General features: G+C 37.4%; 3 protein-coding genes, 2 non-coding genes and 2 pseudogenes across 5 annotated transcripts in view; all 7 read right to left on the bottom strand.

The window, feature by feature from the left end:
* The window catches only part of COCH (cochlin), a 14,713-nt gene extending 8,465 nt beyond the window's left edge, over positions 1-6,248 (bottom strand). The window contains 8 exon segments of the mRNA XM_040620800.1: positions 638-785; positions 883-927; positions 2,022-2,084; positions 2,826-2,959; positions 3,772-3,927; positions 5,864-5,937; positions 5,939-6,126; positions 6,215-6,248. Of these exon segments, the coding sequence (XP_040476734.1) occupies positions 638-785; positions 883-927; positions 2,022-2,084; positions 2,826-2,959; positions 3,772-3,927; positions 5,864-5,937; positions 5,939-6,126; positions 6,215-6,248 (842 nt within the window).
* A 17,681-nt stretch (positions 6,249-23,929) lies between these two features.
* Positions 23,930-24,027, bottom strand: LOC121100332 (annotated as a pseudogene).
* Positions 24,028-102,399: 78,372 nt separating this feature from the next.
* On the bottom strand, positions 102,400-102,529 carry LOC121100350. The gene has a single exon (XR_005832099.1). It is a non-coding gene; the product is annotated as a small nucleolar RNA SNORA18 (small nucleolar RNA).
* Positions 102,530-127,773: 25,244 nt separating this feature from the next.
* Positions 127,774-225,811, bottom strand: SCFD1 (sec1 family domain containing 1). Its single transcript, XM_008710393.2, has 25 exons — positions 225,679-225,811; positions 220,455-220,525; positions 218,039-218,127; positions 215,241-215,331; positions 210,387-210,509; positions 208,964-209,051; positions 199,059-199,148; positions 196,790-196,845; positions 196,098-196,183; positions 193,836-193,935; positions 182,965-183,104; positions 179,462-179,552; positions 178,834-178,907; positions 178,067-178,148; positions 162,734-162,830; positions 158,022-158,092; positions 155,908-155,987; positions 151,739-151,801; positions 146,083-146,158; positions 140,841-140,894; positions 137,619-137,671; positions 135,521-135,554; positions 133,972-134,037; positions 130,846-130,914; positions 127,774-127,991 (listed from the first exon to the last, which is right to left on the bottom strand). The coding sequence occupies exons 1-25, from the start codon at positions 225,734-225,736 to the stop codon at positions 127,968-127,970; spliced, it is 1,926 nt and encodes a 641-aa protein (XP_008708615.1). The 5' UTR covers positions 225,737-225,811; the 3' UTR covers positions 127,774-127,967.
* On the bottom strand, positions 146,170-147,973 carry LOC103680888 (annotated as a pseudogene).
* LOC121100337 lies at positions 206,808-206,911 on the bottom strand. Its single transcript, XR_005832087.1, has one exon. It is a non-coding gene; the product is annotated as a U6 spliceosomal RNA (small nuclear RNA).
* A 1,908-nt stretch (positions 225,812-227,719) lies between the features above and the next one.
* G2E3 (G2/M-phase specific E3 ubiquitin protein ligase) lies at positions 227,720-284,126 on the bottom strand. The gene is made up of 15 exons (XM_008710394.2): positions 283,686-284,126; positions 269,103-269,143; positions 264,258-264,355; positions 261,717-261,818; positions 258,121-258,245; positions 256,726-256,891; positions 249,855-249,961; positions 249,081-249,197; positions 245,629-245,753; positions 245,385-245,517; positions 242,610-242,917; positions 240,055-240,236; positions 235,985-236,157; positions 231,849-232,039; positions 227,720-231,107 (listed from the first exon to the last, which is right to left on the bottom strand). The coding sequence occupies exons 2-15, from the start codon at positions 269,137-269,139 to the stop codon at positions 230,851-230,853; spliced, it is 2,121 nt and encodes a 706-aa protein (XP_008708616.1). The 5' UTR covers positions 269,140-269,143; positions 283,686-284,126; the 3' UTR covers positions 227,720-230,850.
* Between the last annotated feature and the right edge of the window lie 4,232 nt (positions 284,127-288,358).

Below are 288,358 nucleotides of genomic sequence, written 5' to 3'. Positions count from 1 at the left end.
GTGGGGACAGTCTGCTTCTTCCTCTCCCTCTGCCACTCCCTCGGCTCATGCTCTCTCTCTCAAATAAATAAATAAAATCTTTTTTAAAAAATCAAGGATATAAAACATTTTATAGTGATTATCTCTGAGGGATATGTTTAGGAAATTGGTTATGTATGTACTTTATATGTTTTTCAAGCTTTCTATAGTGAGCATATTATAATCCTAAAAGCCATCAACATTATTTTTAAATGAACAAAATTAAAAAGGTAGGGCTTCAGGTCTCCAAGGAACTATGGGAAATATTTAAAAGAATGACAGAATAGGAAGGAGGAATAGACATATCTCTTCTTCCTTCAGCAAAGAGGAATTAGGAATTGAGCAGAGTATATGTGCAGAAGTAATTTGTATGAGCAAAAAAACCTTTTAATCTACCTTCTGGTCCTCAAATAGCATATAATTCTCAATCTTTTTATTCCAAAAAGGAAGCACTTATACCTACCTAGTCTGCTTAGGCAGTCTTACATCCTGTATTTATAGTTTGGGAATTCAGATTGTCCACAACTCAATATGTTTATATTGAACTGAAATGCATGTATCCACTAAAAGGACTGATCCTTTATCATCAAGTCTCCACCCATTTAAACAAGATTGGTACCTGGCTTGAACAAGGCCTACGTGTGGTCCTTCTGTTCCAATTCCCAACATTAGAGCCACTTTGCCCACAAAATTCTTCTGTAGATTAAATCGGCGCTGCCCAATATTAAAACTTCCATCAATCAGAAATGCAATGTCTGCTTTGCAGTCTGTGAACACCCAAACAAGTCTTTCTGTTAGCAGTTTCAGAGGAGGGAGGGAGGGAGAGTGAATGTTACTTTCCCAAATGGATATCTGGACTCTTACCTTTATTGCCAGTTTTTTTCTCAGGTGTTTTCTTTAGTCGTTTCCCTGAAACGAAGTGCTTGGCATTAGTAAAAGGAAGACAGTTTCATAGCAAGAAGCCCACAAGGGGAAAAGCTCATGACAAGGAGTGTCATTCTTAAAAATACTTGTTTTTAAAAAATTAATTTCCTAAAAAAAAAAATTAATTTTCTCACCATTTTCTGGACTGGGGAAGCAATGCCCCAGCAAAGAAACAAGTCAGAACTGTTGTAGGCCAATATTTGATATGCCACGAATCCAGGCCTTGATATCTCAAACCCACAGTTGAGGCAGGACTGGAAACTCAAGAGTTAGATTCTAATGTTCTTAATTTCTTTGACTTTAGAACTGCCACAGTCTTAGGAAAGGAGATCCCTGGCTATTTGTTAAAATGGACCAACACCAATTCCTTTTCTGCATACGGCAAATGGAACTAGGAAGTTCATGGTACTTTTACTTTGTCCAGTTTCTAGGCATGGGGTTTATCAGAAAGAAATAGCAGGACTTCAAGAGAACGTTTGGTAGTAGAGTTTATAATTGAAAACAGAAGGATAGGAATTTGAAATATAAAATTAAATGTTTCTTTATGTAATATACCAGTAAACATAAGATATTTATTTTGTGGGGTTTTTAAAAATTTTTTAAGATGTTATTTATTTGAGGGTCCCTGGGTGGCTCAGTTAGTTAAGCGTCTGCCTTTGGCTCAGGTCATGATCTCCGGGTCCTGGCATTGAGCCCTGGGTCAGGCTCTCTGCTCATCAGGGAGTCTGCTTCTCCCTCTCCCTGTGCCGTTCCCCCTGCTTGTGCTCTCTCTCTCTCTCTAATAAATAAAATCTTTTTTTTAAGATTTGAGAAACAGAGAGAGCATGAGTGGAAGGAGGGGCAGAGGGAGAAAGAGAAGCAGGCTCCCCGCTGATCACAAAGCCCAAACGGGGCTTGATGCCAGGACCCTGAGATCATGACCTGAGCAGAGGTCAGACATTTAACCAACTGAGCCACCCACGTGCCTGTTTTGTGTTTAGTACCAATTTCCTTTAAAAGGAAAGCTATCAACAACACATTTATTTTTAATTTCCAAATGCTGTGCCAGGCGACTAGGAGATAGCTTTCATATTTCATACCTGTTGATGGATGTGCTGTGGATACTGCTTGTCCCGTGGCTTCCTGGGTACCACTTTTTCCTTCTGTTAAAATAAAAATAAGACTATGTTTTGCTCTTACTTCTTTACTATCAAAGCATAATGAATCTAATTTAGGGGCCTATGGGATGATAAATGTAATCGAGTGATGGCAATTGCATGAGTACTTGCTTCATGCTAGTTTCAAAGAACCAAAATGGGTTCTTAGCTATTAAATCATATTTTAAAAGGATGACCAAAATGAATTTACATTCATTTTCATTCACTAGCATTTTGAGCTAGTGTTACTTGGTAAATGTCAGAGCATTCTGATTGCAGACAATACAAGTCTGTCTTTTCCTTCTTTCTTCCTTTCTTCCTTCCTTTCCTTCCTTCCTTCCTTTCCATCTTTCTTTCTTTTTTTTTTTTTTTTAAGTAGGCTCCACACCCAGCTTGGAGTCCAACATGGGGCTTGAACTAGTGACCCTGAGATCAGGACCTGACCTGAAATCAAGAGTCAGATGCTTAACTGACTGAGCCACCCAGACACCCCAGACAATGCAAGCTTCTACTGCAGTCTTCTAAAAGCAAGATTATTTTTCCCCCATTCAGCCAAGTTTAGCTTGAGTGGGTCTTTGCCTATCCAGTCCCCTGATTCTAACCCATTGTTGACTCCTCCGAGTCTTGACTGCAGGCTTTTCCATCAGAGTCAAAGAGGTTGAACAAAGAAAAGCAGAAAACTTTTTTTTTGCGGGGGGGGTTGAGGCAACATTTACACAAAAGTAAGAATAATGTAATTGTACCTACTTGTCACTGTGAAAGAAGCAGACCATCTGGAAAGTGTTTGAGACTGAATGCCATTGGCAGCTACTGAGGAATAGTTTTCTCGACCTGGTAGGCTATATATTCGCACAGGTCCCCCTGAGTTGCTGATTACTCCCCTGTAACAGAGAAAAGCAGCTGAAAAGCTACCCATACTTTTTCAGGGGTATCTAACTGACTTCTAGGCCATGTTACACTATTGTTGTGATTAATCAAGAAAATAGTTCGTCAGGGAAGATACATAAGGATGCTGCCAGCCTTTTTTAAAAATTTGCTTACACAGGTACAAAATCTGCCTGGGAGAAATGGTTTTGTGCTGTCAAACTTCTTAAATGTTGTTAGGAACATACCTGTAGGATCCTATTCCCTACAGCACAGAGATTCAAAGTTAATAGAACCAAATAATTTTCATAGTTTTCTAAGGTACTTTACACGTCCTTGGACTTCATTAAAAAAAAAAAAAAGTCTTGCAGGATAGCAGAGTGGGCAATGAATAGGGGCTCTGGAGGCGGACCTGGGCTTTTGGTTCCAATTCTGGCACCTGCTAACAGTGCCAAGATAGTTGGCAACTCTGAGTTCAGTTTCCTCTCTATAAAATGGAATAAAATTGTACCTACTCTTTACAATTGTAGAGTTGTCATGGAAATTAAAACAATGTCTAGCACGTAGTAAAAACTCACTAATACATCACATGATTAAGAATGTTCTAAAATCACAGGGATCTAGCTATCAAGAAATAATACAATTTGCCTTTCAGTCAGAAAGCTTTCCTTTCCTGGTTCTTCAAGGATATCCACGAAAACCTTAAAAATGTATCCATCTTCTGTGGCCAATATTGGTACCAAAAGAAAGAAGGTGGGGGTCCATTTGGCTAAAGAGGGAAAGAATATCATTACACTTAGATTTCTCTCCCTTGCACGTTTCAGCTTACCTGTGGATAGCTGCACCACATATGCTTGATACAGACGCATACACTATGTTCCCAAACACGGAGAATTCCTCAAGAGCGCAGCCCCCTGGGCAAAGGACATCTGCTTTCTCTTTCCTGATATCCAGGCCTCGGGTAAAGCATGTGATAGCAATGGGAACTGAAAAGAATGGAGGGAATGTGATGACATTCTTAGGATTTTGAGGGGAGTCCCCGTGGGGTGGGGTGGGAACTAGGGTATGAGATTGAAGATTTATCTCCCTAATTTCTATACTTCTTGTTAAGAATATTAACGTATGTATGGTTCCACACCATTCCAATTTTAGCAATTGGAAACAGAACTAGAAAATGACACTAGTCATTTGTGATTTATTAATTCATTCTAGAAAAATAAAAATCTCAATTAAGATTATAACTATGGACACAATTGCCTGAGATAAAGATACTAAAGATACTGGGCTGAGCCTGAGAGGAACATTTTCCTTTTTTTTTTTTTTTTTTTAAGTAGGTTCCGCACCCAGCATGCAGCCCAATGCAGGGCTTGCACTCATGATCCTGATGTCAAGTCCTGAGGTGAGATCAAGAGTCCATGCCTAACCGACTAAACCACCCAGGCACCCCAATGAGAAACATTTTCATAGACACACACACAAACCTCTCAAGGTCCCATCCTTTGCTTCGAGGACCATTTATACCAGTTTTTCTCCAAATGCAGTGCCTTAAAATTATATCTTAATTTAAGGAAGCCAGTAAACAGATGTTTCCCTTTACAAAATGTCATTTAGCTCAATCACCCATTTTACAGATGCAGAAATTAAAGCGATGGGGTTAATTTGCTCTAGGTCACACAGCCCAACTCCTGCAGGACAAGAAACAGGGAAGTTAGTTTCCATGCAATGAAGCATTTTTATCTGAATTGAACCTGCTTATTTCTGCTCCAAATCTGTCCAGAGAGATTTATCAGGCAGTAAATGCATTTTTAGAAAACACTGTTAATACTCTTCGAGTTTTACACACCAACCCAAGCTAATAAGGAATTGAAGTTCTTATTCCAGAAGATGTTAGGTAGACACAAGCTATTGGCAGCATGTAACAATATGTTAACTCATCAAGTTACTATAAATGTTAAGTTGAGAATAATGTTATTAAATACTATTTTCTAAACACAAGAAATTGTGGTAATCCAAACCTTTTTGAAACAGATGTTAATAAAAAACCAAAAAACAGCTTTTTTTTCAAGACAGAGTAATACTGTCTGGTCATCTGCCCATTTGAGTAGCCTGCCTCTCTCTACCAATGACCCTTTTTTATGAGCTCTCTGTGTTGAGCTGCACCCTGAACTGTGCATCTCTGTGGAAGGGAAGGCAGAATGCCAGGCACAATGCTGATTCCTTAGCTCTGAAATATGTGAGATTGCTGCGGAAGTTAAAATCCTTCCAAATCAGTAGCCTCATACCTGTGAGCCTTATACATGTGATCAAACAGCCTTAATCCTTCCTCCCACTTTTCGTATCATCAGAGGCTCTGCCTTTAGCTGCCAACACTGACTCGAATGGGGGGGGGGGCGGGAAAGAGAAAGAAAGAGAGTGTGTGTGTGTGTGTGTGGCTGGGCTGGGGTGCTGAAAACAGCCCAGTGCAACACTTGCCCTCATCTCTCCTTTCAAGAAGAACAGGATAGATTTTGTAAAAGAGTTTGCCTTTTATATTGTAGAAAACACACACACCCATACTCGGACTTTTCACATGTGGAACAAACTGTTTTTAGACTCTCTTCAGTATGAAATGGGCATACAATTAGGGGTTATTCCTAGAAACCAGAGGTTCAAGCAAGGTGGGACAAGGATGTAAGCATCTCTGTGTCAGCTCTGACAGTGTGAAGTCGGGTCCGGGAGGCTTCTCCCTGACCTCAAACGCCAGGGACAACCGGAGACTAGTGTGCCCCTCGGTGGGACTCAGCGAATACTCCCCTGCCTTGACCTTTCGATGCCGATGCTCGGCTTCCCAGGTGCCTCCCACGATGGGAGTGTGGATTCGGAGAAGCTTCCTTCTCCACGCCTTGGGAAGAACGTCCCCATTGGATACCAGGGGCCCCCTCGCGTAGGAGAAATGGGTAAGCCGGAGTAGATACGCTGTGGGTATGGATGCGTGTGCGCCAGGCAGTCGTTCCAGCCTTGGCGCCCTCCAGCTGCGGTCCCTGGGGCCAAGGTCCAGGGGCTTGATCTGAGCGCGCTTCTACCTGCCGGCCCCCAACCCCTCCCACCGCCTGGCCCCAGCCCTGCTTCCCCGACAGGGGAACCCGCAACTCACCTGCTCCCTCGCTGCCCGCAGACTCTGGCAGCAGCAGCAGCAGACACACACCTGCGAAGAAAGGACAGCGCGAGGGCTGGCTCCAGCCTCCACCCCGCTTGGTGCGACGGAAAGGGGGTGGGGAGGAGCGCGTACCCACCGAGGCAGAAAACGGGAATCCAGGCTGCAGACATGGTAGTCGAGGGGCTGCTCGGACCTGGAAGACAGGGAGAATGCGAGGGAGGCTCCCGGGAACGGAGGCCCCTACGTCCCCACCACACTGCGCCCGCCCTCCCCTTGGGGATCCCGCACCCCTCGGAAACCCAAGGGCGGTGGAGGGGAGGGAGGTGACCTAAGAGGCCGCTGCCCCGGAGCTAGCGCCTCTCTATCTGGAGACGACGCTCTGGCTGCAAATCGAGCCAAACCCAGCATCGATGTGCAACCCCGGCCAGGGAGAGGGGGTGCGATATCAAGACAGAAAGAAGCTGGGAACGACAAAGGAGAGACTCGGACAGGCAGGTGTCAGGGACCGCGCGCCCGCAGCCAGACGTCCAGGTCTCCGCACCTGAGTCAGATCCGCGCGGCTGCGCCTGAGTGCGGAAAGCGCGGCTCCTGCCGCTCTATAAAGGCCGGGCCGCGCGCATGAGCACTGCGCGGGGGGCGCGCGAGGAGGGGGCTGGGAGCCTGTCCCCCGGGGCTGGGCGGCGGCCGTCCAGCTCCGCCCTCACCCCCTCCACGTCCCGGGGTGAGGCCCGCGCCGAGAGCCTCCCCCCCGCAGCGCGGACCTCGGCCACCTGGACGCCGCGTCCGTCCGTAGGGGAGGCGCCAAGGCCCGGGTCAGAGTCTCGCGGCCCCCGTGGGACCCGGCGTCAGGGGTGTCGGAACGAATGTAGAACGGCGGCGGGACCCGTGCCTGGGGACGCGCGGGGTGAGCCCGGGGCCCACGGCGCCGGCCGCGGAGGCTTGACGGCGCTCCGGGCGGGGCGGCTGCCCGACGTGCGCGGCCAGCTTCACTCGGGCTGGGGAGGGACGGTTCCCCGCGCACGGTTCCCGACGGCGGAGCTGCGGCCCCCGCGGGGAGCCTGGGCTCTGCTTTGGCCAAGGCGGCTGAGGTGGCGCAGGGCTGCTCTCCACCCAGAGGCCTTGCGCCCCCGAGAGCTTCCCGGTCCACGCGGCCTCAGAACCAACTTCCCAACTTCGTGCTTCCGTGAAAATGGAGTTCCTACTTCTGAATTAAAAGCAACCTGGGTTTGGCAAACGCGTGGCTCGTATTTTTAGAAACCCTGTCAACTGATTGGTTCTTCTTTCGGCCTCAGGGATCCAGCCTTCCGACCTGGTTTCTGCTGGACTCGGATTTTCCCCCAGAGGGCTCCATTACTGTAATGGGTAAGGCCACGCTTCTGAGGTGGCCCGGGCCCCTCATTGTATCTGCCCTTTCTTCCTTTCTAGATCAGGAAGGACTTCTACTTGATTGCCTTTCCAAATTCCCAGCCCTGTGGTCCGTTGTGATTGCACAGAATCTCCGATTTGGTGATGTGTCCTCCCCCATCGTGGTAACTTTTAACAGGTGGAAATGGGAGAAAGAGCGGAATTCACAGGGAGTGTGACAGACAAGTGACCTCCATGGCAGCCTAGGAACCACCTCCAGACCCAGGAGAGGTGGCAGGATGCTGTTTTGTTTTGTTTTGTTTTGTTTTGTTTTGTTTTGTTTCCCTAGTAGTTTTACTTAGTCCCAAGAATAGCATTTTATTTTGGTGCAAAGAATAACCAGTAATGTATATGCCATAAAATCCATCCCTTTTAAGTGTAAAATGCATGATTTTTAGTGAGTTTACAGAGTTGTGCAACCATCTCCACAATCCAGTTTTAGAACATTTCCATTACTCCCAAAAGGATCCCTTCTCATCATTGACAGTCAGTTCCCTCTCCCACCCTCAACCCTAGGCAACACTGATTTGCTTCCTGTCTATACATTTGCCTTTTGTGAACATTTTCTATAAGTGGAATGATACAGCTTCTTTTACTGGGCATAATGTTTTTGAGGCTTATCCATGTTGTAACATGTATGTGTTCTTCCTTTTTATTGCTTAGTAGTATTCTCACACATTTTGTATTAGGAAAGAAACATACCACCATCACCTGGAAGACAAATATTGTAGTGATTTTATAACTATTCTCTTCATCTGGAATGAGTATTTGTACCAGGCAACTGGGGAGTGCTGATTTCATTACCTTTACTATTTGAATATCTTCTGGAGAGAAAGAGACTCATTAAATAACATCTGTTGGCTGGAAGGCTTTTTATTCTTATTTTCATGGCTGCTTTAAAAGATTCAATCTTTTCCATGGTAGAGAGTTACCCTTTTCTTAGAAACCCAGTAATCTAGCCACCACCCCCTGATATTTTTCTTGGGAGAAATTTCAAGCCTTCAGGACTATTAAAGCTGTCTTTTTCATTATTGCTTATTGAGTGTCCTCAATCAGTGTTGGATAATCTCCCAATTGTCATGATGCTACCTAATGAGGGAAGCATCGTGGAAAAAAGCTACCACTCCACTGCTCAGCAGGCAGGTGCCCAAATGACCAGAGGGGTGCATGCTATTCAGGACTCCCACAGGGCACAACCCTCCAGTGATGTAATTTCACTGAACAATTTGGCCCAGTCAAAACTATGCAGCTATTTCCATGATTGACCCTGAGTCTGTGACTACTAAAAAATAAAGGAAATACCTCATTGAGTTTCATAGTTGTTTGCCCAAAGATACAATCTTAATTATTTTGTTTTGAAACCTTTAAGGGAAGTTATTCTTATTTTTCTGGTCTGAAAGACCAACCAAGGAGGGTGAGGGAGTGGGGATGAGATTTCTCATCCTCACTTAGTTTGTACCTCATGCTTACCAGAAGTATATTAAGGAAAAAGTATCTGAACTTAAGAGGTAGTTTTCTCTGCTGTGGGAGAGGAAAAGCCAAAGAAATCTGGGTATGTTTGACTTAAAAAGACAAATTGTTGAAATTACAGTTTCGTATTCAGTTGGGTGACATTTCCGGTTATTGTACTCCTGGGATGCCTGGTTAGTTTTCCCTGCTTTAATTAAGACTATTTGATATTCAATATTTAGACTAACTCCCTTCAAAGCAGTGGATTCCTAACTGGGACTCACAATGGAATCACCTGGGGAGCTTTAAAAAGTACTGAAGCCTGAGTCCCATCCCAGAGATTCTATGTAATTGGTCTGGAACCAACCCTGGGACCAGGGTATTAGAATTTTTTAAAGCTCCCAGGTGATTCTAATGGGCTGCCCAAGGTACATAATACTTACCTCAATGTTAGAGGTTACGCTAATAATTCTAGTTTTTCATTCTTTTTTTCATTATCTTTTCATTAAAATTCCATCAAAAATATACCTATTGTGTTTCCCAGATAAAACATGGAAGCATCTTCTGGCCTGATGGTTGCTGAAAGACAATCCTTAACAGAAGAGTTGAAAACTCAATTTCAAAAGTAATTTTTCCCAAGTGTGCTGTCTGGTCACATTTCTAACTTTGTGTAGAATGGGCTGGCCTTGTTAAGGGAGTGAACTACCTCTAAAACTAATACCTTATGGGGCATCTTTAGGCTTCAGGATGCTGCTGACAGCTCAAAAGAGTTTCTCAAGAATGGTATGGTTATCTGATTAGATTTGGCTCATTACCTGTATGGATAAGCTCTTAGTTTACAGGTCCCCCCTCTGTTCTGTTTTTACCTAAGTATGAATCCAGTGTTACCTGGAAGTTTTTATGTTTTTGTTGTTGGTCTTTTATTTTTATCTTCAAAAGGAGTATCAATCCTGTCCCACCCCCTATACTCATTTAGCTCCCTTGTAAACTTATTTAGCTAATGCAATACATGGTAACTTGTTTTTATTTCTGTTACAGTGACCTTAAAATGAATTTCTTCCCTTTAGGGAAGTGTACGTTTATCCTGCAGTATCCCGTAGGCTCCTATGTTTGGTTATAGACCATAATCAGTTTGAAAACTCTCATCATCTATGTTATTTTACCACATTGATGTTTTTTCTAGATCTAGTTTTCCTGATTGTTTTTGTTTATGTCTAATACTAAGCAAGTACATCTAGCCTTTTGGTTTTTGATGATTTCTAGCAAAGTAATAAATGTCCATAGCTTCTGAGGAGTGAAAAATCAAAGAGTTGATTCACACTAAATTCTATACCTGAAACTAATATTATATTGTATGTTAACTAACTGGAATTTAAATAAAAACTTGGAGAAGACAAAAGTTGATCCTGATAACCCTATGACCACTAGAAATCACTTTCTCTTTTTGGAATTCAGTTTCCTTTCCTATAAAGTTAAGGGGTATTAGACCAAGTGATTGGAAAGGACCTGCCACTGGCCACTTCTGTGATTGGGCAAATGCTCCCTGGGCATATATTGACTTTGAGGGTTATGCCATTTTTCTGTGGTTTGGGAGGCCTTAGGAAACACTGGCTATGCCAGCTAGTTCTCAGCTGCCCCTCAGCAATCCTAGGACCCATCCTTTCTTATGCAAGTTCTCTTTCTAGTCACCTCTCACTGCTAAATTATGGACTGGATCACATTTGGCCCTATTTAACAAGAAAAAAATAGAGGTCATATTGGCCACTGAAGTGCCACTGAGACTTCCCTCCTGAGCGAGGAAAGCTGTGACAAGGAACATAAATTCGTTCTATAAGCCCAGCATATATCCCATGTAAGCTTCTCAAGATCAAGGATCTTCCTCTCTTTGATCTCTCTTTGATTGCTGTACCCCTAGTTCCCAATGCAGTGTCTAACACATAATGGATACTCAAGAAATATTTGTTGAATGAATGAATCATCACATTCTATTTTATCCCTTATAGTGATATATATCATATATATATCATATAGATATATATCATATATATGATATATTTATATTTATATTTTACTGTTATTTTTTAAAGTAGGGTCCATGCCCAAGGTGGGGCTTGAACTCACCACCCGGAGATCAAGAGTCTCATGCTCTACAGACCAGTCAGCTGCCCCCCTCTTGTACTGATTTTTAAAATCTTTGTATTTTAGAATTGTTTTAGGCTTACAGAAAAATCAATAATACAGAGTTCTTATTATCCCCCACCCAATTTCCCCTATTAGTAACATCTTGTATTAGTATGGTATAGTTGTCACAGTTAATGAACCAATAATGACATATTATGATTGACTAAAGCCCAAACTTTATTCAGATTTCCTTAGTTTTTACCTAATGTCCGTCTGTTCCAGGATCCTATCCAGGATACTACATTACATTTAATCAGCACGTATTTGCTTAGACTCCTCTTGGCTGTGAAGCTTTCTCAGATTTTCCTTATTTTGATGACCTTGACAATTTTGAAGAGTACTGGTCAGATATTTTGTACAGTGTCCCTCAGTGGGGATTTGTCTGATGTTTTTCTCACCATTAGATTGGGGGTATGGTTTTTTGGGGAGGGCCAGAGAGGTGAAGTAACGTTTTCATCACATCATATCAAGTGTGTATATCCTATCAACATGAGTTATTACTGTTAGCTTTGACCTTGGTCATGTGGCCGAGGTGGTGTTTGTCAGGTTTTCTACTGTAAAGTTACTCTTTTATACCCTCTTTCTATGCTGTCCTCTTTGGAAGGATGTCACAATGTGCAGCCCACACTTAAGGAGTGGGGAGTTATGTTCAACCTCCTTGAGGGCAGAGCAGCTACATAACTTATTGGGAATTCTTCTGCAAGGGATGTTAGTCTCTTCTCCCCTATTTATTTATTTACTCCTTGTTTTTTTTTTTTATTTGTGGTAATTCTTCTCCAAAAGGATGTAAGCTTCTTCAAGGCTGAGACTATTCCATATGCTTCTCTATATTCCCAGCGACTTACACAATGCTTTGGAGTACAGGTAGAAACTCTGTCACCAGTATAAAGGATGCTTCATAGCTTCCAATCCTGGCAGCTCTCTGCTGATGACTTACTCTTTTTTACTGCAAGATGGGGGCCAGAAAGTTACCCATTTGGCTCTTGGCAAGGGTGTAATAAAAATGCTAATAATAGTAGTGATCCTGGCACTGTGTTAAGCTCTTTATACGTGTCCCCATAAGAATTTTTGCAACATACCTGCAAGGTGGATACCATCCTAATTTTATAAATGAAGATACTTATGTCCGGACTGATTATAAGACATGTCCCAAATCACACAGCTAGAGTGCAGAGCCAGGGTTCAAATTTGTTCTCTAAAGCCAATGCCCTTAACCACCAGATTATACTGTGTTTTCCCTCATAATAGCTAAGTAAATCCACAAGGAGAGCCAAAGGTCATGGAAGTGACAAAGGCTAGAAGAAAATGGAAAAAGAAGAAATAAATCTCTGAGTGGAGTGGCTGGTGTGTGACCTCTGAGATCTGCTATGAAATTGGTAAATCCAAGAGAAACACATAACCCATAGGTTAGCATAACAAGATAATTATAAAAGATTATCATGTATTCCAAACACAAAGATAGCAGATTTTGCTCATATTCTTAACATTCAGGTCAAACAGTAATTTCTAAAATATATCCATATGGAGCAAAAGCCTAATGTGATTCAGTTAGCTTTTAAGATAGACGGGCATTAGTGATGATCCCAAACCTTTGCCTCCAGAGGTCCATTTTCTCATATACATACAGTGGGATTATTCATTCTACTGTTTCCCAGGAGATGTGGTTGATTTGCAGTGGGGTGGTCAAATGATAGTGACAGTAATGGTTGTTTGAAGTCATTGATCTAATGGCTTGTTCAGCCATTAGATCTGAAATATATCTCCACCTGTGGTCCTGGGGAATTATACACTGACACTGTTGCTCAAATGTGAAGCTCACATAATATTTTCTACTGGAACAAAGAGTGTAAGCTAAAAACAAAATGTTTCCAAATAGGGGTGCCTGGGTGTCTCAGTCGTTAAGCGTCTGCCTTCGACTCGGGGTGTGATCCCAGCGTTCTGGGATCGAGCCCCGCATCAGGCTCCTCTGCTAAGAGCCTACTTCTTCCTCTCCCACTCCCCCTGCTTGTGTTCCCTCTCTCGCTGGCTTTCTCTCTCTCTGTCAAATAAATAAATAAAATCTTAAAAAAAAAAAAGTTTCCAAATAATTATATACAGTGAAAGTCAATTCCTTTATTACACCTTAATTTTTATTTTGTTTTATTTTTTAGCTTGATAAATGCTTATTTATTGGTTTTTGCTAAGATTATATACTTTTCTTTTTTTAAAGATTTTATTTATTTATTCGACAGAGATAGAGACAGCCAGCGAGAGAGGGAACACAAGCAGGGGGAGTGGGAGAGGAAGAAGCAGGCTCATAGCGGAGGAGCCTGATGTGGGGCTCGATCCCATAACGCCGGGATCATGCCCTGAGCCAAAGGCAGACACTTAACCACTGTGACACCCAGGCGCCCCAGGATTATATACTTTTTTAAAAAAAGTTTTTATTTTATCAACTGGTGCTTATCACAAGTGCACTCCTTAATCCTTATTACCTATTTCAACCCCCCCCCACCATTAGTTTGTTCTCTATAGTTAAGAGTCTATTTCTTGGTTTGTTGCTCTCTCTTTTTACCTTTGCTCCTTTGTTTTATTTCTTAAATTCCATATCTGAGTGAAATCATAGGGTGTTTGTCTTTCTCTTACTGACTTATTTTGCTTAGCATTATACTCTTTAGCTCCATCCACATCATTGCAAATGACAAGATTTCATTCTTTTTGATGATTGAGTAATATTCCACTGCACCCCCCCCCACATCTTCTTTATCTATTCATCAGTTGGTGGACATTTGGGCTCTTTCCATAATTTGGCTGTTGTAGATACTGCTGCTATAAACATCAGGGTGCATATATCCCTTCAAATTGTTGTTTTTGTATCCTTTGTATAAATACTTGGTGCTGTGATTGTTAGATCATAGTGTAGGTCTATTTTTAACTTTTTGAAGAACCTCCATACTGTTTTCCAGAATGGCTGCGCCAGTTGCATTCCTGCCAACAGTGTGTGAGTGTTACCCTTCCTCCACATACTCACCAACACTTGTTTCTTGTGTTGTTAATTTTAGCCATTGTGACAGGTATGAGGTGGTATCTCACAGTAGTTTTAATTTGCATTTCCCTGATGATGAGTGATGTTGAGCATCTTTCCATGTGTCTGTTGGCCATGTGTATGTCTTCTTTGGAGAAATGTCTGTCCATGTCTTCCGCCCATTTTTAAATTGGATTATTTGTAGGGTTTTTTTTGTGTTGAGTTGTATAAGTTTTTTATATATTTTGGATACTAACCCCTTACTGGATATGTCATTTGCAAGTATCTTCTCCCATTCCTTTTAATTTTGTTAATTGTTTCCTTCATTATGCAGAAACTTTTTATTGTGATGTAGTCCCAGTAGTTTATTTTTGCTTTTGTTTCCCTTGCCTCAGGGGACCTATCTAGAAAAATTTGCCACAGCCTTTGTCAAGGAGGATATTGCCTATGTTCTCTTCTAAGATTTTTATGGTTTCAGGTCTCATATTTAGGTCTTTTATCCATTTTGAAATGTTTTTGTGTGTGGTAAAAGAAAGTAGTTCAGTTTCATTCTTTGCATGTTGCTGTCCAGTTTTCCTAACACCATTTGTTGGAGAGACTGTCCTTTTCCCATTTGATATTCTTTCCTGCTTTGTCGAAGGTTAGTTGACCATAAAGTTGTGGTTTTATTTATGAATTTTCTATTCTGTTCCATAGATCTATGTTTCTGTTTTTGTGCCAGTACCATACTGGTTTGATCAGTACAGCTTTGTAATATAACTTGAAGTCCAGAATTTTCTTCCAATCCATGAGCAAGAAGTTTTTCCATTTCTTTCTGTCATCTTCAATTTCTTACATCAGTGCTTTATAGTTTTCAGAATACAGATCTTTTACCTCTTTGGTTAGGTTTACTCCTAGCTACCTTATGGTTTTTGATGCAGTTGTAAATGGGACTGATTCCTTGATTTCTCCTTCTGCTTCATTATCGGTGTATAGAAATGCAACAGATTTCTGTACATTCATTTTGTGTCCTATGACTTAAGTGAAATCGTGTATCAGCTCTAGCAATTTTTTGATGGAGTCTTTTGGGTTTTCTGTATAGAGTATCATGTTATTTGCAAATAGTGAAAGTTTGACTTCTTCCTTGCCGATTTGAATGCTTTTTATTTCTTTTTGTTATCTGATGTCCGAGGCTAACACTTCTAGTACTATGTTGAATAATAGTGGTGAGAGTGGACATCCCTGTCTTATTCCTGACCATAGAGGAAAAGTTCTTTTTTCCCCTATTGAGGATGATATTAGTTGTGGTTTTTCACATATCATCTTCATTTTGTTGAGGTGTGTTCCCTCATTCCCTACATTGTGGAGGGTTTTTATCATGAATGAATGGTGTTCTTCGTTAAGTGCTTTTTCTGCATCTTTTGAGAGGATCATATGGTTCTTATCCTTTCTTTTATTAATGTGGTGTTTCACATTGATTGATTTGTGAATATTGAACCACCCTTGCAGCCCAGGAATAAATCCCACTTGATCATGGTGAATGACTCTTAACGTACTGTTGGATTCTTTTTGCTAGTATTTTATTGAGAATTTTTGCATCCATGTTCATCAGAGATATTGACTTGTAGTTCTCTTTTTTAGTGGAATCTTTGTCTGGTTTTGGAATCAGAGTAATGCTGGCCTCATATAATGAGTTTGGAAGTTTTTCTTCCATTTCTATTTTTGGAATAATTTGAGAAGACTAGGTATTATCTCTTCTTTAAATGTTTGGTAAAATTCACCTGTGAAGCCATCTGGCCCTAGACTTTTGTTTGTTGAGAGATTTTTTATTACTTATTCTTTGCTGGTTATGTCTGTTCAAATTTTCTGTCTTCCTGTTTCAATTTTGGTAGTTTATATATTTCTAAAAAATTATCCTTTCTTCCAGATTGTCTAATTTGTTGGCATGTAATTTTTCATAATATTCTTTTATAATTGTTTGTATTTCTGTGGTGTTGGCTGTTATTTCTCCTCTCTTATTTGTGATTTTTAAAATTTAGGTCCTTTCTTTTCTTTTTTTTTTTTTTTTTTTTCCCTTGATGAGTCTGGCTGGAGGCTTATCAATATTATTGAGTTTTTCTAAGAACCAGTTCCTGGTTTCATTGATCTGTTATATTGTTTTTTAAAATTTCTATATCATTTATTTCTGCTCTGATATTTATTATTTCCTTCCTTCTGTTTTTAGTCTTCATTTGTTGTTCTTTTTCTAGCTCCTTTAGTTGAATGGTTAGGTTGTTTATTTGAGATTTTTCTTGCTTCTTGAGGTAGGCTTGTATTGCTATATACTTTCCTCTTAGAACCACTTTTGCTACATCCCATAGGTTTTGGACCATTGTGATTTCATTTTCATTTGTTTCAGTGTACTCCTTTATTTTTTCTCTTATATCCTGGCTGATCCATTCATTGTTCAGTAGAATGTTATTTAACCTCCATGTATTTGTGATCTTTCCAGACTTTTTCTTGTGGTTGACTTCTGAAAATCTGGTTTCATAGTGTTGTGTCCAGAAAAGATGCATGGTATAACTTCCACCTTCTAAAATTTTTTGAAGCTTGTTTTGTGTCCTAATATGTGATCTATTCTGGAGAATGTTCCATGTGCACTTGAAAAGGATGTGTATTCTGTTATTTTAGCATGGAATGTTCTGAATATATCTTTTAAATTCATCTGATCCAGTTTGTCATTAAAAGCCATTGTTTCCTTGTGGATTTTCTGTTTAGATTATTTGTCCATTGATGTAAATGGGGGGGGTATTAAAATACTCTACTATTACTGTATTATTATTGATTAGTTCCTTTATGTTTGTTAATTGTTTTATGTATTTGGGTGCTCCCACATTGGGTGCACAAATATTTATAATTATTATACCTTCTTGTTGGATTGTCCCCTTTATTATGATATAGTGCCCTTCTTTGCCTCTTGTTACAGTCTTTGTTTTAAAGTCTAGTTTGTCTGTTTTAAGTATTGCTACTCCGGCTTTCTTTTGACATCCATTTGTGTGATAAATATTTCTCTGTCCCCTCACTTTCGATCTGCTGGTGCCTTTAAGTCTGAAATGAGTCTTTTGTAGGCAGCATATAGGTGTATCTTGGTTTTTTATTCATTCTGTCACCTGTCTTTTGATTGGAATGTTTCATCCATTTACATTCAATGTAATTACTGGTAGATATGTATTTATTACCATTTTGTTACTTGTTTTGTGGTTGTTTTTGTAGTCCTTCTCTGATCTTTTCTTGTCTTTTTCTTTTTCATGCTTTTCTGGTTTTCTTTAGTGATATATTTGGATTTCTTTCTCTTCATTCTTTCATAGTAGCAGTTTTTGATTTGTGGTTACCATTAGGTTTGTGTATAACATCTGCATATAGCAGTCTATATTAAGCTGATGATTGTTTAAGTTTAAACCCATCATTTACCCCTCCCTGTGTTTTAGGTATATGGTGTTCATATTTAAATCCTTTTATTTTGTGAGTTCCTTGACTGATTTTTTACAGAAATATTCATTTTTACTACTTTCATGTTTCCCACTTTCATACTGTCATTTTTGGTCTTTCTTTTCCACTCAAATTGTCCTCTTTAATATTTCTTGTAGGGCTGATTTGGTGGTTGTGAACTCTTTTAGTGTTTGTCTGGGAAACTCTTTATCTTTCCTTTTATTCTAAATGATAGCCTTGCTGGATTGAGTATTTTTGGCTGCAAGCCATGTTACTTATATCTGTTTCACTTAGATCTTTGGCTGTGGCCTTGTCCTTTTCTTTCACTTGGGACAAATTTCTGTGTCTTCTCATTTTGTCTAAGTCTCTGTGCCTGTTTCTGTGTTTTTGGAAAGTCAGCTACATATCCTGTTATTGAGGGTAATGGATTTATGAAGAAGAGGTCCTATAGTGCCTTATAGTATAGTGTCCCCTGTTCCCCAGGGCCTGACGCTTCCTGGAGTCTCCAGTGTGTGCTGTGTGCCCTCTGCTATGCTTATCCTTTAGGCCAGTCATCTGCAGAGACTCTCTTTGCTTTTTGGGGGCAGTGTTTGGTCCCTGGCCTGAATGTGGCGTGTTTTAACTAGGTATGCTCCGGTCTGCTTGTGAAATGAGACCTGTTGTCACCACTGCCAGAATTGAGACTCTGAAAAACTCCCGTATTGGGAGACATGCTGTAAGCAGTGGCTTGGGCCGGTCTTCTGGGGGAGGAGGCCTGGTGCACTAGGACTGAGGTAAGCATGACTGGGAGGGGCAGTTGCACCAGAACACAGGGGGCGGGTCTTGGTGTAAGCAAGTTAGGTAGCGAGTGTTGGACTTGTTCCCACAGGTGGCCCTGTGCTTATGCTGAGGGGTGGGTGAGGGAAATGGCACTGGCCAGTTCCTTTGTTCCCAGAAGGGTCGCTCTGTGAATGCTGCCTCTCTGGGACATGCCTCAAGAAGAGCAAGTAACCTCTCCACTATGTGCCCCAGGCACTCTTCAGATTGCTGTTTTCACGTTGTATGCCTGCAGGCTGTTTGCCTTGTCTTCACTCCAAGAGAAGCCCCAATGCCTCCAGGCTCTCCCAGAGCAGAGCCCACTGACCTTTAGAACTCCAGGCTTTAAGCCCTACTGGTTGCAAGACTTCACGAAATTCAGCCTCTCTTGCTTTCTAAGCCAATTGCGATCAGGAGTCATCTTCCCCATGCACTTCCTGGTGTGCTAGTCTGTTTCTCATCCCTTTCTGCAACCACAGCTCCCTCTCCACAGCAGCGCCAGGATCTACTTCTCTCCCAAATCATGTTTCCACACTTCCTACCTTCTTTGATGTGGCCTCTTCTCTACCTTTAGTTGTGGAGTTTGTTCTGCCAGTCTTCAGGTCAATTTCTGGGATATTTAGGATTATTTGATGGTTACCGAGTTGTATTCTTGGGATAAGGTGAGCCTAGGATCCTTCTACTCAGCTGCCATCCTCCTCTCCCTTATTACACATTAATTTTAAAAAGTCAGGCATGAGAGACAGTTCCTTGAAATATGGCATATATGAATCGAAGTATTTAATAAGACTTAATTTCATCCCTAGTTTTTACTGCTCTGCTATGATAGTATTTTCATGTTACAGAATAATTGTTGAAGACGTTTTAATATTGTGCAAATCTGGGCTGCAATAAAATATGACTCATCATTATTAATGTAATTTTAAATAAGAAAAAACTTCTGGGAAAACTGTAGTGATTATAAGATGCATACTAATTTGGAAAGTGCTAAAATGTAGATAAAATATGCATCAATGACTTAAGTTATTACTAATTCTAAAGGATACAGTTTTATAGTAAGTGACTCATAAGTATTACTAAATATTTAAACCACATAAGAGGAAAGGGAGACACATAAAAAAAAGCAAGGAATATTTGAATATATATATATATACACACACACACACACACACACTTTTTTTTTTTGGAACTGAGTTATAAAAAGAATGCTGATTTGGAACATCTGTAAAGAGCTGTAGGCAATGTAAAGGCCATTGTCTTCAACCACAACAGTTTTAAAGAATATATAGAAATGCTTTCATTTGACAATTTCTTCAACCTTTGAAAGCAGAAAGTGTGATTGAAGATTTGGCCAATATCTTTAGAAATTTTAAAATAAAATTTATTTAAATTGCTTAGCCAACATTTCACACTAAAGAACATCTTTAATAGGAATGCTGTACCAAGTATGACAAACATAGCAATGAGATTTGCTGAGCTTTATATTACCCTGAAAAGCCACAATTATTTGAAACGTAATTGGTACTGAAAATCATTTTTATGGATGGCAGAAGAAAAGCACAAGTTTTAGCTGTTTTTAGATTGAGCTATTTATGACCAACAGTGTTATAATTGTAATAAAAGCTGTTACATGACCAACGCTAATTCAGATTATGCCTTAAGTCCATGAGTTGCATTTTGTGTTTTACATTTCTTTCCTTTTTTAAAAAGATACTTGTTATGGAAAATTTCAAACATGTGCAAAAAGTAGACACAATATTATAGTGAACACTTTTTTTTTATCTGTTACCCAGCGTGAACAATGATCAATTTATGGCCATTTTTGTTTCTTTCATGCCCTTACCCCTGATTCTTTTGAAATAATCCCAGATATTATAATCTTTAGTCTTTAAAGTATTTCTCTAAGGTAAGGACTCTCTTTTTAAACATAACCACATTAGGATTATCATACCTAAAGAATTATTAACTCCTTAATGTCATAGCCACTTACAGTGTACATTGCTTCAATTGTCTTACTAATTTTGTTTATAAATGGATTGGTTGCTGAATCAAGATCAAAATGAGGTTCATACTCAGAGAAGAGACAAAGTGGCTCCTTCTCCATCTCTGAACATTCACATCCTCAACAATATGGACTGAGCGCCTACGGTGGCAGGTGCCATGCTGGCTGCTGGGAAACAAAGGTGAATGCAACAAAATTCTGCAAAGAATGCATCATCCAGTGCATGGGAGGGAGTAACCCCATGCTTTTGTTTGTAGGGAATGCTTAGCAGCCCTTACTCCTGGGAATTCCTCTCATATTGAATCTAAATTCCTCATTTGCGGCCTATTTCCATTCTTTTTGTTTTTAGTGGACAAGGAACGATATCACTACAGACTGTTATCGTATCTATTTTTGTTTTTTGGGGGGTGATGTTTCTTTATTGTTTTTACCCTGTTGCTATTTTTTGCTTTTGTTTTTACTTTTCTGCCTTTCTGTAATCTCTTCCGCTCTCCTACCACTTGTCTGCCAAGTATGTATGCCGTGTAACCGTGTATCTATAAAACATTGAACCACATAGTTATGTGGAAGACATAAAATGTGTGTCTACCTAGGGGGAGTAACACAAAATGGCTTATTTGGCCAACAATCCTTGTACTTGTAAGTATGTGCTTAGAAGCAGTAGGGTTTTGGAATTTAGAAGAGATGCTTTATAGTGTGCAGAATATAAATAACATGATTTTAATGTTTTAAAGTATTTTCATATCAATTATTTCTTTATCCTCTCTATAATCCTATGAGTTATAAGGACAAGTATGATTATCTTTATTTGGCAGGTGGGAAAAATGCAGCAGTAAGAAATTATGCTGTATAAAGAGTACATACAAAGATAGAATGGGCCAAGCTGAGAGAGTAGTTATCTAGACTTAGTCTGTGTTCCTCTACTTGTTTCTGATGTTTTTATGAAATCATGTAACACTGACTGTACTTCGATAGAAGACAAAAGGAGTGACATGTCTAACACATGCATATTGGTCATTTTGACCTTCCTGCTCACTCCCCTCTCAAAGCTCGCTGATAATCCCCCTCCTGGCATGCAGCAGACCTTACTGGATGACCCCGTTGATTGGTGAAGGACAGACACCTGAACTTAGATGTAACAGTGGGCTCTTTCTCCCAGAAATTTGAAACTGGCTTACAGGAACTACTTAGCATTGCAGCAGTGGCTCTTGAATAAGGAATGTATAAAGCCAACGCTGACCCATGGGCAAGTTAAGCCAGGTAAGTTGGTCATGGCAGAGAGAAGAGTAAAGCAAATGGGCATTCACTTCCTGGTCAAGTGAATTCATCACCCGCCCTTTTTTTAAATTTTATTTTTAGGCAATCTTTACACCTGACATGAGGCTCAAACCCACAACCCTGAGATCAAGAGTCACATGCTCCACCAACCAAACCAGCCAGGGGCCCCTATTCCCTTTTGAGGCCAGTTGTACTTCCTGGCTGGGAGATACTTGGTATTCATCCAATAAATTCCATTTTTGCTTAAGTACTTGGAGGGGATTTCAGTTCCTTACAATCAACTGAGCCCCAAGACCCAATCAAATGCTTTATTTAGGCAAAGGAAATCATTGTAAAAGGTTCATCCTGGGGCTTTTACTCTTTTTCTAAGAGATGGCATTGGTGTCAGTGTTTTTGCGTTTCTAGCAGAGGTGGGAGTGTTTGTGAATTTCCCATGGAAGACTCAGAAGAGGAACTTTTCTCATTTTAAACTTTCCCAGCAGGGATGCCTGGTTGGCTTGGTTGGTTAAGCATCTGACTCTTGGTTTCCACTGGGGTCATGATCTTGGGGCCTAGGATTGAGCCCTGCGTCGGGCTCCATGCTCAGTAAAGAGTCTGCTTGAGGATTTTCTCTCTCCCTCTGTCCCTCCCCAGCTCTCTCTCTCATAAATAAATAAATCTTAAACACACACACACACACACACACACACACACACACACAAACTTCCCCAGCATTAGGAAATTCTCCTTCTGCTTCTCCAGTTGATTTCAGATCTGTAGGAGTTGGAGGGAAGGACTGTGCCATGATTCTTACCTCTGGGACTTCAGAGCAGCCTTGAAATAAGTGGTGCTCAGCTCTGGGTGCCCCTAGGGGACAGTAGACTTCTTTCTGAGCAAGCTTACACCTTGGGATTTCTGTTGTACAGAGTCCTTGTCAGCTCCTTCCCCACTCTTACTCCCTGCCATCTGACTCATTAGGATCCTAGAAGGCTCAGAATTCAATGTTTCTTCACAGGTGTTTTATTTCCTTAAAACAACAACAACTTTGAAATGTATCGTCACCCACTAAGCATTTATTGTGTTACTATAATGGACATTGTGGTTGTCTGTGTGACATTCATATTGCCTTTCCCCATGCATAACACCTGTCTACTGAGTCTCCCCAGTTTTACACACCAGTGCATGGCATTCACCTGTGCACAATGGCAGTTCATGGGTCTCCAAAGCTGGGAGTCCTTGTCATTGAGAGACGTCACGTTCTCTCTTCCCCGGATGTTAAGGAGAAAGTGCTTTGCACTGGTAGCTGCTGGCAGGCCTCTTGCAACGGAGATGACAGCCTGAAGGAGAGGAAACAGATGGAGTAAGCAGAGTGAGTAGAGCTGCAGAGAGGTCTAGCTGGATCTCATGTGCATAATGCCTGAGGCTTACGTTGCTTATGGACTTTGAGGTACAGGTGCCAATGAATTCCCATTATTATTTAAGGCAGTGTGAGTTCAATTTTCTATTATTTTCAGCATAAAGTATTCTGATATAGAACTTTTAAATTCATTTACTTCTCTCAAATTTTGGGTTACTGATTTCACATTCAAATCTGAGCACCTTCAGTGTACTGGCACAGCACTAGGCTTTTGCCCTCATGACAACCTTATGAGGTAGATAATACTCTTATTGAATTTCCACTTTCAGATGAAGATACTCAGGTTCTGAGAGATTGTGACCTCTCTAAAGATGCAAAACTGATAAGTAGCAGTCAAGTCTGAATTTGAGCCTATTGCAAATACTATATTATATCTATTTATTATAGAAAAGAAATTAAAGATAAAAATTCAGCTTTTAGATAGTTGGCAGTAATCACTCGTATTTGTGAAATACTTTCTATATGTCTGAAGCATATCTGAACCCATGTTACCACCAGGTTGATGAGTATCAACTGTAGGTGCGGATTGATACAGAGGCCAGACACAGAGAGTACCTAGGAAATGAGTCAAGCTGTGTGTATCCAACTAATGCAGGGAGAACGTGCTACACAGTAAAAAGATGAACAGTGTTCTCCAGTGACAGGCACGGTGTGTAAGCCTGTGGGTCTTCTGGAGAGGGCTTCAATGTCATTGTATAGGATTAAGTCTGAATGAGTGAGGAGCACCTTGGGACTTGCAGACAGTGTCACTGAGAAGCAGGCAGAACCTGCCTCCACCCCAAGCGCAGCTGGATCTTTATGATCAGATCATCAATCTTGGTGTTACACAAGATGACATAGAGACCGGCATAAAATAAGCATCAACATACCTTCTTATTTTGTTCTTTCCAGTTTTAAAAATATGGAACATTTTGCAAATTTGCATGTCCTTGCACAGAGGCCATGCTCATCTCTGAATTATTCCAATTTTAGTATATGTGCTGAAGCAAGCACCACACCTTCTTTTAACGTATTTATTCTCCCTAGGCTGGCACGGTGTGGTCTAGGACCTTTCTGGTCCCAGAGCTGCAGAATTAGAGCAAGGGTCAGTTATCCTGATGTTTCTGAGAATCTTACAAGCCCTCAGACTAGCTATAAATCTATCAGAGTATTGATTCTAATTTTACAGATGGGAAAATTAAGATAATTAAGTGGGGGGGGGTTAAAATTATTTGGCCTTCAAGTGCATTAGGCGGTAACTGAACTGAATGAAAACTAAGGTATTTTGCCTGGCTCCTCAATCTTTGTTCAACTAGAATGCATTAGCTTTTCACCCACGGGAGGTTACCTAAACCAATTTTGTTGCAAATGAAGCCCAGAATAAAAATTAGGAACATCATTGGAGGTCAAGGCTGTGCCTTTAAGTATAAAACCCAAAAAGAGTAAGCCTGAATTTGTTTGTAGTAATTAATGTTGAAGAGTTGGTAACAGGACTAGACACGTAGTTTAATCAGACTGCCTGGTGGTCACCCAGAACAGACATGCTATGACACCTGTGACACTAATGTGGAAAAGCCACGGTTTCTTGGTCAAGAGAGAGACTGTCAATCCTCAGGACAATGCTGATTTCCCAGCACAGTGAGGGGCTTTAGGGCCATAAAGTTTCCAAGGCTTTCCCCTGTGTATTTTGATTAGTGCGTTTTTGATAAAGTGGGCAATAGTTTCTTTTCTCATTCCTAAGGTCCCCTTTTCGTGCATCAGTAACAACCTAAAGAAGTCTTCTACCACCATTAATTCTAAATGCTCTTAGCTAATTTAACGGTATTGGATAGACTAGAATTGGGGGCATCTTAGATAATGGATAATTTCAGACAGCTCCCATGACTCACGTTCTCATTCGCTCAGAAATATTTATTGACTGCATTCTGTGTGCTGGTTCCTGGCTAGAGAGTAAAGAGCAAACAGATGTGATCGCTGCCCTGCTGAAGCTTGTAGTTTACTGGGGAAGGTAGCATCAGATGTGTAATTACAAAACATGATGGATGGAATAGAAAAGATCTGAGAGTTATGAAGACATGTGCCAGGGGATCACATTTTGGATTGGGGTACCACCTCCTGAGGAAGTGATTCTTTATGCTGAGAACTGAAAGATGAGAAAGCACGAGAAGGTGGAGTGGGAACAAGAGTTTCCTAAGCAAAAGAAAAGGCAGGTTACTTGTGGTGGTGGAGGAAAGAATTGGTCCTGTTGGAGTAACTGAAGCTGGAGTATGTGAGCAGGGAGGGAGAGAGATGACAGGCAGCGGTGGGTAGCTGCGGGCCCATGCACTTTGGTCATTTGAGCTTTGGAATCTTGAGATATCTGAATTTAAATCTTGGCTTCTACTTTTATTTATGATCTTGGACAAGTCACTTAATTTCTTTGTGAGTCAGTTTCCACCGCATTGAAATTATCTCCTGGGCAAACTAATGCAGAATGAGTGAATCTAAATGTCTGGTCCATAGCCCTGCCGGTTCCTTCTCTCCACCATCTGCTTCCTTTTCTCTTCCTGCATTGTTACTCAGAGCTATTGACGTAGTTGGATAGTTATTTAACATTGGTTTTCTTGGCCCTTTCCCATTATCTTGCAACCTGAATAATCAAAAACTGAATGATCTGGAGTTAAATATTATTTAAGAAATTTCAGTTACATCATTGATGTTACCTTTATTAATTATAACAGATGCATTTAGAATTAATTGTCACAGTCTACCTTTGCTCTTGAGTCTACCCTTGAGAGATACTCAGGTTCGTGTTGGCTTAACGTTTATTTACAAAACAGCTGTGATTCTTTTTTTAACTTGGAAAAGATTGTTTTGATGCATAATATGAAAGCTGACTGTGTGACTTAGTAAACCAAAAATATTTACTCAGAAAACATTTCAAATTGCAGTTATCTGTCATGTTGAAAAGGCAGCTTTTTGTTTCAGTGCAATGAATGCAACGTAGCATGTTTTGGTTTATTAGGTCTGTTGATTGAGAGTGGTTGTAGGAAAACACTTGGGTAAATATTCCCAAATATAACAAGTGCCCCAGATTCTCAAACATTAGGAAGATGTCACAGGATATACTCATTCTTCCAGGTGAATGAACTAGATCACAGAATTCTGTTTCTTTCTTTCCCCACCCTTACTATAATAAAGTCTATTGTGAAGGAACTACTCGAAGTGGTAACTAGCACTAATTATCTTTCAAAAATGCTTCAAAAGGGAGTTTATGCTTCACACCATCTTATACCTCTGTGACCTAGAACTATACCTTTGGCTTCCATAGGTCTTAGTGTAAAATAGAACATCATTATGTTTCCTACCAACCTCACAGGATGGTCCTGGGTGTTAAACTAGATGCCATTTTTAAAATAGTTGAGAATGGGGAGCATTCATTCAACAAATCTGCCTGAATGGAAGAAACCAGAAGTGCTCTTTCACAGTCTGGCCCAGGAGTATGATTTGAGCATTGTAACAACCCTACAAAGTCGTCAGGACAGCAACTATCAAGAGCTAGGGGAATAGTAGGTACCATGCGATGAAGATTTTTTAAATTCACTTGTTATGTTTCTCTAAATAATTAAATCCCACAACTACTCTATAGCTCATTTTGTTGTTCATTGACCTGTGCTGCCAGTAGGTTCTTTTCCCTATAGAACCCTCTAAACCTTTCATTGTTCATACTTGCCTTCTTGGTTTTTGAATGAATCAAAAAATAGCTCTCAAAGACTTAAAACAGTCATCCCCTTTGTAGCCTTCTCTCTTAAGAAGTCATAGTTCCCCCGTATCTTGTATATCATTTTCTTTTCTGTTCTTTTATAGTTCTGAGTTTTACAGTTTTTCTGCCAAGTCTGCTGAACTTTTCTTCCCAGGTCTTTTTTTCTTTCTTGTTCTCTTTTTTCTATAAAAGAGTCTTTCCTTCCCAGAAAGTTATGCTAATGTCCCTTTTAACCCCTGAATTGTAATGTTACTTTTCCAACCTACTGGGTTGAACCCCTAGGCACTTTGGGGAGGGCCTCATGTTGTCTGATGGAAAACTACTGGCCACTTAAAATTCAGAACACTGGCTGTCCCCTCCACATCCCCTTTCTAGGCTGCGGTGCCCTACCACTGGGAGGCCTTCCTCTCGTTAGGTCATGGTGGAAGCGTTTCCCCTTCCGGGACAGGGCACATCGACTGAGTTCCGGCAAAGGGGCTTTCCTCCTTCCCTGTAAACATTATCTGATGGTGTAATTCAGAGGGAAAGGGGAAGAGCCAAGGCAGTTGTGCTGTTTTCTGCTTTTCCTGGCAAGATTGTTGGGGCATGTTGTTCCCAGAGCCTGTCCTCATAATCTGATCATTCTCATCCTCCTGGGGTGGTCCAGAGGTTGCCACACAGAGCAGTGCGACAGGCCACCAGCAAGGTGATAAAGAAGAGAACACCAAGGGGACCTGCCCACAGGTGAAAGGGAGAATGTTAATAAATGAAAGTCCCGAATCTCACACCTTCCTTCAAGTAGAAGTCCCAGATGGAAACTCTCTGAATCACACCCTGTAAATATTTTCACCCTGGGCTTATTGTCCTTAGACCTTTTGTTGTCAGGGAGAAACAGCAAGAGGAAAAAAAGTAGAGATGAAGGAAGAGGAAAGTTCAAAGAAACTTGGGAACTTGACTCTTGGAAGCAGCCTATTCAAAAATATATATTTAAACAATATTGAGAGCGACAGGGAGGATGTTGACTTTACTGAAGGTGGCGTGAAGGCAGGGCACCCAGTTTTACCAACTGTTAAGTGACCCCTATATGAACATAAAAAACATATAAATTGGCTTATTTCAGACATCCCAAAGAATGAAGTGCTTTTTACAGGGGGGAAAAAAAAAGAACTGCTGTTCAATTTCAAGTGTAAGCAGAATAAAGTTTAAAAATTAAAATTCTTCAAAACCCAGAAACTGTCTGTTAACTATTGACAAATATAAATTTTAGTGGATTCATAATAGGAAAATCCTAGTTCTGGTGTTTAAAATGAAGTGCCACTTATTTAAATTTAGTCTTTGAGAAATAGTACAAAACCTAAAACTTATCTCTAAAAATAAAGCTCTCTAACCTATAATTTGAGAGCTCTCCGATTTTAATATGAATTTCTTTGACAAGTTCTGTTTCCCTTGTGACGGAATGTCTCTTTTCAGTTTGAGTCATGATTGCACATTTATGAAATCTGACAGTGCTGTTTTTATACAGGCTGTGATATTTGGGTCAAGGTGATGGCTGAGACATTGCGAAGGTGGAGTAATTTGACTGATTGGATGTGGGTGGTGAAGAAGGTTTACCTGGGAGTGACAGAGGGTTACAGAAGGACAGGGGGAGGCAGGGCATGGGATACCAAAGGTGCATTTCTACTGTCTTTGCCATTTTGCCTGCCACTTGAATTCACAGATGTCTGATGCTGTACTATCCAACCCTTCATTAATCTTTGAAATTAGCTAAGAAAGGGACTTTTCTTTTCTTTTTTTTTTTTTTTAAGATTTTATTTATTTATTTGACAGAGAGAGAGAGCCAGCGAGAGAGGGAACCCAAGCAGGGCGAGTGGCAGAGGAAGAAGCAGGCTCCTAGCGGAGGAGCCTGATGTGGGCCTCGATCCCAGAACGGCGGGATCACACACTGAGCCAAAGGCAGACGCTTAACGACTGAGCTACCCAGGCGCCCCAAGAAAGGGACTTTTCTTGTAGCTAAGTCCAGGGTTCTGAAACTGGGGCCATGGGTGTATTTGACTGTAAGTTCTGAATTTCTCTACCAAAAGCAAAATCCATTCTCTCTCTCTCTCTTCCCCCCCCCCATTCTGTTTTAGTTAGTAATAATGGTTATCTTAGAGGACACAATTTCTTGTTTTTGTTTATTTTTTGTTTCCTTTAAAAATATTTATTTATTTATTTAGTTAAAGTAATCTCTATGCCCAGCATGGGGCTCCAGCTCACAATCCTGAGATCAAGAGTCACATGTTCCACTGACTAAGCCAGCCAGGCTCCCCTTTTCCCTGTTTTTATCAACAAAATACTAAGGAACCAAATTTCATTTGCTGCTAGAGTCTGAGAGCTTATGGAAGCCACTAGATAAAGAGGGACAAAAGGAGGTTTTTTTTTCCCTTGGCACTCAACAGAGAATGCATTTCTAGAAGCCTAACATATTCTAGCAAGGGGAAAGCCACAGCTGTGAATGCAATTAATGGCCCTTGCATTTGCAAAAAAACACAGATCCATAAAGTGCAATGACGTCTTTTTAAATGTGTGCTGTATTTGGGGGGCAAAAAAATAATTTACAGGCAGGGTGGGATTGTGCTTAAAGCAGATGGGTATGTTTTCAATGTGGCATGGTATGGGGTGGAGCATGAGAATGACCAATTCTACCATAAAATATTAAAATCTGCTGGTGTTCTGGAACTTTATTTTTTTTCTTCTTATGATTGCTTCTCTGGCCTCTGCAAATGCCCCTGCCTTCTCTCCAGATCTGGATCCAGATTCTGGCCAGCTACTTAGACCAGAGGATTTAACTGGTTTCATATGTTACTGGCACCAAATTCTTAGAAAAGAAACAAACAAACAAACAAAGAAGAATCTGATGATGTACTTTTTCCATCAGCTTTGCCATATTCTTGGAAGTTTTAGGTGTGTTGTCTACTAGACTGTTTACTCCTAGGCTGCTTCTTCGTAATATTGATAATAACTTTTTAGGATGCCTTTGATCAGTGGTTCTTAAACTTTAATATGTATCAGAATTATCCTGAAGTCTTGTTAAATATAGATTGCTGGAGCTCGCCCCCATAATTTCTGATTCAGTGTGTGGGGGACAGAGCCCTGTAATTTGCATCTTTAACAAATTCCAAGAAAATGCTGATGCTCCTGGTTTGGAGATCACACTTTGAGAAACTCTGTTTCAGATATAAGTTTGTTAGATATTAATCCCAGTCTTCTTACTGGGTTTCTTGATCAGCTGCTGAGATTAGCCCTTACTCTTTTTTTTTTTTTTTGAGTAAGCTCTATACCCATTGTGGGGCTCAAACTCACGACCCGGAGGTCAAGAGCTGCATGCTCTACCAATTGAGCCAGTCAGATGCCCCAGCCCCTTTTCTTAATAGGGGTTTCCAGAAAGTACAGTACTGTAAGTCAGAGGAACTCTTAACAGTTTATGAACTGCCAGAGCCTAGGAACATTCCACTGGAAGAATTTTAGGAATTTATGTTAGCCGTGTGGTATCTGCTACACCATGGGAGTTTGTCAGTGTCCTGGAAAGACCTGGAGTTGCCAGGGTCAGAGATGTTAGACCTGAATATCTCATCACACTCAGACATCTTTTGACTAATCCTGCAGGTTGAATCCCCAAATCTCAACCACTATCGAACTCAATAAGATGGTACCTTATAGTCAGGACCTTATTTTATTTAATTTAATTTTTATTGAGATGTAATTGACATCTAACATTATATTAGTTTCCAAGGTGCAATAAAACGATTCTATATATGTATATATTGCAAAATAATAACCACAATAAGTCTAGGTAACATCCATCGCTACATATGGTTACAAATTCTTTTTTCTTTAAAAGATTTTATGTATTTATTTGAAAGAAAGAGCGCACCCGAGAACATGAGCAGGGGGAGGGGCAAAGGAGGAGGGAGAAGCTGACTCCCCACTGAGCAGGGAACACAGTCCCAGGACCCTGGGATCAGACCTGAGCCAAAGGCAGACACTTAACCAACTGAGCCACCCAGATGCCCCTACAAATTCTTTTTCTTGTGGTGATAACCTTGAAGATCTACTCTCCTAGTAACTTTCAATTATACAATACAGTGTTATTAACTGTAGTCACCATGTTGTAAATCATATCCCCAGGATTTCCTGGTTATATAACTGTAAGTTTATACCTTTTGACCCTCTTCACCCATTTCATCACCCTCCCCTACCTCACCTCTGGCAATCACCAATCTGTTCTTTGTATCTATGAGTTCTATTTTTTGTCTGTTTATTTTTAGATTCCACATATAAGTGAGATCATACAGTATTTATTTTCCTCTGTTTGACTTATCTCATTTAGCATAATGCCCTTAAGCTCCATCAGTGTCGTCACGAATGGCAGGATTTCTTTCTATTTTATGGCTGAATAGTATTTGAGACCATATTTTATTTGATTGGCATAGTAGACCGATTGTAATGAGAAGCTTTTTAATAATTAATAAAACAAAAGAGTCTTTGGATTTTCTTCTGTTTAAATAACAGTGACTGGAATTGTTACTTTTGTTTTCAGTAACCCCATGGAAATATTTGTTAATTATTCCCATGTGGTCTACGGAGGAACAAATAGGTCAGACACTAAGCCTGAGCCTCAAACTCTTTTTTTTTTTTTTTTAATGATTTTTTATTATATTATGTTAGTCACCATACAGTACATCCCCGGTTTCCGATGTAAGGCTCGATGATTCATTAGTTGTGTATAACACCCAGTGCACCATGCAATACGTGCCCTCCTTACTACCCATCACCGGTCTATCCCATTCCCCCACCCCCCTCCCCTCTGAAGTCCTCAGTTTGTTTCTCATAGTCCATAGTCTCTCATGTTTCATTCCCCCTTCTGATTAACCCCCCCTTTCTTTATCCCTTTCTTCCCCTACCGATCATCCTAGTTCTTATGTTCCATAGATGAGAGAAATCATATGATAGTTGTCTTTCTCTGCTTGACTTATTTCACTTAGCATTATCTCCTCCAGTGCTGTCCATGTTGTAGCAAATGTTGAGAACTCGTTCTTTCTGATAGCTGAGTAATATTCCATTGTATATATGGACCACAACTTCTTAATCCAGTCATCTGTTGAAGGGCATCTCGGCTCCTTCCACGATTTAGCTATTGTGGACATTGCTGCTATGAACATTGGGGTGCATATGGCCCTTCTCTTCACTACGTCTGTGTCTTTGGGGTAAACACCCAGTAGTGCAATGGCTGGATCATAGGGTAGCTCAATTTTTAACTTTTTAAGGGACCTCCACACTGTTTTCCAGAGTGGCTGTACCAACTTGCATTCCCACCAACAATGTAGGAGGGATCCCCTTTCTCCACATCCTCTCCAACAATTGTTGTTTCTTGCCTTGTCTATTTTTGCCATTCTAACTGGCGTAAGGTGGTATCTCAGTGTGGTTTTGATTTGAATTTCCTTGATGGCTAATGATTTTGAACATTTTTTCATGTGTCTGTTAGCCATTTGTATGTCTTCATTGGAAAAGTGTCTGTTCATATCTTCTGCCCATTTTTTGATTTGTTTATTTGTTTCTCGTGTATTGAGTTTGAGAAGTTCTTTGTAGATCTTGGATACCAGTCCTTTATCTGTAGTGTCATTTGCAAATATCTTCTCCCATTCCGTGGGCTGCCTCTTAGTTTTTCTGACTGTTTCCTTGGATGTGCAGAAACTTTTAATCTTGATGAAGTCCCATAAATTCATTTTATCTTTTGTTTCTCTTGCCTTTGGGGATGTGTCATGAAAAAGGTTGCTTTGGCCGATGTCGTAGAGGTTGTTGCCTATGTTCTCCTCTAGAATTTTGATGGATTCCTGTCTCACATCGAGGTCTTTCATCCATTTGGAGTTTATTTTTGTGTATGGTGTGAGATAGTGGTCAAGTTTCATTCTCTTGCATGTAGCTGTCCAATTTTCCCAGCACCATTTATTGAAGAGACTGTCTTTTTCCCACCGGATGTTTTTTCCTGCTTTATCAAATATTAGTTGCCCAAAGAGCCGAGGGTCCATTTCTGGTGAGCCTCAAACTCTTAACATCTGGATGGAAGTTAAGAGGGGGAGTCAGAAATTTTTATTATAGACTCCTGGATGAATATCTGGGGATAGCTACGAAAAATAGCCACCTCCAGTGGCTTTCCTTATCCTGGCTAATTTTTTTCTACAATACTTATTATATTGGAATTTACACCATTTACTTATTTATTAAGTCACCTGTCACCATCGAATGCACATATCCTGAAGGCAGGGACTTTGTCTTTTTCCCAGTGCCAAGTGGTTTCTGGCATGTTCTTGTTGCTGGATAAATATTTGACAAACGAGTGAATGCATAAATCTATCTTGGTCAGCAACTTATCTCGTTCCCAGATTACCAAACCACCAATAGATTTATCATTTTCCCACAAGGAGGTAGGTCGCCTAAATGTCGGTTCTGCAGGACAAATTTCTATCAGCAGCAGGTGGGGATGATGATGGTATTCTGAAGCAGGTAGGCTAACAAGTTGAGGAATTCTGGAAGAGAATGGGCAAAGGCAGACTCTTTGAATGTGTTGCCTGAGTTGTTGGAACTCCTTATAATTATGACCAAGACCGTAAAATTAATATATCTCATCCTGTTTTAATAATACGTCTTCTTTACCTATACAGTTTCTTGAGTTAATTCTCTTAATTTGGGGTTGAATCATCCTTAATCATTGCCTTAGTAGGCAGTTTTACTGGCTGTTAAAACTTTTTAATTTTTAACTGAAAACTCCTTATTCATGGATGTAGCCTGAGTGGAGAGCTACTGTGCTAGGCATTTGCTTGGGCTTTACTCATCGGAGGGAGGGGACTGTTTATGAGTTATCTGTGAGAATTTTTTTGTTTTTTATTTTGATGATAATTTCAACAAATGTAATATAATATAATGTAATATAATATAATGTAATATAAACATAGTCTAGATCATCAAGCTGATCCCCTTATATACCTTAGTACTACCATCATATTTCAATGCCCACGTATGCATTTGTGTTTATGACAGTTGGGTTGGGGTCATGCGTTTATTTTTTCAATATATGGATATTTAAATTTATTTACTTATTCATTTATTTGGTTCCATACCCAGCATGTAGCCCAATGTGGGGCCTGTACTCACAACCCTGAGATCAAGACCTAAGCGGAGATCAAGAGTCATGCTTAGGGGTGCCTGGGTGGCACAGAGGTTGGGCATCTGCCTTCGGCTCAGGGCGTGATCCCGGCGTTATGGGATCGAGCCCCACATCAGGCTCCTCCCCTATGAGCCTGCTTCTTCCTCTCCCAATCCTCCTGCTTGTGTTCCCTCTCTTGCTGGCTGTCTCTATCTCTGTCAAATAAATAAATAAATAAAATCTTAAAAAAAAAAAAAAAGAGTCATGCTTAACTGACTCGGCCACCCAGGTGCCCCAGGAGTCATGCATTTATAATAAACTGTCATGCATATATGAGAAAAGAACAGTGGCAGGTGATGTATAATGATACACTTGTACCATGTGAAGATCAGAACACAGTGCAGAGACCCCATATGAAGGAGCTTGTGTCTGATCTTGTAGATCCTGTGATGACAGACCATTGAAGGGACTCAGATCAGCTAGAGATAGCAAAGATGAAGAGAAGAAATGTTCCTGACGTTCAGTCAGCATGGATTAGTTATTATTTGTCTCTGGAGGGAGGAGGGTTAGGGTGGTGAGAGAGTAGTGAAGGGTGGCTGCTCCTGTTTCTCAAGCCTGAGCAATGTAGAGATTTCCCTAAAGGGAAAAAAAAATTTTTTTTTTGCAGTATATGGTGCTGACTTGAATGAATTATATGATAATGTTACTTTCATATGTATATGCAAAAAATTAGACATAAATTTTTTATTAGTCTTATAAAACCAAAACATATTTACAAATTAAATATAAAGAACCATAAAATATGAAGAACCATAAAACCAGTTAATTCTAAATTAACAACTTCATTTTTTTTTTAAGATTTTATTTATTTATTTGACAGAGAGACAGCCAGAGAGAGAGGGAACACAAGCAGGGGGAGTGGGAGAGGAAGAACCAGGCTCCTAGCGGAGGAGCCTGATGTGGGGCTCGATCCCAGAATGCTGGGATCATGCCCTGAACCGGAGGCAGATGCTTAACGACTGTGGCACCCAGGAGCCCCAACAACTTCATTTTTTTAAACAACATTAATTTTATATGACAAATGGTGTTGTTTTGATAAAACTAAACCACTACTTGCAAACTAAGTTTAGCACACATTGGTACAGCACAGGATATTTTGAGTTAAGATAAAGAAAAGTGGTGAAGAATTGTCAATACACAGCTCACAAACAGACTCAACCCTTTTAAAAAAAGAGGTTCTACATCTCTCAAGTTTGAGAGACTTTTTTTAAAGACTCCACTCAAGGGTTTCTTCATTTGAAAGGCTTCTCTGCCAAACCCAGCTGGGTCTGTGCAGAGTTCTGTCAATTAATTTATCTCATAATGTTGTGACTTTTATGTATTTTTTTTTCTCTGAAAGCAATTTCTTTTTAATGTCCATCAAAACTGGAACAATGCCTAGCATATAGCAGGGCACAGTAAAGGTTTTTTGGTTGAATGAAAGCTTCAAATAGACATCTGGGTTGGCTTTCTCTCCTTTCTTTCTCTTTCTTTCTTTCTTCCTTCCTTCTTTCTTTTCTTTTCTTTTCTTTCTTTCTTTCTTTCTTTCTTTCTTTCTTTCTTTCTTTCTTTCTTTCTTTCTTTCTTTCTCAGAGAGAGAGAGCACAAGCAGGAGGAGCTGCAGAGGGAGAGGAAGAAGCATGACTTGAGCCAAAGGCAGATGCTTAACCAACTGAGCCACCCAGGCACCCCTGGACTTTTTTTTTAATTATTCATTAAGCAAAATAAAAAAAGCCAGGGTGTATATTACGGTTCAGTCTGAAGACAAGAGACATTATGAGTGCTATGGGTTAAGGGATTTTTATAGGAGTTAGCTCTTATGTAATTGAGAAGGAGCTGGAGAAGTGAAGGTCCAGGCAGGGAGTCAGATAACTGGAGAAGGGTAACCAGCCAGGCATCAGAGAAGCCAAGTATGTCCAGTGATGGGGAACCTCACGGACAGGTCTGTGCAAGCTGGCTACCACATATGTGTCTGGTCATAGGTGTGGGTCACCAGGGTCAATAGGAGGGAAGAAGAACTGGATGTGGAACAGAGGAGAACAAGGAATCTGGAATCTGTAGGCTACTTTTGCATATATCTGTCACCATGTCTGACTACAACAACTTTCAGAGAGTAATGACCATTGCTTCACTTCTGCCTTCTAACTCTCATTCAGGTTCCTCTTGGTCAACTCAACCCCACAACCATAGAAGGAGAGGATTTGGGGAAACATAGTTCCAGCTTAACCAAGTTAACACAGTACAAACCACCACAACCAGATCTCTGCTTCAGCTAGCGTAGCTCTCTAGGGCACGTGCGCGCACACGCACACACACTCCTTGTTTATCCATTCATCATATTATAGAATATATATATGTATATACATATGAACGTAACATTATCATATAATTAATTCAAGTCAGCACCATATACTGCAAAAAAAATATATATATGTATGTATATATTCTGAGTAATAAACAAATCCTTAACTATAGGGAAGAAGCTGATGGTTACCAGAAGGGAGGTGGGTGGGGGGTTGGATGAAATAGGTGATGGGGAATAAGGAGTATACTTGTTGTGATGAGCACCGGGTGTTGTATGAAAGTGTTGAATCACTATATTATACACCTAAAACTAATATCACACTGTATGTTAACTAACCAGAATTGAAAAAAAATTTTTTTAAAGATTTTATTTATTTATTTGATAGAGAGAGAGACAGCCAGCGAGAGACGGAACACAAGCAGGGGGAGTGGGAGAGGAAGAAGCAGGCTCATAGCAGAGGAGCCTGATGTGGGGCTCGATCCCAGAACGCCGGGATCACGCCCTGAGCCGAAGGCAGACGCTTATGACTGAGCCACCCAGGCGCCGCCCAGAATTGAAAACTTAAAAAAAAAAAAGTAAATAAAAAAGATGAAATAAAATAAAATAACCCAAGAAAAGAAAGCACAGCCATAAGAAAAAAATGAATGAATAGGTAGATTTGAAAATAAAAGAGAATATCTGGAAATGGAAAATATAATTGTTCAAAATTTTTAAATTCAGTGAGTGGGTTTAAGATCAGATTTGACACAGCCATAATCACCACAGGAGAGGGAGAGAAGGAGTCAGAAAAGTAAGAATAGAATGAGGGTGGTAGGCAATATTTAAAGAGGTATGGGCTTTAAGTTTTCCCGAGTCAACCTCTTCCACAGATCCTAGAAACAAACTGTTTCAGGAAGAATGGAAAAGCCCAAATACTTTTAAAACTATGAAGGAATTCATCTTGCAGTGAACATCTTCCCATGAAGAAAACTCCAGTTCTAGATTATTTTACAGCAAGTCTTGCCAAATTTTCAAGGAGCAAATTTACACAAGTTGTTTCTGAGAACAGAAAACATTCTAGGGGACACCGTCACCTTGAGAGCAAATCCAGACAAGGTCAATTTGAAAAGGGAAATTACAGGTCAATCTTATTAACATATGTGCAGATCGAATCCATCAGTCAATAATGAACACCCAAAGGACCTCAGTCCAAAGCTGAAGGAAATGGCTAACGTAAGTAAAAACAAGGGGCGGAAATTACCAGCATTGAAATCAGGAAGACCTGCTGGGTATATTCTTTCCGCTTAGAAGGAGAGGGCACACCCCACTGAAAGGCAAGGTCAGCATAAGTAGATAGACGTTTTGGGCAATTTTCTGTTTTTTTTTTTTTTTTTATTGTTAGTGATACAGCGTGTTCTTTATCTTATTTTGCTTAAAATTTACATATACATTGTGTATATATTCACCTATATTTTCTGTTTACTGTAGTATACTTTATTGTTTTATGTTATATTTCTGATTCATTAGGAGCTTATTCTCGTGAGGAGAGAGAGCACACAAGCAGGGGGAGTGGGAGAAGCGGGCTCCCCGCTGAGCAGAAAGCCCCACGTGGGGCTCGATCCCAGGACACTGGGATCATGACCTGAGCCGAAGGCAGACGCTTCACCAACTGAGCCACCCAGGCACCCCAAGCATTGATTTCTTGACTGTAAAATGAGGAAATGTGATTCTTGCCTAGCAGAGTTTTTGTGGATTAAATGGGAAATATGTAAAGCCTTCATATAGAACATGATCCATAGTAAACTCTCAGTAAATAAAATTACACTTTATAACGATGAAAGCATTAACTGCCCTAAACCATTATCCATGACATATTTATGCGTATGTATACAGATATAGATAAAGGGAAAATATTTGCTCAATGGACTTAGGTTGTTTTGCACACTCAGCAATTATCAGCTGCTGTGGGACGGAACCATTCAGATATATTAGCTGAAGAACTTTGAAGAACTTTTGGACTAATTTAAGAGAATATTGGTACTGCCAGCAAACTGAGAAATGGTGTTGATAAATGATCCTTGAATTCCTCATTTGTGATTCTGAAATGGAACCCAGAGGGGTTCTGTGGCTCAGATCTGACTGACTTTTAGCACTGAATCCCGCAGCCTAACATTGGGTACAAACTGGTTCAATTTGCTTCCCTTCTGGGTCTCACTCTAGCAAATCTTTTAGTTTTCATTGCATTGAGCATTCACAGAAGTGCCAGTCTAATTATTGTTTTCTTCTTGAAGATTTTATAAGAACTGCAGAAAATCAGAGAACTTGCTGAATTCAAATATCCACTATAATTTTTTGCAAATATATCGGCTGTGGCCATGAAATTAATCAAATACGGAACGTAAAACAAACAACACAGAAAGGAGGGTAAAGCTTAACTACCCTGTGGAAGAAGACAGATGTTCTTTGTCTAATTGAAGAATGATTAGACTCCAAAATACTGAGATGCTCATGTGTCCTTCACTTGAAGTCATTATACTTTCTCTGAGTTTTAGCCTCACTGATAATCTTTTTCCTTATAAATTTAATGGGATCCTAAGTTTAAAAATACAAAAATATGAACAAGACTTTTCTTCTCTGGAACTAGACAAGTTGATGCTAAAATTCACATGGAAAAATCAACATGCAAAAAGAAAAACACTGAAAAAGGAAACGTTATGAGAGAGGATTAACTTCTATAATTAAAATGAATAGACAGATTAATGGGCTAGGATAGAAAGTCCAGAAATAGATTCAATGACACATAGAAATCTAGTGTATAATAAAGGTGACATATTAAATCACTGGGGCAGAGATGGAATTTTCAGTAAATACTTTTGGTACACTGAATAGCCACTTGGAAAAAGATAAAACTAGATCCATCCTCATGAGAATAAGCTCCTAATGAATCAGAAATATAACATAAAACAATAAAGTATACTAAACAGAAAATATAGGTGAATTCCTCCAAACCTGAGTGTAGAAAAACGCTTTCCAACCATACTCAAAATCTGAGTGCAGTAAAAGAAAAGAAAAGAAGTTTTGCTAAGGAAAAGTTTAAAACTATTATGTGACAATAAGCATAAGTCACAAGACAAATGATTAATAGGGAAAAATTTTTGCAATATGTATTTTAAATAAAAGGTTAATATATAGCAGGAACTTCTAAAATTGACAAAAATATCAAAAATTTTTAAGAAAAAATGGGCAAAAGAAATGAACAGATCATTTATAAGGAAAAGTCTTGTTCATATTTTTGTATTTTTAAACTTAGGATCCCATTAAATTTATAAATTATGTAGGGAGAGGTGACATCTTAATGATGTTGAGACGTTCTAACCAAGAACATGGGATATCTTTCCATCTGTATAATTCTACATTTGTGTTTTTCAAGAAGACTTTTAGTTTTCCTCACTTAGGTTTCAAAAACTTCATATTAGGTATATTTTAAAGCAGTTTTTAGAGTGTTATTCTAAATGAGATTTTTTTTCTTCCACGATATCTTTCAGTTGAGAATTTGTATATATGAAAGTCACTGATTTTACATACTAATTTCACATAATGCTATATTGCTATATTCTTTTATTTTTTTAGCGGCGGTTCTTTAAGGTTTTCCAGTTATATTAGCATATCATCTGCAAGTAATACAAGTTTTGCTTCCTTTTTCCCCAGTTTTTAACTTCTCAAATTTTTGGGGGGTAAGGAGGAGTTTTAATTGCTGTGACTAATATCTCCAGTACAATGTTAAATAATAGTAGAGATAGTGGGCATCTTTGCCCTGTTCTTGAACTTAGTGGAAACCTTCTAATGCATCTCCATTAAGAAGAAGTTGGCTTTAGGATTAAGGCATATAACATGCTAAGGAAATATATATCCAATACTATTTTCTTGAGAGTTTGGTTTGGAATGGTGTTAATTTTTCTTGAAGATCTTTTCAGCATTTATAATGGAAAATCATATGATTTTTCTCCATAGAGCTGCTATGATGGTGAAGAATGTTAACAGATTTCCTAATACCGAAATATCCTTGCAATTCTGGTACAAATTACCTTGACTGTGGTGTGTTATTTTCGTAATGTGGTATTGGAGCCTGTGCAATAATATTTTACTTAGGATATTTTACAAGTATATTTATAAGTGATATTAGATATTAATGTTTTATTTGCTTCATAAAACAGGAAGTTTTCCTTTAGTGTTGTTGTTGTTGTTTTGCTACTCTAGGTGATTTTGTTTATCTTTTATTTTAATCCCAATATAGTTAACATACAGTGTTATATTAGTTTCAGGTGGACAATACAGTGATTCAGCACTTCCGTACATCACCCGGTCTTATCACAGCAAGTGCTCTCCTTAATCCCCATCACCTATCTCACCCATCCTTGCCATTCACCTCCCCTTTGGTAACCATCAGTTTGTTCCCTATTGTTAAGAGTCTGTTTCTTGGTTTGTCTCTCTCTCTCTCTTTTCCTTTGCTCATTTGTTTTGTTTCTTAAACTCCACATATGAGTGAAATCATATGGTATTTTTCTTTCTCTGACTTACTGTACTTAGCATTATACTCTCTAGCTCCATCCATGTCATTGCAACTGTTGGAGTCTTTCGGGTTTTCTACATATAGTAGCATGTCGTCTGCAAGGAGTGAAAGTTTTGCTTCTTTCTTACTGATTTGGATGCCTTTTTATTTCTTTTTCTTCTCAGATTGCTGTGGTTAGGACTGCCAGTACCATGTTGAATAAAAGTGGTTGAATAAAAGTTGTTTTGTTCCTGGGGCACCTGGGTAGTGCAGTCGTTAAGTGTCTACCTTCAGCTTAGGGCGTGATCCCAGCATTCTGGGATCAAGCCCCTCATCAGGCTCCTCCGATGGGAGCCTGCTTCTTCCTCTCCCAGTCCCCCTGCTTGTGTTCCCTCTCTCGCTGGCTGTCTCTCTGTCAAATAAATAAATAAAATCTTAAAAAAAAAAAAAGTTGTTTTGTTCCTGACCTTGGGGGAAAGCTCTCAGTTTTTCCCCATTGAGTATGATGTTCGCTGTGTTATTTCTTATACATGGCCTTAACTACGTTGAGGTATGTTCCCTCTAAACCTACTCTGTTGAAGGCTTTTATCATGAATGAATGTTTTACTTTGTCAAATACTTTTTTCCGCACCTCTTGAAACAATCATGTGGTTTTTATCCTTTTTCTTATTGATATGATATATCACATTGATTGATTTGTGAATAATGAATTACCCTTACAACCCAGGAATAAATCCTATTTGATCATGGTGGATGATTTTTCAATGTATTGTTGGATTCAGTTTGCTAGTATTTTGTTGAGGATTTTTTGCATCAGTGTTCATCAGAGATATTGCCTTCTGTCTGACTTATTTCACTTAGCATCTAGGTCCTTCTGTGTTGTCACAAATTGGCAAGATCTCATTCTCTTTTATGTCTAACGTTTATATATATAAACGTTATTTATGACACTATGACACTATATATATTTATGATATATATTTATTTATGACACTAAAAGCCACAACTCATAAAGAACATATATATATATAAAACTTCTTTATCCATTCACCTATAGATGGACACTTGGGTTACTTCCATATCTTGGCTATTGTAAATAATGCTGAACAAAACAGAGGGGCATGTATCTTTTTGAATTAGTGTTTTCATTTTCTTTGGGTAAATACTCACAGGTGGAAATACTGAATTGAATGATATTTCTTTTTTTTTTCAAGATTTTAGTTATTTAGAGAGAGAGAAAAAGAGAGAGAACACAAGCAGGGGGAGGGGCAGAGGGAGAAAGAGAATCTCCAGCGGGCTCCATGCTGAGCGCAGGGCCCCATGTGGGGCTCGATCCCATGAGCCTGAGATCATGACCCCAGCTGAAATCAAGAGTTGGATGCTCAACCAACTGAGCCATCCAGGCACCCCAAATGTTATTTCCATTTTTAATTTTTTGAGAAGACTCCATGCTGTTTTCCACAGTGGCTACACCAGTTTACATTCCCAACAAGAGTTCATGAGGGTTCCATTTTCTCTATATCCTCACCAACACTTGCTGTTTCTTGTCTTCTTGGTTTTAGGCATTCTGACAGGTGTATGGTGATATCTTATTGTGGTTTAGATTTGTATTTCCCTGATAATTAGTGATGTTGAGCATCTTTTCATGTATTTGTTGGCCATCTGTATGTCTTCTTTGGAAAAAAAATGTTTAGTTAGGTCCTCTGCCCGTTTTTTAATTGGATTATTTGTGGGGTTTTTTGTCTGTGTTGAGTTGTATAAGTTCTTTATTTATTTTGGATATTAACCCCTTATTGGATATATCATTTGCAGATATCTTCTCCCATTCAGTAGATTGCTTTTTCATCTTGTTGATGGCTTGTATTCCTTATTGGTTTTCTTTCCTTCAGAAGTATAAGAAATAAATTTATGCTGTTTATAGCTATCTAGTCTACGGTATTTTGTTATAGCATCCTGAATGCACTAAAACAATGGTCATGCTATTTATTTAGAATTTCCAGATTAATGAGTTGGTACATTAGTGACTTTTGCAAGGAGTTGTTTATTTATTTATTTATTATTTATTTATTTATCTGAAAGAGAGAGCAGAGAGAGAGAGAGCACAAGTGGGACAAGGGGCAGAGGGAGAAGCAGGCTACCCGCTGAGCAAGGAGCCCTATGCAGGGCTCCATCCCAGGACCCTAGGATTATGACCTGAGCCAAAGGCAGACGCTTAACTGACTGAGCCACCCACGCGCCCCAAGGAGTTGTTTATTTTTTTATAATTTATTTTGGTTCATTATGAGCTCATGGATTTTATATTGAATAGAAAAAAGAAACAATCTGTAACTTCTCTAACATAAGTACCAAATATTTTAATTTTTGGAGTCTTCTGATTTTGTCCATCAGCTTACCTATTTTTACCTAGCTATAAATAACAGATATAGTTGATTTTATATTCTGCCTAATATTATGGAATGTGAGCTTAATGAAAGTAGGAATTTTATTCTATTTTGTTCACTCATATATTCCTAGTGTCTCAGATAGTGACCAGCACGTAGTAGGTACTCGATGAAGTTCGTTAAATGAATAAATGGATGAATATACTTCAGAAGTGTTTCTCTTAAATATACTTTTTTTTTTTTTAAGATTTTATTTATTCATTTGACAGAGAGAGACAGCCAGCAAGAGAGGGAACACAAGCAGGGGGAGTAGGAGAGGAAGAAGCAGGCTCCCAGTGGAGAAGCCTGATGTGGGGCTCGATCCCAGAATGCTGGGATCACGCCCTGAGCTGAAGGCAGACGCTTAACGACTGCGCCACCCAGGAGCCCCTTAAATATACTTTTCAAATCATCAAGCTTATTGAAATGTTGTGGCATGGTTAAAGAGGAGTGTTGTTTGTCCCCATAGTAATCCTGTTACCTCTTCTGAAACTGCTATTTACCAGATTTGAAAAGTGACATCCTGGGGAAAAAAATGCTCTATTATATTGCTGGAAGTAATTAAGAATATTATTATTTGTGCCATGTCAGTCTGGGAGGAACATAATAACAGGTGTTTTAGAGGTCTTATTTTTAAGCTATGACCTTTGCTATTTTTATTCGTGTTTGGAATGATATAATGAGGAGAACAGTGCAAGCTGAGTGTGGTTCAGAAGTACCTGAAAAGATATTATTAGAATCCAGCATCGACCTAGGAATTGAAGGGGAGTGAAATGTGGTCAGAGTAAAATTCAGTGTAGTTCATCACTGTGGAGAGGAATAACAGAATGCCCTAATGTACAGTGGGCAAGGAGAAACAAACACGGCTAACATGTTGAACTTTAAGGGTAGGGTAAACCTTCTTTGACTCAGCAATGTTAGTAGAATGTGTTAGGAGGAAAGTGCATGATATTAAAAGGCACAAGGGCAGAATGTCACGTAAGTGTTGGGATCTGGGTGGTGTACGAGGGACTGGACTGAAGGCTCCAGGACAGAGGTTACGCACTGGCACCTCACAAAACCACAAAACCACTCCAGATGGGTTTTGTTTGAGTGAAAAGAAAGACAGACCTTTAAGAAGTGGGAGATTTGGACATAAAATCCAGATTTCCAGTGTCTTGTAAAAACTTGAAATTGTGGTAATTGTGTGTCCTCATTTCTGCCTGTCAACAGTAGACTGGTGCGGGACAGCAGCTGCCTGCTCGAGTTGGGGCAAGTCCTGTCTGGTCCTCTGTGTCCCTGCCACGTCCTAGCTGGAAGTCGGTAAGCTCAGGTACGGTTACAGTTCTTCCTCTGACAGCTGTGTTTCCCATCCCAGGTCCGTACCTGCTCTGATTGCCTCCCATTCACCCCATTAGTAAGGAAGAGGTTCCTAGGATTACAGGGATGGCTGATCACCTGACACTGGACAGATGAGATAAGTAACAGTTTGTTTATTTATTTATTTTTGAATTTTTATTTTATTTAAATTAAATGAACTAACATAATGTGTTACTAGTTTCACAGGTAGAGTTCGGTGATTCCTCAGTTGCGTATAACACCCCGTGCTCATTACCTCATGTGCCCTCCTGTTAATGCCCATCACCCAGTTACCCCATCCTCCCACCCCCTTCCCTTCCAGCAACCCTTGAAGATTGCAGAACAGTTTATTAATCACAAATACAACCCAGGGGGAAGAGGACACACGGGCTGCAGGGCAGCATGAGGGTTATACTCAGGAAGAGGGTGCACAAGCAGGGGCTTTGGGAAGCAGGTTATGTAGTATCAAAAGGATGTAGTGAACCCTGGTTCCCACAGAGAGACGGGGCTGACTTGTTTGCATAATTCTACAGGCTGGAGGCAACTGAAATTTGCTCCTCAGGAATAAGCAGGAACTGTAACCTGGTCTCCGTGATAAGGAGGGTTGCTTGGCTAAGAGACCTCATTCATGGAAACGGTGAGGAGGGAACTTGGGGTTAGGCCATGGGAAACCCTCCTGATATCACCAGCTAGATGTAAAGGCAGCTTGTAATATTGGGCCTTACACCAAAATACCGTGCTTTACTCATTTACTTGGCTTGCTGAGCCCATGGAGACATTTGCACTCTATCCAGGGGGAGGGATTTTTCTAACTTTGAAGGTCTGTGAAATTGATATACATTGGTTATGCAGTTTTTTTTCCTCTAAAAATTAAAAAGAATTACAACGGAGGAAAACCAAGAAACCTTAATTTTTTTAATGTGCTTCTGCCGAGAGTTGGTAGCCTCTAGTATCTTTCAGGGATTTTTCTATACAGAAGAGGGTTTAAGTTGATATTAAAAACTTTATAACAGGATTGATAGTGAAATAGCTTACCAAAGAAACAATTATTCATTCAGTCAGCCTTTTTCCATTTGTTCAAAAATGTTTATTAAGCACATACTATGGAAATATTCCACATTAAGAAAGTTGAGGGGCGCCTGGGTGGCTCAGTCTGTTAAGCGGCTGCCTTCAGCTCAGGTCATGATCCTGGGGTCCTGGGATCGAGCCCTGGATGTTCTCCCTCCTCAGTGGGGAGTCTGCTTCTCCCTCTCCCTCTGTTCCTCCCCCAGCTTGTGCTCTTTCACTCTCTCTTTCTCAAATTAATAAATAAAATCTAAAAAAGAAAGAAAGAAAGAAAGAAAGAAAGAAAGAAAGAAAGAAAGAAAGAAAGAAAGAGAAAGAAAGAAAGCCGAGAGACATGACAACTAGGAAGAACCACTGACCCCAGACTGGGTCTCATACTAGAGAAAACCTTCATTGGAAGGGAAAAAATGCTGTTTTAGTGTTACTAGGTCAGCTAACAAAACTGGATTATGGACGGTACATTGTATTGTATCAATGTAAAATTACAACCGTGATCACTGTCTTGTGGTTACGTAAGGGAATATCCCTGTTCCTGGGAAATACATGCTAAAGTGCCATGATGTATGTAACTTACTCTCAAATGGTCCAGGAAAATTATGGATATAGGGGGAGAGAGAATATGCACAAATAAAAAAATAAATGAGGTAAAATGTTAAAATTAGGTAAATCTGGATAAAAGGTACTAGTTTGTTTTTGTAATTTTTAAAACTTTCAAGTTGCTTCCAAACTAAAAAAAAAAACAACAAACTTTTAAAATGAAAAACAAAAATAGTGTTTCAAGTCTGCATGTCTCTGATGACAGTTTTCCTTGGTGGGTTATCTCTAGCGATCTTCATGTTGACTCTAAAGTCAGAAAGGTGGGTCCTGGGCCTTAGCTGTGGCTTCAGGCCTGGTGCAGAGGGCATGCGCACGTCTGGGAGAGGACAACAATATGTGTGGCATGCCATCATTAAGCAAGTGATTTGCCATGATTAAAACCCAAAGATAAACAACTTGAGCATTCTTAGAAGTTGTATAGAGTTATATGTGTCCTTCTTCTCTTACTTTTGTTGGTATAAACTGGAATTTTCTTTTTTTTTTTAATTTGCTGTAAAAGACACTTGAGTGTTAGTTTTTTTTTTTCTTAAAGATTTTACTTATTTATTGATAAAGAGAGAGAGTGAATGGGTGAGAATGAGTGGGGAGGGGCAGGGAAGAAGCAGAGGGAGAAGCGGAGTCCCCACTGAGCTGGGAGCCTGACATGGGGCTCCATCCCAGGACCCTGGGATCATGACCTGAGCTGAAGGCAGACGCTTAACCGACTGAGCCACCCAGCTGCCCCTAAACCAGAATTTTCTTAAGTGTATCCTGTGGAATACCAGCTTCCCTAGATACTTTTAAAATAAGGGGGAAGTTCTATGATCAAAAGCGTCTGGGAAATGCAGCATATGGTATATAAATAGCCTTTTTCTTTTTTTTGTCATTCAGTGTTCTCAAAACTTTTTTTTAAAGTGAACTAAAAATTTTTTTTCCTAATGTATGTTTTAACATTAGCATTAGGATTCTGCGCAACCAGTTTGAGAAATCATGTTTCCAGCAGGAAACAGAGAAGTAATTTGGAGAGATTTTAATAAAAGACTTACAAAGTGTGGGTAGAATGTATAGAAATCATGTGATTTATTGTGCTACCCTGGGGCTGGCCAATAGGGAGACACTACACTGGTTCCACTGGGGCAGGGAAGGAAGTAATCACCAGCCCTCGTGGGGGGAGAGCTACAGTAAGAAGGACCTCCTGACAGAAGCTGTGGCCTCTGGATTAGCTATGAACGTAGCCAGTCCATGGTGCCCCCTTCTTTGCTTTGATCACCTGCTGGTGCTTTTCTTTGGCTAAACCCAGTGGGAAACCAGACAGTTAGGGAGCCAGTTCACCATATGGACAGTCAGCCTCTTGAGGCACAGAAAAGTGTGGAGGGTATAGACCTGAAGGGACAAACAGTTGATAATCCACCATATAAATAATTAGGAACTGATTATGTTGGAAGAGTAAACCAGCTTTTATAAATCCTGATAACTTTTAAACTGTCCCTGGAAGAGATTACTTGAATTAACTGTGAATCAATAAATAGGACCCCAGACGGGTTTTCCTCAAGGTTTCCTTTCTCTGTTTGTACTTTGGAGATCAGAGAAGGAGAAAAGACTTAATTTCCACAACCTGATTATTGTGGAACAAAGTTAGGGGTACCACTGCCTCTCAGTAATAAGAAATGGTAAGAGAGTGTTTTTATTGTTGTTCAGTCAGACCAAATTTCAGCCCCAAGTGTTTTTACTACTTGTAATTGCCACATGTTCAAAAAGCCCAACAAAGCTAAAACAGTAAGAGACCTTCAATTTGAGTGGTAGTAGCAAGATCATTGGCTGCCTGCAAAGTTTGTTCTTTCCTTATCCATAGTAATGACATTATAGTCAGTTACCTGATGAATAGGAGTGATTGCCACTTCTGGACTGGAGCTTTTTTGGTGAATAGCCATTCTTCCTCCATTCTCTGCTCTCCTGGCTGAATGCAGATGATAACAAGACCATAGGGAAGCCACAGAAGGGAAGGAACTTTGGTTCCTGAATCAATGCACAGAGAAAGGCTGCCTGCTGACCTGAACATCTGTTCTGAATAATTATATAAACAAGAAATTAACTTCTGTTGTATTCAAGCCATTATGTGATTCCATCTCTTCGATTCGGTAGTTTGCTTAGCCTATCCAAACTAACACAGATGCCACTTAAAGTATTAATCTCAAACACTGTAATTATTTTTTATAAATTTAAAGCCCCTATGTGGTAATCAGGGTAGGCACCTATTTTATAGGTAAAATGGTGGAGCATCGGGAGAATCATGAATTCTTTCAACAAATACTTACTGAACACAAGGAAAATTTGTTGCAAACAGTTTATGAAATCATTCTGGGAGAGCATTCATTCATTCATTCATTCATTTGTTTCATTCTGGGAGAGCATTCATTCATTCATTCATTCATTTATTTGTTTTATAAATAGTGACTTATGGCTTTCACTGTATCCTCCAGGGGCTGACAGTGTGGGACAAAAGACATACTAAATTTAAAAAATGTATGACCTAAATTGCTACAGTGTTTAGTACTCATGAGAATAACATAGTATTATGAGACATGTAAGAGGGGAATTTGACCTAGTCAGTTAAGAGAAGGCATTGCTGTAGAAGTGATAGCTAAACTGAGGTGTGAAAGAAGTTTGTGTCTATAGGCTGCTGAAAAAGAGGAAGGCACTTCCCTCATGGGGAGAACAATATGTAGAAGGGCTCCGAATGGGACAGACTGAAGGGGTCCTGTGAATATGGGGGCAGGACGGGGGCTGGGGTGACTGGAGCTGAGACAGTGAGTGGTAGCAGGGATTTAAGACTGAATCCTGAGGAGTTCTGCATTTAAATTCACAGGCAAGGAGGCTGAGACTATAGCAGAGACAGAAAAATTGGGTGCAGAAGTGTCTTAGCCGGCTCGCGCCACCATAACAAAATGCCTTAGATTCGGCAGCTTCAACAACAGACATTTACTCTCACAGTCCTGGAGGCTGGCGCGTCCAAGATCAAGGTACCAGCAGATTCGGTTCCTGCTGAGGGCCTCTTCTTGGCTTGCAGATGGCCCCCTTCTTGCTGTGTGTGCACATGGCAGACAGAGGAAGCGCTGGTGTCTTCCTCTTCTTCTGAGGCACGAATCCCATCATCGGGGCTCAGCTCTGGCCATGAGCACGACACAGTCTCCCAGCATTTGTCCTGCTCTCAGCTCCCCGGGACTGTGCTTTTCCCAGTCGTTGTTCTTCTCCCCAGAGGTGTCTCTTCTCAGTCTAGCCTTGCGAAGTCTCATTCTGAGCATGCACAGCTTACTATGCGGCCCGGAACTCAAGCGATCCCATTTAAGTTTCTCAGTTTCTCTATTCAGCTCCCTCTTTTTTTTCTCTGAGACCTGCCCTGCAGGTGTCGGAAGTCTCAGTGGTTTTGAATTCTGCCGTCTCTTTTTTCAGTTTGTCAAAACTGCTCTGTTTGGGCATCTACCACTAATTACATGTATTAACAGTTTTTGGTATTGGTTTTCTCAAATGGAATATGTTTGTTGAATGAGATTAGATAATCTCAAGTTCTTTACAGAAATTCAGTGATTGCCTCTGGAATGATTAGTTTTAAGAAGCTTTTACTACAAAGAATCAAAGACTAGGTTTACACTTTAAGTCTAGAAAGTCTATTTTTTGAAATTTCATACAGCTAACCAACACAGATGGGGGAGAATAGGCAGTTATGAATAATTAAATATTCTGGTTAATAGCTTTTTATCAAATATGCCACACACCAGTGGAAAATCTAAAGTCTTCAAAATTAATAAATATTCGAAGTATTATCTTGAACACAATTTTTCTTAGGTGACTCAGGTCCTGCTTTCTCTCTTTCTCTCTCTCAAATAAATAAATAAATCTTTAAATATAAAAATATAAAAAAAATCAAACTTTAAAAAACTAAAAGATGACCCAACAGTGGCATCAGTAGCATTAAAGAAAAATTTGAAAAGAAAGTATGCTAGAAATTTTTCCACTGTAACTACTGATATTTTTTTCATTTTTTAAAAAAGTTTTTTATTATGTTATGTAGTCACCATACAGTACATCATTAGTTTTTGATGTAATGTTCCATGATTCATTGTTTGCATATAACACCCATTGCTCCATGCAGTACGTGCCCTCCTTAATACCCATCACCGGCCTATCCCAATCCCCTCCCCCCCTCCCCTCTGAAACCCTCAGTTTGTTTCACAGAGTCCATAGTCTCTCGTGGTTCATTCCCCCTTCTGTTTACCCCCCCTTCGTTCTTCTTTTCCTTCTCCTACTGATCCCCCTGCTATTTCTTATGTTCCATAAATAAGTGAAACAGTTTTTTTCATGTTATTTCCAAGTAATATTTCACAGTGGATGCATTTTACTGGAATCCATGTATATAAATTATTTTGTATTTTTGTTCCCACATACCGTACATAATCATGTTAATTATCACTTTTAGAGGCAGAATAATTTTCTGTCATGTTGATGCACCATATTTTACCAAACCAAATTGTTGGGTACTTAATCTGTTTGTGTTTTCTTTCCACCATAGGAAAATGTCATTTTGATCAATTGCGATTCTAACTTTTCTGTGTAGGATGTATTATGATTGTCTAAACATAGCTCCTGGCTGGTTATAGAATTTTTCAGGGCCAAAGGAATAAAAAAGGAACCATAGAACATTTCTGTTTTTCTTCGTTAGCCAATGATTTTTCTATCAGTGACTTATACCATGCCTGAACAAAGGAATCTGAGGTCAATGACAACCACCCCAAAGGCTGGGATATATGAAGGCCAAACCACAGCAACTGTCTTCAGTGAGACAGACAAATACAGGTTTCTTTAGATTAGAGTAACTGCAACAGTAATGTGGAAACGGAATGCTGTCGTGATGAGCTATGGGGATATACTAGTCTAGTTTATGAAAAATCAGTGAGTAGTAGGAACTGAAAATTATTTCAATCCTTGAACAAATTCAACTTGACCATGGTGTTCCCAAAAGCCACACCCTCTCATGTCCACTGGTTGAGATTTAATTCCTTTCTTAAGAGTCAGCTTAGCTATGAACATTGGGGTGCATATGGCCCTTCTCTTCACTACGTCTGTGTCTTTGGCCACAATAGCTAAATCGTGGAAGGAGCCGAGATGCCCTTCAACAGGTGACTGGATTAAGAAGATGTGGTCCAGGGGCGCCTGGGTGGCTCAGTCGTTAAGCGTCTGCCTTCGGCCCAGGGCGTGATCCCGGCGTTCTGGGATCGAGCCCCACATCAGTTTCCTCTGCTGGGAGCCTGCTTCTTCCTCTCCCACTCCCCCTGCTTGTGTTCCCTCTCTCGCTGGCTGTCTCTCTGTCACATAAATAAATAAAATCTTTAAAAAAAAAAAAAAAGAAGTTGTGGTCCATATATACAATGGAATATTACTCAGCTATCAAAAAGAACAATTTCTCAACATTTGCTGCATCACGGATGGCACTGGAGGAGATAATGCTAAGTGAAATAAGTCAAGCAGAGAAAGACAATTATCACATGGTTTCTCTCATCTATGGAACATAAGAACTGGGAAGATCGGTAGGGGAAGAAAGGGATAAAGAAAGGGGGGGTAATCAGAAGGGGGAATGAAGCATGAGAAACTATGGGCTCTGAGAAACAAACTGAGGGCTTCAGAGGGGAGGGGGGTGGGGGATGGGATAGGCTGGTGATGGGTAGTAGGGAGGGCACGTATTGCATGGTGCACTGGGTGTTATACGCAACTAATGAATCATCAAACTTTACATAAAAAAAAACAGGGATGTATTGTATGGTGACTAACATAATATAATAAAAAAATATTATTATAAAAAAAATAAAGAGTCAGCTTAGCTGTCACCCTCCTTGGGAAGGTTTCCTTCCTCCTTCCCAGCACAAAACCCTGTAACTCACCTCTTTTACTGCCTTTACTCTGATAATCCCAACTCCAGTTTTCAGGATATGAACTCCTTGGGGCCGGGACTTTATCTTGCTCCTTCTTCTAGCCCCACTGTCTACCACAGTATCTCTCACATAGCAGTGATTTACAAAGAGTTTAATGAGTGTTTGTTGAACATGTTACAGAGTGAACAATAGGAATCTATTACCTCTATTGTACTCTGTCCAACAACTTAAATGCTGGGGAGTGTTCCAGTTCTTAGTCTACAGTGCACAGGTGTGTGTGCACACGCGCGCGCACACACACACACACACACACACACACACACTTGCTGCAAGGGACAGTTGGAAAGGGATAATCTGACCTACATCATCCTTTATAGAAAAGGTAGATGAGGAGCGGGGGAGCTGGGAGAGGGCAAAGGTGAGCCATCCTGTGGTCTGATGGACCTTCTTTCTTAAAGGTCACACTACCACCTCCAACAAATGTGGTCATGCAAGGGTTACAGAGTACGTCTTCTAGAGCACACACACACACACATGGTCTTATCTTCATTTCTTAAGTTGGTGTTTCACTGCCCACAGTCTCTATACTTTTGTTACAGCTGAAAAGCACGTTTATTCATCTTACCACTCACAGAGCCAAACTGTCTGAAATAGTTTTTCTTCAGAAAGTAATCAGAGATGTAAGGGAAAGGATCACCAAGGTCTGTGTATTAACAGGAAGGAAGTTCCAGACATGCAGGGAAATTCCTAGCCTTAATGCCAGGTTTATTTTTTTTATTCCTTTATTCCCTTTTCATTTGAATTTCTAAATCTCCCATCATGTCCAGACATCTATTCTAATACAGAGAAATATGCCTGCCCCATTCTGCCTTTCCAGCTTTGTTTCAGAGTTGAATTCCTTTTTCTTAGGTCAGCAGCTTTAGTCAGCAACCCTTTTTTCTCAAGTGCACATTTGAATTTGCACTCTACCACCGTACAACCAAACTCCAGTCCTTGTCACATTAGCTTTTCACTTCTCTGTTCTTGAACACAAATTGCTGTTTGGCTGCTATGATTTTCTTCAAACCTTGCAAGGCTAAGCTACTAGCAACAACAATTTACAATTTTCTCCATGGTTCTAAGAGTTGTCTGTGCACAGCTGAGCTCGTGGTCTCTCTAGGGGTTCTTGCATGCAGTGCCTGAGAGTGGCTGGGACTGGAGTCACCTGAAGGCTTGACTGGGCTGGATAGTCACTCAGTGTTGGATACTCAGTGCTCCTCTACACACCTCTTTTTCACAAGAGTAGCCTGGACTTTTTACATGGTGGCTCAGGGTTCTAGGAGGAATCTGCTGAGAACACGTATTCTAAGGTGAAAGCTGCAAGGCTTTTATTTTTATTTTATTTTTTTTAAAAGATTTTATTTATTTATTTGACAGAGATAGAGACAGCCAGCAAGAGAGGGAACACAAGCAGGGGGAGTGGGAGAGGAAGAAGCAGGCTCATAGCAGAGAAGCCTGATGTGGGGCTCGATCCCACAACGCCGGGATCACGCCCTGAGCCGAAGGCAGACGCTTAACCGCTGTGCCACCCAGGCGCCCCTGCAAGGCTTTTAATAACCAATCCATGGATGTCCTAGAACTCCCACTGTATTCTGTCAGTCCAGGCAAGTCATTAAAGCCAGCCCAGATTCGGAGCAAGGGGAATTGGACTGCGATTTTGCTTTGAGGAACAACATGCGTGTGTAACTGGGAAAGAGACTGATAGTGCCCCCTTTGACTGTCTTTCACTGCCCACCCTCTTGCCACAATTCATACCTTTCCTAACATGCAAAATTACATTCATTCTCTCCCGAGGTCCCCAACACCTCCCTTTATTTCAGCAGTGGGTCACATTCCAGGATCTTGTCATCTAATCAGGGGCAGGTATAATTCTTTGGGTGTCACACCTTGAGTATGATTTCTGTTACAGTGAAGACCTTGAGCTAAAGAAACAATGTACCTGGTGATGCAAGAATGGGATAACAGCAATGAACATTCCTGTACAAAAAAGGATGGGTTGACATGTAGTCATCACTGGTCTAATTCTGAAATCCAGCTGAAGCACATGTCACCTGTTTGTTCCTTTAAATGGGCCCAATCCTCCTTTCTGGAGTGATTCACCATGGTTCTTGGCTCTGAATTAACTCATCCTTCCTTTTATACGAGAAATGGCTCATGTGTGCAACTGAGTAGTTTCCTTAGCCTGATCCTCGTAAATATTTGGGGGTCCAAAGACTTTTTTTTCACTTATATGTAGTATAAATGGAATTATATAGCATGTAGTCTTCTGTGACTTCTTTCTTTTACTATTCTACCACTAATATATGAGAGTTCTCTATGCCCAGTATCCTCATCAGTCCTTTATTGGGTTAAACTTTAAAAATGTTGCTAATCTGGGGCGCCTGGGTGGCTCCATTGTTTAAGTGTTGACTCTTGGTTTCTGTCATGATCTGATGGGTCATGGGATCAAGCCCCACATCAGGCTCTGTGCTCAGTGGGGAGTCTGCTTGAGATTCTCTCCCTCGGCCCCTCCCCCCCTCAAAGAAATACATAAATCTTTAAAAAATAAAAAAATTAAAGTGTTGCTGATCTAAGGGTACAAAATGACATTTCATTTTGGTTTTAATTTGCCTTTTTCTGATTACCATAAATAATAATGAATTTGAGTATCTTTTTTATGTTTCTGGGTCACTCATATTTCTTGTTATGTGAAATGCTTATTTATGTCTTTTGCTTAGATTTCAATAGATCTGTAGGGGTTCTCTATAGATTCTGGATTATAATCCTTTTTAGGTGATACGTGTCGAAAAGACCTTTTTCTAGTTCGTGGCTTATCTTTTCACTTTCTTTATCATGTTGTTTGAACAGAAGTTACTAATTTTAGTATTCAGATTTATCAGGTCATTCTTTTATGGTTGTGCTTTTTGTTTCTTTTTAAAAAGCTTCTTCTTTATCCTAAGATCATAAATATATTCTTTATTTTCTCAAAAGCTTTATAGTTTTGGGTTTTGTATTGAAGCCATTAATCCCTAAGTAGGATGTGAGTTAAGGATTAGTTTTCATTTATTTAATATGGAGAACCTTATTTTACTAGCTTCCTTTATTGTATATCCTTTCAACACTGTGTGCAATGTCAGCTCTGCCTTAAATCAGGTTTCTATATACTCATGGTCTCTTTCTGTGCTCTCTATTCTGTTAGCTGTTTGTGACCAATACTACATCGGTCTCCAAGATCAATATTGTATCACTTTAATTACTATATCTTTAAAATAAGTCCTGACATCTGCTATGGCAAGTTCCCCATCCTGGTCATTCAGGATTGTCCTGGGCCTTTCTTTCTTGCTTTCTTTCTTTCTTCCTTTCTTCGATAACCAACGTGGGTCTTGAACTCACAATCCTGAGATCAAGAGTCAGACACTCTACCAACTGAGCCAGCCAGACACCCCAACACTTTGTGCTTTCCAAATTGTAGAATCAGCCTGTCAGGTTCCATAAAAATGAAACAAAACAAAACAAACAATTCCTCATTCATACTGTGATTGGAATGACAGACTTTACTACATTTTTGCTGTCACTCTCATGTCTTCATTTCCTTCCTCACCCAACTTGGATCCCATGTGTCATTCCTTCCTTAAAAATCCCCTGAACTCCCTTGTCCCTGTCACCCGTCTTAATACTTCTACCACATAATTGCTTGCTCTGTGCCTGTACCCCATCAGCTAAAATTGCTGGAGAAAAGCAAATAACTATCCTGAGTGGTTTCATTTAAAATTCATGACTATGAATCTCAAACAGGCACTCAGCGCTGTCTGACATGCTACTGCACTTCCTCATTCTCCAACACTTTCCCTCTCTTTTCAAACTTCCTATTCTTTTCCCTTCTTTTTTCACTCTCGGCTGAGATCTTACCTCGCACTTCACTGAGGCAGAGCAATGGGCAGAATCTCCCTTATTATCTTTTCTTTACATCTACCTGCCACATCAGTCCCAGGGTCTGTCCTCCCTGTTGTTACTAAGAATGAAGCTCACTCTTCCCACCCAGGGTTGATTCCTTAACTTGTGTTCTGGATCTCATCCCCTCTCATCTTTTCAAGATGCCTTCCTCTGCGTTCTCTCTCTTCAGAATCATCGATTTTTCACTTTCCACAGAATAATTTCCATCAGCACAAAAACAGGCTCTATCATCAAACTAACAAATAAGCAAAACCTCTTAGGATCTCTCCTTTCTGCTCATATCCCAGTAGGGGCAGGACGATGTAGCAGTTGTCAGTGTAAACGCTGATGCCTAGGGTTTTAATTTTATCTCTGCCACTTACTAGTATTGTGATCCTGGGCAAGCTACCCTGTCCAGTACAGTAGCCAAGCCACACATAGCTGTTTATATTAATCAAAATTCAATAAAATTAAAAATGTTGTTATTCAGTGGGACTAGTCACATTTCAAGCATGGCTAATGGCCACCCTGGTGGATGGTGTACTATAGAACCCTCCCATCATTGCAGAAAGCTCTCTTGCACACCACTGGTCTAGAATAGCCTCTCTCACTCTCTCCTTTTTTAAAAAAAAAAAACATATTTATTTATTTGAGTGAGAGAGAGAGTGTGTGCATGTGGTGGGGGGGGGTAGGGGCAAAAGGAAGAGGAGAGATAGAATTACAAGCAGATTCCCCACTGAGCATGGAGCCCAACATGGGCTCTGAAATCGTGACCTGAGCCGAAATCGAGAGTTGTACACTTAACTGACTGAGCCACCCAGGCACCCCAGCCACAGTCTTTTAAAAAATTAATTTATCTTTACAATATTTATTATTTACTGTTTTTTCCAGCTTTACTGAGATGTCATTGACATATAACATTGTGTAAATTTAAGGTGTTTTTTTTTTTTTAAAGATTTTATTTATTTATGTGACAGAGAGACAGCCAGCGAGGGAGGGAACACAGCAGAGAAGTGGGAGAGGAAGAAGCAGGCTCCCAGCGGAGGAGCCTGATGTGGGACTCGATCCCGGAACGCCGGGATCACGCCCTGAGCCGAAGGCAGACGCTTAACGACTACGCTACCCAGGCACCCCTAAATTTAAGGGGTTGATTCGATATACTTACATATTGCAAAGTGATTACCACCATAGCATTAGCCAACTCCTCCACCACATCATTACCTTTTTTGTGTGTGGTGAGAACATTTAAGATCTCTTTTCTAATTATGTTCTGTCATATTACCATTTAAATTTTTATCATAACCTTATTTTATGTTCACTTATTTGTTTATCGTCTGTTTCTACCAGAATGTGAGCCCTGTGAGAGCAGACTCTGAATCACCATCTGATCTTCAGTGCCTAGAGTTGTACCCGACCTGCTGAGTTCAACAAATATTGATTCAATATTAAAAAGCTTTGGGTTTGGAAGAGAAATGTTTACCTAGATACAGTGTACTCATTTTTACACTGTTAGTGGATATTAGTTGTGATGTATTGATAGTGAGGGATGCAGTAATTACTGATATTTAGAGCTAGTGGACTTCAGGAAAAAGCACCTGTCCTGAGGCTGGGAGATGGGAAGCCTGGGTCCTGATATTTACACTATGTCAGCTGTGGGATATTATGGACCAGCCTAAAGTCTGATTAGAATATTTGAAAGTTGGGGTGCCTGGGTGGCTCAGTTGTTAGGCGTCTGCCTTCGGCTCAGGTCATGATCCCAGGGTCCTGGGCTCGAGCCCCGCATTGGGCTCCCTGCTCGGTGGGGAGCCTGCTTCTCCCTCTCCCACTCCCCCTGCTTGTGTTCCCTCTCTCGCTGTGTCTCTCTCTGTCAAATAAACAAAATCTTAAAAAAAAAAAAAAGAATATTTGAAAGTTTAAAAATTAGAGAACACATGCGAAGCATTGTTGAGGAATTATAGACTCTATGTGTGGGTTGTTTTGGAAGTAGTCCACCTCACATTCTAGAGAATGTTCATTGCAATATTGTCTATGACAGCAAACAATTGAAAACAACTGAAATGTTCATCAGTGTGGGAAATGATAAATACATTATAGTACAGCCACAGTGGAACATTGTGGAACAGTAAAATGACTACCCTAGAGATCTTGATTTATCAGCGTGAATACATCTCAGAATCTAATAATGAATTGAAAAGAGCAATTTGTAGATGGATAAATATGGTATAAACGTTTCTATAAATTTTAAAAACGCAAAAAGTAGCATGTATGGCCACTTATCCATTTAAGTAGTTAAAGTATTAAAGCATTGATAGTAAGGATACTATCTAGGGCATACGAGTGGATACTTCTAGGATGAGAAGGTGGAGAATGGGATCAGGGAGAGGTGCAAAAGACTTGAACAACATCTAAAACATTTTATTTGCTTAAAATTTTGGAAGCCAACATACGATTTAAAAATCAGGGTGTTTGTTGTTATTCTCTAGAGTTTGCTGTATATTTGCCACATTTTATGTGAGCTGTATTTGTATCAAGTGATGACAGCCTCATTAATTCAATAGTATGTGTGTGTGTGTGTCATAGTGTGAGGTGTAGAGGATTATAGAGAATCCATGTAAGACATGGGTCTTGCACCCCAGAGTCTCCTTTTTATTTTATTTTATTTTATTTATTATTTTTTTAAAGATTTTATTTATTTATTTGACAGAGAGAGACAGCCAGCGAGAGAGGGAACACAGCAGGGGGAGTGGGAGAGGAAGAAGCAGGCTCCCAGCGGAGGAGCCCGATGTGGGACTCGATCCCCGAACGCCGGGATCACGCCCTGAGCTGAAGGCAGACGCTTAACGACTGCGCTACCCAGGCGCCCCCAGAGTCTCCTTTTTAAAAAGATTTATTTATTTATTTGAGAGAGAGAGAGGGAGCGTGCACACGTGTGTGCAGTTGGGGGGAGGGGCAGAGGGAGAGAAACCCAAGCCAATTCCCCACTGACTGCAGAGCCTGATACAGGGCTCGATCCTGTGACCCATGAGATCATGACCTGAGCTGAAATAACGAGTTGGACACTTAACTGACCGAGACACCCAGGTGCCCTGAGCTCAGAAGTCTGCTTTTTTATTTGAAATGATAATACATACTTACATAAAGCAGTTAAGGCATGGAAGTTGGCATGTAATTATGTATCAAAATGAGGAGTAGAAGTCTGGGAATTAGAGTCCCCGGAACAGCTGGAGAACCTCTTGGAGGACGTGTAACTTGAAGAGTGAATTTGGGCAGACAGAAGGGAAGTTCAGTACCTTCCACCCCGGAGAAGCATCATATCCCTAGGTTTAAAAGGCACTAAGAGAAACTATCCTGTAGAAGTGAAGAGGGTTTTGTTGGAGAGAAAATTGAATAGATAGTATTAAATAGAGAAAGTTTAATGCTAGGTCTAGGAATTTAAACATTATCCAATGATTAAGTGGGAAACCACTGACAGCTGTGAGAATTGGAGTGACACGGTTGCTTGGTTTAATTGAATATTAATCTGGTTGCAGTGTGCAGGGTAGGATGGAATGAGGGCAGGCTAGAAACAGGGAACTCAGCTAGGTGGTTGGTTCAGCTTTGCCCTGATGAGCTCATCTAACCATAATTACCTCCTGGAGGCCCCATCTCCAGATACCATCACATAGGGGTCAGGGCTTCAACATAGGGATTTTGGGGGACACAAGCATTCAGTCTGTAACAGTAAGGAGTTATCCAGAGGTCTCCTGGCTATTAAGTACCATAGCCTGCAATCATACCTAGGTCTTTTTTATTCCAAAGTTTGTGTTGAAATTTTGAAAAATGGATCACAAATGACTTGTGGGGTGATTAGATTTAGAAGATGAAAAAGAAGGAAGGAATAAAAGAATCATGAGCTTTGGATTGCCAGTAAAGGGCTTGATGGAAACTCGGAATTTGCGAGGGTAAGCTAGTTTGATGGAGGCAAAATGAGTTTGTTGTGGAAGATGGAAAGTTCGAGTTGATGGTGTGCCATCCCAGGGCAGATGGTTTGTAGTCTGATGGAACGCTGGTGGTTTAAAGCTCTCAGATCTACAGTGTTGAAAGTCATCAGCAGAGAGGTGGTAATTAAAGCCTGAAGACAACAGTTCCCAGAAAGAATGAGTAGAAATAAAAAGAGAAGCAGACATTATGCTCTTAAAAATGTGTTAAGAGTGTGGATTGCATGTTAAGGGTCCTTACTACCATTCAGTGAGTGAGGGAGAGAGAAGACCAGGGGAGTAGAATGACAAAGACAGAGACAGAGAGAGATAAGAGTCTCTCCTAACGTCTCTCCTAAAGACTTAGGGATGCCCCCACTTACAACTTTTCACTTGGTGAAATAGATGTACAAACAAGAAAAGCAATTGCTTCTTGGTTTGTTTGTTTGTTTGTGCCACTGAAGTCTGTTCCTTGAAGGGATTTAGGGAAGAAGAGGATGGTTGAATATGTCAAATATGATAGCGTTGGTTAAAGAGGATGACAACCGGTGCTGGATGGTTGTAAATTTCGGTGATTCGGTAAAAAGGCCATAGGAGTAGGAAAGGATCTTCTAGTAAGTGTGATTCCCAGACGTTTTGATTTCACAGACCAGTAATATTTCAAAAAGTATTTAAGGGAACTAAATAAGACCATTTAAAACACTACAATCTCCTATCTAGCTCGTGTTCGTGAAAGGGAAAAAAAAAACCCTTTTAACATAAATTGATGTGGCCATAATCACAGGGTAAAAGATGGTTTGTGCTAAGGGTAGCATTTTTGATGTGGACTGGTGCAAAGTTAATCTCCGCCTAGAGCGGAATTTGCATTTGGGAACCACTGGGATAATACGATGCAATACAAACAATGTGGTGTCTCCAGCTCACATTCCCAGTAAGTCTGATGTGTTCTTGTTTCTAAAATCAACTTTTTAAAAAAAACCCAACTTTTGTTTATAAGACGTCTTTCTGCAGAGCACCAAAGAGGAGGTCTCAGAAGTTTAGTAGAGCTTTCTGCACATAGTAGAAGCAGGTCGAAATTAACCAAGTGGTGGGGATATTGGGGGGATATTTTCGGTGAGAACAGCATGCCAAGTTGTGGAACAAGTGAGAGTGGACAAGTAGTAATAGTTTGTCCCATAAAACTGTCGCTGAATTTTCACACATGGCTGGGATAAAAACCACGGCTTATTTATTCCTTGACATTTCAAGGTATATTTAGTTTCTAAGAGGAATCTAGGAGTCTGATAATTCTCCAGATCCAATTATTCTTGTTGCAATGTAAAGACAACCCTACCTCTGTCGAGTAGCTCCTGAAACCCTATAATTTTCTACCCTCTCTGCCTGCCCGCTGCACCAAAACGAAGCATTGGGAGCTTGGCTTAATTCTCCAAAACCATACTAATCGGACAAGTTCAGAATGGGCAGCTCTCCGGATTGGGGCTAAGTGGGAGCCAGACCAGACTCAGTCGTAAAGTAAAAAGCCCTTAACAGTGCTGTGATCCACCAAGCACAGGCTCACATGGGGTGTTTACATGTGGAACCTGAAGTTTCATTCCACAAAAACAGTTTTCTGCTGGCTTAAGAAAGAAAGAGTAAGAGACTAATTATGCAGGCTCAAATAACAGCAACACAAATGTATTATGCATTAAAATCTGTTTTGATTTTTAAAAATAAATAGCTTTCAGGCAGACACTGAAATGAACAGATTTCAGTGCCAAAAGAGATAAAAACTGCCCACCCACTCACCGCAAAATATTATCCTCTATCTGTAGCATAGGTTCCTGTTGCTTCTGCGACTATATTTGGCAGTGATTGCTTTCACCAACTGTTCTCTTGAGTTTGAAAATACTGCCTTTGGTCAATTTCCTTCATTAGCGTGATCTACGAGAAGTCGATATGTCTAAGTTCTGGGGAAAAAAAGCTTGTACAGGTCAAAATAACACTGTGCTGATGTTAATGAAACCACCAACATGAAAAACATTTCCTCAGAAAGTACTCTTTGTCATCGAACAGTCTCTAAGGAAAAAAACCCAACAATAATACTTACAAAACATACTTACAGAGGCATGACTTAATTTTTCGCCTTTTTGTGTGCAATATAAAATATATACAGAAAATACACACAGCGTGTATCTCCGACTGCATGAATAATCGTAAGGCAACCACCATTCAGATGAAGAAGTGGAACTTTGCTGGGACTTCCCCCCTCATCCTGTCTAGAGATAACAGATATCTTAATTTTGTAAACAGTAATTCCTTGCTTTTTCCAAAGTTATACTCTCTAGGTAGGCATCCCTTATCAATACAGTTTACTTTGGTCTCTTTTTGAGTTTATGTCTCTGGCTGCTTTGAAGAGGATTTTCTTTTTGTCTTTGGTTCACAGAAGTTTTACTAAGGTATATTCTGGGGTTGGTTGCAGGTCCTGAATCTTCTGTTGGTTTTGGAAAATTCTCAGCCATTATCACTATTGCTTCATTATTATCCCATTATTATCTTCATTCTGTACCATAACTCAGTGTCCTGTAGAGCTAGTTCTTCCCCACCCCTTAGATGAAACCACAGGGAATTCTGCCTTTTCTAGTTATTTTCAGGTAATGAAAAGTCTGCTGGTCACTTTAGTCCTTCCAACAGTTCAATAATTAAAATGCCCATATAACTGTAAAAATTCTAACTTCTTTAAAAAATTCTTTAACAGCTTTATTGAAGTATAATTTACATACCATAAAATTCATCCACAGTTAAGTGTATAATTTGAAGATGTTTGGTAATGTCCACAGTTGTGAATCCATACCCATGCCGCTTCACAGTCTATTCCGACTCCTAGCTCCAGCTCCAGGTAAGCACTCATCTGCTTTCGGTCTCTATTTTTGCCTTTTCTAGAAATAAATGAAATCATATAAATGAAGTGTGTGGTCTCTTGTGTCTAGCTTCTTCCATTCAGCATAATGTTTCTGAGTCTTGTTAATGAGGTTGCATATATTAGTGTATCTGTATCCGTAGTTTGCTCCTTTACACTGCTGAATAGTATTCCATGGTACACCACATTGTGTTCATCCATTCGCTGGCTGATAGACATTTGGATTATTTCCAGTTTGGGGCTATTTTGAACAAGCTGCTATGATCATTTGTGCAAAAGTTTTTGTTTAAATATATGGTTTTGTTTCGGGGCACCTGGGTGGCTCAGTTGGTTAAGCGTCTTTTTTCGACTCAGGTCATGATCCCTGGTATCGAGGCTGCATCAGGCTCCCTGCTCAGCAGGGAATCTGCTTCTCCCTCTGCCTCTGTGCTCTCTCTCTCTCAAATAAATAAATAAAATCTTTAAAAAAAATATATATGGTTTTGTTTCTCTGGGGTAGATACCTAGGAATGGAATTGCTGGGTGATATGGTAAGTTTGCACTTAACTTTGTCAGAAACTGCCAAACTGCTTTCCAAAGCTGCTGTACCATTTTACACTCCCACCGGCATTCTCCAATCTGCTGATAGCAATCTTAGCTGACAATCGCTATTGTCTTCTTTTTAAAAAAATTTTTTTAAGATTTTATTTTTTTCAAAGATTTTATTTATTTTTGTGAGAGAGAGAGAGCGTGCAAGAGTGGGGGGAGGGGCAGAGGGAGAAGCAGACTCGCCACTGAGCAGGGAGCCCGATGCGGGACTTGATCCCAGGACCCTGTGATCATGACCTGAGCTGAAGGCAGATGCTTAACCAACTGAGCCACCTAGGTGCCCCATTAAGATTTTATTTTTAAGGGGCGCCTGGGTGGCACAGCGGTTGAGCGTCTGCCTTTGGCTCAGGGCGTGATCCTGGTGTTATGGGATCGAGCCCCACATCGGGCTCTTCTGCTATGATCCTGCTTCTTCCTCTCCCACTCCCCCTGCTTGTGTTCCCTCTCTCACTGGCTGTCTCTATCTCTGTGGAATAAATAAATAAAATCTTTAAAAAAAAAAAAAGATTTTATTTTTAAGCAATCTCTCCACCCAACATGGGGCTTGAACTTACAACCCTAAGGTCAAGAATTGCATGCTCTACTGACTGAGCTAGCCAGCTGCCCCGTTACTGTCTTCTTTATAGCCATTCTAGTGAGTGATGGTGCTTCACTGTAGTTTTAATTTGCATTTTCTTAATGAAAAATGAAAAAAAAGAAAAATGAAAAATGACGTTGAGTATCTTCATTTACATATTAGCTATTAATATGTCTTCTTCAATGAAGCGTCCTTTCAAATCATGTATTGGTTATATGTCCTTTATGACATGTAGGATTTGCATACTTCTTTCCTCAACCTTTTCATTTTCTCAGTGATACCTTTTGAACAAGTCCAGTTTATCTTTTTCTTTCTTTATGGATCATGCATTTGGTGTCATATGTAAGAAATTGAGAAGCTATCAGAGAGGTAAGGAGATAATCAAGAAAACATAGTGTTATGGAAACCCGGGAAAAGTAAAGTTTTAGGAAGAAGGAGGATAATCACTAGCTCCAAAACCTGCCAAAGATTCAGGAAGGCTGAATCAGGCAAAAAAGTCATTAAATTTAGAGAATAATAACTGATGACTGGTATTTATTGAATACTTATTTTATGCCAGGCCCCTATACTAAGTGTGATCTCATTTCTAGTTTCAGTAAATAGATGAGGATTACTTTTCTTGAATTTTGGTATCAACCCATTTCCCCCCCTCTACCTCTAAAAATATTGATTCAGAGAGCGTAGCATAGGATTTAGAGACAGGAAGTTGTTTTTAAGCTTGGGTTCTACAACTCGTTAGTGATGGGCAAGCCACTTACCTTTCTCACCTGTTACCTCATTTGTAAAGTAGGAAGAATCAGTACTCATGTGGGGGGCAGGAGTGTTGCCAAGGTAATGCATGCAAAGTGTCCAGCATGTTGCCTGGCCCATCACACATGCTCAAAAGCAGAAGTTGTAATTACTAGCTGTCACGATCAGATAAAGATCTGAAAATGTTTTATAAGCTGTTACATTCCATAAAATATATTATTGGAATTACTTAGTGCTTTTTGGAAACATAATATGCTGTGTTATATATTGTCCTATTCTAATTTTTAAAAATCCTAAAAATCTTGCTCATAAAGTACTTGGATTTTTCTCCTTTTCCATCATCCGAAGAATATAACCGGTGCTTTTTTTTTTTTTAACAGCTTTGTTAAGATATGATTCACTTACCATGTAATTCACCCATTGTGTACAATTCATTGTGTACAATGCAATGTACAATACATTGTGTAAAATTTATTTATTAAAAATTATTTATTAGAGAGAGAGAGAGAGAGGGAGAGCACAGAAGAAGAGTGAGAGGGAGAAGCAGACTCGCCACTGAGGAGGAAGCCTGATGAGGGGCTCAGTCCCAGGACCATGAGATCATGACCTGAGCCGAAGGCAGATGCTTAACCAACCTAGCCACCCAGGTGCCCCTCAGTGGTTTTTAATATATTCGGAATGTGCAACCTTCACCACAATCAATTTTAGAAAATTTTTGTCACTGCAAAAAGAAACTCTGTACCCATTGGCTGACTCAGGTTACCCCCAAGTCTGCTATCCCTAGGTTATAAGTTATCTACTTTTTGTTTCTGTAGATACTCTTATTTTGGAGATTTCATATAAATCAAACAATAATATGTGGCCTTTTGTGATTGGCTTCTTTTTAAAGAAAACCAGAGCTGGACAGTGGTTAAAGTGGTAATAACAGTTTTTATTCAGAAACTATTGCAATAGGGGAAAAGAGACCTCCGTATAACATAGGGCTTTCCTGAACACAGCACGGACAAGTGGAGTTGTACAGCTAAGCAGCAGTTGCGAGGGTGGGCATTGGTGGATGTAAAATTACTAAGAGGACATCGTGGGTAGGGGAATTTTTGACTAAACTGAACTATCAGGGTTCTTGCTGAAGGCAAGCCAGACTGACCAGATACCCTGAGCGAGGGTGGTGCTGAGGAATCTGATCAGATATTGAGGGTGGGGATTCTTTCTAACACTGGGCTATGTAGGCCTGAGGACAAGGTCCAAAGATGCGGGCCGATGGAGAAAACGTCTTAGAAGAGACTGACCAAAGTTTGGTCAAGGAAAGAGTCCTTCTCACTTCTTAAGCTTAGCATAACGCTTCCAACCGCATTCATGTTATAGCATGTCTCACCACTTCCTTCCTTTTTATTGCAGATAAACCAAATTTTATTTACCTGCTGTTTACCCAGTTAGTGGGTATTTGGATTCTTTCCATTTTTTTGACTTTTGTGGGTTAATAATCATGTACAGGTTTTCATGTGGACATAAGTTTTCATTTCTCTTGGGTATATACCTATGAGAGAATTGCTGGGTCATTCAGTTACTCTATGTTTAACCTTTTGAGAAACTGCCAGGCTGTTTTCCAAAATGGCTACACCATGTTACATTCCACCAGCAGTGTATGAGGCTTCCAGTTTCCCCACGACATCCCCAACACTTATTATTATCTGTCTTTTCTACTATAGCCAGGTTGCGGCATGAACTGGTGTCTCCTTGTGGTTTTGGTTTGCATTTCCTGACGGCTAATGGCACTGAGCAGTAACCAATACTCCGTTGATCTCCGTCAAGTATAGACAGGGGAGATTTAAGGACTGAAAACAATCTGCAGATGGCCTATTAGCATGTTGCTGTTGGACCACAGTTCTTCCTGAGATGGGCAGCCACTGTGAAGACAAGTGGACTTAAACTTATTGCCTTCAGCCCCTGTAATCTCATCACTTTGTAACCCAGGTCATCATTTTTTTCTTTAAAGATTTTATTTATTTATGTGACAGAGAGACAGCCAGCGAGAGAGGGAACACAAGCAGGGGGAGTGGGAGAGGAAGAAGCAGGCTCATAGAGGAAGAGCCTGACGTGGGGCTCGATCCCAGAACGCCGGGATCACGCCCTGAGCCGAAGGCAGACGATTAACCGCTGTGCCACCCAGGCGCCCCCAGGTCATCATTTCTGATCTAATGCACATATTGGTTACGTGTCACTACATATTACATTGCTCACACCCTGCCCCAAATTATGAAAATGAAACAGAGAGAAAGAGAGTTTGGTACCTCAGTAAGAGACTCCATGTAAATTCATGACTTGATCTGAGAAAAATCGGTGCCATCTTGATTGTTGCAGAAACCTCGAATCATAGATCAAAAGCCTCTCTTTGCAGTTAGTAGTAAACAAAGAAAATCTTTCTTCCTCTTGTGTAGACAGGGGTCAGCAAGCTGTTTCTGTAAACAGCTGGATAGTAAATAATTTTAGCTTTGTGAATCATAAAGTTTCTGTTTCAGAAACTGCAGTTGTAGTGCAAAAGCCATCGACCATACATAAACAAATGGGTGGGGTTGCATTCTAATAAAACTTTATTTATAAAACCAGGCTTTGGGCTGAATTTGCCCCATAGGCTCTAGTTTGCTGATCTCTGATGTAGAAGAAATGGGAGATTCTTGGGAAGATCTGTTTCTATGGTAACCTTGAAAATGAAGAAGAGAGGATGCTTTTTTATTTTTCCTACACATTTGTTTTACAACGTGGACTTGGCTTCTCACTGCCCTGGGTGGGTCAACTGATTGATTTTGCAGAGGTTATTTGTCTCTTTCCTTTTCAAATTTTATTTTTTTATTGCTAGGACAGCATCTTTGAGGCATTTAAAACTAGATCAGAGAGAATTTCAGAGTCAACTTTAGAACAACTTATTCTCATTTTTTAACTACTTCGTTTTTTCTTACTTAAAGTCTGAGAGCACAGAAGTCTTTATTTAATTTTTCCATTAATTTAATCAGTTATTTTTGATCAGTTTAAACTTTTCCAGGTGCATCTCATTTCCATTACAGTGGAAAAGCCTTTAAATGATACTAGTTATTGATAGACATGATAGGACAGCCAACTAGGGAAAAACTCTTTTATGTTTCATTTCTATGTCTAGATTACTACAGCTATTGTCTTTAAAAATACTCCTTAAGCAGCTGAACTGAATCAAAATTTAGAGTAAAATAGAAGCATGAAGAACTTTCTGGGCTGAGAGGGTAGGCCGGGGCATGGGATTCAGGAAATGCTGAGCCACATCTGTGATCTTTCCTCGGACCCTTTCTAGCTACGTAATGCAGTAGATTCCCCTAGGTCTCAAGCTAGTCGAGATACATTTCTATAACTTGCACCTTAAAGAGTCCTATCTAATACAGAGGACTTCATACTGGCATTGAGATTCAAAAGATAATGGCTGTATTCTAGGTAGACAAGGGAGGGAACAGGGTCCAGGCAGAGGGAAAAGTAGGCACAAGGTACAGAGCATGGAAGCAGATGAAAACATTGTGTGTTTGGGGAATAGCAGGGACTTTACTGTTGCTGGAGACTACAGTAAGAAGGGATAGAGGTAGGAAATGAGGCTGGATACACAGATCAAATCATGAAGGGCTTTACATGCCTTTCTGAGCTGTTTAGGTTTTACTGCAGGTGAGAATTTTGAGCAAGGGAGAGATACGAGCACATTTTTGGGCCAGGACACTTGTTCTAATGGCGACATAAAGGAACCAAAATGGAGGCAAGAACACCAGGTGTAGCTCAGTTGTAGTTGTTCGGGTAAGAAATGATAAAAGACCAGATCTAGGACACAGACAGTGGAAATAGAGAGAAGGGAAAATATAGGGAAGTTATCAAGAAGGAAGAATTACGAGTGATAAAGATGTGGAGAATAAAGGAACAGGGATGAATCTGGATGATTCCCAGATTTCTTTTTTTTTTTTTTTAAAGATTTTATTTATTCATTTGACAGAGATAGAGACAGCCAGCGAGAGAGGGAACACAGCAGGGGGAGTGGGAGAGGAAGAAGCAGGCTCCCAGCGGAGGAGCCCGATGTGGGGCGCGATCCCATAACGCCAGGATCGTGCCCTGAGCTGAAGGCAGACGCCTAACCGCTGTGCCACCCAGGCGCCCCGATTCCCAGATTTGTGGTTTGGAGAGCTAAATGGATGAAGGTGGTAATCACAAAGACAGGAAATAAGGTATGGGTGTATGAAGGGATAGATGTGGGGAGGGGAACAATGGGAAGAAAGATGACGAGTTTTAGATATGTTGAGACAGGAGTGCATGGTGGTTATTCAGTTCAATTATGGAGGAGGCAGTAGGATAAATGGATCTAAATCATGGCTGCTGAAGACAGTTCTGAGTTCATATGGTGAGAAAAGAAAAGGTGTTGACCCCTAGAGACATAGCCATTTATTTATTTATTTGTAAATATAAATTCAATTAGCCAACATATAGTACGTCATTACTTTGAGATGTAGAATTCAATAATTCATCATTTGCATATAATACCCAGTGCTCATCACATCACTTGGCCTCCTTAATGCCCATCACCCAATTACCCCATCCCCCCACCCCCCTCCCCTCCAATAACCCTCAGTTTGTTTCCTATAGTTAAGAGTTTCTCATGGTTTGTCTCCCTCTCTGATGACTTCTCATTCAGTTTTCCCTCCCTTCCCCTATGATCCTCTGCGTTGTTTCTTATATTCCACATCTGAGTGAAGCCATATGATAATCGTCTTTCTCTGATTGACTTATTTCACTCAGCATAATACCCTCCAGTTCCATCCATGTCGATGTAAATGGTAAGTATTCATCCTTTCTGATGGCTGAGTAATATTCCGTTGTATATATATATGCCACATCTTCTTTATCCATTCATCTGTCGGTGGAAATCTCAGCTCTTTCTGTAGTTTGGCTATTGTGGACATCACTGCCATAAACATTAGGGTGCAGGTGCCCATTTGGATCAACACCTTTGTATCTTTGGGGTAAATACCCAGTAGTGCAATTGCTGGGTCATAGGGTAGCTCTATTTTTAACTTCTTGAGGAACCTCCATACTTTTCCAGAGTGGCTGACCAGTTTGCATTCCCACAAACAATGTAAGAGAGTTCCCTTTCTCTGCATCCTCACCAACATCTGTCATTTCCTGACTTGTTAATTTTAACCATTCTGACTGGTGTGAGGTGACATCTCATTGTGGTATTGATTTGTAGTTCCTTGATGCCAAGTGATCTTGAACATTTTTTCATATGTCTGTTTGCCATTTGTATGTCTTCTTTGGAAAAGTGTCTATTCACATCTTCTGCCCATTTCTTGACTGGATTATTTGTTTTTTTGGGTGTTGAGTTTGATAAGTTCTTTGTAGATCTTGGATATTAACCCTTTATCTGATATGTCATTTGCAAATATCTTCCCTCATTCTGTAGGTTGCCTTTTAGTTTTGTTGACTGTTTCCTTTGCTGTGCAAAAGCTTTTTATCTTTTTTTTTTAAGATTTTATTTATTTATTTGACAGAGAGAGACAGCCAGCGAGAGAGGGAACACAAGCAGGGGGAGTGGGAGAGGAAGAAGCAGGCTCCCAGTGGAGGAGCCTGATGTGGGGCTCAGTCCCAGAACATCGGGATCATGCCCTGAGCCGAAGGCAGACACTTAATGACTGTGCCACCCAGGCACCCCAAAAAAGCTTTTTATCTTGAAGAAGTCCCAATGGTCCCTTTTTGCTTTTGTTTCCCTTGCCTTTGAAGACATGTCTAGCAAGAAGCTGCTGCAGCTGAGGTTGAAGAGGTCACTGCTTGTGTTCTTCTTTAGGATTTTGATGGATTCCTGTCTCACATTTAGGTCTTTGATGCTTTCTGAGTTTATCTTTGTGTATGGTGTAAGAAAATGGTTCCATTTCATTCTTCTACATGTGGCTGTCCAGTTTTCCCAACACCATTTGTTGAAGAGACTGTCCTTTTTCCACTGGATATTCTTTCCTGCTTTGTCGAAGATTCTGTGCTCTATTCTGTTCCATTGATCTATGTATCTGTTTTTGTGCCAGCACCATACTGTCTTGATGACTACAGCTTAACATCCAAAATTGTGATGCCTCCCACTTTGGTTTTCTTTTTCAACATTCCTTTGGCTATTCGGGGTCTTTTCTGGTTCCATACAAATTTTAGGATTATTTGTTCCAGCTCTGTGAAAAATGTCGATGGTATTTTGATAGGGATTGTATTGAATGTGTAGGTTGCTCTGGGTAACATAGACATTTTAACCATATTTATTCTTCCAATCCATGAACATGGAATGTTTTTCCATTTCTTTGTGTCTTCTTCAATTTCTTTCATAAGTGTTCTGTAGTTTTTAAAGTATAGATCCTTTACCTCTTTGGTTAGGTTTATTCCTGGGATTTTGGTACAATTGTAAATGGGGTCGATTCCTTAATTTCTCTTTGTTCTGTCTCATTGTTAGTGTATAGAATTGCCAGATTTCTGTGCATTGATTTTATATCCTGCTACGTTGCTGAATACCTATATGAGTTCTAGCAATTTTGGGGTGATGTCTTTTGGTTTTTCCACATAGAGTATCATGTAATCTGCAAAGAGTGAGAATTTGACTTCTTTGCCAGTTTGAATGCCTTTTATTTCTTTTTGTTTTCTGATTGCTGGGGCTAGGACTTCTAATACTATGTTGAACAACAGTAGTGATAGTCGGCATCCCCATCATGTTCCTGACTTCAGGGGAAAAGCTCTCAGGATTTCCCCCATTGAGGTGGATATTTGCTGTGGGCTTTTCATACATGGCTTTTATAATATTGAGGTATGTTCTCTCTATTCCTACATTGTGGAGAGTTTTAATGAAGAAAGGATGCTGTATTTTGTCAAATGCTTTTTCTGCATCTACTGAGAGGATCATATAGTTCTTGGCCTTTCTTTTATTAATGCGATGTATCACATTGATTGATTTGCAGATGTTGAACCACCCTTGCATCTGAGGAATAAATCCCACTTGGTCATGGTGAATAATCCTTTTAATGTACTGTTGGATCCTAGTAGTCATTTTGTCCAGAGAAGAATAGATGAATGAGAGAACAAAATCAAAAATATCAACCACGACCCCAGTGAAATACACACTAGACTAATCTGAAGAGGTCAGAAACCAAAAAATAAAAAAATAAAAATAAAAGGGAAAGTAGAATATTATCTCAAAGGAAGACAAAACAGGGTGATCCACTTGGTCCTGTGTGTATTTTGGTCTGTTTATTAGAAGACGCTAAATCCCAAAAGTGTAAAGAAAGAAAGGGAAAAAGAATATATATACAAAAATAAAATTGAATACAGTGAAACGAAGCAAAAAACGAAGAATATATATATAAAATATAAATATAAAAATGAAAATTAAAAAAAGACTTAAAAACAAAGAGTTGATAAAATAACAAACTGGTTAAAAAGGAAAAAAAGAATAAAGAAAAATTTAACTGAATGACTAAAGACTCATGAGAAAAAACCTTGCAATCTATATACTGTTTTCCCATGGTGCAGGAGTTTTTCAGTTCTGTGTGACCCATCGACTTGATGTTCACCTGATGTTCCTGCTGGTCTTCTGGGGGGGGGGGGGGCCCGTTGCACTGATTCTCAGGTGTCTTCGCCTGAGCAGAGCTGCACAGGGGGCAGGGTTCAGTGTAAGCTGCTTCCCGTTGCTCTATGTGGCTTTTGTTCCCTGAAGGCTTTTTGTGCGACTTGCAAAAAGTGGTCGCTTTCCTATTTGTAGAATTGCAGCAATTCTTTTCTTAGATCTCAGGTTGAATTCACGGGTGTTCAGAATGATTCGATAGATATCTTCTGGCATTCAAGAGACCAAATGAAAGGCGGGTCCCCTACTCCTCTGTCGTCTTGCCTTCTGCTTGAGACATAGCCATTTAAATTGTAGTCAGAAGGAGTAGCCAGAGAAAGAAGAGAAATAACTAAGGGGATGTAATAACCAAAATCAAGGGATGAAATAATTCTAAGAAGGATGGAGAGGTTAAGGGTGTCTGATATTCCAAAGAGGGTGAGCTTTATAAGAGCTGAAAAGAGTGCCTTGAATTTGGCCACTAATGGATAGCTAGTGATCAGTGCAAAAAAATAATTTCTGGAGGCCCCATAAGGGAAAGACCCAGATTGCGGAGCTCGGAAGAGGGGTGGAAGATGAGGCCAGTTTAGACCACTCTTTTTCTATGTTTCACTCTGAAAGACAAGAGAAAAAATAGTCGGGAAGGTGGGAGTGCACATGTTCATGTGCTGTGGAGAAAGAGTCGCTGAAGAAGGAAAGGATGAAGATAAAGGAAAGAGAAGGAACACTGATTTAGCAAGGGAAGGAATACTGATTTAGCAAGGACCAAAAAGATGGAGTGGATGATAGGATCCAGAGAACAGGTAAATGGATGAGTAGTGGGTGAAGTGATTGCCTTGGTATCTGTTTCTTTTTCTCCCAATTTTTCTATTGTGGTAAAATACACATACCATAAAATGTACCATCATAATCATTTTTCAGTGTACAGTTCAGTGGCATTAAATACATTTATAATGTTGTACAACGTGACCACTACCCATCTCCATAATTCTTTTCATCTTGTGAAACAGAAACTATATTCATTAAACAATATCTCCCCATTCTTCCTTCTTCTCAGTCCCTGGCAACCACCATTCTACTTTCTGTTTCTATGATTCTAAGTACTCTAAGTATCTGATACAAGTGGAGTCATTATAGTATTTGCCGTTTTGCAATTGACTTATTTCGCTTAGTACAACGGCTTCAAGGTTTGTCCGTGTTGTAGCACACGTCAAAATTTCCTTCCTTTTTAAGGGTGAATAACATTTCATTGTGTGAAATGGACACCTGAGCTGCTTTCACATTCTAGCTATTGTGAACAACACTGCTGTGGACATGGGTGTACAAAAACTCTTTGAGACCTGGTTTTCAGTTCTTGTGTGTATATACCCAGAAGTGGAATTGCTGGGTCATATGGTAATTTTATTTTTAGTAGTTTGTGGAACTGCCATACTGTTTTCCACAGTGACTGTATCATTTTACATTCCCACCAACAGTGCACAAGGGTTCCGAATTCTCCACATCCTTGCCAATGTTTGCTGTTGTCTGTTGTGATGACAGTAGCCATTCTAACAGGTGTGAGGAGGTTTCTCACTGAAGTTTGGATTTACATTTCCTTAATGATAAGTGATAGTGAGCATTTTTTCATGTGTTTATTGGCTAACTGTATATATTCTTCGGGTAAATGTCTACTTAAGTCTTTTACCCATTTTTTAATTGGGTTTTGTTGTGGTTGAGTTTTAAGAGTTCATTAAATATTCTAAATATTAACCCTTTATCATCGCAAATCCCTTATGATTTGCAAATATTTTTCCTCATTCTGTGGGTTGCCTTTTTATTGAATTGATAGTTTTTTTCGATGCACAGCAGTTTAAAATTTTCATGAAATCCAACTTGTCAATTTTTTCTTTTGTTGCCTGTCTTTCGGTGTCACACTTAAGAAATCATTGCCAAATCCAAAACCATTAAATTTTGTCCTATGCTTTCTTTTAAGGGTTTTTGATTTTAGATCTTCTATATAGGTCTTGGATTAATTGTGAGTTAATTTTTATATATGGTATTAAGTAAAGAATCCAACTTCATTCTCTTATATATGGATACCCAGTTTCCCCAGCACCATTTGTTGAAAAGAACCCTTTCCTTATGGAATGATCTTGTTGCCCTTGTCAAAAATCACTTGACCATATATGAGCGTTTATTTCTGGACTCTATTCTATCCCATTGGTCTATATGTCTTTCTTTATGCCAGTATCACCCTATTTTGATTACTATAGCTTTGTTAAGTTTTGAAATCAGGAAGTATGAATCCTTTAGCTTTGTTTTTCTTTTTCAAGGTTATTATGGTCATTCAGGGTCCCTTGAGGTTCCATATGCATTTTAGGATGGAATTCTATTTAAAAAATCGTGAAATTTTGACAAGGATTGCATTGAGTCTGTAGATTGTGTTGGATAGTATTAACATCTTAACAATATTGAGTCTTCCAATCCATGAACATGGAATGTGTTTTCATCTGTTATGTCTTCTCTAATTTCTTTGTGCAGTATTTTGTAGTTTTCAGCATATACATGTTTCACCTCTTTGGTTATTCTATTCTTTTTGATGTTATTGTAAACAGAATTATTTTTGTAATTTCCTTTTCAGGTTGATCATGTTAGCATATAGAAATGCGGCCTCGTTTTGTGTGTTGACTTTGTATCCTTCTACTTTGCTGAATTCATTTATTAGCTATAACTCTCTGTGTGTGTGTGTGTGTGTGTGTGCATGAGTGTGTATGTAATCTTCAGGTTTTTCTACGTATAAGATCATATTATCTGGGGGCGCCTGGGTGGCTCAGTCGTTAAGCGTCTGCCTCTGGCTCAGGGCGTGATCCCGGCATTCTGGGATCCTCTGCTGGGAGCCTCCTTCTTCCTCTCCCACTCCCCCTGCTTGTGTTCCCTCTCTCGCTGCATGTCTCTCTCTCTCTGTCAAATAAATAAATAAAATCTTAAAAAAAAAAAGATCACATTATCCGCAAACAGATGATTTTACTTCTTCTTTTTCAATCTGGATGCCTTCTACTTATTTTCTTGTCTAGTTGGTGAGGCTGGAACTTCCAGTACTATGTTAAATAGAAGTAGTGAAAGTGGGCATCCTTGTCTTGTTCCTGATCTTAGAGGAAAATCTTTCAGTCTTTCACGAATGAGGATAATGTTTGCTGTGGGTTTTTCACATATGGCTCTTATTATATTGAGGTAGTTTCCTTCTATTCCTTGTTTGTTGAGTGTTTTTATCATGAAAGTATATTGAATTTTGTCAAAAGCTTTTTAAAAGATTTTTTAAGTTATTTATATTTATTTATTTTTAAAGATTTAATTTATATATTTGACAGAAAGAGACAACAAGAGAGCACAAGCAGTGGGAGCTGCAGAAGGAGAGGGAGAAGCAGATGCTGAGCCAAGGGAGCCCGATGTGGGGCCTGATCCCATAACCCTGGGATCATGACCTGAGCCAAAGGGAGATGCTTAACTGACTGAGCCACCCAGGTGCCCCTATTTATTTATTTTTAAAATTTGAGTATAGTTGACATACGATGTTACATTGGCTTCAGGTGTACACATTAGTGATTTAACAAAACAAGTTTATGCATTGTGTTACATTCACCACACGTGTAGCCACCATCTGTCCCATTACATCACTATTACAGTATCACTGACTGCATTCTTTATGCTGTGCTTTTATTGCTGTGACTCATTACTTCCATAACTGAAAGCCTGTATCATCCTTTCACTTTATCCATTTTGCCCAGCCCTCCACCTCCCTCCCCTCTGGCAACCATCAGTTTGTTCTCTGTATTTATAGGTCTGACTCTGCTTTTTGTTTGTTTATTCATTTTTTTTTTTTTTAGATTCCACTTAGAGTGGAATCATATGGTATTTGTCTTTCTTAGTCTGACTTATTTCACTTACCATAATACCCTTTCGGTCCATCCATGTTGTCTCAATGGCATAATCTCACCCTTTTTAGTGGTTGTGGAATATTCCATCATATATCTAATCTATCTATCATCTATCTATCTATCTATCTATCTATCTAATATCTCACATTTTTCTTATCCATTCACCTGTTGATGGACACTGGGCTGCTTCCACAGCTTCCCTATTGTAAATAATGCTGCAATAAACATAGGAGTGTATATATCTTTTCAAATTAGTGTTTTCATTTTCTTTGGGTAAATATAATATTTCTATTTTAAATTTTTTGAGGAACCTCTATGCTGTTTTCCACAGTGGCTGTACCAATTTACATTCCCACCAGTGGTGCATGAGTGTTCCTCAAAAACTTGTTCTGCATCAGTTGAAATGATTATGTGGGTTTCCCCTTCATTCTGTTAAATGCCATGTTTTACATTGATCAGTTTTTATGTGTTGAACCGTTCTTATGTTCCTGGAATAAATCCCACTTGATCTATCATTAGGTGCATAAATATTTATAACTATAAATTCTTGCTGTATTGAACCTTTTATTAATATATTATGTTCTTCTTTGTCTCATAAAAATTTTAGATTTAAAGCCTATTTTGTCTGCTATTAATATAGCTACCTCTGCTCTCTTTTGGTCACTTATTTGCATGAAATATCTTTTTCCATTTTTTCACTTTTTAATCTAGTCTGACAACCTCTGGCTTTTGATTGGAGCATTTAACCTTCTTAACATTTAAAGTAATTCCTGATAAAGAGGGACTAACTTTTGTCATTTTAATATCTATTTTCTCTATGCCTAGAGCTTTTTTGTCCCTCATTTCCTATATTGCCGTCTCCTTTTGTGTTTAGTTGATTTTTTTGTAATGAAATGTTTTAAATTTCTTTCTCTAGCTATTTTCTTTGTGGTCACGGGGCTTACATTTAACAGCCTAAAAGTTGTAGCACTCTAACTGGAGTTTATACTTGAATAACTACGAAAACTCTGTTCCTTTACAGTTCTATTCTTATCCCTTGCAGTTGTCAATGTTACAAAGTTACATCTTTCTACATGGTGTGCCCCAAAACATAAACCAAAAATTCTCTTAAGACCATTAGTCTCTTAAAATATGTAGAACACAAAATGTGGAGTTACAAACCAAAGTTACAATAATACTAGCTTTTAGACAAAATTTTTATAAATGTATTAGTCTCTTAAATTATGTAGAAAAGAGAAAGTAGAGTCACAAAAGTTGTTACAATAATACTAGATTTTTTCATTGTCCACGTATTTACCTTTTTTGAGATCTTCATTTCTTTTCTTTTTTTTCTTTAGAAAGCGAAAACAAAAGAGTGAGCAAGTGGGGAGTGGAGGGGCAGAGGGAAAGAGAGAGAGAGAGACTCTTAAGCAGGATCCATGCCCAGCACAGAGCCTAACTCAGGGCTTGATCTCACAACCCTGAGATCATGACCTGGTCCAAAATCCAGAGCCAGACACTTAATCCACTGAGCCACCCAGGCAGCAAAGATCTTCATTTCTTCATACGACTTTGAGTTACTCTCTAGTGTCCTTTTACCACGTAGGAGGACTCCTTTGAGCATGTTTCAGGGCAGGTCTAGTGGTAGTGAACTCCTTCAGTTTTTGTTTTTTGGGGAATGTCTTAATTTCTCCTTCACTTTTGAAGGACAGTTTTGCCAGATAAAAGATTCTTGGTTGAGTTTTTTCTTTCTTTCTTTCTTTTTTTTTTTTTTTTAAAGATTTATTTATTTATTTATTTGACAAAGAGAGAGACAGCCAGCGAGAGAGGGAACACAAGCAGGGGGACTGGGAGAGGAAGAAGCAGGCTCATAGCAGAGGAGCCTGATGTGGGGCTCGATCCCAGAACGCCGGGATCACGCCCTGAGCTGAAGGCAGATGCTTAACCGCTGTGCCACCCAGGCGCCCCGGTTGAGTTTTTTCTTTTAGCATTTTGAATATATCGGCCCACTGTCTTTTGGCCTCTAAAGTTTCTAATGAGAAATCTGCTTATAATCTTATTGAGAATCCCTTGAGTGTGATGAGTGCTTCTCTCTTGTTGCTTTCAAGATTCTCTGTCTTTGTCTTTCCAAAGTTTGATTATAGTGTGTCTTGGTATGAGTCTTTTCAAGTTCTTTTACGTGGAGTTCACTGAGCTTCCTGGATGTTTATACTCATGTTTTCATCAAGTTTGGGAGGCTTTCATCTGTTATTTCTTCAAATATTCTCAGCCACTTTCTGTCTCTCAAGGTCTTCTGAGGTTTTTCTGAGCCTTTTCCTGAACATTTCTAATTTCCCAATTTCCCCAATATGCAATTGTTTTTGGATATCCTAGTTTGTAATGTCCGGCTCCCAAAAGGGTTTTAAAATGACAGAAGTGGGGGGAAGGGCACTAGCCCTTTAAATCCCCTGGGAATCACTTCAGCGGCGGAGAAGGGGGCTTGCAATAAATGAGATGAAACAATGGCTGTCCACCTCTTTGCACCTCTGTGATCAGAAGCAGCAATGAGCAATGAGGCATTAGAGCACAGATTCCTCATAATGGTAACACAGGGTCCTTTTGCCCACCCTAACTGCCACAAGCCGTGTGCAAGCTGCTCCAGGAACATGTGCACAGCAGCCTGCTGCGTGGCTGAGGTTGGGGGATGGTTTGTACTGTGATAAGAGCTGAAATATCCTGAAATTAACTACAATGTACCATCTAAGTCTTCCCCTGGAAGTTGCAGGCTTCTCTAGGCTCCTAAAATAGTTACATCAGACATATTCTGCCAGTGCAATTGTTGCCTAGGTGGGGACACAGATTGCTGGTGCTTCCTACTCTGCCATCTTTCCAAAAGCCCTCTCCTTAACTGTTTGTCACATTATTGTGTATTCATACAGTCCTTAATACTGTGCTAATTTGTGGGGATATTACTATTGTGAAGTTCATTTTAACTGGAGAGACAAACAGAAACAAATATTGCTCAATGCTAAGCAATCAATAATGGCTAACAAAGTACAAGAGCTTTGACAGAAATGGCCAGAATATGACACTCTTACCCTTGCTTGTCTCTTCCTGGCCCATGACAAACAACAATAACCAATTACAGTGTTTTCTTGTGCGCCCAGTCCTGGGCTCGGAATTCATCACAGGCTTTCTCCGATAGTTTTTAAGGGTTGATGCTTGAGTTCAAAGCTCTTTGCCATCCCTGTCCGATGGTAAAAATGTTAAGTACCTTTAAGAACTTGAAGAAAGTTACATTGGTTCCCAGGGTAAATTGTATGTTTTTCAAGGAAAAGGACAATATGTTCCATTTCTTTGGTAGTTCCCACACCATTATGAGAGATTCAATTAGGGCTTATGGAATTAGTTTTATAATTTTAAGAGATTTTATCATAAGGAAATGTCAACTTAATATGTGTTAATACATTCTTGTAGCACGTCTGTAAGTGCTAAAGTAAAGGCACAGTTTTGTCTTTAAGAGTTTCTATTCCAGCATCTGAGAGCTTTTTCTACCCTTGCCATTTAAACTCATTTTCTCTTGTTTCCTTTGTCCTTATGGAAGATGGAAAACAGCTGGTCATCATCCTCAGCTAATACTTGTTAAATGCCTTCTTAAAAATAATCCTTTACCTTGAGTACGTTATGCTAAGTGAAATAAGCCCGTAGTCACAGAAAGGTGAATACTGCACGAGTCCACTTACGGGAGGTATCGAGAGTAGTCTAACTCATCGGATACCAAGTAGAATGTGGGTTGCCTGGGCCAGGAGGGAGGGATACAGAGTTTCAGTTTTGCCAGATGAAAAGAGTTCTGTGGTTGGATGGTAGTGATGGTAGAGCCCCAATGTGTGTGTACTTGACGCTTCTAGAGTATCCACTTAAAAACAGTTACGACGGTTAAAAAATCCCTTACGTGCACAGAGAGGCATATCTTGAGGGGACACCATATCTTGAGGAGAAACCATTACCAGGGACCTTATTGTCTATAGGATTCTTTGCTTTACTTCCCATTTGTTTCTCATCTTTCTTTGTGGCCCCCTTTTTCCATGCTTCCAGGAACTTTTGATCTCTTCTCTGGACCATCTTCAACCCTTCCACAACCCAGATGTCCTTTTGGAAAGATGGCAAAGCCAGCGTCGTGGGGAGGCTGTCTCAAATGTCCTCCAGTTTTGTGCTGCATTCAGGTTGTTGTGTTTGCCAGACAGCAGCACAGCAATGCCCATGGTTTGTTCTAATCCATAGATACGCCTTCTGTTCTTTTCACCTATAAAATTGGGGTTGATGAGCTCCAGTGGAATTTATAGCTCAGAGTTACCTTTGGTAACCATTACTTTTTCACTGTGGACTTACAGATTAACGGTGCTATCATTTGGGGGTTTATGTGACAAAATATCAAGCTTTGGTTTTTCAAAATTAAGAATTCAATACAGTGGCGCCTGGGTGGCTCAGTCTGTTAAGCATCTGCCTTCGGCGCAGGTCACGATCCTGGAGTTGCAGGATCGAGTCCCTCATCGGGCTGCTGCTCAGCAGGGAGTCTGCTTCTCCCTCTGTTCTCACCCCGCTCTTGTGCTCTCTCTCTCAGATAAATAAAATGTTTTAAAAAATTCAATACAAATTGAAAGCACAAATATGTGAACTTGTTTTTGCATTTTCCCCATCTTTTTTCTCTGTTGGAATGATTTTTTAAAGATAGCACCCCCCCTTTTGATTAAGGATTTTGATTCCTAAATGGAGCACCTGAATTCAATCAGGCATTATGTCCTGATTAGTGCTCTTTGTTGTCTCCCCAGAAACACTGAGCTAGCTGAAAGTCCTTAGTTTCCTAGTTTGTAGCTTACAATTAAATATTATAGGTTTCAGGCTTTCCTGGGAATGCCTCATCAGTAAAGTAGTTCAGCCTGGCTTAGTTTTAAATCTCTTTGCCCTCATCTAGCAGAGGAGCCTTTGGGTGAAGACGTGAAAACTTGGAGAGGAATTCTTACTCTGTTACAGTAAGTGCATGGCTATTTTTCAGTTTCCTCAAGGGAAAACAAAAATCGTATAGCAGAGATATGGGTTTAAGTCCTTGTCCATGTGATTTAATAATACTGTTGGTGGTTTGGCTCGTTACTTGCTTTCATTCATCAACCGTTCCAGTGAGGTGTTGGGGAGCATGGGGGGTATTTAGTAGAATAATGGTATTAGTAGAGTAAGAGATTAAGATTTGTCCGTCCCTCGAAAAATTTTACCAAGAACCCAGCCCAAACTTTCTACTTGTCTAAGAAGCAATTGCTCTGAAATTGAGGCTGTGCTAGTTAGAAATTGCGTTTGTGTGTCTCTCTCTTCTGTACCCACCACTCCGAAGTCTACCTCACGTCCACTCTCAGCCGATAACCCCCCAAAGGCCGCTGCTGGCACAACTTGGTGTTGGGACTATCTGCTGTGTGGACTTGGGCTATCATAAATGTGGCTTCAGTTTCAGTAAACCAAACACATTGCAGGACCTGTCCTGGTATTTCAGATTCCGGCGAGACCGGTGGAACTGCTCAACAAGGCAGTTGTTGGCCTCTGCGGTAGGTCCAAGTTTCACCCTGCACCAGAAGAGCTTAGACGCGACCACTGATTTATAGAACTTGATGGTGGTCTGGAGCTTGATGCCGTGCTGGCGCCATGCTGTCTGCTGGCCTTTCGAAGGGAATTCTGGCCTTCCTAATTTGGCTTTGTATTTTTTGGATGACCCATGTGTTTTGGACAGTATGCTGCCTGTGTGGCAGAGTGTAGTGGTGACATTACCAGAAAGTGGCTCTGCCTTACCAGAAAGCATTGCTGGCCGAGTCCTTACGTGAGCTGTGTGCTTTGTGACCAGAGCCGGCCTTCGGCTTCAGTCTTTGTTACCAAGCTGATGCACCAAATGGGCCTAGATCAGTTGTTTGTATTTGTATGCGGTCGACAAAACCGGGCAGTTTGGGAGTGTTTTGACGATCTCAGTAGGTTAAGGAGAAAGCTGTTTCCCCAATGTCTGGAATGTGCAAATGTGTACTCCCGAGGGAGATGGCATGGCGTTTATTAAATAAAATCTATTACGCCACAATGTTGTTGTATTGATGAAGTTAGAGCACTCTCAGTTTCACACATGCAATCAGAAAATGCTGGGGAATATTTTTATGCTGCTAAATGAATCATGGAAGCTGTTCCCCAACCCCCAACACAATGTATGACAATATGCACTCAAAATATGTGTGAATAGATGTGTGAACAAATGAACAAATTTAATTAGTAGCTCTCAAAGTCAAATTCTGCAAATTGTGTTAAAAATTTCCATAAAGCCTTGATACTGTTCCTACTATTTTCCTCTACCTGTTACATAGCAAAGATCCTATCACCCCCGCTAAGTTGTTGTCTGAAGCTACAGAATGTTTCTCAACCACTGATAGTGAGAAACTAATCCCAGAGACCTTTTCCTGGGATCTTCGAGAAGAAAGGAGGAGTGCCTTCTGAGAATTTAACTAAGACTGCAAGAGGTACTCCTCTCAACCCGGCAGAAAATAGCAAAGGAGATCTGAGAACTCGAGAGAAGTCAGCAGTGACTCACACGTGGGAATCATCAGCTCTGGAGTCAGACCACGTGTGAATCGCTGCTAGACTTGATGCTATTGACACAGCAAGGAAAATGTTGTTTTCAGAAGGTCGATGTAGATTTTGAAGCTGTTGGGGAGAAGGCTGCAAAAGCGGTTTTTCTCCGTGTGAAAGGGCACAGCCACTTAAAAGGTGTTGGAAAAATAATACGTTCAGAAGCACAGACCCCAGGGAGAACCCAGGGCGTCAGTGGCGATGATGGAAGAAATAAAGACCAAAACAAATACGAGAGGACAGGGAAGAGTCAGAAACGTGCCTTCCCTCCCCAGCTGATGCACTGCACATGGAAGGGACACAACAGGAAAGGTTCATCTCTTTTTAAAAAATTTTACTTTTAACTGAAGTCTAGTTGACATACAATGTTATATTAGTTTCAGGTGTACAACACAGTGATCCGACGTTGGTATACATTACGCAGTGCTCACTGTGATAAGTGTCACCATCTGTCACCTGTTACTTCAGTATAATTCACTATATTCCCTATGCTGTATTTCTCATCTCCCTGACCTATTTATTTTATAACTGGAAGTTCGGATCAGCATAAAATAGCCTTTTAAACACCAGGCAAGCTTAAATCCTCATAGAAGGCACATCTGCTTTGGATTGGAAAACTGTTGTTTTCCTTTTTTCTGTTTTGATCACAAAGAGTTAACCTAGGTTTGATAGAGTGAGAAGAGCAGTGCAGCCTATTTGTTTCCAGTTATTTCCTCTATTAGGGTAAACAAACCCCTTCCTTATGTGTGTTGCTAAGGGTCTTTTAAGAATCAAAGAAAACAGTGGGAAGCCCAGGTGACATGGAAATAATCGGGGGATTGTGTCTGAAAGGGCTCTTGCCCCAGCAGGCACATCCTGGGTTCTGTGACTCTGGTGTCCCTCTCCCTCCCCGTTTCCCCTGTTTGAAGTGGCTGGGTGGACTGCCCACACCTGGAAGCTGATGAGACAGACTCACTGCACACTCTCAGGGTGTTCCAAGAAAAATAGCAAAGAATGTACTTGTGCTGGGGTGCAGGGGTTGCTGACTGGCACCGTCTCTCAAGAATCAACATGCCCGCATTTCTGCCTCCTCTCATGTTCCCAGGCTGATTCTCGGCTCAAAACGAATCAAATCGATGTGTTTTTGTAAATGAACAAATACAAACCCTCAGCTCATTCTTTAAATGTTGACGTGCCAGTATGAAAGTATTCCCCTCTGTTCGGAACACTCCCCCGCTGACCGCGTTCGCAGAGAGGGCATTGTCCAGAGAGTGGAAATAGCCATCCCTTGGTGTATGTTTGTTCAGATTAATGGTAATTCAGCTAAGAGTGATTGAGCACCACTCTGAGGTACTGGGATCAGGGTAGTGAACTGGTCTTTCCTCTGAGAAGCCTCAGTATTGAAAGGAAGGTCTTGATTATTTTTGAGGTGGTATTGTGTGGAGAAATTAAACACTAAACAAAACTGCTGTGTGGTATTACAGGCTCTGTGTAACTCCTCAAAGACGTGCTTTTCCTACTTCTCTTGGACAATCACATCAATCTCAAAATTGCTATTCCGAGTGGCCATAATTCAAGAGAAGAAAACTCAAACCCCAGAAGCTTGTGGTGGTAGCCGGAGAGCTTTTTCTCAGCTGCCTCATAAGGAACATCTGTGGAAAGAAAGTTGAGCTTTGGTCCTCTCTCAGAACTGTGATAATTATTTTTTATAATTTTACTGATCCAGGAGCCAAGAATTGTTGCTCTGTCTTGAGGAGCTGTTGGACGCCCCTTCTGGCAGGACTATTATTTGTGTTTTTGGATTGAGCATAGGTTTATAGTTTCTTGACTTATATTTCAGGCAAATTTCCATACACAAAGCATGAGCTTAATGAACGGTTCGAGTTCCCTTCTCACTACATTGTATCCTATTATTTTGCGTAATAGTTACGGTACTTCAGAGCAGCACGGAGTTTGGGAATAATCTCCTCTAGTGAATCTGGAACCTCTCCCTGAGATGAGTAGGGAGTAGAGAAGTAGACCTACCACGATCCTGTGGAGGAGTATGCCTGTTTAAAACCACTGTTCCCTTGGAGCTTTCTTCATTTATTTCTTATTTATTTATTTATTTTTTTGCTATCTCCTTTTAGTGGAAATAATAACCTCAAGACAATTAGTTCAAGCCTGATAGGTTTTACCTGGCAATTTGCCTTTTCTCTTTCTCCTCTCTTTCCGCTTGCCTGCTTGCCCCTGGATGCTGACAGAGTCTATGTTCCTTTTCTGTGGATCATTTATTTGGCCAGCTTGTCTGTAAAGATATTCTCAGCCCTCTACTCCCATCCGCCTTTGTCTCCTCAGTAAGGAAGAGCTTTGATTTGAGGAAATCCCAAGTGAGGGCGTAAGTGAGCAGGCTTGAGAGCAGGGCCCACAACCCCGCAGATGCAGCTCGGCCCAATCCTGAGCGCATGGGGCAGCGCATTTTTATGCCCCCAGCTGGCATGCATAATCGTAGGCAAACAAATAGTCCTGCCAGAAGGGGCGTCCAACAGCTCCTCAAGACAGAGCAACAATTCTTGGCTCCTGGATCAGTAAAATTATCTATTTTCAAAACAATCCTTAAAAAAAAAATAAAAAATAAAAAAAGAAACTAACAAAGGGGATAGTGTTGTTTATGTAACTTCTTTGTAAGGTTATAAAAAGTTTTTCTCTCTGGGTACAAAACGGGTACGGTACGTGTTCCCAAGCCTAGAGAGGTTGTTTGGGAAAACAGTGATATCTCTCGGGATTTTCCTTTGCTAATGACTTTAGCCTTTCTCCCTTATGAAAAAAAAAAAAATTTTTTTTTTTAACCTGCTCTGAAAGTTCTTAAGAACGATTGTGGGGAGCTGGGTCCGCTGGATCTCGCTCTTGGCTCAAGACCTGTTGTTAGGCCCTAGGAGGTGGACAGACTGGCGAGGCAGGACTGCGCCCCCCGTGTTGAAGATGGGATGAGGTGTAGCTGAATGGTTATTGCAGCTCCTGTAGCTTGAGACCTGGTGTCCAGGGCCTCTCCAGATGCCCACCATGACCTCATTTCTCCTGGGCCAAACACTCTCTCCTAGAGAGGTCCTTTTTCTTTTCTTTTCTTTTTTTTTAAAGATTTTATTTATTCATTCGACAGAGATAGAGACAGCCAGCGAGAGAGGGAACACAAGCAGGGGGAGTGGGAGAGGAAGAAGCAGGCTCTCAGCAGAAGAGCCTGATGTGGGACCCGATTCCAGAACGCCGGGATCACGCCCTGAGCCGAAGGCAGACGCTTAACGACTGAGCCACCCAGGCGCCCCATAGAGAGGTCCTTTTTCTAACTGCTTCTTGGCCATCGCTTCCACTAAGAGCCCGCGGGTTGGTTGAAGTTAGCATAACTGAAGCCCGCCTGGAAGGAGGGCAACGCACAATACGTGTTGGGGGAGTGAGGGGCTTCCTTACAGACTTCAAGAGGCCTTAAAAATGGAATAAAAAATTTAAAAATCCACAAATAGATTCAAAAACCTTATGTTCTCAGAAGGCTTCTGTAGAGGGAAAAGCAAAGATGAAAGCGAGCAAAGGGCACACTGCCATCTGAAACAGGGAGGCAGAATACGTGATTGTGAAGGATCTTTGTAGAAGGAAGAATGTGCAAACACAGAGATGAATGCCAGGCTGACTTGAGGACCGGGTGAAATGGAATTGGTCCGGGGGTGAATCCACGCCTCACACAAGTACTGGTCACCCAGCCTGAGGGTGGGAAATGGGGGAGACAGCAGGATCTGTCCTCCACAGAGGGATTTGGGGCTCCCTGTGGGCACCATCTCCCCCTCTTCCTGTCTCATGTGGTTGCGTGGCTCAGTCAGTGGGGACAAAAGTAAAACTAAGGTAGTTATTTTGCTTTTAGGTCAGCTGTATGCGCGAGCTACATTTCATTTGTTTGTTTGCAGGGAGTAATTTAGAATCTCCAATCTAATCGTTGACTTTGCAAGTCATCAGTAAGAAGCATTTCACAACAAATTTCAACTACACGCCACATTCTCATCTCAGCTCCGGGCTTAGACTGGACCTGGTCTTGTGCCCCTTTGGGATCTTGAGGGTGTTTCATTTTTCTGTGTTTCTTGGCTTAGTGAGAATTTTCAGATATGTCTTAACTTGACTCATTTGTTCAGAGAGAATCTTCAGGACACAATGAGGAGTAAGGATATTGGGCCAAAGGTCCCTCTGTTGGTTCAGAATTTCTGGAAAGTGTGAAAAATCTTGTTACTTTTGGTTATATGAATTTTAAATTGTAATTATTTTTAAAGTATATCTTTCTCTTCTTTGATTTTGGAGGACAATTTTTATCCACCAAGCATTAATTTAGTATCGACTAAGTGCTGTCACAGAGCAGAGTGTAGAGAGGGCCTGGTTTATATTGCCATAGATTTGGGCAAGGTTTCCCTGAAGTGGCCTTCGTCAAATTAAGTAGATGTTCCTTGGGTGGAAAGGAGGGAGGAGAACAATTCAAGCATAGCTGGGTCCCAAAGTCATGAAGAAGAAGGACTTGAGAGGGGCAGTGGCAGTTCATGAGTGATGAGAGCCAGTCAGGTGGTGGGGCAAGAGAAGTCACTGAGGTCAGGGTCAGGCTTTGTATACAAATAGAGTTCAGATTTTATCCTATAAGCACTGGGCATTCATCTAGAATTCCTAATCAGAGTCCTGATGTGGAGAGTGTAGCGGACATTTTTCACTCTTCTTGGCTACTCTCAGCAAATAATAATGTTGGAGGGACGGTGGAGAGTCTACTTGCCGTGTTGGAGAAATTCCCCACCTTATGATGCAAAGTCTGCCCCCACTGTAGAAGCTGAAAGTGATACATGTGCGTCCTTCCTTTCCCTTCCTTTCCCTTCCCTTCCCTTCCCTGATTTTATTTATTTATTTGAGAGAGAAAGAGCATGAGAGTGAGCATGAGTGGGTGGGAGGGAGAAGCAGGCTCCTCACTGAGCAGCCAGCCAGATTTGGGGCTCGATCCCAGGACCCCAGGATCATAACCTGAGCCAAAGGCAGACACTTAACTGACTGAGAAACCCAGGTGCCCCCAAAATAGTATGTACTTTCTTTGCCAGTCTCCCTTGTGGTTAGAGAATGGGAACACGACCTAGGCTCTGCCAATCAGATGTCTCCACTCTAGACCTTAAAGAGTGATGTGGAGAAGCTGGGACCCCATGCAAAACCCATTTCTAGAGATGGAGCCATCAGTTTCTAGAGGCAGCAGGGGCAAACACCCAAGGGACAGGGTGAGAGTGTTGGTTCAGGTGGAGGTGGAGATTTACTTTGCCATCTCCCCAGCATGATTTTGGGCATTGCTGCTGGTTGCTTAGCCTCCAAACCTGGTTCTCCAGCTCTCCAGGAGATGTTGTGAGCTGTCCAGTTTCTTTCCTCCCTTCCTGTACTGAGGTATAACTTTTGATTAGATGCAGTCTTCTAAAATTTATAGTTGAATAATATTTGACAAGTGTATTCAGGTGGTAACCAGTACCACCAGATAGAAACTGTTTCCCCTACAAATTCTCTTGTGCCCCTTTGTCCGTTGCCTCTCCTTATACCCAGCCCCAAACTAATTTGACTTTTTGTCTTCGGCGTTTTGTCTTTCCCAAACACTCATATAAATGGATGATACAATATGAGGGTTTTGTGTCTTTGTTTTTTTCCCTACTCTGCATAATGTTTTTGAGGTTAATCCATGTTGTTGTGGGTATCAGATCATTCCTTTTTATTTTTGAATAACCTAACACATCACCATTTGCTTAGCCATTTACCAGTTGATAGACATTTGGTTCCTTTTCAGTTTTTGCCTATTGTCACAAAGCTGTTTTGACTATTAAGTCCTTCTATGGACCTAAGTATTTTCTTAGGTAAATACGTGGGAATGAGTTCATTGGGTCATGTGGTAAATATATGGTAAACTTCATAAGAAACTGCTAAACTCTTTTCCAAAGTGCTGATGGAAATGCACAATGTTATAATCAAAGTACAAATGTTCCAGTTGCTTTGTACCCTCAAAAGCACTTTGCATTGTCAGTCATTTTACTTGTACTCATTTTAGTAGATCTGCAGTGGTATCTTACTGTACTTGTGACTTCTCATGTTTTATAATGTGCTTGTAAATGATACTGTTTTAAAATTTCAGTTTTTTTTTCAAAAAGATTTTATTTATTTGAGAGAATGCTAGTGGAGGTGAGGGGCAGAGGAAGAGGGAGAAGCAGACTTCCCGCTGAGCAGGGAGCCGGATGCGGGACTCAATCCTAGGACCCTGAGATCATGACCTGAGCCAAAGGCAGAAGCTTAACCGACTGAGCCACCCAGGTGCCCCCAAATTTTCAGTTTTTCATAGTTCATGATTAGTGCTGACCTTAAAAGTAAAACACCTAGTTATCTTACCAGCAAAATGGGTTTATTCCAGAATAACCGAGGAATTGCAATTCAGGGCATGCAAGCTCTGGCAAACCACAGGCAAGTCTGGAGGTAAAATGAGGGAAATGATACTTTACAGAGAATAGAAATTGGGAGTGGGTTTTTTAATGAAAGTCCTTTAGAGAAAAGTGAGAGTTCAGAGTGGGGACGGTTTCATATTGGCTGAGTTGTGGGCTTTTTTTTTTTTTTTATTGGCTGAGCTTGTTGCTGGGCAAGAAAAAAGTTTTTCTTCTTATTAGGGACTGCATTTGAGGGCATGGAGTCGTAGGACATGAGAACTCCCCTTTCTGGTCTCCTGACTCCATGTTTTTTAATTTAAATTTTAAGTAATTGTTTTGATTTTTTTTAATTTAAATTCAACTTAATTAACATAGAGTGTAATAGTTTCAGAGGTAGAATTTAGTGATTAATCAGTTGCATGTAACACCCAGTGCTCTCCTTAAGGCCCATCACCCAGTTACCCCATCCCCCCACCAACCTCCCCTCCAGCAACCCTCAGTTTGTTTCCTATAGTTAAGAGTCTCTTACGGTTTGTCTCCCTCTCTGTTTTTGTCTTTATTTTTCCTTCCGTTTCCCTGTATTCATCTGTTTTGTTTCTTAAATTTGACGTATAAGTTAAATCATAGGATATTTGTCTTTCTCTGACTTACTTTGCTCAGCATAATATCCTCTAGTTCCCTCCACGTTGTTGCAAATGGCAAGATTTCATTCTTTTTGATGACTAATATTCCTTTATAAATATAAATATAAAACTTCTTTACCCATTCATCTGTCGATGGACATCTGGACTCTTTCCATAGTTTGACTATTGGTGATTGCTGCTATAAACATTGGGGTGCATGTGCCCCTTCAAATCACTATGTTTGTATCCTTTGGATAAATACCTAGTAGTACAATTGCTGGGTCGTAGGGTAGCTCTACTTGTAACTTTTTGAGGACCCTCCATACTGTGTTCCAGAGTGGCTGACCAGTTTTCATTCCCACCAACAGTGTAGGAGGGTTCCCCTTTCTCTGCATCCTGGTCAACATCTGTCATTTCCTGTCTTGTTAATTTTAGCCATTCTGACCGGTGTGAGGTGACATCTCATTGGGGTTTTGATTTATAGTTCCTTGATGCCAAGTGATGTTGAGCATTTTTTCATGTGTCTGTTGGCTATCTGGATGTCTTCTTTGGAAAAGTTAATATTCATGTCTTTTCATTTCCTGATTTTTTGTTGTTTTTTGGGGGTGTTGAGTTTGATAATTCTCTATAGATCTTGGATGCTAGCCCTTTATCTGATATGTCATTTGCAAATATCTTCTCTCATTCTGTAGGTTGCCTTTTAGTTTTCTTGACTGTTTCCTTTGCTGTGCAAAAACTTTTTATCTTGAAGTCCCAATAGTCCATTTTTGCTTTTGTTTCCCTTGCCTTTGAAGACATGTCTAGCAAGAAGCTGCTGCAGCCTAGGTTGAAGAGGTCGCTGCTTATGTTCTTCTTTAGGATTTTGATGGATTCCTGTCTCACATTTAGGTCTTTGATGCTTTCTGAGTTTATCTTTGTGTATGGTGTAAGAAAATGGTTCCATTTCATTCTTCTACATGTGGCTGTCCAGTTTTCCCAACACCATTTGTTGAAGAGACTGTCCTTTTTCCATTGGATATTCTTTCCTGCTTTGTCGAAGATTCTGTTCTCTATTCTGTTCCATTGATCTATGTATCTGTTTTTGTGCCAGCACCATACTGTCTTGATGACTACAGCTTTGAAATTGAGCTTGAAGTCCAGCATTGTGATACCACCAGCTTTGGTTTTCTTTTTCAACATTCCTTTGGCTATTCGGGGTCTTTTCTGGTTCCACACAAATTTTAAGATTGTTTATTCCAGCTCTGTGAAAAATGTCGATGGTATTTTGATAGGGATTGTATTGAATGTGTAGATTGCTCTGGGTAGCATAGACATTTTAATATTTATTCTTCCAATCCATGAGCATGGGATGTCTTTCCATTTCTTAGTGTCTTCCTCAATTTCTTTCATAAGTGTTCTATAGTTTTCTGAGTACAGATTGTTTACCTCTTTGATTAGATTTATTCCTAGGTATCTTATGATTTTTGGTGCGATTGTAAATGGTTTGACTCCTTGATTTCTCTTTCTGCTGCTTCATTATTGGTGTATAGAAATGCCACTGACTTCTGTGCATTGATTTTATATCCCGTGACTTTGCTGAATTCCTGTATCAGTTTTAGCAATCTTTGGGTGTCGTCTTTTGTGTTTTCTATATAGAGTATTATGTCATCTGTGAAGAGTGAGAGTTTGACTTCTTCTTTGCTGAATCGGATGCCTTTTATTTCTTTTTGTTTTCTGATTGCTGAGGCTAGGACTTCTAATACTATGTTGAACAACAGAGGAGAGAGTGGACATCCCTGTCATGTTCCTGACCTTCGGGGAAAACCTCTCAGTTTTTCCCCATTGAGGTTGATATTTGCTGTGGGTTTTACATATATGGTGTTTATGATATTGAGGTATGTTCCCTCTATCCTACACTGCAGAAAGTTTTTATCAAGAAAGATGCTATATTTTGTCAAATGCTTTTTCTGCATCTATTGAGAGGATCATATCATTCTTGGTCTTTCTTTTATTAATGTGGTGTATCACACTGATTGATGTGCGAATGTTGAACCACCCTTGCAGCCCAGGAACAAATTCCATTTGGTCGTGGTGAATAATCCTTTTAATGTATTGTTGGAGCCTATTAGCTAGTACACTGCTGAGAATTTTTTCATCCATGTTCATCAGGGATATTGGTCTGTAATTCTCCTTTTTGGTAGGATCTTTGTCTAGTTTTGGGATCAAGGTAATGCAGGACTCATAGAATGAATTTGGAAGTTTTCCTTCCATTTCTATTGTTAGAAACAGCTTTAGAAGAATAGGTATCAATTATTCTTTAAATATTTGGTAGAATTCTGGGAGGCCATGGGGCCCTGGACTCTTGTTTGTTGGGAGATTTTTGATTACTGCTTCAATTTCCTTGCTGGTTTTGGATCTGTTCAGGTTTTCTACTTCTTCCTGTTTCAGTTTCGGTAGTTTATATGATTCTTGGAATGCATTCCTTTCTTCCAGATTGCCTAATGTATTGGCATATAGTTGCTCATAATATTCTCTTAGTTGTTTGTATTTCTTGAGTGTTGGTTGTGGTCTTTCCTCTTTCATGATTTTATTAATTTGGGTCCTTTGTCTTTTCTTTTTGATAAGTCTGGCTAGGGGTTTATCAATCTTATTAATTCTTTCAAAGTACCAGCTCTGTTGTTGATCTTTTGTTTGTTGATCTGTTCTACTGTTTTTTTAAAATTTCTGTATCATTGATTTCTGCTCTAATCTTTATTATTTCTCTTCTCCTGCTTGATTTAGGCTTTATTTGCTGTTCTTTCTCCAGCTCCTTTAGGCATAAGGCTAGTATTGCTATATACTTCCCTCTTAGAACTGTCTTCACCTCATCCCAAAGGTTCTGAATCATTGCGTTTTCATTTTTGTTTGCTTCTATGTATTTTTTGGACTCTTTTTTAATTTCCTGGTTGATGTGCTCATTCTTTAGTAGGATGCTCTTTAACCTCCATGTGTTTGCATTCCTTCCAAATTTTATCTTGAGATTGAATTCAAATTTTAAAGCATTGTGATCGGAGAATATGCAGGGAATAATCCCAATCTTTTGGTACAGGTTGGGACCTGATTTGTGACCTAGTGTGTGATCTATTCTGGAGAATGTTCCATGTGTATTTGAGAAGAATGTGTCTTTGGTTGCTTTAGGATGGAACACAGTGAATATATCTGTGAAGTCCATCTGGTCCACTGTGTCATTCAAAGCCCTTATTTCCTTGTTGATCTTCTGCTTAAATGATATGTCCAGTTCAGTGAGGGGGGTGTTAAAGTCCCCTACGATTATTGTATTATTATCAATGTGTTTCTTTAATTTTATTAGTAATTGGTTTATATACTTGGCTGCTCTGAAGTTAGGGTCATAAATATTTATAATTGTTAGATACTCTTATTGAATAGACCCTTTTTTATGACATAGTGTTCTTCATCTCTTATTACAGTCTTTGGTTTAAAATGTAGTTTGTCTGGGGGCGCCTGGGTGGCACAGCGGTTAAGCGTCTGCCTTTGGCTCAGGGCGTGATCCCGGCGTTATGGGATCAAGCCCCACGTCAGGCTCCTCCGCTATGAGCCTGCTTCTTCCTCTCCCACACCCCCTGCTTGTGTTCCCTCTCTCGCTGGCTGTCTCTATCTCTGTCGAATAAATAAATAAAAATCTTTAAAAAAAAATGTAGTTTGTCTGATATAAGTATGGCTACTCCAGCTTTCTTTTGATAAATGGTTCTCCACCACCTCACTTTCAATCTGGAGGTGACTTTGATCCTAGGGTCTTTTTTTTTTTTTTTTTTTTTAATCTAATCTGATACTCTGAGTCTTTGGAGCATTTAGTCTTTACATTCAGAGTAATTGCTAAAAGATATGAAGTTAGTACTATTGTATTACCTGTGAAGACACTGTTTCTGTAGATTATCTCTCTTCCTTTCTGGTCTTTGTTACTTTTGGCCTCTCTCTTTGCTCAAGGATCCCCTTTAATATTTTTTGCAGGGCTTGTTTAGTGTTCATGAATTCCTTTAGTTTTTGTTTCTCTTGGAAACTCTTTAGCTCTCCTTCTATTCTGAATGACCGCCTTCCTGGATAAAGTATTCTTGGCTGCATATTTTTCCCATTTAGCACATTGAATATATTATGTCAGTCCTTTCTGGCCTGCCAGGTGTCTGTGGACAGGCTGCCAGCCTTATGTTTCTACCCTTGTAGGTTAAAGACCTCTTGTTCTGAGCTGCTTTCAGGATTTTCTCTTTATCTCTGAAATTTGCAGACTTCACTTTGGTATGTTGAGATGTTGACCTATTTTTATTGATTTTTTTTTTTCGAGGGGGATTCTTTGTGCCTCCTGGACTTGAACACCTGTTTCCTTCCCCAGATTAGGGAAATTCTCAACTATAATTTGTTCAAATAAACCTTCTGCCCCCCTCTCCATCTTCTGGGACTCCTGTTATTCGGTTATTATTTTGCTTTATGGTATCGCTGATTTCTTGAAATCTCCCTTCATAATCCAGGAGTTGTTTTTCTCTTCTTTCTCAGCTTCCTTATTTTCCATCATTTTGTCTTCTATATCACTGACCCTCTCTTCTGTTTCATTAATCCTAGCTGTTAGAGCCTCCATTTTTGACTGCATCTCAGTAATACCATTTGTAATTTTGGCCTGATTAGATTTTTTAATTTTATTTCTATAGTAAGGGATTCTCTAGTGTCTTCCATGCTTTTTTCAAGCCCAGCTAGTATCTTTACAATTATTATTTTGAATTCTATTTCCAACATTTTACTTATATCTGTATCGATTAAATTCCTGGCAATGAGTAGTTCTTCCTGTTCTTTCTTTTGGGGTGAGTTTCTTCATCTCATCACTATGTCCAAAAAAGAATAGAAGAAAGAAAAGACAAAATAACAACACTGGAAAGGAAACAAACAAAACTAACCAGAAGAAAACAGAAAACAAAAAAGAAAATGAGAAAAAAAACAAGAAGTAAAACAGGACAAAACAATAAACTAGATTCTGGGTGTATTTTGGTCTGTTTCTTAAAAAAAACAAGATCCCAAAATAGGAAAGAAAGAAAAACTAACATATATACAAAAATAAAATACAATGAAAGGAAACAATAATAAAAATAAATAAACCAAACTTATATATAAAAATAAAAATTAAAAAAAGTTGAAAAAATAAGAAAATAGCTGGGGGGAAAAAACCCTGAAAGACTAAAGAATTAAAAAAAAAAAAAGGAAAGAAAAAACAAATCATAAATGCTGTATACTGTTTGCCCTAAGAGCTGAGGTTTTGCAGTTCTCTATGATCAGTGGACTTGGTGTGAGCTGGTTGTTCCTGCTGGTCCTCTGGGGGAGGGGCCTGTTGTGGGCATTCCCAGGTGCCCTTGCCCTAGTGGAATTGCACCAGTTAAGTGGTTTGGGATTGCACTAGGTGGCGGTGTTTTGCTCCCTGAAGGCTTTCAGGACTTATTTGGGGGTGGGGGGGGCGATGAAAATAGTGGCGCTTCATCTCTAGCCCTAGAGCTTAAATTCCCCCCCTCCCCACTGCCACCGCTCATCAGTGCACTCTCACAGAAAAGCAGTCAGTCACTCTTGTCTCCCTGGTTTCTGTCCAAACTCTGTGTTCACCCACCCTGCCCCTGACTGTTTTTATCTCAGGCACGTGACCCAGTTTTGAGTCTCCAAACTTTATGGACTCCTGTGGCATGCACCTGCACTCTTCCTCTTGGGGGAGAGAGGGGGGTCTCGCCAAGCTTCTGCCTTTTGCTGGGCCCCTGTCCGGAGAGCAGTTGCATGACTGTGCAGAAGTTCGCAGTTCATGGCAACACAGAGCAGAAAGTCAGTGCCTCCACTTTCGTCTGGCTTCCCCACTCTGATGCCTGGGTTCTGTTGCACTCAGGCACCCCTGTTCTTTTTGTGACTCTGGGAATCCTGAGACCACACTGTTCCTCCCACCTAGGTTTCCACCCCACTTCGCCTCCTGAGTACCTTTAAGCCAGGGACATCCCCCACCATAGCCAACCTCTGAAAGTTCCAATTTTGTGCTCCATTGTTTATAATACTTTGCCATAGCCTCCTTAAGAAGGCTCCCTCCCCTCGCAGTATCCTCTGATATATCGCCCCAGATTCACTTCTCCACACCTCCTACCTTCCAAAAAGCAGTCACTTTTCTATTTGTAGGATTGCAGCAATTCTTTTCTCAGATCTCTGATTGATTTCACAGGTGTTCATAAATAAAATCTTTAAAAAAAAAAATTAAGGGGCGCCTGGGTGGCGCAGTCATGTCACAGGTGTTCAGAATTATTTGATAACTAGCTGAATTCCAGGGGCCAGTGAACTTAGGGTTGCCTGCTCTTCTACCATCTTAACTCCTCCTTTATTTTTTTAATTAAGTTTTTAAAATCTTAATTCCAGTATAGTTAACATACAGTGGTATATTAGTTTCAGGTGTACAATATAGTGACTCAACAATTCTACATATTACTCAGTGCTCATCATGATAATCCCCATGACCTATTTCACCCATCCCCCACCCACCTCCCCTCTGATAACCATCAGTTTGCTCTCTATAGTTAAGTCTGTTTCTTGGTTTGTCTCTCTCTCTCTATTCTCTTTTGTTCATTTTTGTTTTTTTCTTAAATTCTACATATGAGTGAAATCATAAGGTATTTGTCTTTCTCTATTTCACTTAGCATTGCACCCTGTAGCTCCATCCATTCATTGCAAATGGCAAGATTTCATAGTTTGGTTATTGGAAATAATGCTGCAATAAACATAGGGGTGCTTGTATCCCTTTGAATTAGGGTTTTTGTATTTTTTGGGTAAATACGTAATAGTGAAATTACTGGATCATAGGGTAGAGTTCTATTCTTAACTTTTTGAGGAATCTCCATACTGTTTTCCACAGTGGCTGCACCAGTTTGCTTTCCCACCAATAGTGCATGAGGGTTTCCATTTCTCATCATCCTCAACATCCTCACCAATATTTGGTATTTCTTGTGTTTTTGGTTTTAGCCATTCTGACAGGTGGGAGGTGATATCTCATTGTAATTTTTATTTGTATTTCCCTGATGATGAGTGATATTGAGCATTTTTCCATGTGTCTGTTGGCCATCTGGATATCTTCTTTGGAGGAAAGTCCATGTCTTCTGCCCATTTTTAAATTGGATTATTATTATTATTTGATGTTGAGTTCTGTAAGTTCTTTATGGATTTGACTACTAACCTTTTATAGGAGATGTCATTTGCAAATATCTCTACCATTCTGAAGGTTGCTTTTTAGTTTTATTGATTGTTTCCTTTGCTGTGCAGAAACTTTTTATTTTGATGTAGTTCCAGTAGTTCATTTTTGCTTTTATTTCCCTTTCCTTGGGAGACATATATAGACAAATATTGCTATGGCCAATGTCAGAGAAATTATTGCCCGTGTTCTCCTCTAGGATTTTGATGGATTCCTGTCTCATTTAGGTCTTTACTCCATTTTGAGTTTATGTTTGTGTGTGGTAAAAGAAAGTGGTCTAGTTTCATTCTTTTGCGTGTAGCTGTCCGGTATTCCCAACATTGTTTATTGAAGGGACTTTTTCCCATGGCATATTCTTGACTCTTTTGTTGAAGATTAATTTATCATATAATCATGGTTTTGTTTCTTGACTTTCTATCCTGTTCAATTGATCTATGTGTCTATTTTTGTGCCAGTACCATACTGCTTTGACTACTATAGCTTTGTAATATAACTTGAAATCTGGAATTGTGATATCTCCATCTTTTTTTTTTTTTCCTTAAGATTGTTTTGGCTATTCATGCTATTTTTTTGTGGTTCCATGCAAATTTTAGGAATATTCTAGTTCTGTGAAAGATCCTTATTTTGATAGGGATTGCATTAAATGTGTAGATTGCTTTGGGTCATATAAATATTTCTACAATATTTGTTTTTCCAATCCAGGAGCATGGAATATCTTTCCATGTGTTTGTGTCATTGTTAATTTCTTTCATCAACATTTTATAGTTTTCAGAGTACAGGTCTTTGGCCTCTGGGGCTAAGTTTATTCCTAAGTATTCTTTTGGTGCAATTTTAAGTGGGATTGCTTTCTTAATTTCTCTTTCTCTTGCTTCATTATTAGTGTATAGAAATACAATAGATTTCTGTACATTGATTTTTGTATCCTGTGACCTTACTGAATTTGTTTATCAGTTCTAGTAGTTTTTTGGTGGCATCTTTAGGGTTTTCTAAATATATAGTGTCATGTCATCTACAAATAGTGGCAGTTTTACTTCTCCCTTACCAATTTGAATGCTTTTTATTTCTTTCTGTTGTCTAATTGCTGTGGCTAGGACTTCCAGTACTATGTTGAATAAAAGTGGTGAGCCTGGATATCCTTGTCTTATTCCTGATCTTGGGGGAACAGCTTAGTTTTTCACCATTGAGTATGTCATCAGCTGTGGGTTTTTCACATAAGGTCTTTATAATATCGAGGTTTATTTCCTCTAACCCTACTTTGTTGAGGGTTTTTATCAGGAATGGATGCTGTACTTTGTCAAATGTTTTTTCTGCATCTATTAAAGTGATCATATGTTTTTTATCTTTTATTGATGTGATGTATCACATTGATTTTTGCAAATATTGAACTATCCTTGCATCCTGAGAATAAATCCCACTTGACGGTAGTGGATGATTTTTTAAATGTATTGTTGGATTTGGTTGAGGATTTTTGCATCAGTGTTCATCAGAGATATTCACCTTTTTACCTTTTTTGTGGTGCCTTTATCTGGTTTGGTATAAGGGTAATGCACGCCTAGTAGAAAGAATTTGGCAATTTTCCTTCCTCTCTCCTGGCTCCATTTTAAATGAAGTTTCCTTTATTCAGTTTCATACCAGTATATGCAGTTGATTTTTGTATATTGGCCTTAAAACTCATCACCTTGTTTAACTGATCAGTTTTTGCAGCATTTAAAATAGGTTCTTTGGTATTCTCTGTGCAGATAATCTAGTTATCTGTGAAAAAGATTTGGCCTTTGAAATTGGATGCTCTTTATTTCCTTACTTAATTTTTAAAAAATATTTATTTGGGGGGGGGAGAGACAGGGAGAACATGAGTGGGAGGGGCGGAAAGAGAGGGAGAGAGCATCTCAAGCAGACTCCATGCTGAGCACAGAGCCGGTGTGGGGCTCGTCCTCATGACCCTGAGATCACAACCTGAGCTGAAACCAAGAGTCAGCTGCTTAACTGACTGGGTCACCTTAACTGACTGGTCACCCAGGTGCCCTTTTCCTTACCTTATTATTGTTCTACCTAGGTCCTTTAATGGTTGTTGAGTGAAAGCAGTGAGAACAGACTCAATTTGAAAGGGAAAGCATCTCTCACCACTACGTATGATGGTAACTATAGGTTTTCATATGCATTCATTACGAGTTTCAGGCATGCCATTTATACTGGTTTGCTGAGATGTTTATCACGAATGGATGTTGAATATAGTCAGGTGTTGTTGGTTCCCCTCCCCCCAATCTATTGAAATCATCATGGGCTTTTTTCGTTTTACCTGGTTAGTGGTGGATTACACTGATTGATTTTCAAATGTAGAACAAACTTACCTTGATCCTACTTGGTCATGATGTATTCTTCCTTCATAGTGGTGGCTTCAATTTGCTAATAGTTTGTTGAAGACTTTTCAAGTTTATTTTTCTTTAGTATTTTGTCTGGTTTTAGTGTCAGGGTAACGCTGACCTCATAAACTGAATTTGGAAGAGATTGAGTTGAAATGTTTTTTTTCCCTTAAGTGTCTGGTAGAATTCATCAGTGAAATCATCTGAGCATGAAGTTTTCTTTGTGGGGACTTTAAAAACTAGGCCTCCAATTTCTTTAATAAATACTGGGTTACTCAGATTATGTATTGTTTCTTCAGTGAGCTTTGGTAGTGTAGTGTCTTTTGAATTACCCATTTTATCTAAGTTATCAAATTATTGGCCCTAAATTCCTAATTTTTCCTTATTATCCTTTTAATATCTTTGACATCTGTAGTGACTTTTTTCTCATTCTCAATATTGATAATTTGTGTCTTCCTTCTAGATCCATGTGGCTAAAGGTTTATACATTTTATTGAAATTTTTAAAGAACTAGCTTTTAGTTTCACATATGTTCTGTATTTTTCTCTTTTCTATTTCATCGATTTCTATTCTTTATCATTTGTTTCCTTCTGCTTATTACGATAAAACTTGCTTTTCTTTTCTGGATTTTTAATATAGAAACTTTAATTATTAAGACTGATATGTTCAGAGAACACACTCGAATGATTTCAGTCCTTTTAAATTAGTTAAGATTTGTTTTATGGCCCATTATATGGTTTATCCCGATGAATGTTTGGTGCTTACTTGTAAAAAAAAAATGCTTATTCTACTTCTGGGTGGAGTATTCTATTAATATCAATTAGGTCAAGTTAGTTGGAGGTGCTGCTCAAGTCATCTATATCGTTGATTTTTTTGGTACTTGTTCTATCAAATCCTAAGACAGGAACATTAAAGTCTCCATATATAGTTGTGTATTTGTCTGTTTTTCGTTTTAATTCTATCAGTTGTCCCTTACATAACTTGCTCTGTTATTAGGTGCAAAGATATTTAGGTTTGTTAGGTGTTCTTGATGAATTGGCTTATTTATCCATTGACAAATGCTTCTCTTTACCTTTGGGAATACTCTGAAGTTAACTTGGTTTGACGTTAATACAATCTCTCTAGCTTCTTCTTGACTTGTGTTCACACAGTAAATATTTTCCGATTCTTTTTTGTTGTTGTTGTTGTTATACTGTTCAGTGATTGATTAGTTGCATATAACACCCAGTGCTTATCACGTCACATGCCTTCCTTATTGCCCATCACTGAGTTACCCCACCCCCACCCACCTCCCTTTCTGCAATCCTGTTTGTCTCCCCGGAGTCAAGAGTCTCAAATGGCTTGTCTCCCTCTTATTTCTTCCCCTTCAGTTTTCCCTCCCTTCCTCTATTGTCCTCTGCAGTATTCCTTATGCTGTACTTGAGTGAAACCATATGATAACTGTCTTTCTCTGATTATTTCACTTAACGTAATATCTTCTGGTTCCATCTATGTTGATGTAAATGGTAGATATTCATCTTTTCTGATGGCTGAGTAATATTCCATTGTATATATGAACCACATCTTCTTTATCCATTCATCTGTTGAAGGACATCTAGACCCCTTCCACCGTTTGGCTATTGTGGATATTGTTTTTATATATCTGTATCTTTATATTTAAAGCAACATCCTTGTGGATGGCTTTTTCTTTCAATCTGATGATCTCTACCTTTTAATTGTTCTAGATTATTTATATTTTATGTAATCATTGTGGTTGGATTTACATCTACCATCTCGCTAGTTGTTTTCTACTTATTCCATCTCTTCTTTGCTTTTTTTTTTTTTTAAAGATTTTATTTATTTATTCGACAGAGATAGAGACAGCCAGCGAGAGAGGGAACACAAGCAGGGGGAGTGGGAGAGGAAGAAGCAGGCTCATAGTGGAGGAGCCTGATGTGGGGCTCGATCCCAGATCGCCGGGATCACGCCCTGAGCCGAAGGCAGACGCTTAACCGCTGTGCCACCCAGGCGCCCCTCTTCTTTGCTTTTATTCTCTTTTCCTATGTTCTTTGAAATTTATTGGGTATTTTAAAGAATTCCATTTGTCTCTATTATTGGCTTATTAGTTACATGTATTTTTCTTTAAGTTTTTGCTTTGGATTGACAATATACATTTTTAACTTTTCACACTTAAACTTCAAATAATATATCTTTTTTTTAAACCAATAAATTAAAAAAAAAGATTAGGTATTTATTTTAGAAGGAGAGAGAGAGAGAGTGAATGCAAGGGGGGATGGAGAGAGAGAGAGAGAGAGAGAGAGAGAGAGAGAAAAGAATATCCTCAAGCAGCAGGGAGCCCGACATGGGGCTCGATTCCAGAACCCTGAGATCATGACCTGAGCTGAAATCAAAAGTTGGACACTCAACCAGCTGAGCCACCCGGGCGCCCCAAAGTCAACAAATTTTTATTTCAGGAATTTTACACGTGATTCCTTCCACTGCCAATCACTGTAGGTCCTCCAAAGTCAGAATCATAATCTTCAAAATAGCCTTTTTTAAAAAGAACTTTTGTTCAATCCACAGTTGTCACTGTCAGTCCTGTGATCTTTGGGATTCAATTTCTCTCCTTTAGGACCACATATAGGGTCAGAGTAGATGGATCTGCCTGGTTCTCAATTTCAAATATCCTCTAAACATGAATGAGTTCAAATCCCATCACCCCTAAATTATCACACCCTAGAACTGTACAGAATGTTGGGATATGCAAATACCTAAGATTTTATAGATTTAACTATTAGGTCTTTCACAGAGTTTTAGCAGATAGATATCCTGTAGTTCTTTCCCACAGATCTAACATATAGTTCTGTGACTAAAGGAACCCACACATACACGCTATGAGGCGTTTCCAACAATGTGGGTTACAGAAAAAACCCCATTGGGGTAGACCTCAACCAAATAATATATCTTCTAACAGTATAGTTTCATTTCCTCTGTTCCATCCTTTGTGCTATTGATTGACTTTTTGCCTCTATATATGTTATTAACCTCCCAATACATAGTTATTACTTATGCTTTAGATAACTAATAATCTTTTTAAAATTCTAAAGAAAAGCTTTAAAAAATTTATCTCCACTTTTTACCATCTTCAGGACTCTTCAATCCTTTGTATGAATCCAAATTTCAATCTAGTTTCAGTCTTTCTGCCAGAAGAATTACCCTTTAACATTCATACTGCACCAGAGCTGGTAATGCACTCTCTTTGTCTAAAAAAGTTTTTATTTATTCATTATTTTTGAAAGTTTTTTGCTGGGCATAAAATTCTGAGCTGACCTTTTTTTTGCTGTTGTTTATGCACTGTAAGGCAATGTCACTTGTGTTACCTTCAGGTTTATAATTTTTCTGAGAAAAAGTTTGCTCTTTCTTACTATGTAATATTTCTTATTTCTTTGATTGCTGTCTGGCTTTTCTGTTGAATATCGATTTCCAGCAGTTTGACTCTGATGTGTCTAAGTGTGTGTGTGTGTGTGTGTGTGTGTTCTTGTTTGGGTTCTCTGATTTCGTTTTGTAGTTCATGAATTTTGGAAAATATATAACTATTTTCAAATATTTATTTTGCCCCATTACTTATCTTTTCTCCTTTTGTATCTTCAATTACTTCTTTTTGAAATTATGTCACAATATCTTGAATGCATTTTTCTCCTGCACTCTTTTTTCTCTTGTGCTTTAGTTTGGATAATTTCTATTTACCTATTTTCAGGTTCACTAAATCTTTTCTCTGCTGTGTTGAGTCTGCTGATAAACCCATTGAAGGAACATTTCATCTCTGATATGTTTTTCTTGAATTTCCATTTGACTTAAAATCTTCATCTATGTGCTGAAATTCTCCATCTGTTCTTGTCCAATTAGTTTTCATTTTCTTTGGATAAATACACAGTAGTGGAATTACTAGATCATATGGAATTTCTATTTTTAACTTTTTGAGGAAACTCTGTACTGTTTACTACAGTATTTGCACCAATTTACATTCCCACCAGCAGTGCACAAGTGTTCCTTCTTCTCCACATCCTCACCAACACTTGTTATTTACCTTCTCAATACTAGCCATTCTGACAGGTGCGAGGTGATACCATTGTGGTGTTTATATGCTCCTCATTAATCATCAGGGAAATGCAACTTTTCATGTATCTGTTTGCTATCTATAAGTCTTTGGGAAAATGCCTATTAAGATCCTCTGCCCATTTTTAAATTGGATTATTTGGGCCTTCCTGGTGTTGAGTTGTGTAAGTTCTCTGTTTATTTTGGATATTAACCCTTTATTGGACATATCATTTGCAAATATCTTCTCCATTCAGTAAATTGCTTTTCATTTTGTTGATAGTTTTCTTTGTTAGACAAGAATTTTTAAATTTGGTGTAATCCCAATAGTTGATTTTTTTTCTTTGCTTTGTTTGCCTGAGGAGACAGATCCATAAATATATTTCAAAAGTCAATGTCCAAGAGATTACTGCTTGTATTTTGTTTTAGGAGTTCTGTGGTTTCAGATCTTATATTTGGGTCTTTGATCTATTATTTTGAATTTATTTTTGTGTATGGTGTAAGGAAGTGGTCCAGTTTCATTCTTTTGCATGTAGCTATACGGTTTTCCCGGCATCACTTGTTGAAGAGGCTGTCTTTTCCCCATTATACATTCTTGCCTCCCTTGCCATAGATTAAGCGACCATACAAGTTTGGGTTCTCTTTCCCCGGGTTCTCTATCCTGTTCCATTGATCTGTGCTTGTTTTTTCCCTGTACCATATTGCTTCGATTGTTATAACTTTGTAGTATATCTTAAAATCTTTTTCAAGATTGCTTTAGCTATTTGAGGTCTTTTGTGGTTCCATACAAATTTTAGTATTATTGGTCCTAGTTCTGTGAAAAATATTGTTGGTATTTTGAAAGAGTTTACACTGAATCCGTACGTTGGTTTGGGCAGTATGAACAATATTCCTTCAGTCCATGAGCATGGAATATCTTTCCATGTGTTTGTGTCATCTTCAATTTTTCTTATCACTGTTTTGTAGCTTTCAGAGTATAGGTCTTTGGCCTCCTGGGTTAAGCTTATTCCTAGGTATTTTATTCCTTTTGCTGCAACTGTAAATGGAATTATCTTCTTACTCTCTTCTGCTTTGTTATTAGTGTATAGAAACACAACAGATTTCTGTGTATTAAGTTTGTACTCTGAACTAAATTTATGTATCAGTTCTAATAGCTTTTTTGTAGCCTCCTTAGGGTTTTCTCTGTATAGTATCATGTCATCTGCAAATAGTGACAGTTTTACTTTTTCCTTACTAATTTGGATGCCTTTTATTTCTTGTGTGATTGCTGTCATTAGGACTTTCAGTTCTGTGTTGAAAAAAGTGGCGAGAGTGGGGGCGCCTGGGTAGCACAGTCATTAAGCGTCTGCCTTCGGCTCAGGACGTGATCCCGGCATTCCGGGCTCAAGTCCCACATCGGGCTCCTCCGCTGGGAGCCTGCTTCTTCCTCTCCCACTCCCCCTGCTTGTGTTCCCTCTCTCGCTGGCTGTCTCTCTGTCACATAAATAAATAAAATCTTAAAAAAAAAAAAGTGGCGGGAGTGGACATCCTTGCCTTCCTGATTTTGGAAGAAAAGCTGTTTTTCACCATTGAACAACATGATGTTAGCTTTGGAATTTTTATATGTGGCCCTCATGTCTTTCACATTGTGGGGAGTTTTTATCATTAAACAGATGTTGAATTTTGTCAAATGCTTTTCTGCATCTATTGAGATGATATGATTTTTATCCTTCATTTTGTTAATGTGTATCACATTCATTGATTTGTGGATATCGAACAATTATATTCTTGGAATAAATCCCATTTGATTACGGTGAGTGATTCTCTCTCTCTCTCTCTCTTTTTTTTCTTTTCTTTTTCTTTCTTTCTTCTTCTTTTTTTTTTTTTAAGTAGGTTCCATGCTGGGTGTGGAGCCCAACACGGAGCTTGAACTCATGACCCTGAGATCAAGACCTGAGCTGAGATCAAGAGTTGGATGCTTAACCAACTGAGCCACTCAGGCACCTCATTGATCCTTTTAATGTATTGTTGAATTTAATTTGCTAATGTCTGGTTGAGGATTTTTGCATCTATGTTCATAAGGGATATTGGCCTGTAGTTTACTCTTTCTTTGTCTTTCTGTCTGTCTTTCTGTCTGTCTTTCTGTCTGTCTTTCTGTCTTTCTGTCTGTCTTTCTGTCTTTCTGTCTGTCTTTCTGTCTTGTCTGTCTTTCTGTCTTTCTTGTCTGTCTTTCTTTCTTGTCTGATTTTGGTATCAGGATAATGCTAGACTCATAGAATGTATTTGGAAGCATTCCTTCCCCTTCTACTTTTTGGAAGTTTGAGGAGAATAGGTATTAAATCTTTTTTGAATATTTGGTAGAATTCACTTGTGAATCTGCCTGTCCTGGACTTTTGTTTGGGAGTTGTTTTTTTGTATTTTTTTAACTTTGTATATGTATGTATGTATATATATAATCTTCATACACAATATGGAGAATGACCCTGAGATGAAGAGTCGCATGTTCTTCAGACTGAGCCAGCCAGGCGCCCCTCAGAGTTCTTTCATTAGTGAATCAATTTTGTTACTGTTAATTGGTCTGTTAAGCTTTTCCATTTCTTCCTGATTTAGTTCTGGAAGATTATATGTTTCTAGGAATTTATCCATTTTTCTAGGTTGTCTAATTAGCATGTAATTTTTTGTAGTATTTTATTATAATCCTTTATATTTCTGAGGTGTTGGTTGTATTTCTCTTTCATTTCTGATTTTATTTATTTGGGTCCTCTCTCTCTCTCTCTCTCTTCTTTTCTGGATGAGTCTGGCTAAGGGTTTATCAGTTTTGTTGATTTTTTTTTTTTCTTCAAAAAACCAGCTCTTGGTTTCATTGATCTTTTCTATTTTTTTTTAGTGTGTTTCATTTATTTCCCCTCTGATATGTAATATTTCCTTTCTTACCTTAACCTTGGGCTTTGTTATTCTTTCTCTAGTTTGCTTAGGTGTAAGATCAGATTGTTCAAGATTGTTCTTGTTTCTTGAGGTAGGCCTGTGTTGCTCTAAATTTCTCTCTTAGCATGACTTTCACTGCATCTTAAAGATTTTAGACTGTTGTGTTTTCATTTTCATGTGTCTCCATGTATTTTTGAATATCCTTTGATTTTTTTTTCTTCATTGACCCATTGCTTGTTTATCCTGTTGCTTAGCCTCCACGTGTTTGTGTTTTTCCAGGTTTTTTTTTTTTTTTTTTTTGGTAATTGATTTCTAGTTTCATTTCCATTGTGGTTGGAAAAGATGCTTGATATGATTTCCATCTTTTTAAATTTATTGAGACTTGTTTTGTTGCTTAACGTGTAATTTGTCCTTAAGAATGTTCCATGTGCACTTCAAAAGAATGTGTATCCTGTTGTTGTTGGATGGAATGTTCTGTATATATTTTTTAAGTCCACCTGAGCTAATGTGTCTTTGAAAGACACTGTTGCCTTATTAACTGTCAGCTTGGATGATCTATCCATTGATGGAGTGATATGATATTATTGTCCCCTACTATGATATTATTGTCAATTTCTCCTTTTATGTCAGTTAAGATTTGCTTTATGTATTTAGGTGTTCCAGTGTAGGGTGCATAAATACTTAAAATCATTAAATTGTCTTGTCTGATTGATTTCTTCATTATTATGTAGTGTGCTTTGTTTTTTGTTAGTCTTTGTTTTAAAATTTATTTTGTCTGATACAAGTATTGACACTGACTTTTTTTTCACTTTCATTTGCATGGAATATCTTTTTTCATTCTTTCACTTGCAATTTGTATGTGTCTTTGGGTCTGAAGTTAGTCTCTTGTAGGCAGCATATAGATGGGTCTTGGTTTATTTTATTTTTTATTCATTCTGTCACTCTGTCTTTTAATAGGAACATTCAGACCTTTTACATTTAAAGTGATAATTGGAGGGTTTTACTTATTGCCATTTTGTTAATTATTTTCTGGTGGTTTTTGTAGTTCTGTTTCTTTCTTCTCTTGCTCTCTTTCCTGGCAATTGATGAGTTTCTTTAGTATTGTGCTTGCTTTTTAATAATTTTTTGTGTATCTATTACAGGTTTTTGGTCTGTGGTTCCAAGAGGTTCATATGGAACATCCTCAGTATATAGCAGTCTATATGAAGTTGATGGTCACTTAATGTAGTGACCTAAAAGAACTAAATTTTTACTCCCTGCCTCCATTTTCTAATGTATAATGTTGCCTATTTTACATATTTTTGTTCTGTGAGTCTCCTTTCCTTTCATGATTTTCTTACTTCTAATTATTACCTTTTATTTTCCACTTAAAGAAGTTTCTTTAACATTTATTGTAAGGCCAGTGTTGATAAACTTAACTTTTGTTTGTCTGGGACACTGTTTTTCTCTCTTTCAATTCTGAATTATAACCTTGCTGGTTAGAATGGTCTTGGTTATAGATTTTTTTCCTTTTAGCACCTCAGATATTATCAAACTATTCCCTACTGGGCTGCAAAGTTTTTGCTGAAAATCAGCCGATAGCCTTATGGGGTTTCCCTTATATGTAACTAATTGCTTCTCTTTGCTGCTTTAAAACTTCTCTTTAATTTTTGATATTTTAATTATCATGTGTCATGTGTGGGTTCCCTTGGGTTCATCTTGTTTGCAGCTCTCTGTGATTTCTGAACATGTATGTCTCCAGGCTAGGGAAAGTTTCAGCTATTATATCTTCAAATAAGCTTCAAAGAATAGGCTGACTCACTTGTTAGGAGCTAAGACAGCTAGTGACTTTATGTTGAAGCCAGTGTTCATTTATCATCCCCCAAATCCTAGGGCTCTTAAGAATTATGCTAAGTCTATATTATCTGTTCTTTATAAATGGAACAACAAAGCCTGGATGGTAACACATTTGTTTACTACATGGTCTAATGACTATTCTGAGCCTACTGTTGAGACCTACTGCTCAAAAAAAGAAAAAACCCTTTCTAAATATTGCTTCTCATTTACAATGTGTCAGGTCATCCAAAAACTCTGACGGAGATGTACGATAAGAATAATTTTCATACCTGCTAACACATGCATTATGTAGCCCACGGATCAAGGAATAATTTTGACTTTCAAGCCTTATTATTTGAGAAAATACATTTTATAAGGTGGTAGATGCCATAGACTGTGGTTCCTCTGGTGGACCTGGGAAAACTAAATTGCAACCCTTTTAGAAAGGATTTGCTATTCTAGATGCCGTAAAGAACATTCACAATTCATGGGAAGAGGTAAAAGTATTAACATTAACATGAGTTTGGAAGAAGTTGCTTTCAACCCTCATGGATGACTTTGAGGGGTTTAAGACTTCACTGGAGGAAGTAACTGCAAATATGGTGGAAATAGCAAGAGAACTAGAATTAGAAGCAAGACCTGAAGATGTGACTGAATTGTTGCAATCTCATGATAAAACTTGAACAGATGAGGGGTTGCTTTTTATGGATGAGCAAGGAAAGTAGTTTCTTGAGATGGAAATCTACTGGTGAAGATGTTGTAAAGATCGTTGAAATGACAAAAGAAGATTTATAGTATCACATAAACTTGATAAAGTTTGTGGCAGAGTTTGAGGGGACTGACGCCAATTTTGAAAGAAGTTCTACAGTGGGTAAAATGCTACTAAACAGCAACACAAGCTATAGAGAAATCACTTGTGAAAGGAAATTCACAAACTTCATTCTTTTATTTTAAGAAATTGCCACAGCCCCCCCACCCTTCAGCAATCACCACTCTGATCAGTTAGCAACCATTAATATAGAGAAAAGACCCTTCACCAGTGAAAAGATTACAACTTGCTGAAAGCTCATATGATGGTTATCACCTTTTAGCAGTAAAGTTTTTTTAGCAATAAAGTTTTTTAATGAAGGTACTTATTTTTTTCAGACATAATGCTATTGCACACTTGATAGACTATGGTATTGTGTAACCATAACTTTTTTTTTTTAAGATTTTATTTATTTATGTGACAGAGAGACAGCCAGCGAGAGAGGGAACACAGCAGGGGAGTGGGAGAGGAAGAAGCAGGCTCCCAGCAGAGGAGCCTGATGTGGGGCTCGATCCCAGAATGCCGGGATCACACCCTGAGCCGAAGGCAGACGCTTAACGACTGCGCTACCCAGGCGCCCCTGTGTAACCATAACTTTTATACGTACTGGAAAACCAAAAAAATCACTTGACTCAACTTATTGAGATATTCCCTTTTTTGAAGTGGTCTGGAACTGAACCTGCAGTATCTGAGGTATGCCTGCATTTGTAATTTTTCAGTGGATGCTGGACACTGCGTCTAGAACAGTAGAGAATGAGATAGAATAAAGAAAAGTGCCTATTTTTGATTTATCAGTCCACGACTGTGGGGAGTTGAGTTAGTCTAGTGAGCAGTTTAGATGGGCTTGAGTTTTGTTGTTTGTATGGTTATCTGCAGTGCACCACACACTTGAAATTTTTCTGGTGGTGCGTTGCTATTACCTTATGTGTAGTAAGTGGCCCTGGATGCTGGAGGGCTTTTTTCAATGTATGTTCTTTACTTGCAGCTTTTAGGAGACCTTTGTGATCTGCTCATCTCAACAGAACTTAAAATGTTATGTACGAAATCAGTCAGTTTTCATATGGTTAGGGTATCTCGTGCTTTTCTACATCTTAAGTGGAATTAGAACTACACTTACTATTTTTAAAAATAAACCCCTTTTCTGTTTCAATCAGTTTACGTAGTAAGAATTTTGGCTGCTAACGGAGGCAATATATGGCAGTAGTTAGGGCAAGCACGGTGTTCAGACACAAGTGGTTTTGAATCCCAGCTCTTCCACTTAGCTGATTAATTGTACTAGCTAGGTGATCTTGAGCAAATTATTAAGCTCTGGCATTCACGTTCCTCATTTGTAAGGGAAGGATTGAATGAAGTAATGTGAAATGGTTAACAATTTCTGACCATAGAAAATGCTCAGTGAATGGTCATTATGATCAGACTTAAATTTTGTGTGAGGAAGCATGGTGAGAGTGGAGGGCAGACTGTAGGGAGGAGAGCCCAAGAATCTGGAAGAGCAGTTAACAAATACAGTCAGGAGATGAGATGAGAGTCATGAGGGCTTGAAACAGAACTGCAGCAATAGAGACGGAGAAGATGAACTTACAAAGGCTTGTGTATAATCACCAGTTCCCTCGTGTGGTGCCATGGGCCTGTTCTTCCATCATCCCTCTGCTTCTCTGCCTTTTCCATTAACCTCTGTTCAGTCTGGTATCCCATAACCTTAAAATTGTTTGTCTACATGTCTTTCTCTCTACTCAATGGGGATCCTTTGAGGGATGGGCCAAGTGTGAGTCCCCTGGTGCTTCATACGATGTCTGGCATAAGGTAGGCATCAGCCCATTTTTTGTGACTCAACAGAAAAGTCGTTCTGTTCTCTTTCTTGCTAGTACAGCCACCGTTCCAGCTGTCTATTTAATGTGCCGTTGTTGGAACATTTCCAGTAGCTGTGTCAGGCTGAGTAACTCTTCCATTTTGATTTTAGCTAGATCCTAGATGTTCCGATCTTGTCTTACCTCTTGGTGTTCTACAGGGAGAAACAAGGGTGGTACCTAGGCTGTGAAATATGTTGGGGTTTGGCGTCTCAATCAAACAGCTAGACAATCCCACTGCTTTGATTTGTTTGAGAGCTTTATACTCTGTTACTTTCTATTTATGTCAGATTCCACAAAGATACTTTTCTTGATTTGGGTCCCTATTTTATTGCCTGTTAGTACACGGCTAGCTAATGGCAAACATGAAGGGCTGAAATTACCTGTGCTGTCGGCGTCTGTTCCCTCCTCACAGGAACCCCGCGAGGATGTGTGCTTTCTATCTTCTAGGGTTTATCAGCTCATTTCCCTACGTGTAGGTCCTTACGTAGCAAGATAAAGAAAATTATATTTAGCAGAATATCTTCCAGCAAGAGGGCTGTTTTGTTTAGAAGAATTTCCTTGACAAATTTTCTTGGGGTAAAAAAAAAAAATGAGACCTCAAGGGACCTCACTGGGAAGAGAATGAATAGGAGTGAAAAGCTGGGAGGTTTGTTTCTGGCGCCTGCAGGAGACCCAGGATCTGGAGCCAGAGAGATGAGGGAAAGCAGCTCACTTTGTAATGTGACTCCTCTTGACTCTGCTTCACCATCTGCCACATCATTAGTAAACCTGCCAGCTTCCTGTCATACTTAGAATGAGTGGCTTTAAAAAGAAACACAAATTAATGTAAGAAAGAATTGAAAATAAAAAAAAAAAAAACTTGTATATGAATGTTCAGAGCGGCACTATACACAGTAGCCAGAAGGCGGAAATAACCCAAAGGTCCGTCAGTGAACGAATGCATGAATAGAATGTGGTACATCCATACGGGGGAATATTACTCAGCCACTGAAAAGAATGGGGTACTGAGACGTGCTCCAACATGGATGAACTGTGGAAACACTGCATTGAGTGAAGGAAGCCAGGCACAGAAGGCCACATAGTGCATCATTCCACTGATAAGAAATACCCAGAACAAGAAATTCCATAGGGACCGAGAGCGTACTTGTGCTTGCTAGCGTGTGTTGAGTGAGTACTTCATGGTCTTGAGGTCTCTGTTTGGGGCGATGAAAAGTAGAACCAGGTAGTGATGATAGTTGTTCAACGTTGTGAATATGCTTAGTGCCACTCGATGGTACACTTCAAAATAGTGAATTTTATGCTGTGTATTTTACCACATACATACAGTCTAGGGGCTGGGCTCTGAGTGCACCTGAGTCGGAGAGGGCAGCCAGTGCAGGCAAGGGGATGTGGAATCAGAGGAAGTAAATTACAAGAAGACCTAGAGAGACATGGAAGGCCTTTGACTGTCTCGGCCCATGGCATTGGGGTTTGGGTTAAGGTTAACAGGTATTTGGCAGCCCTAATGGATACCCAAAGAGAAATGAGAACTTTAGAGACTTTTTTTTTCAAATTTGAAAGCAACATCTGAGTGATGTGTAAGATGAAATCTGAAGTAGATAGACATTTGTAGACTTGCAGTTGATCTAAATATATAGTATTGTTAAGAATGATTTTTTTTTTTTTTAGAGGTGCCTCTGTGGCTCAGTCAGTTAAGCGTTTGCCTTCTGCTCAGGTCATGTTCCCGGGGTCCTGAGATGGAGCCCCTTGTTGGGCTCTTTGCTCAATGGGGAGCCTGCCTCTCCCTCTCCCTCTGCCATTCCCCCTGCTTGTGCTCTCACACTCTCTCTCAAGGAAATAAAATAAATCTTTTAAAAATGATTGATAGTTTTATGGGCTGAATGTTTGTATCCCCCCACCCCAAATTCAGATGTTGAAATCCTATGTCATAATATTAGGTAGTAGGGTCTTTGGGAGGTAATTAGGTCATAAGGATGGGGCCCTCATGAATGGGATTAGTATCCTTATAAGAAGAGACCAGAGAGAGCTTGTTTCCTCCCTCTGTTCTCTCCGCTATGTGTGGATATGACAAGAAGATGGCCATTTGCAAACCAGAAAGTGGCCCTTGTCAGACACTGGATCTGCTGGCACTTTGATCTCAGATTTCCCAGCCTCTAGAAGTGTGTGAAGTAAGTGTTGGTTGTCAAGCTACCCAGCCTGTGGTACTTTGTTATAGCGGCCTAAATTGACTAAGACCTACAGTGTTGGGTGATCACTTGATCTTATCATTATCAATTGTGGGTGTGGTTTAAGTCTGTTCAGTGGTAGAATTCTCAGCTCAAAGTTCAGCTTTGTGAATATGGAAGTAAGTCCTGATTCCAGTTTTTACCGCCATTACTATATCTCAAATATGGATGTAGAAATTCATATAATAAGAAAGACCCTAGTATAAAACTTTCCTTAAAATTGTCTGTGGACGATGATGCGAGGGACCCCAAAATACTAGAGATGCAGGCTGGGGCAGTGGAAAGAGAAGGGACTTTGTCATTGGAACACAAGCTTGCCTACCAGCCCAGCAACACTGATGTGCATGGTTGGGAACATTGCTAAATAGTTGGTGTGGAACCAGCACCAGCATCTCACCCTGATGAGGAGCAGAGAAACGCTAGGATTGTTTGCCTTCTTGCCCTTAGCCGCCATGTCTCTACTGGAATCCTGGAGGGCCTCTTGGTCCTGTACGCTGAGTCATGGTGGCAGGACTCTTTTATGAAGAAATCACAAAGCATTTCTTCAAAGCTTCATCTCCTTCAACTCTTTGCTCAACTCTGACCTTTTCAACAAAGCCAGCCCTGAACCATTTAATACCACTCTTCCCAAACCTATTTTCCATCCCTGACCTTGTAGTACTTTTTCTTTTTCCAATAGAATTTATAATATTTTAACATAATAGGTCATTTGTCAAATTTATTATTGATGTTGTGTCCTCTCTCTAGAATATAAACTCCATGAGGGTGATGTATTTGTCCTTCACTTGTGAGAAATTAGAATCCTTTTCAGTAAAATTATATTGACCTTCTGCCAACTTAGAGATGACTTTACCTATATCATGTCATCCTGGTGTTAGCGCTCAGGAATAAAGTTGTCATTGCTCCCCTCACCAAGGTCATTCCTGCTGGAAATCCAGTTCATAGGCACCTGACTTCTGTGGAAATCTTTTCAGTAAAAATTAGTTTTTATTTTGTATATTAATAATGTTGATTTTGAGCTCGAGTGAGGTAGTTGAAAGTGCAGTATGTACAATTTCAACCGCATTGGAAAACATAGATAATAATGTTGCCAATTCTTAAAATAGAGCTTGTTTGGCCAGTAAGAGCCACTTTTTAAAATAGAAGCTTTAGCTACATAATTTAACATTTAAATTTTAGCTTAAAAATAATTCGTGTACTTATTATAGTCAGAGTAGCTCTGTTTTAGAGTAACTCTCAGTGGGGGGGGGGGGCATCTAAGAGGACACCCAGTAAGACCACACTGCCCAGTGACATCTCCAAACATTTCCTTAAAAACACGAAGAGAATAGCCTCATTGTTGTAAACTCAAACAGGTCAGTTCTGGTCCTACGTGGAGACTGGATGAGGACTTTGATGATGTCTTTTTTTTTTTTTTTTTAATGACAGAATATACATGTTCAAAGAATAATTTGACCTGAGGAAAAACTGGTGGTCTGGAAAAGTGAGGACAGCTTGTGCTTCCTCTTGGTAATGGGTGTGTTCAGGAGATTTTAGTATCATATGTACAATTTTGATATACAGTCCTGAAATTTATTCATGCGTGCTGCCCTCTGACCCCTTCCCACTCTCTGTCCCTCTGTGATTTCTGAGCCTTTTTCAAATATCAGACCTTGTGCTAGTTGGGGAGTGGAGACTGAGATGAATAAAACTCTGATTATGTACCAGGTAACACCTTATGGCTTGGTGAGTAGGTAAATTTGCATATCGTAAACCTCTATCACTTAGATGTGTAATGGGCCTTGCGAAGAGCGGGTATGGTAAAGAGAGACTCTTACGAATAATACATTAATAGACCCGAACTAACACAAAACATTTTTCATACCTGAAGAAATATTATTTTCTTCAAAATAAAGTGTTAAATATGTTCAGGCCTTCCTAATGAGAGCAACGAATCAGAGTCCAGGCTAAGGGGTCACTGAAATTTTCCTAGCCCCGTAGCCATGCAAAGTCCCAGGCCTGAGAAAAACACAAAATGATTTTTGATTAAGGCCAGCAGTATGCCTTGGAGGTGGGAGAGCAGTCACATTTGTTAAATGCAGAAGAGAGTAAAAACTCCAGTGGCAAACCTTGGCTAGCATGGGATGTTCTGCAATGCCTGGAAAGGAAGCCAGACCACTGTTGCTTTTGTTTGGTCGTAGATTGGCCGAGGGAAGTGGACAAAAGTCAACGAAGACATGGTAATGTTTGCAAGAAAGAGATGGCCGTGGCAGGTGCCAGTGTAATAGTTTTTTGCTTTTGTTTTTATATCAGTGCTTTTTGCCTCTTGACTCCAGGAGTATCAGAATCTCATTGTCAGAGAGGAAATAAGATCATGAGTGTGGAAGAGTTGGTGGAGATACTGAGGCTACAGAGAAGGGCTTGAGATTTGGGATGAGGACCAGGAAGAGTACCACAGCAGTAACAGCACGGAAAAGCCAAGCCAGACGTGTCCCCATAAGGCGCAGTGTTTGCAGCGTTGTCTGATTCCTGCGCTGCCATTGCTAAGTCTCAAGGTTGTGTTGGAAGAAGTAATCATTCCCCAGATATTTTCATTGAACTAGAAACTGACCTTGGTTGGTTGGTAGTTTAACAGTATAATTCTCTTGATGGTTCCTAGCTGTGTGATCAGAGACTCACTCAGCCTAACTCAAAGATTGGGTGGCTTCACTGCAAGGACTCACACAGACCCAGGTAACCGTCCTGTTGCCAGGCCCATGGGAACCCAGGAACACCTGTGACCAGCTTTCATGAGTCGGGGAAAGAGTTCAGTCCCCAGAAGGTCAACGGGGACCCAGTGTGACTCCAGTGGTATAGTCTTCTCTCTTCTGTATCAGGACATCATGGAATCCACCCTAGTTCTCTGCCATCGCCTGCCTCAGCCAAGCTGAGTCCCCTCTGTCGTGACTGTCTCTGAATGTCACTCTGCCTACATACCTGCTCCTAACTGCTCCTTCTTCCTAAAAATTCCCTAAGAGAGAAAAATCTTTGGGTTTAGCCACCACCCAATATGGGATTCCCCTCTCGGGCTAAGATCACCTTACAGCAGCTTAAAGGTTGAGGTGCCAGTCCAGTCACCAGTGGCTCAGGGGGTAGGTCACATGCTACAGGATACGCTTCGGGCAGCAGGGGCAGGAAACAAGGCAGTCTCCCTCAGAAAGGGCCAAACAAGAGGTAGGTACTCAAGGTTCTTGCCGGAGCAGTTTCACTATAACTAGAAGGCAACGAACCACAGTCTGACCCCCTGGCTGGGGTGACGCGTATCACATACAAAAGATCAAGGATGGCCATGATGTCAAACCCTGTCCCGAGGTTTATAAATAAGCTGACAAAATTCATACAGACATGTCACTTGTCTCCTTTACACCTCTCTGGGCTCTGTCCAGATAACGCAAATGCTGCTAAGGGGTTGGGGTGGCAGAGTCAGGGGACAGCACGGTCTTTGGAACCGCAGTCCTGGCTTCTAATCCCAGCACTGTGACTTGCCTTTCTACACCTATGATGTTAGACAACCTCCTTCTTTCTTTGTATGTGTGTTTTAAGATTGTGTTTTAAAGTAATCTCTACACCCAGCATGGGGCTCAAACTCGCAACTCCAAGATCAAGAGTCGCATGCTCTGCTGACTGAGCCAGCCAGGCACCCCCAGGAAACCTCCTTCTATACCTCAGTTGCCTCACCCTATCAAATGGCATATGAATACCTACCTCATGGAGTTGTGGTAAGGCCAGAGAAGAGGGAGTGTTGTATCTTGAATGTTCTAGGGTTTGTCAGCACAGTGTAAAATACACGTTTGCTGCTTAATGCCTCTGATGGCAGCCGGGCAGGCTCTCAGGCCTCCCTGTTCTTGGGGCCATGTTGGAGTCCCCTGGAAGGGCCTGGTTCTCCACCTTGTTGGGGCAAATTCTTGTGAATCTGTGGTTCTTTTGACACAACAGTTACTTCTTCCACCCACCTGGCCCTCTTCCTACTGAACTCTCTCTCCAACGGGAAGGGAAATACCTCTTTTTCCCTTACGTCCAGTTCTCATTGGAAGACAAGCAGAATCCACAGTGGTAGCAGTTTCATTGCCCTACTCCCCTCCTTGGAATGGGGTACTTCCAGCAGCATGGGTTGGCTTTAGTGGCACATTTTGTTTTTACCCCAGAACCTTCTCTTTCCTGGACCAGATCGTCCCCAGAGGCTGGTGTCACTATATTTCTTCCCCCTTTACTGGCGATAATCTTCTCCAGTGGTTTCTCTTGGCTCTCATCCTTGTTCATTACCCACATCTAAATACAAGCAATGGACAGGGATTCGGTTCTCTGTCATGGGGCTCAGAGCAAACTGAGACGGTATTTGCTACAGAACACAGCCATTCTGCCTGTGTCGTGGACCCAACAGAGCTCTGTAGTCCACAGCCAGGGCTTTCAGTCCTCTCCCCTCCCAGCTGCAGCCCCAGGACGTATGTAAGGTGCTTGGCCAGTTCCCGGCACAGGAAGAGGCTCAGTCACTGGTGGTTATAATCATTTTTATTGCTGCCCAGGACTACTTTAAAATTAATGCTCTCTGGCTCTGTCAATCTCATCTCATCTCATGTCATCTCATGTCACCTATCCATCCAGCCATTCAATTTATCTAGTCTCTCTGTATTAGAGTTCTCCAGAGAAACAGGAAACAAACTCAATAGAAATATATATATATAAACAAATGATGATGGGGCTGGGAAGTAACTGCTGTCCGCAAGCTGGAACTCCCAGAAGGCCTGGGGTGGAATTCTAGCCTGGGTCTGAAGGCCTGAGAACCAGGGGAGCTGTGGTGTCAGTCTCAGTCCAAGGGCAGAGAAGAGCAGTGTTCCAGTGCAAGAAGGCCGGCAGGTGGAAAGAGGGCAAATTCCTCCATCCTCCACGCTTTGTTCTATCCATGTCCTCAATGAATTAGATGATGGCCGCCCACAAGGGGAAGGGCAGTCTGCTTTACTGAGCCCACAGACTCAAATGCTCGTCTCATCAGGAAACACCCTCAAAAACACACCAGGAATTTCATCTGAACACCCAGTGGTACCATCAAGCTGACACAAAAACATCCCACTATACTATCTCGTGTGTGTGTGTGTGTGTGTGTAAAAACATATATTACATATAGTGACATATTTATAACATATATGTAATTGTGTGTGTATATATATACACACATGTATATATACACACACGTAATCAGTTCTTTGAAATAACTGACGCTCTTGCTGGTTGGTCACCATACTTGGTATTTTCAAGGATGTTTAGGTGGCTTGTGTCAAGCTTTTATAACTTCAGCAACTGTGAAAAGAGGCAGAAGCTTTTTTTTTTTTAATTTTAATAGATTTTTTTTTTATTTTCATGTTTTTTTATTATATTATGTTAGTCACCATACAGTACATCCCTGGTTTTTGATGTATAGTTCCATGATTCATTACTTGCGTATAACACCCAGTGCACCATGCAATACGTGCCCTCCTTACTCCCCATCACCGGTCTATCCCATTCCCCCACCCCCTTCCCCTCTGAAGCCCTCAGTTTGTATCTCATAGTCCATAGTCCCTCATGCTTCATTCCCCCTTCTGATTACCCCCCCTTCTTTTTCCCTTTCTTCCCCTACCGATCTTCCTAGTTCTTATGTTCCATAGATGAGAGAAAGCTTCTTAAGGAGAAATTAACCCTAGACGGTGTAGTTAAGAATAGGCCGAGCTTCTGCAGAGCACGTGCGTTTTCCTCTTTCTGTTCTCCTTTGTCCACGGCTGAACATCTCCCCTGAAACAATGTGAGGGAAATGCTGGGCCCCGCTATGGCTTGTGCATACTCGTGACCAGGGGCCCACTTCTTTGGGTCCACGAGGCACTACAGAAAACCGGAGACAAGCAAAAGGCAGGTTGGCTGCAATCTGATGCCCGAATCTTCCTGCGATGACAAAGCTTTCCTTGAGTTTTCTCCTCATGGTGGCAGGTGCCCTTGCTCTGAGAGGGTGCCAGCAGACCGACTTATTACAAGTCTATTTGTGGGTTCTATTTCTCGTGAATACCCATGCTGCTCCACAGAGGAGATGATTTACTGTGTCATGGTTCATAGTCACCCCACGAACAGGAAAACTTTAGGAGAATTCGTGAGACTTCTCTCTGCAAGAAGGCTTCTTGTATAGGCACATGTGCAGTTTCAGAATTACCTGCTCTCTGACGGTTGCTGGATAACGGTCTGGTTCAAAGAAAATGCTTGTGTGTACGGTCAGCACTTTGCCGCACTCGTGCATGTGTGAAGGTGGCATTCTGGAACCCTCTCGTAGTTTGGTTCTGCTCTGCGAGGATGCCGCTGGTTGCCTCGGGAAGAAAACACAGCCCCACCCCCGAAGGGCCGCTGGCCTGGATGGGGGCAGGTTGGCGGAGGGCTCATAGAGGGGATTGAGCAGTTAGGCTGGGTACTTGGGGACCCCTTCAATTTTGAGTGGTTTAATCTTACAGTTTCAGAAGCTTTATTGACGAGAATACTAAGGCAAGGGCGCCTAAACCCTGATGTGCTCTGGTCACTTATTACCAGCCTCTCTTTTACCCCCTTTAAAATGAAATAATTTCAGTGCACTTCTTGAAAACAGGATGTGCAGTCTGGACATGCAGAGATGGGGACATGGCCCGGTCCCACGATCCAGTGCTCTAGCTCCTTAATGAGAGTGCGTGAGAACACCCAGAGAGAATGCAAATTGGAATATTTAAAAGCAGTTGGGACAAGCTCCTTTAATTTTGCTTATCCCTGGGCACCTATTTTCTGTGTACATTTGGGATAAATCTCTCAACCACGGAGTTCCCTTTGGATAGGAAGCTGGGACATGGGAGGAGGCAGAGCCAGGAAAGCAAACACCGGGTGAGAAGAGCAGAGGCCTAAAGAGGACAGAAGATAAAGGCCCCTTTCAGGCAGGAGCTGATTTCTCCTCCTCGAAAGCGATTTTATTTTTACCAGCTTCAGAGTCGAAGTGGTCTCCTTCACTCTCCCCTTTGGATTGCTTTCCTCCCAAACACGAGCAGTTCATCAGAAACCTGAGCACCATTCCTCCGCAGCCAAAGCGCTGTCTCTGGGCTGGCTCTGCCCTGGTGTCCGCACGGGGGCTGCTGGCCGTCAAGCGTTGCTCTGAATTCAGGGAGCCGGGATGCCGGGGCTTGTAAGGCTGAATCCTGGTCTTCGTTGAGACACGGGAGCAGGCTCTTGATGTCAGGCCAGGATTCAGAGTCCATGCCAAGGCAGATATGTGGGGTGTAGACACTGGTGGATTTGTCCACACGGGCAGCCAGAGGAGAGGTGACAGCTGGCATGCATTAGCCACACGCAGACCACACGGGGCTGATCACCTCGGACTCTGTGCCCGGAGGGACGCAGGGCAAATCACAGCTGGCACCTGAGGAATGAGAAAGTGGGGTGACTTCTTTCCTTCCCTTCCTGTGACTACGGCTTGGAGACAACTTGGGACATTTTGAGGTATTCGAAGAGGAGCTGCTTGCACTGCTGCCTACACAGAGGAAGACCTGCCTCCTTAACTGGAGGAATAGGACTGTGTACACACGGCGGGGGCGCCTGTGATCCCAGCTTGGAGCAGCGGGGAGAGGTGCAGAAGCGGGTGCAGAATCTTGCCTTGCTGTCCCCAGGATTTTACGCCCATGCCCTAGGGCTTGTGTGATGGCCGTCGCAGCCTTTCGAACAACAGTGACGCCAGTCATCAGGTCTTGGGACGTCTCTGTTGTGGCCACATAGAGCCCAAAGATGGCCGCGCTGAGGGGCGCCTCCTGGGTTCTTGCCTGGGAGAACCTCTCCGAAGCGGCCCACAGCACCTTGTGGCTGGAAAGGTCTCTGTGTGGACGAGTTAGCAGCCCCCCGAATGGAACGCACCGTCCTGCGGTTTTCACTCGTGTCAAGACAGAGGGAAGTGAGCTGTACCTGTACAAAGTATTCTATGACAAACCCAGTGACACTTCCTTGATTTTTAGAAAAGATTTATTCATTTTAGTGGCGGGGCGGGGCAGAGGGAGAGGAAGAATCTCAAGCAGACTCCCCCCTGAGCACACGCCCCCCTTGGGACATTCTTTGCTAATTTAACAATATATCTGTAGTCTTGCAGACCATCCTGTAATAGTACAGCAAGAGTTGCCTCATGACTTTTTGTAGCTTCCTGGGGTTCCATGTTATGGATGTATTCAAATTTATATAATGAAGGAATGTTTTCAGCTGACACCCCACTCCCCCAAACACCAACGTTTAGCAAAGATACTGGAAATGGCTTTTTCTTTCAAGGACAGAATGTGTTATCCGGAGCAAGGAGATAGATGGAGGACCAGTCCTGTGCTGAGGGTTGTCTGTACTGGGTCTAACTGAGCCCAGGGAGAGGCTGCGTTTACTTCTAAGAGGCTTTCTTAAAAACTACTACCTTGAAGTATGACTGAGAAACTTAATTTCTGAAAATGGCATACCTCCCATACACTGGCTAGAAGCAGCCCAGACACTGTCTCCAATCTTTCGGGAAATGAGGGAAGTTATAAGTCTTTTTGTTTTTGGAACTTTGGTATCCCCAGAGTATCTAAGTATCTTAGTTTTCTATCCTTTAATTCCTAATATCCTAGTATTCCTATTATCCTCTAATTCTTCATGTCAAATGGAAAAGGTTCTGGAGTGAGATCTGGCCAGCTCAAATTCCACTTCTACTCACTGAAGGACCTTGGATAGTAACTGAACTCTTACCTCGTATTTCCTTATCTGTAAAGCAGGGATTGTACTACCTATTAAGGTTTTTTATTAGGATTAAATGAGCCAACGAAGTTCTTGTCATATATTGTTAAATTAACAAGTTGTACTACAGAACACTACATATAGTGTGATGCTCTATGTGTAAGAAAAAAAGTTATATACGCTTATTACGTGTGTATAGAGAATCTCGGGAAGGATACAGAAGTTTAAAATTGTTCCTTTCCTATTCTTTGCTCTTCTGCCTCTTATAAGATATGATTCATGCGATTGATCATTGCTGATTCTTGGTTTACGTTAACTTATAAATTGGAATAGACGTTTACAAATCAGTCTTCTGTGACTGGTTGTAATCTTGAACATTAATGATGGTAGCACACTTGAAGATTATATAATCTGAGCTTTTTTTTTTTTTTTAAAGTAGAAGATACTGGACGAGAAACATTTGTGTGTGAACTGCATAATTAAAAAAAAATGCTCACAGAATTAACAATTTAAAACATTTTAGCAGCACAAACAAAAAGTAGTCCAAAAACAGTTTAATCAATTTTATTCTCACAAAAGTTTATAGTTGTAGACTTAGTGTAAGTAACTGTCAAACAATAAAAATCAATGAAAATTCTGGTATCTAGGGGCGCCTGGGTGGCTCAGTGGTTTAAGCATCTGCCTTCGGCTCAGGTCATGATCCTGGGGTCCTGGGATCAAGCCCCACATCAGGCTCCCTGCTCAGTGGGGATCCTGCTTCTCTCTCTTCCACTGCCCCTCCACCCCGCTCATTATCTTTACCTCTCTGTCTCAAATAAATAAAATCTCAAAAAAAAAAAAAAGTAAAAAGAAAAAATTCTCGTATCTGATAGACTAGGGACTTCTTGAATTGTGGCCTGTATTCTCCGGGCACATTTCAATTCTGAATCTATGTCCACATCAGCATCAGTTTTAGCAGTTCTGTGAAGCAGAATGTGTTTCCTCAAAAGCAGTTAGACTGATATATTGTCCAGAATTGGACATGACTTATTTTTCCCACAAATCGTAGAAACTGCTCTCAAACAGTCTTAAGTCAAAAAGTTAAACTTACTGAAATAGGTAATGGGAAAGGGAAAAAAAAAAAAAAAAGAGCTCCAGGTATGTTTTGATCCTGTCAGTGTAAGTTTTTGGTCACAAAAAATACTTAGGAGCAATTTTTTTTTTTTTTTTTTTTTAAAGTTGACTTCTTGGGGCGCCTGGATGGGCTCAGTCAGTTCAGCATTCAGTTCTTGATTTTGGCTCAGGTCATGATCTCGGGTTTGTGAGACTGAGCCCCAGGTTGGGCTCCCCACAAAGCAGGGAGTCTCCTTGGGACGCTCTCCCTCTCCCTCTGCCCTTTCCCCTACTCATGTGCACACGCTCTCTCAATCTCTCTCTAGAATAAATTTTTTTAAAAAGTTGACTTCTGGTTCATTAAACCTAATCTGAAAAACCCAGTTCTTCTTAAGATTTAAATTCAATTTATAAATGATATTATTCTACATTTATCTAGCAATTTTTTTCATCTCAGACATTGAAGTTTTTCATTTCTAGAAGTCCATTTTGGGCCTTTAAAATATTTTCTGTATCTTAATAGTCTACCTTCTTGATTATATGGAATACAGTTATAATCATCGTTTTAATTCTTTGTCTATTCTGTCATCTGTGGCATTCCTGAGTCTGTTTCTATTGAAATGTTTTCTCTTCATGATGAGCTTTCTTGCCATGTAACTCACCTGGTAAGATTTCACTGTGTTTGTTGGGTGCCCACTTTTATATTCTATTCTTGAGCTTTCTTGCACATGGTTAAGTTACTTGGAACAGTTGGATCCTTTTGGGTTTTGCTTTTAAGATTGGTGGGACCAGAACAGCATTTAGTCCAGGGCTAATCTTGCCTATCACTGATGAGTACTTTGCGAATCCTCCATGAATTATGAGGTAATTGGTTGATGGGAAGAGACATATTCCCGGCCTCACTTGAGCAAAGAAGGTTGTTCCTTGGGTTGTTTCCTCACCATCTGCACTGATCAGCATTCATCGGACCTTCTGCAGATCTCTAGAACTTTCTTCCTGTGTACCTCTCTTCTCTCCGTTATTCTGCCCTGTGGATGCTAGCTACCTTGACCTCTTCTAATGCCCAACTTTGTCTCAGCAACTCAGGGAGCCCTCTCCCTCAGCTCTACTTGTGCTGCAGCCTGAAAACAAATAATCTTGCCAGGAAGAAAGATGAGGAAATTGTAGGACTCAGCTTATTTGCTTTCCTTCTCTTAGGGTCACTGCCCTGTGCTTCCTGATGTGCAGTGTCTGAGAATCACTGTTTCTTATATTCTGGGTGGCATTTCTTTGGCTCTTGTAGGATGTTTAAATCACTCAATCACATCCATTGGATTTTGTATACTTTTAAGGCTGTGTCTGTTGCTGGCTCCAACACTCAAGTTACACTAATGTTGGACTCGGGTTCAAATTATGTCATTAGGACATCTCTGAGCTCTGCACTGTCTTCATTCTCAGCTGCCTTGTGGCCATATCTATGGCCTCATTTTAAGGTCCTCCAGTTTAAGTCCGGCAGACAGTGGCCCTCTTGTGCCTTTCCACGCAGTGACCTCAGCAGGAATCTAATTGCTTCTCATTGGCTGGGTTTGACTACTCCTCTATCCCTTATCAATTACTGTTATTGCCGGGTATAGTCAGCTCCACCTGAGACCTATGAGTGAATGAAGACAAGATTGGGGTGACAAATATCAGGGAAAAAGATGCTGACAAGCAAATCAGCACATGACAGTCACTTAGCCATAATCCTTCAGGAGATCCTAGAGTTCCTGTGGCTGTCTCTGGATTCTTAGGACACAATGTCATCTTGGTACACAGAGCTTGCTTTTTCAGCACAATCACAATTAGCTGTTCCTGTTGAAAGCGAGCCACGTTGATGAGGCTGATGCTTGGTAATTGAGAACCATCCTGAGGTTTCCATTGTAAAAGCAGCTACAAATATTTAAACTCTGGTACACACTCATAAACATTCAGGGATCTCTTTGGATATCAATTTTTGAGATTCCATGATTCTGTTGAACGCAGGGTAACTCAACAAAGTGAATAGTTCCTAGTTCTCTCTGCTTAGTCTACGTTTATTTTGAAGTGGTCACTACAACACATGAGAAATTCCGTTTCCAGTTTTCTTCATTCACCTGTCACATAAGTACAGTCTCCTCAGCCTGCGGAGCCAGGTTGCTCTGTGCCTTCCAATTTGAAAACCATCAACCATTTTCTGCAAATGTCCACTGTCTGATGACCTGGGTATATTTAAGTGAATTTAAATCTTCATGCCCAGCTTCAAATTCTTTTGAATATTACCTAAAAACTACAAGTTTTAAGGGCATAACTTGAAAACTCACAATTTCGATCATACTAGGATGTGTTTGTCTTACAGTTTGTCCCAGTACAAAAGTACCTGATGTTTTGCCTTGAATTTTCTTTCAATCCTTTATTTTGCCTTTTCCTTTAGAGCCCTATCTACGCCAAGCGAAGCAATCTTTCCCATGTTGGTGCCAACTACTCCAGTGCTGTCAGGTGGCTTTGCTCGCCAGTTCATGCACGTGAGCTCCTTAGTAGGGCGTTGGTTTTGTTGACCACCCTGTGCTTGTGAGCCCGGGTGAGCTGCATACCCCGAAGGCCCTGGGTTAGATGCCCCTACTCTGCACAACTCACTCCACACAGAAGAAAGGGGTAAAGTGACTGGCTCAGGTTGATCAGTGAGGAGTGGCTTGGCAAGACTTCAAGCCTTCTGCTTCCTAGGCAATTTCGAGCAGTGCAGAGAATGGATTTGGAGCAGACAGATGTGCATTCCATCTTTGGCGCCACCACGTACCGGCTATGACTTTGAGCAGGGTCCTTAACTTTCTGCGCTTCGTTTCCATCTATAAAATTGGTGCTGTACCATCTGTGAGTGCTGTTGTGAGGATTGATGTAACTTTTATAAATCACCTGGCACAGCATTTCCCTTTCCTGTTGACCTCTACCGCTCATGTGCCTTTTACCATGGCAGGAATCAATTCCTCTGAGAATCACCTTGGGGGCAGATAAAACTGGTTTCTGAATCAGCCAAGCTGGGGGCCTGCTGGGTAGACTCGTTGAGCTGCCCAGACCAAGAGAGCAGCAACAGTGACCCTCGCCTTACTGTGGATGGCCTGCTGGGGAACCCACACCAGGACAGATGGGGCTGGGTTGTGGACAGTGAGAGAAAGGCCAAAGTTTCCCGTTTTTTTTTGTTGTTGTTGTTTGTTTTTTAATAGGTCCCACAGAAAGGTTTCTATCATAGAACCTTGGCAATAACCTTCTTTTATGTGAACCTGAAGCAAACCTGAAAAAAAATGTGCATTCATTGATGAGACTAGTTTAACTTATTTTTGGCTGCAAACACAACATGAAAAGAAACCCCCTCCTGTGTCTTTCATGTAGTTTTAACCTAAAAAAAAAATTTCTGGACATACATTAAAGTCTAACCTCTCTGTTACTGAGGAAACTAGGACGTTGCTTTCTCTTCTCTATAGCTTATCACCTGGATTAACATTCCTGTCTCTATAACATTGTCTCCTTAAGCCCTGAGCATGAAACCACTTTGATCACTTTGGCCGATGATGTAGTGCTACCTACTGAAAGTTTGGGTTCCCTACAAATTCTTTTGTTGGAGCCCTTACTCCCAATATAATGGTATTTGCAGGTGGGGCCTTTGAGAGGTAATTGTATTTAGATGAGATCATAGGGGTGGAGCCCTGTGATAGGATTAGTGTATAAGGGCATCAAGGGATTAGGACTCTACTACGTAAAGATACGAGAAGATGTTGCCTGCATACCAGAAAGATGGTCTTCACCAGACACTGGGATCTGCGGATTACTTAGCCTTCCAAGCTGTTTGAAATACATATAAGCGATTGGTCTACGGTAATGTGTTTTAGCAGCCAAAACATTAAATTCTATCTCAAGACCAAGTCAGATTAGTAGGCCCCTAACCAAATAGACCTCTTTTTCTTGACCTGAGCTTTGTAGGATGGCACTGACTCATGAGGGTTGGGAGTACAGAAAGAAATGGTCTTCTTGTGAATCTTCCTGTTTTGTCTATTATCAGGATGGTATGTATGTATAACATTACAGATTTCTTTTGATGAGGCTTATTAGGAAGAAAAGGTCCCTGGCCTTTTTAATAAGAATTTTTTCTCTGGAGTGACTGGCTTGCTTTTATCTTAAAGCTGCCTTGAGTTTCAAGATGATCAACGTTCCTTCTTGGTGCTGTATACCAGGAAGGTTTGAACCAAATTTAACACTTAATTTTATGTATTTTTTGGAACTTCATGGGATAAATGTATTGGTCCAATCTAGGTGATGTTGTTGCCATTATATAAAGAAGGGGTTCTATGATAAAATGTACACAGCTGTACCAGAGGAAGAAGAGACATTGAAGTACCCAGTACCCACTTAAAGTCTAGAGGCACCACGCAGGACCAGAAAAACATGGGAAGGTAATTTTACAATTAAAATGCATACAATTAAAAAAAAAAAAAAAAACCCCAAAATGCATACAAGCAGGAGATTCATGAACCAGTCAAGCATCATTTGCATATTTCTTAAATTTTCACTGGCTTCAATCATAACAAATCAGTTATATTAATATCTTAACATTATATTTAGGCAGTGTTTTCTTTCCTTCCTAAGAATTTTCTTTCTCATTTGTCAAACATAACAGGAGAGAGAATGTACAATTTTAAAAATTTATTTCTGAAATACTTTATTCTTTTAATTAGTACACATTATATTAAGTATAGAATTTCCTTAAAAATTAACTCTAAGTTTCACTGTTAGGACACTAATATGAAGAAGAAAACATCTGGCTCTTTTGACTTTTCTTTTTACATTATCCAAGTAGATACTCATATTAAGGTTCTTCTGTGTTATTTTTGTCCAAGTTGTGACAGCTAAAACAAAAGAACAACTTTATTTTAATCACAAAAGAAATTTATGTATTCAAACATATTTGTGAACACCTTAAGAAAGAATGTATGCTTTAATCATGGTAAAATCTAGGTTTCTCATTTCATTCACTGAATAATAATAACTTTTCAATGTTTACCACTAATTCAAATGTTTAAAATTTGTATATCTTTTAAAACTCAATAGTAATAAAGGCTGTCCTAGTTAAAAAAAATCAATATAGATAGAAATTCAACTAATAGAAAACAAAATCTGAGAATAAAGTCAATATTAACTAACTCTGTAAAGAAAAATCTCATGTACAGCTTTATTGCTGACAGTTTACTTTTCCACATATTTTAATTAATTTGATATTTCTAACATATCATTAAAAAGAAAAAAAAAAGGTTTTTAATTCTGGAAGGCTGGGTAAACTACTGGCCTAATTCTCCCAGGGAAAGCAATTATAAACCTTAAACAAAATACAAAACTCAACTACTGGAAGGCAATGGAGAACAACTTGAAAGCTGGTGGGTTCAAGAAGGGAACAGACACTTGAAAGGAGAGACTAGCACGGGCTGAGTTCCCTGGTTCTGTGGCTCTTAGCCTAATGAACCCAAGTTCGGGAGCAAGTAAAGCCACTGAACGTGAGAGGAAATCCTGGAAATGAGAGGGACAGAATGAGGGAGCCCTAAATTCTGTGTATAAGCTTTTCCTAAATCTATGGTGAAACCCTGAACCATACAGGAATGAGAGAGAGACTAAGAAGCAAGATGTGAGCTGCTGCTCAAGAAACAGTTTGACATTTTGGTCTAACCCAGTTAATTGCCTGCTAAAGGCCCAAACTAACACTCCACAGAAACCGAATTCAATTTCCAAAAAAAAAAACCAAAAAAAAACCAAACCATTCACAATGTTAAGGATACAATCTAAAATTATATGAAGGGACAGGAAAATCGGACCCATTCTCTAGAGGGAAAGACAGTGGAGACAGACAGATGATCCATGTGTTGTAATTAAGACAAGGGTTTAAAAGCAACTATGACAACTATCCTCAGTGAAATAATGGAGAATATGTTCACAATGAAGAGAGAAAATCCCAGCAGAGAAATACAAACTCTATTTAAAAAAAAAAAAAACCCAAAATGAATATTCAAGAACTGATAAATACAACATTATTCAAATAGCAGAAAGGAGATAACAAAAGAAAGTGAATCTGAAGATAGTACAACTTAAATTAGACACTCTAAAGAACAAAATCGGGGGTACCGGGTTGGCTGAGTTGGAAGAGCATGCGACTCTTTATCTTGGGGTCCTGAGTTCAAGCCCCACAATGGGTGCAGAGACTACTCAAATAACTTTAAAAAAATCTTAAAATACCCCCCAAACAATGCTCAGAGATGTGTGGCATAATATAAAATGTTGAACATATAGGTGGGTGCATGGAGTCCCAAAAGGAGAGGAGAAAATTGGGCACAAAAACATCTGAAGAAAGAGCTGAAAATGCTCTAAATTTGGTAAAGGTAAAAACTGATAGATTCAAGAAGTTCTGTGATTGCCAAATAAGATAAATAAGAAGTCACACATAAATACACCCGAACTGCTGAAAACCAAAGATAATGAGGAAATCATGAAAGCAGCCAGAGAAAAATAACACATTACATGTACAATTATTTCAATTTGAGTACTGCTGCCTTCCTATCAGAAATAATGGACGGTGTAACATCGTGGAATAACATCTTTAAAGTTTTGAAAACCTGTCAATCCAGAATTCTATTTCCAGCAAAAATATTTAAGAATAAAGGTGAAATGCTTTCTCATATAAAAGAAAATTAACAGAATTCACTGTTAGCATACCAGAGCTATAATAAGTGCTAAAAGAAGTTTTGCAGTCAACAGATGGAAATTAAAATCTACTAGAGGTGGTAGGGATGAAGAACACTGGAAATCCTATCTGTGTAAATGCAAAGGATTTCTTTATGATACAGATGGCTGAAGTACAAATGATAACACTGTCCACTGTCTTGTGAGGTTAATGATATGTAGACAGCTGTAAAATATATGACGATCACAGAATAAATGCTGAGGGAATGGGTCATGTTTGCAAGGTTTCTATATTTAATGCAAGCGGCACAATAGTAACTCTAGCTCATAAACAGTCAAAGATGTATATATTGTGATCTCTAGAGCAACTGTTAAAATTAATAATGCAGAGAGATACACCCCCCCAAAAAAAAAGGTGTTCAAATAATACAAAGGAAGGTAGGAAAGGAGGAATAGAGGATGGCCAAACTATTTCCAACTAATAGAAAGCAAACAGTAGAACGGTGGATCTACACAGTACTTTGAAATTAATGAAGTTGAAGCAAGGAATAGAATGAAGAATGGATGAATGAGTAGGTATCTTATAAAGCAAGTACAGTAAAATGTTAACAGGGAGTGTACATGGTTCACTGTATCTTCCTGAATTTTTCTGTATTCTATCAGTGGGCGACCACATTAAGGTTAAAAATACAAGAACCACATAATGGGGATAAGAAAGTTGTGCTGGAAAATGACACTAGGAATAGATGCTAAAATGGGTCCAGGATACTGTTGTGATTTTTATGGCAGCCAAGGCAAAGGTGAATGAACATTACTGGTTAGACTACTGAGCATCCCGTTGTTAAGCTTATAGAAATACTGTTATTTATCAGAGTTTGCTGTATAGTTGTTCACGGCAAAACCTTATATTTTTATAGCTCTATGGCTTTTGGCTTCAGCTGGTTCAAACGTGTATGATAATTCTCTTGCTCTCTTTTGAGAAACATCAACAGCAAGTTATGGTATGTTAAGAGAAACTAACAAGGTACACTTTACCTGTTTTATGAACTGCGTAGCATTAAAAAGTTCACTGCAGCCATATAAAATGTGTTTGCCTTGTTTCCCCTGTAAAAATGAGAGAGAACTCATATAAGTAACAAGTAATATTTTCAATATTCCAAGAGTGATCAAGTCTAATAAGACTTTTTATTCTTAAAGGTTTTCTTGGGGGGGGAGGGCAGTTGGTGAATTTTAGTGTACACATGTCGACCCTAAAAATCGCATGGAAAAAAGTGGTGAAATGGGCATATTTTTAAAAAATGTATTAGTGTACCCTGTTGGTGCCACTTACACTGAAAATAGAAGGAATCTGATGACCGTCACATTTCACAGGAACAACTGTCTATGAAACCCTAGGCCACCATTCTTCCAATGTAGGATCTGTACTACTTGAAGACAACATTCCTAGAGTTTGGTTATGCTGACAGTAGGATATGGTACAAGTAGCATGAGTCGTCACTGCAGCCTCATTTGTGCAGTATTTATATATTAATATACTCCATTTTGTAATGTCTTGTGAATTTCATTCCTAATTTTGGCAGAATGCTGCACGCCAATTACAGCGGTCAAAACTTCTGCAGAATTTGGTAAGTCCTTAATGCTGACTTTATTATATGTATTGTGTGCTTAAAGGAAAATTCATTTCTTTCTCTTGTAATACAAGAGAAGGACATTTTTCTGTGATGTATCAGCTGTATTAAACATGATTAGCTGAATAAATGTCCTAGCCGGCCATCTCTGAGAAAAAATAAAATAGATCTCTCATTTTTTTCAAAATGAGATGTTATGTGCAACACCTATGCAGGGTTGGTACCGTAAGTGGGATTCTTGAGGCTCCACAGGATACACTTATACAAGACATTAATAAAGGTAGAGATCACAGCAGGATAAAGGAGGATAAAGAAAGCAGAGGGAAACATTAGAAGGGTCCAAATATTCTAGGCACAGCTCCCAAGATCCCATCTCAGTAGCACAGGGCACATTTTATTTTCAATTGTGAACCATCAAGTTACAGTGAAGACAGAGATACCCTGGTCGCAGGGGAGCCCCAGTCTTGTCCAAGGGGAGGGGTATTTTATATCTCTCAGATCATGTAACCAAAATCAGGTTGCATGACCAGGCTCAATAGCAGAAGCAAGAAAACATGACAAATTAGGTGCAAATCATCAATATTCACATTTTCTATTAAACAGTGCTGACAAGCTAGTGCAAGTTGTCTCCAGTCTATCTTGGGCCCTAGCACAGGGTTGTATTAATCACTCATTAGTACATTACATTCATATTAGCCTGATGTCAGCACCATGGCTCCCAAGGTTCCCAGAGATAAATAAGCACAGGGTTGAAATAAACTAGCTGAGATTAATCCTGTACTATGGGTTTAAACATTGCAGTATACCAGTGCAAACTTAATTATGCACAAACTTGATACCTCCTCCTTCCGTTAAAAGCTGAACTTTATGGAGGCGCCTGGGTGGCACAGCAGTTAAGCGTCTGCCTTCAGCTCAGGGCGTGATCCCGGCGTTATGGGATCGAGCCCCACATCAAGCTCCTCCGCTATGAGCCTGCTTCTTCCTCTCCCATTTCCCCTGCTTGTGTTTCCTCTCTCGCTGGCTGTCTCTATCTCAGTCGAATAAATAAATAAAATCTTAAACAAAAACAAAAACAAAAAAACCCCTGAACTTTATGAAATGTACCAATACCTGGATTCAAGGTAGCAAGTAATAAATCTAGTTCATTCTTCAGCCAATCACCTTCCATCAAGAGCACAAATTGTGGTGGCTTTAAGTTCAGTTACCAATATATCTGGTTACTTATTACCAACTTTTTTTTTCCCTTTTGGGGTCAGCACACTTTTACTCCCAAATTGCTTTTGGATATGAGTGCATATTATTTCTGCAACTACAGATAAACAAAAGGGCTACTGGAACACCTATTCAAAGCCTGTTGTGTGCTGAATTCCCAAATACCCTGAAGAATCTGAATTGTGATTTCTTTTGGAAATGTACATTATAACTTCAAAATGTCTGATAATGTTATTGGAGAATCAGATAATTAGAAATTTCTAAATTATACTTTTGCTTTAGTAAATATACCTCCACATGTAAATGCTCTCAAAATTAGACAGATTAAGAAGATGGTTATTTAGGGGCGGCTGGGTGGCTCAGTCAGTTAAGCATCTGCCTTCGGCTCAGGTCATGATCCTGGAGTCCTGAGATCAAGTCCTGCATTGGGCTCCCTGCTCAGCGGGGAGCCTGCTTCTCCCTCTGCCCCTTGTCCCTGCTTGTGCATGTTCTCTCTCACTCAATAAATAAGATCTTTAAAAAAGATGGTTATTTATATGATGAAGGACTGACTACTGGTTTTCACAGCTGGTTCTACTAGTATGTTCAAAAGGTCAGTGTCCATGCAGGTTTTTCCAGTATATCTCATGTGTAAGGCAGGTACATCTTCTCTTCAGAGACGTGAAAGCCTTTGTGAAGCACATTCACTTTGGGGAGACTACTAGATAAACCACTACTGTGGCAGAGCCAGTATGTTCTCTGTATCAATCACAAACAATTTTCTTATATTTTTGAAAGTTGAGTCTTAGCCTGAGTACATTTGATTCTTATTTATTTTTTTACCTTTGACCCCTCTCACCCATTTCTCCCATCTACCTCTGGCAACCACCAATCTGTTCTCTAAATCTATGAGCTTTTAAAATTAATTGAGAGAGAGAACCTCAAGCACACTGTATGCTGAGCATTTAGCCCGAAGCAGGGCTCAATCTCACGACCCTGAGATCATGACCTGAGCTGAAATCAAGAGTCTGATGGTTAACCGACTGAGCCACCTGGGCACCCCATGGTCTCTGAACATTTAAAGTCAAATTTAGATAGATAGCTTCCAAGTACGTTACATCAATAAGATATATTATTTTCCAGACTACAATTCTAGGCTAGAAATGTGACCGGAATAGGAAAACAATGAGCACATGGGCATCTCCCCTATATGAGGACTTTAATACTACCTCTACAAAAGGGAGTAAGAATCAGAAGAGCCACCGGAGAAGGCTAGTACGCTGAAGACACAGAACAGTGGAGAAACATCAAATGGTTAAAGAATAAAAAGGCCAACATGTACCTTTATATAGTCAACAAGATTTTGGTATTCAATGTAGTTGCCTCCTCCCACCACAAAAACAATTGCCTAAAAAATGTAGATAGAAAAAAATAGGTAAGTTGAAAGAGTATTTTAAGTTAAGCAACATGGTTTTTAGTTTGAAGCATATTCCTCAACTTACATAAAAAAAATAAAAGCTAGCAAAAGGTCACATCCTAAGCACCTAATGCTACTTCAATTAAAAGAAATTTGTTTCTAAAACGTGTATAGAGGAAAATAAACCTCATTCTTCAGTTAAGTAATAGCAAATAAATCTAAAGGGCTTCCTCCAAAATGCTTTTTAAAATTTGAGGGTATTTACTGTAGGTAGGAAAAACAAAACTTGGCATTAACATAATTTCCAAAACATTCTTTACTATATTTATTTTTATTGCGAAGCTTCTTGTATTTCAAATGAAAACACAGTCATGACATCTTCACGAAAGTTTGGAAGCCAATTTTAGAAACAAGTTCCACACATATAAAACTTTTACCACAGTCTTAGACTTCTTTTTCGTGAATTACCTAATTTTCTGTCCTTTTTAAAAAAATTCATTTAAGTTCCAGTTAGTTACTATACAGTGTAATATTAGTTTCAGGTGTACAATGTAGTAATTCAACATTTCCATCCAATACCCAGTGCTCTTTGCAGCAAGTGCACTTCTTAATTCCAGTCCCCCCACGACGTCCCGTCTGGTAACCATCAGCTTGTTCTCTGTAGTTAAGAGTTTGTTTCTTGGTTTGTCTTGCTATTTTTCCTTATACTCATTTGTTTTGTTTGTTAAATTCCACATGTGAGTGAAATCACATGGTATTTGTCTTTCTCTGACTTACTTCACTTAGCATAATATACTCTAGCTCCATCCACGTTGTTGCAAATGGCAAGATTTTGTTCTTTTTATGGCTGAGTAATATTCCATTATACACTTCTGTACCCATTCATTAGTCGATGGACACTTACATGAAAAGATGTTCAATCAACATCACTCATCATCAGGGAAATACAAATCAAACCACCATGAGATACCACCTCACACCTGTCAGAATGGCTAAAAACAACAAAGGTGTTGGGGATGATGTGGAGAAAGGGGAACCCTCTTACACTGTTTGTGGGAATGCAAACTGGTGCAGCCACACTGGAAAACAGTATGGAGGCGCCTCAAAAAGTAAAAAGAACTACCTTACAATCCAGCAGTTGTACTACTAGAGGTATTTACTCAAAGGAGACAAAAATACTAATGCAAAGGGATACATGCATCCCAATGTTTATAGCAGCACTGCCTACCACAGCCAAACTATGGAAACAGCCCAAGTGTCCATCAACTGTATCAGTTATTTTTAGTTCAAACTATTCTAAGTAGTTTTATAAATGAGGAAAATATGGTTACTAATATGGTTACACAGAATTAGTTTTATCAAAATTACCATAGAGTAATTGTAATAAAGCCATCTTTAAGATGAAGACAGTTCTTCAAGCCTGCTTAGTCATCATCTTTCCATTTTCAAGACAGAATTTTTATATAGAACTTACCTCCTGGAATGGATTTTTGTTCCTTGGAACTGAGCTGCAACAAAGGAAAAATGGTAGTGAAAATTTCACACATGGCTTTCACTATGGATAAAAGAGGTATGGGAAACACACATGTGCATACACAATTAGATATGTATTTACAATTCTTCCTCTTTCACGTTCTCTGAGGCTGGGTCCTTTAGTTTTGTGTACCCAAACAGTGAATTAGGATGCAGAGGGACATGAGGTACATGTGTCAGTATCTAAAAGGGAGTAGGGCAATCTGTTAACTTTAAAATCTAAGAGAAAACTGAAAGGGAGTAGGAAACACTGAGCAGCAGCTCTCAGAAGGAATAAAATCTGGTTATAAGGTAAGTTGCTAAAATATATATTTTAGTGGTAAATTATAAAAAATTTTACTCAACATAATTTTACAGTTTGTCAGTATCTACATTTGTGAAAAAACTATGTAAACACACGTATGGGAAGTAACAGGAAGAAATGGGATGGGAGGAGAAATTTGCATTTTGCTGTAGCTTATTAGTTCTTTGTATTTCTAGATACCATTCATTATATATTACTACATGTATTAGCCACATATTTATATACTTATATTTTATAAATACTTATTTGGTGTCCAAGAGCTCTTTTAATAAAGATATTTTGCAAAGCTTTTGTGAGTCAGACATATTTGTTTCGGTGCTAAAACAGGCAATACAAAGAGAACTTAGGTTCCCTCACAAGCAATTTTTCAAAATCCCAACAAAGAGGAGAGTGCTATTATACCATCCTTAATTACTGAAAGGCCAATTCCACAACTTTACCATCTTTTCCTCATTTCTATGGCCTGTGGAATGAATTCTCCATAGAAACAGTACTTTAAGTTCCTCTAAGAGTACACATAGAAGGAGGAGAAATTTACATAGCACAATATTACTAGTAATTAATAATCGAGATTAATTGCGATCAAACAGCTCAGGAGAAGGCAAAGGAGAAGTTTCTAAGAAGCAAAATGTGTCTACTTGTTAGCCATATGCAAATACAAGGATAAAATGTAAGCCGGAGACAATCAAGACAGGAAAAGAGTTATAAATCCAACGTTTTAACAGGTACAAATCAGTGGGTTTTAGTGTATTTACAGAGTTTTACAACTGTCACCACTGTCTAACTTCAGATCACTTTTTTACCACCCACAAAAGAAGCCCTATACTCATTAGTTGTCATTCCTCATTCTCTCCCTTCTAGAATTAATTCTTTGTCAAATTCTCCTTTGCCAGCCGCAGCTGCCCTTAGCAGCTTCTTTTGCAACTTTAGCAGTATTTCTGGTAAATTAAGAAAATAACCTTTTAAGTCACAGTCTAATAATCTAAAACAAATAATCAACTATCTAGTGACCAGATTATCTGTTCTATTGACAAAGATGTAAAAGCTTAGGATAAAGCAGAGACAAAGTTCTAAAGATCCCAAACGTAAGATGTCAGCAAGGAACTAGCTTCCCTCAAGTTTAGATGAGAAAGATCATTCTAAGAAGGTTTTTTTCCCTCCTACTTCTGCCTATTCTTTCTCTATGTCTTGTAGGCTACTTTTCATACTACCACGAAGTAAGTCTTGAAAAATGATATCGATAATGAAGCAAACAAGCACCTTACCACACCACGTCTGTTATAAAATAGAGTATCTGTAGAATGTTTCACTGCCATAAAGAAGTATTTACAACAAGCTACAGAGGCTTGGCTTTTATGGACCAGTTAAATAAAAACAACTGGTATCCAACATAAAGTTCCCATCTTCACTTTGGTTCAATAAGAATATTCATTTAAAAACACATCCAAATTTCCCTCCCCCATACAGTCTGTAAGACTGCCATCTCGTCATAAAAAACAAAAACAAAAAATAAACCTAACATATTTTTTTTGTGTGAGTGTATATACTTGAAAAGAACCAAAATGTCAAGTAAAATTAGCACTGATTAACTCTTGGTAGTAAGATTATACTTACCAGTTTTCTACATAGTTTGAATTTTTAATAAGCAATTACTGATTTATAACAAAAAATTATTTCCATTCTTAGCAGGGTGGGAAGACCTACAAACAAATTACACAAGTCAAGAGCTGCTTACCTGTCATTGCCCCGTAGCATTTTGGGATCAAAATATCTATAGTCATCAGTTTCCTATTAAAAAAAAAAACAGAACTTGAATTCTCTTTAGAAAGTTACCATTTGGTTTTGAGTATTTTATCTAATTAAGCTATTAATCTGGTGGATTGATGAAATAAATCTGTCACCACCACCACTACTACTAACAGAGCAACACTATTCTAAATACTTTAGATGAAATTACTCACTTAAATCCCCATAACATCTGTGAGATAGTCACTGTTACCTCTGTTTTTTCAGATGGGCAAACTGGGGTACAGAGAAGTTCTGTCACTTTCCTAAGGTCACATAACTAGTAAGTATGGGAAGTCCAGGATTTGAACCCAAGTAGTCTAGTTTCAATGCCCGAACTCTTAACCACTATACTATACTATACTGCTATACTGTCTTGAAAATATACCTATTTTATAAACCAATTATTTTTATTTTGTTTTAGAATTTTGTATGTCCATGATTTTACTGAATATACAGAATAACCTAATATAGGTTCATAATCTCTATTACTTGAAACATTTAGAGTTAGATGTATTCTGGAATTCTGAATTTAAAAAAATTTTTAGATAGGTAATATCATGCATAAACTGTATATAACACTCCCAGTTATGGGAGTTGGGTTATACAAAATCCTTCAGTTTTCAGAACTTCGTAGATTTCAGAAGTTGTGGATAAGAGGTTGTGGACTCTATCAACTGCAAACTAGCTTCTTGATATTAAAGGAGCTGGAAAGTCCTGTTTTACTGCTTGCAGTGTAATCACTCCCTAACCTCTGCCTCCCCCTCCTTCCGCAGCACAGTCAGCCAAAGGAGTATGTTCTTTGCTGGAGTGTGGATGGCCCTTTGCAAACCTGACTAATGACAAACTACGCACTGGTTGCCACCACCTAGTCCCGTACTCAGTGGTGGACTGTGCTTAACCAATTACAAAACTCTCAGTCCATTCAAAAGTAGCATGATAATCCTTCAACACTTTGCTCCAGGAAACCATTACCAACCAGATTTACAAAATGAAACCTATCTGATATCTTTTAAATTCCCGTCTTTCAATTTATCCAGTCAAGAAAAGCAAAGGAGAACACTTAGTAAGTGATAAGAATGCATCTAGAATTAGGATATAGCATTTTCAAGACTTTGAGATAAGAGGCATTCAAGATTACCCACCAGGTCTAATTTAGTCCACTTTGCTATGCTCTTTGGTATTTTGCTAATCTCTCTTTAATGCCTCCAAATCAAGTTGTCTATCTGGGAACAGGAAAAGGATAAGAAAAAGTGCAGGTAGCTGCCTCATCTAGCAGATGGATAAAAAAAAAATGCTTTCAAAGCAGAAAAAATTTACTAATTCTAATTAGTTAAAAAATATCTGTCTGTAGTAACGTGTCTTCAGTTATACAGATAAAGTCACTAGTTAACTAATAAATAAACTTACATAACCTGGAGAAACATCAAAATAACTGTAATTTAGCCATTCATGTGTCTATAACAAATACTGTGGAAGGCATGTGTATGTTGGAATGAGTAGTAATCAGAAATACAGGAATAGTAGGTTTTTGGTTCCAATTCCGCTACTAAAAATAGTGTGACGTGGGAGAAGTCATTTAACATCTCTTGGTTTCTTCTTCCCAATGTTCAAATTACTTCTAATGTTTCCTTAAACTCTAAAGCACTGTGACTCCAGGAAAAGCATGTTTCTTGCCGTCATCAATATAGCACAGTGGTGAAAAATGTGGCCTGCCCAGCTCTGCCATTTATTACTTTGTGTCCCTGGGCAAATTAATTAACTTTATTGTGCCATAGTTTCCTCATCCATAAAATGAAAATAATAAGATGGTATTTTTCGTAGAAGGTTCTAATAAAAACTAAATGAAATGTGAAAAATGTTTTGAATGGTTCCACAGTTCCACATAAAAAGTATGTAATAACAGTTAGCTATCATCTTTATTACTGTCATTATTCATTATCTCAACTTCAAAATTAGAGATAGTAACAAAATATCCTAAACTTCCTTAACCCCTTGGGTATTTGGCATCTGTCTAAAATTCTGCATTTATTCATATTTTTAATCTTTATTAGTGTTTGGGATAATATCTCTCACAAATTTAGAGATTATGAAGTAGTATTCTCTAAGATAATTAGTCATGAATGTATTCTTCTCTCAGGCTTTCAGCCTTTTCAAGAAGAGCTACTTCTTCCTATATTCTAGGATGTTCTAACAGTCTACTGTTACACTACATTGTATACCATTTTCTCTGTACAGTTGCTGGACCAAAGAATCTGATCCTTTTTAGCTTATCATTATAGACCATTCTCTCATGCCTTTCATAAATGTAACTGACTCCTTTGGAGATGTTTTATTATATTCTTTATTTTCATATGATCAGACTTTTTAAATGTTTTGTTAATTTCCTTTAGTAGTATTATCATGTTTTAGCAATTACAAAAAGTGACACAAAAAGTGACACATTTACCTGAAGATTCTGTTCCATCTTTCTTAGCATGGGATCTTAAGCCTTGCTGCCAAAATTTATAGAGATCCAGATCAACCCGAACTAGGGTTCTAATGTTGCCTTTCTTGATTCTAGACCCTTGTGATAACCACTTTCTAGTCGCCACAATAACAGGATGAGCTGTTTTATGAAATGGACTGTGATGATTTTCACATTCTTTTCTCGAATTGTAAGCAGAGAGCTTGGAAAACCAGTATATGCTAACAATATTTACCCATTTGTCTATTCATCCAACAATTTCTCTCTCAATTTACTTTTCAGCCCAAGACTTTCATGACATCTGAACACATGCACTTAAAAATATCACTGTGTACTCCTCTCCTAATTTTCATAAAGTTAAATTGGTCTGGTACTCTATACTACACCAGCTGATGCTCACTAGTTCTTTGTCATTTACAGAAACTTGCTACTTAGGATATATTTTACATTTAACTATATATAGAATATAATCTACATTTAATTTGGATGAGAGCTGGCTGAAATAGTTATAGCAGCTGAGAAAACCAATTCTTATTATCTGTGATAATGGCTAAAAAGGCTTTTTGAGAACACGGATTCCTTCCTTTCCCTCATGTAGTCTGCTGTGATTAAGCCCACAATGAACTCAGATTGTACTGCTTTTCATGAATGTACTGAGTTTGATATGTTCATGGACTTGTAAGTACAATGTTATATGCTACTTACAGGATTTGACTTCATCTCCATGAGATTGTCTAGAATACGAGTAACAGGTAGATTCTGTGGAAAAGATAAATATTTTGTTAAACATTAGAAGAATAACCAAAGTTGTTCTCTATTAACAAAACAACTGAATCATTCCACAGGTAAGCATGCTTACTTTTCCATGAACCACATCTAAAATTAAGTATTCTGTGAATGGTGTCATAGATGTAAATACCCCTGGCACTACTCAAGTTTCCAGAGAAAAAAATGTAATTCTAAATCAAAAGGTCCTTTTGCTGTGAAAGTGTAACCAGGTTTTAATACAAACACGTTTGGGTTTTTGACTTTGTTGGATGTTTGCTTTTTAATACGACCACAGTTGCAAACTTTTGATCAAATAAGAATCCCATTTCCCCTATTTCCTTTCTGCAGGTAGTAAGAGTTTCTTTAGAAACAGAGTAACTTAAAGTTTGAAAATGTATGAGATTAAAGAAACTCAGGAGTCTTTCATTTCTAATGTATATTCTTCTAAGCCAAAAGGATACTTGTGTTCTTTGAAAAATGGGGAAATGGATACATACAAATTTTATTGACCATTTTTGTTTTGCCTGGGATAAATTCTAAATTTTCAATGACATACTGCATTGTTTTCTTGCAGAAGAAATTCCACTTTGAACATGAAATGTGTAACACCTGCGTTGGCAGAAGACTGCCTCTTGACATGCTTACATGCCTCGGGATAAGAAATAGTATTGTTACATTTCAGTCTATTTTTTATCATTATTTTGAACATAAAACATGAAGTACAGTTTACTAAGTGACTCTTCATCCCCACTGGGATAGTATTCTGCTTACTTTGAGCTGCTATTTCCCTTATGAACTGTATAGGATGTTCTGTAAAAAAATATTTTCTATCTTAGAGACTTCCTACAACAAAGGCAACATTAAATCTGATTAAATAAATGTAAATAACACATTACTATTTTACAAGAGTTTTGCTTTCTTTAGGTCATAAAACATTTTATTATTACTAAAATGGACTACCACTACAGAAAATGCTGCTTTGCCCAGACAGAAAATATGAATTTCTTTTTCTTTTTTTTTTTTTTAAAGATTTTATTTTCTTTAAAGATTTTATTTTCTTCGACAGAGACAGAGACAGCCAGCGAGAGAGGGAACACAAGCAGGGGGAGTGGGAGAGGAAGAAGGAGGCTCATAGCGGAAGAGCCTGATGTGGGGCTCGATTCTGTAACGCCGGGATCACGCCCTGAGCCGAAGGCAGACGCTTAACCACTGTGCCACCCAGGTGCCCCTCTTTTTTCTTTTTCTTCCTTGAGATTAGCAAGTAAAAGCCTTTTAAGATAATCTTAGCCAAGTAAAATTAAAGCTATTTCATCACTCCCTGATATTTGTGTTGGCCAGAAACCTTTTAATATAAACAAAAGCACCAAAGGTTCGATCTAACTGAATGTATTTCCTGAATTCTATTATTTGGAATTAAAAAAAAAATAACATAGCTCAAAATTTTACCTTTTAAGTTTTGTTTCAAATAAAATTGAGTTTGTACAGGTAGGAATAAGTCTAAACCATGACTTTCTCTGAAGAATGACTGGGGGCAGATTTACATCTATAAAAAGGCTTTATCCCAAAGAACAAACTGCAGTTATAGATTTCTTCCAAGTAACATTAAAAAACGATGAAGTACTTTGCAAAATAAAAGGAGGGAATGATTTTTAAAAACACCCGGAGCAAGAACACATTAAAATTATAAGATTTTACTAAAATTAATTTTATACCAATTTCTCTATTTAGATACAGCTCTCCACTGAGCTCCCTGAATTGCACTACCACATCTGTGCCACGGAGAAAAATTCAGAAAAGATGTTATGTAATGATAAAGCTGTTAAGAGTCATACTACTTTTATATTTGTGAAAACAACTGGAAATTTGAATACTTATATCAACAGCTCATGATAAATCCTCATGTAGTATAAAAAGGAGATTTTTCTAAAAGGTACAACTAAATTTTGCTTTGTATTTTATAGCTCTGCAATACCTAGAGACAAGCCTGCTAGTGAACAGGTCATTAAATAATATAAGAAAAATTCCTTTCTAGCAGAATAATTCAAAAGTTCATGAGCCCAGAGACAATTCTTTATGTTTTTCTCTGGTCTTTACAACCACATAACACCCAAAGAATCATCTACCATTGCTGCACCATAGGATATTCACATACTACCAGAGATTAAGGAAAACTTCAAGTGTTGAGAATGATAAAGGAAATACATAATTTCCTTTCCATAATGTTGTTAAAGGCATGAGAAAGATTACTTCAGAAAACAACTTCTGAGATCCTTGTCACCAGCTAATGCTCTACCTAGCTTTTGTTCTTTGCCTAAATGGAGAATTGAATTCATCATTAATTTTTTTGAGAGTAAGTGTGGGGGTGGGAGGTAGGGAGGGAGGGGTAGATGGAGAGGAGAGAGAAGAGAGAGGAGAGAGAATTCCAAGCAGGCTCCACACCCAGCACGGAGCCGGAGCCTGAGCCTGATAAGGGGCTCGACCTCACAACCCTGAGATCATGACCTGAGCCAAATCAAGAGTCAGACACTTAACCCACTAAGCTACCGAGTTAATCATTTTAAAAAAATCACTGGTTTTTTTGTTTGTTTTTGAGAGAGAGAGAGTTGGGGGTGGGGGCAGGAAAGGGCAGAGAAAGAGGGAGAGAGAGAATCTTAAGAAGGCTCCATGGCCAGCACAGAGCCGGATGCAGGGCTCATTCGCACAACCCTGAGATCACGACCTTAGCTGAAATCAACAATTGGACACTTAACCAACTGAGCCATCTAGGTACCCCCAAAATCAATTTATATTAATAATTTATATGCAAGACTGGTCAACTTTTGAAAAAAAACTGAACTGTGGCAGCTAAACACTAACAAAGAGAAAACATCAGAACAAAACCATACAATTTGTTCAAACAAAAAATTTCTGTAGCTCAATAAAAGAGGTATAAATAAAATTTAATCAAATAAAAATTGTTTAAAAAATTTGTTTAAATTTAAAAAATTTTGTTAAAAATTTATTGTTTAAAAAAATTCCCAAGCATAGTTTTTAATGTTTTTGGAAACTGTTTTAGAAAAAAAGGTAAAACATTATCATGTAGGTTAGCAAATAAATCTTTAGTAGTCAAAAGCCATATTATAGACATAGATTTGAGACAAAAAGGTCTCACACACATGAATACCATAAATTAAGGATCACTGTTTCTAAAATCCTCAAATTTCAGATATATGAACTAGCAATTTTATTTGGAGGAAAAAAAATCTATTTCTAAAAACCCTTACTGTTTTTATGACCACAATCATATTTTGTGATATTAGTCACTGGAAAAGTTTAAACAAAAGCAAAACTGAAATAAATTATGCACAGAAATTAAAAAACAATCTAAGAAAAGTAATATAACTTTATACCCAAAACAGTTAAAAAGTTTTTTTTTTTCCTTTAGTTCTCCTAGAATTAGCCACTTGTTGCCCTATATTGCCATCTGGTCTATGGTGACTATTTCTAACTCCCCTGTTGCAGCCCTGGGCTTGGGATGATAATGTGATGCTGAAGTCAGCATTGAGGCTGGGGCAAGAGTTGCTGCTATCCTGATTATCAACACACTGGACAGTGAAAACTAGTATGTGGACTTCCTTGAAGAGCATGCTTATCTTGAAGACTATTAGCCAAGTAAAGAATAAGATGAAATGCGTGGATACCAGAAACACATTGGGAATGATGTAAGGGACAGAAAGTTGTCAGTGAAGTAAAGAAAGGAAAAGGGAGGGGGAATAAGAGCATCTATTTCCAAAATTTTGAAATTATAAATCAGAAAAGGATCTATGGGTGAATCCAATATTCACATCAGTATCTTACAGATGAAGAAATGATAAAATATATAGTAGTGTTTTTTTTCCCCAAAATTATAGCATATTAATGGCAATAAAATCAAGAAAGATTACATGAACCCAATAAAACTAAGTTCTCCATCACTCAGCTTCAACAATGATCAACTCATGGCAAACCTTATTTCACCTACTTCCTACTTTCCTAGGTTGTTTAAAACAAGTCCTCAATATAAAATTATTTTAGTCATCAGTATTTCAGTACATATCTTCAAGATATAAGAACTCAGAAAAAACTATAACACTACTAGCATACCTAAAAAGATTAATATAATTTCTTAATACAGTAATATCTAATCAACGTTAAAACTTCCCTGTTGCAAACATTTTCTAGTTTTCTTGTTCAAATCATAATCTTAAGGGCCATACACTACAATTGGATGATACACCTCTTTTTTTTAAAAAAGATTTTATTTATTTATTTGAGAGAGAAAAAGCATGAGCAGGGGGGAGGGACAGTAGGAGAGGGAGAAGCAGACTCCCCGCTGAACAGGGAGCCCTGACAGTATAATAATTAAAAAAGAGTCTCTTGTTCTAGAAATGTTTAAACTAATAGAAATCCATTTTAAAAGTTACAGTGTCCTAATATTCTAATATTGAGCAGTACAATGATGGGAGGTCTGGGGCAATTTGGGAACAAAGAGGAAAGAGATGACCAGAGAAGAGACTGCTAGAGATGAATTCTGTCACTTTCACACTTGTAAAGTTTTGAGTACTTTATGCCTCTTAAAATCTCTAAATATCATTTTGCATTTCTTATCTGAATGTTTTAAACTATAAATGAAATAAAAACAATATTTATTGTCTGCTTGTAAGAGCTTCGTATACTTTCTTTATCGGGCAAGGTAAGTTTTATGCATCACAAGTATTGGCTATCACATAAAACCACCTGAATGATGTTCACAGATTTGGAATTCGTGTGCGGATAACTGTACAAAATGTGATGAATAATATAGCACAAACTTGCATAATTCATAAGTCTTATTTTACTCTGGCTTGTTTGCTAAAATAATCTCGCTTTTAAAAATGAATAAACAAATAAATCGCAAGCAGTGGAAATCAGTAGAGTTAAAAGATGTATCATCTAGGGGCACCTGGGTGGCTCAGTAGGTTACACATCTGCCTTCGGCTCAGGTTGTGATCCCGAGGTTCTGGGATCAAGCCCTGCATTGGGCTCCCTGCTCAGCAGGGAGTCTGCTTCTCTCTCTCTCCCTCTGCCCCTCCCCACTGCTCGTTCTCTCTCTCTCCTTCTCTCAAATAAATAAAGTCTGAAAAAAAAAGTTACCAGAATGTTTTCTAATAAGTATACTCACTTGCTGTTTCAATACAAGATTCTTCACTCCTTCCATAACAAACTGTGATCCTGTATTCATGACTCGTGATAGGAGACTAGGAGCAAAAGAAGATCACACTAAGTACAAATATCTTTCCAATTTGTTACAGATAAAATATTTGCCTGATTATACACGACCTGCTGATGCTCACTGTACCTACCACTTTTATTCTCACTCAACAGAAGTGACCTGAGAATTTTTGCTTCCATAGATATCACTGCCGTAATTTTATCTAACAATGAAAGTGATAAAATTCTGACTAGTCAATAATTGTTCATCAAATGTAAAAATAAAAGCTGTCTTCAAATAAACCTTTTAATTGCTTAGTCTTAGCTATATAGGCATACCTTGTTTTATCATGCTTCACTACAGTGCACTTTGCATAGTGGTTTTTTTTTAAACTGAAGGTTTATGGAAGCCTTGTGTTAAGGAAGTCTACTGGCACCATTTTCCCATCAGCATTTGCTCACTTCATGTCCGTGTGTCACATTTTGGTTACTCTCAGAATATTTCAAACTTTTTCATTACTACTGTATTGGCTATGGTCATCTGTGATCAGTGATCTTTCATGTTACTACTGTAACTGTTTCAGGATGCCACAATCCTCCCCCATGTAAGACAGCAAACTGAACTGATAAATGCTGGGTGTGCTCTGAATGCTCTATCAACTGCCTGTTCCCTTGTCTCTCTCCCTCTCCTTGGGCCTTCCTATTCCCTGACACACGACAATATTAAAATCAGACCAATTAATAGCCCTGTAATGGCCTCTAAGTGTTCAGCTGAAAGGAAGAGTCACATGTCTCTCACTTTATTTTTTTGATGTCTGATCTTATTTGTTACTCTTAGACAATCTCCTTTTTGACTGGACTCAGAGGTCAAAGCTCTCAGAGAGGACAGCCTCTGTCTCTCGGCAATCGGATCTTGGTGTTTTTCTTTGGCTTCCCTCATTCTCCTGGCCAAAAGTTTAGCATATTCTGCAGCTTCTTTCTTATTTTTCTTAATACACTGTTTCCTCAGAGCAACATGCTGACATCTGTGTCGGAGGACACGTGGAGTAACAAGATGTTGAATCTTCGATGCTTTGGTTCCTGGTTTCTCACCTTCCTTGTTTAGGGGCTTTCTTACAACATACTGGTTGACATCATCTTTAGAGAGACTGAAAAGTTTGCAGATTCTGCTAGCGCGTTTGGGCCTCAAGCAATGATGCCCAGTAGTATCACTGAGTCCAGGATTATCCCTTCCCCCCCCTTTTCACAATGACCAAGGTGAGAACAGTGAGATTGGCATCCACAATGCAACCTCAAGCAGATTTGTGCTTTCTTTCTTCAGTCTTCCTTGGTCTCTCTCTGGTCCCCCAGAATGCTCCTTACTCAGCAGCAGGCAGACATGGCCATGGGTCAAGACACCTTGCTTTATGGAGAAGCCTTGTTTGTCACTGCCCCCACTGATTCAGACCACATGATCCTTCTTCACCCAGAGCATCAGCAGCAACTTCCGTGGCCACATGCTTCTCATAAAAGAGGTGAGGTTTGTGTTTATCGTCCGCTTGAATGAGTTTCTGGCAGCCAGTAGCTGGGAAAGAGATGTTCAGCTTCATCCTAAAGAATCCTACCACCTCTGGGCCCCATGAAAAAGAGCACATGTCTCTCACTTTGAATCAAAAGCTAGAAATAATTTATTGAGGAAGAAGGCATGTTGAAAGCTGAGACAGGCGGAAAGCTAGGCCTCTTATGCCAGTTAGCCAAGTTGTGAACATGAAGGAAAAGTTCTTGAAGGAAATTAAAAACGCTATTCCAGTGAACACATGAATAAGAAAGCAAAACAGACTTATTAATGATATGGAAAAGGTCTGTAGTCTGAATAGAAGATCAAACCAGCCATAAAATTCCCTTCAGCCAAAGCCTAATCCAGAGCAAGGCCCTCACTCTCTTCAATTCTATGAAGGCTGAGAGAAATGAGGAAGCTGCAGAAGAAAAATATGAAGCTAGCAGAGGTTGGTTCACAAGGTTCAAGGAAGGAAGTCATCTCTATAAGGTAAGTGCAAGGTGAAACAGCAAGTGTGGATGTCGCAGCTGTAGCAAGTTATCCAGATTTAGCTAAGGTAATGAATGAAGGGGGTTACACTAAATGACAGTTTTCCAATACATACAAAATAGGACTCCTACTGGTAGAAGATGCCATCCAGTACTCTCACAGCTAGGAGAATTCAAGGCTTGGCTTCAAAACTTCACGGACAGGCTGACTCTCTTATTAAGGGCTACTACAGCTGATGATTTTAAATTGAAGCCAATGCTGATTTATCATTCTGGAAATCCCCAGGATTTATCCCTTAAGAATTATGCTAAATCTACTCTGTGCTCTAGAAATGGAATAACAAAGTCTGGATGACAGCACATTTGTTTGCATGATTTACGGAGTATTTAAGCTCACTGCTGAAACCTACTGCTCAGAAAAAAATATTCCTTTCCAAATATTACTGCTCATTGACAATACACCTGGTCACTCAAGAGGTGTGATGGAGATGTACAATGAGATTAATGTTGTCTTCAAGCCTGCTAACAAACTATCCATTCTGCAGCTCGTGGATCACAGAGTAATTCTGACTTTCAAGTTTTCTTATTTAAGAAACTTATTTCGTAAGGCTATAGCTGCCACATATAGTGATTCCTCTGATGGGTCTGAGCAAACTAAATTGAAAAGCCTTCAAGGTTTTACCATTTTAGATGCCCCTAAGAATATTCGTGATTCATGGGAAGAAGTCAAAGTATCAACATGAACAAAAGGTGATTTAGAGGGGTTCAGGACTTCAGTGAAGGAAGTAAATGCAGATGTGGTATAAACAGACAACTAGAATTAGAAGTGGAGCCTCAAGATGTGACTGAGTTGCTGTAATCTCATGATACAACTTTAATGAATAAGGAGTTGTTGCTTACAGATGAGCAAAAAAAGTAGTTTCTTGAGACTGACTCTACTCCTGATGAAGATGCTATGAAGACTGCTGAAATGACAACAAAGGATTCAGAATATTCCATAAATTTTGCTGATAAAGCAGTGGCAGGGTTTAAAGGACTGACCCCAATTTTGAAAGAAGTTCTACTACAGGTAAAATGTTATCAAGCCCTATGCATTGCTATAAAGAAATTGTGAAGGACAATTCCATTGATGCAACAAATCTTACTGTAATCTCATTGTAAGAAATTGCAACAGCCACCCCAACCTTCAGGAACCACCACCCTGATCAGTCAGCGGCCATCAACATCGAGGCAAAACCCTCTACCACTAAAAAGATTATGACTTGATGAAACCTCAGATGATGGTTAACATTATTTAGCAATAAGTTATTTTTTTTTTTTTTAAAGATTTTATTTATTTATTTGACAGAGATAGAGACAGCCAGCGAGAGAGGGAACACAAGTAGGGGGAGTGGGAGAGGAAGAAGCAGGCTCACAGCAGAGGAGCCTGATGTGGGGCTCGATCCCATAACGCCGGGATCACGCCCTGAGCCGAAGGCAGACGCTTAACCGCTGTGCCACCCAGGCGCCCCAGCAATAAGTTATTTTTAATTAAGTATGTACATTTATGGGGTGCCTGGGTGGCACAGTCGTTAAGTGTCTGCCTTCGGCTCAGGGCATGATCCCAGTGTTCTGGGATCGAGCCCCACATCAGGCTCCTCTGCTAGGAGCCTGCTTCTTCCTCTCCCACTTCCCCTGCTTGTGTTCCCTCTCTCGCTGGCTGTCTCTCTCTGGCAAATAAATAAACTCTTAAAAAAAAAAAAAAGTATGTACATTTTTTTTGACAATATGCTATTATACCTTTAATTGACTACAGTACTGTGCACACATAACTTACACGCATGAGACACCAAAAACTTAATTTTGAGTTGCTTTATTGCGATACTCGTTTTATTGCAGTGGTCTGGAACTGAACTTCACCACAGTATCTCTGGGGTATGCCTATAGTTTTTAGGCAAATTATAATTTGAAGAGAATTCCCTGCTTTCCTGATTGCCTTAAGGCTAAAATAATAAAATTAAAGACAGTAAATAAGATTACTTGTTTTAGGAATTCAAAACACACAAGCTGAAAATATGTGAGTGTAAGTATTACGAGTAGGTCAAAAGTTACTATTTTCTCTACATCACAGCAGCTAGATCAGTCCTGTGTTTATACGATCTCCCCACAATACATCTATCATATAAAAATGTGAAGCACAACGTACCTAGTGAGTTTTACCTCAATTCTGAAGAAATGTTTATTGTCTGAATTTTTAACACTAACAAATGACCTGCCACATTGGGTTTACATTTGTAGCTTAGTCTCTCACTTTGGATCAAAGCATGCTTTGTGGGATAGAATGGTATTCCTGTATTATGATATCAGAAGGCTAGGGATATCCTTCAAATCAAAATTTTCCTATCACACATTTTATTAAAATTCTCAAGTATAAAATCCATAAGAAATCTAATAGGCTTTAAATATTCAGTTAAGATCTTAAGACATGAAACTGGAAAGTCTATTAAAAACATGAGAGTAATTTTCCAAATAAATTTCCTTTTCCCTATCTTGTCCTTACTTCTCTCTGAAATGAAGAGCTGGACAAGATGGAAAATCCTTTCTTTAATAGAAACAAGAGAAAGTAATCTTTGTTGAAGTAAAGAGTTCAGAGCCAATTCCCTGGTAACAGGCAACTCTGAGTGGTAACCTGCATAGCACTGTATGAAGGTGAGGCTAGCTGGATTCATTTTGTCAAGCACTTACAAGGTCCTGCCTTAGGCTGAGTGTTTTTCCTTTTTGAAAATTGTTTCATTAAAACCAGCAGCTCAGGGTGAGGCTAGAATAAAACTGTTTTCTCCTGCACTAATTGTTTCTTTTCCTAAATTCTAAAAATTAAGGAATTTGAAATAAGTATGGTATAAAAAAGAGTAGTTAGAATTACCTTGTTCAGCTACTCTGAAAATCACACACACTATAGGAGTCTCTGGAATCAGAAGTCAGACCCAGTTCTGGGGACTTCCTCCTTGTCATTTAACAGTAAGCCTAGGTGTATCTTGAAGTTGTCTTGAGTGCCTAGCTCCAAATCTATATTACTTAGCAACACTGATATAAGAATAGCTTTAACCTTCATATAACTTCTGAAAATGAAAAATGTCATGTTTTAAGAAAAAGGAAGCAAAAGAAGCCAACAGCTCATACCATGTAAAATATATTAACTTTCATTTTAAAATGAGAATTTAAACTTAAGGAAGGCAAAAGCATGTTGACATTCATAGCACAATGAAAACATTCTGAATTCAAAGTGTCAGTGTGTTTCTGGGTGCCTAGGTGGCTCAGTCGGTTAAGCGTCTGACTCTTGGTTTCAGCTCAGGTTATGATCTCATGAGATCAAGACCTGAGTCAGGCTCCCCGTTCACGGGGGAGTCTGCTTGAACATTCTCTCCCACTGCCCTTCCCCCAACTCGTGCTCTCTTCCTCTCTAAAATAGATAAATCCTTAAAAAAAAAAAAAAAAAAAAAAAAAAAAACCAAAAAACCCAAGCCCCCCAAAAAACAAAGTGTCAGTGTGTTTTTAAGGCATTTGAGTCAAATTATGGCCTGGAGTACCAGACTTATTCAATCAGAAGTATTAAAAACACTTACCCCATTGGTTTAGTGGTAGTGTTACCATAGCTGGCAGGAGCTGAGGCCATCTTGGCAAAAGCCCTATGAAATAAGAAAGTTATATTAGAAGTTGATTATCATAGCTAACATTCAGCAGCACAGAATTAAAAACTCTATTTAGACTGTAACTTTTACTATGCAGACATTTTCTGAAAATAGTAATCAGTTTTCAATACAATGTTTCAGTACAATCAGCACTGGAACAAGTATATAAATACTGATTATATGATTTGTAATCATGTAAAATGATACCCAAGTACAGTATAATTAGTACTGAAACACTGAGATTCTTAAAAAAACACAAATGCATTCATTTCCCAAAGTTCAAGATTTTTTTCCTTTTATTATATCTGATCCTTAACATAAAACAGACTTGCTGCCTTAAAAGAACAATCACATACTGATTAAGTCTCTTTATTGTTCCCCACATTCCATACTCCCTCATCCCCAGACACATCTTTGCTCACGCTCTCCTTTGAGGGGGATAAACTGCTTTCTTCTCCAACAGATACTGTGCATTTCCTTCTCAGACTCAGTTCAAAACCACTTTCTTCATTAACACTATTCTAATTTTACTACCCAATGATTTCTCCTTTTAAGAGCTAGATTCTACGACACATGCTTTTATATTTAATTGCATATAGTCATTTATTTTCAGTCTTTCTAAATGTTCAGAATCTAATTAACTAAACTACAGAATTCTTGAAGGCTGGGCAAAAAGATGGCACTTAGATATATTTTTAAAAATATTTCCCTTCTGAGAATATGTTCACTGTAGAGAATCCAGAAAACAGTATGCTCCCAAGAGAACCCTACCACTTTAAGGATCACTATCAGGATTTTTTTTTTGTATATTCTTCTAATCCTTGGATATTTGTATATATAACATATAGACTTTCAAAAACAAGATTGATATCATATTGCAAATACTGTTCTATAACATTTTAACAGCATACCATAAATATTTTCATGTGACCCAATATTCTATTATAATAATCCTAATTATTTCAACTGTTTTTATAAAAGGAAAAAAGTCTACTTAAATATGAGAAAATTTCATGAGAGTAAAAAAGGAATGAGAATCACTAAGATGTGATAGTTAAGATGCTAAAAATACTCTATATTTCAATCTGGACAAAATTTACTGATAATACCACCAGAGAAATCCCAAACACAAAAATCGCAATCTTGTTCAGAAAGGAGGATGTGAATCAAATGTTTTCAGAAATAGACTAGAATTTCTGCCTTCAGCAAGTATTTATTTTTTCACTAGAATCAACTATATCTAAATAATAAAGAAGGTATATAATAGGGGCGCCTGGGTGGCACAGCAATTAAGCGTCTGCCTTCGGCTCAGGGCGTGATCCCGGCGTTGTGGGATCGAGCCCCACGTCAGGCTCCTCCGCTATGAGCCTGCTTCTTCCTTTCCTACTCCCCCTGCTTGTGTTCCCTCTCTTGCTGGCTGTCTCTATCTCTGTTGAATAAATAAATAAAAAATCTTAAAAAAAAAAAAAAAGGTATATAATGGTACATTTTTATGGCTGAACATTATGTAAACAATAAATATCACCACTGAAGAAAATTTAAAAAACCACTATTTAAGAAAACAAACAACAGGTAAATTGAAAGTTAATGGAAAACTAGAATACAAAACTATCTATATGATAGATATCATTGTCAAGACTTAAAAAATACGTGTAATGTGCATATAAAAAGATATATGCTAATGTTTAGTTGTAGGCTCTGGATGATGAGATTACAGGTAAATTTTTACTTTATACCTGAGTTTTCTAAAATTTTCTTTGAAAAGTGGTATTACTCATAATTAGAAAAAAACTGTTAGAAATTACATATTTTATAACTATATAAAATGATGCCCAAGACTGGCTTTCCTCTTATAACAACAAATGTTTGATTACGGAGTTCCACACAAATCATAATGTTAAAAAGCAATGACATATGCCACACAGCCAAATGTCTAAAGGGTATGTATTATAAAAATTGTAGAAGGCAGTTTTCAGTTTCTCTTTTTAAATAGACATTTGTTGTATGTTTTTCTTACTGGAAGAACACAGTCAAATAAAAAGAAATTTGAAAAAGGAGGTGTGTCTGGCTGGCTTAGTCAGTACAGCATGTGGCTCTTGATCTTGGGGTCATGAGTTCGAGCCCCACACTGGGGGCAGAGATTACTTAAAAAAGAAAAAAGAAGGTGCCTGCCTGACACTCTAGTTGGTGGAGTGTGCAACTCTTGATCCCTGGGTTATACGTTTGAGCCCCATGTCTGGTGTAGAGATTACTTAAAAATAAAATCTTAAAAAAAAAAAACTCATAAAAAAAAAAATCCGAAAAAGCAAACAAAAGTATAGATAATAAAAAGCACTCAAACTCAAAAACTCAGAGATAACCCCTGATAACAACTTGGCACATTTCTTAATACAATTGAGCTTGGAAAGCTATTCAATCTTGTAGTCTTAATAACTTTAAGAAATATTTTGACGGTAATGTTTGTTGTAGAAAATCTGGAAAATAAAGCACACAAAATGAAAAAATTCTACTACTTGGAGTTACCCACTATTAACATTCTAATGTATGTCATTTCAGCTATGTAATCATATGTGTATGTTCATATACACATATACACACATAGAGATGGATGGATAAATGTATAGATAATAGAGATCATTATTGTAAAAATTGTCATCTAAGTTTTGGCTCAAGTATCACCTACTCAGAGACTTTCCCTGATCTTCTCGACAAATTTAACTCTCACACCCAAGTTAAGATCTTATCACTTGCACTCATATGTGGAATTTAAGAAACAAAACTGATGAACATAGGGGAAGAGAGGGAACAATAGAGTAAGATAAAAACAGAGAGGGAGGCAAACGATAAGAGGCTCTTAACTATAAAGAAAAACTGAGGGTTGCTGGAGTGGAGGTGGGTAGGATGGGGTAACTGGATGATGGGCATTAAGGACAGCACTTGATATAATGAGCACTGGGTATTATATGCAACTGATGAATCACGAAATTCTACCCCAGAAACTTCATAATACACTGTAAGTTAACCAACTTGAATTTAAATAAAATCTAAAAAAAAAAAAATCTTATCACTTGGTGTTATTTTATCACTTAGTATGGTTTAACATTATTCTGTTCATTTTTTGCTTATTGGTTGATTCATTGTTCCCTCCATGTAAATTCAGTGAGCATAGGGGCTTCCACATGTTCACTATTGTATTTCCAATGTCTAGAAGAATCCCTAGGCATAGAGAAGAGGAATCAATGAAATCAATGAATAGTGTTATAAACTATTTTTTCACTTTATCATGTAACATATACATTTCCAGTGTTATATTAAATAAGTCTTCTACAACATGTTTTTTTCAATTGTACTGTATCTTATGGAAATTCCTATTGTAGGACATTTAGGCTGGCTGCTTCTAAGATTTTACAACACCAATTACTTCTTTGGGATAAAACCTTAAGAGCAGAACTGTATGGTCAAAGATTTTTTTTTTAAATTATTTTTACACCATCTAGCGAAAATTGTGACAATTTATGTTTTTAATAGCAGAATATAAATACACCAGTTAACCTGCCTATATCCTTGGCACAGCACTTCACTAAATCTTTGCCCTATGTTAATCTCCATTTCTCTATTAGTGAAATTAAAATTTTCTTCTAATGTTTTTGAGACATTTGACCCAAACATTTCAGTCTTCAATGTTCTTATCAATGAAGAAAATACAAACCTGTCTAGGAAAGAACATTATCACCATTTTATGTAATTTTTTTTTTTAAAGATTTTATTTATTTATTTGACAGACATCCAGCGAGAGAGGGAACACAGCAGGGGGAGTGGGAGAGGAAGAAGCAGGCTCCCAGTGGAGGAGCCCGATGTGGGGCTCGATCCCATAACGCCAGGATCACGCCCTGAGCCGAAGGCAGACGCTTAACGACTGCGCTACGCAGGCGCCCCCATTTTATGTAATTTTAAGTTGTGGACAGGGAGGGCCAGATAGGGAAATATTTATGCCACTGAATAAAAAAGAAAAAGGTACTATTAAATTTCTTGGTAACACTGCCATTTTCTTGGGAACTCTATTTCCACTGTACTCCCTTATATAAGAAAAAAATAAAACTTACTTCCACTGTTTGATATATTGTAAGGGATTAAGGTTGCATCCTGCATCAGTTAAAGCTTTTTTGTATTGCTCCAGATCAGCCTGAAATAAGCAAAGAACGGTATCATAAAAAATTTTACTTTTGTGAAAGAGAAGACCATTTTGTTTGTTATTATTTGATTAATCAAAAAGTTAGACCAAAGGCATGAGTTTAAATTCTAGGCACCCAAGCAGAGTGGAGTCATATTTTAAATGAGTATATAAGTGAGCACCTGAGACAAAAATCACATCTAATGAAAATTACCTTTGACAGGCTCCCAAAGCACCTATCCAGTATTTCGTCATCCCTCAGTGAGTCCAACAGAGCCAGTTTTTTCTCCACTTTTGAAATACACTGCCTTTCCTTGGGATAAGCACTAAATGAAACATTTGACTCAACCAAGAATATTTTAAAACCAGAAACACAAGGGGACATTGTGACATGACACGGACTGAAGGGAAATTCAGATTCAGGTTTTCCCCTCTCACATGCACTCCGGTGGTCCAAATTCATTAACTGAGTATCAGGCGTCTTACACTTTTTAAACTGTTGTTTTCTCTTTCTTGCTATTTTTATTTCCTGATGAGCAAGTTTAGTTGAATTCCTGCACTTTGTGAGAGCCTACCATCATGGTGACTCCATTAAAAAAATTTTACAAGATAGAAATGTAAAGCTCACCTTCAACCAGAGATGTTTACTACTTTGCATTTTTGGGGCTATCGGGCTGACTTCAGTAGTCATAATTTGCTTTAAACCTCTTAATGGTCACTTAAACTTATGAAAAGACACAGTCCATACCAAAAATAAATAAAAATAAAATAACATGGTCAAGTTAAGGGAATGTGGAATTAAGTTTTAAAATCATAAATTCTTAAGAAAATATTATAAATAGGCTATAATCCTCTCTCTCTCTCTCTCTATATATATATATATACCCCTGTAAGACTCCCCTAAGATATAGGTATGAGATACTTCTGAAAAGAAAACTATACTTTCATATTGAATTAAAATAAAAGCTATATACCCACAATAAAACAGAATTGCCTAAAGCAAATACTGGGTTTAGTTTACTGTTTTAACATGACAGAGATTTTTGACCAAAAGAAGTGTTATGATCTACCAGACTTTAAAAAAAAAATGCTACCAGCGAAGGAAAGAAGTTTATAACAATTATATCATTCTAGATGTCATCTCTACAATTCTAAAATTCTTTTGCTTGTTGCTCATCCAGTAAAATTTCACTAAGTTAACATTAGAGAGAGTTAGCAGGTCTCCAACCCGGCAACAACATTGATACCAAAATCACCAATTGCCTTCAAAGTCAATTACCTATACATACTTAAATTTTATTTCTTCTTCAAAAGCAATTGATGGCCTATCACAGAAAAAGAAAACAACAAAATTACCCACAATCCACTCTTCCAGTGGGGGGGGAATCTTCTAGAAAGGAAAAGCTGTCATTTTCCAATCATTCTGAGAAATTTATTGATATAAAATTATCTGACTGCAATACAAAAAATGTCAACTTTATTTTTATATGAATCATATGACAGATATAAATCTGAAGTTAAATTTCATTAAATTAAATTATAATATTTACATAACTTTTAGGAACTCTGGGTATTTTCTCACAACTAACTCCTTATATTCTATAACGAACATTAGTTTTTAAGAACCTTAAAATATTACCAAATTTTTACTTTAAAGATGAATTCATTGGAAGACATTAGTGGCCATAGCTCAAAGAAACAGAGCTTTTAAGATCATCACATAATGAGAAATAAGACCAATGTTTCAAATAGCAAACTTGGTTAACTTAGTTTATCATAGCTATTTTCCAGAAATAAGAATTTTGGCCATTTAAATCCAATTCATATTCCAACAACTTAAAAGTGGTCAGACATTTCATGAATGCATAGTTCCCTTGGTGACAATAAATATTGCTATAAAACTCAGCTGTAAATAGAAACAGCCTTAACAAATTGTTTTTCTTTTAAAGAAAGGAATGAGGTAGTTATTTGGCCATGTGATCTGGTCTTCTACTTTTAAAACAAATATTTCCCCTTCTACCCAATAACTGAACAAAGAGGACATACCTCAGAGGGTGCTTGCTGTGCACTTATATAATAAATAAGAAACAGCCTCATTTTATCTTCTGGAGTTCCTGCTACATAGGGGAATATAAATAAAAAACTTTCATAATTCTTGTTAAGTATTATGGTTAACACAAGTATATAAAAATTTAAGGCACATAAATGTGATAAGATAAAATATGGTTCTTGATTCAACTGACTTAAGATTATAGGCACTTTAACTATAACCATGTACAATACAGATATAGAAACAAGATTAAATGCTGTGGGATTAAAGGAATGGAATATAAGTATCTCCATTCTAGCTTTCAAAATGTCTATAAGAGATTTACCTTTTAGATAAAAACTAGGAAAGAAAGACAGACATAGGTAGGGTAATCATATAATTCTAAAACAGGATACTTCTGAGATGGGAAGGGGATGCCAGTAATTATTATGTAAGGACAAGAGATATAAGAATGAGACTGTTCTGGGCAAACAGCTGTATGGTCATTCTAGACGCTGGGTTATGAAACTTCGGTACTTCTCAAAAGCAGGGTCACTATATATATGTCTCTTTGTGAAGGGTATTGTATCACTTAAAAGGTTTGGGAAAAGAATACATTTATATTAAAATAAACACTGTTGTATTATATAAAAAATATTTGCCTGAAATTGTTTAAGACAAACATAAGATTTCAAAGAAATTTCTTGCTTGCAGTGGGTTTGATCTGCTACTCCTATTACCCAGAGCCCAAAACTGTACAGAGAAACTCATTTATTCTCCCCTCTGCTACTGGCTGTACTCTGGTGCAAAATGATAAAGCACTGGTCAGAGGTAACTCAGTTTCACCACCAACAAATAACAATATGCACTTTCACTTCAAAGTGTATCCTAATACTCAAGAACTCGGAATTGTTATACTTTATTATAGAATAAAAACAAGGAAAATTTTTTCAAAACATGACTAATGAGGCATCGATTTTTTTATATGGTTCAGAATCCAGATAACCCTTCTCAAATTATCCTTACTCCCTGAATAAGACAAAGAATGGTAGTAAAGATCAATGATGGGTTTTCCAAAGTTCTGATATTTATAGATAAATACTATATCTGGGACATTTCGAAAATTAGGTTATGAAATTCACAGTCTTAAGTCCTAGGAGAAAGCTGCTATTTTTGTTTAGCAGGTAATTAGCCTGGTTGGTTTCAGGCCAAAGTTCCTACAGCTTTCTGTGGGTCCTAGTTCCATCATTGACTTATAGTTTCAAAACCTTCTGCAGTGCTATTGGGATCTGTCCAACCATCTAATAGCCACTATGGGAACTGGGAAACTGTCTAGCCCTTCAACTCTTAGTCTTTGGAATAATACTGTTTAGGATCCAATTCACGTATATGCAGCTCAGGGGTGAGCCCAGGAATTCATAAACAACTTTATGAGGTTGCTTTCCCGAGCTCCTTCCTCTCTACAATCTCCCTGGTAGCTTCCAATTCCCTTGGCCTTCCCTTTTTGGTGCTCCAGCCTGAAAGCTTTGCCTTTAGTTACCCTGTTCCGTTGTGCATTTCCTGCACCTATGACTAAGCAGTTAGAAGACAAAGGGAAAAAAAGCAATGAGGTTTGTTGCAGGCTCTTGGGACCACCGCTCCTAAAATGGGAGAGAAAGTCTTCCCTCCCTCAGAGTTTTAGGGGCCTGAAGATCCTTGCTATTGTTTTTAACTTCCTCAGCACAGCCTTTCTAATAGTAGGCACTTATTCTGCTTAAAGAAGAGTTCCCATTCTCTTCCTCAAGGAGAAAAACATTTTATAGTTGCGATAGGCTTAATAAAAGCCCTCAAAATTTCTGCTAAGGGTTTTAACAATACTATCATGGTAAGAGCTGGAGAGTATCCTGATGCTTATAATGGTATTAATCACAGAGGAATCAAATGGAAATTATAAAAATGCATCCTTTACAACTGCAAGTACTCTAGAACCTACAACCAGCAGCCTAGATCCTATTGTCACACCTAAGTTTCCACTGGAACTACTCTCAATTTTAAAGTCAGTTTCCTTACTGAGTAATTGGATATCTTAGAGAAAAGTTTTAAGAAGAATTCAGAAAGCTTTTTATCTCCCTGAACAATTTGAGAGTAAGTTGTTGACCTGCTGTCCCATCATTCCCAAATGTCAGACATTCTCCAATTAAGCTCAATATAACAACTATCAAAATTAGGAAATCAGCACTGATATATTACTAACATCTAATCCTCAGATGTCATTTCAAGTTTCACCACTAGTCTCTATAACATCCTTTATGACAAAAGGATCAATTTCAGAATTATGTGGTATGTACAGCTGCCACATAACATACAGTTACCTTCTTCTGAATGAAACAATTCCTCGGTCTTTCCTTGACTTATATGGTCTTGATGTTTTAGGAGATCACAGGCTGGTTTTTTTTGTAGAATATTTCCTCATGATCGGATTCAAGTTATATGCCTTTGGCAGGAATATCACAAGCAAAATACTATATTCTTTGTATTACATCCTACTGGGTGGGGCATTATTTCAGTATGTCTCATTACTAATGATGTTCACTGTGATTACCTAGTAAGGGTTCTATCATACTTCTCCACTGTAAAGTTAGCTTTTCTCTTTGTAAGTATTTGTAGGGAGGCAATTTGAAACTAAATATTCTGTAAAACTTTAATTTATTCATTTACTGTATCTCTAGGGACTGATGGCTTCCTATTTCATTCAGTGAGTTATAAACTGTTACCATTATTTATTTTGATGCTCATGATGTCATGATTTGGCCACTAGGGGCCTCTTCAAGCTGACTTCTGGGTCTCTTTGACATGTCCCATCACTTTCTGAGTACTTTCCTTGCTTTCTGACACAACAAAATGTTCTAGGCTCATTTTGTACTTTCTCTTCCTACCTCAGCCTTGGAATCAACTACTTCTCCAATGAGTCCTAGTAGAGTATGGTATTTATAAGCTAAAATCTTTACCACTGGAATACTGTTGCTCCAGCCCGGCTTAGTTGGCTAGACTAGGAATACATATATCTATATTTATTTCTCTGACAAATACATAGTGAAAACACAGGTCTACAATGGCACCTCCAATTCCAATCCAACATTACAGGGCTCATTAGAGTTTTCTCCCTTTCCATATTTATAACTTCCTTCTCTGAGAAGAGGAAACCTGGTTGCCTCTGTATACACTTATTTAACCAGTCTGTGGTATGTAACAAATATCCTAACTCTGCAGCCATCCCCTGACTGCATAGATGCCTTCTCACTCCATTTGGGCTCTGATTCCCTACAACGGACTCACTCACATGCCTGGCCACACTTCTCACCCCACTTGGACTGATGGTGGGTTGCTCCTGTGTACAGTCACCTTCCTCAATCTGTTAGGGCTTTTATATACCATGTTTTCACATACGTATGTGAAAGCATTTCACTGGGACTTCGACACTTCATGGTAGATCACCAGTCTTCCCTCTACCCCACATGTGGTTGTCCTTCTCATCCTGCTCAGGTTTCAAAATCTTGTTCTGGGCTAAAGTGGCACCAGACTTCCACTTTGCATGAATGCCTATCTTGCTCTGCCATACTTAATGTCTTTACAAATAAACTGAGAAAGTAAGGGGAAAAAAATGAGGAAGGTTCTGATTATTTTTCTATTAACAAATTTATTTGCTTCAGCTTTACTCAAAACTTATTGTAAATAACGAGGAATAGCTCTGAAGTGCCGGCTGGATTATATATTTCACATTTTTTCATTACAAAGTGTAAATACCTTTAGGAGTTCAAGCCCCGCATTGGGGGTAGAGATCACAAGTGTAAACACCTTCAAAATGCTAGGTTCTCACTACAAATCTAGCTTCTTATACATTTTCTTATAGCTTCTTAGAAGTTTTTAGGAGTAGAATCTCTAATTACAAACAATTTGGAATTTATTATTTTTCAACTTGGAATAAAGTCTAAAACTCACACCAAACTCTAACTCAAAAACCATCACCATTCAGCTAAATAACTTGTATGCAAAATATAAACTGAACAGTTTATATACTTTTTTATTCATTTTGGAAAAGCACTGAGATTTGAATTGAAAGCTATTCTGAAATGATCACATCTCTAAAGTTTAGATAATTTTAGAGGCTAAAACCTATGCACATCCCATGATCATTATAATTGAAAGCAATAATTACAATACATTTTCTAAGCACAAAGAATCAAATCTTGTTTTAAGAAAATCTAACATACAAATACTTAGTTAAATGTAAATATAAAGGGATTGATTAAGAAGTTTCTTTAAAAACAAGTTCCCTAAATATTTAAAACTGAATTCAGTTTTAGATTTATCTTTTTAGGAAACTCTTTAGGGTTAAACCAAAGTAATTAGAAAGGTATCACTTAAAGACACCTGCTTTGAATGTTATACCTTCGAATCTTCCTAAAATCAGCAGAAACTGAACTTCAGATATATCTCTTTAAATAAATGAATATAACGAGTTCTTAAATACCATGAGAGAAAAGTTCAATGAAATAAAATGCAAATCATTTTTCTACTTTAGGAACTGCTTTGCTACAAACTTCTCAACAGAAAATAACTCATTTAGTTATCTCATCATTAGCATGGGTTGTTGGAAAAAAAATAATTCTATTCAGATTTTACTTAAATTGAAAATGCTGGATTCATCAGTTGTGAATCTAAACAGTAACCTCAAATTTATGGTACATACCATCAGGGTCTGATATTATATCTAGAAGAGATTTATCCAGAGTCGTTTTGCTCATTATTTTTTCTTCATATTCAAAATATACATCTAGTTTTCTTGCCTGTTTCAAAATAAATATTAGATTAGGCTACATCGAGTAATAAAAACAAACTATGGGCCTCTCAGCTTATAAGTTTCTATTTTCTATGATCAATTTTTAAAAACAAGTGTTCATTTCCTAATAGAATTTATTTTCAAGTTTCTTACTTTTGATCATACACTTAATGTAAAAAACAATAATTGATTTTATCATATCTGACTTATAAATTCAGAATTAACTGCATGTTATTTAAATATATATGTATATATATTTTAGCAAAGGTAAAAATCACACCAATCTCAATTACTATATTGATTAGTAACTAGCATATAAATCATATTGTATTCCATGCAAATTAATGTCAGGTGGTCATGTTATGTTCACTTTTTTAGTGAGCAAATCCACACATTCTCACCTTAACTGGACAGAAAATTACCCTAAATAATTTATTTTCAGTGGTTTTTAAATAAAACTAATTTTCTTCATTAATTTTCCTACTTAATACTTTGAAGTTTTAGGTAATGGAAACGTAGTCAAACTCAGCTTTTCTATATGATACCTCTTCTAACTTAAAATTTATTAAAATTATCCAAAAGAAGTTAAAATGTTAGGATCCTCCAAAGTAAATAAAAATTATCATTATCAAGTATCTGCTAAATTATGCTTCAATAATACAAGAGAGAAAAGAATATGATTTCTATTGAAAGTGTTAACAATCTGAGTAGAAATCATTCATGAAATAAATTAGAATACTCAGAGATACCAATGCAGAACCAAAATACAAACACAGAACATAAATATATTAAGCTAAAATGACAGAATGAAATAAGGTTAACCAACTGTAGAGAAGGAAGTAATGTATTTTGACTTTAAGTTTTTTGGGGACATGAACAGAGTTCATTTCAGTGAAAGGGACCACACCATAGCATAATCAGAGTGGAGAAGTCTGAATGGTAGACTAAGGAGTGAGTTCATATATAAGGTAACAGAAAAATCAGTCAGAGTCCTTCAACCCCACTCCCCCGCAGTGGCACACAAGGCCAGAGTTTTAAATAGATGAAATACTCAGTTTAAAAATCAAAACAACATGACAAGGTATACTTTGAGACCTGTCCTCACCCAACTTCTCTTCCACACCTACGCCTATGGATATTTACTTCAATTATTCTTCTATAGTTGTCCAGTTTCTCTATGCAAAATATAAGAAAATACGGTCTATATCCTAATATTCCTCTGCTTTCTGACACAAAGGGAATATATTATACTCTTCTGTTCCTTGCTTTAACTCAACAATATATTCTACATGAGTACACAGAGAATCCCCTTGTCAGTCAACTCCTGATAGGAGTATAATAAACTGTACGAGAGTTTTCCTTCTTATAAACCTTTTGGCCCTTCACAGTGTTCAGACAGGAACTACTTTAGCTACTGTATAAAGCTACTTTCAGTATCAAAACAGATTAAGAGGTGAAGTCCTAGGAATGGAAAAATGTAATATTAAAAATGGACACAAGAAATGGAAAAGAGATCCTAGGAAAGAGACCATGACAGTGGCTGTGGGAATGGAAAGAAACAGATATTTAATAATTAACATGTGAATGGATATGGGAAGCAAAGTAGTGAAAAAAAGTCAAAGATAACTCCAGGGGAACTAGGATGATGGCAGTAGGAACTATGTTAATGTGAACTGAATATTAGACTGGGAAAGGCTTATTCTCTGTAGAGTGAAGCCAGGAAAGAAGAGGGGGGAAGATGATAAAATAAGGTATTAAATAAGCTGACTTTCAGGCCCTTACAATCTGCTCTAGTCAACCTTTTCTGTTTCACCACTATTCACTGTATTTAGTTCCCTCTAGTCAAATCAAATACCTCACTTTTCATTAAACATCGTGTATGCTTTTAGTCCTCTAAGCATAGGCTTGGGTTATTCTCTTAGCTTTTTAAGAATATATTTCTCCTCCATCACCTGTACAGTGAACTTTATTCATTCTTTAAGGACCAGCTTCTTTGCAACTCTTTTCAATCTCTACTCCTTCCCCTTCCTGCCCCTCCCTCAATCTCCTTCTTGGCTAGAATTTATTACTCCTTTAAATGTGTACCATCAGGATTTTACACACCTCTCCATAGTATGATCACACTTTATCACTCTCCTTTGCTTACATACCACCCTTCTAAAAACTGTTTGTTTCACCCTAGAAGTCCAATATAACACCTGGCTCATAACAAGTATTTGACAAAGTATTTGTTGAATTTCTCAACTAAGAGCAGGACACACACAGAACAAGTAGTCATCTTTAGAAATCATGAAATCAGATAACTGAACTTCTAGAACTGAAAAATGTAAAGAATTGTCTTTGGTGATTTAATATATAAAATTAAGTATGCTGAATGCCATAATGGACTCTAATGTCTGTACCTACAAATCAGTGAAGAAAATTGGTTCATTTGTTTTGCTTTCTTCTTGATATATCAACTTACTTACAGTTAAAGTTCTAATAAGCAATGGAAACAGAATCCAAAATAAGTTAGTTTGATTGATAATGGGTAGGGAGTTTCTTTTGGAGGTGATGGAAATGTTCTGAAATACATTTTGGCTATGGTTGCACAACTCTGTGAATATACTAAAAACCAATGAATCATACACTTTAAATGCGTGAACTGTATGGTATGTGAATTATACCTCGGTAAAGCAGTTAAAGAAAAGTAACTTAGCATTTTAATATACTGATTCCCATGAAGGAGGGAAAGGAATGAAGTCGAGATTTCCTAACTGGCATATGAGAACTAGTATATGTTCAGGATCTATTTGTGCAAGGCACTTTAATTGCAGCTATGGCTTTCAAATGTTTTTAAACAGAGAACCTCAGGACCCTCTCTCTCAAACTAAATCTTCTGCAGAACCCTAAACATAAAACAGATACAAATGACCCATCGAATGTCCCTACAGTGATCTAGGGTACCAGAGAACAGTGTTTAAAACTACTAATTTAGATAATCTCATTTAATTCTCCAAGTAACACTATGATCTAGGAATTATTAGTCCCATTTTAAAGATGAAGAAACAGACACACAGAAACATATATTTATTCAAGGTTACCAGAGTAGAAGTAGTAGAGAGTTGAGATTCAAATCCAGGTCAGACTCCAATGTACACCACAGATAAAGAGTAGGGAAAATTACATTTTCCTCAAGTACAATTTATTGCTTCTTTTGTATATGCTTTATGAAAGAAAGTATATTTGTCAATTAGTACACGTTTGGGTTTTTTTTGGTAATACACATAACTTATGTATATGTGGTAAAAGGTTATTTTGGCCAATATATAATATCTAGAGATCCTTTCTCAGTTTCTTGAAGTAAAGGAAAATACCAAGAAACAATTTCTGTAATGCCAAAGATTAATTATTCTTATACAATGTGAGTTCAAAGGAGAATACAATTTGGATAACAATAGTTACATGGAAAACAGACAAATTAAAAATATAAAACAAAATAACAAGGTCAAGATAATAAACAGATTTTTGGTAACTTCAATAAATATCAAGAATAGTAAGAAGGGAATATTATAGAAAATCAAAGGACTATGCATGGAATACAAATTACATCTAGTGAATATGAACTCTGAAAGCCATGAATTTCTCAATAATCCCTTTAAAAGGGGCTAAGTGAAGATTCTGATTTTTAAAAAATTCTAGTGTTTTTCTCCCAATTTCAGAGTAACCAGTGGAAAATAAGCCTGATGTTTTTCACTTTCCAGTACACTACCTCAACATTTGTATTAAATTAACGTAACACACACACACACACACACACACACCCCTTTCTGACTGGTGACAGCCTATTTTGAAATAGAACAAAAGGGGGCACTCTTAAAAACTAGCTTGCCCCTTCACTCACAATAATGGAGAACTCTTAAGAGTCATCTGGGATGTACAAGTCGTATTCATATTTTGTCTTTTGAAAATCCATTACCAAGGGACATTTGTCAGATGACCTGTACAGGGCATGAAACGAATTCCTTTTTCCTTTCTGTAACTGTGAGGGATTTTTTCCTTCTCTTAACCATTCTTTTCATTCTAGCTACAAACACCACCATTCTGGTGCTCCCTGCTCACTGCTAGCTACAATTCTCATTCCTCACCCCAGTCTATGACTGGCTGATGACAAAGTCTAGAGTGGTATTTCTTGGCGTTCCCTCTTTTCCAAACCCCAAATCTATCCCCTAGCACAAGTCAGCAGTGAAAGTAAAGGTAAGAAAGAATTAAGAGTTGGGGCACCTGGGTGGCTCAGTAACTTAAGTGTCTCACTCTTGACCTCAGCTCAGGTCTTGATCTCTGGGTCATTAGTTCAAGCCCCATGTTGGGCTCCATGCCCAACTTAAAAAAAGAAAAAGAAGAAGAAAGGAAGGATTAGAGTTATACTTCCTTTTACTCTTAAGAATCTCAATAGTCCTCTCCTCCTACTTCTCACAGGAGAGAGAGGGGATGATAAACCCTTCTCACTTGAAAGACAATACTAGGAATATTCCGAATAATGAATTAAATGGGGTTTGAAAGAACAGGGATCAATGCATCACATTTTATCTATAGCAAAGTATAGTCTAAGCTAAGATGAACTTAGAACTCTAATTTTTAGAATATAACCTATACCTAAGTTGAAGATCATTTATAACCTAGCTCTTTCTGTTCTTTCTTTCTTCTTCACATGTTTAATCCCTATCATCTTTCAGTGCTGTATTCGGATATCCAACCTCCCGGGTGGGTAGCACTTGTATGCTGTATTATAAAAGACTGCAGTTGGTCTGTCACTAGAATGTGAACTCCTCGTGACTACTTACTTATTATTATATGCCCTGTCCCCTGCAAGGTAATGAATTCTCCAAATCTCAACTGCTTTTTATGATACAACAAAACAGCATGTTAATATATTTTCCGCTACTTAGGTGTACATTTTGTTGCATTTCATACTGGTGGGTTTGAATTGGTTTGCCATCATAAAAAATTATGTGGTGCAAAACCCAGATAATACATAAAATTATCTTTGAAGGTGTTCTATAACACAGGTGGATGAATATATTTACTCTGGAGTACTTGTTCACATGACAGAGTGACTCAGAAACTTCAATAAAATTCATTTATGCAGTGATGGACACCGATTGCGCTGTCAGGATAAGGAACCTGGTTAGGATCTTCAATTTTTACAAAAGGCTATCAATCTTACCACTTGATTATCTCATTTCCAAATAGATGCATTTTTCTTTCAAACAAGAACACTGAATTTCTAGCATTTCAGGCCCAAATCAGAATATGCAACTTCAACTTCTCTGCGATCAAATCCCTACCAAAAGCCCAACTGAAAAAAAGTAGTAACATATTATTTAAAGAATATGCAATCTTTCCACTCTAGACACTAAAATGTTATAAACTTAGACCTTACTACACTGGAAATTCATAAAACTGCTCTCACTGAGTTATATATATTTTTAATAATTTAAAATATTTTATTTATTTTACAGAGGGAGAGAATGCACGAGCAGGTGTGAGCAGCGGGGAAGGGCAGAGAGAGAAGAGAGAGAGAACCTCAAGCAAATTCCCTGCTGAGCGCGGAGCCTGATGTGGGGCTGGATCCCCCGAGATCATGACCTGAGTGGAAATCAAGAGTCGGACACCCAACTGACTGAGCCAACCAGGCGCCCCTGAATTATATCTTATTATACCCTTGACTTTCATTAAAGTTGCTACATTGAATTAATTTTATATTAAAATGTAAATGTAAAATATTATTTTATATTAAAATTACACAAGAATTCAAATTATATTAAAATTAATTATACAAGAGTGTAACTGATATTAATATACTATATCATTACATCACTCTATTCTAGATAATGCCCAATATGAGCAATGTATTTTGTATCATGATGCTAAGGAACACTTAGCTTAGAATAAAAAATATACTTAAATAAATAAATATACTGAAATAAATAAATAAATAAAATTTAAGGGATGCCTGGCTGGCTCAGTCAGTGTAGTATGCAAATCTTGATCTCCGGGTCATGAGTTGAAGCCCCACAGTGGGAGTAGAGCTTACTTCAAATAAATAAATAAAAATTTTAAAAAAAGAATAAAAAACAAATTCTCCTTTCTGATAAGAAGGATTTTTTAACCTAATCACCTTTTTTTTAAAAATCTTGGTTGCCTGAAAATACAAAGCCAAACTTGAGAATTATCATTAAAACTCTATGTCACCAATTCTGTTTTTATTTCATTATTTTTGTTCTATGTGCTACTTGTGAAATCTACCTTAAATCTGTTTTAGAATACAGAAACAATTTTAATCTGTAAATTATACTATATATTGACTCCTAAAAATAAACTGACTAAAGTGATCTATGTAATAAAAAATTAAAATGTACATGAAGCGATCTTTATAGATGAAAAGTATTAAAAATACAAATATTAGCAATCTTATTATAATAGCAAAAACTGCTTTATTTATAATATTTCTGGAAAAAATAGAGATTTATTTGCACTTGTAAACTATATTAAGCCTTACTTTACTATGACTCTCAGAAGCATTTAGTTTTAAATTATAACAACAATGTATTTAATTCTTAAAAGATAAAACCAGGAAAAGAAGAGTAAATTAAATTTGAAGTAAACACAAGAAAAGAAATAATAAAAATCAGAGCAGAAATCAGTGAAATTAAAAATAAGAAATCAACAGAGAAAATCACTGGAACCAAAAGCGACTCTGAAAAGATCAATAAAATTGATAAATACCTAGCCAGGTTAACTAAGAAAAAAGGAGAGAAAACACAAATGGAAAATATCAGAAATGAAAAAAGAGGCCATTACTACTGATCCTATGACATCAAAAGGATGATGAAGGAGTATTCTGAACAACTCTATGCCCAAACTTGAGAGCCTAGATGAAACGAGCCACTATCTTGCAAGACACAATTCATGAAAACTCACTGAAAGAGAAATAGATAATCTGAATACGTCTACATCTATTAAAGAAATTGATCAATAATGAATAACCTTCCACAACAGAAAGCATAAGGTCTAGGTGTGCTCACTAGAGAATTCTGTCAAACATTTAAAACAGAAATTGTAACAATTCTCTGCAATCTCTTTCAGAAAATAGAATGCAAATAATGAGAAACTAGATGCTTTCCAGCTAAGATCCGGAACAAGGCAAGGATACCCCCTCTCGCACTCCTATTTAACACCATATGGGAAGCCCTAACTAATGCAATAAACAAGAGAAGGAAATCAGAGGTACACAGATTGGGAATAAAAAAAAAAACAAAAACCTCTTCATTTACAGAGGACACAATTGTTAATGTAGAAAATTTCAAAAAACAACGAAAAATTTCCGGAACTAATAAGCGACTGTAGCACAGGTGCAGGATACAAGGTTAATATACAAAAGTCAATGGCTACAGTAGGAAAAAGGCCAGGATGTCCCCTCTTGCACTCTAACAACATCATAACAGAGGTCCTAGCTAATGCAATTAGAAAAGAAAAGGAAATAAAAGGAATAAAGACTGGGAAGGAAGAAATAAAACTGTCTTTGTTCACAGATGACATGCTTGTCTATATAGAAAATCCCAAAGAAACAACAACAAAAACTTCAGGAGCTAGTGATTATAGCAAGGCTGCAGGATAAAAGACTAACATATAAAGGCCAACTGCTTTCTGATATATTAGCAATGAACACTTTAAATCTGAAATTAAATCAAAAATATTTTCATTAGTACTCAAAAAATAAGTATATGAAATAGTTATAAATCTAATAAAATACATACAAGCTTTGTATGAGGAAAGCTACAAAACTCTTATTAAAGAAATCAAAGAAAAACCAAGTAAATGGAGAGATATTCCATGTTCTTCCCAACTTGATCTATAGATTCGATACAGTCTCAATCAAACTCCCAGCAAGTTATTTTGTAGATATCAACGAACTGATTCTAAGGTTTATACGGAGACATGGGAGACCCAGAATAATCAAAACAATCTGAAAGGAGAAGAAAAAAGATAGAGGACTTTATGACTTAAAATACAGCTACAATACCTAACTATTTGTTACTAGACAAAAAGTAAGACAAATATATCAATGGAACAGAAAAGAAATATGCAGAAGTAGACCCACACAAATACAGTCAACCTATCTTTCACAGAAAAGCAAAAGCAATTCAACGGAGAAAAGACATTCTTTTCAACAAATAGTGCTGCAACAACTGGATACCTACATGCAAAAGAAAAAAATGAATCTAGACACTGACCCTACTTTCACAAAAATTAACTAAAAATGGATCACAGACCTAAAGGGAAATTCAAAACTATAAAACTCCTAGAAGATAACATTAGGAGAAAATTCAGATGACTTTAGGTACAGCAAAGACTTTTTAGATACAACATCAAAGGCATGATCCACGAAAGGAAAAAATCAATAAGCTGGACTTAATTAAAATTAAAAGCTTCTGTTCTGTGAAAGATACTGTCAAGAGAATGAGAAGACAAGCCATAGACATGGAGAAAATATCTGCAAAAGATATACCCATGAGAGGACATTTTTCTCCAAAATATAGAGAACGCTTAAAACTCAACATTAAGAAAATAAACAACCCAGTTAAAAAAATGGGGCGAAGATGGGAACAGACATCTCACCAAAGAAGATCCAGATGGCAAGTAAGCATATGAAAAGATGATCTACATCACATGTCATTAGGGAACTGCAAATGAAAACAATGTGATACTACTACACATGTATTAGAATCATTGAAATTCAACACTGATGACACCAAACGCTGGTAAGGATGTGAAGCAACAAGAACTCTCATTAATTGGTGGTGGGGATGCAAAATAGCACAGCCACTGTGGAAGGCAGTTTGGCAGCGGGCAGTCTCATTACAAATCTAAACATACTCTTATCATATGAGCCAGCAACCAACTTCTTGGTATTTACCCAAAGGAGCTAAAAACATAACCACCCAAAAACCTTCTCATGGGCATTTATAGCATCTTTATTTACAACATACATGGATATATATGTATATATACCCATGAAATCATGAACACGATCCAGATAGTGAACATACCATTCATTACCCAGGAAAGTTTCCTTGTCGTAATGCCTCCCTTTTGGCCCCCTAACACTCTTCTCTAGGTTACTAGGCAAGCACTGATATGCATTTTGTCACTATAGATTAGCTTGCATTTTTATGAATTTTATGTAAATGCAATCACAGATTATGTACTCTTCTTTAATGTGGCTTCTTTCACTCAGTGTATTTGAAATTCATCCATATTGTTGTACGTGTCAATAGTACCTTCCTTTTTATTGCTGAATATATTCCATCTTATGGATATACTATAATTTATTTATCCAATTCAGCTGTCGGTAGACATTTAGTTGTTTCCAGTTTTTGGTTATTACAATGAAGTTGCTGTAAATATTTGTGTACAATAAACATAGGCTTTCATTTGTCTTCGGTAAATACTGAGGAATGGAATGACTGGACCAATGACAGGTTTCTGTTTAACATTTTAAGAAATCAAGAAACTATTTTCCAAAGTGGATATACCATTTTATATTTCTACCAGCAGTTTATCAAAGTTCTAGTTCCTCTGTATCTTTGCCAAAGGTTGGCATGATTGATTTTTTTAATTTTAGACATTTTTAATATAGTGATGTCTCATTGTGGTTTCTGCTTCCATTTTTCTAATGATTATTGAGATTGAACGTACTTGTCATCTATATATCTTTTTCAGATAAGTCTATTTAATTCTTTTGCCCATATTTTAATTAGGTTATTTATTTTCTTACTATTGAATGTTCTGAGAAGTCTTTATTTCTTTGAATTTAACCTTTATAATTGGGTCTCAATGACAATGCTTCATCTTCACAAAAGCAGATGGCAGAGAAGTGAGAACAAAGAGAACAAAGAGAAAGGTAATTTCACACTTTTTTTGGAGATATGGAAATAGTCTCCCAAAATTCACAGTGAGTGAGAAGAAGTTAAAGGATATTCCACTCATTCAAGAGCTACCTTTGGTCATAATTGAAGAAAACTTCAAGTACTGAGTGACTAATCTTATTTGGATAAGAAGAGATAAAAGACAATGATAGCTTGTCCGCTGGGGACTTTCTATTACAGAATATATTGTCCCCCTGCCTTGAAAAGACATGAAGGTCATATGAACATTCGCTTGGTATGTATACTGAGATCATTTAAAATACAGCCAGAGAGGGGCGCCCGGGTGGCTCAGATGGTTAGGTGTCGGCCTTCAGCTCAGGTCATGATCTCTGGGTCCTGGGATCTAGCCCCCCATGGGGCTCCTGGCTCAGTGGGGAGGCTGCTTCTCCCTCTCCCTCTGCCTCTCTCCCCTGCTCATGCTCTGTCTCTGTTGCAAATGAATTAAAAAAAAAAATACAACCAGAGAAATGTTCTGATTTCTAGTACAGTAAAATTTCTTTCCTACTGTGATAGGGTACTGGTGATCAGTTCATCAAAGTCAGTTAATGTAAAGAATGACCAAAAAACCCCACAAACCTGTGTTGTGTGTGTGTGTGTGTGTACTGCCTTTTAACTTAAGACCTAAAATACACAATTGTCTGTCAATCTTGATGTAGGTCCGATACCTTTTCTTTGAGTACAGACGTGTCACTAAATTTTTTTTTTCTTTCTTGCATAAAGCACACCTATAAGGGATCACCTATGATTTCTAGTTTCACATTCTTTGAAGTGGAACCAAAAAATGTATAGACATTTGCAAAGCAATTTTAGTATTTTTCAAGATTTTCCAATTTTTGCAGTTAAATATTTTTCTTTTTTTTTACCCAGTACTAATTTAAACAATAGTTAAATCACCATCTTCAGTAAGTCTAAGGTGTATAACCTAGTTTTAAAGAAACAATCCTCTTTTCCTACTCATATAATTGGCTTAAATAGTTTGGAATCAAATATAAATAACTCTAAAATTCAACCTGTGAGGCATCCAAGCTGCCAGCTGTCTGCACGTCATAATGTGGCCGGCAGCCTCTATGTTTTATAGAGGGGATAAAGGGCATCAGTTAATTTGATGTGTTGATTAGTGGAAATCAATTAAGAGAGTGTCTACTTTTAAAGCTATCTTCCCCTAGAAGAGATAAAGAAGTTGAGCCAAAGTAAAATAAGCCCCCTGGAGGAGATGCTAAGGTTAAAAGCTAGCATTGCTACCAAGGACTAAGCCTTATTCAGCACGTAGACCTAAGGCAGTAGTACACCTGCTTGATCAGGTGATGTCTTTAGATCTGATTCAGTACCTCCTAACTTTCTCCATAAGCAGCAGCAAAACAAAAATAAAGATTCAGCACCAATGAAGCCTCAATCCATAACAGCTTATTAAAAGCTTGTTTTTTGCTGGCTGTATTCGGATGGAGTGTTCAGATATCACAGAACTTCCTTTCAGGTGAGAGCATTAGGGGAAAGAGTACATCATGCCATTTCTATCTCTCATCTACTATGACTTATACATAGGCGTCTTTTCCTTTTCTTAGGTATCTGCTGAAGAGTACTTAATTCAGTTTGACTATGCAGGTGGGATAACAATCATTGAAATAAATTAAAATCTGTCTATAAATTATTTAAGTAATCCCAGGAGTCATTCCCCAAAAACCAGCAAGTGGTGAAGCCATATTTGTATTAGAAATGAAAGAATTGCTAAAGAAGAGATTTCAAAGGTATGGATTACTCAAAACAAATGAGGACTCAACAATTTACTCTTTAATCTATTAAACTAAAGTTAACCACCCAAGCCACTAAAATCCTTAGAATTTTAATAAACAAAGGTAATAATATTTGCCAAAGTTGTTGCAAATTGATGTGTTTCTAGCTTTCCATCAAAACAATGATTGCCAGATAACTGTTACGACTTCTAAAGAAATTATTTCCTTCTAGTATTCTGCTTTAGAAAATACTCTAAGGAAATATAAAAAGCAGCTATGATCTAAACATCCCAAAAGGAGAAATATGCAAAACTGCAATGAAGATGAATACCAAGGGAAATGTTCTAAGATCTCTGCATAAGAAGTCATAATATTCTTCCTAATACTAAAAAATATTTACCACTTAGGTGACTAGAAGTTTATAAAGAAGTGAAACTCAAATAGTCAATAAACTCTGGTGAAAAGAGCAAGAGATCACGGAGAAAAATACTTAGTTAATATTAACATTATAGCCAGAGGTATGTGGTGTAGAATAGTTTTAGTACAAGTCAACATGCCACTTAAAAGTAAATATTATAAGGTTGGAAATTTAATAATTATGGAAAGCTTTAAGAAGAAATTTTATAACCAGCAGTAATGAGAAATAATGGGAGTAGCAGAATTTATATGCTAATTTTGACAAGGAAGAAGAATAACTTAAAAGAGAGGGTCAACATTACAAGGACTCTTCATAGAAAACATTCCAATTTTTCCACACTAAAAGAATTTCTTTTATAAGAATATTTCTTAGAGTATGCAGTTTATTAAATCCAACTATAATTGATATGTAAACATTTAAGATAAATATGCTCCTTTATCAATGATATTTAAAGATGTTCTGATGTTGACTGGGTTTCTTAGAATGATCCAACGGGGAACAGTGTATCCTATAGAAGGCATCACTTTCCTTCTGCAAGTGAATGTCCTTTATAGCATGGTTTCTTTAAATCAGACCCTGTTTTTTAAAAGGGTGTCTTCCTTGAGTTACAGCAAAATAATCATCCCAAAATGTGTGGCTTTTATATAAAATCACATAACATACTGAATGACAAATTAGTTTGAACTTGTTTTATGAAGAGAGCCAAATTACCAGGTCTTACAGCAGAATTATGTGGGTCATGCATGGTAGCACGCTGAAGTCAGACAGATGTTCTCTATTAACACAAAATTATTTTGAAAAACTCAGATAAAATCATTAGTGTAAAATTACAAATAAACATCATAAAGAATTTATAGTAAATTTTGCCTTAAAAAACACCATTTTTCATCTAGACAGCAGTAATAGCTGTCTTTCAATTCCACACTTATTTCCAGAACTCACCCATCACTCATACTTCTCAATTCTCCATTTGAAACATAAGTCAGATCATGTCATTAATCTCCAATGACTTCCATCACACTTAAATTGCTATTTCTCTTGATCCCGTAGTCTATCACTTTTTCCCTCCTCACCATAAGCACTACTAGTCTTCTTTTACATCCTTAAATGCACCAACCTCGCTCCTTGTCTTAAGGCTTTTGCACTTTTTAGTCCCTCTGACTGTAATGGTTGGCTCTGAGATTTTTACTAAGTGACTCCATGTGATTCAGGTCTCAACTCAAACATCACATCAAAGGTGATTTCCCCAACCACTTACTCCTAACCACTTAAAGTAGCCCTCTTAGCTGTTCTCTATCATCTCCTATCACCCTGTTTTTACATCACCTAAATGACTGAAGTTATCTTGTTTTCTAATTTGGGTACTTTGTTTATTGTTACAATATTAGCTCCAAGAGAATAGAGAACTTGTCTAATTTACCGCAGAACTTCCAGGGCCTAGCACAACACAGAGTCATTCAAAAAACATGACTGAATAAGTCAATTACTTTAGCTAGAATTTTCTCAAACCATAAGCTCTAGTCTGGAGTATATTCATATAAATTTCTGGCAGGATAATGTTTGTAAAGTTTTATGAATAGGATGAAACTGAGTGCTTTCCACAGGTACAATAATCAGTTACTTTGGGTTACACAAATCAGGTTTGATGGTATGAGCTGAGCTTGGCATTTTTCTGGTTTCACAGCTATGAGACCTGAGGTCAGAAAGTAAAATCTAAGAATCAATAAACTTTACTAATAAAAAAATAAACAAAAAAATAAAGTCAAAGGAAATCCGAAGAACAGCTTAAATCTTAAAGCCCACATAGGACTATTAACAACTGTCATAACTTTTTAGAATTTGTTTTTATTTCTTGTCAATTTATTTGCATGGAGCACCTAGCACCCTGCCCAGCACACAGCAAGTACTCTAAAAATGTTTATTTAATGGATAAGATCCTTAGTATATAATTACAATTTAACAGATATAAACTAGAACTTATATTTTGTTTTGAAACAAATTTTTTAAAGCTTTTTATATTAGAATCATTCTTCACCTTGTAAGCAAAGCCTTTCTTTCCTACTGAAGGAAATTCTCAATATAGCTCTTCACTTCACTTGGTTACATACATTATCTCCACAGGAGACAATGACCTCAGATGTTTACAGATCTGAGCAACCTTTTCCCATTTTACAAAGATGCTACATATGGAAGGGAAAATATCATCAGCAGAGTCATCTATAAACAGCACAATTATTCTATTTCTATTCCTGTAGGTACATGAAGATAGCAAATTTCAATACTGAGATGTGGAACAAAAGAAATTATGCATGTTTAAATTCCATGCTGCACAATGTCCATTATCTATCTGTAATAGTTCCTTCCTATTCTCTATGACTTTTTAGATCGTTAAAAAAAATGTTTAAGTCTCCTTTCCATAAATTCAAGGTGTTATCAACATCCTTGACAGGCAAACAAGCATATTTAGCTTTTTTACATTGCTTTTTCAAATGTAACACACGGAAAGCAGGGGTCGGTAATAACCAAGTCCTAGCGTATGGTCAATCTGTCATTGAAATTCAGCCCCACACCCAGAGAATAAGTGACAGAATACTGAGGGACTGATTAAGTCAGGCTGATATGGGATAATCATGAACAAAGTAATGAGATAAAAGAGCTATGATAACAACATATAGAAAATACAATCTACTTTTTTCAAAATCATAGTACAACAGGAGACAGACGCTTTAATGGTGAAAGACTTATCTAAAACAGTTAATGGATATTTTAGATAGTACTACAGTAAAAGGGGTGTCTAAATCTGTATTATTGATGGTTAGACACAGGTCTACTGTTAACAGAGTAATAAGCGTAGATAGTATTGAGGCAACATAACAGAAATATCACAGATTCTAACTTCTACTTACTGAACGTGTGACCCTGATAAATCACTATTCTTTCTGGGTTCTTAAGCTTCCTCATTTGCGAAAAATGAAGGTAATGATGTTGCCTTTGGTAATTATATCTCATAATGTTATAGTGAGGCCTCAATGGGATAATGAATATGAAATCACCTTAAAAAGCTTAAAGCCGTACATAAATAGAATACGTAAATACTGTGTAGGGGGGAAAAAGTTAAATTTACCTTTATATGTTCTAAAACAGCAGTGGCAACATTTGTATGGAGATCAATAAGTCTTTTTTTTTCAAGGAGTTCTGGCAAAGAACTACAAGTATCAAAAAATTAAAAATTAACCATTAAATTTTCTAAGAAAATGACACAGACCTGAATAAAACACACACCTGGATGTTTCCTCTGAGGAAACTTAGAATAAAAAAGTGACAAGACGACAACTTAAACTACCAACCAAATTTAATCTCTAAGCTTTACCATATACAGTATTCACTACTTTAGTATAGGTGAAATGTTTCTTGGTTTAGAGTAATCTGTCCCTTAAATATCTTATTCCACCATTTTACTTTCTGATTCCAAAATCTGGAGGTTAAGAATATAATCAGATTAATGGAAATATGATTTTACCTATATATCTAAAACACATTTCCTCTCTTTTGATGGCATTTCCTAAGTATCAGAAAGAAACTGCACTTAACCTTTAGTTAATAAAATAATAGCAGCAATGATAAAATTAATAATAATTTGTATTATTTTATCACCAATACTATCTTCTTGGTAAAAATATCCCCATTTACAATTCTAACTAGTGAAAGAAGCAAATGATTTGCTATATGAAAAAGGGAATTTAAATCAGCTTGAACATGTTAAAAACACAATTTAGTTTGTTAAAGGTCTATGCTATTACCTACTTGTCTTATTATTAAAAATATTAGCCAAGTTTTTAAGTTCAAAATAAATCTCATCAACAGAAGACTTAAAGAGTTTTGCTTACCTACCTGACAGCTGATGTAAGCTTAGCAGTATTGTCAGAAAGCATACTTATGGCTCCTTCGTCTTCCCCTTCTAGTCCCTGAGGAGGAAAAAAAAGATCTCAGATGCATAAAAATCAATATATTCCTAAGATCAGTAATAAATACTAAGATTTAGGTCACCTAGAGTTACAATTCTCCTCTAAGGAACAAGCATATCCATTTTTGACAGTTATAGAAAAGTTCTGGTCTCCATCAGTCTAGAAAGTTGGATGATGAAGGACCAGCGGGTATTTTCAGATAAAGAAATAGGTCCAGAGACTTGCTCAGGTCGTGCAGTAATAAATAGTAGAGCTGAACTCGGAGGTTAGGTCAAAGTATAGTAGAATGTGCAGCACTGGAAAATGTATCTCTAAAACGAAGCCACATTATGTATTTTTTCAGATCATAAATTCAGATTATTCTTTTAAAATATTTTGCTCTTCTCATTATTCAGGTTATTTTTGACAAAGATCTTTTAAGTAAGTTGAGAATACTTTTCTTATTAAAACAATGAATGGTTTCAAATTTTCATGAGGGAAAAAAAAAAGTTAATCTCTTTCTCTCTCCAGATGTCCTGCTTCCCTGTAATTCTAAGAAAGCAAAAGATTCTTACCATAATGCTTTTAAGTCGTTTAACCTCATCTTCCTGTGCTCTGTAAGATTCTAGTTCTTGCTGAACTGATTCTGCAACTTCTGGGAATGGACTGAAACAGTATTGAATAAGAGGAACTATGAGTATGACATCAAAACATAAATTTTTGTGTGAATTCTGAAACATATTCACTGAGGATTTATTTTTATTTTAAATGTACCTATTTGAATTAGAATATATTTAACATATGACAGCATAAATTTAGCATAAATACAACCATATATCCTTGGATGTCTATTTATATTACAAATACTATTTCTTTAAAACGCATATCATAATTCTTTTACACCTAAGCAAATTTAAATTTATTTCTATTATTTTCATTAACCATATCACATTTTACTTCACCTATACACTGTTAGAAAAAAAAGTAAAATATTTAAGTGACTGAAAAACGAGAAGGCATGGTAAATGAAACATCAATTAAATATTACCACCCAAATTAACAGTGTCAGAAGGTTTATATAATTACAAAGATGGCATTTTAAAAACATTTCATGCAAGAAACTGAAAAAAAATCTTTAATTCTGTAAGCATAGTATCTTAGAACACTGCTAGTAAAAACAGAACATAGGCCACAGTTTTGTTGGTCTAATGCCTGATGTCTTCTTCCAGGCCAAGTGAGGTTTAGCAGTAATTTCCACAGACTTCAGACCCAAGTGATCTGCAATCATTGAGAAGCTTTGGTAGAAAAAAAATTTCACATGGCACTACTCTTGAATAATTCTAAATAAATGTATGTTGACCATAAAATGGTTTCTAACATAAGTATTTTTCATTTACAATTTAGAGGAGGTCAGAAGATTTTCTTCCTTTAAGAAAGAAAAGGTCATGTCTAAGCGACAATGAAACAAAAACCCTTTGCCCTGACACTGGATAACACTTCATTAATGATCAGCACATTTTACCCAAGAGAGACTGAGAGAAATGACAGAAGACCCTGAGGGAATTTTGAAGACCATGGTCCAGTTTTACATGACAACCACAGGCGTTAACCTCAGCTTCATCAGACTATGCTGGCAGAACATAGCACTGAGCATAGTACAATGTGCTGGTTGAACTAGATGATCCTGGAATCTCCAGTATCTTCAAATCTCAGGGCTAACAGACAACAATAACTACTTGCATTTATAGAGTGTTTCCTGTATGCCATATACAAAGTGTTAAGAATGTGTCTCTATTCTCTCATATAATCTAACCACAGTCTTGGTGATTAATAATAGGTATTATTAATAGGTATTAATAATTAGGAGCAGGGCCTTTTGGGATCTAGCAGGACTGGACTTTATTCTTGCTTTTATCAACGATAACTGGATGACTCTGGGCAAGTTACTTCTATTATTTCACTTCATCTTCATAACAACCTTCTGAAATAGGGCAACTGGTAGAATTATCATACCGACATTTTACTGATATGGAAACTGAAGCTCGAGAGATTTAAGTTACCTGTTTAACTCTACATTATCTGCCAGTGTCTTTGTGCCCAGATTACTATTACTGTATTTCTTTTTTTTTTTTTAAAGATTTTATTTATTTATTCGACAGAGATAGAGACAGCCAGCGAGAGAGGGAACACAAGCAGGGGGAGTGGGAGAGGAAGAAGCAGGCTCATAGCGGAGGAGCCTGATGTGGGGCTCGATCCCATAACGCCGGGATCACGCCCTGAGACGAAGGCAGATGCTTAACCACTGTGCCACCCAGGCGCCCCTATTACTGTATTTCTAGAATACTGTAGTATGACATTCAGAGTAAGAGTTATTCAGGGCTATTCTTACTTACAAACAAAAATTAAAGTTCTTATTATTCAACTGACTTCTTAGATTGTTCCTAAATATATAAAGAAAATACTCAAATCTTCCATATTTGAATGAGATTTTTTTTCTTAAGCTTTTTTCTACTAGAAAATATAAATTTTAAATTAATTTTAAAATATCCTGCATCCTCTAGAAATAATGTAAATGTAACTTTTTTGTACTTTGCCATTATGGCAAAAAGCACAGATATGAATTACAAGAGAAGAAAATTATTTAAAATAAATTATAACAGTACCCAAATTGCCAGTCAGAAAGAGGAAGACAGTGACTTTTCCTCTGCAGAGAGAGGAAATAAAATTCCTTGTTATAAGCAATGTGACTTTCCAATGTTAAAAAAAAAAAGTTATAAATAAAAAGATAAAACACATAAAAAACCCAGCTGGTGGAATCAAGTCTGTATCTTACTTTTCCTTAAACATAAATGAGGTCAAAAAGAACAGCCATATCAAGAACTTGGTCACATATATAGGTACACTAATACCTGAAATACTCAAATTAATAATAATAAATAACATTTTATTCCCATAATTGTTGATGAGCAGCATTCTTTTTCTCAGAAGAATGATTTTTCTTGGTTTGTTTAGAATGATTTCTCTAGCCATAATTACCACTAGGTAACCTTTTTAACAATTACTGAACCCATGAACTACCTTAAACTTTAAAGGGACATAGCAATACATGGGATCTATGTATCTGCCTATAAGAAATCACACGACTAATTATTATTTCTAATGTGCTTTAAATGAATGTATTTCAGGTTTAGGTATTCTCTCTCCATAGAGATCTAACACTGTGTTTGTATGAAGGCAAACACGGAACAAAGAGGGAAGATTACATTTCAATGTTTCTCTATCACAAAAACCTCTTTTAATGAAAGGCAGAAATGGTCTTGCAGAAGGTCAGTGGGGACAGCAACAAAATTTAGAAAGACTATCTGTAAAATCTACAAAATCATACGGCATGTACTTACTGGAAAGGGAAGTGGCCCCTGAAAAACAACCATCAAGAAACAACCCAGGAGGGGGAATGAAACATGAGAGACTATGGACTATGAGAAACAAACTGAGGGCCTCAGAGGGGAGGGGGGTGGGGGAATGGGATAGACCGGTGATGGGTAGTAAGGAGGGCACGTATTGCATGGTGCACTGGGTGTTATACGCAACTAATGAATCATTGAGCCTTACATCTGAAACCGGGGATGTACTGTATGGTGACTAACATAATATAATAAAAAGTCATTAAAAAAAAAAAAAACAACCCAGGAACTGGGAAGAAATGGATAGATCCCTATAGACTATTTAATTACAGCTCTTACTGTGTAGAAGAATCACCATGATCTTTTTGACTTTTTTCCATCAAATTCATTAAGTCAGATGACATCTTCATTTCCCCATAAGGGGTGAATTTTTTTTTTTTTTTTAAAGATTTAATTTATTTATTCGACAGAGATAGAGACGGCCAGCGAGAGAGGGAACACAAGCAGGGGGAGTGGGAGAGGAAGAAGCAGGCTCATAGCGGAGGAGCCTGATGTGGGGCTCGATCCCATAATGCCGGGATCACGCCCTGAGCCAAAGGCAGACGCTTAACCGCTGTGCCACCCAGGCGCCCCAAGGGGTGGATCTTTAACTTACTGAGGTTTTTCTTACTTACCTTCCTTTATGTTTCTGCCAAAATTTATCAACTGGAGTTAAATCATAAGACTTCTTGTTTTTTCTCTTTGGTCTAGCACCAGCTGGAGAATTTTCTACTCCTGAAGATTCTTCCAAATTAACTCTGTTTAAGTGGAAATCCTAGGAAAAAGTAATGCTTTTTTAAGTAACAGGTCAAGAACTGTAACATTTCCTACAACAAGGAAAATAACAGATTCTTACTGCCTTTTCTAATAATTCTAAGGACAAAACACATATCCGAAATTTAAAGACCTCCTTCCAGTGTTTCATTACACACAAATGTACCTTTAATATTTATGTATTTTAATTAAAGTAGTAGATGCAAATGACTAAAATTTCAAAAAATACTTAAAATTAAGGTTAAGGCTCTTGTGTGTCCTTCTAGAAAAATATTTTTGCATATGCCAGCATACACATATCCTTTTAATTTTAAAGAATTGCATTACATTATACATTTTTTGTACCTTACTTTCCTCACTTAATAATGTATTTTAAAGTTCTTTCTCCACCTTATATGTACATCTACCTCATCTTTATCATGGTTATATAGTAGTCCAGCATTTGGACATACCCATTTATTTAACCAGGCATCTTGATGCTTACTTGTTTCCAGTAACAAACATAATCTTAAATATAGCATTTATTTTTAATTTTTTTTAGAGAGGGAGGGAGAGAGAAAGAGAAAGAGAAAGAGGAAAAGAGGGGGAAGAAGGGAAGGAGGCGGGAGAGGGAGAATCTCAAGCAGGCTCCGTTCCCAGTGTGGAGCCCAAAGCAGGGCTCAATCTCATAACCTGAGATCATGACCTGAGCCAAAATCAAGAGTCGGACACTTATCTGACTGAGCCACCCATTTGCCCTTAAATATAATTTTTAAATTCTCAGAGAAGTCTTAACATTCTCATCTGTTGATTGATAGTACATATTTTTTAAAAAAAATTACAACAGAAGCTACAATAATAGGACTCCCTTTTACATAAATTTTAAGAGCTAGTTGGACCATTATGTAGTTATAAATTTTTCTGCCTAGAACTAATTTGACTCATGTGAGGCTTGATTTTTTTGCCCTTTCTCAGAAAACAAACACACAAAAACCAAAAGAAAAGTTTTTGTTTTTTCTTTTCTATCTATTCCCCTTCCTAAGTCTTGCCTTAGACCTGGGGGTTCCTTCATGTAATAGCAGTATTTTATGGTTCAACTCACTCTGAAGAAAAGTGAGCTAAAGACAAAATATGGCTATAGGGATGCCTGGCTGGCTCAGTTGGCTAAGCATCCAACTCTTGGTTTCGGCTCAGGTCATGATCTCATGGTCGTGGAATCGAGCCCAGCGTCGGGCTCTGAGCTCAGTGGGGAGTCTGCTCAATGATTCTCTCCCTCCGCCCCTCTCCCCACTCACACACACTCTCTCTAAAATAAATAAATAAATCTTTAAAAAAATAATAAAGACAAAATATGGCTATCAGTAAGTGAGTGAATGATGAACAAAAAATAAATTATGTGGAGAAATCTAGCATGGCTGTATTACTATCACCTTAGTTCTAAGGTATGTTCTTAATTCATAATTCAACTTCTAGGTCTTAGCAGATTAAATGTACTGAATACAATTTAATCTCTTCTTGATAAAACTAGGTCAACAATACATTAGACCATACCCTGCAACTCTCTCAAATCCTTTATATGGTAATTTACTTGTTATTTTTGCCCTATGACACAAAAAACAAGAATGCAAAATATACAGATGTCCAATTGCCATAGTTGACTAATAAGTCTATCAACAAAGAGTATACAATGTTATATTTCAGCCTATTAATACCATGTCTTTCCTATAGACTCTTCATATTCTCATAAGATAAATATATCAGTAACCTTATTTAATTCCTTTTACTTTCCCATCCCCATACTGTAAAAATATTTTATACAGCAAATCATCCGAATAGGAAGAAAACACAATAAATAGATATTAACAGCTAAATCTGAGAAGAACCCTTGCTTTAAAAATTAACAAAAGATACTGATAGTTAAATAGTTATGCCTTATTAACCAGAATTTCTAGTAAAGTACTATTTCTATGGTGATGATACAGCTTATTCAAAATAAAGTAACTTGTTAACAAAATTACTGGTTGAAAAATAAGAGCACACAGGGCGCCTGCGTGGCTCAGTCGGTTAAGCATCTGGCTTTGGCTCAGGTCATGATCCCAGGGTTCTGAGACTGAGCCCCACATTGGGCTCTCTGCTCAGTGAGGAGCCTGTTTTTCCCTCTCCCTCTGCCTCTGCCTGCTGCTCCCCCTGCTTGTGCTCTCTCAGTTAAACAAATAAATAACATCTTAAAAGAAAAAAAGAAAAATAAGAGCACGTACTATACTGAAGTACTGATGGAATACTTAAAAAAAAAACCCACAAAATGATAAAGGAATAAAAAATGGTTAAGAATTTTGAGAAATAACATAATAGTGGCAGAACACTTCCACTGTTTGCATAACAGCCAGGCAAATAAGGAAGATTTTAGTCTTGAAAATTAAGAAATTAGAACTTTCTGTGCTGAACTTAATCATGTTAAAGAAAGTGAAGATTTGTACACAAACAAAAAATAGAATTAGTTTTGACATGATAGAGTCTAACCTGTTCCTACTGATATTCATACTTTTTTGACTTAGAAGACCGGACAACGATGTCCCAAATCATGAGACATAAAGAAATCCCACTGAGAAGAAAACCATGGATAACTCTTCAGCAGTCTTAGTTTCCTTTTACAAGTTAAAGCAGACCAGTAAACCCAAACAGAACTAATGTTAACAAAATTACATTTGGATGATATAGGTGATACGCATTTATGCAGAGCTAAGATTCATATTCACATGGGGAAAAAAGGAAAGTAAAATAAAAGTAACTTTTATTTTGGCAAACAATTGAGCCAAATCTGATCAAGTCTCTAGATCAGTTTACAGAAAATACTGGGGATAGAGAAGTACATCAAATTGTGTACCACAAGAATAAAATCAACCAAATGCAGAAAAGCAGGAAATTCTTTAGAAAACTAATCCAATTACTTCAACCAAAAAATGGCAATAAAAAAGGAGTGGAAAGAGAGGAACTGTTGTAAACTGAGAAACTTAAAGATGTAACCAATGCAATGCATGGAATACTGTTTAGATCCCTATTTGAACAAACCAACTGTAAAGATGTGTCTTTGAAACAATTAGGAAACGCTGAATACAGAGATAGTAGCAGATACTACCAAACAATAATTGTTAATTTTGTTACGTATGATAATAAAATAATGGAATTTTTTTTTTTAGATAAATGCTGAAACATTCACGCATAGATCATATAATGCCCAGGGTAAGATGCATAGTGTCTGGGGAAACTGAGTGATGCATGTAGGGGGGTTCATTACAGTATTCTGTAACTTTGTGTTTTTATATGAAATATTCCCTAATAAAACCGTTAAAGTTTTATTCATAACAATGAAACAGGATTTAAAATATAACCCACAATTGTTTGCCCCTTGCCATAGTGATTGTGACAGTATGTGTTGAGACGGGGCCTCATTAACCTTAATTTGGGAGTGACTATGATATGTCTGAGTTCCTCCTTGCTCATACACATTGGACAAGAAACAAGAAATATGTGAACAAAAATAAGTATTTATTTTAATCCACTGAGATTCAAGGGTTCTTTTATATTGAACAGCACTACCTAATATATCCTAATTCAGATACCAAGGTATTCTGTATAGATTTGGCAATGTCAGGGACTTTGATAAGCTTGTTCATTCTTATTAAAGCAGAATTCCTTATAACTCTAGGAATCATTGGCTAGAAGCCTCCAGAAATATACTGCTGACTATATGCAAACGTTGTCTACCAGTTTTCCCGTAATAATCTCAACTTACAAGTAATTTATTTAGTCTCTAAACTAGGAAAGAACTTGAGCTATAATGATTTAGAAACATGCTGTCCAACACAGGTGATACTGGTCAACGTGGCTACTGATTATCTGGAAATGTGGCTAGTCTGAATTGAGATGTGATAGAAGTATAAAATATACACCCAATTTTTAAGACTTCATATATAAAAAGAATATAAAAGTGTTTTAAATTGGATATGTGTTAAAATGCTAATAATTTAGACTTACAGGGTTATATATAAAATATATTATTAAAATAAATTTCATCTGTTCCTTTTTATCTTTTTAATGTGGCTATTAGAAAATCCAAAATTACATCTGTAGCTCATACTTTATTTCTGTGAGACAATACTGATTTAGAAACCCTGAGCTTTGGTCAATGGTGACAAGAAGGAAAGAAAAATATGTGCATAAGACCAAAAAAAAAAAAAAAAAAAAAAAAAGGAAAGAAAAATCTAACTTAGAATATTTCTAAGAATCATCCAAGAATCATTTAATTGAAAAAGAAAACCTTTATATAATGCTCCATCACAGACATAGACAAATGTCTCAAATCTTATGTACTAAGCAACTAGGATGTAAGGGAAAAAAAGAGTAGCAACCTAAAACAGATTAGTAAATAGCAAATAATACATACAGCAATGAATATGCAAACACACTGAAACAATACCATTTTTTAAAAAATGAATGAAATCAAGGATGTTTTCTTGGCTTTACAGTCTACACACCTTTAGTAGGAACTTCCCATGAACAACTTAGATTTAAGTGAGTAAAAGTTTACTTAAGATATGAAAAACCAAAGCCCAAATAAAGAACAAGACACTAAGATGAAATAATGCCCATCCCTTTGCCTAATGGTAACTACTCATTTCAGATGAACAATCAAATCCACCCCTCCCACAACCACGGTACAATAAATTTCTAATGACCTTCTAATTATTAATTTTGCTTCTTATATCCTAGTAAAAGGAAAAGGGCACTGCAAAATTTATCACCAGAAGAGTGTATTTCCCACGTTAAATGACAAGAATCTTTCTGGCACACAGGGAAGTTGTATGAATTTTCAGTTGTTTCCAGTCTGATATAAATACTATCAGTGTTCAAGATTTTCAGGCAAAGATATTTAATATAAAAACAAGCTCCAATTTCAGGTTAACAGTTCCTATCTAGGACTTTTACTCCACCTTGTGGAGGTAAGGGGTACAATTATTAAGACTTTTAAAAACTCCAAAGAAACTTCAAAAGCAGCAGTTTTAACAACAAAAAATAACATGAGAATAATTTATGATACCCCCATTACAGTTGTTTCACATCTAGAAACTGCATTAAAATTAATTAACAGGAACTATCATATGATCCAGTAACTGCGCTACAGGGTATTTACCCAAAGAATACAAACACACTAATTTGAAAGGATATATGCACCCCTCTGTTTACTGCAGCATTATTTACAATAGTCAAATTATGAAAGCAGCCCAACTGTCCAATAGATGAATGGACATGGGCGCCTTGGTGGTTCAGTCAGTTAAGCATCTGACTCTTGATTTCAGCTCAGGTCATGATCGTGGGGTCATGGGACAAGCCTGGCAGTGGGCTCCCCCCTGAGCGCAGAGGCTGCTTGAGATTCTCTCTCTCCCCTTGTCCCTTCCCCTGCCTGCGCATGTGTGCGCTCTCTCTCTCTCTGAAATAAATAAATAAATCTTTTAAAAAAATAGATGAATGGACAAAGGTGTGTGTGTGTGTGTGTGTATATATATATATATATATACATATATACATGTATACATATATACATATATATATATAATGGAACATTATTCAGGCATAAAAAAGAATGAAATCTTGCCCTTTGCAACAATATGGATAGACCTACAGAGTATAATACTAAGCAAAATAAGTCAGTCAGAGAAAGACAAATACCACATGATTTCACCCATATGTGGAATTCAAGAAACAAAACATATGGGGCGCCTGGGTGGCACAGCGGTTAAGCGCCTGCCTTCGGCTCAGGGCGTGATCCCGGCGTTATGCGATCGAGCCCCACATCAGGCTCCTCTGCTATGAGCCTGCTTCTTCCTCTCCCACTCCCCCTGCTTGTGTTCCCTCTCTCGCTGGCTGTCTCTATCTCTGTCAAATAAGTAAATAAATTCTTTAAAAAAAAAAAAAAAAAGAAACAAAACATATGAACAAAGGGAAAAAAAAGCAAAAACCAAAAGAGACTCTTAACTATAGAGAAAGAGATGGTTACCAGAGCCGAGGTGGGTAGGAGGACACGTTAAATAGATGAAGGGGATTAAAAGTACACTTATCTTACTAAGCACTGAGTAATATACAGAATTGGTGAATTACTATATTGTACACCTGAAACTACAACACTGGATGTTAACTATACTGGAATTAAAATATTTTTAAAAATTTAAGAAATTTTTTTTAAATTAAAAAATGAAATTAATGAACAGGAATAAGTCAATATACATTGTGTAGTTTATCTTAACCAATCTCTTTAAAGAGACTATTCTTGTAAGACCTAAATATTCTGATGATAATGCTGTGAAAAGACTGCCTAAAGGTAATATGGAATTTGAGACCCTAACCTAAGAAAGTTAACTAGAGATGTGCATTGTTCTATTATTTGTAACAAAAACTAAAACCAACAATAACCCAAATGTCCACAGGAACCCACTAGTCTAACCTCCATGCATCAGGGATAACATCTGCTTAGCTCACCATGTATTCCAGTGACCAGCATCGACTGGTACAGAGTAGGCACTTAAAAAATATTTGTTGAACTTAATTGTTAGAGACACATGGTTGCCGACTTTTAGTTGCCCTACTACCTATTTTTACCACCTTGCTTGTTTGTATGTATTTATATATTTAAAAGATTTATTTATTTGAGAGAGATCCTGAGGGGAAGGGCAGAGGGAGAAAAACAGCAGACTCCGTTCTGAACACCGAGCCTGAAACAGGGCTTGATCTCATGACCCTGAGATCATGACCTGAGCCGAAACCAAGAGAGGGACGCTTAACCCACTGAGCCACCCAGGCGCCCCCACCTTGTATTTCTAAAAGGATTATTTTAACTTCTAAGAATAGGAAATAAAAAATTAGTAAATTACATATCTCACAAAAATACAAGGATAATAGAAAGGTAGGCACACACAAATTAGCAAAAAGGTCAATCAAAAAAACTCATTTCATAGCCCATAGTATTCTCATTTCACTCGAACAGTGAAAATCTCAAGGACCAGTATTAATTAGCCTTGTCTGGTTTGGTGAAATCTCTGCCCTAAGTTGTACTTCCCAATTTTCTCTTCCAACAATGGGGAATAAGAGCATATTCCTTCATGGTGCAATTACGTGTGTATACATCTTATCTCCTGTGCTCAAAGCATCAACTACTTTCATTAGAAAAGGAATTATAAAGATTGAAGTATCTCAATGCTCTATATAGCCTCCACATACAACCAGGAGTGAAGAGATGACTGTATCACCCCTTACTCCCACCCAAAAGCCAGGACCCCAACAACCAAATCTAATTTGAGATTATGAAAACTATCTCATCATGCCAATCTCTCTATGGCTCCCTATACCACCTTCTTCAGATTCCATTTCTCATTCTTAACCAATTCCTAAAACCTTTCTGTCATTACCCTCTGGAACTCATACTCTGTCAACAGCAAAATCTCCTATTCCGAACATCTACTCTCAACTTTTACTGTACTTTCTTACTCTAATTGAACTCCAACTGCGTGGACCTGGTACTGAGATGGCTGCCTTCCTTGCTACTCCCAGACTCTCCACTTGTCTTCTTCCCTAAAACAACTCCAGCTTGGAAACTCCTGCCATCAGCCTACTAAAGCCTATTAACAGCAGTTCTAACTTAGAGGCAATTTTACCCCTCTTCACAGCCTGGATATATTTGGCAATGTATGAAGACATTTTGGTGTCACAACTGAGAAACTGGCACCTAGAGGGTAGAGGCCAGGGATGCTGATAACATCCCACAATGCAAAAGACAGCCCTCCACAATAAAAAATTGTCGGACCCAAAATGTCAATGCCATAGTTGAGAAATGCTGTCTATAGTGATCCTGATTATTAATGCCTCCTACAGACTTACAGAACACTCTTACCGCCTGCATCAACTTTTCTCTTTTGATCATTCCCACTGATACACAAACATGTGGTAATGTTTCTCGTTTAAAAATCTTTTTTGACCTCACATTCCCTTCTAGCAATTACCACTTTTCTCAACTGTCCTATACAGCAAAAACTCTTCTACAGTTTGTCTATATTCATTCTCTCTTCTTCTAATCTCTCTTAAACCCACTTCAGTGTTTTGCCCCTACACTATGGAAGCTGCTCAGTTACTAATAACCTTGATGGTGTCACATGCATTGGTGACTTCTTAGTCCTCAGCATCCTGCCTCCTCTCTGAAAACAGTTAATTCACTGGCTTCCAAAACAACACAGATCAAGTTCTCATAACTCAGTACTAGTTGCTTCATTCTACATTATACTGTTGGTTCTTATTCAACTCCCCGAATTCTAAAAGTTGAAATGCCTCAGAGTTCAGTTCTTAGACCTCTTCTCTTTTCTATCTATATTCACCCCTTTGGTGATCTCATTTTATCTCTTGGCTTTAAATACCATCTATAAATGGGCTACTCCTAAATTTATTTCTCTGCACCAGATTTTTTTCCTGAACTCCAGACTTATACATCTATTTGATATCTACTTGAGTATCTTAACAGGCATTTCACATTTAACATGTCTAATACTCAACATCTGATCTTCCCATCGAAATTTCTCCTTCCATGTCTCTCCTATCTCAATAAATGACATCTGTCCATTTGCAAAGGCCAAAACTCTGGACTCATCTTTGACTCCTCTTTCTCTTAGATCCGCATCCAATTCATCAGCAAATCCTATGCTCTGCATTCCAAAGATTATCACAAACCTCACCATTTCCATCCTGTTGTAAGCCATCATCATCTCTTGCTAAGATAACTGCAACAGTCTCCTACTGGTGTCTTGACTCTTCCTGTGCCCCTCAAAGAGTCTGTTTTCAACACAGCAGTTAAAGTGATACTCTTAAATATGTATCAGATGCCACTCCTTTACTCAAAACTGCATTGGTTGCCTACCTTCCTCAAACTGAAAGTCAATATCCTTATAATGGCCTATAATGTCCTATGCTATACTGCTTCCCATATCCTACTTAACTTTGCCTCCTATTTTCCCCTTGCCTTGCTTTGCTCTGGCCATCCTGGCTGCCTTGCTATCCTTTAAACAGATTAGGCATCTTTCTGCCTACAAAGCTGTTCTCTTCCACATAGCTATGTAATTCACTACCTCAACTCCTTTACATCTTTCCTTAAATGCGTCTTGTTCAGTGAAGTCTTCCCCATTTTAAAGTTACAATCCTGTTCACCATTACCTGCTTTATTTTCCTCCAGAGTATTTTCTACCTTCTAAAATGTCATATATTTTAGTTATTGCCTATCCTATCATAATGTAAGCCCCAGGAAGAAAAGAATATTTTCATTTGCTTTCTTTATTGCTAAAACCAGAGTCTAAAATGTTTTGTCAGACAGCAGACCTCCAGTAGTGGCTGAATTCTTCTCTAGCCTCTTACTTGACCTCCTGCAACTAGCTTCCATGTTCCATTACTCAGGGTTTAATTCAGTAGTCCCTTTGATTCTTCTTGCCCTCTCAGGTGAATCAGAGTTGCCTACTATTTCACTGACACTCACCCTAGAGTCTAAAACGACACAGGACTCTAGGATGCAGAAGGATACAGAACTGCCACTCGTCATCAGTAATCCTGAAATCTGATTTATTTAAATAAATACCTTATTGCTAGAATTTGGGTTTTAAAGAAATAAACCAAACAAAAAAACATCTTTTGTATGTTCTTCACTTCCTTTCCATATGACATTTCAGGCACTCTTTGCAATAATGATACCATCATGTACTATAATCCCCAGAAGCCTGGTCTAGAAGTTTGTAAATGAGAGTGTTAGTTTTGGCAGAGCCAAGGATTTGGGTTCAAATCATTTAACTTCTGTGCCTAAATGTTTCTATCAAATGGGGACTCTTCTGGCTTTATTACATAGTGCCTTGTACAGAATTTGTGTACATATTTTCTTCCCATTGCCTTTAAAGTTTGGGCCTGTTTTATTTATCTGTGTATATCACATGCTATACACAATATTTAGTAGATGAATATATGCATGAATATAAATACGGATTTTTGTTTAAGCATGATTGTACGTATGTGGGATTACCTCAAAAAACACACAGTGTAATATAAAAAATACTATTTACATTTACCATAAAATGAGGCTTAACTGATTCCCAGGAAAAACGGAAATTATAGCTTTCCTCCCTAGGAAGAAACATATTTATTTACTTCCTCAGTATGGAAAAAAAAAATTAGTTCGTAAGAAAATTTTTTAAAAGTCACTCACTGAGCGGTGCCTGGGTGGCTCAGTTGGGTAAGAGTTTCTTGGTTTGGGCTCAGATCATGATCTCAGGGTCATAAGTTTGAGCCCCGCCTACATCAAGCTCTTGTGGAGCCTCCTTAAGATTCTCTCTCCCGCTCTCCCTCTGCCCCACCCCCACCCCCAACTCGTGCTCTCTCTGGGGGAAAAAAAAGTCATTCACTCATTTTCCTTCGTGTTTTTTCTCCCCATCACTGCCAATAATACAAATAATTAATCTTATACTTTAAAGATCGTAAGTTTAGACCTTTACACTTCAATGCTTCACTATTCTCCAGCATCTACACCCAGTGATACTAAATTCCATCGCTTTTTTGTTCCTATTTCTCAGTTCCATCCTTCTCACCTGTGCTCTGTAGCCATGACATTAATTTTAAATTAAAAGGACCACTGAATATTACTAAATTTTAGTAAAATGTGGTATATGTAGCCTCTTACCAGTACATCATGCACCAAGGCTTGATATGTCCAAGTATGGTGTAAAGGAGTTGCCAAATCTATGTTTCTGTCAACAAGGACTAATAAAGGTCTTTGGAAGCTGTAAATATATTAAAAAAAAATTATATGTAACTCTTGATAACAGTTTCTACATCTCATTTTTTCTAATACTTTCTGGTTTTATCATTTTGACATGAACAGTAAGTATGCTAATATTGACATTCCATAATAGTTTGCTTTAAAAAATTTTTTTAAAGTATAGTCAGTCAAGTAAAATAATGCTTCAGACTACTCAGAGCCTGTGTATAATGCTAGATTACAAGACTTGAGGAACTGTCTTAAAGAAAAAAAATCTATGCAAGTACTTTTACTGAATAATTTTACAGATACCAAAGTAAGAATAAGTTGCTTCTACTTAGATTTGTATTTCACATTTTTTGGAAGAAAAAGGAATAGCTGTTGTCAGTTTCAGGGAAAACTATTAGAGAGAGTTAGGATCTTATAAATTTACACAAATGTTTGACAGTTTCATAAATCACAAATTACAACTTTTCTATGTAAACACAAATTAAAAAAGCAGACTCTAGAGAAGAGCCTCACGAAATCATAATAATATATAAAACTAAAACATTAAGCCACAAGAATAACTAATTATATAATTATTCACTTACCAAACACTTCATATACTGTTTACTATAGTATTACAACTTAGATGTGAAACAGACTATATGTAAAGCAAAGTGAGGCACAAAGTCATCTGTTTGCCACGTGTCTCCAAAAGTTGTAAAGGTCTGCTTTGGCAATATTGTATCAAGAGTACACATCAATTTTCAAAAGATATTGTTATCTGATTGTATTAACTATTCATATTTTCTCCTGCAAGAAACCTCTGGCCATTTTAGTAACTCATTATACTGCACCAATTATAAATGCACTGCACCGATTATAAAACTGCAATAAATAAGTAGGAGTAGCACCCTTACCACCTATCGTTTATTACTCCAGAGACAGGTGAAAGGCACGGAAAGATAGCCTATGGCACTGTTTCTTACTTCAGCACTACTGAGATCTGGGGCTGGATAATTCCTCATTATGGGGGCTTGTCCTGTGCATTGCAGGACGTTTAGCAGCACCCTATAACGCAGCCGACTAAATTCCAGTAGCATCTACCCAGCTGTGACAACCAAACATGTCTCCAGGCATTACCGAATTCTTACTGAGGATCATTAACCTACAGATGGATTCAAATATCCAAAACAATAGTCCAACAAAGTTGCTGACCCCTAATTAAAAAAATTTAGAACTGCAGCTAACAAATTAAAAATAACTATATTACAACATAAGTAAGTTTTTAGGAATCATCCAAATAAAACAGTGCCTTTATGTTGGTTTCTAAGGCTTTTATGAGAGTACTATAGAAAGGGAACTGTTAAGTAAGAGATGCTATAGTGGGTGATTCTGCTGAAAAAAAAAAAAAATCAGGTAAGAATTTGATGTTTCTGCTCTCCTTAATGAGAAACATTTTGAAGACCAGTAATGAAATCACAGAGGAGTTTAAAATAATGTGGGGGCTGAGACAGCTGGAACAAACAACTGAAACATAATGTTAGTGTTAACTCCAAATTATAGGAATAATACATAAGACAGTAGGAACCATCTAAATTGACTTGAAATGAAGTCTATGGAAAGTTACCATAGAATTATTATCCCTGGAGAGCAGTTACACTGAGTATCAATTTATTTTTACAGGCTTTATTTATTAAATCACTTAAAACTGGGGGTAGGAATTAATTTTCCAAAATATTGTCTATTCCCATTCCCCTTGAAATAATTCTCAGCCATTTGTGTGTGTTTCTTTACTTCTTCACCCCAATACTGTCCATTATTTTTAATAAACAAGTATTTCAATGTAAAAATGGAAACTGATAGGCAGAAATAGACATAAGCATCACAAATTTTTCACTTACTTTTGTCATTACAAAGAGGCTTAATGATAATTGAAATAAAATAGCATCTGATCATCAAAGCCATATAAACAGAAAATCTTCTCCTTCAGATGACAAAATGCAAAACAATTTTCATGGGGCTTGAATTTACAACCCTGAGATAAAGACCTGAGCTGAGATCAAGAGTTGGACATGTAAATGACTAAGCCACTCAGATGCCCCCCAAACAGAAATTTTAACAGAAGGTAAATTAAATAAGATATTCCATTTGTATTTCAAGAACAAACTGAGTCAAAACCCTGATAAAACATAATACCTGAATTGGCCAGCTCCAAGTGTGTCACCTGTAAAAAGACTGTTTCTTGCATCTCTTAGATTTTCTCGAAGTTTCTTATCTAGTTTCTGAAAAATCAAATTTGATAGTAACTCTTAAAGAAAAATTTCATAGAACTTTATATAGGATAATAAAATGTGTTGTTATGAACATTAAGAATAAAATGTGTTCTTAGTTTCATAAGAAAGAAACCTGCAACTTCTTTACAAAATAGCAATTCTAAAATCTAAATATTTTAGTTTCTTTACTACTCAGTAACATCATAGCTTGGACTTGAAAAGACCAATGCCTTTTCTATTGTGACTCAGGCCTGATTTCACTAACAATCATTTTTCACTGACTATTTTTATATAAAATGATCTGGGGGATCAAATAAGTATAAAAACTACTTGGAGAAACAAGGCAGAAAGACAAATATACACTGTAGTAAAAAAGAAACAGAGCTGGAATAGCGCGTCGGAGTAAATAATTTTTCTTCATCACATAACAGTATACAATGATTACTTTTTATTTTTGGTGGAATCCCAATGCTGTAAAATAAAAATATTTACCTTTGGTACTTAATATATAACCCATAGCAATCATACACTTAGTATTAACAAAAACACTTGAGGTACTTATGGAAGACAACTGATAGAATACTGTGTCATCAATGGATATCTGTATGAACTTACCACTGCTACCATTTCCGCTGCTGTTCCTCTTGAGCATCTGATTATAGGAACAGCACCTATTTTAACAAGATGTTAGCAATGATTTCAGCTCTTAGTAATTAAAATGGATATTTATAAGATACCTAACCATCAAAAATACAAGAGAAGTATAACATTTCAGGCTTGAAATATAAGAGGATTTATTATCTTAAGAGTAAAAGCAAGGTTTCAGAAATGGATCTTTCCATTCAAAAAGAAAATATTAGGGAGTTTAAAAAAAAAACCAAACGACTATTTTTATATAGCGTTGGCCAATCAGTGTGACCACATTTTTTCAATGAATTAAAACTAAATCAGGATTTGACTCCCTATAGGTAGTTTCAAAGAGTTTGCTCACAGGAGTCACTTTGACTTAATGGAAAAGAATGAAAAGAGCTTAGTCAATTTAGCCGTTTGGTATTATTATTCTTGATTTTACAAATTAACAATGAAGGATTATAGTCTCTTTTAAAAAATTAATTTAAAAGATAAAGAACATATTCATCCATTAACATGAAAAGCTCCTAAAACATGGCCCAGTTCATTACTCAATCAGCTCATTAGACCTCTTAATTTCTCTTTCTTTATTACTCCAAGTTTTAGCAAAAGCTGAAATTCTATAATGAGAGAAAAAAAACAATTGTACTGAAAATCTCAGAAAACAAACTGAGAACACTGTAATCTTTTTTTTGTTTTGTTTTTTGTTAAAGATTTTATTTATTTATTTGACAGAGAGAGATAGGGAGAGAGGGAACACAAGCAAGGCGAGTGTGAGAGGGAGAAGCAGGCTTCCCACCAAGCAGGGAGCCCAATGCGGGGCTCGATCCCAGGATCCCAGGATCATGACCCGAGCTGAAGGCAGACACTTAACGGCTGAGCCACCCAGGCACCCTGAGAACACTGTAATCTTTATATGCTGAAATTGTTGCATTTTAGATTCTATACGCTTAAAGCATGTTCAGTCAACTGCAAAAGTAAGACTGTAGAATAAAAGCAAATTTTATAAAACTGTTCTCTTCTAATGGCAAGTTATACGTTTGTCACATAAAATTCAAATAATATTAGAAATGTATAGTTAACCCTTTGATTCCGGCACCTTAAAATAATATCAAGAATTAGATATGGCTGTTTTCAGATTATTTTTTTACACGTAGTCTAAATAAATGCATTTACGAAGAATAAAAAAAGAAAAACAGGATATTATACATACTGTTCTTAAATTTGCCTTTTTCACTTAATTTTTTGTTGACATCCTTCTATGTCAGATTGGCAGTAATTTCAATTTTTCTTTTGAAAAAAAATCACTTTCTGATACTCTACATAATAATGGTTGCTCTAACATTTCAGTGGTTTTTTACACTTCTCTTCTTCAATCTACCTTTACCTTGAAAATATATCATCAAGGAAAAGTAACTTTAACGTCCACAAAACCCTAGCATTTAGTGAAATTTTGGAATGTGTGTAGGATGGCAAAATAGGAAGGTTAATTATGTCTGTTTAATGACTAAAAGTTGTATATAGATGTGCTTTGTTTAAAACAACAATAACAACCTCATTTCAAGGTACTGAAGGTACTCAAAAGGAGGCAGAAAGTGCAGGGGGTGAAACTTTGAAAGAAGAGACATATTTGATAAACGAGATACATTTCTAACCAGCTTTTCTCCTGAGGGTACTTTTCAATTTGCAAGGCACAGGGGAGAAAGAGCTCAAGTAGAAAACAGAAGACTTAACGAGCTGAGGAATCAATGACTGGCGTTCAGGGCTGGAAATTAAAGGAGAAAAATCCCTGAAAGGAGGGAGCCCCAAAGCTTACATGCAAATTCTCCTCAATCTTCCGTATATATCCTGAGCTATTCATGGCATCTCTCTTTTCCTCAATTTTCTCATTTGTGAAATGAAGAGAAACTTTAATAATTTAGTGTAAGGGTCATTTTAACTAGGGTTTTCAATGTCTGCAAAATTAAAATTGCAATTAGAAGGTTTCTAAATAGATCCATTAGTAATAGTAAAGCATAAAATCACACATTAGATACTGAACAGAAAGTAGCTGTAAGTAAATTTAGATGTACATAGAAATGTTTAAAATTCTGAGTATAGTGGATTAACAGTATATGTAAATTTAATGTTTTCTGGAACCTTGGGAGTGTGCCTTGATAGTTAATTTATCTCTATCCTTAAAAGTGTATTTGAAATTTTTCCTAATGGAATATTAAATACTTTGAAGAATAACCAGAAAGACTTGAGAACTCACCCAGTGTAACAAAAAAGCAGAAGAGGCTGTCAACAATAGTGTCCATAACAGTTTCCATCTCTGTGTCTGTGATATCTGGCCTGTTAATGGCTAAAATAGAGAAGAAAGTTAAAAAACTTCTATGCTTTGATAACATTTATAATACTCGAGTAAAATTTTTCATGTGTTACACTTTTAAGTGAACAAGTATCCATTAAAAATTATACTACCTTAAAAAAACCCACAGCACGTCAGTATTAGTGAGTAGTATCAACATCAGAGTAGTACTAAGAAAAAAATCTGCCACATAAAGTATACAAAATTTTTGCCAGAGCAAAAAATAAATATTACATTCCATAATTTTATTCACAAACACTAGATGGCCTCAAGAAACTACTGAACTTATTACCCAACTACTGCCAGAAAGGACAATGCAAATCAATTATCACAAGACCAGAGTCCCATGTCTTTTCTTTATTTATTTTTTGTATTATAGTAAGTTACAGGAACTTCTTTTGTGATGTACTACACTGTACTGCAATGGTTTCTGAACTTTAGTGGGTATAAGAATCACTCTAGAAATATGAAAGAAGAGTAAGTTTCTCTGGAAGGTATTGAAAATTCAAGATTCTTAGCCTTTTCTCCCAGGGATTCAATTCAATAGATTTGGTAAGACCTTGCCTTACTTGTCTTCCATCTCTCACAATACCTAGGCTTAGTATTTGACAAATAGGTGCTCAATAAATATGTTAAAAGACTGGACTAAACTATTATTTATATAATATTTTAAATTTCCCAACACCCTGAATGTGCAAACAAATGTAAAATTCAATTGTGATTACCATGAGAGGAAAGCAGGATCCAACTGTATATATCAAAGTATTTAAAGAAAGTATAAACCATCCAGAGGACATAAAAATAATAAAGAATTCAACCAGGCAATACAGAATCTGGATGAGGAAATACTGCAGATTCAAATCAGAAGATAGAAATGGCCAAAAGATACAATGTGAATTTGTAAATTCAAGAGACACCAATCTAGGGAAATACTCAGCTCATTCTATCAATCAATGGTAAAATCCAAATGGAAGCATCCAGGCCTGGCCTCACACCTCTAAATAAGAACTGACCAGAAGAGTCAAAACATTGTCCATCAATAACCTCAACTCACGTTAATAACTTGGTTTGTCTGATTTAGTAGCCTGACTCTGAGAAGATAAAATCTGCTTTCTTTAAAAGGATATATAAATTTCCAATCCATGAAAAGTAGATAAAATAAATAAAACCCATGATAGTAACATATTATGTTTGGATTAATCTGTTTAAGATTATCAGTTAAAGCACTTGTGATGTTTGAGAGGATTTGGCATATAATTATGTAATAGTTAAGAGCACTGTCTCTGGAGTGTCTCAGTTTAGTAATCCAGTTCTGCCATTTCCTTATCAAGTTACTCAGTATCTGTGCGTTGGTTACTTCATCTGGAAAATGTAAATAATAATACCACCTACTTCACAAAATTACTCTGAGGAGTAAATGAATTTACATTGTAAAGTGCTTAGAGAACCATCTATAATTATTACAAATATACTATTGAGAATCTGAGCAATTAACCATACAATTATACTTTAAAATTAATAAATTGGGGGGGGAAGATGGCGGAGGAGTAGGGGACCCTTTTTTCAGCTGGTCCCCTGAATCAAGCTGGATATCTACCAGACCATCATGAACACCCACGAAATCAGCCTGAGACGTGGGAACATACATCTGGATCTCTACAAACGAACATCTCCACGCTGAGTACTGAGGTACAAAGAGGGGAGCTGTGAGTCCGCGCACAGATATCGGAAGATAAACGGAAGGGGGAGGGAGGCGCCGCGCTCGGGTGCAGGGAAGCAGTAGCCACCTGCACTGGGGAGCGGGCTGGACTCGTGGACCAGCACCCGTGAGAAAGCAGACTGAGACCATGAGCCTGGGGACGCGGGCGCGACCAGACTGAAAACTGGAGCTCCAGAGTCCTCACTGGAACTGGACTGAAACCGGGAGCTCAGGAGCGCCCGGGCAACCAGACGGAAAACCAATGCTCCAGTGTGTGTGCGAACCACACTGAAACAGGGAGCTCAGGAGCATGGGAACCGGGGGTGGCTAGCAGTGTTAGAAGCACAAAGGACAGAGACGAGCCGGCCCTGGAAGTGAGGGCTGGGAGAGTAGCTGTGGGGTGCACATCCCAGGACACTGCGAGGCTTTTAGTAGCACCGGTGGAAACAGAGTTAGGCCAGGAAAACTCAATGGAGAGCGGACTGCGATCTCTCTGTTCTGAGACAGAGGCTAGGATACGGCCACTGCTGCTCTAACTCTCAGAAGAGTCACAGAAAACCGCCAGGGAAAGCCGCCAGAGAACAAAAGCCCGGAAATACCGGTTCGCATTGTGCCCATCCCCATCCCCCCTCACAGGGCAACTTTACCCAAACAGGGTTGCCTGAGTAACAGCGTGGCAGGCCCCTCCCCCAGAAGGCAGGCTGAAAAATCAAGAAGCCCACATCCCTAAGGTCCCTATAAAACAAGTGCACACTGCCCGGGTCCTTGTCAATAACTTGGGCTCTGTGCATCCCCACAACCTCTCCTCACCAGAATGACAAAGAGGAGGAACCCTCAGCAAAGAAAGGACACAGAGACTGTGGCCTCTGCCATAGAACTGATGGATATGGATATAACCAAATTGTCAGAAATGGAGTTCAGAGTAACAATGGTCAAGATGATGTGTAGGCTTGAAAAAAATATTAATGAAAATATTAACGAGAATATAGACTCTCTAAGGGCGGAAATGAGAGCGAATCTGGCAGCAAGTAAAAATGCTATGAATCAAATGCAGTCTAAACTAGACGCTCTGACGGCCAGGGTAAACGAGGCAGAAGAACTAATTAGTGAACTGGAAGATGGGATGGTAGAAGAGAAAGTAAAAACGGAAACTTGGCTCAAAAAAATCCAATCTCAAGAATGTAGATTACAGGAGATTACTGACTCAATGAACCGTTCCAATGTCAGAATCATCAGCATCCCCAAGGGGGTGGAGAAAGAGAGATCTAGAAGAGATATCTGAACAAATAGTAGCTGAGAACTTCCCTAATCTGGCAAAGGAAATAAGCATTTGTGTCCAAGGGGCAGAGAGGACCCCTCCCAAGATCAATGAGAACAGACCTACACCATGTCACATCATAGTGCAATTTGCAAATATTAGATCCAAGGATAGTCTTAAAAGCGGCCAGGGGGAAGAAAATCCTTACGTACAGAGGGAAGAATACCAGAATAATGTCAGACCTGTCTACAGAGACCTGGCAGGACAGGAACGGTTGGCAGGGTATTTTCAAAGCTCTAACTGAGAAGAATATGCAGCCCAGGATCCTTTATCCAGCAAGGCTGTCATTCAGAATTGATGGAGAGATAAGGACCTTCCAAGACCAGCAGAAACTGAAAGAATATGTGACCACGAAGCCAGCCCTACAAGAGATATTAAGGGGGGGTTCTACAAATGTAAAAAGGCCCCAAGAGTGATACAGAACAGAAATTTACAATCTATAGAAACAAAGACTTCACAGGCAACATGACATCATTAAAATCATCTCTCAGTAATTACTCTCAATATGAATGGCCTAAATGCTCCCATAAAACACCATAGGGTTGCAGACTGGATAAAAAGACATGACCCATCCATTTGCTGTCTACAAGAGACTCATTTTGAACCTAAAGATACATCCAGACTGAAAGTGAAGGGACAGAGAACCATTTTTCATGCCAATGGACCTCAAAAGAAAGCTGGGGTAGCAATTCTCATATCAGACAGATTAGATTTTAAACTAAAGACTGTAGTTTGAGATAAAGAAGGACACTACATTATTCTTAAAGGACATATCCAACAAGTGGATATGACAATTATAAATATCTATGCCCCCAACAGGGGAGCAGGTAGATACACAAGCCAACTCTTAACCAGAATAAAGAGACATATAGATAATAATAAGTTAATAGTAGGGGACCTCAACACTCCACTCTCAGCAATAGACAGATCACCTAAGCAGAAAATCAACAAAGAAACAAGAGCTTTGGATGACATATTGGACCAGATGGACCTCATAGATATATACAGAACACTACACCCCAGAACAATACTCATTCTTTTCGAATGCACGTGGAACTTTCTCCGGAATACCATATACTGGGTCACAAAACAGGTCTCAACCGATACCAAAAGACTGAAATCATCCCCTGCATATTCTCAGACCACAATGCTTTGAAACTGGAACTCAATCACAAGGAAAAATGTTGCCAATTATTTCTTTAGTAATCTTTTGGTAGTTCCCAAATGTTTTCCATGTTTATATTCAACTCCTAAATACATATCATATTAAGGAGCTATCAATACACATAACTTATACCCAACGAACTTGACACATACACAAAGAATTCAGAAGGACTAATAACACATAATAGGATGAGGATGAGCTCTCAGAACTGCCATGGAGTGCCTTCAAATACATTAGTTTTTATATTCTCACCTCAAGAAGCTGGAGCTGGAACAGAAGAACATACCTAATCCACGCACGAGAAGGCAGGTGATCAAGATTAGATCAGAGATCAATGAATTAGAAACCAGGAGTACAGTAGAGCAGATCAACAGAACTAGAAGCTGGTTCTTTGAAAGAATAAAGAAGATCAATAAGCCACTGGCCAGTCTTATTCAAAAGAATAGAGAAAGGACCCAAATTAATAAAATTATGAATGAAAGGGGAGAAATCACGACCAACACCAATGAAATAGGAAGGATCATTAGAACCTTTTATCAACAACTTTATGCCAAGAAATTAAACAACCCGGAAGAAATGGATGCCTTCCTGGAAGCCTATAAACTACCAAGACTGAAACAGGAAGAAATTGATTATTTAAACAGACTGATTAATTATGAAGAGATTGAAGCAGTGATCAAAAACCTCCCAAAAAACAAGAGTCCAGGGCCTGACGGATTCCCTGGGGAATTCTACCAAACATTCAAAGAAGAAATAATACCTATTCTCCTGAAGCTGTTTCAAAAAATAGAAACAGAAGGAAAACTACCAAACTCATTCTATGAGGCCAATATTACCTTGATCCCCAAACCAGGCAAAGACCCCATCAAAAAGGAGAATTACAGACCGATATCCCTGATGAATATGGACGCCAAAATTCTCAACAAGATCCTAGCTAATAGGATCCAACAGTACATTAAAAGGATTATCCATCATGACCAAGTGTGATTCACCCCTGGGAGGCAAGGGTGGTTTAACATTCACAAATCTATCAGTGTGATACATCATACCAACAAGAAAAGAGTCAAGAACCATATGATCCTCTCAATTGATGCAGAAAAAGCATTTGACAAAATACAGCATCCTTTCCTGATTAAAACCCTTCAGAGGGTGGGGATAGAATGCTCAGAAATCCATTGCCTTTCTATACACGAATAACGAGACCGAAGAAAGAGAAATTAGGGAATCCGTCCCATTTACAACAGCACCAAAAACCATACGTTACCTTGGAATTAACCAGAGACGTAAAGGACCTATATTCTAGAAACTATAAATCACTCTTGAAAGACATTGAGGAAGACATAAAAAGATGGAAAGATATTCCATGCTCATGGATCGGAAGAATTAACATAGTTAAAATGTCCATGCTACCCAGAGCAATCTACACTTTCAATGCTATCCCGATCAAAATACCAAGGACATTTTTCAAAGAACTGGAACAAATAGTCCTTAAATTTGTATGGAACCAGAAAAGACCCCGAATCTCCAAGGAACTGTTGAAAAGGAAAAACAAAGCTGGGGGCATCACAATGCCGGATTTCGAGCTGTACTACAAAGCTGTGATCACAAAGACAGCATGGTACTGGCACAAAAACAGACACATAGACCAATGGAACAGAATAGAGAGCCCAGAAATGGACCCTCGGCTCTTTGGGCAACTAATATTTGATAAAGCAGGAAAAAACATCCGGTGGGAAAAAGACAGTCTCTTCAATAAATGGTGCTGGGAAAATTGGACAGCTTCATGCAAAAGAATGAAACTTGACCACTATCTCACACCATACACAAAAATAAACTCCAAATGGATGAAAGACCTCGATGTGAGACAGGAATCCATCAAAATCATAGAGGAGAACATAGGCAGCAACCTCTTTGACATCAGCCACAGCAACTTTTTTCATGACACATCTCCAAAGGCAAGAGAAACAAAAGAAAAAATGAACTTGTGGGACTTCATCAAGATAAAAAGCTTCTGTACAGCCAAAGAAAGTCAAAAAAACTATGAAGCGGCCCCCGAAATGGGAGAATACATTTGCAAATGACACTACAGATAAAAGACTGGTATTCAAGATCTACAAAGAACTTCTCAAACTCAATACCCAAGAAACAAATAATCAAATCAAAAAATGGGCAGAAGATACGAACACTTTTCCAATGATGACATACAAACGGCTAACAGACACATGAAAAAATGTTCAAAATCATTAGCCATCAGGGAAATTCAAATCAAAACCACATTGAGATACCACCTTACGCCAATTAGAATGGCAAAAATTGACAAAGCAGGAAACAACAAAATGTTGGAGAGGATGTGGAGAAAGTGGAGCCCTCCTACATTGTTGATGGGAATGCAAGTTGGTACAGCCACTTTGGAAAAGAGTGTGGAGGTCCCTTAAAAAGTTAAAAATTGAGCTACCCTGTGATCCAGCAATTGCACTACTGGGTATTTAACCCAAAGATACAGACGTAGTGAAGAGAAGGGCCATATGCACCCCAATGTTCATAGCATCATTGTCCACAATAGCTAAATTGTGGAAGGAGCCGAGATGCCCTTCAACAGATGACTGGATTAAGAAGATGTAGTCCATATATACAATGGAGTATTACTCAGCCATCAGAAAGAACAATTACCCAACATTTGCAGCAACATGGACGGGACTGGAGGAGATAATGCTAAGTGAAATAAGTCAAGCAGAGAAAAACAATTATCATATGGTTTCATTCATTTATGGAACATAAGAAATAGCAGGAAGATCGGTAGGAGAAGGAAGGGAAGAATGAAGGGGTAAACAGAAGGGGGAATGAAGCCTGAGAGACTATGGACTCTGGGAAACAAATGAGGGCTTCAGAGGGGAGGGGGGTGGGGGACTGGGATAGGCCGGTGATGGGTATTAAGGAGGGCACGTATTGCATGGTGCACTGGGTGTTATATGCAAATAATGAATCATGGAACATTACATCAAAAACTAAGGATGTATTGTATGGTGACTAACATAACATAATAAAAAATTACTATAAAAAATTTTTTTAAGTAAATAAAATTAATAAATTAAACTTATACTTTAAACTTAATAATTTCAGACTTGTGATTCTTTGAGAGGTATAACAATTAATTATATTTATAAGTAACTGAAAGTGTAATGAATTTAGACTCACTATTAATTTAATTATTTTTAAAAATTATTTAAATATTTGGGCAGATTTTGCTTATTAGATTTATAAATTTGTCTCGTCTCATATTTAAAGTACTTAAAAATGAAAACACTGAATTCACAAATGCAATTTAAACTGTTTAAGGGAATTCAGCAAACCAAGTTTGCTGACTAAGCTTGTTATTTGGGGCTGACTATAATCTAGTCTGTTCAATCTGAGTTAATTGATCAAAGAAACAATTAAGGTGCTTGTTTGTTTTTTGCTGTTGTTATTGTTGTATTTTTTACGGAACACTTCATGAATTTGCATGTCATCCTTGCACTGGGGCCATGCTAGTATCTGTATGGTTCTAATTTGAGTCTATGTGCTGCTGAAGTGAGCACAAGGTGCTTTGTTTTTATACAACCCTATTTATAAATTACAATTTATAAGTTTAGCTTAAAGACTTAAAGAAAACCAGGTTTTAAACATGTAACTTAAATACTTAAGTAGCTAATTAATTAAAACTCAATTAATTGTAAACAGACTTCCGTAAATAACAACTACTGTCAAAAATCTGACACGGGCAATTCAGCAAACACTTACACCCTTTAGGGATGCTGTTTAATTTCTAAAAGACAGCATGCTATGGAGCTCAAGAAAATAAAAAACTGATGTTCCCTTCACTCAGGGAGCTTAACATCTGGTCCAGTAATTTCATAATAGAGTACCACTGGCATTTTGGGCAGAACAATTTTCTGTTATGAGCATAGTTTACACACTGCAGAACATCTAGCATCCTTAGTTCCTGCTCATTGAATGCTAGTAGCCACCCAACTTAACATGACAATCAAAAACACCCTGACACATTTCCAAATGCCTCCCTTAGAGGGCCATACTCTCCACTTAGGAACCAATGAAATTCTAGTCAGCCCCAAACATCTCAATCCTTAAGTAGCAAATTAATGATTATTTCAATGAACTGGCTAATCATATCTACTACATTCTGTGTTTTTCTTTAAAATGTCTGACATGGGCTCAGTCGTTAAGCGTCTGCCTTCGGCTCAGGGCATGATCCCAGGGTCCTGGGATCGAGCCCCGCATCGGGCTCCTCCGCTGGGGACCTGCTTCTTACTCTCCCACTCCCCCTGCTTGTGTTCCCTCTCTCGCTGGCTGTCTGTCAAATAAATAAATAAAATCTTAAAAAAAAAATATCTGACATAATCAGTGGACATAATGTTTCAGTTAAGCAAGATGAGTAACTTTTAGAGATCTGCTATACAACACTGTACCTAGAGTCAACAATACTGTATTGTACACTTGAAAAGATTGAGGGACAAAAAAAAGTGTTTTGCAAAACAAAAACAAAACAAAACAAAAAAAAGAACATTGATAATAAAATGGGTTTTGGGTGGTATGTGCATGTGTGTGTGTGTGTGTGTGTGTGTGTGTGCGTGCACTCGCACATGTGTGTCTATTAGTTTTAATCTATATCCGGGAATGGTCAGTTTACCAAAATTTTGAATACAAACTCCAGACGTGGTTAGATAGCATTCAATCCAATACCAATATTCAATCCACTAGTGCATGAACAGGGTATAAGAATCAAGGGTGTCTAACAACCTGTATTTGAGAAAGGCACCTATACTTCATTCCATAATAGTGCTATAATAGCTGTTGACTCCTTGACAAATAGCAGTATTAGCCAACCTTTTCTGGGTCCTTATTATGTGCCAGAAACTTTTCTAGGCATTTTACATACTAATTCATTTAATTTCCACAAAAATTCTGTGTAGTTAGTATTATTATCCCCACAAAATTTCTGGGTAGTTAGTATTATTATCCCCACAAAAATTCTGGGTAGTTAGTATTATTATCCCCACTTCACAGATGAGGAAACTTAAGCACAGAGAAGCAGTGTAAGTTGGTCTTGTCCAAGAGTCAAAGTAGAAGATTCACTGAATCCTCTACCAAAATAGTATCTTACTTGCCACGAATGAACCATTCATGCAAGCTGCTATGTGGTACCTAAAAGGTCAGAGAATTGGTACTTTATTGAGCTTACAAAATACCTTTATTACATGTTGCTTATAAGTGACAGAATTCAGTCTGAGACTTTGTGTGCTTTAAAAAATCTTTTAGAGTTCTATTGCTGTAAAAAAGCTGGCTTTTTTTTTTTTTTTTAAGATTGTATTTATTTATTTGACAGAGAGAGAGTGCAAGCAGGGGGAGCAGCAGGGAGAGGGAGAAGCAGGCTCCCACTGAGCAGAGAGCCCAACATGGGGCTTGATCCTAGGACCCTGGGATCATGACCAGAGCTGAAGGCAGACGCCCAACCGACTGAGCCACCCAGGTGCCCCAAGCTGGCTTTTGATTGTACTAAATATGCTATTTTTGTTTACAGTACATCACTCATTTTGTTAACAACGAATTATAATATTCCTGTTTTTACATACCACGATATGAAACAAGTTCCTTATTTTGGTTACATAACACAAACATATCATCTTCCAAAGTAATAAAATTGAGATACTGATCAAAAACCTAGAAATAAAAGAAAAGGTTTACAAATCAATTTTACAATATATATTTTTAAGTAGAGTTCATGCCCAGTGTAGGGTCTGAACTTATGACCCTGAGTTCAAGAGTCACATGCTCTACCTAATGAGTCAGTCAGGCACCCCAATTTTACAACACTGAAAGCACATTTAGTTTGATTTAATCAACTGATGGTAAAAATGGAAAAAATTATAACTATATTCAATAACTAAAAATTATACTATGTAGCAGACTGCATCATTGGGTAAGAATGAGGAGTAAGTATCACAAAGGAATATAAACAAGGCTTTGGGCAATAAATTATCAAGGAAGGGAGTAATATTTTCAGAAAACAAAATTTAAGAAGATGTAAAAATTAGGGATGGGAATTTATATCAGTTTTGAAGAAAAAAAATCACAAGCTTTACATTCATTTTAATCACATTTTCCTAAGAAAGTCATAGTAACTATTTTTCCACCATGAACACTTGTAAGTGGGGAAAAAAGTTATACTAGTTCTTTAGAAGTGCAGATCAGGTGAAAAATAAACTCTTTGAAATACATTAAATTTAATTAAACAAATTGAGAACTATTTCTATTATTTCATGTAAAATTAATGATAAACTTTGAAAAGAAGAACATTAAGATACAGGCGTCAAAAACTAATCAGAAGTAGTAATAGACCATCTCAATCTAATCAGTGGGAAAAAATAGGAAGTAAATACATAGCTGTTTAATCTTTTACTTGCCCTATATCATTCCCTAGAATTTCATGTCTTGTCCGAATTCAAGAAGCACAGGGCACAGGAGGGCTATAACCAAGAATAAATTTACAGATTTATAACTAAGCTGAACATATCTAAAAAGTAACTGTGATGCAGAACTGTCAGCCTGTCCTAAGTTCCTTCTTTCTTATAATATGCAATATAACTTCTGTGGATCCTCTCTCCTAAGATCTGAAGATAGTATGGTGACTACAGTGATTATAAATAAAATAATGTCAACATATTTTTAGTATAATTTATAACAACACAAATGTCAAACTATTTCTAAGTTGAGCTAAAAAGATTAAACAAATCCTAGGCTAAAACAAAGAATGATTCAGCATTTTATTTTTATATTTCAAATTCACTGAATAATAGGTACCTTTAGTTTGGTTTACTTTGCCTAGTTCAAATTGTAGATAATTTGCATTATCAGAACTCTTTCTAAAAGTAATGAGTAAATATTTCTTAGGTTGATCTGGTCCTCTGTAAATTAGGCACTGAGTCAATTAACAAGTTTCAGAATATACTAAATTTTACATTAACAAAATGTCATTAGCCAACCAAAATCTCTTACCTTGGCTACTTGCGTTACTGCACTGGCAGCTAATGCTGCATTTGCAATATCTTCCAGTTTACTTCTTGAAATAGCAGAAATAAAATTTAAATAATATGATTCATAGAGTTGATTTCGCAGATCCTAGAAATAGAAGGAATATTTCATTCTTATGGGCAAGTGTAAAGGATGACCACAAATAAAAAAATCTTTTAGATAACTACAAGAGCAAGATTTTGGAGGATAATATATATATTTAAAAGATGGATTACGTAAATGACAATGCAAAAAAAAATCCCAAAAGAACAAAGTCATGAAGAAGTATTGGTTACCTGGTTGCCAGATATAATGAACCTATATATTAATGAACTTATAATATTATCAATAAAATTCTATTTTAATTACAATATCACATAAAACTGCTTGAAATAGTGTATCTGCATTTTTCTTAAAAATAATCCAGAAATGGTTCTCATATAGTAAAATGCTTATTATATTTTGCAGACACTATCTTCTACTGCTCTGGTCATGTAATAATAAAACATATTTCCTTTGCTGTTCAGACATAATTCCAATGACCAATTCCAGAATTATTACTTCTCAGTCATCCAAAAGTAGTATAATTTAAAGTTATGTAAATTCTTAAATTTACTTATGTTTTTAAACTCTAGGCAAATAGATATCTAAATAACCATACAGACATACCTTGTAGATATTGCAAGTTCTGTTTCAAACCACCACAATAAAGCAAACATTGTAAGAAAGAGAATCAAAATGATTTTTTGGTTTCCCAGTGCCTATGAAAATTATGTTCACACTATACCATAGTCTATTAAGCGTGCAATAACATTATGTCTAAAAAAAAGAGTAGGGGCACCTGGGTGGCTCAGCCATTAAGCGTCTGCCTTCGGCTCAGGGAGTGATCCCAGGGTCCTGGGATCGAGCCCCGCATCGGGCTCCCTGCTCTGCTGGGAGCCTGCTTCTTCCTCTCCCACTCCCCCTGCTTGTGTTCCCTCTCTCGCTGGCTGTCTCTCTCTCTCTCTGTCAAATAAATAAATAAAATCTTTAAAAAAAAAAAAATAAAAATAAATAAGAAATAAAAAAAAGTACATACCTTAATTAAAAAATACTCTATTGCTAAAAAATGCTAACCATCATCCAAGCTTTCAGCAAGTTATTACTGATCACAGATCACCATAACAAATATAATAAAGAAAAAGTTTGAAATAGTGTGATAATTACCAAAATATGACACAGAAACATGGAGTGAGCAAATGCTGTTAGAAAAATGGCACTGATAGACTTGCTTGATGCAGGGTTGCTACAAACCTTCAATTTCTAAAAAGTGCAGTACCTGTGAAGCACAAAAAAACAACGTATGCTTGTATTTTTTCAAACCTAAGATGCTGTCTATTGAAAGAGGCACCGTTATATAACACCAAGCAAGAATTAATGCTGCCAATAAAATTCTATAACACACCATCAATTTTAAGATGCATCTGATATCAGAGAATTTTAAGGGTGAAAAACTGAGGATTTGGAGCCTGTGTGAGGAAGGTTGCTAGGCAGGGCAGTGGTTTAACAAAGGCTGTGGGACTGATTAAAGGATGAAGGATTGAGAACTAAAGGGAATGAGAAAATAAGTATGTTAAATATACTGGCAGTCATGTTTCTCACTGTCAGAAAAAGGAGTTACAGATTTGTAAAGGGAAAAAGAAAAAACCAGGATGAATCCTGTATTTCTGAAATGAAACAGTTCTGGATATTACCTGTCTTTTTATCTAGAGAGATGAGGAAGATTTCTACAGTTAAATACACATATAAAAGTGTGCATATAACACATACATATATTTCCTAGTTCTGTCCATTGAGATGTCCTAAGAACTCAAAACACCCTAGTAGCAATGAGTACGCCTTATTCCCAGTTGCTGATTTCTAAACACCATTCTCTACAAAAAACAACCAGTGCTCCTTAGACAAATGGCTGAATCTTGGGCTAGAACAGAGAAAGTATGAGACTGAACAATCTTATTGTGCCTGAAAGGAAGTGGTCCAAGAATGATGGAGACATTTCAAAAGGACACAGAAAATAAATGAGGTTGTGGGATATAAGATCAACATATAAAAGTCAACTGTGTATCTATACACTTGCAATGAGCAATCCTAAAAACAGAATTAAGAAAACAATTCCATTCACAATAGCATTAAAAAAATATGAGCGAATATATTTAACAAAGTGAAAAATTTTTATTTGCACACCACAAAATATTATTGAGAGAAATTAAAGAAGATCTAAATAAATGAAATGATATTTTATGTTCATGGATCAGAAAATTTAATATTTTATTTTATTATTTTTTTTTAAAAGATTTTATTTATTTAGTTGACAGAGATAGAGACAGCCAGCGAGAGAGAGAACACAAGCAGGGGGAGTGGGAGAGGAAGAAGCAGGCTCATAGCAGAGGAGCCTGATGTGGGGCTCAATCCCGTAACGCCGGGATCACGCCCTGAGCCGAAGGCAGACGCTTAACCGCTGTGCCACCCAGGCGCCCCAGAAAATTTAATATTTTAAATATGAACTTCATCTACAGATTCAATGCAATCCCTATCAGATGCAAGCTCCAGGTAGCTTCCTATTGAAATTCACAACTTAATCCTGAAATTAATATGAAAGTTCAAGGGACCTAGAAAAGCCAAAACAATCTAGAAAATGAAGTGTGAAGTTGGGAGGACTCAATTTCCCAATTTCATACCTTGCTACAGAGCAAGAGTAGTAAAGACAGTGTGGTATTGGCATAGGGTAGACATAGAGATCAGTGGAATAGAACTGAGAGTCCAGAAATAAACAATGTATCTACTGTTAATTAATTTTCAATAAAATTGTCAAGACCATTCATGGGAGAAAGAATAATCTCTTCAGTAAATGATGCAGGGACAACCGGATAGCCACATGCAAAAGAATGAAGTTGGACACCTCGCTCATACTGTCTATAAAAACTAACTCAAAATCGATCAAAGATCTAAATCTAAGAGCCAAAAGCATAAAAATCTTTGGAGAAAACACAATTTGGCCATGGTTTCTCACATACGACACCAAAAGCACAAGCAACTAAAGAAAAAACCAACTTAAAACTAAGTTTAAAATCAAAATTAAAAATTTTTGTCCTCCAAAGGATACCATCAAGAGTGAAAAGACAACCCACAGAATAGGTGAAAACACTTGCAAATGATATACTTGATAAGGGTCTAGGATCCAAAATACAGAAAGTACTCTAACAACTCAACATTCAAAGAACAACCCAATGAAACAGTGGACAAGGGATCTGAACAGACATCTCTCTAAAGATGTATAAATGGCCAATAAGCACATTAAAAGATGCTTAATATCATCAGTCACCAGGAAAATGCAAATCAAAACCACAAAGAGATGCCACTTTAGGATGGCTATAATCAAAAAGTCAGATAATAAAAAGCACTGACAAGGATCTGGAGAAACTGGAACCCTCCTATACTGCTGGAAAGAATATAAAATGAGGCAACCACTTTGGAAAACAGTCTAGCAGTTCCTCAAAAGGTAAACCATATACATGCATATCCATAAAAACATTTGTGTATCCTTCAAATACTACATAAACAATAAAATTAAAGTAATATTCTATATAAAATTTTGTCTCCTGCCTTAAAAAAGAACTATAGTTATCTGACCCAGAGGTGTTTACTGACATTAGAAAAATGAAAACACATATATACACAGAAATGTGTACAAATATGTTTATAGTAACATTATTCATAATAGCCAAGAAGTGGAAGGAACTGATAAATCCGATCTCTTTAAAAAATGGCACAGTCAGGTTTATGCAGGATAAAAAAGAAAGCTGGGCATCATCAGCTACATAGGACACAAAATATGTGACCTTTGTTAACAATTTAAATACAGTTGACCCTTGAACAGCACGGGGGTTGGGGCACTGATACCTTGCATAGTCGAAAATTCGCATGTAACTTCTGATTCCCCAAGAAATTAACTACTAATAGTCTACTGTTAACCAAGAAGCCTTACTGTAACATAAACAGTTGATTAAGACATATTTTGTATGTTATATATATTAAGTAAGCTAGAGAAAAGACTGTATGTTATATATATTAAGCAAGCTAGAGAGAAGACTAAAAAAAATCGTAAGGGAGAGAAAATACATTTACAATGCTATACTGTAAAAAACCTGCCTAGAAGTGGACCTGTGTAGTTCAAAACTTGTGTTGTTCAAGGGTCAACTATAGTAATTTGATTCAATAGTCAGTAATAAGACGCTTGTAAGTTTGTGGAAGACACTGTTAGCTATTTACCTAATACCCATTTCTCCCCTCTTCCTTGCTAAAAGAATCCAGATTTTGTTTGGGGACAATATACTCATCTAAATATTAACTTTTGCAACCTCCTTTGAAGTTAATTCTATCCAGTGAAACATAAATAAATGAGAGCCTTCTGGGCGTTTCTGGGAAATCTTAGCTTTCCTGATTTTCTGGTTTTTAAAGCCAGGCTAAATCTTAATATGCTTCTTCAGCCAAAAAATTTTCAATCTTTATCTAAGAAATTTTTTTTAAAAAGATTTTATTTATTTACTTGTCAGAGAGGGAGGGAGAGAGCGCACAAGCAGGGAGAGTGGCAGGCAGAGGGAGAAGTAAGCAAAGGGAGAAGTTGGCTCCCTGGTAAGCAAGGAGCCCAATGCAGGACTCAATCCCAGAACTCTGGGATCATGACTGGAGCCGAAGGCAGACAACCGACTGAGCCATCCAGGTATCCCGAAATCTAAGAAATTTTTTGGAAAAAAACCTGTTTCCATATTACAGGGTCAGGAAATTAAGAACTCATATTACCTGGCACATTCTGTCAATATTTTCTTCAGTTGGCATTACAAAGTACACCGCAGGAACATCTGGAATAGGATCTCGATCAGAGTGCAAAAGCCTAAAAGACATAAAGAACATAAAATTCACTCTTTTCTTAGTCACTTATCAAAAAATATAGTTTAAAACAGTATTTCTCAAACTAGGAATTAACCAGTTCAGGGACATGGACCAGTATATTAAAAGTGCTTGCTAAAATTAATCATTTAACCCAGCTTTCTCCTTATATCAGTGCTAATATTATTTATTAGTAAGATCCTAATGTCAGTCTTCATCTCTTCTATTACAATCACCTTATTTCTAATACCAATATTCTTCCTGAAGAAGAACTAAAGCACATTCAATATCAATTTTATTTCCAGTTTTCATAGATATATGGTTGGGGGAGGGTGAGTGGGAGGAAAGCGCAGTTCTGTAAGAGAGTAAACGGAAAGCTGGAGGAGTCTTTAAAAATAATGCAAAATTTGGGGCGCCTGGGTGGCACAGCGGTTAAGCGCCTGCCTTCAGCTCAGGGCGTGATCCCGGCGTTCTGGGATCGAGCCCCACATCAGGCTCCTCCGCTATGAGCCTGCTTCTTCCTCTCCCACTCCCCCTGCTTGTGTTCCCTCTCTCGCTGGCTGTCTCTATCTCTGTCAAATAAATAAATAAAAAATCTTAAAAAAAAAAAAATAATGCAAAATTTAAAAAAATTAATGAAATAAAATATATTTTTAAATGAAAGATATATGCTTCCTTAAAACTTTAAGACAATCTATTTTTTAATATTTATTGCATCATAAGATAATGCACAAGAGATCATCTAAGCATCTCATAGATTATGTTACTTGATAGTTTTCTCTTACAGTTCAGGGAGTATCTTGATTCAAATATCCCAATATCAAATCACAAAATGTCTTTATTCTTCACTGTAAGATTCTGCTATACTTCTATCAGGAAATATGACTAGCATGCTATTTGTACAATATTCTCGTCATTCTTCTATGAATCTTCTATATACAATCTTCCTATATGTGCTTCTATACATGATACTGTAGTCACCTCTCTATAAGGAAGAGAGTGAAAGAGGCTGCCATTGTGTCTGCATTTAATGACTTCTTTCCATCTGTTTGGCTGCTCCTACTGACACCAGAAAAGATTACACTGTTAGGGCAACCACTGTTTGTTATCTTCTTATGCTGGCTGTCCAGCTGCCTAAAGGGCTATAACCACCATTTCATCTTCTGGAAACTTCTAACTATTATTTCCTACAAATCAGCCTAAACCAGCTTGTAGCATATAAAGTAACTGACTAAGTATTCTTCAGCAGATAGGGAAGAATAGTAAGAGGCACCGTGCACAGAAATTCACAAGGGTAGCTGTATGATCATTTCATGTTCTGGTGACAACAGCAACAGGTGGGCAGAAAGAATCTATTATTCTCAAACTGGCAGACGAGTTTGTCACCCCTTAAGGAAGTACAAAGGCTGACCTCTGTTAGTCACTGTTACTGAATCATTATGGTTCAGTAGACAAACAGTACAGAATTCATGGTCAAGCAATCTGAACACTGTACTAACTAGCTGTATAGTCATGGGACAATCACTTAAACTCTACAAACTTTAATCTTTTTGTTAGTAAAATAAAGGGATTAATCTGTAAGGCAGCAATAGTAACCAATGCTTATTAATAAACCACCATTTCCAAGGATGACATCAAGCCAAATATTCAGGTAAGAAGAATGAACACATTATCAACAACAAATTTTTAAGTCTGGAATAAAAATGAAAGGAAAATCCATATTCCATATTTCATCAAACCTAAGGTGCTATCAATTTTAAAACATACTATTAAAATAATTTCTGTTAAAATTGGCAGAAAAATGCTGCCAATTTAACCATGACATAGCATTAATTAGAAGACAGATCATAATTTCAGAAATGCAGAAGTGAAAAATGTATTTTAGAATTAATGCAATACAATATTCTATTAATTTAAAACAAATGCTCAACATAAAATTGAAGAATTTAAGAATCTGACCACATTCTGATATGTTACTCACTGGAAATTTAAAACCACATTCCCACTGTAAGACCACATTTCAATCCAATATATCATAACCTGATAGAATGAGAATTGGTTGTAACATCATAAGTAGAACAAAATGCAAATAGGTTAGAGTACCTTAAAATTGGATTCCTTTAGTACATAAAAGTATTAGTATGTATACGTGAATACAGCCCTTCTCCAAATGTTCTATTCAGCTAAGTCTACAAAGCAATGCAATTTGTTTTATTTATCAAACACACCAGAAGTAATATAATCAAATACAGTCAGTAGTTAAGAAGACAACATAGATAGTTCCTATGGTGATTAATAGTCATTATTTCATAGATAACTTATATTTTTCATATTAATGATAAACGAATTTAGATATTCTGCTTTTAAAAAGTATATTGAAATTGAAGGAATAAAAAATTTTCAGAGATGGAAGAGACCTTAACACAACCAGTTCTTTTCCTTCACATGAGGATAAACCAGCCTGTACAAAAAGACACGAGCGAAAACTTAAATTCTGAAATTATAATGCCTCAGATTGAGAATTATTTTTAACTTCAGAAGTAAACAGATAAAAGGAGATAAGAGAAAAAAACAGTTTTATACAAGTACTGCAGCTAGTATTATTTACTCCATAAAGGTCCCTTAATAATTTGATTTCAGGGTGGCCAAATATATCCTTTCACAATGTATCTGAAAACAAATGTCATTATTAGAAATACATCAGAACTCACAGATGCAGAGTGATTCCCATGTCTCTCAGTTCTTTCACAGACAGCAGTGGAGAGATGATATCTTGGCCAAATCTATCATAAATGAGCACCTAGTTAAAAAAAAAAAAGCATTTCTGAAACATCATTATCAGTGAACAGTCAATGAAGAACTCATATTAAGACAATGTTGAGGTACATTTTATTTTAATAAATTATGTATGCTGAATTCTTTTACTTACCTCAACTTAATATTTTCCATCTTTTACCAAAATGTCCATTCATGTCATAATCTATTTTTTAAAGTATGATTACTTAGGCTAAAATAGATTAATATAACATAAATTTATTCTCCTAAAACATTTTTTCTAGGATAAAAAAGCATGGTAGAAACCATAAAATATTCATCTTAAGCTAATAATAAAGGACTTTGAACATACAGCAAACTCACATACACTTCCCCACTGAGTTCGCATATATCCTTTCTAAAAAGAAAGAAGTAAAAATTAGTCCCTCTCAAAACTAATGTGTAACAAGTGTAAAGAAAATCTGGTAATTTAAGCATCTCAGGTTAATAAGATACTCATTTAAAAAATTAAGTCCCTCAAGAGTACCTGCTAGCCTTATTTTGTTACATACATTTTTCATATTCTAAAATATTAAAACTGACATCTTTGGGGGGGTAGTAAGAACTCTTGAGTCTTCTAACTCAAAATCAGTTTTAGAGTTAAAGCAAAGAAAAGAGAAACTTCAATTAGTGTTTTTTCATAACTACTTCAATAATTCTTTATGGAGTAAGAAATCGCTAATGAGAGGATGAAACATGCTGTTATAAAAAAATGCTTTTCCTATATGCCAGCATTTCCTTTAGAAAAGCTAAAACTCAGGGCATCTGGCTGGCTCACTCGGAGGAACTTGCTACTCTTGATCTCAGGGTCATGAGTTTGAGCCTCACACTGGGTGTAGAGATTACTTAAAAATTAAATCTTTAGGGGCACCTGGGTGGCTCAGATGGTTAAGCATCTGCCTTCAGCTCAGGTCATGAAATCGAGCCCCATGTTGGGCTCCCAGCTCAGTGGGGAGTCTGCTTCTCCTTCTCCCTTTCCCTCTGCCTCTGCCTCTCCCCCTGCTTGTGCTCTCTCTGCTTCTCTCTCTTTCTCCCTCAAATGAATAAATGTAAAAAATTTACAAATAAAATAAAATCTTAAAAAAAAAAAGGAAAAGCCAAAACTCTTTCGCTCTAGTTATAAGACGTTGGACGTTTCATGTCTCAAAATTATCTTCCCTCTTTAAATCTCAGTATATTTGTATTATTAATCTTGTGATATAGACATAGTGGGAAGGGAGAAAATTTGACACAAATCTGTACCTAAGAAATTTTCAAGCTATTTAATTCAAAAACTTAATACAGGCTTTAGGAACAATAAATGAGCATTGCTTATGCAAGGGGTAAAAGAGGATGCCCACAAATAAACATGAAGAAAGCAAAAATTAGGGGATACTCTGAAGCTTAACCTATGAATTCAAAATAGATGCCTTTAACCACCTTTAGAGTTAACCCAAAGGACTTAAAGGACTCATTAGAGTTTTTGAAACATCCATAATAGTAATCAGGTTGACTTGTTCTCAATTATTAGCAAAAAAGAAGTACAAAGTGACTATAAACTAGTAAGTTTAAACCTAATCAGCTGTATTCTAACCTCTCTGAAGAAAGAAAGTAGGAAGTTTAGAATGAAGAAGCTCAAGGGACAGGAATTTTTAAAGTTTCTCCAGCATTTCTCAAAGGAAAAAAATTACAGATTGCTTTCCAGTCCAATTAACAGTTTCACTGACAGTTTTATAGATCATGAACTAATAAACTGGCATTCTAGATTACAGATCACTCTCTCATGAGTTAGTTAAAATAGACCAGTCTCCCTGAGTCTGACTAACCTTGAACAAGCTTGCAAGATCCAAATTCGGGATTTGCAAAGCTAAGGAACAAAACATCAACCAGAGTGAAGACCTACTAGTTAGAGGCCAAGAGATCAGCTGGATTCCCTAGATGAATATTACTATCCTTGCCTGTCTCCCTCCATAAAGTGTTATTAAAAAGATTCACATTAAGAGGCTCCTGAGTGGTTCAGCTCAGTTGAGCATCCGACTCAGGTCATGACCTCAGGGTTGTGAGACAGAGCCCTATGTTGGGCTCCCACTGACTGTGGAGGGTGCTTAAGATTCTCTCTCTCCCTCTCCCTCTGCCCTACCACCAACCCCCTACCACCTGCTCACACGTGCACGCACTCTCTCTCTCAAAACAAACAAAACCATGTTAAATAAACTATTCATCCATTACAACTAAAATGTGCTACTGTTCAGCACTAACAAGAAATTCCCTCCAATCACCACCAATAAGAGCCAAGAAAAAGGAAACAGTCCCCATTAAAATAAGGTCTCTTACCTTCCATACTGGTTCTCCAGTGCTATTTTTAACATGAGGCACATTGAAATTCAACATACGCTTCAAAGCCACTGGAAATGAAAAGGTCTTATTATATATTATCATTATTTTTCAGGATTTCAATCCACGCCCCCCACATTTATTACTTACCACCTCAAAACAAAATGCACAAATCATTCTAGTAAAAATGATTAATCAAATGACTGGATATGCAGAAGCAGGATAAGACTTTGTAAGACCATTTCATCAACAGCTAACTGGCAAGTGTTTGGGAGATTTTTCTGTCACCAGATGAAAATGTGAAAAATGTTCTGGAAGAAGCCTTTCTCATTCCTCATGATAATCCCACACTACATTTTTTCTAAGTCTTTAAAAATTTTATTTTAATTCCAGTATAGTTAACATATAGTGTTATATTAGTTGCAGGTGTACAATATAGTAATTCAACAATTCTATACATTACTCAGTGCTCATCATGGTCAGTGTACTCTAATCCTCATCACCTATTTTACCCACCCACCCCCACCGCCCCTCTGATAACCATTAGTTTGTTCTCTATAGTTAAGAGTCTGCTTCCTGGTTTGTCTCTCTTCTTTTTCCTTTGCTTGTTTTGTTTCTTAAATTCTACATATGAGTGAAATCATATGGTGTTTATCTTTCTCTGACTTATTTCACTTAGCATTATACTAACTCCATCCATGTTGTTGCCAATGATAAAGGGTTAGCATCTAAAATATATGAAGAACTTATACAACTCAACAACCAAAAAACAAATAATCCAGTTAAAAAATGGGCAGAAGACATGAACAGATATTTCCCCACACTACATTTTATACAGAGGCAAAAAGAAATTTTATCAACTGCAAATGTGCAGTGGTCTCAATAAGCTGTTGTCTACTGTTGGGCTGAAAGCATAGATCAGGATCACATGAAAAACAAAAATTATGTATATTTAAGTGGTTCATATACAAAACCCTCATACAGTAGGTCTATGTTGTATTTATCTTGCAGTACACTTTATGACCAACTTATCTCATTAGATTCACTGAAAAGTTGTGTTGTTTAATATATGCTCCATGGAAAAAGTGAGACTTTCACATAGATATGGTAGATAACTGCTGCTAAGAAAATATATAATTTCTAAAATCAAAGCAGTTATGCTCTATATGTTATTGTACTTTGAGGTTTTTATTGCTCATCTTCATGTGTGATAGCAGACTCAGAAACATTTTCTAAGGAAAATAAAAATCTCACTATACTTCTATGTGAGGTTGAGAATGCCAATATTCAAGGAAGGGTATTAGTTAGGTAATTTAATTTTTAAGATTTGTCAGCCCTGAAATCAACTTGGCTGATTTTTAAAAGCATTTGCATTGGGCTTTATTAAGTAATGCAAAATAATCTACAAGTCAACTCCTACTTATATAATATGTAATACTACATACTGTACAGTATATACAGTATATATAATTTATCATGTAATATTCAAATCACCAGTGTTATCAATTTATAGATTGATTCATTCACTAGAAGAACTTCTATTAAATGCTTATTTCTTTAGGTAGGTAAAGTAATATCAGTATACATACAGACATGACTTTATGGTAAAATGTTAGCAGCTAATGCCTAGCCAATAATACACACTGCCAATAATTCACAGCTGCTTCAAAAGCTTACAGATGTTATTATATAAAAAAACACAAACACACAAAGAAACCACTTTGGTACTTAAAACTGAAATAACATAGAAGGCATACAGGGTGCTGCAGAATTAACTCTCCCATTGAGCTTTAATGAGTTTTCCTCCCACTTCCAGGTAATACAGACATCACCACCCTGGCACCCATGGCCTAACAAAGAGAAAATCTTGTTTCTGGGAACAGCTGTTCACATTCTTGACCCAGGGCAACTAGGAAAAACCACAGCCTGGGCTGCATGTGAGTCCCAGGTGTATAGAGTTCTCTAGAGCTAGGCCTTACCTTACTGAAAAAGGTGTTTCACAGCAGATATTCCCACATTTACCTTCTCAGTCCCATCTAGGTTAAGTTTTCTCAACTCTGACACTTGACTAACTTGTTAACAGAGATTTTGACAGAGTGGATTTGTTAATAAAGTACAAGGTCTGTGTTTAAAGAATGTGTAAGAATATAATTACTTTCATCAGAGTAACTCCCTAAAGGCTTAAATCATTGCTTTTAACTGAAATAGCAAACTAATTTTCCTTACTACCCTAAATATACCATCCACAGTTCTAGGCTTGGTTATTGTAGTTTCACCCTTACCTGGAATGTTTTCTTCACTCATTCGTTATATATTCAACTGTACTTACTATTCATTCAGCAAATGTTTAGTGATTGTTGCTGGACACTGTTCCAGCTGTTTGCACTAAACAACAGATTGAAAAAAAAATGACCTATCCTCAAGAAGCTTTCATTTTAGTTTGGAGCAAAAGACAACAAAGTAAGTTAAACATGTAGCATGTGAGATCATGATAAATGCTACGGAGAAAAACAAAGGAAAGAGGGAAGAGAGAGTTGCAGTGTAATTTTAAATAGAGTAGCCAAGAAAGGCCTCCCGAGAAGGTAACACTTGAGTAAAGGTCTAAAGGAGGTGAAGGACGGAGACACCCAGTTCTCTCTGAAAGCATAGTCCAGAAAGAGGTAACAAATAAAAAGGCTCTATAGTGGGAGCATTCTGGTGCATTCAAGGAAAGAGGAGAGTAACAGGGAGTGAGGTCAGAAAGTTAAGTGGGGAACGGATTATATAGGCCCTTGTAGACCACTGTAAGATTATTCTGGCTTTTACTATGATTGAAACGGGAAGCTGTTGAAGAGTTCTGCGCAAATATGTGACAAGATCACTTTGGTGCTGTATGAAGAAAAATGAAGAGGAACAAGAATATAAAAGCAAGGAGACTAAATAAGAGGTTGCTGCAAAAATTCATGGCGTTTTGGACCTGCAGTGATAGCAATGACAATAATCAGATTATGGATATATTTTCAGAGTAGAACTGATAAGATTTACTCACAGATCTGATATGGGATATGAAAAACAGAAGTCAAGAATCCTTAAAGGCTTTTGACCTGAGCAACTAACTACAAGGACGGAATTGACATTCTGACCTAAGCAACACGGACAGAGTTGCCATTAACTGATATGGGTAGACAAAGTTCAGAGGAAAGGTCTAGGACAGAGATATAAATTTGGAGATCATTAGCATATACATAGTACCTAAAGCCAAGACGCTACAGAGATTACTGCAAGAGAGAAAGCAGTTGATTTGTGGCTCTCCAATGTTGAGAAGTGGGGATGTTGAGCAAGAACCCTCAATGAAGAGGCATGCATGAAAAGCTACGGTAACACAGGATTCTGCCTGTTGTACTAAAGGTAAGAATAAAGAGGGGACTGTTCCAGGAAACTTTCACAAGCGAGATGACTTTTGAGGTGACCTTTAAAAGATAAATATTCTTCAAGCAGGCAAAGCAAAAAACAGGCATGTTAGTTACCCTCTCTATACCTCAGTTTCCTCATCTACAAAATGGAAACAATAATACATGTAAAATCGCTTAAAACAGTGCCTAGCAATACTAAATGCTCAATATCAGCTATTATCCCAAATAGACTGCAAATTCCTCTGTCTCATAGTGTCCTGTACCTAGAATATTTGAGAATTGATTTTGATTTACTTCCCAAAACATTTTCAATAGTCATCAGGGAAATGTTTACTTCCGCTACTATAGCACATATATAGGGTTTTACCTTTCTCTGAAAATAAGACAGAACTCAACTAGAGTAGTAATTTGATAAATGATTAATGTGACATAACCTCTCTAGTTATAAGGTGAAATCTCACTATAATGTTTATTTCCATAGAAATCAAAATTACAACCATACAAATTTCATTTTTCGAAAAGCTCCTTTGTATTGGTTAAGTCTTCCTTGATATGTTGTTGTATTTTAATATGTAGTACGACCTAATTCATTGAGCTTCATTAAGCTGTCAGAACTATACTGCAAAGACAAGTGGGGCTTCTATTTGCTTACAGATAAAATGTATGGCAAGTATTCCCCAAATCTTACTTATTTAAATTATGACTAACTTCATCTGACAGCTTATACTAAATTATCTAATGGGAAAAGCAGAATACAATTCCATATGCACTCTGTGTCATTACTAGATTAAAATCTATCAATTTTTTCTTTGAATTCTAAAGGAAGGAATCAAGCACAACCAATATGCCTTCTGTAAGCCATATTAATTATAACCATTTATTTTTCATTTCAAATTAACATGCAAAAGAACATAATTACAAGGGACAAAATTTCCAAATATGCATATTCTTGATGGTTTGATTCTATTAGCTCCTCAGAATTAACAGCTTGCCAACTTTCAGGGCAATTAACCAACAGGCATAAACAATTAGTTTGTAGCTAACAGGTATAAACCATGTTTATCAGTTTACAAAAAATAAGGAAAAACAGTAAGATGGAAAAAATATCGAAGCTCAAGGGAATATGTACCTTTCAAAAAAAGATTTCACTGTACAAATGGAAGCTATATAACTGCTCTATCGAGTATGAAACTAATAGTTTTAAAATACTAATCTGTCAAACGGTTAAAATGACAAAGCTACTAATTCATTTGCTTTTTGTCATTCTTCAATTCCATGCCGGCAAGCTAAAGATGGAAATCTTTATCACTAGGCATTTCTCTTCAGGTTCCCCCAAAAAACTGGTCCAAAGGAGAGAAATAGCAGAACGTAAGCTGCTCTGAAAGAATACCTAAATGTTGTAACTGTGGAGGAAGTACCAAAAACGAAACTCCTTCAACATTAAAACTAGCAGAGAACTGAACCATGCACAGAAACAAACCCAGAGACTTCAAAGGTGGCAAGAGAGGGGGGGAAATGCCAGCTGCCAGATCTTCTTGTGATACCCTTATGAAGCCCCGTAGAAAAGGGACAAGACCAGAGTCGTAGCAAACTACCCACCCTGAAGCCCCTTCTCCTGAACCACGTATGAGGGGCCGAGTTCTCAAGCTATTGGCATCTTCCCTAAAAACTCAAAAGGGGAGGGGCTCTCAATGCTCTAGGAACTGGAACTGAGCCGCTGGGGGGGCCGTCTCTGAACTGCACGCACCCCGACCGAGGGAGGGCGACTAGCAGAGGAAGAGGATATCTCCACCGCAGGCGTAAAACCGCAGGGAGAAGAGAATAAATCGTACCGGTTTGTCTCTCTCGAATACTGGCTGCTGCAGCGGCCGCCATCTTGACTCCCACCATCCACCGCACGGTTGGCAAGCACAACCAGAGGATTACGTGGCCACCCCGACTGCCCCGGAAGCAAAGCCCTAAGGGGCGGGGCCGAGGGAGGATCTTGGGGGCTGGATCCCGCCTCCTTCATCTTTCCTAGGAACTGGGAGACCCGGGGAGATAATACCTGATCGCCCGGTAGTGTTTACTTTTCAGCTGTGACTTAGTAGGCATTTTTATCCTACCTAATCAAGCCACAGCTTCTCAAATGCTAGCTGCTTTAAATTGAACTTTTAGGGAGGAGCGTGGTTGTTAGTGATTAAATACTAAATTGGTCGTTTTCAGATCTCTTGAATGTGGAGAATGCTCTAGGGGTTTAAGGATCACTGGACTAGAGTAAATGAAGCTCCAGGAACAAAGTAGGCGTTTAAATGCTAGCTCCTTTCTCTGTTTCCAAGTGCAGCAGAGGTCTCCCCTTTGTCCCCTTTTTCAGGGAAACAGGCAGTTTTGGAGCACTGCTCTAATCTGGCAGATTTCTCAATCTCATCTGTTAGGCAAAATGATCTAGTTTTATGGTGTTGTTTTGCCTACATGAACACAGACGCTAGGAAGGTACGAAATGGCAAATTAGTATCCTCCTCCCTTCCTTTTAAGTAACTGCAAGATCACATAACGGGTGGGGGAGGTTAGTGGACAGAGCTGGTATTTTAATATACGCCTGAAGGCGTGTGATGACAAAACGTATTCGCTATTGATAACTGATTATATTTTTGTGTAATTATTTTTCGACTTTATCGAGGTATAACTGACAAAATTTGGAAAGTAAAGTTTACATCCTTATGATTTAACACTGTGAAATGATTCCCCCCTTCTAGTTATCACATCCATTACCTCACATATTTATCTTCGTTTATTTTGGTGAAAACATTTAAAATCTACTCAGCAAATTTCAATTATACAATAGTTATCAACTGTAGTCACCATATATATTAGGTAGGTCTCATACCCTATTCATCATACAGCTGAAAAGTCACATCGAATGAACCATATGTGGAATCTAAAAAAAAAAAAAAAAAAGCCCAATTCATGGAAACAAACCAGTCGTGGCTACTGAGGGCTGGTGGGTGGGAAAAATCATCGGTTGATAAAAGGTTATGAACCGACATTCTTTACCTTTAAGAATTGCATCATCTCTCATTTTTACAGCTAATTGGCATATTCACTAAGAAATTACTGTTGGAATAGTTTTATTGTTATTTTGAAGGAATATTTTGAAGGAATCACCAATGATCTAGGTGTACTATAATTAAACAGAAATGACAATTCCTGCCCTAGGGGAAAGTTCTAAATTGTTTGTCTTCATAGAATGTAAAACATACACTTCACTATCTTCCAATATCTGAGAGCCCAATCTTGTTCATTTGGGTACTTTCACTTTCAAATGCAAATCTATAAGCTAACCATTTCAGTTCTATCATAGACTTCTTCCCAAGACTGTCCTATTAATATAAAACATTAAGACAATGTTTAACATTTATATACAGTATATACATATGCAATGATAAAAACTGTCCTGACCAAGGAGTGCACATAGGGTGGGCAAAATAATGTATAAAAAAATATACCCCACAAAATGGTGGCAGTAGACAAATTGACCCTGTAAGGCTGAGACTGAGAATTTGTTATGCATTCTTAGAATAAGCAAGAATCAAACTATGGCTTCGAAGTGTTAACCTAATACTGTAGACTTTTAACTAACTGGCTCTACCTATCCAGATTTTTGGCTTAAATAATTTATTCTGGCAAACTATTATTTTACATTAGGGAATAGTTTTAACACAGAATGCTTCAGGATGTCTCATTCAAGAGAGGTTCTCAGGTGTCAGCCAACAACTGCCTACAGGATCTCTCAAATATGAAAAAGGTCTTGTATCTATTTAGTATTGTCAGAATCTTAACCTCAATAAATCCTAACAAGTTTTTTAACTTAGTTCATATAAGCACTTCACATTTAGTAACATGAACATATTTATTTAGGAAACATCATTATAAGTTATCATGTTTTCTGGTTACATCTGAAGTCAAAAAAAGGGGATGGGGGAATAGGCTGCCGTATCAACTATAACCTAGCATAATACCTGGCATACAGTAGGTATTGGAATATGTTTGGCAACTGGAAAAAATAACAATCAAATGAGAACTTGAAAATTGGGTCTTTTCAAAGCAACCCAAATTTTTCTAAACTACATATATATTCAGGTAATCCATTATTCAATGTGTTCTTCTACTCTGTGTTGCATTTCTTAAAGCATAAACACTAGTTTAATAGCTTAGTGTAAAACTATCAGTGAAGAATGTGATAACCCCTATATAAAAGAATTACATATAAATAGAATTTTGTTCTAATCATTTTCTTATAATGACTAAATCCTAAAGGCAAAGTCATGGAGAAAACTTACCTATTATAATCTCCTTTACTTAGCATTCAGCATTGAGTACAAAAGTTCCAATAGTTTCCATAAATTTCGGGAAAAAATTATTACAAGTTTGGCATAAAGTAGAAGCCAAAGTGAATTCTCAGGTTAGTAATCAAATTAAGGCTTTTACTTGACCCAAATAATGGCTTATTCATAATATGGAAATTAAATATTACAATGTATAAAATCATAACCCAGTTTCTGATGCGATATTTTAAAGAAACTTTAAATACTAAAACATTAAAATGAGTAAGTACAAGAATAGTAAAGAATTGTATAAAAGGTCTTCAGATGAAGTTCCTATACCAAAAGGTTTAAAAAGTGTCTAAAACAATGAATTTAAAACTAATCAAAGACTATTAACAGTAAACGTACAATAGATGAATTTATGGTTTTCCTCAATATTGAGAGCAATAGAAAACAAACTTGAAATATATGGTATTTAGACAATTGAAATAGTTAAGAAATACAAATACACATTTATAAGGCTTTATGGCATAATTACTTTTAAAAATCAACGTCAGTAAGAGTTGTGTACTGGCTAGAACAATGAATAGAAAAAGAACATCACAATGTCAACCATGTGACATAGTAACACTGCAGAAAATAAATAACCTATAGGATTCTTTGCTATGCCTTGACTATGCAGACTAACCTAAAAATCAAACTAATAGAACATCCTTAAACCTAGAAAATGCTTTGCAACGAATATGCTTCACTTTAAAATGTGAATATCCTAAATTATTATATACATCACACATTATCCCAAAGGCCCTGTTTACACATAAAATAATGAAATGAAAACTGAAATACTGTTTTTATAGTCAACCCAAGCACATGGCTTCTCCACCACCCCACCCCACCCAAAAACTGTGTGAAAGTTCATCAGTTTTAATTACCATTGTAGAAGTTAAAATTACAAATGACCAGAAAATAGCATTAATTAGATATTTTGGTTTCTATTGGTTTAATGGCTTTTTAAATTTTATAAAAACTAGGTACAGTTGAGAAATATCCAATTTATCAACACATTTGGAATAAAAGCTGTATGGCAAATTTGAAGTTTGTATTAGATATTCAAATTCTTAATCCTTGAATTACTTTTGATGATCTAACAATTCAATACAAGACAAATAAATGCCTCGTATAATGTTCTTAAAAACTTCAAGTTAAAATGAAACTTGAATTTGCTGGATCTTTCAGTAAGTGTAACAAAGAAAATTATACTAGGATTATGTTTAGTTTTCCTTTGGTATTAAGAGATACATCACCAGTATCAAATCGATCCTGTTGTTTTTCTTTGGAAATACCAATAATTTAAGGTTGTCTTGGGGAGGATGAGAATATGATGGTAGTTGATACCTGTTTTGTATATCAAAACAAATGTGGTTAAAACCAACCTCTCATAATGATTTACCTCTCATCCAATTTAAATTTACTTTGTTGGAAAACCCATTTATGTTTGATAATAGATTAAGAACATAAAACTTTTCCACTTACTTCTTTTGCAATAGTATAAAAATGGGGACATACCTTCAAATTGTTTTTACATGATTTCTTGTCACTTTTAGGTATTCTTTGACTTTTAGTAATATTAATAAAGTTTAAAAGGAAAGGTAAATAGTTTATAGTACGATACAATGAAACACAGTAGTTAATTCTCCATAGCGAGATTAGAGTGGGTTTTTCATTCTATTTCTATTTCTTTCTCACATATTTTTACACTGCTTATATAATAACAGATATCTTTCAAGAGCAAAGAAGGTAACTGTATAATGCAATGGTACCAGCTTACCTATCATACAACCAACTCGATAATAAATAACTGTCAAAGAGTCAAACCTATCACATGGTAAACCACAGAGATAATTGACATACCCCAAATGATTCTGGATTAGATATAATGTGGTTTCATACCACATATGGGATACAGAGGAAAAAAAAAAATCCTATGATTAAAGCCTAGCCTTTAAACACTTTTTTAGGTATTTTCAACTATATTTTATCCACCTCAGAAGTGTCCTTAAGACTATAGAACGTCAATAGGTTCTAGAATACTTGTGCAATTCTGCTTTTTCATATAATACTTCCCATTAGGCATAATCTAATTGCAGTGTGGGTCTGTTTCAATATAAATCAGTAATCTAAAACCATTTTTAACCAATTTAGTGCCATCCTAGAAAAAATACTTATAACACATATCCCAGAATATATGCCCTTTGATTTATATAACAGGATTTATCAATTAGCTTTTCTATTTAATGTTTTAAAATAAAATAATTTGAAAATTACATAAAACTAGAAAAATCATTGTGACATCCTATAGATAATCCTACTTTGCAGAAACAGTGAATACAAGTTTATATATATATATATATATATATACCATGCTATTATACTTGAAAAAAGTCTGTACAGCTGTTTTAAAACTATTTATATTAAAGTTTATGTTGCATGTATATTAAGAAAATAGAAAAATATCATCAACTTTGACTGGTACATGTTAACAAAAAATTTTTTTGCTTAAGTGGCCAAAACATTTCTTTATGTTCATATAAATTTTATTGGGCCAAGAAGCTGACAAGTTTGTTCAAATAATGGACAGATTTCTGAAACAAAAAGTATCAATAGCAGCTTTCAAAGAAGCATTTCTTTGTTCAAAACATTTTAATGTCCAATGTAGTGAGAACTTTCTTCCTTTTCTAGTCTTAGAGTGTTTCTTATGGCAAAGTCCATATTTTCTTGAAATTCTTGATACGTATTGGTGATTGGAAGAGCTAAACAGTTATTACACTTGTTTCCAACAGGAAAATCCATATGAAGGCACTCAATTGAAGGAGTGGGTTTAAATCCCGCAGGTGGAATGGAACTGCAACCAGTTGCAAAAATAAGAATGTCTTCCATTGTTATTGCAGATTTACCATCTGAAAAGTTTACCAAAAAAGAAAATCTGTGTTATATATATTACTATCATCATAGACTCTTTCCCAACTAGACAGGGAATATTTAAGAGACTCTAACATCTGTCTATCTTGGGCAAAATAAGTCACCAGATCAAGCACAGTAACAGGAAAATAGTACACTCAATAAATGTTTACTTGAACCTCAAAGTATAACTCAAAAAGTCATTTAATTGAACTACTCATTATATATTTGAATGTCTTCTCTAATATAAAATTATCATATAATCCAAGAGGTTCAGGGGGCATGATCATCACTATTTGATACACTAGTTCATCAAACTCAGAGAAGAAAACTAAACGGTATAAAACAACTGAATAACCTGGCTAAAAAAGAATTTCAACTCAAGGTTAAATCTTTCCCACTCTATTAAATGGAATGATTTTACATTGCTAATGCTCAATGATATTTAACTTAAAACTGAGAAAGATGACATACATAATAATTAGCTTTAAGATTATTCTATGCTGTGGCAGTCACTCATATCACCTCAAACTACCTGGAGGAAAACAAATTGCAAAATTCAAATTTACTCTGTAATCTTTCTTCATCCCTTTGAACTCAGTCATATACACTTGTTTTGAAATTTTGTAAATGTGGAGTTGGGACAAGAAAGTCTTATTACCAAAAGGCAAAACTCAAATAAATTAATATACTGAAACAAATGTTCTATGACAGTTAAATAAAAATGAACATTCACATACCCTCAACAGCCTGTAAGTAACTGTTCCAAAATCCCAAAGCCTGTACGTCAGATAATGCGCGTACTGTAAAAAGATCACTAAGGATTTTTGCCGATAGATTCTCAGGTTTATGACAGAAGATGCTATAAAAGACTTCTGGGTAAGTCTGAATCTTCTCCAAAACACCAAGAGTTTTCAGACCCTGCTTAAAACTTAAGAGAAGATAAACAATAAATCAACAATCATACACATGTTTGGTATTATAATTACAAATTAACATTTCTAGCTAATTTACTATCACATATTCTTAGATGTGAGGAAAAATATATAATATAGATATACATGACATGATACTTTTAAATCAATAACAAGCAAGTATATTAATATGAAATTAATTTTATCTGCCCACACTATTTGATTTTATAAAATAGTTTTAAAATTAAAACAAAAAAATAAAAATAAAATTATGCTAATAATTTAAGAGGAAAAAAGTAGACATGTGAAGTATTTTACACTTCAAAGCTATATTAAAATGAAGTTTCCTAGGAACTGCAAAGAAAAAGAGCAATAAATCTTAGTCACAAAAAAATTAAACTTATGTACTGCTAAAAAGAAATTAACAAAGACAAAGTGGAAATATGTATGACAGAAAACTAATTTCTCTAATATACAAAAAATACAAACCATTTTTCTAAAAGAACAATTTAATAGGAAATTAGCAAAATATGAATGGATAATTAACAAAATACAAGTAACAAGTAAATTACTTTAAATGCACATTCTCACTAGTTAGGAAAGAATGGAGGTATATTTTTATCCATCTGACTAAGCCCTACCTGTGGCTCTGGATCTCCTACCCACATCCTTAGGTACCCTGCTACAGATTCATCTCCCCTTCTACTGGCTCTTTCTCAAGAGCACAGAGCTTATCTTTCCCATTTTAATGGAAAAAAAAAATCATTCAATCCCATGTTTTCCTTTTAAGGCAACCTACTTGAAAGACTTTATCTACATTCACTGCTTTCATTTGCTATTTCCCATTCACTTTTATTCCACTCCTGTCTATGCCTGAGGAAAAACTGCCCTAAGTTATGAATGATTTCCTTCTAAGGCATCAGTCTTCTGGTTTCCCTTATTTCTCTGGCCAGATCTTTTCAGTCTCTTACAAAGCTTCTTCTTTCTTTACTTTGCCTTAAATGTTGCTGTTTGTGCCTCACAGATCTGTAACATGGCCAATTTCTCCTCTCCCTTGTCCTCTCCCATGGCTGTATTTAGCAGGTATACACTCATCACTATAAAATCTATTATTTTGGGGAGCCTGGGTGGCTCAGTCAGTTAAGCGTCTGCCTTCAGCTCAGGTCATGATCCTGGAACCCTGGGATTGAGGCCCACATCAGGCTCCCCCTGCTGTAGCAGGCAGTCTGCTTCTCTCTCTGCTCCTCACCCCACTTGTGCTCTCTCTCTCTCTCATTCACTTGATCTCAAATAAATAAAAATCTTAAAAAATAAAATCTGGCTTTGTCTTAAAAAAATAAATTAAATGTAAAATAAAATCTATTATCTTTAGCTCAGAAATATATCCAACAGGCTAATGGGTACCATATATTCCAAGCACCCAAACGTATTAAGTGCAAAAGAAAGTTAATCACCTTACTACTAAAATCTAAACCATAATTGCTGATATATGCCTCCATTATCCATCAAATTAGTATAGTTGAATCTAAAAGTCCTCAAGTATTTCCTCTTTCATTTCATATTACCAACTCCTATGAATTTCCTTGTCTGAAATCCCTTTTATCTGCTCATTTCTCCATATACTCCTTCACCACCCTATTACAAACCACCTGAAGAGGAACTGTTTTACCAGGTGTGCAAATTCCCAAGTTCATTTTCCATGCTGTAGTACTAGGCATGTGCCAGAAATAAACCCCAATACTGTCATTTATCCTGAGACAGACTAAACGGAGTCCTAGCCCCGCAACCCCTGCCAATAAGTCTACATACTATTCTCTGGAACCTATGAATGTGATCTTATTTGGAAAAAGATTCTATGCAGATATAATTAAAGATCTTGAGATCAGCCTATCTAGATTATTTGGGCTGGCCCAAAATCCAATGACAAGTGTCTTTATAAAACACACACACAAAGGAAAAGGCCATGTGATATAGATTCTAAAAACAGAAGTATTTACTACTATGGAGTGATCTCCAGTATATACTGCCAGTTTAAAAAAATGACTAGGAAAAAGGGTGGATGGTATGTTACTATTTATCTAATAAAAGAAATTAGTACACATGCACACATATATTTATCTGCAATCATTTACAAAACTGACAAATAGAAGGATAAACAATAAAAGCCACTAAAATGATGACTTCATAAGGGGATGAAAAGTGGATGCGATAAGGATGAAAGCTATACTTCTTTGAATGCAATTTGTATCATAGAGCTAAGTTCTTTCAACATACTTTCATTATAGATTTGAGTTTGGAACCATGCAAATATTTTACAGAATTAAAAAAAAAACAATGAAATTTTTAAAAATCACTAAAAATGAAATAAAAAATGAAAATAAAATGTATATACAGTTGGTAGTATAACGACACAATAAATACTCCAAATGTCTTTAAAATACAGTAATTTGACTACACAGCTCTAGAAAAATAATGTTAACCTGTTTTCAATAATAGTATGTTATTGGTGATAATGTTGGTAATGTTACTTGAGACTATTGTTTATGAAATGTGGAATAAATCAAGACAGTAATTATTTCATAATGTAATTCTCCTGTGTTGCTACGCTGACAATCGAGATTCTCAACATGGGACAAAGAAAAAGTTTAAAATCTTGTAGTAGTGAATTCGAAGTATCAGTAAAACTCAAGATGTATTTTACCTTAAAAAACTGAAACCAAAACCAAACCAAACCAACCCTATATGTCCTAGTTTGGGTCCACTGAAAAAGCCTAGAAACAATGACCAATTTGGCAAAAATAAGCATCCCTAACATCCAGATTGTAGTTTGGAAATATCATTCCCCATTCAAGGAAACCAAGGATCCTCAGTCCAAAATGCACAAAATGAGCCTGAAATACCTTGCTATATACCATACACCACGAAAGCTATTAAGATCATTAAGGTCAACATCAAAAGAACTCAAAAGAAACATAAGAACATTTCCAATGGCCAAACATGGAGACAACGAGAACTCCAGTAAGGTTAATAACGGTTGTGAACACGTCAAATATATTTAAATCTATGGGTTAAGGATACTGAAATTTTTTTAAAAAAACGATCACTTCTGAGATGGTATTATGTCCGGAATTTGCCTGAAAATAATCCTGGAGTCAGGGCGCCTGTGTGGCTCAGTCAGTTAAGCGTCCAACTCTTGGTTTCGGCTCAGGTCATGATCTCATTGGTTGTGGGATTGAGCCCCACATGGGGCTCCATGCTCAGCGGGGAGTCTGTTTGAGCATTCTATCCCTATGCCCCTCCCCCTACGAGCACTTGCTCGCTCGCTCTCTCTCAAATAAATAAATATTTTTTAAAAACAAGAAGAAAGAAAGAAAAGAATCCTGGAGTCAATAATCATGGTAGGCTAGATGAACAAGACTGGCCACAGGTTGACTGATAATTATTAGATCTGTGTGGTAATTGCATGATGTACCATTCTGCTTACTTTCATATACATTTTAAATTATTAAAACAAATAGAAAAATGTGAGAACAACCATAAGTTTCCAAACTTCTTTTACAGATTACGACAACAAAGAGTTTGAAGACCACTGCTCTGAGCTAATGATCAAGACTCATATCTACCTTGTTAATCAAAGAATGTTTAGTACCTATTACCTAGCAGACAGCAGGTACTCAATAAATAGTTATTAAATGAATGAGTGGAAATGGAATAGTTGGCTTACATGCTAAGAATTTTAAAATTTTTTGATTTAGAAAAATAATTAGAAGTTGAGCTAACGATTACTTTTCCTACCCAAGCATCAAACATTTACGTAACTCTGTATAAAATGGTTAGAACGGTATTCATCCTTTAGACATTAGTTTAAAGCATTATTTTAAAATAGCACTTAAATTTTTATCAAATATATCTCATATCACTTTAAACATGAAATCTGAGAGAATCACATATAAATAACTTACCTTTCAAAGGGTGCTTGGACTCTCTTAATTACATGGTAAACTAGTATGTCTTTTGCCAACATATATTTATCACTTAATGAAGTTATAAGTCTTAGACACCCAATAAGCTCTAGGTAGTTATAGCATTCATTTACTATTGAGTTTAAGTCAGCCACATTTGTTGCAGTATTTACCTATGAAAAGAAAATACATCCAGTTTACCCATTTACTTGTGAATGATATTTACATTTCAAATGACACTTATTACTTTATACTCAATTCTGGAGAACACCAGCATGGAGTGAAAGTATATCAAGAATTATTTTTCTAGGGGAGCCTGGGTGGCTCAGTAGTTAAGCATCTGCCTTCAGCTCAGGGCATGATCCTGGCGTTATGGGATCGAGCCCCGCATCAGGCTCCTCTGCTGGGAGCCTGCTTCTTCCTCTCCCACTGTCCCTGCTTGTGTTCCCTCTCTCGCTGCCTCTCAAATAAATAAATAAAATCTTTAAAAAAAAATTATTTTTCTAGAATAAAGGACAATCCAGTTTAATAAATAGTGTCAATTTCTGCCTTCAAGACACCTATGGTAAACTGCCACTTTAATACAGGAAATTATTTACATAAGAGATAATAATTGACATAGCACAGTCACATAGCACTAGTGAGGCAAGAAATAACCTGAGATTTCATGAAAGAGAAAGAATATCAGCTGTCTGGCCTTTAAGACTTAATGAGGGACTTAAAACAGGGATAGAATCAAAAGACTAGTTCAGGAAACAGTATAAACTAAGAATACTTGACCATTTATGTGTCAGACACTTCTACATAGGTTAGTTCTTCAACAAAGTTATACAGGGAAAGAAAGATTAAAAATAGGAAGCAGTCAATGGTCCATCTGAATACAAAATTTCCTTTTTATCTCTTCTTTCCCAAAAGTTCATTTCCCAGTGATTTATATGATTTCCCTCATTCACTTCAGACCTCTGCTGAAATCCCAGGAGTTCTTTGGCCCCTTGTTCAAAATACTACCTTCACACACTGTCAGAGGCTAATAGTTGGGTAAATATTACCTTTGCTCCCAAACCCACCACCCTGAGTTTTAGTTGATAGCCAAACTTCCCTTGCAGCTAAATGTGGCTATATGTGACTAAAAGCTATCCAAAGGAATGTGAGTGAAAATGTGTCAAACTTCCCTGAACTCTACTTCTATTTCCTCCCTTAAGAGCAAGCTTCATGGGGCGCCTGGGTGGCACAGCGGTTAAGCGCCTGCCTTCGGCTCAGGGCGTGATCCCGGCGTTGCAGGATCGAGCCCCACATCAGGCTCCTCTGCTATGAGCCTGCTTCTTCCTCTCCCACTCCCCCTGCTTGTGTTCCCTCTCTCGCTGGCTGTCTCTATCTCTGTCAAATAAATAAATAAAATCTTTAAAAAAAAAAAAAAAAGAGCAAGCTTCATGGAGATGAAGATGATATCCTAAGTAATTACACAGTGAGAGGAAAGAATCCAATTCCCTAGATAACTTGGTGTATCATAACCATACCACTAAAATACAAGCCATCTGAAAGGCCAGACAGCATCTTATGCTTTGTGGGCCATAGGGTGTCTGTCACAACTACTCAACTCTTCCACTATAGTGTGAAAGCAGTCATAGACACATAACAAATGGGAAATGGGTATGGGTGTGTTCCAATAAAACTTTATTTACAAAAGAGGCAGCAGGACAGACTTGGCCTAGAGCGATAATCTGCCAATCCCTACACTAAAATCTAGATAACAAATTTTAGAAAAATAAAATATCTGTTGGGGTCTCTGTTACAGAAGCTTAGCCTAAGCTCCAACTTATTATACCCCAAACATTATCTCCTTTCTCTTATTCTTTCTATTTTTACAATGCATTTTACTACACGACAGTATATTATATATTTATTTATCTTCTGTGTTTCCTCTAAAATGTAAATTTCAAGGAGGCAGGGATTTAAAATGGTTCACTACTGTATCTTCAGTGATGAAAATATGAGGTACATAGTTATTTGTTGACTAAATGAACAAACACTGGATAGGGGCACAGAAACAGGAATAGATAAAGCCATGAGAAGAGTTAGAAGTCTTAAATACCCTAATGAATAGCTTGAACTTTGTTCAATAGGCAATGAGAAGCCACTGAAGATTCCTGACGAAGAAAGCAACGTTGTTGAAACTATACTTTTAAAAGAATCATCCTGAATATTGGAATAATATCCTAATTGTTTAAAGTAGAAATAATTTTTTTTTAAATAGAAAGTTAAGTGATATTCCTTTTTTTTTTTTTTTTAAGATTTTATTTATTTATTCGACAGAGATAGAGACAGCCAGCGAGAGAGGGAACACAAGCAGGGGCAGTGGGAGAGGAAGAAGCAGGCTCATAGCAGAAGAGCCTGATGTGGGGCTCGATCCCATCACGCCGGAATCACGCCCTGAGCCGAAGGCAGACGCCCAACCGCTGTGCCACCCAGGCGCCCCTAAAGTAGAAATAATTTGAGTTTGGTATAGTAAGTACATTAGAAATAAGAGGGAAATGCTGAAGATAAACCACTTTTAGAGACAGATGACTTGACACACACTGATGAATGGAATATGGGAGAATGAAAATGACCCTTTCTCCAGAAAGACATGGAAATAAGAAATCTTTTTAAAAGAAAAATCAGGCAAAAAAAAAAAAAAATTACGAGGAAAATTATGAGGAAAAAACAGTTGTGTCTTAAACATGTTCGGCTCAGTGTGTTAGAAAGACTCAGACACTATCTGGATATAAAAGTATAGTGGCTCAAAAACACAGGTCTGGGAATCATTCAGAAAGGTTTTGGGCAAGAAGAAGCTTTCCAAAAGGTACAGAGGGAGGACTGTTAGGATAACACAGAATAATACCCAAGTTTCAGGGGTAGGAAGAAATGCAATATTAAAGAAAACAGGAAAGATGAATTCAAAGACAGTGATGATTACAAAAGGAGATGAGGACTTAGGAAAGAAAGGCTTTTGCATGTGGTGAATTAGATCCCTGGAATCAGCTACAAGCTAGCTAACTTGGAAGAATGTCCTGTGGGAATAGAAGCCTGACTCTAAGAAGTTAAGAAATGAGTAGCAAAGAGGAAGCTGAGACAATGAAGTTATACTAAAGTGCATGTTTTGGTAAAGAGGAGAAAAGGAAAAATCAGTTGAGTTAAAGGATCAATTTAAACTAGGATGAGACATCTTGGGCCAAATAAAAGGACACACTTCCATGTTGTTTACTTTGTGATTTTGAAACTGAGGTTTAACAAGATTAACTAACATGCCCAAGGTCAAACAGCTTATAGCAGTTATTTCAAACTAAAAACTGACTTCTGAACATTTGCTTTTAGCCATTAAACTATGCTGCCTATTAATGGAGACAATGGCTAGAGCAGGCTTAAGCAGGAAGGAGGTTAAAGGAAAAAAAGTTGGATGACTTTCATTCTCTCAATTAGTTTCCAAATCAGTAACATGTAGGCAATGATACTTACAGGGCATTATGATAACTAAATTGAGTTTGTACAGCTAATATGTAGTATGGGGCTTAATAAATGGTTAACTATTTTTGGGTAGAAACATTGAATCTCCCTACATGTTTCCATAAAGAAGAAATTCAGCCTGGTCCTTCTCTCCACCTATCACACTTATCTCCCTGTAGGAGTTAGACTAAGTTTTTTGACTGGTAAGCCAAGTCCTTCCTCTTTGCAGATCCACCTGCCTATATAAAGTGCACTTTCATCTGCATTCTAGCAGAAAATAAGGAACCTGCCTTACACTGTCTCTGGCAGGGTAGATAAATCCATCTAATTCTGAGAAGTGTTAACAAACCACAGACCAAAGTGACATTATCTAACAGGTTATAGCAACATTAAACCCGGCCCTTTGATCTCTAGCTGTCCAACCTTAACATATATCTCTTAATTGTTTGTGAACTCTGCTGGTAAACAGAAATATTGAGACCTCTTGACTACTGCACAAAGAGTATTATTCTATTGTAGACCCATCATTTACATTCAAATATAACTAGAACGCAGTCTGTATTATAACGAACGAGTGTATTTCTTACCCTGATTAAAATTTGTGCCACGTCAAAGTCTGAAACATCATCTAAAATTGGCTGGGTATTTTCTGGTCCATAAACAAGGCAGTTAAACAAGGTTTTAGAAAAGAAACCAGGTGAAGGACCACCATGAACCAAAGAAATGGCAAGGATTCTGCCAGCTTCATAGTAAAGATTCTCTTTCAGTGCTGTAGATATAGATGAAAATACAACTAATGTAATTATTTTATTATTATAAGATAACCATCATACATAATGAATACATAAACAGTAAGTTAAAAATCCCAAAAAACCAAGACTTAGATAAATGTAAAATAATTCACAGAAACTAGAATCATGTATAAAATATAGATCTCACCTAAATATATTTTTCTGAACACAAAATAACCTATAATAGAAAAAATGTAAACACAGAAAATCTTTAATAAAAATCACATATAATTCTTTTTTTTTTTTTTTTCAAGATTTTATTTATTTGACAGAGAAAGATAGCCAGCAAGAGAGGGAACACAAGCAGGGGGAGTGGGAGAGGAAGAAGCAGGCTCCTAGCGGAGAAGCCTGATGTGGGGCTCGATCCCAGAACGCTGGGATCACGCCCTGAGCCGAAGGCAGACACTTAACGACTGCGCCACCCAGGCGTCCCTAAAAATCACATATAATTGTATTGCAATAACCAGTGTGCACACTCTGATGTATGTATATTAGTGTACGGACAAATAGTTTGACTTCTGCTTTTTTTTACTTACTATATTGTAAACTTTTCTATATTATACACAATTATTCAAATCTATAGTTAATGACTAAGACTAATTTATAGATGTGCTGCAATATAAACCATCTCGTTATTACTAGCTACCTTGGCTAAGTTATATTTTCAACTATATGAGACACAATATTACAATCAACATCTATTTCCATATTCTTTTTTATACGTCTTTGATTATTTGATTAGTACAGATTCCTATATATGTTATTAGTAGTGCAAAGGATAGAAACATTTTTAAGGTTGTTTATAAATAGGGCTAAATTATTTTCCAAAATGGCACAAATTTACTCCCAAGAGTATATGCTATCTTTCTTACCTTATCATTTAGCTTTCAATATTTTTTAAATTTTCATTTAAAATGTTTTAGCTACTAAACAAAATAAGTCAGTCAGAGAAAGACAAATATCATATTGTTTCATGTATATGTGGAATTTAAGAAACAAAACAGACAAGCAAAGGGAAAAAAAATAAGAGAGACAGACACACACAAATCAAGACACAGACTCTTAATTATAGAGAACAAACTGATGGTTACGAGGGGAGAACGGTAGAGGGATGGGTGAAATAGGTCATGGTGATTAAGGAGTGTACTTGTCATGATGAGCATAGGGTGATGTATGGAAGTGCTGAATTACTATATTGTACACCTGGAACTAATATAATACTGTATGTTAACTTGAATTAAAATAAAAACTTAAAAATAAGTAAAATGTTTTAACTACTTTGATAAATCAAAAATATATCATGTAAATTTTTCCTTTATTTCTCTTAATATTGTTAAGAACAAATTATTAATAAGTAACATTATCAATATATGAACTAATAATAACATCTCAACAATAACCTTATATGCTACATATTAGCAGTCACAGTTTCTGTATCTGTTAAATGAATTCCAGAGAGGCTACATAATTAATCTAAGGATATAAAGCAACTGAAGTAGATGTGTACAAAACTGAATTCAGATTTTGTGAATTCATGCATTCATCCACTGTACCAAAACTGTCTTGAGTTAACATTACTGATTATTTGGAGTGATTTTATGTTTTTTAGGGAGTTTAGAATTAAACAGTGTGTACTATACATAGTACAAATAAACCTTGGTAGTTTCTCAATTATTTTAATGATGTTTCAGGCAACAGTAAAGAAGTTCTAGGGAATATACAGGAGAAAATTCAAAAGGAATGAAATAAATCTTCTCACTTTTTTGAATTTCCTATTATAGCAAAAGTGGTATAAAATCTCCTAAAAGAGAATGCTAGAATGAATCACTCTTCTGAAATGCATGTTTTAACTCATCATCACAAGACAGAAAAGTATCATATACATAAATGTGCATGAAAAGTTCTTGAAAGCAAAAGTACATTAAAAAATCCGTTAGATGTGGACCAGAAAATTATGTGATAAAAATCCTAGGTTGTGAAGAAACATCCTATCTGCAAATTCCAACGATGTGAACAAGAAGGGCTCAAATAATCATCCACTCCACTTGGTCACTCTAGTCAAATGAAATTAAAATGAACATAAAGTACATTTTTAAGAAGTTACACTTAATTATTATAAATTCACTCCAAGGAGGATATTGCTAAAAGAAATCAAGCCCATTCTTAAATAAAAAGTTCCACTACAAAAATTGTAAAAATATTGCTCCCCTCTCTCTACTCTTCTGTGATTCAATAAGTATTTTACTAACAAAGTGAACTACACATTTCAACCACATGGACTGAATATTAATTCTAACCAGCTATCTCTTTCATATGGTATATTCAGCAGATACAATAATAAATAAAATTACCTTGAGAATTTAGAGACAAGTTCTTTGACAAGGACCCTTCAAATACTGGTGAATTCTCAAGATGCTGCATTAAGAGACTGAGGAATTCTTGCTTTGATCCAGGATGCTCTATTCCAAAATTATCATTTTCACTGACATATGCTATTTCAATTGTATATGAAGGATTAAAGTGTTGATTTCTGAATCCATCTAAGGCACTATTCCAGATATTGGTTTTATTAATCCATAATCTTTTAGTTTTTTTTTTAATTTGAAACCCTAATTCCATCATTATTGTTGAAACGTCTCTTCTAAATTTACTGCCTTGCCTATAAAACATGAATTTAAACATAGAGGTTAAGTATTCTAAAGTACTTTACATGACACAGCAGTTATTCAGCCAATAAAAAATAGAAAAAATAATTAAAAAGGAAATTCTTCCCCAACTCCCACCCAAAAACAGACAACAGCTGCCACCAGAACCAAAAAGCTATTTGATTCTAAATTCTTGACTCCCTCCCCAATTTCCTACCAATTCAAATTGAATATCATAAAAGATCTATGAGAATGTTGAAGGATCATTATCTCAAATTTGATCAATTCAGTGGACTCAGATGTAAGAGTCAGAAGCTCAGAATCTCACCCTCCTGGCCAATGGCTATCACAAACAGTTGCTTCAAGGCATTTCAAGTTTACTAGATACTTTAATTCTCAAAGTGTGGCTCCAAACCAGCAGCAGCAACAGCATCTGGAAACTTGTTAGAAATGCAAAATGTTTTCCCCAAGACTTTATTTTTAAGTAATCTCTACACCAAATGTGGGGCTCAAACCTATAATCCTGAGATCAAGAGTCGCATGCATACTCCACTGACTGAGCCAGCCAGGTGCCCCAGAAATGCAAATTCTTGAGCTATAACAGCAAGTAAACAGAATCAGAACCTCCTAGCATGAGGCCTAGCAAGCTATGCCTTAAGACCTCCAGGCAATTGTATGGACCAGATCAATTGTCTCTGCCTCAATTTCTCCACCTGTAATGGAAATTAATGTACTCAAAATAATCTCGTTTGGAGCAATGTCCATGGATCATCTTTCAAAATCAAGTATAAATTTTTCTCATCATAAGACATTACAATGCCCCAAGGCGGACGAGGCTTTGCTTTTTCTTTCTTCACACACCCCCTATTCATTAACCCAGGTTGCAGGAAAACCAAAGTCTTTTGGAAGTGAGACAATCCTTCAGACATATGCCTTTGTGTAGTAGGTTGATTCCTTGCTCGTGCATGAAATGGAAACGCTGATGTTATTCTTTTATAATATGATGTTAAAGCATGGAACAAGTAATCGAACTTCCCTGGTATAACATCTTTGGAAAGCTACATATTAAAAGTTTTAAAACTAACGTGAACATTTTTTTAATACTAAAAATATAAAAACATCTGTATCAAGTTTTCAGTTAACACAAGTGATATCTTAAAACAGCATTTCTTCACTTTTTGAATAGTACTTCATATTCCACTTCTATCTATAAATCTAGTTACCAAATATTTTCACAGAAATTCCCTTTACCTTCTAAGTTTTAACTTGATACTATTTTCTTTAAGATTTTATTTTAGAGAGAGAGTGTGCGTAGGAGAGTGAGAGAATCACAAGCCGACTCCCTGCTGAGCACAGAGACCCACGTAGGGCTGGATCCCAGGACCCCAAGATCACGGCCTGTGTCAAAACCAAGAGTTGGACAGAGGCTTGACTGACTGAACCACCCAGGTGCCCCTAATTTGATACTATTTTTTAACAAAAAAGTAGTACTTCATCACGCTTAGCTACTAATGTTAGTTTTGTGTATTTTTCCTATAAACTCCTTCACAAAGCTACACATATTTAAAAATCCTAACTTCGACTGAATAAATAAATACCTGACATGGTACTAAGTTATAATTCTAGTCTTCCTTAAATGTTATGAATGATTTTGAAAGCTACTTATTTTACTATGTACAGTGGTGTACGCCTGTAGTCCCAGGTACTCAGGAGGCTGAGGCAGGAGGATCGCTTGAGCACAGGAGTTCTGGGCTGTTGTGTGCTATGCCAACTGGGTATCTGCACTAAGTTTGGCATCAATATGGTGACCTCCCGGGAGCTGGGAAGCACCAGGTTGCCTAAGGACAGGGTGAGCCAGCCCAGGTAGGAAAATATTTAGGCATTAATACAATACGATAATGCTTGTAAGTACGCCTTAAACTTTCTAAAGAGGTGACATTTAGACCTCTGACATTGACAGCAAATATATTAAGTAAATGATTACACAATTTAAAAGAAAATCACTATATTAAATACGATTCCTTCCTTCCAACCAAGTAACATGGTATACTTGATATTTTAAACTACCTTGAAAATGATCTATAATATATATTTTACATCATGACTCAGTATGCAATAAAGTAAATTTCATATATATTCTACTTGCAATGCAATCGGATATTTTACATTCTATTCTATCCTGGTTTCTTTTTTTAATGCTGGTTGCACCGACTTCATGATCAAATGTTGGTCCTGCAGTTTGAAAAACACTCTTCCAGAATACTAAGATCAGTTAATATTCTAAATGTAAATATATGGCCACTTCCTATTCTAATTTTCTCAAAACAGAACTTTATAGGGATGCCTGGCTGGCTCAGCTGGGAGAACATGTGACTCTTGAGCTTAGGGTAATGAGTTCAAGCCCCACACTGGGCATAGAGCTTACTTTAAAAAAAAAAAAAAAAAAGAGTTTTATATTTTTCTCCAATTCAAAACACATACCTCAGCAGATCTTTATGCTGGGCTCCAGGTGACTGTCTGGGTAATTTGGGTGATGATTCTTCCAACAAACAATCAGTTATTCCCACACTATTAGTGTTGGGTAATGTATGTTTTTTGGCTTTTTGGAAATCCTCTGTAGATTTAAAACCCAATGTTAGCATTACAGATAAATAGGAAGAAATTTTAAAGTAATATACATTTGAAAAAACATCTTTATTCAAAATTCAAAATTACAAAATATTACCTGAATTGTAGAGAATACCTCTACATTCCGAACACTCCCAATTTTGTTCCCATGATCGTAATGAGGAACAAGCTAAATGTGTTCCGCTAGAACCACAACACTGACAGCGCTTTATTTCCCATTTGCTGAGGACATAAACAGAAGCAGAGGTTTACATTTTGGTATTAACTTGGTCTAATTCCAACCACCTGCACTGCTGCAGGCTACACTGTCCATCTCACATATAAGCAACTTTTCTACCAAAGGAGGAGAAAATAGATTATCTGCTTTGACTGCTTTGACACCTCGTTACTATTTCTTATTTTTTTCTATTTCACTTATGTTTGCAACCTCCTCCTCTAAATATTTACTAACTTAAAATACCTAAATTAAATATCAACATGTACATGCACAAGAATATAAACACCAGGAAGAATAGAATTAAGAAGGAAAAAAAAATTCTTTTATATTTGTAAATTAATAGCTCATAGGGAAAATGCTATATAAATGTGGCCAACATGGAAGAAGCATCAGTAAATATCTTACCTAAAATATTATTTTTCACATTCACTGTGAGGAATTACTTCTTATAAATGCTTGTTTAGACACCCAGTATTGTGCGGCTCAACAGGATCCAGACTTACTATCTTGCCCATATTTATATTCTCTCATGTGTTCCTTTCCACCCCCACCTTCACGTTTCTACACTGGATTGTGTGATGTATGCCAGTCCATACACATTTTCTGTAGAGGTGTGGGTTGTGGTGCGGGGCCTACTTTTTGTTTGGTTATGAGTATACCCTCTCTGTGTGGATATGGCTATGGAGGTGTATGTCCTCTCTGTGTTGTCTCCCCCACTTTCCCAGATAGTTCTGCCAAATGATTAAGAGAAAGAGGACAACTAACCTGCGTGCTTACTATACACCAGGCCCAGTTCTCAGTCTACACAAAAAGTTAAATTTTTAAATGATAGGAAAATCATAATTTTAAATGATAGGAAAACCGCTATGATCCTTCATTTTAAAGGGGAGGAAACCAAGGCATAGAGGGGTAAATAACTTGCCCAATTAAGTTCACACTGCTAATAAGTCCCAGAGTGGGGCTTCCAACCTAGTTTACCTGGCTTCAGACCCATGCTCCTAACCACTACACCATGGTGCCTTTTAGCAAAACCACCTTCCTATCACAAGGATGAGGGAGTGAGATTACAAAAAAAAAAAAAAAAAAAAAAAAAAAAAAAAAGCATTCAGATGGCAGGTATTGTGTCCTACGAGAAAAGACAAGGGATAGCAACCTCAAGTAGCTGCCAGAAAGGAAAGGGAGTTTGGTAGCTAATGACTGGGAGACCAGTAATATATAAGCAATACATATAGGTTTACTAAAACAGCCCCAAATAGCCCAAATTGAGCCCTGGGTGGCTCGGTTGGTTAAGAGTATGCCTTCGGGCTCAGGTCATGATCCCAGGGCCTGGGATCAGGCCCCACACCAGGCTCTCTGATCAGCGGGGAGCCTGCTTCTCTCTCTCCCTCTGCCTGCCACTCCCCCTGCTTGTGCTCACGCACTCTCTCTCAAATAATTGAATAAAAACTTAAAAAAAAAAAAAAAGCCCGAAATAAATTTAGAAAATATCAATATTAGTGAATGTACTGTTTCTTAGATATCTAAAGTGCCTTATTGTTTACAAACACACTTAATATACATTATCTCATCTGTGCCTCAGCACAACCCTTTAGAGGTTTACAAATGAATAATCAGGGTCACCAGTCACGTAAGCAATATACAATACTTGACATCTTCAATAAGATCTCTGCCCTTAAACAATTTTCAGTCGAATAACAAAAACAAATTCCAGTAACATCAATTGCATTGTAACATGCACGCAAAAGAAAAAAACCCAGCCAAGAATGGGAAATCAGGAGTGGCAAGAACTGCTTAGGGAAATTTTTCAAAGCTGGCAAGACATCAGCTGAGTCTTTGCAAATAAAAGATAGCTTACCCAGCCAAATCACTTTCCATGAGAAACAAGGCTCCCAGTATTCTGCTTTGCACTTTAAGTTTCAGCTTGCCATGTTAAGTAAGATTGTATAACAGGGATTAAAAATTTATTGAAATATCCTCTATCAATTCAACAAAACTGGATTTGTTACTGTTTATTCTGCATCTTAAAAAATGAAGATACTCTTGATTTCCAGTACCCAATACAGTATAGTATACATAGAAGGCACAGAATAGTGGCTGATTAAGATTAGAGCCAGGATCTACTGCATTACAAAAGAATCAATAAATGTCAAATACCAAACCCTTTTTATACTGATCCAAAAGAACACTGCTAGTTTACTTTAGTTAAATTAAGTTCTAGAACAGTGCCATCCAATAGAAATACAATATAAGTCATTTAATGAATTTAAATTTTTCTAGCAACTTGATTTAAAAAGGTAAAACAGGGGCGCCTGGGTGGCACAGCGGTTAAGCGTCTGCCTTCGGCTCAGGGCGTGATCCCGGCATTATGGGATCGAGCCCCACATCAGGCTCCTCCACTATGAGCCTGCTTCTTCCTCTCCCACTCCCCCTGCTTTTGTTCCCTCTCTCGCTGGCTGTCTCTATCTCTGTTGATAAATAAATAAAAAATAAATAAAATAAATAAAAATAAAAATAAAAAGGTAAAAGAAATAGGTGAAATGAATTTCAACATTTCCAAAATATCATTTTGCTTGACATGTAATCAATATAAAAAGTTATTAACAAGATACTCTAAGTTCTTTTTGTCTGACTATTGTGGGCTGAATCATATCCCCTCCAAATTCATAAGTTGAAAAGTCCTAAAACCCAGTATACCTCATTATGTGACTGTATTTAGAGATAGGGTCTTTAAAGAGATAATTAAGATAAAAGGAAGTCATATGGGTGGGCCCTAATTTAATGACTGGTGTCCTTATAGGAAAAGGCAATTAGGGCATGACAGAGGGACAATTATGTGAGGACACAGCTAGCAAGGAACCATGTACGAGCCAAGGAGAGAGGCTTCAGAAGAAATAAAACATGCCAATACCTCTATCTTCAACTTCTAATCTCTAGGATTGTTAGAAAACAAGTATCTGTTGTTATGACAGCCTTAGCAAATTAAGACAGTGAGCCTTAACTGTGTATTTCACACTTACAACACCTCTCAATTTGGAATAGCCACATTTCAAGTGCTCAATAGCCACATGTGGCTAGTGGCTACCCATATAGGGCAATGCAGCTCTAGTAAATGAAGCCTCACGAAAATACACCAAAGAAATAAGTTACAACTATTCTGATAGCAATAATTTCTCTGTAAACAGATGTAAACATGCATTTAATAAATATACCTCCTCTCAAGTTAAAACTTCTAACATCCGAAGAGCAAAATGACATTTCATTAACTAGAAAACTACTTCCTCAGCTGACAGTTTAAATAAACACGATAAGCACAACTGGACTTCCCAATATACCTATCAGGTGCATTATAGTCTCGCCCTTCTTTGCAACGACATCTTCGGACATCACAATGCTCGTAGTGCTGCAGAAGTTCTTGATAAGCATTTTCCTCTAATTCCCAAGATGCATCTCTGTAAACGAATAAAGATATACACTTTGAACTAAAATGTTACATAAAACGATTAGTAATGAAATCTAAAAACACAAACTTTTCACATACTTAGGAACAAGGATAAAACTTTTCTTTTTAGGATTAATCATCCTCTTCAGGATATAAATCTATTAGTGTCATTTTATCCTGCAGTTAATTATTCTCACAGTGAATTTTTAAATGTTAAATGAAAAATTAGAAATTTCCTAGAACTTACATTTTTCCTAATATTTCACTTCTAATTTTTAATTTCAAGTTTAGTAACATTATTTCTGGATTCCTCATCTTTAAGTATTAAGAAAATCCTTGTTATATATTTTAAACCACATCTTAATTCTCTTAATTTATACATGCCATTTTGAAGTCTATTATACTTGTGTATAAGTCAATCAATTAATATTGTACACACTTGAGGTATTTATTAAGAGATTATAAGTCAACTAATGAGACATTAAAGTCACAGTCCCTGCTCTCAAGAACTAGCAATCTGGGAAGCAGAAGGAGGCAGTGGTAGGGGGAGGTTTGTATTTCCCCATTTAAGATGACTGCTTCTCTATGACAGACATGTGATTACTTCCATTGTTATTAAATCCTACATTTAAATTATCTTTTTGTCAAAAGGCTAAATGATACTCACTTTTCAGGAATATGAATTCCCATTCTCAGCATCTCTTTCTGAAATATATCACTATTATTGCATACTGTGCATCTGAAGAAAAACACTCCTGCATTTATTGCTTGAACCTATAGTGGAAAACAGAAAACCTATTGGTAACAATTTAACAGGTTATCAGGTTATAAATTATAATAGCTAACAGAATATGTGCTTCCTTTCGCTTATTTATGAAAACATTTTCTATGCTAGTTCTCAAGCTTTGATAAACGAAGTTATTCTGCTAAAATTTTGAGATCTTTTTTTCCAATGATAAAAAGAAAATTAAGTTAATGAATTGGCTGTTCTTAGCTTTACATCTATGTTTCTCAACCTTTTTAACCAATGTCATTTCTGTCCCCACATACCATGTTGTCCATCACTCTTACTGAATAAAACAGTACAAATATTGAATTACTTCATCTAGGAAGGATGTTTAAATAAGTGTTACTATATAACATTCTTGGTTCTGTTTTTAACTCAATCTCTAAGCTAGTTTTCTTCCTAAAAGGGAAGAAACTACTCTCAGCGCTTCAGCAAATAGAAATATAGAACTGGCAGGCAGAGGGTACTCAGGAGCAGAAAACTATAAACCTACTAGAAAGAGTAGCCAATCCCCAATAAAAACAACAACAACAACAACAACAAGTAGCACACATTTAACAACTATTTAACCCCTACTGTGTAGGTAGCAAACACTATGCTATGTACCAAAAATAAACAAAATGACTTAGATCCTACTTGGAGGAACTGTTGTGAGATACAATTATAATACTTTGTAAAGTGTTTGTGTGTGTTTTAAAGTATATACATGGAAGAGAAAGGAATAAGTACCTAAGACTACGGAAGAGCCTCACAAAAATGTCACAGGAATGGTGAGGTCAAACCTAAGTTTGGAAGAGGAAACAAAGGTTTGCCAGGAAAACAGGACAAAAGGCATTACAAGAATAGGGAACTGCACATATCAAGTCTCCATGGCAAGAAAGAGCATAATGTGGTCAGGGAACTAATTAATAATATGCTTAAGGATTACATGATGAAAATTACATGTCTAACTCAGTAATGAGGTTAGACAGGGAAATCAAAGCCAGTATTATATGTGAAGAATTGATATAGAGTAAGGTATGCAGGAGAAAAGGCCAGTTAGTAGGCTCCTTCAAAAGTCTAGTTATTTTATTTTTTTAGTGTCTAAAGTTAAATCACAGAGGGTTTAAGGCAGAGGTTAGCAACAAAAAAAGATACACAAAAAACATCTATCAGGTAGACCTGACAGACTTGGGGAGGGTTTATAAATGATAAAGAAAACAAAAGAATTCAGGTTCAAAAAACACAAGTAGCAAGGTTAGAAGAGCATGCGACTCTTAGGTCTCAGGGTCATAGGTTTGTGCCTCACATTGGATGTAGAGATTAATAAATAAAATTAAAATTAAAGCAAACAAAAACACCACTATTAGCAAGTGGGACACACACACAATGAATGTGGGAGAAAATCAACAAGTCACTGAAATCTCTGAACCTAAAGGGCCGTTAGGAGTAATTGTACAGAGATTATCAAGATCTTAGTCAATAGATGCAATATAAGGAAGTGTCTAGTATGGAGAAAAAAAACAAGATAGGGCATAAGGAAGATACAACAAGACCACTGCAATGATGGAGAAATCGAAACTGAACAAGAATATTGGCAATTCGCTATATACACAGAATGAAAAGTTTCCATCAACTTTAAAATATTAATCTGCACTCTATCCTTATAAAATCCCAATGTATATTAGCATTGTAGAGGTCACAAATGATGAAATATGCTTACCTACATACAATTCCCATTCTGTTGCATAGGACAGTTCTTCCTTCAACTCTTATATTAATGAAGTTCAGAGATTCAAAAAATTGTTCTTTGAGGATTGTTATATAATAGGATAGACTCCATTTACTATTTCAGTTAAGACTTGTGACAACAAATGGAAAAGGCGCTGTAGTACCTTTACAGAACATGACTCAAGAACTAGTTCTTACTGGTCTCTAATCAAGCAACAAATGCATGTTCGTATTTATGTCATAGACAGGTGTCCATGTGGCTGTGATTTTATATTATACTTGCATAAAGTAGACCTACATTTTTGTAAGTAATATTATTTTGACTTCTTAAAGACAGGATTAGAAATTTGGTATTTTCAGTGCTCGCAAAAAGCCCTATGAATACTACAGTCAAGTTGAAGAACTTCTCTGTGTTTCATTACTAACAAATAACTGAAGCAAATCTTTTTTTTCTTATTGACTGAGGCAAATCTTAATTGTTTTGAAAAATAACATACACTTATAAAATTAACAAGACGATACATTTGGTGGCAGTTACATTCATTCAAATACAAACTCTTAATTAAGATAAATTGCTTTTATAAAATTCTCATACAATGTGAATTTCATCCTCATTAGGTAAAGATGACTTCTCATGATATTTATGAAGTGCACTCCCTGGATACTTTTACAAACACTTCTTTATAAGAACTAACAGAATTTATAAAATTCTGTTATAAAATAGGCTCCATTCTGACACTTTTAATGGAATAATCCTAAATATAAGAAAGTTGGAGGCTCATGCAAAAAAAAAAAAAAAACAAAGTAATCACTCAAGTACTTTTCTTTACCCAAATTATGTTTTTATTAATAAAACAAGTAAAAACTGATTTATCAATCTTCACACAGAACTACAGATGAAGGTGTAGTTTTAAAACAAAATGCACAATATATGTAAGGGCTTTGGTTCCATGGTCTAATTAACTAGGACTGTCATTACTTCTTCCCATATACCAGATGCAAAGCCTGGAAGTCAAGGCTTTGACATTCATATAGAACACCAGTAATAATCCTACTTATTTAAAAAATATGTATTTGCAGACATCTACAGGGAATGACAATAATCATTATCTCCTAACTTTTGTTACATTTTCAGCACTTCCCTTCACCCCATTGTAAGCATGAATATATAACTTCATAATTCTGGTTTTTTAAATGTATAGTTATTTCTTTTTCTTGATTTCATTTAGTTATATACATTCCTGACCACCTGAATATTTACTTTCTTTATAAAAACATATCAAAATAAAGAGATGGCTTGAGGTTGCTTCAGTGTTCAGGTTTGCTTTTTTTCTCCCCAGCTTTTCTTCAGTTGTCCTAAATATGACCAGCCTCATTTTATAAATACACATGATACCGCCACCAAATCAGGTTTAGATACTGATGGTCCCAACAGTAAGGCATTTAAACTTCTCCCAAAACCAGGGCTGTAAGTACTGCTGCTATTGCTGGTTTTGAAAACTGTACTTTTCCAATAGTAATCTCTCGTGAAAGTTCTGTGGGACACCAGGCAGATGAAACAAGCTTAAACTTGTTGCTCTGTCAGGGGGTTAAAAATCTTTTAAGCTTCCCTGTGGAAGATTAACACTGTGTTGTGTCACCCACGGCTAAAGTCAATATATAGTTTGACTTTATAGACCTAAGTCTTGTAATATTTCCTGCAATTCACTGGGCATCGTCTGTCTGTATGTCTTTGCAGAACATCGGCACTCATGAGGGCAAAGTACAGAGTAAGTAGAGGAAAGTTATTTTGTGCAGTTTCATTTCACTAAAGCTTTTTTAAGGCACTGCTTCTCTCAGGTAAGGCTTAAAAAGGGAGATGATTGTGCTTAATCACTAAAAAGAGAAAAGAAAATCAGTTAACAAAAGACTATTACACTATGCATATAGAAATATAAGAAAATAATAAAGAAGAAATCACTTAAACTCGAGAGACTGGTACAGTAGGAAAAGCTTTGGGATATTTCACTGCATGTTTTTACACACAATGCGTGCTGCTTTCCATTTCATCTTTAGACTCTAGTTGCTGGCTTCACAGAGTGGAGACATTTTTAGGGAAGACAAAGACAAGGCGAAGAGTACTATGAAATCATGAAGTTCTTCCCCTGTCCACTGGCACCACGAGGCAGCAATTTTTAAAGAGTTAAATCTTGTTTCTTTTCTTCACGTAAGTAGTGTTTCACCTAAAGCTTAAGAAAGAAAGAAAGAAAGAAAGAAAGAAAGAAAGAAAGAAAGAAAGAAAGAAGAAAGAGAGAGAGAGAGAGAGAAAGAGAAAGAAAGAAAGAAAGAAAGAAAGAAAGAAAGAAAGAAAGAAAGAAAGAAAGAAAGAAAGAAAGAAAGAAAAGCAAGCTATGGGGTGCCTCCTATGGGTGGCTCAGTCAGTTACGTGGCTGACTTTTGATTTTGGCTCAGGTCATGATCTCAGGGTCCTGGGCTCAAGCCCCATGTTGGGCTCCGTGCTCAGCAGGGAGTCTGCTTGAGGATTCTCTCTCCCTGTTCTCCCTCTGCCCCTGCCCCTGCTCACATTCTCACTCTCAAATAAATAAATCTTAAAAAAAAAAAAAAAAAGCAAGCAAGCAAGCAAGCCAGCTATGGTTCTATTCCCTCCTCCTATCAAAATTCAGTAGTGACGTGAAGGGGAAAAAGTACTGGGCACTGGGTGTTACATGTTAGTGATGAATCACTAAATTCTACTCCTAAAATCATTATTACACTGTATCTTAACTAATTTGAATTTAGGTAATTTTTTTAAAAAAAGGTACTGAGAACACCTAGGCATTAATACATTGAGAATTATCCACAATGGGCTACTAGTAACACTGTACATGGTTAGGCAGTAGGCAATCAGGTCTTTCAGCAGATTACCTTTCATGTGATGAATTTCCACTGCCCATGACATTAGACTGAGGTTATTATTAGCTCTGTGGGCTAACATTTAACATCGGTATACCACCATCTTGCCACACCTTCAATTTGACAAAATCCTATGAGGCAGTGGAACTTTGATGACAGACTAGTTTCTTGAACTTCAGATATGATTTTAGAGATATAGGGGCCTTTTGGCTCAAAAATGCCTTGGCACCTCACACTGTTCACAGCAGATTAAGGCTGTTAAGGACGGTTCAAAGAAATACAGGCAGTACAATTCCACTGAGACCCCTCATCATTTTCTGTATCTTGAGTCCTTGGTGTTTTGATGGTGGACCTTTGATCTTTGGGTTTTGGTGGTATAGGATCTATAAATCCAAAACTGTCATAAAAGTTATGAATAGCACTAAATTTAAAATGTGGTCCTCGGACTTGAAGAAGATAATTTCATTGGTTAATATCAATGTCAATCTGGAGTTGTCTATACAACTTCTCAACTGCCTACTTTGGGTGAAGGTATTTGGGATATGGAATTTCATCTATTCGGGTGCCTTTGAGTTAGATTATTTTCCATTTCATTGACCTCAGATCTTAGTTTATCCAGCTTTTTCTTTTGAATCTCAAGTTCTCTTTGAAGTCATTCCATTCTGGCTTTCTGGCGTACCAACAGAGCTTGAGTGTAGGCAGCAGCATCAGATCCCATACTCAACTTCTGTGCTTCACTCATTCTATCCACATGTGCTAAAGTAGGGTCCATGAGGTGCTGAATATTCTGTTTCTACATAATGATCAGGATGGCTTAAAAGATTTGTAAGTTCAAAAGTAGGGGACACCACCCCTGGTGAAACTGCAGTGGTTTACTAGGATAAACTGTAGTTTTGAAAGTATATTTTGTATTAGGTTGAGTGATCGCTATTTGAGAAGAAGTTGCATAATTATTGTCTATTGTTCGACTCACTCATGTACTTTGAATATTATTATTACTTTAAAGACTTTCTTGAAATATAAGAGGATTTACAACATCTCGTAACTTTAAAAAATACTTTTGTGAATAACCTGTAATCAATAATAACATTTCATTTTACTAAAAAATAATAAAAGCCAAGCTCTAAAAAAAGTGTTAAACTTAATTAAATCCTTTGTTATTTGGCATTCTATTAACTATAACTGTCTATCAGTTGGCACTTTCACACACGTATACTACTGTATTTGATATTATCAATAAGTGAGATCTTTTTAAAACCTTCAAGAATCTTCTGAATCAAATAAATATTAAAGTGTTTCATGTTATGTGTTTTATGTGTTTTAAAAACTTGTCATCGGGGGCACCTGGGTGGCTCAGGTGGCTAAGCGTCTGTCTTTGGTTCAGATCATGATCCTGGGGCCCTGCGTCCTGCTCCCTGCTCAGCAGGGAGTCTGCTTCTCTTTCTCACTCTGCCCCTGCCCCCATTCATGCTCTCTCTCAAATAAATAAAATCTTAAAAAAAAAAAACAAAACAAAACCAATGGTCATCAGGTTTGACATACAAGGTGGCTTTCAAAAAGAATACTTTTAATTCATTAAATAGTAATCAGTTCCTGTCAAGAAGCTGTGATTGTTTTAAAGGCCTCAACATTTAAATATCTTAGCTTCTAGTTAAATTATCATTTCAAATGTCTTGGTTTTCTAAGTTTAAATATGTAAATGAACATGGGAATTAAATCTGTGTTTTATTCATTGTGAAATACAAACAAATCCTTAGGTTAAAACAACAAAAGTGTAAATATACATTTAAGTGTAAATATACATTAAAAGGTAGTATTCTAACGTATTTATTAAATATTAGTTGTACATTTCAACAGAGCAAAGTTTTTATGTAAACTATGCTTTAATAAAGCTGTTCTTAAGTTACAAGTAGAGGTAAAATATACAGGTCAACTCTTTACAATTTAAATATCAAATCAGGGTCACCTGGCTGGCTCAGTCAGAGGAACATGCAACTCTTGATCTTGGGGTCATGAGTTCGAGCCTCACATTAGGTGTACAGATTACGTAAATAAATAAGTAAATAAACTTTAATAAAATAAAATATAAGATAAAATTCAAATCAGCAAGGAACAATTTTATATCAGTAAAGCTTACAAAATAACTTACCTGTAAACAGTCTCTATGAAACCAAGCATTCTTACAACAAGGACTTCGTAATATGTTGTAAGTTGGAATAGGCTCAATAAATTCCAAGCAAATGGTACATGGTAAGGAGTCTCTATAATTATTAGATGTAATTATTTGAACAGGTCGATGTGTCCAACAAAATGACCTAAAAATGTAAATTATTTAAAAACAACATCTAATAAATTACAAAACACGAGGCTAGCATTACAATTTACATTTATAAGAGGAAACTCATTTGTATCTCTCTCACAATTAACCTACAAGACTGGAACTTTGGCACTGTTAATCAGTCTCACAAACTATGACCAAGGAGAGCAGGACTTTCAGAATGTGAACCTTTTGGTGGTAAGACTTAACTCCTAGAGGGGCACCTAGGTAGCTTAGTCGATTAAGCACCTGCCCTTATCTCAGGTCATGATCCCAGGGTCCTGGAATCAAGCCCTGCGCTGGACTCCCTGCTCAGTGAGGAGCCTGCTTCTCCCTCTCCTCCTTGCTCTTGCTAGCTCTGTCGCTATCTCTGTCTCTCTCTCTGATAAATAAAACCTTAAAAAAAAAAAAAATACTCAACGCACAGAAATTCAGTAACTTGTTATTATGTTGAGAATACTATGTATTATTGTTAGCAACACCATCATACTCAATATTGTACAAAATTAAAGAAGGAACTTAAAAAGAAATATTTTAATTAAGTAACACAAAAAATACAAATAAAAACTTATTTCTAAACCACTAAATTTATTTCTATTTGCATTTTCTAAACTGCAGTGTTATACATGCTGACAATCCATTAAATAGGTTAAGAACACAAAGACTAAAACAAATAGAACACTCATAATACCAAATACTAAAATTCATAAATCTTGATGTTTAAAGCTGGATTCAGAAAGTAAATATTGTCAGAGGCACTCCAGGGCACAATATTTATTTTTTGGACTCCACCAAATTTAAATGCCTTCAGTTTACTCAATGGGAAATACACATGGCCCTACGGAAGAAGAGTGGACCATAAATCTAAAGAGAGGCATAGAAATCTAGAATTACGTAAGGTGGAAATTTTTACAAAATATGAATAAATTAGCAGTTTCATATTATATTCTAGAGCTGAAAATTGAAGGTGAATATTAACTGTTAAGCCCACTCAAAACCTGCAATTCCCAAGACTTTGCAGATAGAGATGACTCCATAAAGGAGGAGGTGAGCAACTTTAAATATGTATATATATGTAAAACATATATGTAACATATATGTGTAAACTCAGTGAAGCTCTGAAAAGAAATTTTACAAAGGATTTATTATCAGTGCGATACCCATATCCATTTTCCACTTTTCCTTAACATTCATCTTTCATATTCAACAATTAATTAATTAACTTACGCAAAATTGCCAGTAAATTGGAAAATACATTCTCTCTGAAGTCCACATGGGAAATGATAACTTCGTTTACATCGGGGTGCAACACATCCAATTGAAGCACCATTTTTCTTGCAAACACAGCACTTCTAGAAGAAAATATGAAAACAGAGGTCATAACACACAAAATCTGAGTAATATAATATGACCAAGGTATAAATGAATATTCCTGTGGGCAGTCTGAAAATTATTTTCATCATATAACAGCTATGATGACGGTTTATTAAAGCAATTTCTGAAAAAAAAAACGGTTCTACCCAGAAACAGTCTAAAGACACTAAAGATTCACTCCTGTAACAATTTCTGGTAAAAGAGTTATCTCTAACATGTGGATGGGACAGAGAAGCTTCTTTTCCTTCCTACCTGGCTAAAATATTTTCAACTGAAGGGTTTGTAAACATAATGGCTATACCTAAAGTCTCCAATCTGAAACACATAAATACGAAATATTCATCAAGGAGAACTGCAAAACAATATTAAAAACTAATCTTTGAAAAAAATCAGCTAGGATCACCCTATCCTAACTAAATGAAAAAGTGTTATATACCCGTAATAGGTTATGTAGTGACATCCCTCATCCCCTGCAAAAGATAAGTTCCAGTCCTTATTCTTGGTACCTATAAATGTAACCCATATTTAGAAATAGGGTCTTTGTTTTTGTTTTTAAAGATTTATTTATTTATTTATTTTAGAGAGCTATTGAGTATGCAAGTTGGGAGAGGGCAGAGGGACAGAATCTTCAAGCAGACTTCCAAATGACCATGGGGCCCAACTTGGGGCTCAATTTTACCACTCATGAGATCATGACCTGAGCCAAAACCAAGTGTGGGACGCTTAGTGACTGAGTCACCCAGGCACCCCAGAAATAGGGTCTTTGTAAATGTAATTAAGTTAAAGATTTCAAGATGAAGCCATCCTGGATTTAGGGTGGTCCCTAATCAAATGATTAGTGTCCTTATAAGTGAAAGGAGAGGGAAATTTAAAACACATACACACAGAGGGGAAGACCATGTGAACATGTGCAGCTGGAGCAGAGACTGGAGTTATGCTGCCACAAACCAAGGAATGCCAAAGGTTACCAGCAGCCACCAGAAACTTGGAGAGAAGCACGGAAAAGGGATTCTTCCTCACAGCTCCCAGAAAGAACCAATCCTTCTGACAGCTTGATTTGGAATTTTTTTTTTTTTAAGATTTTATTTATTTATTTGACAGAGAGAGACAGCCAGCGAGAGAGGGAACACAAGCAGGGGGAGTGGGAGAGGAAGAAGCAGGCTCCCAGCGGAGGAGCCTGATGCGGGGCTCGATCCCAGAACGCTGGGATCACACCCCGAGCTGAAGGCAGACACTTAACAACTGTGCCGCCCAGGCGCCCCTGATTTGGAATTTCTAGTCTCCAGAATTATGAGAATAAATTTCTGTTTTATTTATTTTTTTATAAATTTTTTATTATGTTAGTCACCATACAGTATATCCTTAGTTTCTGATGTAGTGTTCCATGATTCATTATTTGCATATAACACCCAGTGCACCATGCCAATATGTGCCCTCCTTAATACCCATCACCACAAATTTCTGTTTTAAATGACTCAGTTTGTGGTAATTTATTATGGTATAGCCCAAAGGAAACAAATACAATACCGCTGCTACTAACTAAAACTTTAAAAGTGGTATATGAACACAAAGCCTATTAGATGATTCAAAAATCATTATTAAGATACACAGGGTATCTAAAACATCTTGGAACCCTTGAGATAGCCATTATAAAATGGTCACTGATGAAGGGATTATACAGTCTTATGCTGACCACTAGGTTATTGGAGAATACCTTGGCAACCTGAGGCTCTTCCAGTAAACTGACATATGGAACTCTAGCTTAATGTCACAAATGGAGACAACTTCTTCAGGATAAAGATATTCTCAAAGGTTCACAATAGGGGAGCCTGGGTGGCACAGTCAGTTGGGCATCCAACTCGGTTTCGGCTCTGGTCATGATCTCAGAGTTGTAGGATCAAGCCCCGAGTTGGGCTCCATGCTCAGTGCAGAATCTGCTTGATATTCTCTCTCCCTCTTCCACCTAGCCCTCCCGCTGGTGCTCTTTCTCTAAAATAAATAATCTTTCAAAACAAAACAAAACAAAACATTCCCAATATAGTCAGAGAGGATTCAGATGTTTTAAGAAAACCGATATTTCCAAACTATAAGGAGACATTTTGAGGTCATCTTTCACCACAAGTTCACTGTCATCAGGAGGTTGAGGAATTTTGATACTAATACTCTCACATGGTCCTTAGATAAATGCCACTACTAACCTTTCTCCCAAGGTTTTCTCTTGTGTCCTATAGCCTCTATTTTACCATCTGGTCCCCAGCATCCTCAGCATCTTCAAAACTCATTGCCTCCTTTTTTTTTCTTTTTGCCTCAACTAAAATAAAGGTCTCTATATGCTTATTTCCCTTACAGAATTTCTTGAATGAAGCTACTTATTTTCCCATCCTCCTTTACTTTCATCCAGACTTAGCAAGGGTTAGGAGTAGGACATGGAAAAAGGCAAGGGTAACAATCAAAACATTATTTTAGTTCTCTGTTGCAGGTTGTAGACCACAAATTTACCTTCATAGTTTAAAAAATCTGGTCCTTTAAGCCTAACGATATCTACCCTCTGTCACCTACTAGCTTCCACCACACCTCCAGACTTTGGCACCTTCCTCTATATCTTCATTCTTCATACCATTGTAAACAACTTCTACATGGATGAGACAACCTTTCTTTCATTTCTTCAACTATGATTTGTCAATGCCCTTCATCACTAACCCAGTGCAATAATGAATCCTCTCATGACCCAAAACTGCTCCACCACTGAAACCATCAGTTCCAGTTATATTCTCCGGACAAAATTCCCTATACTTCCAACTTTCTCAAATTTTTTTAACTGTCTCATTTTCTAACTCTCATTATTTACTCAGACCAGACAGAAACCGTACAATCCTTTCCTTGCATTTAATACAGTACGTATTACACAGAAGATTCACAAACTATAATTAAATGAACAAGGGGTTAAAGTGTAGAATACTTATCTTGGAGAACATGAGAAGGCAATGAACAAAGTTATAGAATGTCACAGAATGTCCACAAGAGATGGAGATATCATAAATTACTGGTCTGCATAGCTGTGTAATTTCCACCTCAACCCATCATGCCAACTGAGCAACTGAGGTATAAGAATCATCTGGGTTGACTCAGGATTAAAGGTTTGAAGAACAGCAGAGTGTAAGTATGCTCATAATTCTGATGGTAGGAGTGCGTGAAATGATGGATAGGTTGGAATAAAGTAAGGAAGTGAAATCAGCATTGTCACGTATACTATTCAGAGTTCGTTAACCTTGCTTTTATGTGCAAATACACAAAAAGTTCTTCTAAAATTTACCTTATTTGACAAAAATAAGCTTTTGAACATAAAATCAAAGTCTTATAAATTTCCAGTAGGGAAACTGATGGAAAAAACTTCCCTAGATTGATCATACTTATGGTATTTAGTGTAATGAGGAAAACAATTTACTTACCAGTTTAGAAGCCCTGTTCACTTCTTTCCTAATGTCTTCTATTAGAAAACCGTAAACTCCTTCTTCTTCTTTACCCCTCTGCCAAATTCCACTTGACATCAACTATAAATATATTCTCAATTAGAAAATAGACTTTAAGAAATTAGTTTGGAATATATATATATATGTAAAATGTGTGAATATATAAATACATATAAAGTGTATATATATTATATATATATCATATATATATATATATGAAATGTTCTAATAAAAAATGGACATAACTTGAATTTCAAGCACCTCTTATCTATAATAGTTATTCTCCATGGTCAAAGTAAGAGGCTACTCACATTCTTCGATTTGGAAGACACTGTACATTAACAGTTCATATAACCAAACTGGTTTCTAAAAGTATTCCAGGAAATAACAGAAAAAGGAAGAATGCAAGGCAGGAAACACCTGTAATGAAGCTTAGAAAAAAAGTGGTAAATACTGAAAGGTATAAATGTAATAACAGTAAATTTTATGGAGATAATTTAGTTTATCAGTGATATTTCAGGCTAACTTAAATCTACCTGGGTTATGAATCATAAAAGGTGTATTTACGGAAACCCATTGAATCATGGTTAACATAAATGTTTGAATTTTTAAAAATCTTTTAACTTCAGTTTAAATATGTTAAGGAAATATGAATCAAGAAAATGCATGAACTGTGAATAAGAAATCCTGGCTTGCAAACAAGGCTCTGTGTCCAAATTTCTGGAACTCCAGGCAAGTAATTTAATGTCTCTCACCTTAAACACAAAAATAAAAACACTGTACTAGGTTGTCTCTAAGTCTCTTTAAGCTCTAACATTCCATTACTATTTATAGTAATTTACTGCACTTTCCTGTTCACAGTGAAATTGAATCTTTTAAGTGTTGAGCCTATGTTTTGAATTTTTCTACTCATTAATGAAAAACAGAATATAAAGGAAATTTGATCAAATTACATATATTAAATAATTCAAAAATACTTCAAATTTGTGATTAGAGAAGAGGATTATTTTAATCAATATATCCTAGAGAAAAAAAAACAGACATTAGTTAAGAATTGGTTATGAAAAAAAACCCCAATGACTAATAAAATAGCTCTCCTAATTCTACTGCATAAAAAGTAAAATAAACTCTCAGAAAAATGAAAAGGTTTTCTTTGGTGATACGAAATACAAGACTTCAAACTTACAAATACATTTGGAGTGCCAAATTCATGTTTCCTTAAATCTTAGTACAAAGCAAGTAGGTTCCTAGACCAGTCTAGAAGTCCATTTAACCTACAGGGTACTTGAGACACAAAACTATAGTCTTAGAGAACCACTAAAAAATACGTTAGATGGTTTCTCAAGGAAGCATCTAGAGTTTTAACATGGATGCTAGGGTGGGTATAAAAACAGATTTGTTGTATTTCTTCCTTTAAGAGATGGGGCCTAATTCCCTTACCCTTGAATGTGGGCTAGAATTAATGACTCACTTGTAACAAATAGAATAAAGTAAAAGTGACAGTAGTATGTGACTGTGAAGACTAGGCCATATGGTTCTATCTTGGTGTCCTCCCTCCCTCTTTCATCACTTGCTCTGGAAGAAGCCAGATGCCATGCTGTGAGTACCCTACAGAGGTACCCAGGAAGTAAGGAACGGAGGCCTCCTGCCAAAAGGCAGTAAGTACTAAGGCCAAAAGCCATGTGAGTGAGCCATCAGAGCTGGATCCTCCAGCCCAATCTAACCTTCATATGACTGAACCCTGGTTGACATCTCAATCACAACCTCATGAGAGCCCCTGAGCCAGAACTACCCAGCTCAGCCAATACCATATTCCTGACCCTCAGAAAATGTTTGAGATAGTAACTGTTTAAGCTGCTAAAATTCAGGATAATTTGTTAAGTGGTATATAACGCATACAGTATCAAGAAATATTGTGTCTATTAACTGTAGCCTTGGCATGCTAAGGCAGTGATGGTGCCATTCATATCTTAAGGCAGTGAGGTGAAAAGTTGGTGGAGGGAAGGGGAAACAAATGAGACACTAATTCTCAGTATGAAATCACTTTTTCCTTCTCCTGAGTGACCCATAAATTCACCTATCTCCTTGTCCACAAATATTTACTACCTTTATTCAGAACTTTTCTTTTCAGGTTGTCTGCGAAATAAAATACTTTCCTTCTACTCCCTGAACTTTCAAACAACTCTTTTCTGAGATTCATCACTAACAACAATGGAAACAAGAAAGTGGTAAAAAGACAACTCGCTTAGAGACCTAACCATTTTTTCCTTTTTTTCACTTAGGCCCTAAAGGCCTAGGCAAAAATAAACAGATAATGATGACAGGTCTTCCTTCATACATACCAAGTAATTTCATAATCTTAGAATTTGATAAATGAAAAACCTTATTTTACATATAGGCAAAATGAGATCCAAAGAAGCAAAATGACTTATCCAATTCTCAGAAACCAGCCATCAAGATCTAATTGTCTTCTTTAGAGGAGTATCAAATTTCCAGGATTTAATTATAAATTATACTCACCAAACAATAGTAATGTACAGTAAGATTCCATTTCTCATTAGTTTTCTTTTCTCCATATTTATTAGGACAGTCATCATTTTTTCGACAAAAAACACAAGCTAACAGTGAAAAAAGTAAATAGATATAAAAATATTTTTAAATTTTTAAAATAAAACCTATGGAATTGGAGCTTCTCTCAAGTGATGTATTCAATTCTTTCTGAGAGAGCAAACCACATTATATTATTGCCAGTAACTTAAAATTTCTAACACATATTTCTAAAACAATAAACATCACTGTTTTAGACTTTACATTTTTTAATTAATGTTAATGATGAATTCCAGTGTATAATTAAAATGGCAACTTGTAGGGTAACATCACAGAAAATAATGGATTAGGAAACTGCAAAAGTCTATCTCTCCACTAAAGCAACAAATTAAACTGCCAAAAACCGTCAGAATCAACTTTTCAGAAATTCTGAAATCTAATTTTAAAACTTACAACAATGAGGAGAATGCTCAATAAAGAAACAGAATGGTAAATTCAGATGAGCACTTTGTGGCATTTTAACTTACCGGACTACCATCCCCCACTCTCCAGCTGAGCAATGGCCTTAGGTATGATGGCCCATGTTTCAGGTTTGGATTGTCCAAGAGGAGGTAAAAATGAAGCTTGTTCTTAAAGAGAAGTGATTGTGTGTTTTGATTTGTGTGGTGGATCCCTGAGGGATGGGCTCAGATACTTGCCCTTGTTTTGCCTGCCTCAGAGCTTTCTCTGTCAAAAGCATTTAAGAAAAATATACTAGATGAAGCAGCTTGGAGTAAAGGGTAACAGACAGGACAAGCAGGTGACAGACCAAAAGACCTAGGAAAGAAGAGGCTGGGGAAAGGAGATACATAGGTAAAAAAGGGCTTTGAAAAGCTCCCACAGATAACAGGGAATCTAGAAGACGCACACATGCTCATGGCTGGATGCATGCTCAGAAAAGACCCCAGAAACCCCAAGCTTTCACCTCTGGCTGATCTTTACGTAAGCCAATATGAAAAAAGGAAAGACCCCCAAATCAATAACAACTTTAACCTCAAAGAACTAGAAAAATAAGAGCATATTAAGCCAAAAACTAGCAAAAGGAAGGAAAAAATAAACATAGATAAATGAAATAGAAAACAGAAAAATAACAGAGGATCAATAAAAACCAAAGTTGGTTTTCTTAAAAGATCAACAAAACTGACAAAACTTTAGCCAGACTGACCTAGAAAAAAAGGAGAGGAAATTCAAAACTTAGGGAAAAGCTACAGAAATCAAAACAGTGTTGTAGTGGACAGCGATATAGATCAATGGGAAAAAAGAGTCCAGAAATAAACATATATTATATCTATGGTCAATTAATTTTGAACAAAAATGCCAAGGTCATTCATCAGGGGAAAACAGTCTCTTCAATAAATTGTACTAGGACAATTTGATAGCCACATGCAAGATAATGAAACTGAACCCCTACCTGACAGCATATACAAAAATTAAATCAAAACAGATCAAAGATGGGGTACCTTGGTGGCTCAGTCAGTTAAGTGTCTGACTCTTGATTTTGGCTCGGGTCACGATCTCAGGGTCCTGGGATCATGTCCCACATTAGGCTCTGTGCTCTTCGGGGAGTCTACTTAAGATTCTCTGCCCTCCCCCGCCCTTCCCCCAGCTCATTCTCTCACTCAAATAAACAAATCTTTAAAAAACGCAACAGATCAAAGACCTACATGTAAGCTCTAAAACTAAACTCTTAGAAGAAAATATAGGGGTAAATCTTTATAACCCTGGATTGGCAATGGTTTCTTACAGATCCCATGAAACCAAGAACAAAAGTAAAAATGAAAAAAAAAAAAAAAAGATAAATTGGACTTCAACTAAGTTTTAAACTTTTGTGCATCGAAGGACACTCAAGAGAGTGGAAAGACAATCTACGGAATGGGAGAATATATTTAGAAACCATATACCTGTTAAGGGTCTAGTGTCTAGAATGCATAAGAAATTCTTATTAACTCAACAAAAACACAACCAATTTTAAAATGGATCAAATGATCCAAATAAACATCTTTCCAAAGAAGATACATAAATAGCCAATAAGCATATTAAAAGATGTTTAATGTCACTAATCTCAGGAAAATGCAAATCGAAACCACAATGAAATATCACTTCACATCCATTAGGATGGCTATGATCAAAATGTCAAAAAATAACATATGTTGGCAAGGATCTGGAAAAACAGGAATCCTCACACACTGCTGATGGAAATGTAAAATGGTACGGTGACTTAGGAAAAATAATTTGACAGTTCCTCAAAAACTTAAACATACTTACCATATGACACAACAATTCCACTCCTGGGTATATATGCCAAAAAACTGAAAATGGATGTTCAAACAAATACTTTTATACTAATATTTATAGCAGCACTGTTCTCAATAGCCAAAAAGGGAAAACAAGCCAAATAAACGTTCATCAACGGATGGATGAATGGATAAACTGATATGTTATATCTATACAATGGAATATTATTCAGCCATAAAAAGAAAAGTACTAATACCTACACTACAACAGAGATGAGCCGAGAAACATTATGCTAAGTAAAAGAAGCCAAGCACAAGAGGTCACATATTATATGACTCCATTTATATAGTAGATTATATCATCCAGAATAGGTAAATCCACAGAGACAGACAAAAAAGCAGATTGGTGGTTTCCAGGGCCCAAGGAGAAGGGAAATGAAAAGTAACTGCCTAATGGGTAGTTTAATTGGGGATGATGAAAATGTTCTGGAACTAGATAGTGGTGATGGTTGTACAACATTGTCAATGTACCAACTGCCACCAAATTGTACACTTCAAAATAGTTAAAATGGTGAATTTTATGTTCTGTGTATTTTACCATAACAATAATAATTTTAAAAAGGCAAACTGTAGAGTCAGGGAGATCTGAGTTAAATCTTAGCACTACACTCTTACTGTGTAAACTTGGACAAGTCACAAATATAATTAAAAGAGTGTGGTAGCTACATATAACTGAATAAACAGTATAATTTTCAAATCTTTTCTGACTTAGGATGTTTACTTGCACAGAAAATTTCTAATAACATACTAATAAAAACAATGAGAAAACCACTAGCTGAAGAGAAAAGACTGAGAATCTCAAGGCAGCAGATGAATAATACAAGATGCAAGGAGCTTGAATCTTTAAGTGACTGCATGGAGCAGAAACTCCCCATCTGTTCCAACTCCCCTAACCAATCCACACTGAATTGTAACAGAAGCAAGTAATAAACTTTTGTTGTGTTAAACCAGTAAGGCTTCAGCATTTAACTATTACAGCAGCTAGTCTTATTTACTAATTATTAGCATATTAAATTAAGTCTTATTACTAATTGTTTAGCTAATACATGTAATCAAGAATGAATGTTATGCAATGAAATGGTACATTTGCTAACAGGCTACTCACAAAATAGATTCCAGGACTGAAAAAAAACATCATGAGCTAAGCCACAACTGAAAGCCCTTTCTCCTCAATCTTTCAACAGATTTCAAATCCCCTTCTTTCTGACCACATCAACTTCAGCAAATTGCCATTTGTTTACTGGACATCTTATAGAGCAGCTCTCATCTCAATTCCTTCATCCCCAGTGCCTATACTTTTAGCTCTAAGTATGCATGCAGCTATCAAGAGGAAAAGGAATACAAGGAATGAGCTGAGACTACAGAATGGAAGTACTCATGAGGAGCGCTGGATGGAGCTCATTTGCTATTATGCTGTGGACCAATAGCTTTTCCATTTGTTCCCTTCCTCCCTTCAGCCAGTATATGGAGACACTGGATGCAGAACAGACTAGGTTTCAGGCATGCATTTTTATAAGCAGACTGCATTTGTTGCTTTTGAATTTTACTATTTAAAATTCAGTAACATTGTTCTGACTTCACTATATTAGATCACCTTCTAACTATGGCAAATGATACTGGGTCTATTCACATAAGTGAAAAACTGAGTCAATCTTAGGAAAAATACTAAGTAAATAAGAGTAAAGATAGTATTTGCAGTACACGATACATGAAGGTAGACCATGAATTACCAAGTTTCAGAAAAATTAGCATAGTAGATAGAAGTCTGTAGGTAAAAGCAGAAAAGCAAAATAGAGGGAGGATTAAGAGCACAAATTTCCGTACCCAACATGATATGGAGTTAACAGATACTCTGTATCAGTGATGGTCAAGATAAGAGTTTTATGTATCATATTTTAATCTGTGAGGGAATCAAAAAATAAATCTTAAAAAGGGTAGATGAGGGGAGTAATGGGAGAAGAGTATAAAATAACAATTTAAATTTCTCATGGTAGCAAATCAATATATACTGTTTAAACTAATAAATGTAGAAATCAACAACTGAAAGCAAAGGTTACTGAATCTATTTGAGATTGTTATGAGCACCTACAGATAAGTTTTCCTTTTCACGTTAAGTTTTGTGTATTGTTTAAAATGGTCTCACCTGCATTTTTCCTTATATAAGAAAAAGTCATACAAAAAGAAGAAAAAATTGTTTATTAAATAAATAATGCTGTTTTATTCAGATACAAAGCATACCTGATAAATACACATAGAGAATATAAATAAAATTTGGCAAATTGTCCTCTTATGGCGTATTTTTATTAAAATGAATACATGTAATATACTTTCGTATATGGATGTATGAACAAAAGCATGGATCAGGGAGCTCATTCCTATATATTGAGTCAGCAATCTTAAAAAGTATTATTGTAATTAAAAAAGCAGAGTAAAATATCTTAATATTTTAAATTATATTTGAAAATGTTTTAAGTATCTTACTTACCAAGATTCTGTGAGGCACCAGGTTTATTTTCATTCATTTTACTGGGAAAAATAAGAACATACAATACAGCCATCTTAATTTCTAAAGTTTCAAATTATCTACTTTAATAAAATTTAGTCACTGCATAATTATAAATAAGTTGCATAATTATTTCTTTCTCTAGTACTTAATTTCCTTACCTTTCACACATCTAACAAGCATGTTAAAGTCTGGGAACACTTAAAATCAGAGGGAATGTTTTTTTAGTTGTCAAGAAGATTAAAGATGACTACTGGCATTTAGTGGAAAGAGGTCAGGATTGCAGGATAATCTGTAATGTAGCATATAGAGACCTACATAACAAATAGTCTAGACTTCTATATTTCCCGCTGGACATTTGAATCAGTTAAAAAACACTGTAATTACATTAACCTAGAACCTAAGCCCATTTGACACATAAATACAAAGTCTTTTTTTCCTTGCTGTTTTAGAACAAAATGAATTTTCGAACTACAACTCCTATGTAAGCCAAGAAAATTTTTATTTTACTTTTGTTCATCATTTTATCAAGAATTGTTCATTATTTAGGGGGGAAAACGTCACATCATCAATAGCAACGCCACTGAGTAGCCCACAAAACAATCCTTATGAAGCTATATTTGTGACTTGCATTTGCAGGGATTCTTCACAGAGCAGCAAGTATCTGACTGCCATATCACTCTTCCAGTATAATGTTCAACCTTGTGTATACTGAAAGACATTGATCTGCCTCTGTCTCCTCACTCCCTACTAGTTAACAAAGTTACTTATATTCATTACTGAAACATACCTTTTTCTAACTGTTCTCTAGTTTGAAAAGATCAGAAGAATATTATCTTAACATCAAAGTTTCACTTTACCAAAAATATATTAACAGTCTACGTAAAATGTTGCGAGATTCAAGTAGAAAGTTTATGTTTAAGCTCTTGGAATTTAAGTAGAAAAGAATAAAATTAATAATGCTACAAGGTAAATGTAATCTCATTTTAGTTTTCAAACCAATGCTCAGAGATGTTAAAAAGCTGTCCAAAGTCAGAGCTCGTTAAGTGGGAACAGACTAAGCCATAACTGAGTGACTACGCCACTTCACATGAAAATAATAAAAGAGCACAATAAATAGCAAAGAATATTAAATGTCAAAGGAAAGACAATACCCCCCTATAAATATTACTAGCAACTTCCATCAATGCTTTCTTACAATTTGAAATTTGTATTTCATACTGATTATAAGAACTGTTTTGGATTTAAACACCGATTTTCTCATATCACTTTTGTGTTTTTATAAACAGTCACAGTCCAAATTTGGATCGTTTTGTCTCCAAGCCTTCAGTATTTCCTGGTTCTTCCTTACAAAAAATCATATGTGCCATCGAGATTGGTATTTCTTAAAAGAATCCATAAAACAACAAAAGAGCCCCACATTAAGCAGGCTTTGTAATTAAGTAGGTCTTTCCCATCTCCTCCCCACAATCATTAATGTAATATTGAAGTAGTATTTTGTGTTTTCTAGACTTTCTGTTTTTTAGAAGCATGGATTATACAGTACAGGCATAGGACGACACTTTTGATGCTTATATATGTTCGTACAATGACTGTAGACTTCCCCACTGGCCAAACTAAGGATCACAATCTGATTTTAAAACATGCTAAAAGATGTGTGGGGATAGAGATGCATCTTAAAACTGAAGAAATACAATAAATAGGAAGATTAAATGCCTCTTTTATATTAGGACTTCTTTATAATTCAACTTCTTTTTCCAGTTATATTTTTTGGTTAATTTCAGAGGTAGAATATAGTGATTCATTGGTTGCATATAACACCCAGTATTCATTACAAGAAGTCCCCTCCTTAATTTAATGCCCATCCCCAGTTATCCCTTCCCCCACCCACTTCCCCTCCACAACCCTTAGTTATTTCCTAGAGTTCAGCCTCTGTAATTCAACTGCTGATGAATTCTGCATAAGAATCTATTCACATGTAAGAATTTATTGAGGAAAATTCCATAAACATATAACCATAGTTCACCTAGAGTAAACATAAAAATTTTAATTTATAAATGTTTAATCAATATCCAACAACACAGATTTACATTTGAGATCCACTCTCTCTCGTTTATAATTCCTTACCTTCTTCCCTCTGTGGGTAAATTGCAACTGTTTTTTACTTTTATATTTATTGTAATTCAGAATAATGATTGAGGTCAACAACACAGACAACTATAATAAAGTTATTTTAAATTCTCTCAATGACCTTAATGCAAACATTAATCACGTATTACTTTGTATTATGTTTATTTCAATTTTTTTAATTCTTCAGCTACACTGGCAAATTGCCCGAGGTAAAATTCCCATATCATTCAGCACAGCATTAATAAATATTTGAATATGATGAATACATACTCCAGAGATATTAATATGACAGGCAAGGTTCTAGACTACATTTTTTATGTAGCTACATCTTCTCTTCCTCTTCCCCTTCCCACTGCAAGGACCCAAGGCATCTCCTGGTGGACAGTGTGATAAAGTTCTGTCTAGATCTTTATAACATATAAGATAACTATGTTATCTTAAGAAAAACGGCGTCTGAATTTTTTGTCATTACTAGTCTCAGAACTCTGCACCAAAACAAGAGCTTTCTCATAGTTACAAACAAATTAAAAGAATTAAAAGTGAACATCAATCTTACATGACGCCAAAAAAAAGGGTATCAAAGACGTATGTAGAGAACCATGCTGAAAAACCTTCAAATGTCATCAGCTATAAGCTGATCATAAGAAAGATCTCCAGTACTAGCAAAACATGTATGGGAAAGATTTTTCCTATGTGTGCTAATATTTAATAAGCACTTTACGTTGTTTTTCAAAGTGTATTAATATACACAATTCCACACAGACCAATGGAACAAAACTAGAAAGCCTAGAAATAGATCTTTTTCCAGTCATTTGATTTTCAACAACGGTAACAAACCAATCAATGGGGAAAAGAAAAGTCTTTTCAACAAACAGTGCTGGAAAAACTGGACATCCATACGGAAAACAAATGAACAAATGAACCCTGAACCATACTTCACACCATGATCCATACTTCACACACACATAATTTCAAACAGATCATAGACCTAACTGTATAAGCTACAACTACAAAAGTTTTAACAGAAAAAGTAATAAATTATACTACATCAATACTAAAAACTTCTACTCATCAAATGATATGATTAAGAAAGTTATGTATGCCAAAGACTGGGAGAAAGTATTTGTAAAAGCTGTGTCTGACAAAGACTTGTACCTAGAATATATAAAGAACTACTACAACTCAATTACAAAATAAACAATTCAATAAAAAAAAATGGGCAAAAAACATGAATGGACACTTCATGAAGAAAGACATGTGAATGGTTAATAAATACATGAAAAGATGCTCAACATCATTTGTAATTAGGATAATAAAGATTAAAACCAAGGCGCTGCTGGTTGGCTCAGTCAGTAGAGCATGTAACTCTTGATTTCAGGGCTGTAAGTTTGAGCCCCAATGTTGGGTGTAGAGATTACTTAAAAATAAAATCTTAAAAAAATAAAAAAGATTAAAATCATGACAGACCACTTCATACCCACAATAATGGGTAAGATTAAGAAGACTATCAACACCAAACATTGGATATGAATCAACTGAGAAACTCACATAAATTGTTGGTGGAAATGTAAAAAGTGTTAAACATACACCCATACACTAGCCTTTGATGCAGGAATTTCACATCTAGTTATTTCTACAAGAAAAATAAAAACATATACAGACAGAAACCTTTGCAAGAATGTTCATAGCAGCCTTCTTCATGATACTCCAAAGCTGAAAACCCACAAGTTCACCACTAAGAAAATGTATAAACAAATTGCAGTTTATTGATAATATACAATCCTACTTAGCAATAGGGGCACCTGGGTGGATCAGTCTGTTAGGCATCTGCCTTTGGCTCAAGTCATGATCTCAGAGTCCTGGGATTGAGCCTCGCATTGAGGTCGCTGCTCAGAGGGAGTCTGCTTCTCCCTCTCTCTCTGCCCCCTACCCCCCACTACCCCATGCTCACACTCTCTCCCAAATAAATAAATAAAATGTTAAAAAAAAATACTACTTAGCAATAAAAAGGTAAGAAGTGCTATAAGATGCAACAAAACAAATGAACCTCACAGATATCATGCTGAGTAAAAGAAACTACATACCACTCATATTTACATTATCCCATTCATATGACGTTCTGAGGCTGGCAAAATGAATCCACCATGAAAAATAACACAACAGTGCTTGTCTCTCAGTCAGGGAAATGAATGAAAAAGGATATGAGGTAAGTTTCTGAAATATCCTAATTTGCTAAGTCAGTAAATGATATAGAGAAGAAATCTCAATTTCCAACAAAGATACAGAGCTATACAACATTACTCCTTGCTCTTAATTTTGTTGTTTTCAAGGAAACAACACCATAGGTCCACTGTGTAGTCCAGATCTGATGCTGACTCCTTTAGTTTACACACAGCCCTGGCTTTGCCTGACCTTATCAAAACACCAGTTCATTTAAATTTCACCTAAATGCCACCTTTCTCCAAAATCCTTTAAGAAACTGTTTTACCCTTTGTTTGGTGAGAAGCCTGGTGGCTCCTCTGGTCTGCAATCTTTCTCAATGCAATGAGTTATAAACTCAACTTTATCACATTACATATTTATCTCTGGTGGTTTTAGGCTGAATTCTAGGTCACAAAACAACTGCTGAATATTATTCAGGAGTTCTGTATATTATTCTTGTAACTTTTTTCTAAGTTTAAAATTATATCAAAATTAAAAGCTATCCCCAAATTGGATGTTCTAAAGACAGCATATAATTCATACTTTTGACCAGTTGACATTATCCTTCTTCTTAATCCCCAGACCTGAAATAAAATTTTCTAAATCCTGATTGATGTTTGTTTTATTTCAGTCTTCACAATGAAACTTTAGCAAAAAAAAAAGGGGGGGTGGGGGGCACCTGTGTGGCTCAGGTGATGATCCCAGAGTCCTGGGATTTAGGGTTGGGCTCTCTGCTCAGCAGGGAGCCTACCTCTCCCTCTGCCCCTGCCCCCCCCATGCACACTCTCTCTATTTCAAATAAATAAATAAAATCTTTAAAAAAAAAAAAAAAGACTATTCACGTATTTTTAATTGATTTTATCATTTGTTTTCCTTCCAGTGTATGAACTTTGTAACTTCCTAAGTGGAAGGAGGAAAAGAATATTATGTAAATATATGTCTCAATAATAGCCCAAGTCTTAACAGACTTGGTCTTCTAAATAATAGCAAACTAGTCTCTCCTTCCTTCAGACACCATGAACAATTTAATGAAGAATTCCAAGAAGCCACTGTCAAGAAGTATTCTGAGTCTCTTCCACTGCTTACCTCCACTTGGTCAGTCAGTGATACTCCTCCCTTCAAAAGGTGAAGCCTGATTTCCCTCTCTCCTTGATTGTGGCCATGCCTAGTAATTTGCTTCTACCAAAAAGGCTGGCAGAAATCACAATGTATGGCTAGGTCATAAAAGTCACTGTGACTTCCACCTTGCTCTCTATCATAGAGGAAGCTAGCTGTCAGGTCATAAAGACTTTGAAGATGCTCCTTGGAAAGGCCCACTTAGCAAGAGCGAGCCATTTTAGAAATAAATCCTCCAACCCCAATTAAGCCTTCATATGATTGAAGACTAGCTAACAACCTGAGAGCAACTTCATGGGAGACCCTAAGTCAGAACCACACAGCTAAGCCGCTCCCAAATTTCTGACCCACAGAAACTGTCAGATAATGTTTGTTGTTCTAAGTCACAAAGTTTTGGGCTGATTTGTTACACAGCAACAGAACTCTAATACAATAAAGTAAACCAAATTCTCTCTTGTTATAGCTGGATAGCTATTCTAAGTTTTTTAGTGAGATTTTTAGAATTTTCAATATATAAGATTGTGTCATTTGCAAATAGACAATTTTACTTTCTCCTTTCTGATTTGGATGCCTTGTATTTCTTTTTCTTGCCTGACTGCTCAAGCTAGGAATTCCAGCCATGTTACATAGCAATGGTGATAGTGGGCACCCGTTTTATTCCTGATCTTACAGAAAAAGCTTTCAACCTTTCATCACTGAGCATGTTAGCTGTGGACTTGTTATGTTTGACCTTTAATATGTTGAGATATGTTCCTTCTGTACCCAATTTGTTGAGAATTTTTATCATGAAAGGATGTTGAATTTTCTTAAATGCTTTATCTGGATCTATTGAAATGACGATTTTATGTTTATTTCTCATTCTATTAATTCGATGTGTCACATTTACTGATTTGCATAGATTGAACCATCCTTGCATCTGGAATGAATTCCACTTGATCATGGTGTACGATCCTTCTTAAAAAAATTTAAGTATAGTTGACATACAATATTAATTTCACATGTAGAACACAGTGATTCAACATTTACAAACATTACAAAATGCTCATCACAATAAGTCGTTACTACCTCTCACCATACAAAGTTATTACGATATTACTGTCTATATTTCCTATACTGTACTTTTCATCCCCCACGAATTATTTACTTTATAATTATAAGTTTATACCTCTTATTCCTCTTCACCTATTTTACCCATTCCCTCCCATATCCCTCTGCTCTGGCAACCATCAGTTTGCTCTCTGTATTTGTTCCTTATATTTATGAATCTGTTTCTGGTTTTTTGGTTTTTATTTATTCGTTTTGTTTTTTAGATTCCACATATAAGTGAAGTCAAATGGTATTTGTCTTTCTCTAACTTATTTCACTTAGCATAATGCCCTCTAGATCCATCCATGTTGTCACAAATGGCAAGATTTCATTTTCTTGGATTGCTTCCACATCTTTTAAATAATGCAATAAACATAGGGATGCAGGTATCTTTTGGAGTTTTCACTTTCTTCAGGTAAATATCCAGATGTGGAACTACTAGATCATGTGGTATTATGACCATTTAATGTGTTGTTAAATTTGGTTTGATAGTACATCTTGTTGAGAATTTTTTCATCTATACTCATCAGAGAGATATTGACCTGTAATTTTTCTTGTAGTGTCCTTAACTGGCTTTGGTATCAGGGTAATGCTGGCCTCATAAAATGAGCTTGAGAGTTGAATACATAGTTTAGAAAAGACATACAACAAGGCCAACAAACAAATGAAAAAAGGAAAGCTGGAAAAAAACACAAAAATGTGGAGTGTCCCTCCACATATGAATTGCAAGGAACCCTGGATAGTCAAAACCAAAAAATAAAAAGTGAATGATTTATACTTCCCAACTTGGACACTCACCACAAAGCTACAGTAATTGAAACAGGTGAGTACTGGCATGAACATGAACATACAGATCAACTGAAGAGAAGAGTATAGAAATAAAGCCATACTTCTATGATCAATTTTTGACAAGGGCGCCATGACTATTCAACAGGGAAAGAACAGTCTGTTCAACAAATGGTGCTGGGACAAATGGGTAGCCACATGCAAAGCAATGAAGTTGGATCCCTATCTTGCACTACATATAAAACTCAAAACAGACTGAAGACTTAATATGTAAGAGCAAAAACTATAAAAAACTTAGAGGAAAACATAGGATTATGTAAATCTTCGTGACCTTAGATTTGGCAATGGTTTCTTATATATGACAACAAAACCATAAACAAACAAACAAAAAAAACAAAACAAAAACAAAAAAAATAATAATTTGTACTACACAATCAAGAGAGTAAAAAGACAGTCCACAAAATGGGAGAAAATATTTGGAAATCATATACCTGATAAAAAGCAAGTATCCAGAAATATATAAGGAACTTTTAGAACTCAACAACAAAATGACAACGGAATTTAAAAACAGGCAATAACAGACATTCTCCAAAGAAAATATTAATACAATCAACAAGCACCTAAAGAGATGCTCAATATCATTAGTCATTAGGACTATGAAAATTAAAACAAGATACCACTTGATGCCCACTCAAGTGATTATAATTTAAAAAGCAACAATATAGAGGGGTGCCTGGGTGGCTCAGTCAGTCAAGTGTCTGCTTTCGGTTCAGGTCATGATTCCAGGGTCCTTGGATCTAGCCCTGTGTCAGGCTCCTCACTCAGCGGGTAACCTGCTTCTCCCTCTCCCTCTGCCTGTCACTCCCGCTGCTTGTGCTATCTGTCAAATACATAAATAAAATCTTTAAAAAAAATTTTTTTTAAAAAGCAAGAATAGAGAGAAATTGGAAATTTCTCATACATTGCTAATGGGAATGTAAAATGGGAAACTTACTACAGAAAATAGTCTGGCAGTTGCTCAACGTATCACACATAGAACTACCATATCACCCAGTAATTTCACTAGGTACTTATCGAAAAGAACTGAAAGCAGATTTTCAAACAAAAACTTGTACACAAATGTTCATAACAGTACTATTCACAATAGCTAAAAAATGGAAATGACTCATTTGTCCATTAAACTGATGGTATACTAAATGTGGTATATCCATAGAATGTAGTATTATTCAGGTATAAAAAAGAATGAAGCACTGATATATGTTACAACATGGATGAATCTTAGAAATAAGCTAAGTGAAAGAGGTCAGACATAAAAGTTCACATATTATATAATCCCATTTATATGAAATAACCAGAACAGGTAAATCCATAGAGACAGAAAGCAAATTTGTGGTTTCCAGGAACTGGGGGAATAGAATATATGGAATGATTGCCTAATGGGTATGAGTTTTCCTTTAGGGATGATCAAAATGTCTAAAACCAGATCGAAGTGATGGTGATAGTTGTACAACACTGTGAATGTACTAAATGTCACTGAATGGTTACAACAGTTAATTTTATGAGTGAATTTTACTTCAATTAAGTTAAATGTACACCTATCATATGATGCAGCCAAGTAACAAAGACACGTGCCTTGTACACAATGTCGATAGTGGCTAAAAAATGTCCTACTTTTATAGACAAAATCCATAAGCAACCTAATTGCCTATCAATAGACAATGGATAAGATAAACTGAGGTATATTCATATAATGGAATACATTTATTAAAACTAAACTGTACCCATAAATGGGTGAATTTTATTCTATAAAATTCTATTACCAGAAAGATACATAAAGTTAATACCTTCATTAAAAATAAAGATATTTGCTTAAATTAAAAAGAAAAGCAGCATGCGAGCAGGTTGTAGGTCCCCATTCTATCTTAACAGTAAGAGTGAAAAGACTGAAAAATCAACGTTTTTGGATCAGTAAGAGGGAGGGACATCAGAGAAACCACTGCCCCCAAGAATGGACAGACAGGTGTGTACCAGGAGTCACAACTTACTTTAGCAGAGACTTACGAGCTGGAACCACTGTGGGATCCAGAGCTGGGGTAGGAAAAACTGAACTGTAATTGACTAATGGCTGGAGACTCAGTGTGGACAATTTGGGAGTTAAAAACTTCAGGAGGACCCAGTTATGGGGACTCCACACAATATTGTTGAGATTTATCATTAGGAACTCAACCAGGATCTCAACCAGGATCCCACAGTACATATCAGAGAAAAATCTTGTCATTCTGGCAGGAAGAGGGGGAAAGATACCACTCTGAAATATGTCAAAGCATTCTGTTTTTCTTAATAAGGCCTGCCCTCAGGAGAAACTAGTTAACCAGAGACTAACCTGCTAGGGTATTATCATAGCCTAACTGACCTGGGGGAAGGGAAGTAACTGACTCCAAGCTACTCTGGCCATCCTATCTCATATGAGGGGGTATGTGGAAGAAACTGAGAAATACTTGTAAATTCACAGACATAAGCTCATGAAAAGACTAAGACCTAATCATAGAACTCTTCCCCTTTACCCACACCTTACCACCACATTACTAACAGCCTATTTACAGCAATTCCTTTTACCCAATAAGGCTACCAAGAAAAAATTACAAATCATTGTGGCAAAAGGCACAATTTGAAAAGATAGAGCAAGTATCCAAACCAGACACGGCAGGAATGTTGGAATTATCAGACACGGCAGGAATGTTGGAATTATCAGACTGGGAAATTGAAATAACTATGATTAATATGATAAGGGCTCTAACAGATAAAGTACACAGTATACAAGAACAGATGGCAATGTAAGAAGAAAATGGAAATCCTAAGCAAGCACCAAAAGAAATGCTAGAGATCAAAAACATTGTAATAGAAATGAAGAATGTCTTTGATGGGATTCCAGGTAAACTGCACATGGCTGAGGAAAGAATCTTCGAGCTTGAAGAGATCTCAACAGATACTTTTAAAACTGAACAAAGAGAACACACACTGAAAAAAGAAAAACAAAACAAAACAAAACAGAACAAAATATCCAAGGACCTTGGGACAACTACAGAAGGTGTAAAATAAACGTTTTGGGAATACTAGAAGAGAGGAAAGAATAGAAGAAATATCTGAAACAATTTAATGACAGGTGCCTGGCTCGCTCAAATGGTAGAGCATATTTGGGGTCATGAGTTCAAGTCCCACACTGGGTGTAAAGCTTACTTAAGTAAAAAAAAAAAAAAAAAAAAATCTAAAAAAAAATTTAATGACAAGTCACTGTCAAACATCACACCACAGATCCACTAAGTTCAGAGAACACCAAGGAGAATAAATGTCAAAAAACTATACCTTGGTATATCATTTCAAACTACAGAAAATCAAAAAATAAAGGAAAAAAAAAACCCTGAAAGAGGGGAAAAAACACTTTACCTACAGAGGAACAAAGGAAGGAATTACATCTGATGTCTCCTCAGAAACCATGCAGGCAAGAAGTGTTGAGGAAAAAAAAAATCCAATCTAGAATTCTGTATCTTGCAAAATTAACCTTCGAAAGTGAAAAAGAAAGGGCACCGGGGTGGCTCAGTTAGTTAAGCATCTCACTTGATTTCGGCTCAGGTCATGATCTCAGGGTTGTGAGATGGAGCCCTGTATCAGGTTCTAAGCTGAACGTGGAGCCTGCTTGGGATTTTCTCTCTTCCTCTCCCTTTGCACACGTGCACACTCTCTTACCAAAAAAAAAAAAAAAAAAGTAAAGATCTTCTCAAACAAAAATTGAGAGAATTTGTTGCCAGTAGAGCTGCCTTTATAATAAGGTTAAAAACGTTAAAAGAAGTTCTTGAAAGAGAAAGAAGACAATATTCAGAAATTCCGATCTACATAAAGAAAGGAAGACCATCGAATAAGGAATAAGTGAATGTAAAATAAAAACTTTTATTTTTCTTATTCCAATTGATCTAACAAACAGTTTGTTCAAAATAACAATACCAACAACATAATTATTGTACGAGCTGTAAATGTATACTGCAAATTTTAGGACAACCACTAAAAAAAGTTAGAAAGGAAATATAGCTGATACCCTAAGAAAGGAAAAAATAAAGTCATATAAAATGCTTATTTAAAACCACAAAAGGCAGAAAAAGAATGGAGACAAACAGGAACAAAAAACAAGGGCAACAAATAGAAAAACAGTAACAAATAATGGTAGACATTAATCCAACTACATTAAATGCAAAAATTTTTTAAGTTACTAAATCTTCTGATGCCTAGTTTCTTCATCTTAATATGGGGATAATAATAAAATGGCTATAAGGATTAAGTGAGAAAATATGTATAAAGCATCTGGAGTTCTGTGAATGTTAGTAAATATTACTCGTAATTTTTTACCACTTGAAATGTCTTCTGAACCTACAATTTCTATACAAATTTTTCCGTATTTGTGAAATTTACAAACCATATGGTATCACTAAAATCTACTAACCTATTCAGAATTACATTCTATCGCTTCAGAAAAAAAGTAAAGTTTAAAAAAAAACCTAACTTCCTCATCATTTAACAACACACGTGTTAAATTGTTAAAATAACAAGCACTCACTGAACATATACAGTTTCAGTGTACAAGGACACTCACTGTTCTGTATGTACTAAGAATTGCAGATATAAAGACAACGAGAACAAGAGCTCTTAGTCTACTGCTATGTTTACAACTAAACTGCACTGAGGAAGAACTCCGCCTGGGGAAGTCTAGGAAAGTACTGGAAACCCACTGGGTAAAATCTTAAAGGGACCTAAAAAAGTTGATGGCTAAGTATATATAAAAATGAGAGAGAACAGATTTGGACAATGGTAGTAGTACGGATAGAATATCACAGGTTGGAAAAGAGTGGTGGAATATTATGAAGTTGATGCTTGCAGATGGAGGTTGGAACCAGATTGACAAGGGCTTTGTAAAAAATGAAAAAAGTTGAGAAATCTGAAGTATATTTGGTAGACAAAGAGGAGTCATCAGAGATTTTTAAGAGGCAATATTTGAAAGGATAGACTTCAGAGAGAAGCAGGAAGCATTATTTAAAATAATAATAATAATGACATTAAAGAAAAAAGTCATAAACTTCCTAATTAAATCTAGTTTCTGAACCTGGTTCAAACATTTTGGTAGTTGTGTGAGAACTGAACCCTCTTAACCTCTGCTTTCTTATCTGAAAATAGTAAATATTGCAGTGTTATATGTGAAGATTGAGATAATGTATGTAACGTGGTTTGTACAATGAATGCTTAGTAACTTAATATAATTTACTATGTGCCACACAACATCATTTATCATTTACTATGTGCCACACAATAATCTAAGATTTTTATATGTGTTATATAATTTGACTCTCACAATAATCCCACAAGGTAGGTATTGTTATTATCCCATTAACACAGCCAGGGATTTGAAGCACAGAAAGGTAAAGCAGCTTGCTTGGGTCATGCAACTACCAACTGGTAGAGATGGAATTCCAACCGAGGCAACCTGACTCCAGTTCCACGCGTTTAACTGTATATTATAATGCCTCTCTAGGAAAGATCAAGTCAGTGCTCTTAAAACTCTTGTCAGGGGTCACCTGGGTAGAGCAGTTGGTTGGGATGCCCACCCTTGGTTTCTGCTCAGGTGGTGATCTCATGGGTTGGGAGATCAAGCCCATGACGGGGTATGCACTAGGCATGCAGTCTGCTTGGGACTTTCTCTTTCTCTCAAATAAATAAATCTTTAATTTTGAAGTGCAGGAATCAGCACTTAACAAACTCTTCAAGGTAATGTGTACACAATAAAATTTGAAATCCACTAATGATTTAGTTAGAGCAAAAATAAACGAAAACAAGTCCAGATAAGGACAAGAAATATATTAAAATGTAGAGACTGATTTTTTTTTTAATTACTATTTGCGGGTAGCTCACATAAAATGAGCAGAACAGCTGTCTGCAATTCTTAGGAAAGTACAGGTAATGTCTTTGCTACAATCTCACACAAATGTTTAAATCTCAACAATCATAAATACCGAATATTTAAATTTATTTTTCCTGGCTAATAATGAAACAAAAGTTCTCTCTCACTAGCAGGAATAGGAGAGTAAGAGCTGCCAGTAATAGATGAAGGAATGTCTACTTTTTAAAAGATATTTATACATTTTTATGGTATGATACCCAGGTGTTAAAATCTTAAAAGGAACATAAAATATCGGTTTCTATAAAACAACACAATATTAGTCCAACAGTGTTCAATAAGGCAAGATATAAAATTTCTATACATTTAAACTCATTTATATTTTAGATGCAGGGTACACATTTAAACTATTCCACAGGAAGGCAGACTTTGCTATGGGGTTAAACAGCGTTTGATATTTGAGGTAGTTCATCGCTAAAAATAAAACAAACAACAAAAAACAAAACAAAACAAAGAAAACCCAATCCTGGAAACATTAGTAGAGTGTTTCCATAATGACTCCACAATAACCCAGTCGGCCAATGAATTAAGGAGGTGAAAAGGCAGATCTGTGGAACTAGCTAAACCTTATCCGTGTTGTTAGCAAACTAAGACCTTTATGAATTACCGCTGTTACTATGGTTAGTTTAAATGAGCAAGAGTCTCGGATTTTTGCGGTACAAGAAAAATGTCAATTGTGAAAGAAAAATATCCGGGTTTTAAATACAAAGGATACTCAGATTTCAGTTTAAATCCCCACCAGGCATTTCAAAGACTGTCATTTCCCTGCGGTTCAGAGTAATAAAGACTACTCTGAGTATCCCTCTCAGGAGGAACTCGGAGCTACGTACAGCATCTCCTCATTTCTAAATCTGCCCCCAACCTTCCATCTTTAATAAAGGAAGATTCTTTTACCTGTGGTAACGCTTTCGCAATTAGATCTAACTACTGTTACCGCTTCAGCATTCGAGTCCAATTGGTGGAAATACTAAACTGTGTTTACCAGAAAGTCAAACAAGCCTTAATCTCGGGGGCGAGGGGGCCTCGGAATCCTCAGTACTCAGAGTTGGCTTGTGTGCGCCGGCCCGGGACACGCTTCCTAGAGCCCCGACTTCCCAAAGTCTTCAAGCCCAACCCCATCACCCAACACCCCCAAAGGCACTCCGAGGCCTCCGCCACACTGTCCCGCCTCTCGACCCCTGCCCCAACCAACGGTCCAAATTCTCTCCCTGGAATACTCAGTTTCTTCCCGTTCTCCATTCACTCACCAAGGTGCGCTGGGCAGAAGTTCCAGAACGGTCGTATCACTTTTCCCTTCTTTCGCGGAGCCGCAAAGCAGACCGCAAGCAGCCCCATCCAACGGCCCACAAGATTCAAATTCGTCCACTTCCGCCTGCAATCCGGAAGGTGCGCTGAGCTCCGCCCCCTGCGGGGCGGGGCCCACGGCAACGCGGGATGTGGGGGAAGGACGAAGCACGCCCGGCTCCTTTCTGGAGTGCGAGCTCCGCTGTGCTGCGAGATCTTCGGTGTCTTTTGCCTGTGTTCTTACTTCACAGGTTACAGAAAAGTCCAGGTGCAAAGTTGGTGTTTCTGCCCGGTGACTCTTGAGAGGATCCTCTTGTTTCTGAAATGGACAGAGATGCGCTGAAGTTTCATTCCTTAAAGGGCTGGAGAGAATAAAAGCACTAATGGGGCCCTGACGTTTTTGCTCCTCCTACCGTGTAAACAGCTATAGCGAAGAGGAAAAAATAAACCCTAAACAAACCCACTTTCCCTGGGCCGCCTTAGTTCCGGCACAGTCAGAACATTTAACTCCTCTCTCACCCTCCCCCCCCCCCCCCCCCCCCCCCCCCCCCCCCCCGTTTGCGGAAGACAAAAAGCCAAGAGAACCAATCACGCTTACTTGAACCACAAATCGAAAATAAGTGGTGGTCGAACTAGTTGCTAGTCCCGAATAAAATACGTGAGGTTAAGTGTTAGAAAGCGACAAATCTTTTTTGCCACCTATGATAACAGACTATTTTACATGATTATTACGTAGTTGTCCTGTGAGAGTCTCAGGACAACAGTGTCATTTTCCTTTACCAAGGACTGCTTCTGAAGGGGTACATCTGGGAGCTATAAGAAAGGAAAAGAAAGACCGAACAAGTTTTTTAGCCCCAACCCCTCCAGAAGGAAACTAAACAACTCTGATTTTGACGTTGCTACCAGATCATTCTCGCATCTAATAGTATTGATTTACCTAAACAGATCATTTCAAACCAAGCCATGACAGAACACCTTCAACTTCTGTCAAGACTGCAATTTGAAAGATTAGATTTCTATGAATTTATTTTACAGATAATCTGACAGAAGGGAGTGTGAAGCTATTAACTGGCGTACTGTTTTTAGCAGTGGAAAATAGGAAATCACCTATGTCTATCAATAAGGAAATGATTAAATAAGTTATGATACTTTAGGATCTGCTACACTGACATGAGGCACTAAGAATAAAGAAGTAGATCAGTAGGTACTCAAATGAAATAATGGGGAAAAAATCAACTTTAGAAAAGCTATATATTATCCTTTTAAAGTATGTGTATGTGCATGGCATACAAAGTTTCCAGATGGATAGTAAACTGTAAAAATTATCTCTGGTAGTCAGATTGGTGAACGGAGATGTGAAGAGATTTTATCTCTTGCTTTATAACCAACTGAATTTTTAAAATAAGAACACGTTTTACTCTTGCAATTTTAATTGTTTTTTAAAAGAAAATTATTAGAAATTGTATACTCTAGGGGCGCCTGGGTGGCACAGCAGTTAAGCGTCTGCCTTCGGCTCAGGGCGTGATCCCCGCGTTATGGGATCGAGCCCCACATCAGGCTCCTCCGCTGTGATCCTGCTTCTTCCTCTCCCACTCCCCCTGCTTGTGTTCCCTCTCTCCCTAGCTGTCTCTCTCTCTCTGTCAAATAAATAAATAAAATCTTAAAAAAAAAAAAAAAAGAAATTGTATACTCTAGATACAGAATCAGGTTTAATAAATGTATTAAAGTATAATGTTTGAATAGTCTGTGTCCATTCATTCATACATTCATTCAACAATTTTGTAATGGTTTGACCACATATTTTGTCATTCATAATATGTTGTATTACTTAATGTCACCACATTTCTAATGTGGCCCTATTAAATATATTGCCCCTTCAAGTTCTTTTTTTTTTTTTAAGATTTTATTCATTTATTTGAGAGAGAGACAGAGAGAGAAAGCATGAGCAGGGGGAGTTGCAGAGGGAGAAACAAGCTCCCCATTGAGCAAGGAGCCCAATGCGTGGCTCAATCCCAGTACCCCGAGATCAGGACCCAAGCGGAAGGCAGAAGCTCAACCGTTTGAGCCACCCAGGTGCCCTCCTTCAAGTTCTTTGAAGGCAGAAATGATGTCATATATTTTCTTGTCTCCCATAATTCTTGGCAACTTCCCACCATTAAATTTCATCCTTCACATGGATTATATTCTCAAATTAATCTGCAAGCAAAAGTTAAAAACTCAAATTGCCCTTGAAAAGTCCCCAAGACAATTCTAAAATATTTTAAAAATATGATTTTTTATACAACTCTATAGGCAGAAGTTTTGTTGTCTTTTAATGTTTTATTCAAATATTTGTCCTCTGAGTTTTCCCCACTCAGTTCTTCCTTTTGGACTCGCAATAAATTCTTCAATTTCTCCCACCAAGATGTCGACAAAGTTATCATCACTAGCAGCCCTGCCATCAATCAGACCAATGATATTAATTTCTCATCTGCAATGGAAGGTGCCTTAAAGTCACTGACATATTCTTTACCATAGGACCAGCCAGGGGAAATTGTCTAGGGCTGGTGTTATTGAATGAACAATAAATTGTCTAGGGCTGGTGTTATTGAGTGGACTATCAAGTTATTTGCACTTTTAAACTCTTATTAACCCCCCCAAAGACTGAATATAGATGAATTTGAATACAATCAGTATTCAAGTAATGTTACAGCATTTCATTAACAAAGAAGATCTGCAATAAATACCTACTGACTAAATCAAGGAGCCTTACTTAGACTTAAGGACATTTTATTTTATTTTTAAATCGATTTTTTAGAAGATTTTATTTATTTGTTTGTTAGAGAACAAACATGCATAAGCAGGGGGAGCAGCAGTCAGAGGGAGAAAGAAGCAGGCTCCCCACTGACCAAGGAGCCTGATGCAGGACTCAATCCCAAGCCCCTAGGATCACAACCCAAGCTGAAGGCAGACGCTTAACCAACTGCACCATCCAGGCATCTCAGACTTAAGAACATTTTAAAGAAAATATTCATTACAGGATATATTTAAATCTAACAACTTCGGCTATCAAACTGGGCATTCGGATAGCTAATAAATGTTTTAAATCAAGTAAAATACATCGATATGGGTAATCCACTTACTAAAAGCTGCACAAACTGGAGGAAAAAATTACAGAAGAGTCTTATTTAGTTTCTGATAACACCTTAGTAATCTGAATTAGCTAAGAACTGAATACATAGAAAATTTGAATCATAGCTAATATAACCTTCTCTCTTCCCTGTTTTCCTCCTCCCGTTCACTCCATATGCTGCAAAAAACAAGATGAAAACATTTCTGGGACCAATGGTCATCAGTTTACACACAAGAGCCAACACAAAGTACTTTGGCAGAAGAGCTCCTAGAACTTAACTTTGAAAGTTCTTATCACAAGCAACATGACTGACCAGAACAATAAAATGCCTAGAAATAATTTTTTTTAAAGTGTAGGATATGTAAAAAATTGTTACTGAAGAATATAAATGATTTCAATGTTTGCAAATGGAAGATGAATGTTTAAGAATGGTTTAGAAAAAGATTAGCAGAGGCTGGTAGTAGGCAATGTGTCTTACTATATAGTAAAACTTAACATAAAACTCCTATGATCAAGGAGTAGCAGTGAAAAAAAATATTAGCATAAATAAGATTAATACATAGAGAATCCAGGAAAATTCAACTATTCATAGAATATTAATATATTATAAAGGGGGCATTTCAGTTTAGTGGGCAAGGAATAGTTTCATTCATAAATTCACAAGAGATGGCAATAACTGGCTATCTATCTGGAAGATAAAAAGTTAGGCCTCTACCTTGCACCATATGGCAGATAAATTCTACAAGAATTATAGATTGAAATATAAAAAATATAACAAAAATGTATTGGGAGAAAAATTAGAGGAATAACTGTGACTTGAGGTTTAAAGAGATTTCTTAAGGAAGGAAGGAAACTTAGAAGCCATAAAATAAAAGATGAATGTGCCATGTCAAAATATGACACTTAGGCATAAAAATTATTTCGAGCTGAAGGCAGGTGAGAAGCAGACACAGGAAGAACTCTTCCTTCCTCCATCTAACAAAAGTAGGGCATAAATTTCCCTTTGTGAAGATGTTCCTCTCTGTCATACCCAAAGGAGGAGAACATCCCTTAGCCCTGGAGATGGAAATGGCAGTGATGAGTCTGCAAAAAAAAGTCTTAATAAATAACCTTTATCTACCAGTAGTTTCCCCCATATATTTACCTTCATACAATTTACCACTCCTAGAAGCCCAAATTTCTCTTCCTTTGTCTAGTCATTTCACAATTTATCATCCTTTGTTAAGATAGTATAGAAGCTCTCAAGCCTAACCACTTCTTTGAGTTTTTACATTTTTCTGTGGCTCCCTGTGCATGTAAAATTAAAAAGAAAATTTTAGGGACGCCTGGGTGGTTCAGTCGGTGAAGCGGCTGTCTTCAGCTCAGGTCGTGATCCCTGGGTCCTGGGACTGAGCCTCAGTTCGGGCTCCTTGCTCATCAGGGAGCCTGGTTCTCCCTCTACCTGTTCTATCTGCTGCTCCCCCCTTATTGTGCTCTCTCTCTCTCTCTGACAAATAAATAAATAAAATCTTTAAAAAAAGAACA

The sequence above is a fragment of the Ursus maritimus genome, unplaced genomic scaffold, assembly GCF_017311325.1.
Source record: "Ursus maritimus isolate PB19 unplaced genomic scaffold, ASM1731132v1 scaffold_36, whole genome shotgun sequence".
Classification (NCBI taxonomy): domain Eukaryota; kingdom Metazoa; phylum Chordata; class Mammalia; order Carnivora; family Ursidae; genus Ursus; species Ursus maritimus.
Note: the sequence above shows the minus strand (reverse complement) of the source record. Positions and strands in the feature narration are given on the sequence as shown.

Bases quoted from the DNA above. Each gene is read 5' to 3' on its own strand.
- SCFD1 (XM_008710393.2), bottom strand. From the start codon at position 225,736: ATGGTGGGAGTCAAGATGGCGGCCGCTGCAGCAGCCAGTATTCGAGAG. The intron at 220,526-225,678 runs GTACGATTTATT...TTTCATTTCCAG, and splicing joins TATTCGAGAGAGACAAACCG to TGGCTTTGAAGCGTATGTTG. The intron at 130,915-133,971 runs GTACATGTTGGC...TCATTTTTACAG, and splicing joins ATCTTGTTGACTATATAAAG to GGGAAACAAGGCAAACACAT.
- G2E3 (XM_008710394.2), bottom strand. From the start codon at position 269,139: ATGAATGAAAATAAACCTGGTGCCTCACAGAATCTTG. The intron at 258,246-261,716 runs GTAAGTAAATTG...ATTTTCTTCTAG, and splicing joins TGAACAGGGCTTCTAAACTG to AAGTGCTGTGTTTGCAAGAA. The intron at 245,518-245,628 runs GTAATATTTTGT...TTAAATCTACAG, and splicing joins AGGTATTCTCTACAATTCAG to AGGATTTCCAAAAAGCCAAA.